Source organism: Chanodichthys erythropterus, chromosome 8 (genome assembly GCF_024489055.1).
Source record: "Chanodichthys erythropterus isolate Z2021 chromosome 8, ASM2448905v1, whole genome shotgun sequence".
Lineage (NCBI taxonomy): Eukaryota > Metazoa > Chordata > Actinopteri > Cypriniformes > Xenocyprididae > Chanodichthys > Chanodichthys erythropterus.
This window is the reverse complement of record NC_090228.1, coordinates 14,299,458-14,578,274: the sequence shown is the minus strand read 5'-3', so window position 1 is coordinate 14,578,274 and position 278,817 is coordinate 14,299,458. Positions and strand designations below refer to the sequence as shown.

The window sequence follows — 278,817 nt, the reverse complement described above, 5'->3', positions numbered from 1 at the left end:
CTTTTGCTGGCACTTATTTATTTTCCTATTCCATCCATTAGAACAAATTTGCAACATGAGACACAAATAATTGGATTTGTCTTCATGGCCGTCGTGGATGGGGGATGTTTTGCTTTTGTTTTGAGTTTTTTTATTTCCTGTAGTTGAGTTTGCAGATTTGTCTTTGGATATTTTGTCCTTTTGCTGTCTGAGAGAGAAGGTTTCTATTGACCTTTAAGTGACCTTATTCTCAGCTCAGTGACATTCCATCCCTCACCTTTCTCCTTTTAATCATATTGGGTTCAATTGAGTGGATTGTTCAAAGAACAACATTTATTCTAAACAGACATCTATTGTAACATTATAAATGTCGTTACTGTCACTTTTTTTAATCAATTTAATGCATTCTTGTTGGATAAAAGTATTTATTTCTTTATGTCTAAAAGTCCTTTTAGCTACACCAGAAGTACATATTCCAAAAAACAGCTTATTAAACCTTGTATTTGGGTCATTGACTAATAAGGTTTTTAAAAGTGTAAAAAAAAAAACCATAATGGAGATATAATTAATTAAGTTTTAATAAGTGTTAACAATGAGATTATGTGGTTTTTATAATCAATTAACACTGCTTTTGTCATGTTTTACAAGATGGACAAAATTTGTCACCAAAAAAGTCATTTGGTTTAACCAAAATTTCATTTTTTACCAAATGACACTTTTGGTTATACCGAATTACAGTATTTTCAAACAATGCTAACAGGCTGATATCTAGCTAGCTAGCAAAAGGACAATCAAACATTTTATATTTAGTACAAGTTTTTAAAATATTTTCCATGTTTTATAGCTGCTGTACCAAATGACCTGATGTTTTGGGACATGCGTATGAACAAGTGAAAACATGAATTTTTCAAATAGTAAAAAGAGAGTTAGTTACTTTGCTTCGGGACCATGTGGTCCTTTGAAGGTGTCTGAATGATGTCGCATCCTGTCACATGATATTGGCCGCATGACTTGATCCAAAATGTCCCTTTATATTGGTTACTCCGAATGACATCAATGAAATTCATTTTTCAGGACATTCTTTCTCATAACAAAGCAACGACTTCTACAGATAATTTTAATACCATTTTGCTCTATGTTTATATATGATGTTATAAAATCATCCCAGAATTAAAAATATATACATTTATTGCATTTTAAGATATTTTAATCACAAATGAAATGGCTGTTTTGGCCTTTGGACAGTTAAACCAAATGAACTTTTGACATTTCAAAATCTTTAAAGTACCTTTATATGTAGCAAAATATAATTAAAACCTTTTGGATTCAATAAATTTGTTTATTGTTATTTGTTAGGCCTTTGGACAAAAAAATGACCTGTCACGTCATTGACACATTTCCCATTTAAAATGACACTTCAGTGCACATACATGCACTTAAAGTAGTTCCTTCAAAAATAGAAATGTTGTTCCAAACCCATGACTCAAGGACTCATTATTCATTTAAAATATTCCATTGTTTTGCATTTTCGGACAGAAAAGAGCACCTGGGACAATCTGTTAAACTTTTCTCATCATGTTCCAGAGAAGAAAAAAATGCATACATTCTTGGAACGACATGTGGGTGAGTAAATTATGTCATTTTTGATTGAACTATCCCTTTAATTTTTGTTGTGCTTCAGTTTATGGCCTATAACATTCTACAGCATCTTGTAGAAAATGTGCATGCATGCTGAAGGGGGAGTGAGAGCACATATGAATGAGGGAGAGGAGTGCTGGGACTGTGTATTGTGATGATATATGAGAGGGTTTGTTGGAGAGCATCTCTTAGAGTTTAGAAGCTGCAGGGCTGAAGCTGAGCTCCACTTGCTCACACTTACTTCCTGCTCCACTGTTCTATGAACACACTTTATACACATTCATCATTATAACATGCCCTACTTACTTTAGACATCATTAATTCATTCATGCCTTTCTTCCAAACACACACACACACATACACATATAGGATCCCAGGAAGGAAGAGAAGCACACCTCCTCTTACTTAAATTTCCAGAGACAAAGGAGTTCTCTGGCACTCTTGAGGAGAGAACGTGAACTAGAATTGGTGTGAACAACCCGCTTTTGGACTCGGATCAGGTGTGACTGAGTGACAAAGTGTCGGTGTGCTCACCAGCGCAGGTGATGGAGTCGGCTGCCAGCTCACTGTGTGAGTGTGAAGCCACTGAAGGCTCTGGAACCGAGTCAAACTCATCAGCATAATAGATCAGATTAAAGCTGCAAACGCTTGACAGCGCCAAGCCAGCGGGCACTCGCCGTCTAAACGTTCCTGTAAATCTCGGCTTAAACAATGTAACATGGAAAGCATCCAGGAACTGTTGTTGTTGCGCTCACTCCTTTCGAGCATTGGACCTCAGAATGTTTGTTGCCTCTATCTATAGTAGCCTCAAAGCATAATTGGACACTTAAGTCACATTAAACATAATGTATGTCAGTGCATAATATAATAAAATCAAAGCAATGTAGCTCAAACACCATTTCTAAGGATTCAAATGACAAAACAATAATGTTCAAAATAGCAACAAAAGTATCTAGACACTTACTGGTTGTCAAACGTTAGTGGAACGTTTATTAATATAATTAACTACACTTGTGATTACTCAGTTAGGAAATTGAAGGAAACAATGGAAACCATTTCCACCTATAAAAATTTAAGGTAATTATGAGGTTAAAATAAATCAAAATAAGTCAAATTGCATCATAAAAATATATTATGATATAGTTATGTAAAAAGACAATTGCAAGATATAAAGTCACATCACATTTTAAGATGTAAAGTTGCAATTATTGCCTATAATGGAGTGTCTATTTACACTAAGTGCAAATAGCATCCCTTTTTGGCAAATGCAGTCTGGTTGGGCCACTCAAGTTTTAAAAGAGACTTCTTCAGTGGTGCAGAAGTAGCGAGTGCTCACAGACCTTGCTTTTATCGCGATCGACGTGTGTTCGAATCCGCCTTTTGCCGAGCTCGCATTTATTTTTAATAAAAGTGAAAATATTGTTCTAAAAGTGGAAATAAGCTGTGAACGAAGTGTTTAATTATATTAAAAGTGTTTATTGGGTAGGGTTACGGGAAGGTTTTTATTCTCCCAATAAGGCAGCATCCATTTAATAATTTTAATAATTATAAATTTTACACTCTATGATATTATTGCATCCTGTTAATGTACAAAAATACTGAGGTGTAAATAATATCCGCCGATATAAAGTATAGATAGCATCTAATTACTATTTACTCTTATTGCAAAAAACTACTCACCTAGTGTAAATAGCATCTGTCGCTAAGAAAATGCTATTTTCACTTAGTGTAAATATAAATATAAAGTCACAGTTATGATAAATAAAGGTAAACCTTTGTTTCAATAGTCCAATTTATACATTCTACTAACTATAAGAAGTAACTTTGCAACTACATGTCAACTAACAGTCATTCTGTCTGCTTAATAAACACTTTTTTTGATGGTCCCCCAACAGACATTTTACTAAGTATCTTTTCAAGTACATGCCAACTTATTCTACTAACCCTAACCTAACAATCTACTAATGAGAGTTAGTTGCAAATGTACTTATAGTTTGTAGAATGTCTAAAGTGTAAAATCGAAATGTAATCTAAATAAAGAGATGTTGTGAAATATAATGTCACATGAATAGCGTCACACTTATCTTTTATTTTATTTACTTAAACAGAAATTGGCTTCAATAGAGAACTGCTATAATACCAGTTTGTAAAAAAAAAAAAAAAAATAAGTTCTGAGAAAAGTTTAAGCATCCATTGGTTTGCAGATCCCACTTGATTTTATATTTTGCTATTTAATGCAAGGACATTCAGACTATTTTAAATGTCCAAATACTTTTTTGAATTTCTGTAATTCAGATATTGTATGTATATGTTGCTTTTCTCTTGCTCAGTGGCTCTGCCAAGCTCTCTAGAGGAACTATGTTTTTATCTGTGAAGGTGCAACGATGATAAGCCTTGAATTGATGCCCCTTTGTTCTCATCCTTTCCATTCGATGACCTCTGTTCTACTTTTAGAGTTTGGGTAAATCTGAAATGGATCCTTCATTGGCTGTGCTCCGAAACTTTGGTCTCTGTAGGGTGGGGGTCTGGATCTTTGTGCCCTCACTGAGGCCAGGCTAGTTTGGCTTCATCTCCCTCAGTGCTGCAGCTGTCTACTTACTGACCTGGTATTCTGCCCAAACAACCTCTCTGTTTCTGCCTTCCACTTTTCCTACTGTTTCCCTCACAAAGAGTCAAATACATATCCCTTTCTCAAGCTTTTCAAGCTCATTTATTCATTCAGATGCTTTTGTCTAAGTGAGAATAATAAAAGCAGAAGCGATTCATTCAAATCCAACACAAAATAGCTAGTTCTACCATACCACATTTCCCTAATTCGTGAGTAGCACATTATAAAGCAGAAGTGCATGTACAGAAAAGTGCTCCCAGAAGAGGTTTTTAAAGGGATAGTTCACCCTAAAATGAAAATTACGCACTCTGGTGTTGTTCTAAATGCCATTCTTTGTTATTCGAACCACAAAAGTAGAAATAAAAAAATAAATAAAAGTCCATATAATGGAAGTGAATAGTGACCAGCATCAAGCTTTTTAAAAAGCTGCAGAAGTATCACAGAATGGTCCCATGCAACACTTGTCATATATATTTCAAGTGTTCTGGGGGTATACGATAGGGTTTGATGAAAAACAAACTGGAATTATTTACAAAAATCCTGACCTTGGGAGATGGTCTTCTGTACGCGGTGCTCGATTATGACACTCTATTTAGTGCTGCAGTTCACACCAACTCACCCAGAAAAAGCTCACAAATTGTGAGAAGATTAATAAAAACGCCACTTAATGTAACTGCTAGAAATCCCCAAAAAGTATCTGTGCACTTTCTTCACCAAGTTAAATATCTCCAGACCATAACTCCGGTTGCCAGATGATGGTCAGAATAACAAACAAAACAGATATACAGTGGTGGTCAGAATTATTGGCACCCTTGGTAAATATGAACAAAGAAGCTTGTAAAAATAAACCTGCATTGTTTATCCTTTTGATCTTTTATGTAAAAAAAAAATCACAAAAATCTAACCTTTAATTGAAGGAAAAGAATTAAAAGTGGGGGGAAAATCACATTATGAAATAAATGTTTTTCTCCAAAACGCGTTGGCCACAATTATTGGCACCCTTTATTCAGTACTTTTTGCAACCTCCTTTTGCCAAGATAACAGCTGAGTCTTCACCTATAATGCCTTATGAGTTTGGAGAACACCTGAGAAGAGATCAGAGACTATTCCTTCATGCAGAATCTCTGCAGATCCTTCAGATTCCCAGCTCAATGCTGGTGCTTCTTCTCTTCAGTTCACTCCAGTCATTATCTATAGGGTTCAGGTCAGAGAACTGGCACGACCATGGCAGAAGCTTAATTTTGTGCTCAGTGACACATTTTTGTGTTGGCTTTGATGTTTGTTTTGGATCATTGTCCTGAAAAATAGGCTCACAAAATTAAAGATCCAGCAGTATATTTAACCGTGGGCATGGGGTACTTTTTATCCATGTGTGCACCAAACCCATCTGGTGGGTTTGCTGCCAAAAAACTTTTTTTTTTTCTTTCATCTGACCATAGAAGCTGCTCCCGTTTGAAGTTCCAGCCTTGTCTGACAACTGAATATGCTGGAGATTGTTTCTGGATGAGAGCAGAGAATTTTTCTATAAATCCTCCCGAACAACTTGTGGGGATGTAGGTGCTGTTTGATAATTTTTTTTAGTCTTTCTGAGACTCGAGACTCAACTTATCTCTGCGATTCTCCAACTGTGATCCTTGGAGAGTCTTTGTCCTCTCAAACTCTCCTCACCATGCATTAGGAAGATTTAAACACACTTCCTCTTCCAGGCAGATTTGTAACATCTTTAGTTGACTGGAACTTCTTAAGTTTTGCCCTGATGGTGGAAATGGGGGTTTTCAATGCTTTAGCTATTTTCTTACAGACACTTTCTATTTTGTGAAGCTCAACAATCTTTTGCTGCACATCAGAACTATATTCTTTGGTTTTACTCATTGTGATGAATGATTAAGGGAATTTGGCCTTTGTGTTTCCTCTTATTTATACTCCTGTGGAACAGGAAGTCATGGCTGGACAATTTCATGTTCATGATCACCCTGGTGTGCCAAAAAAATTTAAATATGAATGGGAATATACTTCAGAGATATTTTACTCATAAAAAAATTCTAGGGTTGCCAATAATTGTGGCCAATGTGTTTTGGAGAAAAATCCAATTTCCCCTCCACTTTCAATTCTTTTCCTTCAATGAAAGGTTAGATTTTTGCTAATTTTATGAATTAAAGATCAAAAAGATAAACAATGCGGATTTATTTACAGTCATCTTTGATCATATTTACCAAGGGTGCCAATAATTCTGACCACCACTGTATTCTCCTCAGAGAAGAAAGCACAGGGATTGTATTTCATGCCACGTTTTTATTCATGAACGTGCCATGAACACGTGCCGTGCACAGAAAGCAAAGGCAAAGGTCAGGATTTAAAAAAAAAAATAAAACATTAAATTCTGTGACACTTTTTGCGACTTAGCTTAAGCTTAGCTTAATCACTTTTTGTGATTTAGCTTCATGCTGGTCGCTATTCACCGATATTATATAGATGAGCATGAGTGGGACATAAAAAAAAAAAAAAAAAAAAAATCTGCTTTTGTGGCCTGAAAAGGAAGAATGGCACACGACATTAGAGAGTAATCTATTGTGATTCTGTGTATTGATTCTGGTTTTCTAGTAATTCTGTTAACAATTCTTTTAGAACTTTAGAGAAAAACTGATTTTATAAATAAGAAATGAAATTCAATTGCCATATAATTTTGATTGTAAATTTAAAACAATTCTTGCTAAAGGTGTTTACACTGAAATTTTACAGTCTTTTTTAGAGGTGGCACAAATTTACTATATATAACTTAACCTAGATTAAATAACAATACTAACTGATTAAAAATATAGTGACATTTCATTGATTTATTGATTTATTTTTTACAAAATACTACGGACAAAAATCATAATATATATCTTTAAACATTGTTATATGAACCAGTGTTATTTTAGTATTATTTATAAAATATAGTATTTATTATTTAGCTTTTATTTTTATATTTTTATATTTTCAGTTTTAGTAATTTTGTTGTGCTTTTGTCATTTTCATTATTTTTTATTTTTTTTTTATTTCGCTTTAATGATTTTTTTTAATTTGAGTTTTTGTAATTTTAGTACTTCACTTATTTTATTTCAGTTGCAAAATGTATAATTTTTGTTTTTTAAATTTTTAATCCAATATACAAATTTTATCTTATTTCAACTTTATTTCAATTAACGGAGACAATTTCTAATAGATTTAGTTTTAGTACAATAGCAACACTGATATGAGCAACTACTCAGTCACTGCATTGGTTTAACTCTCAGCTGTTTGATTCACTAAATTGAGCCACTCATAAGATTCATTCATTTGAGAATAGTACTATGCTTTAGTTTCAGTATAGCGCTTTTACTGGTCTGCTGAATAGTAACACAGAAAACATTTCAGCCAAAATTTAGTACAGCTTGTCATCTGCATTAAAGGAAAAATGCACGTGCAAGAACCATTAACGGAACAGAGCGAACATTGTGCTTTTTTTTTTTTTTTTTAAAGGAACTCGTTCTTGTTTCCTAACCATTAAATGACTAAAGATGTGTTTGTGAAATTGGGTTTAATCAGCTAAACCTTTAAAATCATCTTTCTCACTTTCTCACTCTCTCTTTATTTACCCCACAGTGTCTGATGTAGCACACAGTTAATCTAGTCCTTAATATTCTCCCGCATTTCCCTTACATTTTCAGCCTTCTTTCTTCCTTCACTGACCCTCCAGTGCCCTAGAAGGTTGTGTTACTCTGCCTTACCCATTGGTGCTGGGCCTGAAGACAACCATCATCACTTTGACCCCTGATTCCATGCCCAGGGGGCAGATCAGACAGTTTCTGTGGCCTCTCACCTCGCTCGGGCCCCGTGGTGAACGGCGCTCTGCCAGCCTTGCCAGCACATCTTGATTTGGAGTGCCTTAAGAGAATGTTTTAATTGTCACTTCTCATTTAGGGGGAGAGTGACATCACTGGGCGGACAGGCGGGAAAAAGGCGGGCCGCAGTAATCAGAGGCGATGAAGACAGCTTACACGCTGCAGTAATCGCACACACACTTACGCTCATACGTGCATATATACACACAGAGTCCCCAGGAAGCTATTTGCGATGAGCTGTTCCTGCTTTTGGCTCCAAGCACCGGGAGGTTCTCCGCTCTGCTAGGCCATGATCTGATTTGACAAGCACGCTGCTGTCATCTCAAGTTTGTCCGATTTGAAATTCTAATTAATGAACTTGCAGCCACTTTTGCGTTGTTTCCTTTTGCATCTGTTTTTCCCATCTTCATTTGCCCGAGTTGCTGTTTATTTCCTTTGCAGGATTCGTCTTCTATTTGTCTTTTCCTCATCCTTCTAAGTCTCCTTTGTTCTCTTGACTAATTGACTCCTGAGCCCCAGCGTGTTTGAGCATGTGACCTTTCCCGCCACATTGCTGATGTTATCAGGAACAGCAGAAGGAGGGTCACGCTCTTGTAATTAAACCTTGCATAAGCTAACGCATAATGACTTGAGATCGCTACAGTTGATGGCTTTGCAACAGCACTGAAGATTTGATCATTTAATAATAGTTCCTTCACTTCCTCAACACTTTGTGCCCTCATTGTGATTATTTGGGCAGTGCAAGAGGATGAGAATGTCCATACATTGGGTGTGCGAACAGATGACAGCCTGGACATTTACTCACCCTCATGTTGTTTCGAACCCATATGACCTTCTTTCTTCAATGGAAAACAAATTAGATAATTTTGAAGAATCTTCACACAGGTTTCAATACCAAAAGAGTTTGCATATGGTCAAAAATGCCCACCCCCCAGTAGTCTCACACATTCACAGGAAATCACTTATGCGTTGAAAAATAAGATGGATATTCCAAGACATAAGATATTTGTGTGAGAAACAGAGTGAAATTCAACTGGAAAATGAGGCTTTATAGTATAAGCACTTTAAAATAAGGTTAAATTTAGTTAAATACATTAGTTAACATAGACAAAAGTATTCTTCTAAAGCATTTATTAATCTTAATGGTAATTTCAAAATTGTCTGATACGTTAAAATCAGAAGTTGTAGCTTTTAATATTATTTAATAGACCTGAGCTAACATGAACTAACAACGACAAGTTGTATTTTTAATAATTAACATTAACAAAGATTTATAAATATTGTAACAAATGTATTGCTCATTTTACTTAAAGGATTAGTTCACTTCAGAATTAAAAGTTCCTGATAATTTTCTCACACCCAGACCTTCAACCCATTGGTAACCGTTGAAGACCACTATATGGAGAAAAATTCTGGAATGTTTTCATCAAAAACCTCAACAATTTCTTTTCGACTGAAGAAAGAAAGACATAAACATATTGGATAACATGGGGGTGAGTAAATTATCAGGAACTTTTAATTCTGAAGTGAACTAATCCTTTAATGTTAGTCAATTCATTAACTGACATTAACTAATGAATTCTTATTGTGAAGTGTTACCTTTATCTTACAATTTCAGAAAATCTTCCTTTGCAGTGAACTGTTTCTTTGAGAACCACTGTGAATGGATCATTGAATCAAGTTGTTCAGTTCCATTTGTGAACCAGATCAATCTGTTTATAGCTAAAATGATTCATTCTATTGTCTGGTTTTCAACTTCAACTTGCTGATTTTTGAGCTCGACAGATGTGTTCACTATAAAATTCTCTTAAATTCTACTTTTTATGTTCCACAGAAAGAAAGGACAAACAGCGTACGGGTTTTGAAAGCTTATGAGGGTTAGTAAATAACCGAATGTAATTTTTAGGCTGAACTATACTTCTAACCCAGCAACCGAGGGTGATATGTTCCCATAACCACCAGCAGGTGGCGGTAGTGCTCTTAGTGGCACTCTTCAGGTCACTTGTGCTCCATCTGTCACAGTACCCCTCATTCTTCATATTTCCATATCTGAGCTTTTTGGGTCTCTGCCAGTCAGAGTGAAAATGGATGTAGAACTAATCTATTTCCACGGACATCTTAATCCCCTAATACAGTGATGGAATCATTAAATCGCAAATCATCATCATCTCCTGCCTCTCCCCTCCACTGTTGCGTTAAATGTTTAAATAACAGGGTTTGATGAAGAGCGGCTTTGGACCCTTGACGCGTTTTTGTGCTGCGTTGTTGTGACATTAGATCTGCATTTATCCGCTCTTCTCTCACATTATCTGCCTTTGCTGAAGTTTCAGCCCATTTTTTTCACATTCAAAGGCTTAACACGGCCTTGTGGTAATGTAGGAAAAGAATCACGCCTCACTCATTTTCCATAAACTCTTGTCAGGGACAGCAACTTAACGTCTCCTGTCACATTTAAGGATTTTTTCCCACCCTTTTCACTATTTTCCTCTGTCCATACACAAATTACCTTGAATATTCTTTGGATTGCAGATCAGAAATTGGTCTGAAAGCGTCTGTCAGTGCTGCTTGGCTGCTTGGAAGTGTTTACAAATATAAAAATTCACCATCGCAACTTGTTCCTTGGGTTTTCTAAACCACTCAAGCCACCCACTGCTACCATAATTACCTTTACGTCATTAGAAAAGTCTTTTCTCTTAAGTGTACTACTGTATAGTAATTTTCCTATACCCTCCCAGCACATTTTTGCAGCTGGAAAGTAGTGTCTTGAAACAGTAGGGTTCCTTATGGGGCATAGAGACCTCTGTCTGTGACCCGCATGACTCTTTAATATCAGGCCCGTTGCTCCGATTGCTAACAGATGACTTGCGGTTGCAGCTCTGCATCCCTGGCCCTTCCTTAGAGTGTAGCGGTTTCACCGTCTTCCCAATCACCTCCATCAACAGAGGCCTTGTCTGAGCACCCGATACGGTTCAGGAACAGAGGAAACAGAGGAGGCGCTGCCTGGGATCGGCTAAACGTACGAGAGAGACATCTCACTAGTGAGTAAAGCGTCTTCTGGGCTTTGGTGCGGCCAATTTTGCTGCAGGTGGGTGTGTAAGTGGTGTGTGTGCGTCGGTCTCTCTCTTTTCGTGTGACTCAGATTGGCCGTCTCTGTGCCAGCTCACCCATCCAGCAAACCATCGCTATGTCAGTCAAAGAGCCATGGGGCATTTCAACCAGCGGGCATTATCACGCGCCAGGACATGCCAGCGCAGAAGCAAGATCCCATTCTCTTGCTGTGCAGAAGAGCTAATGACCATACTGCAAGCTCATGCTAATTGCTAATGCTAGAGCTGCACCATGACAATATTCACACTCTAAGATTGAATTTGAAAAAGTGCACAAGAGTTGGACAAATGCACATTGTCTCTGGTGGTTAACCATTCAGAAGCATTTGTTTTTGGAGGGCAATGAGAGAATAAGAAGCTCAGTTTCATATTACGGTGATTTATTGCCTAACCGGTCATGTAGGGCACAGTCAGTTGGTTTCTCTCTTGACTTGCAGTGCAGTTCACCTGATAACAATCTTGCAGCATTATAACTTAAGTTACGTAATCAGATTACTTTTTTAAATATCTAGTAAAGTAACGCATTGCTTTTTCAATTTACAAAAAAATATCTAAGTTACTTTTTCCCATTTATTGACTGACAGCTCTCAAAGGGGGTACTGTAAGTGCCGAGGTTTTGTGTAAACATGATGGTTATTGTAGTTCTAGACTAAATGTGGACATGCATTTACTCATCTCACTTGCACAAAAATATTCAGTACAATCTCAGAATTTTACGCAAACCTGTAATAATTAAGATATTTAAGACTAAGACTAAGGAAGGAGTCTCCATCATATTCTTCTTTAATCCAGAATTGGGAGTAACACAATTTCGTAAAGTAATGTATTACTTTTAAAAAGTAACTTTCACCAACATTGTATATATATATATATATATATATATATATATATATATATATATATATATATATATATATATATATATATATGATTGGATTTAGTTCTGCTTTTAATTTCCCAAAGCTGTATCACTCTCAGTCAAGAACATGATTTGATCAAGTCCATGACCAAAAAAAAAAAAATTAAATAAAGAGAGACTGCAAAAATGACAGAGGTAAGTATTTCCCTGCTGAAAAGACCAGCATATGCTGTGTTTTGGATGCTGGTGTGCTTGTTTTTGACTAGCTTAACCAACAATATTTCCCTGGGAAACTAGCAGTTCTGTCATCATTTATTCATTATTGTATTGTTTCAAACCATATGATTTAATTCATCAGTAGAACACAAAAGGAAATGTTTTGTTCAATTTTATTGCATCATTTTCTCCCATACAATGAAAGTGAATGGTGACTAAGGCTTTCAGAACAGAAAATGCCTCTAGTGTCATGTCTTTTTTCTTTTTTGCAACTTGGCATATATGAGTTTGATGCATCTAAGGCAAAAAACAGGTAAAAAACAAAATTGGTTAGTAAACAAAAAAATAGTTCTGACTTTCTTCTCAGTGCATTATTGCCTATAAAGGTTACAGAGAGAGAGAGAGGGAGAGGCATAGATAGAGGTCTGAGATTGGAGTCCCAGGTGCTCTGTGTGTGTGTGTGTGAGGTCTCTCATCCCCTCCATCAATTTTGCACAATGCCCCGAGGCAGCCATGGGACTTTGTGTTGCCTTCCTCCTCCTCATCTACCTCCATCCCACATCTTTTCTTCTCCCCCTTCAATTTGCTCATCCACCACTCATTCTCTCGCTTGCTTTCCATTTTTCAGACTTAAGCTCAACTTTTTTCACCTTCATTTCTTTGCATTATTTCTCTTTTTTATCCTTTGATAAAACCACCACTAAGTCTTATGGAGGAAAATAATTGAGTAATAGCCCTCCATGTACCTTGATGTCACAATATTTTGACTCAGACAATAGCAGCAGTTTCTAAAGAATCAGTATATTATGTGACTCTATATATTTCAATAATTGACATTTCTTTTAAAATGAACGAGACAAAAAGTGTTTAATTGCTTGAAGAATGACCCACATAACCTTGTTTCAGATAGCCTACACTCAATCAGCCTTCCCGGTGCTTTGTCCATCAAAGGAAAAGTCCCTGGGTCCTATTCATCTGGGAGAGAGAAGAGAGTTGTGAAGCTGTTGAACACATAGATGGTAAACATGGAGGCAAGCAGGTCAAGGCCACGGCTAGGACAGAGGGAGGAAGAGGTTGGTTTTTTTCATACTTCAATCACCAGACCCTGTCTGTATGATGCTTCTACAGTTGTTTCCCACATAGAGCTGTTGCTTTATCTCTTTTGTGAAATCCAGTGTGGATTTACTCAAGGTTATCAACTTTTGAAGTGACTTTTGAAGCTTTTTGCTTTCATTTGAGCATTTTCATTGTTCATCTTCAGTTGTCTTTAGTGTTGTTCTCCCTTCCCTAACCATGAACCAGGCCCCGCCTACAAGCAATAATGTTATATTTGACATCATGGCAACACAAGTAGATATATAATAATAATAATATATAAAGAATATATAATAATATCCGGAGAAATTAAACAACATTTAACAATTAAACAACAACAAGAACGGACAAGGAGTGCAGGGAGTGAGTCCAGCTTAAAGGGAGTACTGACGAGGACAACAGGTGCTGGGAATCCGGGGAGATGGTGAGAAGACTGATGAGGGAAGTGTAGACAGGTGTGCGGTACTGGGAACTGAGTCCGGGAAGGCGTGAATGTAACAACTGCACTGATCAAAAATAAAACAGTTATATTGTGAAATATTTTTACAATTTAAAACAACTGTTTTTTATTTTAATATATTTTAAAATGCAATTTTCAGCAGCCATTACTCATACATAGTCACACAAACTTTCTGAAATCATTCTATGGTTTCTTTTTATTATCAATGTTGAAAACAGTTGTGATGCTTAATAGTTTTTCTGCTTTATAATTTTTTTTTTTTTTTTGTGGAAACTGATATCTTTTTTTCTGAATTCTTTGATGAATACAAAGTTTAAAAATAGATATTTACTGTCACTTCTGATCAACTCTCTGAAACGCTCTGTGAAATCTGTACTTGAAATCTATTCTGCACGATTCTCTTCTTCGTTCAAATTCTCAAGGGTCTGAATGCTGCTCGAATTGGTTTGAAATTGATCCCATCTTTAATATTTACACCTGAGCTGATGATACTTGCAGTTATGGTAAAGGGCGTGACATTTCTGGAACAGGCTCTTAGCGGTTCACCAATCAAAACACACTGGGCCAGCTAACCAATCAGAGCACATTTTGTATTTTGGAAGGAGAGCCTTCATCGAAGAAGGAACTAAATGGCACGTTCGAGCCAGACTAGGAAGAGAGTTGCTGTAATAATGTAAAATATGTGAAAAATAATGCATTTTTGAACAATCAAGCATGAAAACCTATTCTAGTACACCCTAAAAACAAAATCAAGACTTCGTAAAAGGGTAAAATAGGACTCCTTTAATTTTGAACCAATCAGTAAATACTTGACAATGACATCCTGTAAACCAGAGGTAAGTTATTCAGCAGCAAAAATGAAAAAATGCTTCATTACATAACCAAAGTGTAGACTTCAAGAAGGACTGCAAAGGCTTATAGCATCATATGAGACAGGCCCTTATTTTCAATCCACTGTACACGCTAATCAACCATCAACATCTGCATGTGATCCACTGCTTCCTATATTGTAAATCCATGCAAATATGTTTATGCTGCCTCTGTTCATCTGTGTAAATATGTGATATATTTGCATTGTTGTGGTTTCTTTGCAGTATAACAACAGCTCTAGACATATTTAACCATAATACAGTTGGCTCATAGTGGTTGTTCTCTTTCTCCAACTTTCTCGTTCCCCTCTTTCTCTGTCTCGTGTGAGTTTTTGCTCTGGATTGGCAGAGTGTTAATCCAAGGGTCTGGATCTGCTGCTCTAATCCCTGATGGAGTATCAGAGGGAGTCTCTCTTTAAGCTTGTGAGAGGCGTCTGTGTTTGTGAGTGGGTGGATAGGTTTTAAACCCTCCCTAGCGTTTCCTGATGTTTAAATTAAGACTGCATACCTAGCTTCCATGTCGCTAAAACAACAGCCTGTCATCGTGGCTGGATTAATGAAAAGCAGAATCGAATGAAAGAGACAGGGAAACGAAGAAAGAGAAAAGGAGCTATAGAAGGACATAAACAAGCCATTGTGTGTCTGTGTTTTGCTAAACTATAGCTGCCGGGTTAACGGTTTCACTCTTTCTTTCTCTCCATCCCCCTTTCCCTGTGTTAAGTTTGATTAGGTGACCACAGTTACATATTCCCCATAGGAGACGAAAAAGGGTAGCCGTTTCCTGTGAAAATAGAATGGACACAAAGAGCTCTTTCAGGGCCTAGGCGGCCCGTTGCAGAAGCTCTTCCATGCCCCCAACACCAGCCCGCCTGACTCACAGAGACCTAGCCAGAGACTCACACAGGCCCCAGCCCAAATACACAACATTTCCACATCCTCCCAGGCCTCTTACATTTACTGACACCAACTATTAATACACTGAGGCAAAATGCAGCTATTGCTCATTCAGAACAGTTGAGTGGCAAAGCCGTTGAGTTTACATCAGGCATAATATGCAGTGCACCTCAGTTTTGGCATGAATCTCAATGTTCAATGCTGTTTCGACGTTGTAAGTGCAACTGATGGGAATGATACATCAGAAATGGTGTAGTTGCAGGTGATAAAATAATAAAATATATCTATATATAAAAATATTTCTGTCATGACAACTCTCAGAGTGTTTGGCATGGTAATGTTTATGTCAATGTTATATGTTTGGTCTTGGCAGAATATATCTGCTATGCTGCTGCTGCTTTTATTGCTGCTGCTGCTGCTGTAGAGCAAGTACGGGACTTGCTACTGCCAATACATACACGACACGCTGCTGTGAGCAAGTAAGACATGCTGCTGCTGTACAATATAGCTGTAATGTGGGAAGAAGGAGGCGGGAACCGGTGAACATTCAAACAATAATCTTAAATAAAATAAACAAAGAACAAAACGAAAGTAATGCCGGCAGACCCTTGCGGATGTCTGCCGGCCACACAAACATAATAAAACATAAAATAAAGTCCAGGCCTGGTCCTCTCTCGTCCTTCACTGTCGTCGCTCCTCCTTTTATGCTCCCGGAGCTCCTCCGTGAGAGACTCAAGGCCGGTGCGCCTCACAGGTGGAGCTCGTTAACTCTCGCGTCAACAGCCTCGCGCAGTTCCCTCACGGCTCTCGCCCGCCCTGCTCGCCACAATAGCATACATGAATTACCTGTAGCAGATCTATACAGGTGGAGCTGGGGAAGGGGGAGGATTCCTGAAGGTATGCTGCAGTGCTAAGGCAAATGCTACCAAAGTAATTTTAAGGTTGAGCAGGAACCAATCTGCTGTGCCCTATAGATAACGATATGATTACGAGCAGGTTGAGTTAAAGGACCTAATAGCCTGTGCCAACTAGAGTTTCATGACAGAACTTTGTATACACTTTACCACTCTCTCCCTGTACATCCTGTATTAGATGTATGAGTAAGATGTGGATGATTTTATTTAATTATTTTTTCCCACCTTGACATGGTTGCAACCAACCAAAATGAGTTGGATCTTTGTAAAGAGTTTCAGCTCTTTAAACAAATGCTCATCACCATTCAGAGACCAGTTTAGAAATCTCAGCGTTTATGAGTGAAAACACAAGCGAATCATGCTTATTTGCTCAGTTAAGGCTTTCTTAAATGAATCACACCCATTGTATGTTAATACACCCATAACTGAATTACTGTGACAGCAGCCAGCCATATTTAGTTTCATGCACTTGGCAGTTGTCCCAAAGGGAGAAGAAGGACAGTCTGCCTCATAAGAGCTCTCCCCCATTTAGACGAGAGGTATGACAAACAAACCCAATGGATGTTTACGCTAGGAAATGTCAGATGCAATACTATATATAGTCAAAGCTGAGTGACTCACAACTAATCAACAGATGTGGATGCTTTTGACTGATAAATATTCCGTTCTTTGTGTCGAATGAATCAGCAGACTGGCTTTTTTCGTCAGTAGAATGTGGCGGACTGGCGATGGGGTAAATTGTCTCCCACATGAGGCCTTTGTCAGACTAACACGTCTACTTTCGTTTTGTTTTTTTTTGCAAAGGGCCTGATTCCTCTCATTAAGATTGCGCTCTTATCGAGAACAAACGGTCGTCAATATGGCCACACTCGAGCCTCAGATCTCCTGCGCTGAATATCAGTTGGTCTGGTGAGCCGAATCTGGGTTGGAGGAGTTTTAAAGGCATGAGGAACGTTTGAGTGGCATATAAAAGCTTTCTCTCTCTCGCCTTGATCTCTTACTGTAACACACCATCTGCACATCTGTCGCACAACGTTAACACTGCCCGCCAACACGGTCTGTTTGTCCTATTCTCTGTATCCTCTTCCATTCTTTAAAGGTTAATAGAAAAATGCTTGCCACAAAAGGTGCTGTTGTGAAGAACTGGGCCCCGCTGCAGGAATGAGAGTAAATATGTCTCCGAGCACCCCCGCGATAGCCCTTCAGGATGGCTTTGGACAGGGGTTATTGCAGAAAATTCCCAGGCATTTGTTCTTAAGTGGATCCGCCAAACAACTGCATGTTGCAGCTAATGTGGGTGTGAAAGCTGCAATCTGCCAACAAAAACCCAGTTTTTGTGGGTTAAAGCCTTATAGCGTTAGAGAACACACTTTAGCGGTCAAAGAGTCTTGTCACTGAGGAATGTTGCATTATTATGGGGGAAAATATTGTGAATATAGACATTTCTTTGAAAGGAAGGAACAAAGTTTTCTTATAGATACGGGAAAAAAGAATGCAAATCTAGAAATGTTAACAGGTTGACCTAAACTGCTATGAAAAACAAATATTGTATGCATGTCTTAAAGAGGAAAAAATATATGTCTGGATTCATCTGGATGCTTTCATGTTTGTTTTTTTGTGTTTCTGTTTGTGTCACTCTAGGAGACCATTTTGGTTGTGACATGACTGTATTCAGCTCTATATTAAGGCTGTGGGACTGGGCCACTTTGGTGGAAAACACGCGGTCTCAAGGGACCAACATTACCATGAGATCCTACCTGGAACAATGTGATCGGCCACGGGGCTGCCTGGCTGCCACCCCACCCCCGTCCAACCCTAGGTATCAGCCGCAGGAAGTCCCACACAGCCACTTCCTGTTGAGCGCACAAACAATGGCCATTGTCGCTGGCTGATATGGTGTGACCTCAGCTCCGTCTGCCATGCCTGGCTAACCATAAATCGTCCACCTTTAAACAGCTTGAACGGTGAAAGATTGACGAGAGCGCGGCGCCGAGGAGCGCAAACAAAAACAGAATGCGACAAAAAGAAAAGAAAAAAAGCTCTCTCAAAACGTGTCCAGGTCGTAAACAGGGGTTGTTTATCCGGGGGTTGTTTTCACTTTATCACACATGGTGGAAGTTATCAGATGTCTACAGAATCACACTATGTTTCAATTGTTCCATTGTCATGTGCAAGTTTGTTTCAAAGTTTGGGTTTGGCGGATTGTACAATAGACTTGTTGGCGGATTGTTGATTGGGACTGAAAGATTTTGAGCCACCGCAACCTACAGCCACTGCTTGTTATCTTGCTATGAACTCGACGGTATTGGTGGTACGGTCCAGTAAATTCTACACATAAAAGCTATTCCACAGTTCACAATGGGAATCTTGAGGTCAAGGCAGGATCACATAGAACATTCTGTGGGTTCACAAAGCCTGAAATCACATTGAAAAATTTATTCTAAACCTGGGTATAAGCAAAATGTTTTAGGATTTTGAAAAATCTAAAAGACATCATGATATAAAATTAAGAACGAAAGACTGATATTTTCTTTTCATATGATATTTACTTCATTCACTGAAATTATTTAGATTAAGTTTTCTTTATTAATCTGATTGTATAGTGTTCTAGTGTTTTTGCAAAAGCCCAATCATAATAAATAATAATAATAATTTTAATAAATGTAACAAATAAAATAAATTTACTTAATTTAAAACAAGCATTTTTACTAGCGCGCTCAGATGTTTAGGACTTAAAGGCACAATATGTAATATTTTTGTAATAAAATATCCAAAAACCACTTGCACTTACATTATCCCAAAAGTTCCCAAGGATTTGTAAATCCAGAGAAATTCCAGTTTTAAATAATGTCTCGTCCCTTGTTATTGTCACCTCTTAATTACGTAATATCCGCACTATCTCTGGTTTTTGCTTGTAGAAACTATGGCAACTCACATGGACAAAATGCGAAAGTGTTGGTTACACAGCATTTAGTTGTGTTGCTGTTGTGTCGTTCAGTCATCATGGATCACGATTATCCATTGCCCCCCCCCCCAAAAAAAAATTTAATCGTAGATCAACTGAGGCAAGCAGGCTTTAGGACAAATGGAGAAAAAAAACAAGGATCAATATTGGCGTGAGATGGAGAGATCTTCGCGGTCTTGACAGAGACTCCACTCTCGCATGTTTTAAAAGACAGATAAGCAAATATATATTATTTATTGAACAAGTAATAGCAAAGTCCCTTTAAGACAAGTCATTTCACTCGGCGGCCATCTTTGAAACGCCTCTCGGGCATCCTGGGCATCATGCAATCTCTTTGAATGGGGAAACATCAAATTCTCCAAAACCGTTCGCCAACCTTACGATTAAATTTCATATTTGAAATCACCAATGAAATCTAACAACAACCGGCTCATAAATTTAGTTTCTAAACGCCCGAATCATGACAAAAAAACTGTATTTTTCAGGCTGGATCAAGCTAATGTGCATGCGCAGACCTAAATGCGCGTCGATTCAGCGGCCGTTAGAATCACCGGTTTCTATAGAAACAGTGAGACGCGTGCCTCCGAAGAGTGACTTTACCAGTCGGCGATTGGCTCTTATTTAGAAGGTGGGACTTATTGTGCGTTACACTTTCTCCCATTCAAAACAATACACGTCTTGTGTCATTCTATAGTCTTTGGTAATAGTCATGTACAGATGATAAAACTGTGCAGCATTAACCCACCAAAGAATTTGACAAATGGTCACATATCAGTAACAGGCTAATATACCATTAAATTTCACGTTCCTTGCAGCAAATTCATTACGATGACATAAAATAGTGTGATCAAAAGTACAGATAATACAAAAACTACCTCAAATTCAATACCTCATCCGTGAGCATGATTCGTGAATTACATACTTCCCTGTTCCACTCTCCTTCATAGAGTCATCAAGCTTCGCCTTTGTTATTGTTCTGAAAATGCGACCTCTGGCGGCGAAAACTTACATAGTGTGCCTTTAATAATAAAAAACAAAAATAAATCAAATATTTAATAAAAATGATAAACTAATTAAAAAACATGCATTTTTCAGACTTTTGGGAATCATTGTTATTTCTTTATTTTTATTATTTGTAACGAATCATTTAAAATAAGCATTTTCTTTGGCTCTCCCAGACTTTTGCACTTTGTTCTGTACGTTAACAACAGGACTGAATGCTGAAGAAGAGTGTCCCCCCCTCTCCACCCCCCAGCCCCCTTTTCTGTACACGGCAGCTGCTGCCTTGATGCTTATGGGGATTAGACAGAACTCTCACACAATCTGTCTCTCTGTCTCTGCTGTTCCCTGATGCAGCACACAGGGTTGTGGGGCTGCTGTTTTACCTGGAGAGGTGAGGTATCTTTTTAGTGGTGGCATTCGCTTTCCGCACGGCGTTAATAGCTCATTCCTAAGCTGTTGATGACAGTCGTGGCTAATACTGGACACCGAATGAGAAAATGTGTGGTTGTTGTGCTTCATTTTGTGTGGGACCACCTTAAGTTTGCATATGTTTGTGTGTGTTGCATGTGTGCATGTGTAATTTTGTCTGAGGGAAGACGGTTTAGGTTGATTGAGTTTTATCCCACCGCCAGCAAGAATATGTCACATTTTGACTTCTCTGTTGTGCGCACAGAGCGGTCTTGTCACTTGCCCTGTGTGTGCGCTCGCATGTGCGAGAGAGAGAGAAAGCGAGTTTTTGGGCTCGCTGTCGGCTTTAGTTATTAGTCACTCACTCTATCAAGAGATGCTTTCTCCCCCCCTCCAAATGATTCTTTAGTAATAAAGCTTTAAGCAGACAGCTGTAAGCTGGAGACCAAATACACCCATATATTAAACATCTCCCAGGCTGTTTGATATGGGCTGATGAGAGACTGTCTGCATTTGTATCCTCCTCTCTAAATCCCTTCAGCATTAATCACTGTGCCTATAACACAGATAGGCTATTTAGATATAGAAGAAAAGCAGACTGGAAGATTACCAAATTCCCATCTTATCTTCTGTGAAGACAAATGGGGGTCCCAAAACTCGCAAGACTTTAAACCACAACAAATAATATGGAGAATCCAATAATGAAACCCCAAAATGAACATTGCAGCAAGGGCATTTATAACAATGTGAGACAAAAATTGTTCATTTGCTGGGAGAACATGAACTGGCCGCCTTTTTGTGCTGTTTATTTTTAATAAAGCCGTTCAGTGACAGTGTATAGCTTTATTATAGAAATAATCAAATGCATTTAATGATAGCTGAGTTGATCACCTCTTACACTGTAAAAAAAAAATTATAGTAAAAATCTGGCAGCTTTTGTTGTCAGAACTTTACTGTAAAATATGTGACAATGTTACAAGCATTAAAGGATGACATTTTGATGATTGTATGCCATTTAAGTATAAAATGTTAATGTACCAAACTATTTGAGCTATTGTATCAATCTACTTGATGACAAATATATATATTTTAACTGCATATGGTAAGGTTAATTGACAAGTTGTTTTTTTTTACCTCAGCAATTTTAACATTGTTTTTCCGTTGAAATTACTTATATTTTTGTAAAAACGTTAAAATGAATTAACACTTGTCGCTTATTAATAGTTACATATTCATATAGGCATCACTTTAGGAAAAAAGGTGTCACTTTTGTACCTTATTTACCCCTTAAGGGGCATTTTAATATCTTGAAGGCACATATTATTATGTCAAGTCTACATATTAGTAGGGTTTCGCCTTTGTGACTGCTTTTATACCATTTGTTTCTGAGTGAGACCTTAGTATGCATTACATCAAATTTGAGAAAATGTAAGATCATACTTTTATTACTCATATGATTTTTATTTTTATTTATTCAATAACAGTATTCTTTTATAACATTATACTTCATTTTATTATCATTTTTTTTTTTTAATATAATAGCTGGTTTTATGTAACATCCAATAGCTCCAAGTTTATCATAGGCACTAAAAGGAATCTGAACAGTTAATAGAGGATGTCAGGGACTGTAAGAAATTGAAGGATTAGTTCTGGGCAGTCTGTCGGATGGAAAGCACAGATATGGTTCAGCTTGTACAGGACGCAGGATGCATAACTTTGCGTATCGTTTGAAACTGTTTCCTTCATTCTTTTGCTTGGAATAGAACAGACGGATCCGTGTTTCCGATGTGGCAATGAGCTGTACATGACTGTGCATGTGAAAGAGAGAAAGTCCTACAGTTTGACTGTCAATGAATAATTCTAATTCTCTACCTGCCTGCAATAAAACTTATCCACCGCTAGAGGTCAGTTATGACTATTTTTGAGCATTGAAGTCTGAGCAAAAATATCCTCTCAATGTGATTTACATGCTGTACCTACATGTCTTACATGTTATGTTATAAATACACATTCATGTATCATAAAATATAATATGCAGTAGATTAGATATGGCTTATTAACGGGGCAAGAGAAATTTCAAAATGCTATAATTTTCCTCTCATCAAAGGACTATGTAAAGATTAAGCATTAGGTTTTTAATATTCTGCTATAATTTAACCTGTAAACGGTGAGCTTTACCTATTTGATTTGTGCCGTGTTTTCACCCTGAATAATTGCCTTTAACTAATTTCCCTAGAAGCAGCTTCATTCTTGTTTTGTGAAGCCCACGACATAACAAAAATACCTCATTATGCTTGCTTTATTTTTTAAACCTTGACTTTCCTGATCGTCTTACAACACTGGACAATAACGTCAATGTCATTTCAATTGGAACATTAATAACCAGTTGCTCGTCTGTTTTCATATGACAAACATCAGGGGTTTTAAGTTTTAATATTGGCCTTAAGCCTGCAAGTTAATAGCCTACGGACAATCCACATTTAAAAGCTTCCGCGTTACATGGTAAAGTCTTCTTAAGGGTTCAAGTGCACTATTTGAAGACAGTTAGCAATTTGAGGGATTTTTTTTAAAGTGGGTCTATCGATTACAGTCGACGTCTGTATCACTTGTATTGTGTATTTTATTATTATAAAACAGAAGAGCCCATTCACAGTTTGATGCTTAGGACTGCGCGCGTTCGATGGCGCGCGCGCAGAGGAACCTGAAATGCGCGTGCACGCGTACTTGATGCGCGCGTCAAACTTGTGCCAGAACGTGATAACTAACTTCAAAGAAAATTCTACGCAATAATTGACAAACTCTTCTCTATTGCAACTCTACAAATAAGAGAATGAGGTATAACATTTATCATTTTAATCTATTGAATAAACCTGAACAAAAGCTCCATGAAATTTAATGTTTCACTCAAATAATAAATTGCATGAAATACAGATCTTATTGAATAATCCACGGATGTTTGATGAAATTAAATTTCATTTCAGGAAATCAAACGTGCATGTCTGAGTTTCAGAAAATGGCTAAATTATGTTTTGGTTCCTATTAAATTGAATAAGTAACATTGTATGAATACTACAGCCTACTATTACATAAATTATTAATCAATATAAATAGTAATATTAATAGCCTAATATGTGTTTGTATAAAAACATTTTAAGCACAGCCCAAAACATTTTGCCAACACTAGCGTGTTGTGTAATTGAGATGCCCTGGCGCGTGACTTGACAGGTGAATTAAAACAAACAGGGCGCATGTGGGAAACTGCTACTGCACGAGCTCGTGACGGGCGCGCGATGAACACCTGTGCGCATCCCTGCGCACCGGTATACAAGTATAAAGCATTTACACACATCCTGACAGTAATTTTAGCCAAAATGTATAGAAGTTAAAGAGTAGACAAGTTAGCGTCGCTCGCGAGAGAAGATGACATAACGGTTATTGACATTTGGAAAGTGCTCGCGCTGCATTTACGCCTTTAATATAAGGCACCTGAAGGGGCTCGCGCTGATTAGACCCCAGTAAGAGGCGTTGAAGTGCGGCTAAGGACAACTGAATGAATAACAGTCAAGTGTCAAAACTGCACTATGCGCTCACTCGAATTTAGACATCCCAAAAGCAGTCCTTGTGTTCGGGATACGACTTATAGTCTACCTTTAGCAGGAAACATTTGACATTAGCTGAACGAGAAACTTATGAACGAGAATTACATTCAGAGAAGTACAGACGTCGTGTGCTGTCGCCTGTAGCTCGCGATGCGCCTCAGGTAGAGCGCGCGCACATTAACTGCTTTGAACTGCATCTAGCGCTTTAGCCAAGCCCAGTGTGTTGGATTTAAATGGTCCAGTTTTGACACATTTGCTTTGCTCAACCGAGCATTGGCGCTAAGGTAACCATTCTTGGCTCAGAGCCTGTTGTTTAGAACACGAAACAAATTGACTTCTCCTCCCCCAAGTCTTTGCCTTTTGTAATTTGCTCTGGCGTTGTTGTTTGTGTGTGACCAGCCCTGGGATTTCACCTCGTCCTTGAGAGACCAGCGCAAATCAACCCAAATAAAACATCCCGACCCTGTTTACCTCTCCCGGAGGGTCGTTTTCCTTCGAGACACGTGGACGAAGCCGTACACAACATTAGGTGAGTGATTCGAGACCGCATTTAACTTTAACTTGTGATATGTGCCTATGTTTATGTGCTCGGTATGAGAGCGCGCGGAGCCGCGGCTCGCGCGACTGCATGTTGTTGAGTGCCGTTAACGGGCAGGAGCTCTGCGATCTCTCCCTCTCTCAGCCCGCTATTGCGATCTTTCCCTATTCCATACTCATATCCAGCTGGGATTAGAGCGCGTTCCCCTCCAATCATCAGCAACGCGATCATTCCTGCCTCAAACCTCAGCAGCTCTCAATCCAGTCAGTTTCACTATATCCTCATCAGCTCTTTACAGAATGATTGATTTAAAAAAAAAAAAAAAAAAAAAAAAAACAATTATTTAGCTGCTATGCATATACTGAACATTTGCACAGATGGCTAATATACTTATTATTCTTTCACCCCAACTTTAAATTGGTGTTTAAATTGAGTTAGCCCACAGACAGTGCTTTATTTTGGAAACAATGTAAAAAAGAATAACCATTCAAAATTAAACATAAATAATATATAAAGTTGTAAAGCTAAAATATAGTTTTAGGACAGAATTTAAAAAAAAAAGCTTAATTGCTCTGCTGAAAAATAAAACTACTTAATATGAACAGAAGATGGTGTTAGTGCAGATGTGCAGTGGTCAGTAAATGAGCCTTATGATTAATTATGTACTGCAATAGTGGTAAACAATGAGGCAAATCAATACTTAATTGTATTTATAGTGAACTTTCACATATTTTGAAAAATAAGTTGATGTTCTTCTGACTATTATATCATAGCAAACCCATCTCTGAACTGTTGGTTTGACATGCACTTAATCACAACTTGATTAACACGATTTTCTTAATATAACATAAGAGGCACTTTGACATTTAGATAAGAGATGAATATTGTTTGACTTCTAAAATGAAACTTTATGAAGTTCAGTCACCTCAGGACATGTTCAAACTGTTACACTCACTATCCTCTTTTCATTTTTTCGGCGTACTGTACAGTATATCAATCTATGTGCTGTTTGTTGCACTCACAAATATGACTTGCACAGAAAAAGTATGATTTTTAAATATTTTAATGGTTAATATTTTATACTGCTGTATAACAGATCGCAGTGAACTCCATCATAAAATCCAGCTGTTGAGTTCACACATAAATCTTATGAAAAATTAACGCTGACTTCTGTTGAGAGGAGAGAAGTAATTTGCTCAAGTAAGTCATATATTACTGGGTTGACTTTAATGCGCTGGTGATTGATTTCAGTGCTCACAAATTTATAAACGTTGTGATAAAGTAGTCGTATAATCAACTGGTGTGATTTCTATAATTTATTATAGGAATGTAATTTAATGTAATAGGAAGACAAGGGTTTAACAAGCAAAGAGAAAAGGGTTCCTATGAATTCTGATGGAAATCCATAATGCATTTTGTTTTGTCAGAATGAATTCATTCTCTCTTTAGTGGGGTCATGTTGAATGCACATAGGCTTTTTTTTTTTTTTTTTTTTTTTTTTTTGGCAAATGTTTTAACACTTTACACAGAGTGAGTTTTGGCTATTACCCACAAAGCCTTGCCTCATAATGCTGTCATAATCTGAATAATGATAGCTTTTTTTCTTCTTATTTTTCCCCTTTACAAGAGTCTCTTATAAGAGACAGTTTTTGTGTTTCTTCATTCAGAAGCCACTGACTTTGCTCTGAATGAATGCTTCTCTGATAAGTACGTAACCAGACATTCGATCTTAGACGTTGCTGTTTTTAATACCAGAACTCCAACAGAAACTCCCATCAAAAAAATACTCTTGTCGAAAATACTCTTGTCGTAAGAGTTATTTTAGGCTGTGTTAGTCGCAGAGTTTCTTCATATCTCCACGCAGAATCAGGGATTGGTTTCCGATTGCAGGGAGGGAGAGAAAAATCACTGTGCATGCTCTCTCTCTCTCTCTCTCTCTCTCACTTACTCACTCATTTACTCTTGTCATTCAGATAGATAAATTCACATTGCTCTTTAGATTATCTCTTAACCAGTTCTTTGAATACATACTGGATTATAGACCCGATATAGTTCTTATCCCTGAGGCCATATCTAAACTGACTCTCAAAAGAAAACAAACTCAATGAAAAAGAAAACTGAGTTTTTGAGTGCTTTCTGGGGGAATTTCTAAGAGCCAGGATTTCATTTTCTGTTTTGTTTTTTCAATCTCGTCAACAGTTCATTTTCATAAGGCAGGTTATTCTGTCATTTACTCACTATCATTTCTCTCCAAACCACAGAACTTTCTTTTTTCCATAGAACTCAAAAAGAGAAGTTTTGAAAGCTACACTGGCTTCTCTTTTCCATTTCATTATAATAAACAGGGGACTGGAAACTGTGGCCATCCCCACAGTATTCATTTTTTTTATTCAACTGTGCTGTTTTTCCATTGTTTTTCTATGAAAATATACACTAGACAGACATGTTTGACCGTTGCACTAACATCCTACATCTTTTTCAGTGACTCACACATGAAACAAAATACACTCAAGCTAAAAGAAGTTCGAACAGGTCTTTAGACCTTTTTTTCGGTCCACTGCCCCGCATCTTTAGGTCCTAAAAGAGGCCCATAAAAGTGACCAAGAATCGTTTCTGAAGTCATAACATTAGGTTGTTAATCACTGAAAAACATGTTCTTTTATGTTCTGCAAAAGAAAGAAAATAAGAGTTTGCAATGACATGACAGTGAGTAGATGATCTCAAGTTTTTTTTTGTTTTTTTTTGGTGAACTGTCCCTTTTAAAGGTGCGGTGACCCTCAGGAGCAGAAGAACAGATCAGAATCCTTTTCGCCTACCATATCTCCTCTGTTGTCCGTTTGAACTGTGTTGATCACAGGACAGGAAACGGTAAACAAATTCTTCAACATGTGGCGGCCTGCTAGAGCATACTTTTCCTTTTCTATTTGTCCCTCTCTTTTTCTCTCTCTCTCTCTCTTCACCATGAGCGAAAAGCTTGCACTTCCTCCCACCTCTTTTACTTACTCTCTTTCTCTCTCTCTCGCTCCAACAAGCCAGCAGGAAGATAGTGCTAGCAGATCTTGGACTACGCTGAATAGCATTTGCCAAGACATATGAATTATAAGGCTAATGGGCTTAAAAGGCTTGTCTTAACATTGTCTCTACTTAACCATGCAGAAGCTGGCTTATAGAATGGCAGAAATAGATTGGGAACCAAAATACCCCAATTTTGAGGTCAGGATTAGAATGGATGAAAGACACTAAGTTTCTTTACGAAACCATAAAATATTCAATTGTTGGCAAATTGAGAGATATTCCTCCCCGTTGCTCTTCTCTGGTGAGCTGTCTGCCAAGCGCATTGTGATTGTGTTTTGACATACAACTGATGTGATTCTTCTCATAACCACAGAATCTGGGACAGGTAGTCATTATCATGAGGGGTGAAAAAAAAAAATGCAGCTAGAACAAAGTAACTGAGTTTCTGGGCTCAGATTGTGCAGGCAGCCCAGCAGAGAAGCACTGGCCATGTGTTCAGGCCATTGCTCTGGTGGCTTTGGGCCGGGCATCTGCACAGCTGCGCATGATGCTCGTGCTCCCTGCTCCAGTTTGGGGCTCGTACGCGTCTCTGATTGGATACGAGTGCATCTGTGCCGTGTGCTTATTGGTTCTTAGTGCTTGATGAACTCTTTCTAGTGGGGTCCAGTGTTTGAGTTAGTTGGATGGGATCTGAGGACCATTCCTGGCAGTTCCAGTTGTGTGGCAGGTCAGCTGCTTGCCTCCCTCCCCTGCCCTCTCTCAGCCCTTCTGAATAAATGAGCTATTCTGGGACATGCAAATATCCAGAAATCTGGAAAAGTCTGTGGAATATGTTCAGGGAATCAAAAATACATTAAAACAGTGATTTTGTGAAATATTTTTATGATTGAAAAGAACTGCTTTTAATTCATTTTAAAATGTTATTTATTCCTGTGATGGCAAAGCTATTACTCCACTCTTTAGTGTCACATGATATAGAAATAGAAATTGTTTGTAACATTACAAATGTTTACTGTCATTTTTATTGATTTTTGTCCTTGAACTAAAGTATTGATATCTTTTAAAAAAAATCGTAATGATCCCAGGTTTTTGAATGGTAGAGTGTGTATATAAACTTATTTAAAAATAAATAAATAAATAAATAAATATATTTTTTATTGAAAATACAAATAATTTTACTTTTATCCAAGTTTTTTGACACAGCTTAATGTGGGGCAACTTTTTTTCCTCAGAAATATTGTTTTTTTTTCTTTAGACAACTTACATTTAAGTTAAAGTTTTCATCTCAAGTTTAACTTTAAGTTGTTAAAAATAATAATAATGGATTAATAGACTCCTGGTCGCCTTAGAAATGTGGAATGTTAAGCTGTTTTTTTATGTATATTATTATTAAAAACTTGAATAGGTAAGTGATCTTACAATATTTCTCACTAATTTCAGAGTAACAAACCTGATTTTTAATAGATATATAGAGTATTAATTGTTAGTATTAATGGGTCAAGTATTGACGAAAAAGATTCTTGAAAATGGCTAAAGACTCAGCAGCTCAGGTTGAGTTAGGCAGGTCATTCCAACAGCTTGAAACAGTTAAGGTAAAGGTATGTGAAAGTGAAGGTGTGCCTCTTTGGGATGGCACCACAAGACACCGATCACTTGCAGAACACAAGCTTATATCTGAACTACTGAGTTTATAGGGGTGCAGAGCCAGTGGTGGTTCTGTAGGCAAACATCAGTGCCTTGAATTTAATGCGGGCGGCAATTGGCAACCAGTGCAGTTTTATGAGGAGAGGTGTGACGTGTGCTCTCTTTGGCTTGTTAAAGTCCACTCTTGCTGCAGCATTCTGGATCAGTTGCAGTTTAGATTCAACCAGCTCACTTGCTTGGAAGTTAGTAATCCTGAAGACCTTGATTAGCTGGATCAGGCATGTTTTATTAGGGTTGGAGCTAAATTCTGCAGGGCTGTGGCCCTCCAGGAGGCGTGATTTTTATTTATTTATTTATTTTCCCCCCAAACCAGTTCAGTGGAAATCCCACCCTGGAGCCGATTCTAAAGATTTCATTGGGCATGTCAATCACAGTAATGATTGCCTACACCAAACAATGATCCTTAAACCTACCCGTCACTGTAACCTCAGCCAATGAAATTGGTTGCAGGGCGGGATTTACGCTGAAATGGTTTGGGGGAAAAAAATCATGCCTCCAGGAGCTGAGTTTGAGTTCACCCAAAAATTATTCTTCTTTTGAACACAAAAGAAGATGTTGTTAACCAGACAGTTGACGACACCCATTGACTTCCATAGTATTTTTTTTTTTCATACTATGGAAGTCAATGGGTGCGGACAACTGTCTGGTTTCCGACATTCTTTAAATGTGACCTATTATGCCCTTTTTGACAAGACGTAATATAATTCTCTGGTGTCCCCAGAATGTGTCAGTGAAGTTTCAGCTCAAAATACCCCACAGATCATTTAGTATAGCTCGTCAAATTTGCCCTGATTTGAGTCTGAACAAAATCAAGCCGTTTTTGTGGGTTGGTTGCTTTAAATGCATTCCAATGCATGCATTTGCTTGTCATTCCAATACATAATACAGAAGCTAACACGACAAATATAACTTGCAAAATGGATCATTACAAACTGTTCTTGATGCAGCATATAACATGGGTATGGCATGTATTTTGTGGATTTTTGCTAAAATTCGATTCTGAATGATTTTGATAGCATGATGCACGGCTAACATGGCTAAAGCTACACACTGTTGGAGAGACTCCATAAGAATGAAGATGCGTTTATGAATTATACAGACTACACTTATTTTTGGGTTAAAAATGAAAACAATGAAATGGCTCTGGTCTCCGTGAATACAGTAAGAAACAATGGCAACTTTAGCCATGTTTAACAGTATATTAGCAACGTACTAACTAAACACATTCAGGAAAACAATTTGCAAACATCATGAAATAAATATATTTGAAATTGGATCAGTTGGTATCGATCCATCTATGAGAATCAATAAATCCTGTATTTTACTGACGATCATGTGAAGCAATCTAGTGTTAATGACTTACACATACTGATATATGAATTTATCTAGTCACATTCCCTTGTGATTTATGATTTATCTAGTCACATTCTCTTCATAAATAAAATTACACCATTGCGTCCTTAGTGGCTCAGATGCCAGGGAGTTTATGGAGACTCGTATGTTTGCTATTATAGCCGTTAACAGATTAGTGATATTGTTTACATAGCTGGGACATATCACGAGCTCAGGGAAGGTCGTTCATGAGTGCTGCTGTCCTGCAGAGTTTTGCTCCGACCCAACTCACCTTCCTTCACGTAGCTTTAGTAATTCTGAAGACATTCAAGTGTGTTTGATCAGGGTTGTAGCTAAACTGCAAGACAGCTGCTGCTGCACTCCAGGACCAGTGTTACTCGTCGCTTGCGAAAGCAGTGGCGGCGCCATGGGTGGAAACATACAGATTCGGGGGGCGGTGATATTATAATAAGATCCCCTTCCTACGTCACAAGGGGAGCGAAATCAGAGTGGCTCGATTTGTCACATGCTTGTAGAGAAAGGCTTACCTGGCTTGTCCTTTTTCACATTTTCTGTGCTGGTAGATGCACCAGAGACACGATTATAGCACTTAAACACAGGATTTTCATGATATGACCCCTTTAAAATATCTTCTTTTGTGTTCTACAGAAGAAAGAAACTCATACAGGTTTGGAACAACTTGAGAATGAGTAAGTAATAACAAAATTTTCATTTTTGGGTCAGCTATCCCTTTAAGACCTGGGTATACTTCACTTTCCGTGCCCAAACGTGTCTCGCACGCAGTTGTGTCCACACATCTTTTAAAGTATACTCGACCGCAGATGCGCACGGATGACACATGTTCACAGTATCCCTCTATCACACAGAAACACTTGAAAGGTCTGCCGTTGAAAGTGGATGTGTGTGAGGGCTGGGTTGCCTTGACACTTTCATCAATCAAGGATAAATGAGAGGACATGCTTTTATCATGCTGAATAATAATGGCGAGCATTTGTCGTTTGAATGCAAGTGTTCCTGACTGTTCGTCAAGAGTTGATGCTCTTTATCACAAAGGCCAGGAATGTTTTAAAAACTTCAGAGTCTTTGTTGAATTAATTGATCTATTCGTTTATTTATATCATCTCCGTTTTGTGGTGTCAGATTTGCGACACTCCAGCCTTTGCTCAAAAGAGTTTGCTGAATAGCAGCTCATCTCATTGTTCCTTTTTCAAAACCAATTGTTCTCGTGGTCTTGTGGGATTTCAAGGTTTCTGTGTTCCTCCTCTAATCCCTGTCCTTAACCACCACACTCTGAGTCATCTCGCCGCATAACTCAACTATTTCGTTTAGGGAAATTAGTACGTTCCCGCCGACCCTGTCTTTCATCGTTTGCCGTGGTGCATATTTAAGTCCGTTCCTGGGCTTATTTTCTTAATTGGTGGCCTGTACTTGCTCAACACCGATTGCCTTTGATCATCTCAGATCATTACGTTTACCTCATTAATTTGCTCAATCCAGTTTTTTTCCCCCCTCCCCTGTTGAGCCAAATTTAAGGGCCCATATAAAAATTGGATTAATAATACATTGTATGAGCCAAGAGAAAAATCAGCTCCCTTTGTGGTCTCTCTCTGTCTCCCTTGTCTTTCTTCTTACCCGCTGATTGTGTTTCCCTAGTGTGAAAGACACAAGCCAAACAATGCCTGATGAAAGGACACTCTCTGTCTTTGTTGCTGTTGACCTGAATCTAGTCTGAAAGGAAGCCACGGACATGGTGGAGAGGAATGAAGATACAGGGAGGAACGTTATGGTTCTGTTTGCTTCGTGTGGTTGAGAAAGCTGCTGATTAGATCCCTAGTGCTAGTGGTGTCCTGCACTGTGATCATGGCGAGGAAGGTTCTGTGTCCCCTGTCTGTTGAAGACGCTTTGTGATCTGTCTGACCCTGCACTCCGACCCTTCTCTCCGGCTCTGTGTGGATATGTGCCTTAAATGGATGTTGAGTTTATAGTCGACATCAAATCAAAATCGATACAATTTCCTCATCTTATTGTGCACGATTCATCTGTGCAATTTTATTCTGAAAGGTTTGTAGGGATGTATTGATATAAAAATCTAGCTGATATGTTAAAGGGGACATAACACACACAATTTCTGCCAATTTCATGTTAATCTTGAGTACCTATAGAGTAGTATTGCATCCTTCATATCTCTGAAGAGTCTTTACTTTATCAGATTTATAAAAGCTGTTCCGCTTCTTTCCGAAAACAGTCAAGCTCCTGGAGGCATGCTGTGGGCGGAGCTAAAGAGTCACACAGACATTTGATGCAGTTTTACTTACCGCCTGCGGTTCCGACTCATGACCAGGATCTTTTATCGCTGGGACCTCTCCATCTCTGTTTCAAATGATCTGCAAATCCAGCGTCGAACTAGGCCTTGTTTAATAAACATTCATCACCGAAATGCCGGGAACAAACAGACACACTTGCCCTGGAAAAACAAACTGCATCCACTGTTCCCTTAACACTGGATTCTTTGGGAAGCTGAACAAGGTTATCTTTCCCTCACAACCAAAAACACACTTCTTTGGTGACATTGTTGATTTTGTGGTCTAAAAACAAAATGACAAATCTTTCTCAAGCCAGTCCTGTGTAGCGCTGCTGACAACTTCCATAACATGAACAAAGCACATTGATGGGCATGCTCTTGCTATGGTTGATGTGTGTGCACGTTCTCATACAAGGAATTCTGCCCTTTATAATGTCATGCACGGCCATATTCGGAAAAAAAAAACTTTCCAAAACTTATACTAACCCTGAAGGAGTGTATTTGGTACAGAAATACTCCAAATCGTTTTTTTTTTTAACACTTTGGCCATTTTTCGCATGAGAATCCAACTCTTTAACAGTGTAAATAAGCCAAAATCCATGAAAGAGCATTAGACATCCCCTTTAAGGCAACAGTTACTGGCCTTTTTCCCATAGTGCATCCTGTTGACATCATTTCCCCAGATAAACGACGCACTAGCTTCCACCTGATCTAAAAGAAACTGCGATTCATCAGACCAGCCATCTATCTTCCATTGCTTCATGATCCAGTTCTGACGCTCACATGCCCATTGTAGGTGCTTTCGGCGGTGGATGAGGGTGGTCATCATTGGCACTCTGACCGGTCTGCTGCTACAAAGCCCCATACACAGCAAACTATCATGGGCCGCATTAAGTTTTTCAGCAGTTTGAGCTACAGTAGCTCTTCTGTATGATCAGACCAGACAGGTTTGCTTTCACTTCACAGGCTTCGCCGGTTCACCACATGTACTTTCTTGCACCACTTTTGGTAGGTACTAGCCACAGCATACTAGTGTTGTCAAAAGTACTGACTTCGATACCAAGTCGGTACTGAAATTTTAAAAATGTGACACTTTGAGTGCTGTTGAGCGGATTCGTAAACACCTCTGATTGGCGATTGTGTTCATGTGCTCAACATATAGGGTGAATTGCCCTAATGTGGGACATTTTTTGCATTTCAGACTTCTGTGACATATTGCGATTTGTAGCCAAAACATTAAATTCACACACAGTACCATTTTTAAAAAACCCAGGATGTCTCCTAATCAAATCAAAAGAGAAAATGGAGATAACACATTCATAAAAGAAATTATAGACATATTAGTGTTCTTAGTGCAAGTAGTCTAAAAAAATCTGGTGCTTCCTAATGTGGGACAGTTGTGTCCCTAATGTGGGACACTGAAAATTCTATGATAAAAGGCCAAAATTTATGATGATGATAATAAGAATAATGATAATAATAATGATAATGATGATAATAATAATAATCATAATAATAAAAGGTCTATGAAAAGGTCAAAATCTATGATAAAAGGCCAACATCATTTGATTCATGCAGAATAGTAAAAATCTTAAGTTAGTAGTTCTCTCGGTTATGGATGGATTGATTGATAATTGAACATCATCAGAAAAATAATACAATATGATAGTTTTGATGCATTTATTGTAAAGACATTATAGGCAACTATTTTCATAGGCTATGTTGTGTTATATATAGAAAAGAGTTAAATGCACAGTCAGAATTCTTCACTGTTCTCTTTAACAGGCATAGGCTTATTTGTAGGCAAAATATAAAATCTTGCAACCTGCAAAAAAAAAAAAAAAAAAAACTTGAACAAACTTTAGGCTAGATTTAACCTTGAGTCAAAATTCATAAAAATGCTGTGAACTGCATAAATGTTTATTTGGCCTAATGTTTTCTATTTCACTAAACAACAAACACACACAATCATTCTATTATTGCATAGCAACACTAAAACACTAAATTTTTGTCCCACAAACCATGCCCCAACACACATTTTTGACTGACTAAAGTACTGTCCCACATTAGGCAATCATACTGTCCCACTTTTTGAAACCACATTTCCTAAAGTGGGACACTAGGAAATTTGATAAAAACATTAAATATATAGTTTACACATACAATGTTATAGTATTTTTTTTGATGGACATACATTTCATAAGCACATTAGGCTATCAAGATATCATGATTTTTTTGTTTAAAATTAATTTATACTCCTTAATGTCGAGTTTGTCAAAACTCTGTCATTGACCTTTGGGTGGCTTTCACACAAGGTCCTTCCTTTTTGATGATTGCTATAGTCTCATATATGACTGGACATTTGAGAAGCTATGTGATTTTGATCACATGGCACCACAGCTTCAGATAACCTATAGTTTCACTGACATTCATGTATTCATGCGGGACCTACAAACACTAAACCTTAGGTGTCCCACATTAGGCAGTGTCCCACTTTAGGGCAATTCACCCTATATCTGTGATTAGCTACAATGATCAATGCACAGGAGCGTTTGAAAGCACATGGAAGTGTTTGAATTTGAAAGTGTTTTGAAAATGGGAGCATTTGAAAGCAGCCGTCTATCAGACCGGTGTGTATCTGTGTAAGTGCTCCGTGAAGAGCTTCATTAGTCGCGTTTCCACTGTCGGGCCAGTGCGAGCCAGGGCTTTCAGCGAGCCAGGCTAGGCTAATAGCCCCGGATTTGTAGCACCGAGCCCAAAATCATGCTGCATTTCCACCGTCGGGCCAGAAGCTCCGTAGCGCTTCACTAAAACCCGCCCGTAACACGCCTCTCTGGAACAACGTCACACAAACCTGTCATTTCACAAACAAATGGAAGTCTCCACACACAAATAATTTCCGCCTTTGTACGTAACCACTCCCTCAAGCCCGACCTGGCCCGCTTTGGACCAAGGTATTCGGCGGGCCGAAAAACCTGGGCCGTTGGCCCTGACGAAGCCCTGACGAGGCACGATCAAGCCCCGGAAGTGACAGTGGAAACGCGACTGGCCCTGGCACGCACTAGCATGCCCGCTTTAGGCCCGACAGTGGAAACACGGCTATTGATGTCTATTTACTACAAGTTTTTGAAGCGTTGATCATTGTAGTCACTCACAGACTTGTCTGATGTGCATGTGAACACATTGCCCAGCAGAGGTGTGTACGAATCAGCTCAACAGTGCTCAAAGCATCACATTTTTAAAAGTCATTACCAACTTGGTATTGAAGTCAGTACTTTTGACACTACAGCATGCTACAAGACGTGTTGTTTTGGAGATGCTTTGACCCAGTTGTCTAGCCATTATTTGTCCCTTGTCAAAGTCACTATGATCTCTTCGCTTGCCCATTTTTCCTGCTTCCAACTGACTGTTCACTAACCCTAACTCTAACATCCCTTGGCAGATGCCATTGTAATGATATAATCAATGTTATTCACTTCACCTGTCAGTGGGTTTAATGTTGTGGCCTAACACTGTGCATCTCTACTGTATATGTTTATCTTTCCTGAAAGAATTAACTTTCTCTCAATCGTTCCTTTTGAGACATCCCATCCCTTTGCTCCATCCTGGTATATAATGGCAACTTTCTTAATGAATAAAATTAAGTTTCGCCCTTGTTGCAAATATCATGACTTATAAAACAAATAATGTTTGAGCAAACATTTTACAAATAAGTTTGATATTTCATCACTGCCTTTCTTTGTCTACCACCTCTTCATCTTCATCTCCTGTTGTTTATCCTTTTTTTGTGTTGTCTTAATTTTAGTCTTTTATCCATGGTCTCTTGTCTTGAAATGTGTGCATTTGCCTCCCACACTTCTACCTTAAAAAGCCTCAGGCCTAACACTTTTGACAAAGATACATGTAGACTTTAAAAGCAAAGAATCCATCATATTTATTGTATTGCTGCCAAATAGGGCACAAATAATCCACTCCAATTAGGTGTTTGTGCCATGAAAATTGGATTTTCTCTCTCTTATGAAAACGCATATTCTAGAACACCATTGTTGATTTTGAATTCCAGTGACGACAAGAGAACAACATGCCAGGTTGATTTCACACAACCATTTGCATATACAGGCCGTAGGTAAATATAGATCTGTATCTTCTGTGCATACTTTGTTTTTACTGTATTGAGGCCGTTATTGTCCTTCCCATGTGGCCGTATACATATCATTGTGACTCAATCTCACAATCCATGGACTGATGTCTCAGCCAGCACACAAAGAAGAACGGCTGTCTTTGTTGAGAGGCATTTATTGTCTTCCAACCCAGAACAAGCAAACAAACAAAGTCGTGAGGCGTCTATTGAGCAGATTGCAGCACACATGATTTAGTCTCAAGGCTTTGGGCTTTTATGTCCACATGATTGTGTGTCTTCATATTGTTTGGTTTCAGACGTCTTCCATTATCATATAGATAACTGAACATTGTTACATGGATATGAGAAGCTGCGGCTAATGTAATGTCATCTCTTTGCATGCGAGTGACTTTTTCCCTAGCTTTTATGATTTTGTCTTTCTACTTTATGGGAAGATTGGAGACCAGAGAAGAGGGGGAAAATACTATGGATTTTTGCACTCAATAAATCAATGACCTACTTTGGTATTTTGTGAAACCTTGCTTATTTTTCACATGCCAGTGGGGGTCGTTCTGTTCATTTTGCTCTGTGTGTGTGTTTCTCTGAGTGTGTATGCCATCGTTCAGGTCCCAAGAGAGTGTTTCAGATCTATACTCATTGGCCAGTTGCAGCGGTTGAGGTCTGGTTCAGATCTGATAGTGAGTGTCTTGTGACCACTGATCTCAGACCATCGCTGCCATTGATGTTAAATGATTCCATCAGGATTTGGGTGTGTTACACTGATCTTAGGTCAGTGTAACAGGATGACCTACAGTTTACCCTGAAAGTCCTCCAAGTGTGCAAAAGCACTCGCTGTTCCCATTTTGCACAATGCTTGGTTACAGTTTTGCTCTATGAACCCAATACATCCAAAAACAATAACAAAGGGGTCAATGATCTGTTACTTTTGTTTTTTTATATAATATATATATATATATATATATATATATATATATATATATATATTTCAATACAATCCAATAAAAAACCCTCATCAAAATAATGAAATTCCTCAAGGTCAGCATAAGTGCCTTAAAGGGATAGTTCACCCAAAAAAGAAAATTACCCCATGATTTACTCACCCTCAAGCCATCCTATGTGTAAATGACTTTCTTTTTTCAGAAGAATACAATCAAAGATATATTAAATAATGTTCTGGCACTTAAATAATGGCATTCAATGCGTACGGCCGTCTGGCGGAAGCTAGTTATTTGAGTTTTTAGAGTTTTTTTCTTACACAAATGCATTGCTTCACTTCAGAAGGCCTTTATCAAACCAACTTAGCTGTGTTGATATCTTTTCTGATGGATGGATGCACTTTTTTTGGGCTTCAAAATCTCATTCTCTATTTACTGCCTTTATAAAATTGGAAGAGCCAGGACATTATTTAATATAACTCTGATTGTATTCGTCTGAATGAAGAAAATATTTTCACAATTTTTGGGTAAACCCATTAATATATTAAATATTTTGACTTTTCTGTGGCAAAGTTCAGACTGTAAATGTAATGTGGTGTAAATAATATTTTTTTGTATTTATTTTAAGTTATTATATAATTTATTTTATTTTTTATATTTATTCATGTTTGTAAAAAATATTTTGTACCCTGGAAAAAATATAATTATATTATTAAAATATATATTGAATGTATTAATACATATTTAAATATATTTCAAATATATTACTATAACTAAAAAAAAAAAATTGCTTGTTGATACGCCTATAATTTTTGTTGACCCAAAGATCCTCTTCCCTTTAGAACTGAAGTGTGTAAATTCTGTTCCACTTGCATCACCAAATGATGTTTTGGATTGGTCAGGTTGTTCAAACAAACAGAGAAATGCTTTGATATCAACCTATGAATGTCTTTCTTGTAGTCATATCTGCATATTAAGCTGCATAAAGTGGAGGAAATATTTTAACACAGCAAAAACTTAAATAATACAGCTTTATAAAATCAAGCCTTTGTTCAGTGATATAGTGCAAATGTGAAAACCCTCAGAAATTGTGAGATCGGCTTTGTCTTGCACTGTAAGGGATTTCTCTGTAGCTTATGGAGCACATAATGTGCTATTCCATAAAGTTTGATCATACATTCTTTTAGCTGTTACAGATATAATACTTGGAAGTATTTGCCAATACGTGTGTGTGTTTGTGCCTGTTCTTTGTCTCTGTGGTTTCATCAAGCTTGTGTGTGTGTGTGTGTGTGTGTGTGTGTGTGTGTGTGTGTGTGTGTGTGTGTTTGTGTGTGTGTGAATGTGAGCCCCTCTGCCTGAGAGCGTCCCTCTGATCTTCCCTGTGCGTTCTCTCACTTTCAACATCTTCCCTTTCTTATGGAAAAGAGCCAATTAGAGTTGTGTCTGTTTGTTTAAAACAAAATGGCTTTTAATTAGTCTGATCAAAACCTCACTTCTGTAGGCCCCGGGATCCACTTTGTAGTTCCCCTCTAGATTGCGGATGGTTTTGATGCTGGCTGATAGGACAGGAAGACAATCTGATGGCTTTTAATGAATGCTCTTACTTTTGTCTGCTCATACCTTTTCTCTTTTTCTCCTTTTTCTTTCTCTCTCCTTTGTTGTATTGTTCCCGATGCCCCCACCAAACCCACCCACCCCGCATTCTGTCGTTTTCAGAAAGGCCACTGCTCGTTGCGCTCCCACCCGGTGTCCTGCAGCTGGGGATTGTGGGTAAATGTGGATGTGACCTCATCCTCAGGTGGTGCCTGTGGGGCCTGCTGCTCCTTATAGTCCTGCTCTTCTGTCCTTAAGAGACTTCATGCAGACATAATACAGGCTTTCATTAAAGGGCGTTTGGGCCAAGGGCGAATCTGCTTCTCTGAGGCTTCTGTCAAAGGAACCTTATCTATTATGAGAGAGTCTTTATCTTACGCATTTTCTCTGGTGCCCTCTGTACTGTTCGAGTGGAACAAAAGAGCTCTTTGCTTGAGAAAGTGAATTTATTTCTGACATTGTGGTCATTGAACTCAGCCCTCTGTGAATTAAATTGCCCCGGTTGTGCTCGAGGGATCTTCTCTGTGTTAAACATGGCCTCATCACCAACTGGGATGTTTATTGTATTGGATTGAGTCAAGTGTTCAATGAAAGTACAAACTAGTGATAGTCAACCATTTTGAGATTATCGACATCCTATAAACACAAGTGTTATCCACCACAAAAAAAAAATACACACTGTGAACACATACTGTATATAAATTTACAAACAAGATTCAGGTAAATTCAAAACTCTTCTGCCAGCACTGCTTCCACTTCAAACTCCTCACATACTCTTGTCTGGAATGCGGCAAATACTGTACATACAAGCAAACTAAAAACAACTGTACTTTTAAAACACAATTTAGCCAACGAATCAGATGACTGAAAATGTATTCACTAACCAAGTATGACAGAATAAATAGAAATTGTTTATTATCCATTATGCAACATAACAGAAAACAAACAATGTCTGTTTGTTCTACAGAAAATAAAAGAATAAACCAAACTTGTTTATCAAATAAAAATGTACAATAAATGATACAAATAAATTAACAATAAATTTTTGTTGGTTTTCTGAATAAATACTGAGTAAAAAATATTCTCAATATCACACTTTTTTTTTTCATTTGCTGACGTTTTGTTTTGTGTTGACACAAAATGTCCTCATTACCTGAAAGATGTTTCTTTGCTCTGTTATTTTCTGACTGAATACTGAGTAAAAATATTCGCAATATCACATTTTTTATTTTTATTTGCTGACGTTTTTTGTTTTTTGTTTTGTTTTGTGTTTTTGTTTTGTTTTTTGTTTTTGTTTTGTGGTTTTTTTGTTTTGTTTGTTTTTTTGGACACAAAATGTCCTTACTACCTGAAAGATACGTGTTTCTTTGTTCTGTTATTCTCTGACTGAATACTGAGAAAAAATATTTGCAATATCACGCATTTCTTTTTTTTTTCTTTTTTTTTTTTATTTGCTGACTGTGTTTTTGTTTTGTTTTGTTTTGACACAATGTCCTCACTACCTTAAGGATATATGTCTTTCTGGCCATAAATCAAAAACAAACTTTAGTTAGTGTGTAATGTTGCTGCTTGAGCATAAACAGTATCTGCAAAGTTACAGCGCTGAAAGTTCAATGCAAACGGAGATATTGTCTTTTAAAGTTATGGCAGTTTATTGCCTACAAAAACGGGTGGTTTGGACTACAACAAGCTTCTTCCCGGGTTGGTGACATCATAAACCCTTGCTATTAACATAAACACTGCCCCCGGGAACACGCAACAAAGTGGGCGAGGCCATGTGGCGCAGCATAATGAAAGCGGAAGAGTTGTTTACACCGAATGCGAGCTGTGCGACGTGACGCATCAAAAGATATAGAACCCATTATTATCTGTGATATTTTCTACACTGGATGCCGAGTTCAATGCTGGATTTACACAAAGACTTTTACTGAAAGATGAAGCAGTTCCCACTTCAAAAGCAGAAGCTGCTGTTTATCAGCCCCAAACTGTAAGTACGTTTTATTGTTTGTCTTTTAAACTTAATGTTATAGTTCTGTTGCTATTTTTAATGCATCTAGGACGTATACAAAGAGCAACTCGTTTTTTGCTAGCCAGTTAGCTAAATTCTAGTGCAACAAACACTAACAAACTTCTATGTTCATAGACAAACAGTTGTTCATGCTATAAATTATACGCTACCTTTACAAAAATGCGACTACTCAGGCATGTATTTACTACAGTAAAGCTTTAATCAGGATAAAACTGTATATTGAAAGCTAACAAACAGCAGTGACAGCTTATCTAAACACTTTGACACAAATACTAAATGAAATACCATTTATAAACATCCTTCAAAAGCCGCGATTGCAGAGGTTCTACTTTTTCCTCTTCTGGGTCTGATTTGGCTCAATTTGATACAGCAATGTAGGCGCTATTATTTACTTTCCACCTAAGCGCGTAACTACGAATGGTAAGGGGCGTGGCGTTTCCGGACGCTTCATCGAATCACGACAGACTGGGCCAGTAACCAACCTGCTGACCAATCTGAGCACATTGCGTATGTCGGAGGGAGTGGCTTCATAGAAGCAGGAAGTCAAACGAGCCGTTCATATGACAGTGGAAACAGAGGTGTAGAATTAAGATAAAATATATGAAAAATACAGCATTTAAAAAAAAACGAAGCATTAAGACATGTTAAACTGTGCTCCCAAAACACAATCAAGCCAAAAAAAAAAAACATGTAACCACCCCTTTAACACACATCATACATTCAGTGTATATCAGCAATCGGCCACCATGCTCTCTTGTACACCGGCAAACTGAAAAAACTTGTACTTGTAAAACTTGTACTTTACACTAGTACAAACTTGATATTGTACTTGATGGCTGTTGTTTGCTTAGGTGTGAGAAGCATGTGTGCTATCTCTTCAGAAGTATGTTAAGATCAAACTGACATTCAGGGTGCAAACATAAGGCATCTAATCAGTCTTGCTCAGGTCAAGCAGACTTCTAATTGACATACCGTGTGTGTATGTAAGGAGAATCTGAGACAGGTTACACTGACAGCTGTCAGTACGGAGTCGGACGCGCAGTTCTACTCGTTACCTTAGGATGCAGACATATGTATCTCTGCAGAAGCGTTGCTTGCCTACATCCCCACTCTTTCGCTCACTACACTCCCGTCTCTCTGCAATTGGATGCAGTGGGATTTCTTTAGCTGTGAGAGACACTGAAGGAAGTTTGACATGCATTCCTTCAAAGTGAGACACTCCATCCTGAGCGCGGGTTTGGGCCTGAGGGTCTGGTACCCTTGAGCCGGACTTTCAGACTACTTCTGTTTCTGTTCATGCAACTTGTTCATTTCTTTTGTAGCCCACCAGAAACCTTCGTCATTTTTTTTTTTTTTCAATCCCATTTGGCGTGTCGGTATTTGGTTTGACAGGCCATTTTCAATCAGGCAAATTGAGATGGTGTCAGACGTTTACAGGCTGCTTTCTTCCCGTCATACGTGATTTATTTTACGAGTCTGACCTGACCCAGTGATCTTTTTTTATGCCCATGAGACAGAGACACTGAACAATCAGAATGTTTGATAGCACTCTTTTATACGCTTTATGAATATTTCATGTATTTTGGCCCTGCATGTGGATTTTGAAGTGAGACACAAAGAAAAACAGTGTGAAAAAGAGAACATCTCTCATTCTTTTTGTGTGTGTGTGTGTGTGTGTGTGTGTCAGAGAAAGAGAGCACATGCTCGATCCTCAGTGCTTGTTTAAAGTCACCTTTGCTTTCTTCCTAATGTTTTACAGGATGTTCAGTCAGAGGTAGACACGGGATATGATGGACAGTCCTGTTTTACAGTATAAACATAGTTATACTTACACTAGTTTGGGCAGTATGGCCCAAATTTATAAGTACTTTTATATATAGTAACCATCTATTTCACAAAATAATTATTTTGTTGGATGTTCAACCCCATGAGGTGTTAGATAATGTACATAGTTATGGATCAGTGTCTATTTTCTTATGATTAATATCTTTAAACAATTTAAAAAGTAAATTTATATTCTTAAAAGTGCTTGTCAATCCCAAATACTTGACTATATGTGAAAATAGAATGTATGAAACAATACTGTAAATAGACAGTTTCCTGTGTATGTGTTTGTATCTTTCCTGCAGATTTCGCTCTTGTCATCGTGCTATATGCGTCCCGGGTCAGTGAGCGTCTAATCGTGATTCATATTCTCCAGTACAGGGTGTCGTAAATGGGCGGGCAGCCAATGTGTGCCGATGGATCCTGTGTGTCTGACCTGTGTGTTAATAGAGGCGGCACTTAATGCAGTCCTGCCGTTTGCCTCCATTTCCACCTAATTTGATTTGGCCCTAAATGTCACTTCCATTGCATTGATTAAACCTCAGGGCTGCCACCGAGCTGGTCCAGGAAGGTTAAGGAGACAGGATGGAAGCTGTCACAGGAGCACAGCTGACCCATCAATAGAGATACACATGCACACAAATGCATACAGCTAAGCATTGACCCCAGTATTGTGATCCGTACAATATTATTAACTCAAAGCAGATCATAACGGTGTTTTGTGCCACTGATGCTGTTTGCAAATACAGCAAAACGTGAAATCAGTCCCTCCATCCATCCATGCATTGTTTTGTCTGTATGTCTATTATTTGTTCTGCCTTTTGTGGCTATCTATCGCTTTATCGTTCTTTCCTTCTGGCTATCAACTCATATGGATGTCCACAGAGCCCATGTCCGTACATGTGTATTCTATATATGCGTTTCTGCTTTGATGGCCAGTAAGTTTGGCCAATAAAAAGTTCTGTACAAAAATTAGAGTAAACATTGCCTATTGATACATACAGATTCAACATTTAACACATCTATTAATTACATACTGATGACCAGTGTTGCCAAGTTTGCACATTATGCAGTCTGCATATGGCACAGTTTTGAAAGTGATTTTCAGTTTTCTGTTATGTTTGGCCAAAAACATTGATCATTTTTAGTCCTTAAACCATTTTTAGTTTGAAAAGTACTCCTCCTTTCCTAGCATGATATTCAAGGACCATCTCATCACGGAATGCACTGAATTAAAATTTGATTTTAATGTCCTCAACTCATGAGACATGTAAAGACATTATTCAGAAATGTTTGCCAACCAAATTTCAGTTAAGCATTTCACTTCTTCTTTGCTCTCAAGGTTAACCCACGATTCATTTTGAGAGGTGAAACAAACAGGAAACAAACAAATAAAACACTGCTGCTTTTCACGCAAAATACATAATTACTCCTTATACTCCTCGTTGTTTTCAAGCAGGCCGAGTCCACCAGGCGATCTCGGACTCATTTGTTTTAGTGTGAATATAAGCGCGATCGCTGTGTTCATATATGCCTAAATGACCGAACTGAGGGAGAAATTTTGCCAGTTTCTGAAAAAAAAGCAACAAGGTGTGAAAATAATCCTTCATGCCCCTGATACCACAGCGCTCATTCAAACAGACAGAGCAGTGATTGCCATGGCATTGACAGACAGAGGCTGTGTTTGAAATCGCCCCCTATGCCCTCATTCACTATTCCCTACATTAGTCTACTAATGTAGTTTACTTGGAGTGAATAAAAACGAGCGAGCGAATTCAGACACTGAGTCCGCTTTTGCGTACTTTCTGCTTGCTGTTTAAAAATCATTTGACACTTAGCTAACTAGCAGCTCTTGAAACCTAATTAAACTATTTATTAATTATATAAAAAGGAATTTACACCTGTATGATATTACGCTGTACCTACATTGGACCAGCGGTTTGGAAAATGAATGGATTGATGATTCAGCTGCGGGCGCTGATTGGGCACTTTGAATAGTGCCCAGCCGGAGAAAAACTGTCACACACTAACGATAAAGCATAATACGTTTTATCCTATGGGTGCCAACCGCTAACAAGCCCAAATACACAACTGTATGATGGAAATAAGGCCAAAAAAACACAACCCACGACTGTTGATGATTCATTAATGAGAAATCAATTACTCATTAAGGGTAACCTCATTAAGGGTAACCAGCACTGTCATTCACATTAGTTTTTGAGTGTGTGTGTGTGTGTGTGTGTGTGTGTGTGTGTGTGTGTGTGTGTGTGTGTGTGTGTGTGTGTGTGTGTGCTTTTGTTTATATTACATTGTGGGGACCAAATGTCCCCATGATGTAATATAAACCTGAGTTCACCTACATCGTGGGGACCAGCCAGCGGTCCCCACAATGTAAATGGGTTTATAAATCATATAGAATGAGTTTTTGTGAAAAAGTAAAAGTTTGCACAGTTTCCTGTGAGGGTTAGGTTTAGGGGTAGGGGCAGGGTAGGGGGATAGAATGTACAGTTTGTTCAGTGTAAAATGCATTGAAGTCTATGGAAAGTCCCCACAATTCACAAAAACAAACATGTGTGTGTGTGCGTGTGTGTGTGCTATTTATTAGCAAGAAGGGACTGTAGCCAGTCGGTATTATATTGCTGACAGATGAAGCTGGTGTGAGCACTTTGGCTGAGCACCCCTCTGTTGTTCTTGCTAACCTGTGTGCTGTTGTGACAGAATCAGAGCAGTCTGACTTAGACTCCTGTTTTCCTGGATCACTGAAATTTCTCCTCTAATTTATGATTTGCTGTAATCCTGCCAACGAGTTATAGGAGCAGCAGGTGAATCTGCCCTATATAAGGTGTTGAGTGTGTTTTCATGCTGCTCATGAGCCGTACCAGAGCTTTGGATGAAACACACACACACGTATGTGCACACATTGTCTTGCATATTATGTCTTGTATTGCTATAACTCTACCATTTTTTTTTTTTTAACCTCTCTCTCTCTTCAACTGTTTACCTTTTCCTTTCATAAACCAATGTTCCCTTCCCAGTGGTCCAAATATACATGTCCACAATAGTTCATTAATTTTGTATGCAGTGAGGTGCAAAGTTCCCAAATGTTGTATTACTTTGTTTTCTATTTTTCTAATTCCATCCATCCATCCATCCATCCATCCATCCATCCATCCATCCATCCATCCATCCATCCATCCATCCATCCATCCATCCATCCATCCATCCATCCATCCATCCATCCATCCATCCGAACATCCATCCATCCATCCATCCATCCATCCATCCATCCATCCATCCATCCATCCAAAGCCTGAGTGAAGTTCAACCTGTTAAACAATTATCATGGTTGGCATTCTGTTTCTCAGAGCTGAGTCATGTGAACAACACTGTCAATACAAGACCTGAAAAGCGCTTTCACATACATATAGTGCTTGCAAAGCATCAGTGTCAACGTCAAGGCTTAAAGCAGTATGAACACTTAAAGAATGAAAACTAGTCTTTTCTGCGCTTATGTGGTATCTTGCGTATGTATAAGGAAGGAAAAAAAAAAAAAAATCTTCAAGCACCAATAGGTATATATACAGTAGACAACATTTGAAGTGGATCGAAAAAGTTCATCAAAGTTGTCCTAAGAATTAAGTTGTCCTAAGTAGAAGGTTTTAGGACATCTTTGATGAAAGGTTGTGATCCAATGTTGACTACTATATATAGTTTAGAGTCTATTTCATGCATTTTTTTCCGGTCACTGATAGTTGAAGAATGTTCAACTTTGGGTAAAACGCAGCGCTCATCACTGTCACTTTTTATTCAGCCGTCCAATCACAGTGGACAAATACAACACCGACCAACCGTAACATCCTGCTTGTACAATGTGAACAGATGACAACAAAATCATTTAAAACAAGCCAGAGCAAATACTTTACATTGTATTTTTATATTCAGAAACAAACTGTCTGCGAAATCGGATACTAGTAATACTTCCGTGGTTCTTCCATATCATAGCAACCAAAGCATTTCAACTGAAAAAACAAAAAGAAAAAAACGTTGTGCTGCCGAAGCTCTCTCAAGCGCCCACAGCAAGGCGTTTTACAGAAGAGTGCTGGCATTTTCAAATGACTATAAACGCTTTGGTGGACACACGGCCTAAGGTTCAGGAAGTGTTTTTTTTTATTATTTGAGAAAACACTGCACAGGCCATCACAGGTGTTTAAAAATGAAAAATCTGTTGTTTAATATCCATGTCATTCTTCTTCGATAGCAAACAAAATTGTTTGCTATCGAAGAAGCCTCTGGGCACTGATTTTTTTTTTTTTTAATTAAAAAGAGCAGCGTAGATATGCTAAATATCTACTTTTGTGTTACAGAAGAAGTCATCCAGGTTCAGAACAACGATGACCATAAATGATGACAAAATTTTAACTTTTACTAACCATTACTTCAAGTCTGGCTGGACACACGCAAACCTTTTGCTCACCATCATCTCCTCAGCATAAGGTCTCATTGTCACCACAATACTAATGTTACCAACGTCTAGTTCTCAGGACAAAGGCGGAGTTGTGCCTTTAACGGTGCGGAGTTAAATATTTCATCCGCACTGCTTGGCTGTCGGAGCCAATTGCCTGCGCCACTAAAGAGACAAAGTAACGCAAGCTGACAGCAGCAGTCAGTGTAATGTGCTTTAGAAAGACGAGCAACAGCCTTTAACATAAACACTGTCTCTGGTGCAGTCAGAAGACCTCCACATTAATGTTTCTGTTCCCCTGGAACGTAAACACAGGGCCCAATGTCTAACCTGCCTCACAAGCAGACCTCTACACCCTCGGGATCATGGCAACCCTCCCGACAAATCAGTGTTTTTGAATGAAGTCTTATGCGCTGACTCATATTTTAGTCGCTCCCTTGTTAAACGTTTGACAGTATATTGTGAAAAAATAATCGAGTGTGTAAAGAATCATTTGAACAAATACTCTCTTCACTGAACATCAGCGTTTTGAGTCTGAATGGGAATCTGTTTGTTTGTCTTTAACCAAATTGAGAAAAAACATTTATTTGCTTTGCTATCATGTGGAGAGGTGTTATTTTAGTTATTATTGTACTTATTAATATTTTAAAGCATTTATTTTTATATTTTCAGTATTCATTTTAATTTTAGTTTGTTTTAATAATTTTTATATATATATATATATATATATATATATATATATATATATATATATATATATATAAAATATATATATATTATATATATATATATATATGTATTATATAATATATATATATATAATATATATATATATATATATATATATATATATATATATATATATATATATATATATATATATATATATATATATATATATATATATATATATATATATATATATATATATATATATATATATATATATATATATATATTTTTTTTATTTTTTATTTTTTTTTCTGTATTCAAATTGCATATGTTTGTGTATATATATTTAGTATAGGGAATACACATAAACCATTGACTGTGACTTTACTGCTAAGTAAGCCTTAGTAAGCCTAAATTTAAGATTAAATATATAAATGTTTAGACCTGGTTATTGTGTTATTGGGTATTTAAAACATTCCGTGTATTTGTACTATTCCTAAAAGAAATCCTACCCGTTTCATTTATGTATGTGTGACAAATATGTATGACTAAACTTTTAAATGCAATTTAAACATAAATTTAGGCCTAAATATTTTTTGAGCAAGTTAAGCAAATGAGCAAATTCAGTGAATGATTCGTTTGTTGCCACCTACTAGTATAAACTACAGAAATGAATCAGTTAAAGAATCCGAGTGGATCTTTTTTGTGAGCAGAATCAAAAGTTTCAAGTCACTGGGATAAATTCACACACACAAACTCCACTCGCTCCCAATGACAGAGTCGTGGTGAGCTGATGGAAAAGAAAATGTTAAGAGTGAAAAGGATGAGATGAATAGGAGGAAAGTGAAAAATATAGGGGATGGGAAAGCAAGACAGAGAGATAGAGAGAGAAAGAAATGAGCAGATTTCTTCCCCTCCCATCCTCTTGTTTGGTTCTCAGTGTGTGTAAATGGCCAGGGGGAAAATTGAGGGGGTAGAAACGCTCCTCTCTTGTTAAACTGCTGGCAGATGACAGAAAAATTAGAGGCATTTTGCTCTTGACAGGTTGTTGTGTTTCTTTTCTGCTTCAAATGGTTTGTGTCAGTTTGTTTTCAGTCAAGCTGTCTCTCCCTCACAATGCACGCGGTGTACAGGTTTTTGTTCCATTGGGGAAAAGGATCTGATATATCTAATGCCTTTCAGTTTGAAAAGAACAGTGGAGGGAAACACACTCACTGCTGTGTCTGCTAATTACAGTGGCAGACTTTGATTACTTGTTTGAAAACACTTTTCAAACATGCGTAATGATAACAATTAGTTACCGCTACATTTTCTCAGCATGCTCAGAATCTCTCTCTCTCTCTCTGTGTCTTGACAGCGTATCTTTCTTCTAGAGTTTGTGCAATGTGGAATGAACATTTGTCTGGATTTGGTCACATATGTCGATGTTAGCACAGTCTGCTGTGCAAATGACTGTTTAAAGGTACAGTTCACTCAAAAATGAAAAATCTGTCATTGTTTACTTACACGCACGTTTGAAGAACGTTCATGCTTTCATTCAAATGAATGCAGATAGACACCGAAAAATCACTGAAAATGACACCATAAAAGCATAATAAAAACCAGACGTGAACCATATTCCAAATCTTCTTAAGCTATATGATAGTTTTATGTGAGAAGCAGACTGAAATACTCATTATTTACTGAAAATCTTACTTGAAAACTTTAGTCACCATTCACTTTCATTGCATGTATTAAAAAAAAAACAGTTTATGTCATTTATTTTGTGTCCCACAGAAGAAAGCAAGTATTATGAGTTTCGGAAAATTATAAGGCTAGGTAAATGGTGACCAAAATTCACTATCCCTTTAATGCTATTGGTAGTGAGATGATGAAGTCTGTCTGGAAAAATCTGGAAATGAGCTTCTGCACAAAACAAACCATCTAAGATGACATTTTAGTCTTTTTCCTTTTGTTTTTCCAACCTGTTCCTGTTTAGTTTATGAATAAAGAACTAAGGTGATACAGAATGAATGACTTTTATACAATAATACAGAGGAAACTGTACATCCTGATTGTGTTTTCTGTAAGTGAATCAGGGATTTAGTCCCGGAGCCTCTCTCTCAAACCGTGAAATCTGACAGACACGATGGAAAGCTAACTTAGTGTGACAGGAAACTTTCCATTTGTGCCGGATAGGCCTTCTTCTTGATTTGATTATTTCTGCCTGGCTTGAGCATTCCCTCACTCATCCAGGGATGGGGTTTGACAAGAGGCAGGAGGTCTTTATTTGATTACTTGTGCTTTGTATGTTTTTCTGCTGAGGTGGGTGGGATTTAAAGAGGCGTGGTGGCCTATTCCTGAGTAAAGGAACGTCTTAGACGTTGTCAGAATTAAAATTTCCTGATAATGTACTCACACCCACATCATCCAAGATGTTTGTCTGTCTTTCTTCAGTCGAATAGAGAAACATTCCAGGCTTTTTCTCGATATAGTGCACATCAACATGGTTCAGTGGGTTGAAGGTCCAAATTGCCGTTTCAGTGCAGCTTTAAAGGGCTCTACACGATCCCAGCCAAGGAATAAATGTCTTATTTAGCGAAAATATCAGACATTTTTTTAAAACAATAAATAAAAATGATTCACTTTTAACCACAAATGCTCATCTTGCACTAGCTCTGTGATGCACCCATGCATTGCGTTGGAAAGGTCACATGTAACGCAGACGGAAGTACCGAGCAAGTGTTTACAAAGTGAATATGCAAAGATTAAGCCAAACACCCTTTACAAAAAAAGGTAAAACAACAATGTTGGACAATTTTGAAGTTGGGGGAGAAAATGAGATGGAGTTTTTCACCCAACCACGTAACCTTTTCAAAGTGATTATGTAATGTGTGGCGCATCGCAAAGCTAGGGCAAGATGTGCATTTGTGGTTAAAAAGTATCTTTTTTTTTTTTTTTAAATGAACGATCGTTTCGCTAGATAAGACCCTTATTCCTCGTCTGGGATCGTGTAGAGCCCTTTGAACTGCAATTTTGACCTTTTAACCGTTGAGCCCTGTTAAAGTTAACTATATGGAGAAAATTCCTGGAATGTTTTCCTCAAAAACCGTAATTTATTTTTGTCTGATACAAAGACATAAACATCTTAGATGACGTGGGGGTAAGTAAATTATCAGGAAATTTTAATTCTGAAGTAAACTAATCCTTTAACATTGACATTTACATCCACAGTCTTATACCAACATGGATGGCTTCAATCTGACAAGTAACATTCCTGTTTTAGGATCAAGCCAATTCCTGCCCCTTTTTTAAAAAAATAAATTAATTTATTTATTCAGAAAGGATGCATTCTATTAATCAGAAGTTACAGTAAAGACATTTAAAATGTTACAAAAGATTTCTATTTCAAATAAATTGTAAATTTGAGCTTTCTATTTATCAAACAATCTTGAAAATAATAATAATAAAAAAGTATCACAGTCTCCATAAAAATATTAGGCAGCACGACTGTTTTCAAAATTGATTATAAGAAACTTAAGCACAAAATCAGCATATTAGAATGATTTCTGAAGGATCATGTGACACTGAAGAATGGACTAATGACTGCTGTAAATTCAGCTTTGCATCACAGGAATAAACAAAACTTTTAAATATACTATAATAGTAAACATATATTTTAAATTGTAATAATATTTCACATTATTACTGTTTTTACTGTATTTTAATCAAGTAAATACAGCTTTAGTGAGCATAACATGCTAGACATTAAATGACATATAAAACATTAAATCTTACCAACCCCAAACTGAATGGTATAGTCTATCTTAAAATGTTGTATGAAAGACTGTTTAAGCAAAACTGATCAGCCCACCTACATTTTTGCCTGTTACGCCTTTATCAGCAGTCACATTGTGCACATTTTGACATGCGTGCAAACACAAAACCCCCTGATGATTTCTAAATCATGTAAATGCTGTTTTCTTGTATCGACACTTTTATATAAGCTGATATCGTTATCTGGACTGTAAACATACTTAAAATTAAGCCATCTTATGGAACTGGCTCATGCTTTCATGTACAAAGTCTTTGCATTCTTTCACTTTTAGCTTTCAGCTTACTGCCGTAATTGATTTAGAGATGGACTTTCCCCCTTTTGAAATGGCCGAGCTTTGTACAACACATCACAACGTTGGGAGTGCGGGGACCGAACTGACTGCGGACCTGAACTCGGGAGACTTACACTTGTTCTTGTAATGTCACAATCAGACACGTTTAGCCTGTGACAGTCGAGATAAGCCACTGGCATTTGAAAAATGGCCCTCTAACCTGAGGAACTGATCTCACAGGGGCCTGCACTCACTTTTCCTCCCTGAGATTTTTCACACTATCTTCAGACACATACTGGAGAAAATAGCCCAGATGTGCCAGAACCGCCACCACATTAACAGTGCAACACCGCGCAAGCTGTGAGTCACAGCCTCTCATACACGCACATCTAAAAGCAGTGTGTCAATAGCAGCAACTGTCATTAGACTTCCCATTTTATGGGTCAGTGTTGTTGTTGTCATCCTCCCAATGTCAATGAAGACAAAGAGGCTAAACCGACGCCAGCTGTTCCTAATACCACTGTGCGCTTTCTCTCTCACACACTCCTCTACATGTGTTACACCTGGATTAGCTCTCTGTTCCCCAGGATCAAATGCACACCATCTATCCCTTTACGTGATTATTTTCTCTTTCTTTCCCTCGCTCTCTCTCTTTCATTATCTAATATGGAGCGTAATCCTCTTGTGGAATTAATCTGCTTTAACGAGTGTTTGTTACCATGCTGAGATGGAATTAAAATGAGTCTTAGGGAGAGGAGGGGTCGGTGGGATCCGGCACCGCCGAAATGTTTGTTCTTGTCCGACCTGCCTTATTCTCCAGTGGTAAACATGAGAGACACCTGCACACAGCCTAGATCAAATAAAGCAGAGGTTGAGATTCATCATGGAGAGTTTAGGGAGTTTTGAGTTTTGTGGTGTGGCTAGTGTTCATGTAACTGAAAGGTCGTAGATTTGAATATCAATGTCTTGCCCTTGTGTCAAGAGACTTTCTCCAGGTTGCTCCAGTGGGATTAACTCACTAATATATCTATGTATATATATATATATATATATATATATATATATATATATATATATATATATACATACATATATTAGTGAGTTAATCCCACTGGAGCAACCTGGAGAAAGTCTCTTGACATATATCTATTGACACAAGTCTCTTGATTATATGATTAATTTATATATATATACATACGTATAAGGCCAGAACACACCAAGCCGACGCAGAGGAACTAGTGGCGATGAAAGCAGACTGCAGGGTTTGCTCACGTCGGCAGTGTCCAAATTTGCCCTGACACACCAAACCGATGCTAAACAGCCGACGGCCAAGCAGCACGTCAGTTCTGCGCCTGCGTGAGATGAAATGCCTTTCCGAAACAGCAGGCGGCAGCAGCTGAACAGCCAATCAGAATGATCCAATGGCCCGACGAGCTCCAACGCCGATTTAACATTTCGAATCGGCCGAAAAAAGGCAGACGAGGACCAACTTCAACCGACGGTGCGGAACACAATGAGAAAACTTAGTCGGCCGACGAAGAAAAACTGCCCGACGGCCGACCGTCGGCTTGGTGTGTTCCTGCCTATATAAGCAGGCCCACACAGAATTTGTGATAAAATCTGTGTTTTTCTACAAAATTAGGGAGCCATTCACCTATAAATCAATGTGTTATTATGACTAATTTGATAGTTTTATTTTAGCGCATATAAATCATTTTTTTTTAAGATTCTATCTTTACTTGCCTGTAATTTTTCTTATTTTTTTTTTTATTCCAAAAATGACACTACCGTTTAAAAGTTTCGAGCCTATAAGATTCAAGATTTGAAACGCGTGCCTTATGCTCACCAAGGCTGCATTTGATCAAAAATATTATGAAAATGCTAATATCGTGAAATATTTTTACAATTTAAAATAACTGTTTTCTATTTTAATATATTTTAAAATGTAATTTATTCCTGTGATGGCAAAGCTGAATTTTCAGCATCATTACTCCAGTCTTCTGTGTCACATGATCCTTCAGAAATCATTCTAATATGCTGATTGGCTGCTCAAGAAAGATTTCTTATTATAATCAATGTTGAAAACAGTTGTGCTGCTTATTTTTTGTGTGTGGAAATTGTGATACATTTTGTTTCAGAATTCTTTGAATGTTTAAAAGGAACGAATATTTATTTGTATCATTATAAATACCTTTACTGTCATTTTTGGTGACTTTAATGCATCCTTGCTGAAAAAAAAAAAAAAAAAGAAAAGAGAGAGAAAACTTACTGACCCCAAACTTTTGAAAGGTAGTGTACAGCAAACTGTATTTTGTTTAATCTATACAATAGTACCCAAGCAGTAATAATAAATAAATGAACAATCACACATCCAGGGCTGCAGATTTCTACTGCTCATAAAAGTAAGAAGTGATCATTCTCGTACTTTTTGTTGGCTGTGTTGTGAGTAGATTTGAATTGGTCTAAGTAGCATTTTGGACTCTTTGAGGGCCACACTCAGTTAAAAAAAAAAAAAAGAAATCCATAAACCAGACCAAAGAAGTGAATGAAAACATCTCTCGCTTTCATTCTCTCAAGCATTCTCCTCCACATTGCGAGTCAGTTACCTGAATCTATTGACGTCACCGTGTCTTTCAAAAAGAGAAATATTCACCTCAAAAGGTTTTGATTTCAGCCACAAAGAGGAGGCACTGGTATTGATCAGAGTCTCTGTCTGTCTGTTCTTTTCTCTACCAGGGACCGAAGAGCCGCAGTCTCTATAGAAGGACTCAGACAGGGTGGGAGGAGATCCCAGCAGGTAAAAGGACCCACCGCAGGTCATGACCACAAACAACATATCAGCTGGCTATTTCTGAGGGAGCCATTGTGCCTGATTTCTGTCCAGGCGCCACAGTAAAACTCAAGCGTACACATACACACACTTGCGTCCTCCACACCTTGTAGGTCTTGCTTAACACTGTTTAAGGTCAACTTCTTACAGTTGTCTCTCGCTTTCTTTCACACAAGCACACATACATACATATGCTGTGAGGGTATGACATTACAGGGTGAGGGTTGCATTTAGGGTAATGTTGTTTATTATTATTATTGGACATTTGGACAATTTTTATGACATGACCCTGGATAAAGGTCAGTTCAGCACACAGACCTCATATTCCCTGCATGCATGTTTGCGAATATGGGGCAGAGATATACTTTCACCCTCTGGTTTTGTAAGGTCAGGAATGTCTTACTTTTTTATGTCGATTCCAATTATATTCAACTTTTTTTTTTATTCCTTAGAGAGAGTCATTTGGAAGCTTTTATCTCGTTATGACATCAATAACAACATCTGCTACTTAAATTCAGCACAATAAGCAGCATTGTAAAGCTTCCTGAAGAACTCTGAACACCACATTCCAGTCGTGTTTGTTTTCCATCTCTGTTTTCACAAGTTTCTGATCTTCTCATTACCTTTACAAAACTTTTATTTGACTCTTTGGCCTTGTTTACACCTGGTATTAAAGTCCCCCTGTAGTCAATAACTTTATCCCTTAAAACTAATCTTTGATCACCAAAATGACATATTTGAACAGTTTTTTTTCCTGTGAAAAAAAAAAAAATTGTTCATGCCTTAAAATAGCTTGAATGTAACCACCCTTGCTTCATTTAGTATATGTGGAACCATGAATATGCAAATTAGCCCCGCCTCCACTCACATCAGCTCAGAGACCCACTCAGTCAACTTTTACTCAACAGAAGAATATACCAGTATGGCTTCTCCTGAGACTCCCATGCTTCGCAGCATAGTAATGATATGCTAAAGCCCGCCCACGCTTTGACGTGATTGGTTACAAGGTAATTGCTTGACGCCAGACACACTAGCGATTTCAACCCGTGGTTTGACCCGTGCACATGGTTTGTCTGAAAGCATATGAAAAACACCACATAGACATATAAACAACATTCCTCACAGATGCGTCTTGTTCAATTGGATCTCAAGTAGACAAGCAAGACATACTTCTCTTTACCTGGTGTTTTAATCCATCTCTTTTGCCCACTTTTAACCACTTCTGTCCTGATTTATTTTGAAGGGAGGGTCTAAGGCTGGTTAAATGTATTGGTTTTTACAGATCTTCCGATCTAATTGATGAAATAAGATCATATGACTATGAAAGGAGATGACAGGAAAATATTCTGAGAGCAGTAGCTTTTGTTTCTGCTCTGATAGCCGCAAGACCATGCGGTGAGTGCATGTTACAAATCAGGAATGGTGAGAGAACATTGTGCTTGGTACATTTTTCATTTAAACCCCATCTGGCTTACACATTTCCCATAATGTTTATGCATTAAGTCAGTAGGCGGAGAGTAGGCGGTCTTTTGTGGTTGTTCGAACACAATAGCATCTACACTACGAAAGCAATCGGGTCCAATTTGTTTTCAACTACCTCTGGAAGTGGTCGAAAGTGGATAAGCTTAAAACGTGTTAGACCCCATTTTCATCTGTATTTAGCATCGTCCATTTGTGAAACACATCTTAATACCAGGTGTAAACAGGGCATTTGTGTGTGTTGTGGGGTTTACATCTCTCAGCTTAGTTTAAACTGTGGGGACAAAATTGTTAAATTAAAATAAATTAAAATAAATGCTGCATCGGTAAGCATAAGAGACTTCAACCAAGAGACTTCAAAATCATGAAGAAATCTTTCCGACCCCAAACTTTTGAACGGTGGTGTATATTAAGTCTATTGTTTGTTCTCATTTAAAATTGTCTATGTGTCTGTGTGTTTGCCTTAGACAAACAGAGAGAGATGTGGTAAAATAAAGTATCCTGCATCCTGGCTACAATGCACAGCATTAAAAGGCTGTCAACTCACGGAAAGTCCTAAACATGAGCGATGTACTCGCATACACATTACTCAGGCAGGAGAGGTGAAAAAACAAGAGCAAGAGAATGGATAGAACCAATCTTTTTTTTTAGTTACAGAAAAGGAGGAAGAATGGAGATGGTGAAAAGATAAAGGAACAGAGAAAGGAAGGAGAAGTAGAGGTGAGGAAGAGGCAAGAGTGAGAAAATGAAGTTAGAAGAGAAATAGCAGACGTGAGAGGTGAGTTTGATAGAGAGAAAGAATATGTACAATAAGCGAAGAAACTATTTCGACACAGCGAGGAAGTGAAATATGTATAAAGATCTTGACAGAAAGATGAATGCAGACATGAGGACGGTCGTGGATTCGATTTAATTGAGCTTGTCACCCAGACACATTTTTAAGTGTTGGAGTTCTTTCACCCTGTGATTGAGCCACATGACATCTGAAACGACAGCTCTCATTCATGTGAAGACGGGGTTCAAGTCGTCCTGCGCAGATTGTGCTAATGCTACCTTTCAAAGTCAAAGCATTTTTCCCTACTGGACAATGCAATCTGCAAAAAATATCCCATCGACTTGGATTGACTATTGTAAACTCTTACAAATGAAGGTTTCTAAAAGAGAAGTACTATATTTTTATATCTAAAGAAACCTTTTCCACTATAAAGAACCTTTTGTCCAATGGAAAGGTTCCATTGATGTTAAAGGTTCTTTGTGGAACCATCAATGCCAATAAAGAATGTTTATTTTTAGGAGAACCTTTATTTTTATCTCAGACCAGTAAGCAACCACACAGAATACCAGATGGCAACACCCTGGCATCACTGTGGTGAAGTTTGCAAGCATGGTCAAATCTAAAAATCTAGAAAGAATCAGTTGGTCTTTAAGGAGAAATTGTGGTCTGGGGTGGTTTTGTCCCTGGCCTGTTGGTCATTACTTGCATCGCTTACATCGTAGAACTGTTCACCTCAAGTTGCGAATGATTGGAGCACAAACACAGCAACAGGAAGTCAACGAGTGTGTGGCAAGTGTTTTGTAAGATTTTTTTTTTGTTGTTGTTTTAAGTGTGTGTGAGTGTAAGGTTCTATAATGTTCTTACCAAAGAAGCATGTCAAAATTATTTTGGAAATAAGATTTTCTTATCAAAGTGATAAAATGTTGTTGCAAAAATGAATACCCCCCCCTGAAAGTTACTATACAAAACTAAATAAAAAAAAATCTGGTGTAGGTTTAAGGCAATTTTTGATCAACTGGTAAGTATGTTGAACCAAACCATTTAAAGAGAAGTAATTTCTTGGCAATTAAAAGTGTTCTATAGCCCACTGAATCATTTTCAGACTTAATGCTGACAACAAAGGAAGCACTTGGGAGAGAACTGTCAGGAGACATTTCTTAACACAAAAGAGAACAGTGGTACAAGAGGATTACCAAATCATTGTTTTAAGTGTCAAAAGATAGCAAAAGTAACACAGAAATTCAAAAACAATGGACTTGTAACAAGGCCCCTGAAATAATCAGGCCTTCATTTTAAGCTTTCATTTAGTGATAAGTGATTTTTTGCTAGACAAAGAGCAGGAGAAATACCAAGCGAGTGTCTCAGAGCCAGCAAAAATGATGAAAAGAGTGACTGTTTATCTCACAGAGTAAGATGCAGTCTGCAGAAGTGACATGCATGGTGGTTGTCCTCACTGGAACTACATATTCAGCCAAAGCACAATAAAGTCAATTAGCCTTTTTCAAGACCCATATTTACAAAAATATAGACTTCTGGGAATCCATACTCTGGTCTCATGAGACCAAGTCAATCAATTTGGATCTAACAGCATCCAAAATGATATGGTGTTGCTAGAGGAGGAGTAAAGTGAGAAGTACCTGGTTCCCACAGTGAAGTTCAGTGGTAGGGTGTTGTACTTTATCAATGTCATGAACTCACACACCATTGTGTGATGCAATCAAAAACTTGAAACAGAAGATGCCCTCTATTCATTCCCTGAATTGTTGGGCATTTTTCAACATGACAATGATGATATGCATTCTCCTAAGGTGAAAAAACTTCTGTGAACAACATGTATTTCACCCAGTCTTAACACTCTTGAGCACCTGTGGGGATTTCTGTAGAGACGAGCTGAGCAACACTCCCCATTAAAGATCATTTAAGGAGGTCATCATCCAGGAGTTAAACAGGACAGGATCTGACAATTTGTCTTGAAATTATACAATCCGTGTCAAGAAGGGTCAGAGCAGTATACTTAAAATTATGGAACTTCCATAATTAGTTTAGTTAGTTTAATCCTTCATTTAAACAATTTTATGGATATTAATGACATATGTTTATCTGTTTTTATTAAGTATATGTTTAATACTTTTCAATTTTGCCATCTTTCCATGAATTGTATTAGTTATCATTAAGAAAAAACAAATTAATATTTGTTCAGAGGGGCAGTACTCATTTATGCTGTGCATTGTATAGAAACTATAATTATATGTGTCATGCAGGAACTATTGGCTGTCTTTTTACTGTTTTTCACTGTAAATTAAATGGTAATTTGTAGTTTTTACTTGCAAAAGTTTTAGTTTTACTTGCCATAAATTTGACAGTATTTTACAGTAAAATTACATATAATGCAATGTTAAACAATTTACAGCTTATCACCGTGTAACTTGGTTAACAAAAACAGGTTTTTACTGTAGCGTTTTATGCACTCTATGGTTATTTTGCAATTTTTGACACTAAAATTTCTCAACACCCAGAAATGGTGGCATGAATTAAACACCACCACAAGACACATTATCCACCAAATTGTACCACAGGATGTTCCTACCAGTTTTTAAAACTTCTATAGCAAAAAAATTAATGAAAAACATCCTGAAAATATTTTTAGTTGGAAAAAAAAAAACTTTAACTTTAGTCGCCTACACACTTGAAGAGTGTCAGTTTTAGTGTGAAGATGCTTCAGTGATAATCAACCGCTGCTGTGTCTGAGATAGGCAGGTTCTGATCAGACTGAGTAACACCCCTTGCCTCTCCTACCCAAGACTAAACATCATCACCATGCAGGAAGGAACGGCCTGTTGCTAAATTACATGATCCGTCGTTTACATCCCAGCAGATAAATATTTACCCCTGCGTTGTGGCCCGCCTTGTGATCAGCCACCTCCCCTCACACAGTACTGGGACCACCTCGATGAACAATGGCTCTTTCATGGGCACCGTGTCATTCCTCCTTCCTCTCCTATGAACCCCAGGGAGTGGGACAGGAAGTCGCCCTCGCGGCCTCAGACCGGGTAAAGGACTCTAGGGGAAGGGGGGTGGAGGTACTCAGGTAATTGAACCCTGAAGGTCTGGGGCACTCCAGCCGTCTAGCTTTTGGTTGCCATTGTGTGTTTGTTGGCATGCATGAATCTGGCTCATGGTTTGTAATGGCAACTTTTCGAAATCCAATTATTTCCTAATGCCATTTCTGGCATTTCTTTTTTTTTCTTGCAATTGAATATCCTGTTTTCCACAGAAATGCATCAGATTACCGAAGTAAAATGGGTTTTATGTTGACTTTTAACGTTATCCAATAGCCTGTGTGGCCTAGGTGATGTCATCGGAAAAAGAACTTTATTTCAGAGTGAGAGGATGTTATGACATCTGAAGACAAAAGAATAACAAACCATTTAGTTTTCTTCAGAATAACATGCACTGATTAATTGTGCACAATAAGTCCAGTAATGTGCGTTAAAACAGTAAATAGGGTCAATTTTCATTTCATGTTGCCTTTAAGCCCGAAGAACCGGAGCAGGTTGGAGCCAGCAGAGGGACAGATGCCGGCAAATCCGCCCATCTTGATTCCAGCGAGTTTCATTACCAGATGTTTCAGGGCTATTATTGCATTAGAGCTGAAATGAATAGGCAGATGTGTGTGTGTGCATTATTAGCGGAGCTGAATTGTGCTGGTCTTATGATCACAGTGATTATAGAAAGTCGAAGAGGAGCACAACCGCAGGCTGGCGGCTGGTAATCCTCTTCTTTCCCTAAATAAGCCCCCCTGTCATCCGCTATGTCTGATACAAATGCTTTCACAATCTCCCATTCTACCCTTTAATTCTCTCTCTCTCTCTCTCTCTCTTAATCTCAGTATGATGTTAGCCTGGCACTTTATTAGAGCCATTGTGTTTATCTGATCCTATTAAACACTAGAGGGGCAGAGGAATAGAGGAGCTGCGCTTTCTGTCCGTCTTGTCCCTCATCTCTGTCTGTGTGAGACTATAATGGCATTGTGATGTCCTGAAAAATCCTACCCAACAAAACAGATATGTTTATTTGTGTAGACTGTACCTGCACGTTACCGCTCACACTGACATTGAGATCTCTATGACACCAAGGTAAAAATGGAACATGAACAGACAGCTTCCAGGTGTTTCTGCTGATGAACAGGTGTGTGTGCGTGTGCGCGCGCACGTGTATTTTTAAATTCAATCTCCATCAAACGCACACATGCATGCATCCGGCATATCCGTGGCTGCCTCAGTCATCAAATTCATCATTATTTAAAAAGCAAAACCACTAAATGCCCCTCTAAACCCTTAATCACAATGCGGCTGCTAATTCAATAATACCCCCGTAGCTGTCTGGTGATGCCCGCATTGTTTTGGCTCTGCCCAGGTGATGGTGGCTCATTCAGGGAGCCTGGCATTGTCTCAGGGGCACAGTGCCCTGTTACGGGTGCCCATTGTGCATCTATTGTGTGCCTATTGTGGCAACCCTGAGAGAGCTGGAGGAAAACAAAAGCACCAGCTCTGCAGAGTGCCCGTGCTGATTTCGCATGCACCTGGCATCGCCACAGACGCGGGACATTATTAATTGCTAATACATATTTATGTGGCACAAATTTGCCATTTGTTTATGCATAAAATTATCAATAGACACAGGGCGCTTAGCCAGAGAAAGTGGTGACCTTTTTAAACAGGAGTGAATGGAGCATAGTTTGCTGGTTAAGACTTTGTGCACTTTGTCTAGGGTACATTTGCTTTGTATTGTGTGAATCACGAGTGTGCGTACTAGAGAGCGTCTTGTGTGCACAAGTTTGATGTTGACAGCGAAGTAAAGGCGGAGAGACTGTGAAGGGGTGTAACATGACTGGCAGAACCTTGAAAACTCTGAAAACTTTTTTTTAATTATTTTTTTTATTCTTTGTAGAGTACCATGTAGATATTGGAATCTGAATGAGGTATTTCAACCAATTCAATCAGTTCCAAAGTACTGTATATGGCTGTTTGACATCTCAAAAAGTTTTTGTCACATTGTATTAATTGGGAGTTGATTGAATATCTGTACTTTTAAACAATGATTTGCCACATTGCAGGGTCATTAAAAATAAAAATAATAATATATATATATAATATATGAATGAAGAGTTTGGTTCCAAAACGCAATAACTCCATTTTGATTAATTTGAGTAAAAAGGCATTTTCTTTACCAAGAAAGTGGCAAGATGAAAACCACTATTTTCTGTTTCAGACTTTCACATAGCATCTTTTGGTTATAAAAACATTAAAAATTCAAATCTATATTTTGATTTTAAAAAGTTTATTATAAAAACGTATTATTTTTTTCCCAAAATGCAATAAATCCATGACTTTTTTTTTTCAAAATGCAATTAATCCATCAATATAAAAGTTATTTTTCAAATTGAAAATACACAACAAAGTAAGTTGAGTCTAAACTTTGCCATTATTTATCTTATATACAGACATTTTACTAAAAATACATTCAGCCGTCGCTCCCAAAATGAATTAAATGGGACATCTTGTTAATGTTATAAATTATTTGTTATTATCGATTAAAGAGTATCTGGCGCCACCGCACGGTTAAATAAACACATTTGCAGAGTACATTGGTATTAAAAATGGCTTTTTACAAAGCCTTCAATGTTTACAGTGGGTGGAATGGTGCGCTGTGATTGGTTGAGAGCGGATATATCGCGTTCTACAGAAAAAGGAGACTTGTGTTTGTCGCGTTTTGGAAAGAAAGGGAGAAAACATTACATAATAACACGATGGGTATCGCATTTTGTGCAAAATTAATAAATTACTTTTCAATACTGACCAGATACAATACTGATTTTGGCGGAAACTCATTTTTTTTTAAATGGCGTGTTTTGGAACTAAACTCTTCATATATATATATATATATATATATATATATATATATATATATATATATATATATATATATATATATATATATATATATATATATATATATATATAATTTATATATAATTTTATATAATTTATAATTATATAATTTATTTTTTAAATTAATAAAAAACAGTGATTTAAAAAGGAAAAATACTAAATAACAACAACAACAAAAAAACCTACCATGGACTTGTCATGGACTTGTTATATCAAAGTACCAAGTAGTTATTATATACCATCACTGTACCATCATATTAAAAAAAAGGTCTATTGTTGATAGTGTAGTGATTTATGAAGCACAGCTCACACAGAAGTTTATTTTGGTCAACGGAGCAAATCAGCGTGACCAACTGCAACCTGTTGCAAAATCTGCCCAGACATTAAATTCTTGATCATGTGGATTCCTATTAAATTGAATGGATTTCATGTGCGAAAATTTAAAAATGTTTGACCGTGCAAAACTCGCCACAATAATGGTAGGGTGTTTTGGGTGGTTGTCAAGTCTGATCAAAAGTAATAGCACACCTGTCCTCAAAAAGCTATTTGAGGTATCATTTGTGCCGTAGCATGAACAGGTGTTTTTGAAAAAAGAAGAAAAAAAGAAAAAAACCTTCTGCCATGTTTGAGTAATTGTACTGGCAATGCTCGCCTTTACAAACACCATTAATTAACCAGAAATATTCATCTGAATGACACAAATTGTGTGTCAGGTTAAAAGTTGTGTTTGTGTGATTGCTAATAGTTGAGTGGCTCATAAGCATCACCCAGCTTTACTTGACCCCAGTGGCCACACACACACACACACACACACACACACACACACACACACACACACACACACACACACACACACACACACACACACACACACACACACACACACACACACACACACACACACACACACACACACACATACTCAACTCAATAAGGAATACATTACTCCCATTTCAAGTGACTCTTCCCCTTTCTCAGCAAACACATTTACTTTCTATTAAAGCCTGATCTGCAGCGCCGGCAGCCAAGTAGCCGCCAGAGTTTATTACCATAAAGATTAGAACAGAGCTCTTAACATGCAGGTGAACACACGCACATGCTTTCACATACGTGTGTGTGTGCACAAATTGTAGACTTCCCATTCCCACCTGTTGAAAGGGTCTCTGTGGATCTGTTTGATTCTGTTTTTGGACATCTGTTCAGTATTTTTGAAAATTTAAAGGGATTGTTCACCTAAAATTCTGTATTCTGTCATCATTTTCTAATGTTTTTTTTTTTTTTTTTTTTTTTTTTTTACTTATATAACTTATATATGACTTTTCTATGTAGAACACAAAAGAAGATTGTTTGAAAAATGTTCATGCTGCTTTCCATACAAAGGGAGTGAATGGGAAATAGAGGCTGTTAAGCTCCTAAAAGGACAAAAACACCATAAAACTTTGTAAAAGTGGTCAGTATGACTATTTTATTGTATTTAAAGTAGTATGAAGAAATCTGATAAATCTGTGTGCAGAATTTTAGACATTATTTCGTAAAAATTCTGCTTGTCATTTGTGGTCTCCATCCACTTTAATTTCATGGAACAGAGCAGCTTGGACAATTCTTAAAAATTTCTTCTTTTTTGTTTCACTGAAGATAAAGACATACTGGATTCAACTGCTACCTTAATGCCTTCCTCCTTTTTCTTTCTTAATTCACCTCTCTCCTTTCCTCTGTTTCTCATCCCCAGGGTTCAGCTGCTCACCAATGGGTTTGTGGTCTGAAGACAAGCAGTACTCATCTCTTTCACATCCTTTGTAGGTCAGTTCCTATTTTTACCCTTTTTCTTCCCCCGTTTTTGTGCAAGGACACCCCATTGTTGTTGGCCGACACAAGCAAAGTCTGTAGTATTGGTAAACAAATCAATTACTGCTTCACAATGGCTGCGATGTGCTCATCAAAGACACATTATCGCTCTGTGTCGTATTGTTGTCATCATGACACCTCTAATCATGGTTATCATGGGCTAGTAGTTTCCATGGCTACACTATAACTGTCAGCCAATGAAGTCCCCCATCCCAGCCTGGCAGAAAAGCCATCAGCCAATTGTAGTGCCCTAAGAAAGAACTAAGTGCCCAGTTTGGACCTTCGCATTTGGGAGAGAAAGCAAAAGGCCATGTAGATGCCGGACAATAATGCATCACTGGTTGTAATTATTATTAGGCAAAATAGCTAATACCAATCAATTTAAACTTTTGGCATGCATTTTTTTGGTTTACAGCTGCAAAAAGTCAAAATTGCTCTGTCACTTATTGCACCACGAGTGACTTGTTTTCCATTTAAATGCGTTTTTCACTTTTAAAACGTAGCTGTTTTTTATATGTTCCCGAAGAGACAAAAGTGAGCTGGTTGGCGTTTTTCAGTGGGAGGAGGTGGAGTGATGATACAGAGAGTTGGGTCAAAGTTATCAGAACAAACAGAGAGCAAGAGAAGCAGAAAGACAGAAAGAATGAGATAGAGAGAGGACAGGGCCACAGGGAGGGGGCACAGGGCCAGCTGGAGGGCCAGGCTGTGTGCTTTGTGTATTTGCAGCAACAATGCAGGGCAGCTGAGAGATGCCCCATGACCGTTTCTCTGAGGGCAGCCTGTACCCTGTCCACACACACATAAATACACACACACACGGGTCACTGCAGAGCTACTCAGCTGCTGATCTAGTCAACTGGAAACAGCCACACTCCTAAAATCAGATTGTTTTTTTTTTTTTCTTCTTTCCTGTCAAATACACTCAAGTGCATGCTTCGCAGACCTTCATATTAAATGACATATGGGTTTGCTGTTGACACTGTCCAGGAAAGATAGCCAAACTTGAGGCTTGGAGAATGATAAGAATGTGTGCGAGTCCGTCTTTAAAGGGGTCATATCATAAATTATATTATCATTTTATTTATTTATTTTTCCTGAGGTCTTTTTATAATGCTTGAAAAGTCCAAATATTTTTGTTATAGTTTTTTATTTTATTTTTCACCCTTCTTCTGACCTTTAGAATGAAATTTAAAATGCCTTTAAGACTCCTACATAAATGGCTGAATAATAGTGCTTGACAGATGTAAACTGCTAGAACTCTACGGAGCCCCTAAAGGGACATGGTGGTAAAGAAATATGAGATGGGGGAAAAAATATATATATTTTGAAACTTCTGCATTCCCTGAGAAACTTTGTGTTCATTCGCAAAACATTTGCGTCCTCCTAAAAAACTTTGCATTTTCTTGCAAAAACTTTGCATTTAGCTAACGCAAAGTTTCTTGAGAAAACGCAAATCATTTGTGAGAAAACTCAAAAGCATTGACATATAATTTTTCCTCCCATGTCATATTTTTTCCATCACCATGTCCCATTAAGGGCTCTTAATAAATCAGGTTATTTCACGGTAGTGAGGTCAATACGTAATCATTCGTGCGTATGACTCCAAGTATATGTCAGTTGTGATGTTATAGCATTAAAGGGTTAGTTCACCCAAAAATTAAAATTCTGTCATTAATTACTCACCCTCATGTCATTCCACACCTGTAAGACCTTCGTTCATCATCGGAACACACATTAAGATATTTTTGATAAAATCCGATGGCTCAGTAAGGCCTGCAACGCCAGCAATAACACTCCCTTTTTCAATACCCAGAAAGCTACTAAAAACATATTTGAAACAGTTCATGTGACTACAGTGGTTCAACCTTAATATTATAAAGCAACTAGAATATTTTTTGTGCACCCGAAATAACAAAATAGCGACTTTATTCAACAATATGTAGTGATGGATGATTTCAAAACACTGCTTCATGAAGCTTTGATTTGTGCTCTAAGTCCACCTCTTTGGACTACAAGACTTAGTAAAACATCAATTTCTGTCAGTTTTACACTAACAAAAGGAACACTGTTGTGTTTTGCTACTCGCAAATTCCTGTTATTGCCACTGTAATGATTTACAAAACATGATAATAACTTGCAGTTTGGCAATTGAAAGCCGGCTCATTTGCATCTTCTGATTGGTTCTTCTGTGGACTTAGAGGCTTTTGCTGACAAAGGAAAGTGGAGTTTCGCGGTTTCTGCCAACGAACCTTTCTTAATAGGCTGATGCTGGGATTTAGCGGATTTGAAGGAAAAGCATTTGATGAATGTATACTATGTGCGGAGAGCATTCGCTAAATGTCATCATCTCATTTTTGACAGGTGGCATTTAGCATCTGAACTCATCACTTTTACTTTGGCTACATAAGATGAGAACACATTTTTATAATTTCTTGGGTCAGTATTTGGGTCAGTATTTCCTCAAAATACTCGCTTTTTTGGGATGCGCTTCAATCTGTAAGTAAGGATGCTTTCCTGTCACATATCAAACATGCATACGTCAATAAGCCCACATAATGCAGGTTAATGTGTTTACATGTCAGGACAAATCGGGGTATGGGGCAAAAATCTAGCTGTGTCGATTGGTTTATGCTTAAGCCGTTTATGACCTTATTCCGATAAAGGAAAATGGGCTAAAGTGTTTACATGACCTTATGCAATGTCGGCTTCTTAAGAATGCACTAAGATCCAACAGAAAGGATGTGCAGAGGTGTAGATGCTACACACATCCAGGAACAGCCCATGGTTTGGTGCATTTTTCCACTATTATCCTATAATTGATTCTTCTTGTTTTTAGGAATTCTTTTTTATTACTTCATCATGAATGGCCATTAGTGAAATGTTAACGTGTGCAACCATACATTAATACTATGTCAGTAATAGAAATCAGAAAACCAAGAATTTCAGAACAAGCCACTCTTGCAGTTCTGTGTCTATTTGAGTTTAAGTTCTGAATATTACGGTATTTTTACATGGTACATTTCTTAAAGAAATTTGAGTTCTCATGATCTCATCTCTTTTTAAAAGATCCCAGACCACTTTGAACCTGTATTGTTTAGGTGACACATTTATGCATTGAACAACGTCCGGACTGGACTGAAAGGTCATCAGCCTCTTCATAAAGGTTTATGTTTGTGTGACTATAGCTTCCTTTGTGCAGTACAAACAGTAAAATATTGTTGTTCAAATGTGTTCAAGCATTTGGATCACAAGCTGTGTGTGGGGCACGAACAAGTATGCTTGCGTGACCTCTGACCTGTCTTCCTCTCAGTACACATCTAAAGGAAGTTCCGCCTGGGTTTAGCCCACACAGACAGGAAATCATGTAGTGCAAAGGGAAGTTGTAGGGCTGTAAAGTTGTTTTAGATGTTGTGACCACTTTGACCTCCACTCATGATGCAACGTCCTCTTTCCTTTATTGGAAAACACAGCTGAAAGCATGCGTGTGTTTATCCGTAAAGCGAAAGTCACTTTCTGAAGAATGCATGCATCCATTTGTGTACACGTGTATCCCGTTAACTCTCACAAGACACCTGCATGCACTCCAAACACCGGGACTCCTTGGTTTCCCTGCAGGCCCGATCACTACAGGGACCCTTGTCTTCCTCTGTAAACACATGCAGGCATGATAGAGGATGTGGCTGGATCCGTGTTTGAGCGGAGAAGTAAAACTGTGTGTGTACAGCATGTCAGGCCTCTGGTGCTCTCTAACAAAGCACCTGTTTACTCTGCCATAGTCTCCAATGTAAATACACACAGAGAAATGGAAGCCAATTGTGCTTGGCATTGTAAAGAGCACATGAGGAACAGAGCTGGGGTTTTGGCTGTGGTCTTCTCCAACTTGAGAGACGATGCTGGATATTATGACTACTACTTTTTCTGGTTGTCTAGAAGAGTGTTTAACTTATGTAAGTGATTCAAAATACAGCATCAGTGGATGAAGATCACAAAACATAGCATGTCTACTCTGCCAGATTCATACAAAAGTTATATACTGTCCAGTTGTGTCCCACTCATGTGTCTGTCATTCTCTGGGACAATATTTGATTTCTTTCTCTCTAATGAAATGAAATGAATTAAATTCTGTCATTAATTACTCACCCTCATGTCGTTCCACACCCATAAGACCTTCATTCATCTTTGAAACACAAATTAAGATATTTTTGATGAAATCCAAGAGCTGTCTGACTCCTCCATAGATGGCAATTTAACCACTACTTTCAAGGTCCAGAAAGGTACTAAAGACATTTTTAAAATAGGTCATGTGATTGCAGTGGTTCAACCTTAATTTTATGAAGTGACGAGAATACTCGTAATCTATTCCTGTGATGGAAAAGCAGTCATTTTAAAATGTATTTAAATAGAAAACTGATACTTTAAATTGTAATAATATTTCATAATGTTACTGTTTTACTGTATTTTTGATCAAATAATTGCAGCCTTTGTGAGCATAAGAGACTTTATTTCTCATTAGTCTACACTACATCAGTACTTTACACTAACTCACTCAGAGTTTTGGATTAAATAGAAATAATTGTGTTAAACTAATGTCACAGTATGTTGCCCCTTTTCAGACTTGCAGAGAGTAGCAGTCCCTTTTTCCCAAAAAATATGAAAGTGAAAAATATCATAATTGTTCACAAACATTTTGGCTTTTACTGTGTGTAAACACTGTAAATTAACTCAGAATATCACAGATGTCCACAACCCAAGCAGCATGGTCCATTTTTGGATTCACATTCAAATATAATTGGTCCTTAAAAGTTATTATGCAAAACTAATCTCAGATACATTATGATGCAGTTTGTGGACAGGAATATGTCTGTAGTTACACTACATTAAGGTTCACTTTCTTAAATTAGTTAATGTATTACTGTAGGTAAACTTTTTTACAGCATTTATTAATTTAGGTTAATGTTAATGCAATTGTTCATTGTTAATTCATGTTTGCTCATAATAAAAAATAATGGGTTAAAAGCTACCCAAGTTGGGTTGAAAATGGACAAACTCAGCAATTGGGTTTTGTTTTAACCCAGTGGTTGGGTTAAATGTTTGCCCAACCTCCTTGGTATTTTTATTTAACTCAACTATTGTTTAAAAAATTACTGTATTGCTTGCTTAAAATTAACCCAGAGTATGTTGGAAATGAACATTTGTTAAAAGGTTTAATGAATAATAATTAAACAATAAACATTTATTAAATTGCTCATTAATAATTTGATTATTATTGTTGACTCTAGTATTTATGTCTAATTTTTAATTTCCAACCTATTTTGGGTTCATTTTAAGCCAACCATAAAGTAATTTTTAAACAATAATTGAGGTAAATAAAACTGCCCAGCATGTTGGGCAAACATTTAACCCAACCGCTGGGTTAAAGCAACCCAATTACTGGGTTTGTCCATTTTCAACCCAACTTGGGTTGTTTTTAACCCAGCATTTTTTAGTGTGTAATATTAAATATTATTGATATACATTTATACAATTATGTATGTAGAAATTAATCAAGCTTAATCCTGTTGTAGTGCAACTGGAGTCATTTAGTCCACAACTAGTCAACACAGAACTAATCGACTAGTCAATGAAACCAGTATAATCAGTATATTTAAAAAAAAAAATAAAAAATCCTTCTCTCTGAGTTCACTATTCAGTGAAACACATCATCTGTCATCAGGCGACAGATTGTCCCACACTCCTCTCCCAAATTCCCTCCTGAGTGCATCTCTCAATATGCCCAGTGCCACCGTATTCCCTGCATCTCCCTCCCAGTAGACCTGCCCCACTCCGGCTCTCTTCAGTACCTGAACTCCCTCACCCGAGCGGCCGTCGGGCTAATTGCGGAAAACGCGCCTATGAATGTATACGCAGTCATTACTGCTCACAGTGTGTGAAAACAGCAGAGGCCACATAAAGACGCACTCATTATGAAAAATGAGGCTCTTGAGTGAATTACATCGATGCGTTTGTGTGTCTTGTAGGTTGCGGCGTCCCCTGCGAGGTGCTGCGATGAAGGGCGTGGGCAGGGACGGAGCTCCCTAATCAACACGGCAATCGCATTTCCATATAAACAACCAAAAGCTCGTCTACATACAATCCAATTCCATATGATGTGGGCTTGCCGTCAGGGCTTGTAATTGCTTCAGTTCGCCGAGTGTTAGAACAGGGCAGAAGAGGACGAGAGAGGCCTCTGGAGAAATGGAGGAATAGTCCAAGCGAGAGATTTTTCAATGACCTGAGCTCTCCAGCGATCTAGTATCCAAATACACTAAATCAATGCTCAGTCATACAGCGATAACAAGCCTCCTTTTATTTCCACAGTAATGGTTATGAATAATGTAACTACAACATTTAATGTGGCATAACCTGTTTTTAATGCTCATCAAATGTTTTGAGGAACAGTGCGACTTAATGACTTCACACAAAACCATGGAAAATGGTACACCGTTTCATTCTAATATGTTGATAACACTTTATACCAATATTACCAATATTATACCAATTTTCAAAGCATAAAAGCATCAGTTCCCATTTATTGAATTTGTTTGTAAAAAAGCAGCATGGACATTTTTCAAAATATATTTTTATGTTGCACACAGAACAAAGAAAGTCCTACAGGTTTGGAATGACATGAAATGCAGAATATTAATTTTGGTGTAAACTGTCCCTTTAAGATCAATCTGCAGGACCCTGCCTCATTCCACAGATCGATTTGTTTTCAAGTGCTTTTCTCTCCAAATCAGGCAGATCATGTGATCTCCCTCAATGCAAGAGCTTTAAATAATGAGAATCATACATAAACATCACCTGCTCTATTCATCTCAGGTGAGGGAGAACCTCTCTCTCTCTCATATTCTCGTTCTTTTGCCCCCTCTGGGATTCTTCTCCTGTGGGTTAAAGTAATGTCTGGTCCTTTGGGTTTTCTTCTCCTTGAGATGAACAGAAGGAGAGGAGGAGAACAGGTAGTAGCATTATTCTCGGCTTTTCGTCGGTAGTGCTGAACCCCAGCCAATTAGGTGGATTAAAACCAACAAAACACCTCCATTAGTGGGAGGTATTGTTACATGTTTGCTGATCATTTAGAAGTAAACTCCTGAGTGCCTCCTGGAATTCTCCCCCGGAATCTGTTTCCCTTTCATCTTGCAGGTCTTGTGTTCTCAGCAAAGCAACCAGAACTTGTGTTGATGCCATGCATTTTTTTTTTTTTTTTTTTTTTGTGCGCAGTTAAACATTTAGCTTGTAGTTGAGGCATAAATGGTGAAAAGCTGAAGTTGTCTGTTTACGTTTTATTAAACGTAATTATTAAATGTTATTAAATGTAATAGGTTTTTGAAGCCAACTTCAATCTAATAGGAAAATGGTTTGAGTTCCATTCAGAAACATTTATTAATACTATCAATGTTGAAAACAATTGTGTACAATTTTTTTCAGGATTCTTTGATGAAAGTTCAAAAGAACAGCATTTATCTGAAATGGAAAGCTTTTGTAACATTATCACTACCGTTCTAAATTTTGGGGTCAGTAAGAGTTTAGAAATTAATACTTTTATTCAGCAAGGATTCATTAAATTGATCAAAAGTTACAGTATAGACATTTATATTGTTGCAAAAGCTTTCTATCTCAGATTAATTCTGTTATTTTGATCTTTCTATTCATCAAATAATCCTGAAAAAATTTGTACACAACTGTTTTCAACATTGATAATAATAAGAAATGTTTCTTGAGCAGCAAATCGGCATATTAGAATGATTTCTGAAGGATCATGTGACACTGAAAACTGGAGTAATGATGCTGAAAATTCAGCTTTGCCAACACAGAAATAAATTGCATTTTAAAATATATTCAAATAGAAAACAGTTATTTTAAATTGTAAAAATATTTCAGAATATTGCTGTTTTTGCAGTATGTTGGATCAAATAAATGAAGCCTTGGTGAGCAAAAAAGAAAAAAAAAACATTTTAAAAACATTAAAAAATCTTACCATTCAAAAACGTTTGACCGGTAGTGCAAGTAAAAATAAAAAATCTTACTGACCCCAAACCTTGGAATGGTAGTGTAGAAATTGCTTTATTTTGTGTTGACCTATTTCCTGTTGAAACAGAAATTTTGGACTGGACAAATCGACGGGAGCATCCTTGTTTTGTTTGTTTCCTAAATAGCCATTAGGCAGTAATTTACATCACAGCCCTCCCTGTATGTGATTTGCTACATGCTAGGTCAGTTGCAGGTAGTATTAGGGTTAAGAACATTCTCATGTTTTTTATTAGGAGACATCCTCATTCTAGAGAGCATCTGATTTGATAAAAATTTGTTGTGCATGATGAGTCTTCAATAGTAACTGTTCTCCCAGAAGAAAAAGACTCTGCTAAAACAGTGCACTAACATATAGCCTCTAAGCTAACTGCTAACTGTGCACAGTACTTAAAAACAAAAAAAACAAAAACAGAAACAAAAAAATTCCCACCATCTAGGTATCTTTTCTTAAGCATACAATTGATAATTACATGGGTTTTTGTGTCTAGGGAACGTTTGTTTTAATAGTTGTTTTAGTTGTGTTGGTCGATGACTCTCTTCACTTTGGCTTCCGAGCTATGAAACCGAACATATTGAGAGCTCTCATCAACAATTGAATAGCTGAAAAGGAATTAACCTCTAAGTAGTGCGCCGTACATTTGCAGAGAGTGTGCCCGTATCAAAGAGCATATTTAATAGAGCGCTGTGGCGTGGAGAGCTCCAGCGGAGTGTTAAATAGGCCGAGAGCTGGAAGTGAAGGGCAGAGGTGATATCCTCGCTAAAGGTCCCTAACAGCCAGATCAAATCTTGCGCACACATGCTAGAGAGATGTATACGTGTCCTGCATCCGGGATTCTAATCGTCACATGTGAACACAATGGGTGCGGGAAGTTTGTTTGTATCATACCCAGGAGACATAGGGTGAGAGATATGGAATTCGTGTGTGTGTATACGCGAATGTGTGCGTGTGTGCGTCCCTGGGGTTGGGGGGCCGTGCCGTGATGGTACAGATGGGACAACATATGACACGTGAGGGTGTGGGGACACTGAGGCTCTCTCCGTCCATCTGGACTCCCCTCTGATCTGCCCTGCCTCCCTCCGCCGTGTGTGTTTGTTTGTGTGTGTGTCTGTTTGTTTGTGTATCTGTGAGTAAGGGCTAGCCATTCGCTCCTACATGGCTGGCTGTTTTGTGCAACGAGAGCTAAAAAGTTTATTAGATCAGTGTTCTCTCATATTTAGCAGTTTGTGCAAACTTTTCTATTTGAGTCAATGACGTGACAGGTCTTTTTTTTTTTTTTTTTTTTTTTTTTGTCCAAAGGCCTTAATAACAATAAAAAACAAAGATATGACATCCAAAGTATGAAAAGTAGTACAACTAGATCTCTTGTATTGAATCCAAAGGGTTTTAATTATATTTTGCTACATATGAAGGTATTTGAAAAATCGGGTTTAACCATCCAAATGCCAATACAGCCATTTCATTTGTGATTAAAATATCTTAAAATGTAATAAATGTATAGGTTTTTTATTCTGGCATAATTTTATAACATCATATATCAACATAGTACAACATGGTATTATAATTATGTGTAGAAGGCATTGCTTTATTATGAGAAAGAATGTCCGGAAAAATTCATTTCATTGTCATTCGGAGTAACCAATATAAAGGGACCATTTTGGATCAAGTCATGCGGTCAATATCATGTGACAGGATATGACATCACTTGCAAAGGACCACACAGTCATAAAGCAAAGTAACTAACTCTCTCTTAACTGTTTGTCATGTTTACATTTGCTCATACGCATGTCCCGAAATATGAGGTCATTCCGTACAACCGCTACAAAACATGGAAAATGTTGTAATATTTTAAAAAATTGTGAATAAAAAATGTTTGCTTGTCCTTTTGCTAGCTAGCTTGCAACCTAACTAGCTAGCTAGATATCAGCCTGTTAGCATTGTTTGAAAATATCATCATTCAATATAACCAAAAGTGTCAATTGGTAAAACAATTTTGGTTACACTAAATTACTTTTTGGTGACAAATTTTGTCCATCTTGCAATAAATTACAAAAGCAGTGTTAATTGATTATAAAATCCATATAATCCCATTGTTAACACTTAAAACTTCAAAATTAATTATATCTCTTTTTATATTTTTTGGCACTTTTGAAAACCTTATTTGTCAATGACCCTTTAAATAAATGCTGTTGTTTTGAACTTTCTATTCACTGAAGAATCCTGAAAAAAATTCACTAAGTTTAGTTTCCACTAGAAAATAATAAGCAGAAAAAAAAACGTTTTTTACCTTGGAAATATTAAAAAAAATGTTTCTTGAGCTCTAAATCAGCATAATAGAATGATTTGTTAAGGATCATGTGACCCTGAAGACTAAAGTAATGATGCTGAAAATTTAGCTTTGCCATTACTGATATAAATTACCTTTTAAAATATATGAAAGCAGAAGTTGATTTAAACTATAATAATATTGCATATTACTTTTTTTTTTCTTTTTACTGTATTTTCGTTCAAATAAATGCAGCCTTGGTGAGCATAAAAGACTTAATTCAAAACATTAAAATCTTACCAACCCCAACTCTTTTATAGATTCATAACCCAACTTTTTTTTTTTTTTTATCATCATTACATCCTTTAATGAAGTGGACATTCATTTTATATCAGTGACATCATCACAGAGGGCGATGCATTCATAGTGTCGCACGTTCAACCCTTCTTTCCAGTCAAACACAAGATCGCAGTGGCCCAAAATTTATGTTAAGTGATGTGCTGAAAATACCTCCATCAGCTGAGGTGGAAAGACATTCTGGATTTGACAGCATAGTTTTGACCCTTCTATCACTCCAACACGACCTATCCAATCCAGAAGCTGTAAACCTGTCATTTGAACATGTCTACATCCCCCTCCTCCTTGTTTTAAAAACGTCATCAGTGTCGCCCGCCTGCGTCGTCCTCCGTTCGCCTCCCTCCGGTGGCCCCCTCTGCCCTAGTGCATTGTGGGTCATCGGCGGAGCTCAGCCCCGTTTGTCAGGTGCTGAGGAGGCTGTTTGAAATTCATGTTCGGTAGATTGTCAGACAAGAGGAGAGTGTGTGTCGGGGGGAGGCGGTGGTTGGAGGGGGGGCTGTAGATTCATTACCATATCAAAGAGCCAGCCGCCGTGGTCTAATGGTAATTACACCGGCCAACAATTGGTGCTCGCTGGTCGGATCATAACAAAAAAAAAAAAAATTAAGGGTGTGTTTGTGAGTGTGTGTGTTAGGATGGAATACAGGGGGGTGGAATTGGCCAGGGCATTCAGGTTATGTTAATACAGCTCATCTATTTAATTAGTGCTCAGACGCAGGCTTTGTTTACTTCTGAGATGTCTTTTTTGAAAGTGTGTGTGTGAGAGAGAGAGAGAGATAGTATGGTAACGGAGGTTTTCAGGAATGATTTGGCCCATAAGATTGAGTGAGAATAGTACAAGCAATAATGAGCTCCACTGTGGATGGACCTTTTGATGGTCGTCCTGACTCCGCCCCCCTGCTCGGCCCCCACTGGATCTGCTCACTAGAGAACACACACACACAGAGGAGAGGGAATACACATTGTCCAGCAACCTGGCCAGCAACACAACCTACTGTATGACTGCGTATGATTTGTGTACATCACTAGAGAGGCCAGAAATACAGTGGGTGGATCTTGGTGAAACAGGGTGTATATCTATTCTGTGTATACTCTCTAAATGGTCATGAAGCGTACTCATTTCCTTTGCTTCTATGAAAGAATAATGCTGTTCCAAGACCTAGTGTGCTGGTCATGTTGGTAATCTAATCTGACAGTGTTTCTGGAGGGAAGTAAGAGCGCCTACTTTTTATAATCCAATCAATCCATATAAATAAATACATTGGGGAAAAATGTTAAAATTAAGTTTAATTAAAAAAAAAAAAAAAGTAAATAATGTAGATTATTTTAAGTTCCATCACAGTAAATGTAAACGTACTCTTTTGTTTTTATTTATTTATGTATTTATTTATTTACTTATTCTAACAGCGGTGCTCTAATTAATGTCCTGATCGCTTGCTGTGCTTTAGCTGAGTTTGCATTGTAAAACACTCTTCGAGAAGCCAGGTTAACTTAATATATGCATGTTGTGATGTCTGTGGTGCTGGAGGCAGGACTGCGTTTCCTAGCATGCATTGCAGCATGAATAAATATAGCAAATTATTGCTTAACTGCTCATTGTCTATGGAGGACTAGTGGCACTTTTTTTTTTAAATACTAGAAAGTATTAGAATTATTAGAAAGTAAATTACTTTTTAAATTGAAAAATAATCAGACATTTTTAAAACTTTATGTAATTAATGTTTTAAAATGTACTTAAAAGAATACATACGTTGCTAAATCATTTTAATGCAACATTTAAATTACATTTTTATAGAACATTTACAATGTTCTATAAAAAAAGTTCTTTTTTATCCAGTTTTTGGTCGAGTTAAAAAGTTATTTAAAAAAGTTATTTAAAATTACTTTGAAAAAAATGCCAGTTATTTAAAAATTAAGTTTATTAATGTATTAAATATAACTTGTTTTAAATTTTAAACATGAATTAAATAGTTTTAAGTATATATTTGTTTATTTGAAAAATAATTGAAATAATTTTGTGTTTTTGTTATATTTAAATGGTTAGTTCACCCAAAAATGAAAATTCTGTCATTAATTACTCGCCCTCATGTCGTTCTACACCTGTAAGGGCTCCATTGACAGTCAAAACAGTTCATGTGACTACAGTGGTTCAACATTATCTGTCAATGGAGGCATCACTGAGCCATCGGATTTTATCAAAAAAATCTTAATTTGTGTTTTGAAGATGAACAAAGGTCTTACGGGTGTGGAATGACATGAGGGTGAGTAATTAATGACAGAATTTTCATTTTTGGGTGAACTAACCCTTTAACTACACTTTGAGCCATTTATTAAATAAACAGATTTAAATATATCTATTGATTTAAATTGATAAGTGATGCATTTACATTTTTATTGAATTAATAAGTTGTAAATAATAAATTGTAAGGAATACAGTTGATTCCTTTATTGTATTAATTACTTATTATTATTTAAATTTTATTTATTGGTTGGATAACTTTGATTGGGAAGACCAGCCATCAATATTGGTGGGCCAGTGACACTCTGGACATTATGTGCCCTTTTCCCTGGTCTGCATATAAGGAGTGGACTAAACTATGAATGAGGATATTTTTGAGAAGAGTGTGTGTTTGATTGTGTTTGTGATGACGGGGAGCTAGATGGTTATGGAGTTGTGATGGGCCTATTTGAAGGCCTCTTTAGAGAGGAGAGAATCACAGAATATGATGAGAGAATCTGATCGAGGGAGTTATTTGACTCCTTCCTGATGCCTTTGTGTGTGTTTGCGTGCGTGGATGTGTACAAAGCATTTTCAAGCACCTACAAACTGTGTTTATCATACAGATCATCCCTCTATTACCCTGCACACTTGAACCAGATGTGCATTGACACACAGCTGAAGAGGACATGCGCTCCTTGACGTTGTATCATCACAGTGGGTTGTGACTAGAAATAAATGTGTTCGTGAGGGCCACATCTTCTAGGTGAATTTTTATGTAATGAATGCGGTCTCTTAATGTAGCTTTGAGCTTTATAGTATGCAACATTTTTGGAAAGAAGCTACTTTATATTACATTCATACAGCATATGTGAACTCCCAAACATGCTGCAGATTTCCTTAGAATTGAGACCCATTCATAAAATTTTACATATCTTCAGCTTCTTATGTACAGTGGGTACGGAAAGTATTCAGACCCCTTTAAATTTTTCACTCTTTGTTATATTGCAGTCATTTGCTAAAATCATTTAAGTTCATTTTTTTCCCTCATTAATGTACATACAGCACCCCATATTGACAGAAAAACACAGAATTGTTGACATTTTTGCAGATTTATTAAAAAAGAAATATCACATGGTCCTAAGTATTCAGACTCTTTGCTCAGTATTTAGTAGAAGCACCCCTTTGATCTAATACAGCCATTTTGGGAAAGATGCCACAAGTTTTTCACACCTGGATTTGGGGATCCTCTGCCATTCCTCCTTGCAGATCCTATCCAGTTCTGTCTGGTTGGATGTTAAACGTTGGTGGACAGCCATTTTTAGGTCTCTCCAGAGATGCTCAATTGGGTTTAAGTCAGGGCTCTGGCTGGTCCATTCAAGAACAGTCACAGAGTTGTTGTGAAGCCACTCCTTCATTATTTTAGCTGTGTGCTTAGGGTCATTGTCTTGTTGGAAGGTAAACCTTCGGCCCAGTCTGAGGTCCTGAGCACTTTGGAGAAGGTTTTCGTCCAGGATATCCCTGTACTTGGACCCATTTCATCTTTCCCTCGATTGCAACCAGTCGTCCTGTCCCTGCAGCTGAAAAACACCCCCACAGCATGATGCTGCCACCACCATGCTTCACTGTTGGGACTGTATTGGACAGGTGATGAGCAGTGCCTGGTTTTCTCCACACATACCGCTTAGAATTAAGGCCAAAAAGTTCTATCTTGGTCTCATCAGACCAGAGAATCTTATTTCTCTCCATCTTGGAGTCCTTCAGGTGTTTTTTTAGCAAACTCCATGCAGGCTTTCATGTGTCTTGCACTGAGGAGAGGCTTCCGTCGGGCCACTCTGCCATAAAGCCCCGACTGGTGGAGGGCTGCAGTGATGGTTGACTTTCTACAACTTTCTCCCATCTCCCGACTGCATCTCTGGAGCTCAGCCACAGTGATCTTTGGGTTCTTCTTTACCTCTCTCACCAAGGCTCTTCTCGCCCGATAGCTCAGTTTGGCTGGACGGCCAGCTCTAGTAAGGGTTCTGGTCGTCCCAAATGTCTTCCATTTAAGGATTAGTGAGGCCACTGTGCTCTTAGGAACCTTAAGTGCAGCAGAAATTTTTTTGTAACCTTGGCCAGATCTGTGCCTTGCCACAATTCTGTCTCTGAGCTCTTCAGGCAGTTCCTTTGACCTCATGATTCTCATTTGCTCTGACATGCACTGTGAGCTGTAAGGTCTTATATAGACAGGCGTGTGGCTTTCCTAATCAAGTCCAATCAGTATAATCAAACACAGCTGGACTCAAATGAATGTGTAGGACCATCTCAAGGATGATCAGAAGAAATGGACAGCACCTGAGTTAAATATATGAGTGTCACAGCAAAGGGTCTGAATACTTAGGACCATGTGATATTTCAGTTTTTCTTTTTTTTTAATAAATCTGCAAAAATGTGAACAGTTCTGTGTTTTTCTGTCAATATGGGGTGCTGTGTGTACATTAATGAGGAACAAAAATGAACTTAAATGATTTTAGCAAATGCCTGCAATATAACGAGTGAAAAGTTTAAGGGGGACTGAATACTTTCCGTACCCACTGTATTTGCTTATTAAATATTCTGGATAGTTTTAGTGTACACTCTAAAACATGCTGGGTTGAAAACAACCCAATTTGGGTTGAAATAGACAAATGCTGCAACTGTGTTGTTTTAAACCAGCGGTTGGGTTAAATGTTTGCCCAAAATGCTGGGCAGTTTTACTTGACCCAACTTTTGTTTACAAATTACTATATGGCTGGCAATGCAGTAATAGTTGCAATAGTGGATTTAAATAAAGCTTGCCAGCAGGTTGGGCAAACATTTAACCCAGCCGCTGTGTTAAATCAACCTATTCACTGGGTTAAAACAACCTAAATGCTTTTAAATGCAGCGTTTTTTTAGAGTGTAATATTCACCTCTGATTTAAAATCCTTTCTTCATTCCCTTTTCAGCTTAGAAAATACGAAAACTGTTTTCAGATTTCATCTGTCAACATTAAATCAAAATGTAATTTTTTGTAGGCTTTCCTGCTTTACAATTTGTTATTCCAAAAAAAGGGAAGAAAAAAAGTCATCATCCTTCATCAAAATAAAAACATATTACTATGTAAGAACTACAAGTTATTACTAACTCTAATTAATTGTGTCTGGGGTAAAATAATGTTAAACAACAGGCAAACGGCTATTTTTGCATTATTTTAGGCAACTGTTGCCTTATTATTCTTAACAATTTTCAACAAAAACGACGGTAATGATGTTTTTGAAGGAAGCATCTACCTTTCATGAACCAATCAATCCCTAATGGATAAAATCAGGTTCTGCCCTACTTTTTTCCCTCATGAAAACATTGAGGGAAAAAAATTAAATGATGTTTGACATTTGACTTAAAAGTAGTTTGTTTTAAGTGACATTGCATTAGACTAAAAGTTACAGAAAACTGAAAGATTTTAATAATGTTTACTTCACCTCAGTTGCATATTGTAACGTTTTGGTCGGGATGATGAAGAGAAATATGGAAAAAGTTCCAAAGCAAAGTATTTATCTGTAAAACAAAGTCAAGTAATCCAAAGTCAAGAAGCAGGTGTGTAACAAAGACAATGAGACAATGACAGCTGTGATGATTAATGAATATCTATGACAACTAATGACCAACAGGAAACTAGGAACAAAGGAAACAGGAAACTGATGATAAACAAACTCAAACTCCATGAAAGTGAAACTAAGACCAACTAAACTGAATGTAATTGAGACGCATATTATGTTACAAAGCAGATTTTAATTTTATACCATTGAAATTTAAGTATGAAAACTTGTAAAAGAAATCTTATGTTCTATTTTTTTTTTTTTTTTTTTTTTTTCACTCGAAAACAGAACAGTACACTGGTGAAATTGTTTCTTCACATAAGTGTATTTTTGGACTGGTCTGAGGACACAAACGGCAATCTTCGAAAGTTACCCATCAGTATAATAAGCTAAGTTTATGACAATATTCTCCCATGAAGATTTCTGGAGACTGCATGTCTGTGTGTCAGCAGGTCATAAGGGCCTGTTGAAGAGGGCCTCATTAATAAACACAGCGAGTGTGCGAACTGTCATGCTGTTATCACGCTGTATAACAACACCATGACAAGGGAACTCATTCAGCAACGTCCACGCAACGTCTGTGCGACGTCTGTGCAATATCTGCCCCATATGCCCCACTGCCACTCAGATAGGATAGAGTCATGTGGTCATCAGTAGAGCTGTACCTGTGTGTTGTCTCCCGAGGCCTTCTAGAGAATGAAAGTGTCTTATTTTAGTCTCTGAGCTACTAATATCTGAAAATGTGCATGTGTGTGAAGTCTAAATTAAGCCTAAGGGGAGACAAACCATGACACAGGGTGCTAACAGCATGCTCTATGCTATCGTTCCTCTCTCTCTCTCTCTCTTTCTGAGCGCTTCATTCTCTCACACCTCTCTTGCCCTTGAGAGGAAGTGCACTGCCGCCTGTAAGTGAGAGCAAATGTCCTGTTATGAAGACGAAAGTGAGAGAGAGTGAACGAAGGGAATCTGATGAAGTGAAGGAGAGCGAGGAAAAGGAGTGAGGGAGAGGCAGATGGAGAGAGAGATAGGATGCCTTTTTTGCAGTTTAGTAGTTTGTGCTAAATCTTAATGTTTTTGTGACCAAAAACATGCTTTGCTTTTTCCTAAAACTTGGCAAATGAAAGGTCCTCATGCTCAGTGAGACCAAAAAGGTTTTTTCCCTCCCAAGACACCTTATCACTCACTTTACAGGTGGTTTTAAGGTAGATCAAACAGACTTAACCATCTGTTGCATGCAGATAAGAGCTCAGCACAAACTTTATAAACTTGCGTATGGATGAGGCGGCATGGGTGCAAACCCATAATGAGGCATTCACACTGACAGAGATTTACAGCCACACAGTGACTAGTTGTCATCTGCTACATCCAGATTCCTGTACTTTCATACTATGTCCTGAATACGATTAAGAACTTACTTTTTTTGTGGGTAGGTTTTTATTTTTTATCATACTTAAGCAAATTTTCCACTTCAATTCTTATTACAATAATAAAGGGACAATCATGGCCTAATGGTTAGAGTGTCAAACTGTGTCCTAACCAGACGTGATGCGATAAGATTCCAGCGACAAACAATTTGTCTGTCCACACCAGATGTGACATGACTATGAGATGCGACAGCCAATCAGAAGAGCGTGGGGGTGGGCTTTCTTGCCAAGCTACCAGCACTTGCAGCAAAATGGATAAGTACATAATCAAATTCATGAATATTACACCATTTTAACATTATTGAAAATACATTCTGATCTACTGAAACAATCTTTGTCATAGAATATACTTATCTGTTCACAATGAGTTGACAATATGAATGTTCTTGTTTCATAATATTTATTTTGTAGATCTGAGGTGAATTGTCCATTGTTGCTATTAGTTTCTGTTACAACTATAAAAGACACACAAAAATTGATATCCCAACTCACATTAAACTCTTTTAACATTAAGTAAAGCACATTGCTCCAGCCGTGATGTCGCAGAAAAATAGAAAATGTTTCTAAAATAGAATCCTCGCGTGTCGCCTTCGAAAAACTCAGATTGACATGGAAAGGATGCCTTTTATCGCATGTCGCGTCTGGTTAGGACGCAGTGTCAGATTGGTCACCCGAAGGTTGCTGGTTCGAGTCTCAATACTGGCAGGAAATGACTGAGGTGTCCTTGATCAAGGCACCTAACCCCCAATCACTCCCCGGGTGCTACAGCAAAAATGGATGCCCACTGCTCCGGATGTGTGTCCATAGTTTGCTGTGTGCGTGTGTTCACTACTCACTACTCCTAATGTGTGTGCACTAACTGGATGGGTTAAGGCCTTCGCACACTGACGTTTTTCGTATTCGTGATCCTAAAAATTTGTCACGCACAGAGACCTTGCACACGGAGTCCGATGCATATTAATTGAATCCGTTGCGAAAAAAATCGCAAAACAATACAAAATGGAGTCTTCAAGCAGTGGGCACGATTTAGTTGTCATCTCTCTTCTTAAAAAGAGAAAAAGAAAGAGGATATATTGGGTCCATCCAATCCCGAGATTGCATAGAGAGAAAGGAGAGTTCACCTCATAAAGGAGCTGCGTGATTATCCCGAGCGTTTCAAAGTTTACTTCAGGATGTCTGTGGCTCAGTTTGATGCTTTGCTACTGGCATAATCTTACTTTATATTCTGTCTCTTTGTATTCCACACATTGTTTGTCATACAGTGCTACTGTTTTGTGTTGTAGATGACGTGGATCAACTTGTCAGATGGCATTCTGGATTTTTATGTTCATGTACGGTGGCTCTGAATTGTCAAAACGTGTCTCAAAATGCATGCCACGGATGCGAAAAATGCAGAAAATCAAACCTGATCTGAATATTTTATTGACAGATGAAAGTTTCAGAGGCAGTGTGTAAACGTGATTGACATATAATGTGAGGTCGCATTTATTTTTTTAACGTGCGAAAGTTTTGCATGCGATTTTCAGATTTGGTGTGCAAAGGCCTTTAAATGCAGAGAACAAATTCCGAGTATGGGTTACCATCAAGGCTTGACATTAACACCTGCCAACTGGCCAAATGTGGGTGAATTTCAGCAGTGGCGACTACTAGCCACTTTGGTTGGTATAATATGTTTTAAAAAGGCATCTGAAATAATAAACTAGTAAAATATGCTTAATTGTTTTGGTTGTCAAACAATTACAATTTTTTTTTTTTTTTTAGACTTTTACTTTTAGACATTGTTGCCATCTCAGCTACTGTGGCCTTAAGAGACAGAAAGTCTCCAGTTTCCACACTTTAGAATCTGAGCAGATGCAATACATTTTGACCGTTTACTGCATCATCGTCCCACTCATTTGACATATAATAAACTGTAAAAGATGACACCCAATAGAAACTGGCAAAAAAAAAAAACAGAACACAAGTGTTGCACAACAGATTGAAAGTGTGTTAGTGTGTCAGATAGCTTTCTGATAAATCTAAGACTTTCATTCAATAAATTATTTTTTAATTCAGATTTCATATTTCTTTACTTTCTTTCAGAGACTGTCAATGTAGCCTACATACTAATAAATCAAATTCAAACAACAATCATAAGCCTCTTGTGTATGTAAAGTGTCTTTTGATGGATGGCTACATTTAACTGAAAGATTATAATTTCCGTCATTCGTGTCACAGAGGTGCGTTACCGTGACAGGTTGAAAATATGCAGCAAAGTGTTTCTCGTGGTAGGAAGCAGAGGGAATATGTCATGCTGTACAGAGCAAAGAGAAAAGGGGCTTTATTTTCATGGCATGACGCCGCAGACATACAAAGACTGTGAAATCAGGGGCTTTGGAAGGTAACCATTTACTGTTGACTGTTGCTAATGGTGAAGAAGAAAAACAGCTGTCCACTTTAAAGTGGAAAAGTGACAAAAATAAGGTGTTATGCCAGGAAAAAGGCAAGTGGTTTATAGAGGCTCACATGGCAGTGCAGATGCAGGTTTCCAGAGGTGCATACACAGATTATTGCATTAACAAAAAGTATTTTTCTGACATTTTGACATTGTCACTGAATGCAAGCTCAAGCACAGAAGGAGAACTTGTTCGCTGAAACACTTGTATTTCTGATATTCAGATGATTCTTGACGTCAGATAAACCCAATTTCAATCTTCTCAGTTTTAATACCCTTCCCGGTGTTAACCGGGTCAACAATTTCTAAATCTCTGTCTCTAAAATCACTGTGTTTTGCTTCTCAATTCAAACAAGCACCAGAGATTGACTGCTAAACTGCTTGTCTGGTCTTGTTCTTGAAACTACAAGCAGACAAACAAGATAATCACTGCTGTTTTACATATGGACACTTTTTTAATTATGTGTCTTTCAGACTCAAAGTCTATTTTGTTTTTGTTCCTCATCACGCCATCTTGGTAAACACAGGAATCTTTTTTTTTTCCTTTTAAACTTTTTTTCTGTCATCTTAGATATTGTGTTGACAGATGAATTAGGCCATTGATGTCTTTTTACAAACACACAACACGCACACATATATGTGACCCATGCTGGCAAAATGAGTCAATGCGCTCATAGCTAATTATGAGCTACAGGCAAAACAATTCAAAAAGGTCGATTTTGGTCGAATTTGAGGTTTTCACAAAAATCACTTGTCTAAAATGTAAACAAGCTCTTTGCTGTTGCATTGTACACATGCTGTACACTGTGAATGACGATTAATCACACAGAAAATATAATTGCTATTAAAAAATGTAATCTATTTAATCCATCTAGAGCTCTTATATTGTGGAACCAACTTCAAACTAAGAAGCCAAAGGTGTACGATGTGAAACAATCTGTTACTAGAAACTTAACAGTGAGCTGACAATTGAGCCACATGTTACTGTTAACCAATCAAAAAGTGCTTCTGTGCTTACCCTCATTAAATATTCAAATCAAAAAGTGCCTCTGTGCTTACCTCATTATATATTCATGTGGTTTTTTGAGCCGCAAAAACGTTCATGCTATGTTCAAGTGTTAGATGGAGAAATGTTGAACAGTGACAGCAAATACGTTAATTGAAGTGATATTTGAAGTGAAGGATTATGCATAGAGTGTAACATGGAAAGAAAACAAGAAAGGTCTTATGTACCAAGGGTAGATTTTTTTATTACAATGATTATCAATCTTAAATTATTAAAATAACTTAAAAAATGTGTTTTAAATACTAAAGAAAATTTTAAATATCTGTTGTGTGAAAACTATTTATGTAATTTTTTTTTTTTTTTTTCAGAAACTGACAACGACTATCCCAAAGTTCACTGCAAAAGTGTTTTTTTTTTTTCTCACTAAAACACTAATCCTTGTGAAAATATTTAGTATATATAAAATGTTAGCGGCAAAATTAGTCTTACCAAGACAAAAAAAGTTTTATTTTATTCCAATAATGTTAATAAAAAGTCAATTTATCACCATCATTTTCATCAAAAAGTCAGTGGTGGTAATGTTCATAAAGACAAGAGTTTATTTTTAATTCCACAGGGCTAAGCACAAAGTTGAAAAAACACCCTTTTTTTTTTCTGGATTGACCTCTAAATAACTATTTAAAGTGTGAAAAGGCCATTTGTTCAGTTTTAAAAACAGAAAAACAACACATACCTCTGTATTTCAGCCTGCTGGTCATCATTCACTCTCATTCTCTATTTTTTTCTGTTTATTCTGAAGCTGTTGTCTGACAGGTTCTTGTGAAGTAGCTACGACTAGCCTTGAACAGGATGTGTATGAGCTGATCCTCCGATTGGCTCCCGATTGTTCTAACTCCCATGGTGCACCAGCGAGAAAGATCATGGCAGGGTTAAGGTGCTCTATGCCAGCTTTATGATTAAATCTGAATAAACGCAGTCACTATGTACAAGGTCTTTTCCATTACATTGAAAAACATTCTATCACACAGTGCATTCTAGTCATAATTGATTGGCATACTTCAGATGCTGTTGGATATTTTGGAAAAACAATGAGCTCAGTGGGCCAGTGAATCTAGGCTGGACTTGGCCTTTGCTCCTACCTGTAATTGAGTTCTTTTCACAGCTTTTCACAGGCTATGATACTCGGCCCCCCTCGCATCTCTCTGAGGCGAGAATGCTCCAAACAGGCTGTCTTATGCTGACGGACGTGATGATTGTAAGCATATTATCAGTGTTGCCAGCTGAGCCCTATTACAGCATCATAATGGACACTTCTCAACCAAGGACATGGATCGCACACGACAGGCTGTTTGAGGAGCAAACGGATACATGCTGCATCTGCAGTCAGCCACAATGGAAGACCCTGAGATGCCCACTCATTTGGGCACACAAGTTTTTTGTTCTTGACCTTTCTGGTTGCGGCTTCCTGCAAGCAGGGCAGATATGCCCGGAATAACAGCGGCACGCTCTGTACTTAGAGTAGTTGGCAAGGTTTTAATGAAAGCTCTTCCTGCTACTCAGTGTGAGAGAGAGAGCTGAATTGTCAGAGACTGTGGACCAGCCACAGTGTGTTATAATGCACTCACTATAGGAGAGCAGTAATATGCATTGATTTGGAGGACAAGTGAACAATCAAGAACAGACTGAAGGAAAGAGAGAGGAGAACAGATCAACTGTACATCTACAGTTTACATTTGCAGACCTTGAGTGGTATGCCAAGGACATATGTGCTTACATATTTAGGCTAAGTTTGCATCAGTGTTTCACGTTTAACTTTGGGATTTTGTGTGCATATATATAGATACCACAGATACCACAGCACACCTTCAGGGGTCATCATGGGCACCCTGACTGGTCTGCGGCTATGCGGCCACATACACAACAAACTGTGATGCACTGTGTATTCTGACCTGTGTATTCAGAATACCTTTCTATCAGGATCAGCATTAACTTCTTGAGCAATTTGAGCTCCCCACATGCATCAGTGAGCTTTGGCCGCCCATGACCCTGTCACCAGTTCTCCACTGTTCCTTCCTTGGACCACTGCAGACCGGGAGCTCCAAAACTGCGGATGCTCTGACCCAGTCATCTAGCCATCACAATTTGGCCCTTGTCAAACTCGCTCAAATCCTCGCGCTTGCCCATTTTTCCTGCTTCTAACACATCATTTTTGAGGACAAAATGTTCACTTGCTGTCTAATATATCCCACCCACTAACAGGTGCTGTGATGAAGAGATAATCAGTGTTATTCACTTCACCTGTCAGTGCTCATAATGTTATGCCTGATCGGTATAATATAAAGGGCTTGATATTTACTTTTTTGTTCACCAGCCACTGTGGCTAGTGGTTTTCCAAAGTTACTAGCCACTCAGCATTTTCACTGGCCACAATTTTGACCAATAGCATGGGGAAAAACTGCTGTATACTGTAGATATTTTAATATTATCTCATAATTTGGTAGCAGGTATATTAGGCTGCTGTCACTTTAAGACCTGACGCACGGATCCATTATACTGTTACACATGCATTTTCTTTTTACCTTCTGTTTATGTTCACGTTCACTTAAAACATAACTGACTGTTTACGTGAATACATGCCAAGATGAGCATTTTGACATTATTTGCTGTTTAGTTGACTGTTTAAGTGCAGTAAGCAGTGAAAAAGAACTCAATTTAGTACTGAGAGGTAACTTTATGTGTGCACACTTTGGGTGTGAGCACAAAATCTGTGTGAATAAGTAAAATTATGCACAATACGACTAATCCCACACCAAAATTCAAGCCCTGTAACCAACTATATTCATCCAGAGCAAATGAAACAAGTGAGTGAGGGGAGGCGGGTTTGTGTGTCAACTTGCTGTCGGAGAGATGAGAGAGCGCAGCTGGTATCATGTATCTATTCTGCGGAAAATGAATATTGAAAGTATTTAAGATATTTCAGTACATTGCACTTAGTTTATCATTTCAGATGCCTTTTGAAAAAAGTATTATATATAAAATTCAACCCGCCAAAGCATTGCATTACACGCCACTTCTGAAATCCACCCGCATTTGGCTGGTCGGCGGGTGTTAATGTCGAGCCCTGTATATACAATACAGTACCTGTCAAAAGTTAGGAAACATTACAATTTTTTTATGTTTTTGAAAGAAAGATGCTCACCAAGGCTGCATTTATTTAAAAAAGCGACAAAAACAAAACAAAAAACAATAACAACAGTAATATTGTGAAATATTATTACAAATTAAAAGAACGAATATATTTTAAAATGTAATTTATTCTTTTGATAGCAAAGTTGAATTTTAAGCAGCCATTATGCCACGTCACATGATCCTTCAGAAATCATTCTAATATGCAGATTAGACCACTGTTTGTCTATTTAATGCTTTTCTTGTCTGCCACAATAATGTAATGTCTTTGAATTATCTTAATTTGATGGTATTTCTTAGCAAATATTGATTTATATTTGATTAATTTGATATATTAAGTTTCTTGTCATCTAATTCATTTGATTATCATTTATAATTGATTGACCGACTTTAATATAATGGTGACATTTTTAATTAATAACATTCGTCTGTAAGAATCCATGCATCTTGGTCTACTTGCTCAATGAAAAGAGAGTGAAGGATTCTGGGTCGTGTTGGATCTTAAAATTTGCCAATAATGTCCAAAGTCTCAGATAAAGACCGTAGACGTCTTGTTAGTGTGCAAGTATTTATACATGTAAAAGCATCTTCCATTCATGTGTGACTGTCGGAGGGGACACACACATTGACTGATGTGTGGCATATGCAAGTCTCCCGTGCTGTAGGCTCGGCTGACGGATGACCCGTGGCTCCCATTCGGGTCGCTGGGCGCACAGGCGCCCTGGCTTTCGAGAGCAGACCGAGGGGGTGCTATGGAAAGCGTCGTTGATTATATCCAGTGGGTGGTCTGCTTGCTTCTAGCGTGCCTTTTATGTACATAAGCCTCACAGTGCAGACTACGGACAAATGAGCGTGTTCATGGTGGGCACCGCGAGATACTTAGCACATGCCCAGCAGAGCAAGAGGAAGGGAGGGCAATTGACAGTTTAAGAAAAGGTATTAAAACCAAACAGCAACAGTAAACAACAAAGCATCTTTTAAAAGTAGCCGTTGAATGAGAGAACCCCACTTTGCTCGCCAGACGTCAGTTTGCGTCTCATCTGGGTCGATCGCTCTGCCAGCGCATGCCAGGACCGGAGCGCTTGGCAATATGAACCCCCATCATGGGTTTAATCGTCTCATTCTAATCAGATTAATTAGCATTCCTACGCCTGTCAAGAATAGCACCACCAATTGTCTTGTTTCGTAGCGTCTTTTGTTTTCAAAGCCTCGTCGCCTCTGCACAAGATCAGTCAAGCATGGACACGCAATGCACAGTGCTAACGTGAAGCGTAAGGGTGAGAAACAGAACCTCGCCGGCCGGTTTGACACAGACCCGAATTGACAGCGACAGAGACTGTGCGCGACTTACAAAACATGGATCAGTGTCTGTGTAACAGGGACATTAAACCGCATTAAAACAAGAATGGGGGGAATGTTTTCAATATCAGAGCTTTAAAGTATCCTAGTATGAGGAGTTGGTAAATAATTGACTAGCTTGGCCCGGGGTTGGTCTCATTGTCACTGGGTAACAAGCACAAGGACACCGGTCCTCTATTATTATTGGCCGTGAGTGTTTCAGACGGGGAACGAGACGTGGAGCAGAATAATATGCTCTTTGATCCTCAGCCATCCTTCACACACACTTACTGCACAGACGTCCAGTCAGGTGGCCGCTAAGTGTGTGTGTGTGTGTGTGTACGGAAAGCCCAGGGTCTGCTAATGCAACCCAGGTGGAGCCAGAGCATTTGGATATTAATTAAACCATTCACTTTTGTTCTCGCTCTCTCTCCCTCTCTGTGTGTGGTAAAAGGCCAGCTCTTTTGTTACTGCAGGGTTTTTTTTTCTTCAGAGCTATGACAGTGCTCATTGTTGTGGCGGAACGGAGGAGGTCTAGGCTGTGAGCGAGGGAGCGAGTCAGTGGACGGGGTCTAGGCTAATGACAGGAAGTCTTTAAAGTCTGCAGTGCATTTCATCTGTGGCGGTGGGGAGCCCGCTGGCCAGCGCCTGTGTTTGATCCATTCCCAGCCAGGAGCACAGAGCTACAGCCACTTAATTAACAGAGCTCTTATTACACACACACAGTGTCACACTTAAGAGAGAGATGCACACAACAACATGCTGTAGCGCACAAAGAGTCCAATACATAGTGTTTTCTGTAGCACTACTGCTTGAATGGGATACAATATTCACTTTTGAATGACTTCAAGGGGTCATATCATGCATCATTCATATCATAGGCTGCCCTATTCTTCAATAACAGCCTGTATTACATTACAGGACCACAAAGAATTATGCACTGAAATGTTTTAAGATCAGACGGGAATGCTCAGGGACCAATGTTGGGATCTGCAGAGCTGTAGGTGCTACACACAGTCAGAAACAAAGTTTTCTGTTTAGGAATGACATAGTCTATCCTTCTTTCTCATCACCTCATTGTAACTGTGCCAGTGGCGGCTGGTGCAAAAAATTATTGGGGGGGGCGCAAAAAAAAAAAAAAAAACAATTTAGAAATGCAGGAATGAATAGGCTAATTGTTGAATAACAATTTAACAAGTGATATAATAATGTATAATTACTGCTTATCTAAAACAGGGAAATTCAGTATTTAAAGCATGCCATAATGCTGGGATCTAAAAAAAAATCTGTATTTAATTAAAAAAACTGTTATTTCACATCCTGCCCAATATTGTCCTTGAAACAATGTTCATATCGAAGGCTATAAAAACAAACATGAATGTAACCTTGTACTATATGCTATACTTATTATGTGCAAAAAAGGGGTCAAATCACATTAGGCCAAGGCTATATTCTAAAATTTTAAATGTTTTTTAAAGCAGACGTTAAATACACTAAACTAAAAATGAAATTAAATAAAAATAAAAGAACAGATTATTAGGCTATTTTGATTACTCTACAACAGTCACTTTACACAGTTACTGCTATCGTACAAATACTCTTAGTTGTAGGTTCGAAATTCTACATATGGCATAATTATTATGTTCGCCAAAAAAACAATTTCAACAAATATTTTTAACAAAATATATTTTACTCAGATTGAACTCTGTATGTTTGGCGCGCATGCGCGCAGCGGCGCTCGTTCACGGAAGTTTGTGCTTGCTGAAGCTCGTCCATGCCTGACTGCAAAATGGAAATATTTTCTCGACTTTCTAATATTTACAGATGGAGAATATGTCTGTGAAATGTAAGTTATGCACTGAGGAAATTATTGGATGTCACTTCCGCTTAAAAAAAAAAAATATTAATAGAGGTATGTTCGTTTCCACCAGTCGCTGCACAAGTTAAGGTTACGTATGATGACGAAAGCACGTTATAGTGCTAGCCCTCCCGGAACCCATAGAGATTGCAATGCAGTGCCTGCAGTTCGAAAAAAAAGTTCTTTGAATGGAAGTCTATGGGAGCACTCGGGGCAAATCTCCGCCAGACTGAAATGCCCAAAAAGAGTCGGTACTCCACAGAGCGTGACTCGACGCTGATTGGACTACATCCAGAGGCAGAACAAACAGCCTAGCAGTGACAGCTAGCATAACTCTGTGGTTGAATGTGATTGAAAAAATCCGTCCCTTTCTCACTTTTGGTGGTGCGTCGCCCAATTGCCCTAATGAAGAAACCGCCCCTGAACTGTGCGGGACAAGCATCAGAAATGCAGATATCACAATAAATGTGTGAAAATTGTAATTTTTTGGGTACAACAGCTTGTCAATGGGGCAGAAGCCTTAAAAGGACAACATAACTACCTTATTTACCCCTAAATATTAGTATCCCAGAGGAGGAAAATGATTCACTATTTACATTGCGAAATTTGCAAGTGGAAAAACTGAACGCTTCTCTAGTGAGAAAACAGATCTACGGGAAAAGCCGGATTCCACCAAAGCATTTTTAACTTTATGCACACAATAATAATCTTTTACGCTGTAATTCTTTTATTTTTAATACTTGGCATGTTTGTGTGCTGCTGCGCGTCCCTGTGTGTGTAATAAGCAGAGTGTACGCGCATTGTGCACCCGCATATAGGCGCATATTACTGACCCACTCTTTAAATGACAAAACAAATATTGCGCCGTTGACTTTAGACCAGGTTTCAATTGGTCAACGGTGCAGTTCTTCTGAGAGTGTTGCCTAGATTCATAATTTAAGAATTGGTTCCCTTTGAATTCATGACTTGGATTCAAATGAATTAGCCACACTGCACAGGAAGATGAATTGGAGTTTGAGTTTAAATTGCAAAATAGCGGAATTTACTGAATTGCAATTCAAAGAATTTCAACAAGAAACTATGTGGGAAATTACGTTTTTCCACCCTCAAACCACCTTCCACTATAAAAACAACTTCTTAAACTTTTTTTTTTTAAACTTTCAAATAAGTCTGTAAAGCCAAAACTGAAAGTTTGTCTTGGCAAACATTTTTTTTTTCTTGTTAAAAATTACATTTATGAATTTCATTTGCTTTAAATGTATTTTACTCCCCTACAATCAAATTTGAATTTCACTGGAAATTCATGAATTGTGCAAGAAATCCTCTTTTCTGAATTGTGCACATGCTTTTTCTGCACACTCAAGAGATGCTGTTGACATGTAAATTTAGAAGCTTGTTATTAATGTTTTCAGGTTTTTCAGGAATGTTTTTCTTTTCCAGCATAATTTAGGATGGTTTTGTGAAATACCACATTCCTCACGTTATGATCCCTTTAAAACTAGCACTACACATCCAGTATGCCTTTTCAACCTGTTGTACTTAGCTGGTTGTGCATAATAGAATCATACCACTGCTAATGTTTCCAAAAACTGTGCTAAAAAGCAATAAAATAATCTCTTTTTTCCCCTAATCTATTCACGCCTTCCATTTGATCTGATCCTGTCATCTGAGCCCAAGGGTCGGATCTCACTAGGGGTGAATTCTGCGGAGACACCACTGTCTCTCTGTAATCATTTTCTCTGTCTGCTACTTTCTTCCATGAGCCATTTGAGTCATTCTGTGAGTGCTTGAATCAGGTCAAAAGGCTGTAATGACACAATAAATTGGCTTGTCCTTATAGTTTTTGCCAGAACGCAGCTTTCCTTGAGTAGATAAGTTTAGACAAGTAGCGGATTGTGTGTGTGACTATATGCTCCTTCATTTCAGTCAGTGCCTTATAAAGTGAGGATGTCTTTTGAGGAGTATGTCAGAGGAGTATGTTGTCTCAATGGGAAACAGTGGGGAGAAATTACAAAGAATAATTTACGCTCACTTATGGCATCATTTATTTGCTCGAGCTTGTTTTAGAGCCTGATTCACTTGCACATATGGACATATACCCGATTATAATGCTCTTCTCCATCATTTGATCTTTATCTCGATTAACGGCTGCTGTGATCAATACAAAATGAACGCAGAAGTAATATAAATAATTCAATAATTAGATTTAAATTGAGTAGTGGATTAGCATGTGGATAAACAAAATTGCAGGTTCTTAGTGAATAAAACCTCAGGTTTTATACTGGAATGTCATACTCTAATGTGGCACTACTGTTTAGTTATTAGCCCCTGTGTGTTTTCGGTGATGTGTGTTAGCGATTAGCGATTCACACGTGAGCTCTTCTGGCTTGTGCCTGATCTGTTTACCCTGTGATAAACAGAACTAAATAGTGCTGGCCAAAGTCTCTCGCTGTCTCGCTAAGGGCCTCCTGTGATGGACAGAGACCGGGGCTGTGTATGCATGTGCAAGCTAACCACAGCTGCGCCAATCATTCACTCAGACTTCAGCGGCAGCCCTAGCATTGTTAGCCTAGCTCCATCAAGAGCTTAACCGGCACGATTATTTACCCCTGCGATTTAAACGCAGCTCATTGAAATCCCGACGGTTGACAAAACTGGACAGAAGACTCGCTTAGATTTAAAAGAGCGGCCTTTTTTCGTCTGTTCTCACAGTCTTGCTCTCTCCGTCCTTAGACTTGTTCGTTTGAGTGGCATTAGCCTAATGGCTCCGGCATTCAAATGACCTTATTACCCTTTTAGTAGCCAGTGTGTGTGCGGGCAGTCACAAAGCCACCCGCTCAAACAGTGGCTGGGCTCTAAGTGGAGACAGGGCCTTGGGTAATTTAGCTGTAGTGGAGCGCGCTGGCACTAAAAGCCTGCTGGGTAATTGAGTGGCGCGGGCTGGAGAGAGGCGCCCCTGCCCTGCCTCATTATGCCATGTCTCCTGTGCTGCCTGTCAGAGGGACAGCGCTTAGCCCACGCCACCCTAGCCTAATGCACTCTGACATGCCGTGTCCTTTCTGTAAAATAACAGTATCTTTCCTCGGCCCCTGGACCCCTCGAACACATTGATATGCTGACGGACGCACGTAGATTCACATGCACGTACTTAACTGTGATCATAGCAGGTCGCGTACCGACGTACATCTGTCTGACTCATTAACTGTAATGACCACTCCTTCCACACTAAGTCTATTTCAAGCACAGCTCTGTGAAACCCCCTAATGGTTGTCATATTCAACCCGTTACAGCTTATTTCATGACTCTGACCCACGGAGAAGGACCACCGAGCAGTTTAGCATCTGTACTTCTTTATTATGTCACCCCACTCCATATCAGTCCCACTTATCCTTCCATCTCTCACTCTCTCTCTCGCGCTCTGTCTGTGTGAGCTTGTGTCTGTTGTAATTATGCTGAGGTGTCCCTGTGGCAGGGAAGCAGATTGATTCTGTCTCCAGCGAGATCTGTTGCTCTTACAATCATACATGAATTCAGCAGTGGCGTCCCCCCATCCCCAAAGCACTACTCATACCTGTGATGAGAGCGCAGGACCATTTGTCTTCATTGTTTTACTGCCATCTCAAATGCTTTATGAAATCAACCTGTGTATTGGACTCTTTCAGGGCTTCCTGCAACGTTTTTTACATTACAAAAGGTTCACAGAAAGGCTATTTACGGTTTCTTAATTTGCATTTTACATGTTCTCGATTTCATATAACTTTATGTATCTGCAATCAGTCTCTCTTCCGTTTTGTTTTGACTTTCATGTCAGTACTGCCCACATGATGTTACTTAAAGGATTAGTTCACTTTAAAATGAAAATTACTGCATGATTTACTCACCCTCAAGCCATCCTGGGTGTATCATGACTTTTTTCTTTCATACAAATACATTCAGAGTTATATTAATACTCACCCTGATGCTCCCAAGCTTTAGGCCGTGTGTCCACCAGGGCGTTTTTTTCCAGCTGTTAGCGTACTTTTACAATTGTTTTCAATGGGAGCGCCGCGTTTTTTAAACGGCGAGAGCGTTGAGCGTCTTTTTCACGCTCAAGCGCTGAGAGCTGGGCGTTTTTTACTGGTCGCCTCGAGTTGAAGAATGTTCAACTTTGAGTAAACCGCTGCGCTCATCACTGTCACTTTTTAGGCAGCCATCCAATCAGAGTGGAGGAGGGCTGGGACAAATATAACTCCGACCAACTGTCACATTCTTGCTGTACAGCGACATCAACAAACAGAAACAAAATGGATGAGAAATTAATATTGCTGGTCTCCGAACATACATAGCAAGTAATTCCACATTGTGTGAGCATTTTTAGCCTGAAACAAATTACCTGCAAAATCAGTTATAAGTAACAGAGACGCGGATATTCCATATCATAGCAAAAAAGCATCTCAACGGAAACAAACGCTGTGCTGCAGAAGCGCTCTCAAGCGCTCACAGACAGGCGTTTTAAGCAGAGCGCTGGCTTTTCAGCTGGCTGAAAACGCTCTGGTGGACACACAGCCTTATAATGGCAGTGCAAACCACCTGTTTGAAGCTCAAAAAAGTGCATCCATCCATCATAAACGTACTCCACACAGCTCCGGAGGGTTAATAAAGGCCTTCGGAAGTGAAGCAATGTGTTTGTGTAAAGAAAAATATCCATATTTAACATGTTATAAAGTAAAATATCTAGCTTCCGCCAGACCGCCTTCCGTATTCAACTTAAGAAACGAGCGTAACTGACGTGATATCAACGGAAGTCAGTCTTTACTTTATAATGTGTTAAATATGGATATTTTTCTTACACAAATGCATCGCTTCACCCCCATGGAGCCGTGTGGTATACTTTTATGAAGGATGGATGCGCTTTTTTTGAGCTTCAAACAGGTGGTTTCCATGCACTGCCATGATAAAACTTTGGAGCATCAGGGTGATTATTGATTATTACTGACTATACCTAGTAGGTTTTGAACCGTGTTGCCAACTCTCAGAAGACAAATAAGCAACTGCAGCTTGAAAAACATGCCCAAAACAATCCCACTATTACTATATTATTTATTATCATCAATATTATTTATCAATTATTTATTATCAGTAAATGAACTTGCAACATATTAAACTGAAACCACTCAGAGTTTGAAAAGCAAAAACAGATGTTATTTTACAAAAATCATCAAATTGTTAGTGGGAAGGCACGCATATCCTCCGATCACCTGTGAGCAGAATAGGTTTTAGGATAAAATGTGACGTGAAGGCCAAGTATGGTAACCCATAATCGGAATTTGTCCTCTGCATTTAATTAGGAGCAGTGATTATCCTAGTGAACAATAGCCTATTGCACTGATTGGCTACTAGCTGTGACAGTGTCAATCAATGTGTTGGAGGAAACAGTGACTATAAATGTAAAGAAAGTTGCTTGTCAAAAACCACCTTTTTTTAAAATAAGCTAAAAAAACGGCAACCCATGACCCGTCGATTTTTTTTAATTTTTTTTATTTATTTATTTTTTTTTTACACGACTTGCCAAAAAAAGAAGCCCAAAGTCGTGAATTATCAGGACTTGGCAGCTATTGTTTTGAAGCCTGTTCACACCAACATTGAATGTTTGGTTAAAAAATATATATAATAATAAAATAATTATATATATATATAATATAAAACATATTTAACACTGTCAAACGGGTAAGGGGGCTGAATGAAAATGATAGAAAAACAAAAATACTTTGGTTACCCCTGTTCATTGCTGCATTAGTGGCCATAATATTCTCATTCTGGAGAGAATTTGATTGGACAAAAATCTGTGTAGTGCAGGATGAGTCATCAATATTTTTGCTCTCTTTTCCCTGAAGAGAGAATTGTAATTTTAAATGCCTTTATCTGGTAATGGGATTTTTTTTCAGCCTCTAAGGGTGCAATTGCATAAAGACATGCACATGTAGACTAAAAGCCACAAAACTTATTTTATTTTAGTATTTGTTTAGAGGTGCTATTCTTGCCACTGGTACAGAAGCAATGTGTTCGTTGCCACAGGCTATTCTTGTCACCTTTGCTTTATAAATGTGTGACTTCAGAGGGTATTAGAGCAAAAGCGAGTGAAGAGATGAAATACTGTAGTATAGTGTTTTCCCTCAGCCCTAATATATTGATTTGGTTCCTCAGTCAGCAATTTAGTCATTCACTAATAAAAATCTCTTTCTGTTCCATTGAAACCACATTTTACTTTTCAGCCTTGTCTGGATCAAAGCAAATATTTCTCATTCCATCTTAAATCTAAAATAAAATTATATAAACAAAATACAAAAGCCTTTCACCTAAAAGGAAATGCTCTTTATTTTCCTCCCATAGATCTGAGAGATGTTTCCCTGTTCTTTCATCACTAATTGACTGTGACATCAAATCAATACCTTTAGTTTTCTTTGTCTTCTCACTCGCTCTTCTGTGGGCATATTGACCGGACAACGTGGAGGAATGAACGGATGAGGCGGGCAGTGACCTGTCTCTCCATCTCACAGGGGCTACTGGGATTGGATCACTGAAGAATTTACACTGGACCCACAAAAACACTTCAGTGCTTTTATATTTAGTATGTAGTAAACTACGTGATCACTTTATATCGTATACTACATACTAAACTTAAACTTAAACGTAAACTTTTATTATGTGACTACAGAGTTTGAATGTTTAAAGCTATGATAAACACATTCTATGACCAAATTCACTTAAAATTCAGGAAATGACGACTATGTTTACATTAAATTCACTGCCTTTTGGATGTTTAGAGGATTAGAGATGTTTTTTTTTACTACATGGTCTAGCTCATAGACATTTGTTGGTCATTTCATCACCATACCTGATGGGTTTACATGGATTACAGTCACTGTGTGCATGCGTGTGTTTCTTGAGCCAGGGTCTTTAAATTTACAGCCCACAATCTTTGCGTTTCAGAGCATGTAAAATGGAATTTGTAGTTTGTCATACTGGTCTATGTGAAATAAATTGAGTACATATATGGTGAAATCCACTTTTATCTTCCAAAAGTAGTAGTGACCTGATGAGAGTAAAGATATGTACAAGTTTTTAGACCTTTAGAAAGAGGAAGTGAGGGACAGAGGGAGTGAGAATAAAAGAGAAAGAAAGAGAGAGTTGATAAATGGGGAAGTCTTCCTGTGAACAAAAGAAACAGGCGATTGTGTATTGACACATCCACACCACAGATGAACGGAAGCAACTGCGTCAGATAAAAACAAGTTTATAATGGCGAGATCTCAACCACTAGAGACACATTTGTAAAATTTGTGTGTGTGTGTGTGTGCACGTGTGTCAAGGTATTTTTCTTTGTGTCTTCTGTGTTTGTATTTTGTGTGTATATTTTTGTATGTGTCTTCACAGTTATTTATTTTAAAGATGTGTGTTATTACTTCTAGTATCATTGTAACCTTATTCATTTCCGTGACCTCCATTTGAAAAGCTTTGTTTCTACATCCACACATGGACTGTACTAGTTCTTCCCACAGGCATGACCAGAAATGGCCTCTGAAAAAACAGTTTGATTGTAAAGCTGGTTTGTATGAAGGTGAAACTAATGGATTTTAACGTGTGACAGGAAGCCTGAGGTCAGGGTTGCTATATGAGTGGATGGGGGGGATAAGGTATAGAGCCTTGCTGCATGTAATGGATTAATGTCTTTTCAGAGATATGGTCAGTAGATGATTAGGTGATAAACCTGATGGACTTTGTTGACATTCTGGTGGAAAAATATATGGTTATAGCTGGTTTTACTTTGTTTTCAGCTTATTCAGGCTGGTCATTATAGTCCAAATGGTTTAAATATGCAATATATGCTACATATAAAAGTATAGTATAGTAATATATTTAGATTATAGAGTATAACTATTGTAATAAATTGTATGTATATATTATAGACAACATGAACACATAAACAATTTAAAATTATGTCTATTTATATTAATTTAATAGGAGTTAATTATTAATTATATATATTAATAATATTACTGTGTTTTTGATCAAATAAATGCAGCCTTTGAAAGCACATATACATATATAAAAAAACATCACTGTTATGTTTCTAGCATGTTATATGTTTGGCAATGATTCTTTTAACCCTAACAGATGGAGTGTGTAGCTTTTCATTTCTTAAACATCCCTGTCGAATATGTATCATGGCCATATTCCAGGATGACAATGTCAATATTCATCAGGGTTAAAATTGTGAAAGAATGGTTCAGAGAGCATGAAAAATCATTTTCACACACATCTGAGTCCTGACCTTAACCTCAGTGTAAGTTTATGGGATGTGCTGGAGGAGACTTTATTGTCAATACAAAGATCTTGACCAAAAATTGATGCACCTCTTGATGGAAATACAACATTTATTTCCATCAAAGGGTGCATCAATTTTTAGTCAAAATATTGTATTGAAAGTGCAAGAGGTGAGCACTCTGTAAAGTCTCCTCCAGCACATCCCAAAGACTTTCAATAAAATTAAGGTCAGGACCGCTACACACTCCATCTTTTAGGGTTAAAAGAACCATTGCCAAACATACATCATGCTACTTATTACATAATAATCACTGTGATAATGATCCATCCATAGACTCTTAAGTATTTGTCTATTAAATCTAAACAGCTAAACTCAGACTATATAATTACAAAGTTATACATGGCTTTACATGACCAATGACCTTAAATGACCAGTTTAAGCTAGTATGACTAACAGGACCTTAACAAGAAAGAGATGACAGAAAGTATTAAAGGAAAAAGGGGAAAATGTCATCTGAAAAACTATGTTGACTACACTGAATTGGTACAATACAAACACAGAAGACACAAAGAAAAGCACTTTGATGCACTGGTCAGAATGCGTTCCTATAGGGACACCCTGACTGTTGTTGTTGACCTCAGCATTGTATAACTCATAGTCAAGCTAAATTGTCACATAGCCCTCAGCTGCAGCAGAGTTCTTAGCAATTAGCCATTAGCTGTTAGCCGCTAGCTGAACTGTGGCTGATAAGGAACTGGTCAGTTCATTAACATGGTTAATGAGAACCCCCTCATGAAGCTGATAAGGGAAGTCAGCCATTAATTGTCATTCAATTAACAGCAAGTGAGATTGCATAAAGGGTGATAAGGGTACAGAAGTGGTCATTAGCAATGATGGAAGGCAGAAAAGAGTTGTCCTTCATATGAGCCATCATTAATGAGACGACAGCATTTCTCCCATGCACTGCTGATGTTTTGAGTTGTTTTTCTGCCACTTAGAAACCTATGTTTAGTCTGGAGGACTAATATAAATATAAGATTCCTGATAGATAAAATGTCCCACCTACTTTTCCTGCGTAAACACCCTGTTTTACTTAGAAATTCCTCGAGTTGCACAAGTAAAATGAGTTGTGAATGCCGTTTCATTTTGGTTTAACTGTAAGGTCTCAGAAGCTACAGAAAGCAGAGAATAATGTTAGCTCAGTGTGTGTTCCTGAGAGACCACAGACACAAAAGCAGACTCTGTGATCATGCTGACACAAATGTGTCTCTGAGAATCACACACACTCTGACGGACACAGGACAGACCCGGATGCCAACAGACGCAGATGTTGTGTGTGTGTGTGTGTGCACATTTGTTTGTTATGTACATGTGTGTCTGTCCTCCCCACACAGTATGTGTCCTTTGCCATGGTCAGGTCTCCTCATGTCCTGTCATATTCAGAGATTTTCCCTCATGAGAGGAGGCAGAAGGGGGCCCAAAAAACAAGCAACATAACACACATAGAAATCCACACACACTTAACAGCCAGTGGGGATTCACTGTCTGCTATAATCAATAGATAAATCTCACATGCTAACACACAAACATACAAACATGGTGCCCTACAACAGCGACTTTTGCAGGGGTGTAGAAACAATGCAAATGGTTGGGGGAGACTTATTATAAAATGTATCAGATTAATTTGAATGTTAAATATGTGACGTAAAAATTATTTGCTGAAAGTCAGACATTGAAAAGGGGGGGAGGGGATTTCTGAGATTTGGTAATGACACAAAGAAAGATGAATGGTTGATTTGATCAGTATTAGTTTATTTAGTATAATGTGATGTGATATATAATTAAAAAAATATTGAATAACATTTTCAGAATTTAAGGCCCATTCGCATCAAGGATAACTATAAACTAAACAGAACATCTTGTGCATTGATGTAGACCCTAATAAATTTATCGTTATAGTAATATTTAAAGTTATCGTTCTTTGTATGAACAGTCCTCAAAGTCCCCCTTAAATCAAAACTTACGTTTTTTAGCTTTCAGTATGAATATATTAGCCTTAGTGTTATGAATAAGCTGGTGTGTTCCAAAACTATGACAAAATTCGCATTTAGGAGATATAAGCATTCAAAACTTACATTCTCTTATCAAATGCTCTCTAGAATATGAAGTCCTGACCCCTCCTACACTATCAACAGACACTGAAGCTGCGGCTGAATCGGTCATTTCACATCACACATTTACTAGTTTCTACACGGTGAATGGCACATAATGCACTATATAGAGAATAGGGAACGCTTCAGACAGTGTAAATATGCTTTCCATTGAAGCAAATGAAGTCCGTTTTCACTTTAGTATAACATGAACCGCCGCAGCACGAGCACTGTCTGCTCAGATGTGCGAGTCGGCTCAGACCACAAAGATATCGCACCCATTTAAATTCTGCACAGAATGCTATATTTTAAAGTGATACAGAGATTAGGAGGAGAAAAGATTAAATGGAAACAGAAGTTTTACTGAGTTTAACGGCTCTGGCCGAGCTGTGATATAAACGAAACGCTATTGGCTATTTTAAATAAGGGGCGGGGCTGTTCATTATATCACCCTGTCTTCCTGTTTCAGTTGAAATCATGTCAACACATTGAAAAATGCTGCGTGTTCCAAGACACTTCAGTGGGCCTTTAAGACTTAAGACCCATTCACACCAAGGATGAGAACTATAACTATAAAATTTTAAAGGGGTCATATGATAATTTTTAATGTTTTCTTTTTCCTTTAGTGTGTATTGTATCTGTATCTGTGTATTGTGCATGTATATGATCTGCAAAGTTACAAAGCTTAGTTTTGTAGTCTTCCACAAAGGCATTTATTCAATCTAACAGAGAACACTGGTCCAGACCTACCTCGATCGAAGTCCAGACATTACTTCCACAAACGTCTAAGTCACAATGTTAAATATTAGCATAATGCCCACCCAAAGGCATATGCAAAGAGAGAAGATGAGGCTTCAGTGAATTGTAGTGTTGACATCATGTCGCAGAGACGCCGTGTGTTTGGATGCGAAAGCAAAACCGCTTTGTTTGACCTCCTGGAAATGGAAGAAATTAGGAGTCAGAGGTTGCGATTTATTTCTAAAGCTGATCTTGAGCAGAACAACTCAAAGGTTTGCCAGTGCACAGCACATTTTACATAGGACAGCTTCCTGAGCTTGGGAGAGCACAAAGCTGGCTATATACAATACAAAGACCACTGTTGGTTCCAATCGATTGGATTGATCATCCACATTTTTCAGAATCTGACTCTGGCTCAAACTTATATGGTAAAACTGACAACATTTTTAAATGTGTGTTTACAGTTGTTTAAAGTCTTGGAAGCTGAAGCTTGCGATTATGGTAAGGGGCTTTACATTAATTGGCCAATTACAACGTGCTGGGTTTGCTGGCCAATCAGAGCTTTTCAGAAGGAGGGGCAGTGTGAAAAAGAATATTTTTATAACAATAAAGCATGTTATCCTATTTTATTACACCCAATAAACAAAGTATTGAGCTTTAAAAATAGCATCATATGACCCCTTTAATAATCATTCTAATTCTATGAGAAAAGGGAAAACTACATGGGGCATTTGAAGCGGCAGACGACATAAGTGCACCGCATGCTTATAATAAAGAGAACGTTATTATGCGCTGGTGCAGATGCTAATATAGTTTTCATTATAGTTAGATGCTATAATGATTTTTTGTATACTTTCTAATCTTTTTACAGTACCCACAAAAAGTTGTCTATGGCCCTGTTTACACCTGGTATTTGGATGCATTTTGGTGAATTGGATCACAAGTAGATGAGGGAGACACATTACCGTTTACACCTGGTGTTTTAATCCAACTCTTTTGTCCACTTTCAACCACTTCTGTCCTGATTTCTTTGAGAGCAGCAGTTTTAATTTCTGCTCTGATTGCCGCAAGACCATGCCGAACGCTGTGAATGTCTGACAGAAATCAAGAATGTTGAGAGAACATTGTGCCCAGACTTAGGGCTTCAGCCGACAAAGTTTAAGTCCTGCCTGGCTAGCGCGCTTCCAATAATGTTTAAGGTCAGTAGGCGGAGAGTAGGCGTTTTTTTTGTGGTTGTTCGATTCCATTCCTCCACATGAGCGTCTACGCCATGAAAGCAACCCAGTCAAATGTGTTTTTGACTACCTCTGGAAGTGGCTGAAAGTGGACAAGCTCAAAACGATTAAGACCCCATTTATACCTGTATTTAGCATCGTCCACTTGTGATCGGATTGACAAAAACTAATACCAGGTGTCAACTGGGCCTTGATCACTTTGTTGTCCTAGAAAGATATGTCTCTGGAAGGATGGGATTTTGCACAACAATGCAGGGGTTAATTGCTGAATGTAACTAGCTAATCATTCCCACTTAGCATTTCAGCAAATCAAAGATCATTTTTGATTAGATGTATTGTTTGAGACTGTATATAAATGTATGTTTAGAGAGATGCATGAGGTAAATACATGCATACTTGTGTGTATTAATGACAACATGCACACACACACTTATTGTGCTCCACAAAAGCATGTTTCTGACTCCTGTGATTTGGTGTGTAGCAGTTGAGGGAGTAATTACAGTGTTTGTGCTTTGTTTTTGAGATGTTTAATTATGGTGTTTCTGTAAACGACACAGTGACAGTTCAGGGCCCTTGTGTGTGCGTTTATGTGGGTTCTCAGTATGCACACAGTGAATGGGTAATTTTAGTTGTTTGGTTAATGATATAGCAAAAGTCTGTGACCCTTGAGTGTGTTCTGATGGTCTGATCTTAATGGATCCCCATCATGGTGCTGGCGTCCTGTCTCTCCGTTTCAAACTTCCTTGCTTTCCCTCTCACATCGCCTATTTATGTCGGCTACATCTCGGTTCACTGACACAGCTTATCTCAGTGTCATTATTGTGTTCTTTGTAAAGAGTGGACAAAAGCAGGGTGTTATTCTCATTACTAACACATGAACTCACTGTGCTTCTGATCTGAGGCCACTAAACACAGCATAAACATTTCAGCTTTTAGAGCTCAGCATGAAGCAATGACTTGAAAATGAATTACAGTGAATCTTGAAATTAACTAAGTAAGGGCCTGTGCACACCAAGGACGATAACTGTAAACAACTACAATGATAAACATTAGCATCCACACCAATGGATGATTATGTTGTGTTCATTATAAGACGATGCTGCAGTTCTGTCAACTGACACTTTAAATGCTCAAGCTTTTTAAAGTCTGTGGATTCTGTTTGGCTGTGAATTTTTTTTATTTATATTTGAATGAATAGGGCTGGGTATTGACACAAATTTCACAATTCATAATTCGATTTCAATTCACAAGCTTTCGATTATGATTCAATTCGATTTGATATTGATTAATGTGGATATAGGCCTATATTTGGTACAGTACATGGTCAGTTTTCTCAAGAAAAAAAATCTCTCTCAACGAATACTATAAACTATACAGGGAGTCAGTTGTTACTACATTAGACTTTTACAGTAACTCTTGAGTTCTCACTATTAAATGTAGTTGCTTATTAGCATGCATATTACTTGGATAATGGCGGTTTATTAGTACTTATAATGCACATACTAATCCCTTATTCTGCATGACCATACCTCTAGTATAAAGACCCTACTGTATGTCCGCTTTAACGTATCCGCTCTGTGGCGGCCGAGAAAGCGTGCAGCAAAATGGGTTGATAGCGCAATAGGCGGTGTGCAAATTCAATTGTTTATATATATATATATATATAAGATTGGTAAAGGCTCAAAATTTGGATTTTGTTAGAGCTTGTCTAGTACTTATTTGTTTGTTGCTTATTGACACATGAGCCTCGCCTTTATATAAGTTGACGCTCCCTTGGTGTTGTCAAAAGCACTGACTTCGGTACCAAGTCGGTACAGAAATTTTAAAAATGTGACTATACCAGCATTTCCCCCTAGCATTCTGAGCACTAATGCTGGTACTTAATGCTGGTATCGTCACATTTTTTAAAATTTTAGCACCAACTTGGTACCAAAGTCTGTATTTTTACAACACTACGCTCCCTAAAGTCCTCTATGGCTCTGCTCGCAATAAGCACTGTTTAGAATTGAATGAAGAAATTCATCATTTCTCCACCACCTGTAAGGGTGCATTAAATCTGACAATTTAAAGTGGACATAAGGTCGTGAAATAAAACATACTGCTTCATTGAAGGCCAAATTTTGAGCAGTTTAACTGTACCAGTTTTCTTTTTATGGACCCTTGAGCTTGGCAAATAGGACAATGTATACAGTCGTATATTGCACCATCAGCCAGTTACACGATGCGGTTTCTCAGCTGCCACAGAGGATGTGTTAAATTGGATATAAGGCATTGATATTAGAGGTATTGTCCTAATGTAAGTCAAATTCATGCGCATACATGCTCTCATTTGTCATACCAAGATGACCGTGACCACCAAAAATTGGTTAAAGTATACGTAAACCAGAAATTGTAACATGCGAGCACGCAAAAAATTCCAGTGCGCATGTGAAGTTTCTTGTGTGCACACGAAAGTATGAGTGTATTTTTATTTTTGCAAAGGTCCTTTTAGGGGCTCTGTAAAAGAGATTATTTGACAAATTTTAAGATTATTTTGAATAAAAAAATCTTGATAAATTGTTTTTGTCCATACAATAGAAGTCATCAAAACTGTTTTTATTGTGATAAGACAAAAGCTTCAAACAGAAGATGGTTTGTTCCAGTGTTAGGTCATCTTTACCCATTTCAGCATTTTTTTTTTTTTTTTTTTTTTTTTTGTAAAACCGTTGGCATGTTTGATTTTATTGTCTGGGTACATTTTCACTCCCATTCTGAGAAAATGACTTTCAAAGGGAAAATATTTATTCATAGGCACCGCACAAAACCGCACTGATGGACAAACAGCATTGCTTGAACCCCGCAGGGTAGATTGGCTGTATAACATTTATTCAGATAGACCTCTTTGTACAGGAATGAGAGGAGATGAGGCTCATTTTACAGAAAGTCCATCCAGGAAAACGTAGCGAATGTCGTTTATCTCCTGGGCAGCGCTGACTTCTGAATGCAGGTGCGACCCTGACCTTACACATACAGAGTGTGTTCGTGCCTCTTTCCAGAGCGTCCGGGACAGAAGGATGAGCCCGAAAAATCACTCAAAGTCACAAAACACGATCAATTATTAAAAAATTATAGCATCTCAGTAAAAGCACATCTGTGTAGAGGGCAGGAGTAACATGCAAACGGTAGCCATTAGCACTTGGTGATGTGTGGGTGTGAGTGTTTGTAACCGTGTGCACTGCGTATGAACCCAGTAGCCTGTGCAGCTAATGAGCTGGCCCGTACGTAATGTGATTAAAACAGTGAGATTTGGTGTCATTCTGCTGGTGTGTTCAGGCGTGCTGAGATGAGCTTTATTAATTTAATAAAGCAAGATCATTGGTTGGCTGGACGTGCTTTTTGACACCCCCTTCTCCCCACCTCACAGCTGTTCTGCTGCCCCCATTACAGCTCTCCCCCTCTGTCCTGACTAACACCGCCCTATTCAACCTGAACCCTTGCTGACATGTTCTCACACTCACCTGCTGCCAGTCAACACAACATTCTCTGTTTCTCTCGGTTCCTTTATTTCTTCCCTGTGCGTGACCATAGTGCTATGACTTTTTGAGTGTAACTTTTCCTACTCAATGTGACTTGTTGAAATGAGTTTAGTGTCTTCTATGTAGACAACATTCATACATTCATCATTCATAATGTGTAGATTCCTTCTTCCTATATATATATATATATATATATATATATATATATATATATATATATATATATATATATATATATATATATATATATATATATATATATATACCCCTAGAAGATCATTTAAAGTCATTATTTTGGTAAATGAGAAAATAGACATTACAAAAAGTAGCTTTAGAAATATATGTATTACATTAAAAATTATATATATATTACCTGATGTGCCGGTTAATCTAATTACCTGCAAATTAATTGCACATCAAATTTGGTTGAGAAATTACCCCTAAAAGATCATTTAAAGTCATTATTGTGTTAAAAGAGTAAATACACATTACAAAAGGTAGCTTTAGAAATATTTTATTTGATTCATACAAAGAATTTATTACACAACTTTTAGGCTACAACAGCCATTATAAATGTATTATATATATTTTAATCTGTTAACAGCCCTAAAGTTTAAATTGGAATTTCTGTTTTATAGTTTCAAAAAGCAAAATCTTCCCTCTGGACCACAATGCATCTCTTCCACTGTCCATCACAGTCCATAAACGAACTTTGAGAATCTGCATTATGTGTGTTTGTCAGTCAGTCAGTAAGCATGTGATTCATTTGTGTCAGGGAATGCATGCCCAGTCATATGTCCAGCTGCATGATTCCTGTGTGTATATGTGTGTGTATGTGTTAGTTTGTTTGTGTACTCTAGTGTCTTTGAGTCTATCTTCCTCTCTGTACAGTTCTGTGTTCTCTAATTTTGTGCGCCAGATGACTTTTATTAGTTTTGTGTGACAAAGTCTTCAGAGAGAACGCAGATGGCTGAAATTAGCTGTACAAAAAGCCATTAGAGTAAGTAACAGATGTAAATAGGTTAATCTCTTTGTGTTGCTCACTCCAGAGTCTAACCTCACAGTCACACTGAGTCAGAAGAGAGATCTCTCATTTTCCTCCTCCATGTCTCTTTGATTCCCTCCCCGTTCATTTCCTGCATGTGACCAGCATAGCAGGAAACAACTTAATTGTATGAAAACACTGATCTTGTGTATACTAGTTTCATGCAGATTAACTTTTTTTTCATCATGCAGAGTTTAAAAAATTGCCTGCAATAATACTAAACCAACGTTCTGCTTTATTATTGGGCATGAGATAAAATATGACAAAGAAAAAAGAATCGGTTTATTATAGTTTTATAAGTGTATGACAGGAGAGTGCTCTAAACCAGGGGGCCGGGCCCCACCAGGGGGCCTCAGCAAACTTTCAAGGGGGCCTCAAGATGACTTATTAATTATTTAGGAAAAACAAGAATTATCATGAGTTAAAACAATTAAAAATAAAGATATTTCTAATTTTAGTTCACCCATTCAAAAACTTTTCAAAGAACATGGTTTACTAAAGTCTTTGACTTGGATATACTGTAAAGTGTGAAAAAAGTGTGATTTTCTAGACCAGGAAAAATCATGTAAATTAACAAAATCATAAAAATCCATGGGCTTTTCGTCCATTTTGAAGTCAAAGTTTTTGAAGACAGTGAAGTCAAAGAGTTTGAGAACTGGTCTAGTGGTCCAGTTTTAGTTTAACCTGAAAAGGGGCCTTTTAAGAAACCTGATAAATTTTCAAAATAGAACACCATCTTAATTTTTATGGGCAATATATGTAGTTTGTAGGGGTGTAACAATACGCTCAGCTCACGATACGGTACGTATGCCGATACGGAGATCACGATACGATACGTATCACAATATTTTGAACAAAATGAAACTGAATGAAATTTAAATAAGATTTATTTAAAAAACATTAACAAATGTCAATAATTTTCCTTGTTGTACACACAAGATCACATTTCAAGGTTTAATAAAAACCTTCTGTATTCATATTAACAGCTGAATAGGTCTGTCTGTCACTGAAAAAAAAAAAAAAAAAGTTAAATTTAACATGAACTTAGAATTAAGAATCCGAAGGGACCGCTCTGATATCGCGAACGTGTGGAAGGAGCGGCGGCACCGCTACTCCTTCTTCCCAAAGCACTTGCGCTCCAGTGGCGTCGGTCGCTGCTATGCAACCATGAACTGCGCTCGCCAAGTTTTAGCAAAGGATAAATTGATTTCTAGCCCTTGCATTACCTTTACTACTAGATATATTTATGGAGATAAGATATAAAAACTGTTCGGCTGAGATTTTGATGTTACGGAAAGGGCACAGCTGATCGGTTGGTTCTTGTCACATGACCTGCGGTGCGCTTGCGGCATTCTGAAAAGTTGAGAATTTTTCATCTCGATGCGCCTGGAAAACGCAATGCATGCATGTCGCGACCGCGTTAGGGGCTGTTCACACAGAACGCGTTTTTCTATTCCAATGCGCTACTTTCCCATTGTTTTTCTATGTAAACACGTGCTTGACGGACGTGCATGACCGCTACGCTCGCGTCTCGTGTCTTTTGCAGCGCCTCACACGAGCGCCGCGTTTTTAAGACGCTGTGTCAAGTTAAAAAAATTTCAACTTTTACACGTCAATGTCAGTTCCAAATCAGTGGACCAATCAGAAGAACTTGGAGGCGGGGCAAGCGTTGCGAGTTGGCATGACAACTGTTTTATATAATGGCAACACGGCGGAGGAGGCTCTCATTGTTATCTTATTTTCTTTTTTTCCATGTCAAAACTTGTATCTGTAAATTCTGCAGTTTGTTTCTATTATTTACGTTATAGTCGTTATTGCATCACGTCTCAAAGGCGCGTTTCGAGACTCTCGCGTTCTATGCTGCTCTTTTTTTAAAACCACTCCTGAGTGCTGCGTCACTTGTTTTAAACCTGCATGCAAGATTCGATGTGTGCGTGAAACACTTACTGAACTAGAGAGCTGATTGAGACACACCCTTAATATGCAATGACGACCCGGCTTCTCTCACTGCCACTGTTGCAGGGTAGGTCACGTCGGCAGCTCAACCAATAAGATTAGACTGCCGTCATATCGTGAAAGTATCGACATGACTCTACGATACATATTGTAACATTTTTGCATCGCAAAATATCGTACTGCGGTATATCTTTACACCCCTAGTAATTTGTGACCAGATTTTCAAACCGTCTATTAACAACCACATTACAGCAACCTTTCTCCTCCAGCGATAAAATAGCTGCCAGTGTGAACAAGGAAAACCCCTTATTTTGTCCAGAAAACAGTCCTTCAAGTAATTTTCATCTTTAATCGATGTCTTTGTCCAAATAGCAAAACTGTTTAGTGCTGCTTAATACAACCTTCTCCTGTCATGTTTCTTGATCTCTTTATCTGCGTGGAAGAGCCATCATGTTCCGTTTCACACATCCATTCTGGATCTTATGTAAGAGTCGTATGATCTCTCTCTGTCTTCAACTCAATTCCTTCATCTTTCCATCCTTACATTACAACAAATAAACAGGCCACAGGCCCACTTTGCTTTTCAGCCTGACATAGTCCCCATTTTCTATGACTGCATTATGTAAGCGTTCTGTCACACAGGCCAGAGAACAAAGGACCTGACTTATCTCTCCTCAGAGGGGAATTCCACCCCAACAACAATGAGATCTTATTCTTCTTCTGTCTCTAATGGAGTCCATCAATACGCATGGCTTCTGAGCTACTTGACCAGGTTTCCATACAGATGCTAAGCTAATTTTGCTAATAATTTGTACTGGATGTCCTGGAGTAATCTGCATTTTGTATTGTATCATACCTACTGTAAATCGTCATACATGAAATTCGGGATGTAAATTTATTGATAATAAAGCTCAGCAGTTAACACGCGTGCTACAAACATGTAACAGTAGCAGTGACAGGAAAAGATTCTTTCTGGAAATGTTGCTGCACATGTGCTTAATGCTAGTCAACGACTTTGACAAGGCAGCTTCCTTTTGAAAACTGACCTTAAAATTCATTTTTACTGCTGTTTATGTATTTTTTCCCAAATTCAGAAAAGCATTTTAATAATGAAGTTGCTGTATGCTAACTTAAAAAGCAAAGCATTAGCATCTTCCAGATACTCCTATGAAAGTCATAGAACTAAAAGAAAAAATGTAAAGGTATCAACATTACCATTTGAGGCTCATGTGAGTTCAGCTAATGTCTACTGAATATCTTGTACTGTTGATGCTTGACCCTTTATATCATGTATACACTTAAAAAAATACACAAAAAGTGTTTTTTTTGGACATGTACCATGGTTGTACCATGAAAATACCATGTCACTTGAATTTCATACACTGTCAGATACATTATTTTTGTACCTGTTCCTTATTATTTCATCCTTATGTTACAGAAAGATTCTCTAATTATTGTTTTAACAATATTTCTTCTTAAAATGTTCAGATCAGCCACACGGATCCATTTTTTAATTGTTGCTGTTATGATCTCCCATTTCAATCCTAGTACATGTCGTCTGTATTTTGAGGTGCCATAATGGGAGACGTTACTACTATTTTGTGAGTAAGAAGATAATGTGGGAAAAACAAGTCTCCTAGAGACAGAGTAGTTTGTGTAAGGAAGGTTTGCATTGCTTTGCCATGTATTGTTGTGGAGGTGTTAGCCGCCAGCTCTCACGCCCCACGTCTGAATAGACCAAGACAGAGGAGTTAAAGAGTGCATTCAGCCCAGGAACTCATTTTGTCCTTTCAGGGGCCACTCTCAGATTAACAGTACAGGCTTCCATCATGAGATGAGGCTGAGAGAAAAGCCACATCACTGAAGACTAGCACACAAAAGGGGATTTCAATCAGCGTGGCACTCAGGCTGGCTTTATGGGCTGACAGGAGTAAATAAGACCGCGTTTTAAGCAGGGGCCCTGCACTGACACTCACACTCACGCATTTGTAGGATATAGATACACACATACACACACACACACACACACACACACACACACACACACACACACACACACACACACACACACACACAGATAAACAAACATGCACACACTCCTACCTGTAGGCTTCAAGCACAGCCATTATAAACACATACACAATTTTTTGTGTCTAAGCACCCACGTATGTATAGTATCAGCCAAAAGTTTGGACACATTTCTCTGAATTTGTTTCTTATGAACTTAAAAATCTTCTTTGATGATAATGCTTATAACATAGCATGTAATTAGTCATATTATACATGTACACAAATACAAATTATATAACATAATTAATATAGTAATTATAAATGTTCATGAATATGTAAATTGTTATATTTAGAATTCATGAATTTGATTATGATCTTAACCTTAATAATGCTTTTATTTTATTGTCACACCCACACATACAGTCACAGTGTTGAGAATTATCTCGAATCCCACTGTCTATTGTTCTGTTGTGGGCCAGACTTCATCCAAATGTGTTGTACAGACATCTCCGCAATCCTCTGAGTGTAAACCCTCCCCCCTCGGGTATAGCACCAGGGTGGTCCGACGCATCTAAGCGATCGGAGAACCACTGGCCCCAATTCGCAAGAATTTTGGTTACGTGACCGACCTAAAAGAGTTCCATGTATGTCCATCTCAGCTTTAGCCTTTCAAACATGTTCTGTTTCCCCCTCATGGAGGACTTCGCACTGCACGCTAAACTTGGATGATGACATCCAAGTTTTCTCTGCGGATTATACACAGGAGCATGCAAGATAAGAAACTTACAATAAGGCTCAGCTCATGTAATGAAATATCCCAATGTTCTCTTAGACTATACAACCATGTCTCTCCAGCACGTCCCTGCAATGTTCCAGCGAAGACATATACAACCGTGTCTCCTAAATCTCATCTGGTTTGATCTGTTAGCAAGGGGACAGTGGTCTAAATCTCCCAAAACTACTCACAAATGACATGGTTTACCAATTCAGTTCTAAGAAGGATGATATAAGACTTAGCGTTGGGTTTGTTGAGGAGAATCAGAGCTTGCCAAGAGTTCTGATAAAGCTGAGAGAATCCTCTCTATTCTGCATGCTTACACTCATAAACTCTAGACGTGACATTTTAAGTACTGTACAATTTACAAATGCAATGATAAGTTCTGTGAAGTGGATTAAGAGTGTTTCAAGTTGTTTATGGACAGGAACGTCTACACAATGTCCATCTTGAAGTCCAGAAGTTCTCCCGTTGGGGGAGAACTTAAACAAAGCAAAATTATAGTTTCAAGGCAACACTCAGCTTGGCAGAACAAAGTTTAATACTTTTGTTCCACCATCAAACAACCTCTTCAAGCAGTGAAATGCTTCAGTATTGAGATGGCTGGAGAGCCTAAGTGGAGTTTCTAACTTGTTCTTTTTGTGTTTGTTTTGTTCAGGTAGAAGCAGACACAAGGACAAAACCTTTTCACCACAAGAAGCCTCGACACAACTGACTGGTATGTAATATGTGCATCTGCAAAAGGCTGTTATACTTTCCCAAAGCTTTCATTTTTCAGTCATTACAGTTACAGACATTATGTATCCATAGCTGTTATTCTTTAACAACCAAAGCAAAGCAGTAATGTCTGATGTCGTCTTGTGATTTTCTGCTGCTGTGAGGGTGTACAGTGTTCCAAATGTATTTGGACACATACTGTAGTAAATGGCAATAATGGCCATTATTAAAGATAGTTGTCAAATAATGTAGGTTTTACCACTAGCTATGTTTCCGTCACCCTGATTTTATGCGCATTTTGAAGTATTACATCAAAAATGAGTGATGGAAATGCCATATTTTGAGAGACAAAAATGTTTTTACACTCACTTGATGTGGTGTAAAGGTTTCTATTTACGTGTTTTGCAGCATTGAGCAATGCTGCCAATCACAAAAATATCTGTTGATTTCTTGAACTCAGTGGCCAATCAGAGGTATTTAAGTTAGCACTGATCAAAAACTCAGGTTGTTCTAAGTGGCGAGTTAATTTTGACTTTATATAAATAAGAAATTTATTGTGCTGTCAGCCTTGTTTATTATAACAGAACTTTGTAAGATTGCGATGAACTAAGATGAGGGACAGATTTCTAATGATTATAAAGGGAGCGCTCTGCATGCTTTATATGCCAAATCACACATACAGTATTCTTGCTTTTTTCTTTTTTTTTTTATTTAAAATTAATGGAGAATATCTTGTGTTTTACCGTGGGTGCTCGACGGACCCTATGTCCAGTACCACCATCATCCACTCAAACAACTTGATGAAAACATACCTTTAAAGCATTTTTTTTCCCCTTCTTTCTTTTTTTTTGCGAACTTTGAAAAGATTTGCTCCACATTTGGAGCTACTGACTGATTCTTTAAAATGTTTTTACTCACCATGTAGACTATTAAAAAGAGCTAACCTAACCAAACACATGAACTAAATGTTCCCATATTTGCACCCGTGCCACTTGTTCATGGCAGGCAGCACAATATAAATATTAGGGCTGTCAAAATAACGTGTTAATTTCGATGAATTAATCTGAGAAAAAATAATGCGTTAAAAAAAAAATAACGCAGATTAATCCATTCCGTATTGACCTTTGAACCTGGAGCCATTCTAGCCACCATTCGACTGTATGAAGGAGGGAGACGACTGCTGTGCTGACGGACAGAACGAATAATAGTGCTCAAAAGAACGTCACCTCATCTTCTCTGACAGGCGCCCTGCACGTGCAGCTGACATAAACCACACTTTCAGTAAACAAAAAGAAAAATCTATCCCGTGGTGAAGTGTTTTCTGTGTTGACAAATCTTTTGTGATATCCTAATAACAGTCGCGATTCGCAAGCAACGCGTCAAAGTCCGCTAATGTCCAATTTGCGACCTAATGACTAATTTGAACAGATTCATTTTAATGAATCATGACAATAACTGATCTGTCCACACGGTCTATAATGAATCATTTACTCGAACAACTCTGAAATGAGAACATAAGTGTGCTTACCCCATTTAGCAAGAGTGGTTAGTAAAAATCAGCCTTAATAATCCACAATATTTTCAGGTCATTTAAATGACAATGTGTGGTAAATTAGGCCTACCTATAAAATCAGTTAGTTTAGACTGGAGTAAGGTTAAACCAGACCAAAGCAAGTTAGCTATGTGCAATCAATTGTATATGGTAGAAAATTATATTATTAGTTAATATAACTTCTAAATGCTACTTTTTAATACTTTTCAGGTTTAGCAAAAAAGCATCTTCTCTTACAAAGCTATAAAATCACTTTTTTTTTTTTTTTTTTTTTTTTTTTTTTTTTTTGCAAAGAGGGCAAGAAAGAATTACAGTGAGAGTGACAGGTACTTTATTGTCAGTATCGGGCTTGCAAATCACGAGGGTAGGGCACTTTTTACTGTTTGTGTGGATGACCATGTCTGTCACCATGAAGACAAATTGAAATATTTAATACTTTCACAGCAAAAATCATGTATGCGATTCATTTATATTAATTAATCTCAGAGTATGTAATTTAATTAGATTAAAATTAAAAAAAAAAAATTGTTTTTAATTATATACAGTGTTGGGTAAGTTACTCAAAAAAAATTAATCCACTACAAATGACAAATTACTACATTAAAATTGTAATATGATTACATTACTGATTACTACATGTAAAAAGTAATCAGATTACTAATTACTTTACATTCAAGTTACTTTGAAACAAAAATCTACAAAAATAAACCACTAACTGAAACTCATAGTTCTTTCTGTAATTTAATATTGACTGAAAAGTATTACAGAAGTATGAAAACAGCAACTTGACTTAAAAATATTTGTCAATCATCTAGCTTATTCATTCAAATGTAATCATAACAGTCGCCTGAGGGCGCTTAACGACCACATCATCTGTGAGCATGAGATTCTAACAAACGAAAAATAACTTTATTAAGACTAATAAATATATGAAATATTGTACACTTGTTAATGTGTTTATTTTTGTTTGCAGTTTTTTTTTATATAGTATTTAATGATTATGAACACATATTAAGCATGACAAACCATACAATCGATGAAACTACAAAGCTGGCAGGTATGGAATGTATGATTACAAAATAAAGTCATTAAAGGTGCTAAAGAGGATTTTTTCGTCGACTGAGAAACCAAAGACTGTTAGTGAGTTTTTGAAATGAGCGCATGCGTAAGAATAACCCCACTCCTTCACAGCTCATTTCGAGGGAACGCCTCCCAAAACTCGTGCACGAGTATTGGAACACAAGTGTTTACCACCGGCATTCTCTATGTCGTGTTAGTGGATTATGTCGCACTCACTGCAGGTAACTCATAATCTGCAGTTGTTACTCCTGTCTCCTGACAAAAACATTGCATGCGGCGCCTGTGGAGTGTGGAAAGTTACTGAAGCGCACAGCCATGCTCATCTCTCACAAGGAACGTCATGGCAGTGATTGACAAGCCAGAGGGCCAATCATTTACGCGATGATCGCGTAAACGATTGGCTGATGTTTTTAAGGCCCTACCTCGTGCACAGATGTTGTATATTAATATTATTCCTTTCAGTGCACCTAATAAATAGTCTTTTATCAGTTAGTAAAGACAGTTTCAAGTAATATTGCAAAAATGTACAAAACAAAACATCCTGTGTAGCACCTTTAAGATTGTTATTAATATTATTTTATGAAGTAACATGTAGGATAAAAGTAGTTTTATCATATGTTGAGCTGTTTCTGTGACAGCTCCAGCTCTCCGACACACAGTTATACGTCAGTGTGCGAAATCACTCACTTCATTTCGTTCACTCTTTGCAGATATAGTGCACTCAAATGACATACACTATATAGGGATTAGTGAATCAGTGAGCGAGTGAGCGGTTTCAGACAAAGCTTAAACATTCCTTGCTGTGTGTAGCATGTATGTGTGTGGTAGCTTAACTGTGTTTATGTTTGTATGTAACTGCATTAAAGACAGGAAAAAAATGCTGAAAACATTTATAATAACATTTAAACAGTATTGTTCAGAAGTTACCTTCCCTCCCGATCCTGAACAAAAAATCTAGCTTGTTTAGGTGAGGTTGGACCGAGGGTATCCTCCTCCACGCGTTCTCCAGTGATTCATAATGAGGCATAATTTCTTAATTCATAATTTCTTTTAGAAATGCACTTTACCTATTTTTTTTGTAACGCAAGTAACGTAATTTTATCGACATCAGTAACTGTAATCAAATTACATAAATTTAAAATGTAATGCGTTACATTACTGCATTATCAGGAAAAGTAAAAAGTACTTTGTAATGCATTATACCCAAATCTGTGTATATATATGTATATATGTATATATATAAAATCAAGGTAACCACAAAAATATTAAGCAGAGAAATGTCAACCATAGCAACAGACTTTTCACAACTCTTACTGTTTATATATTATTGCGTTTTTAAAAAATATTTCTGATGTCTTTTCTAAGTTTATACAAGTTATATAAGTTTTATAACTTATATACACTATTTGCTTTCAGGAAGCACAAAATAAGAATCCGTATTTCTTGACTACACGTTATAGAAGTAAGTGTGGTGTACATGTAGAAATGCTTTTATGGTGCCACTGTATAGTTTAGTAATGAACTCTGAAAGCTCTCATCATGTAGTAGACGTTGCCTCCTGGCTCTTTGGACAGCATATGTTCCTCAGCCCCAGCATTCACACACTTACACACTTCAACTCACCTATGAGCGCCATCAGGGGGCTGTTTGTGTTTGTGTGTGTGCATGAATGGATGCTGGAGAAGGGGCTGTTTGTCTGTTCATCTGTGTTTGGGGCTGTTGGTGGGCATCCTTGTCATGTATGTGTGCCATACATGTCTGTGTGTGTGGAACCGTATCACAGACGGGCTCGAGTGTGTCAGAGAGGCCGCTGTCTCGCAGCTTGTAGTCATATTTCATGGAGCCTATGAGACTCAGTTGGCGGTATGTGTGAGTACGGTCTATTTCTGTCTTTCTGACTGTGGCACTGCCCACTGTGTGCGAGTCTGCGTATGACTTCCTACTGTCTATGCGGCATGCCAGTGGGAGACCGCCATCATGTGCCCCCTCGCAGCGAGATCCACCATTCCTATGCCTTCATCTCCAACCAACCATCCTCTCCCTCTTCCTGCGTGTCTCTTTTACGGTCTCCACCTCCTCCCTGTCTCTTTATTTTTCTCTGTGGGCATCCCTGTAAAGTACATGAAGTTTTGGCTGGCAACAAACATGTTTATTAGTGTTAGATTTCTCTTTTATCCGCACTATAAATAATTGTCTGATTGATGTTGCGTTTCATTTGTAGATGCATGATATAGACGATGACATGATGCGCTCTGATCCAGAAATCATGGCTCTGTCCCCAGTCCCTAATGACACTGGAGCCTCTACCCACTAACAAAACATTGTTCATTGACGACTGCAAACTTTTATCAAGCTGCTTGACTTCTGTTTTCTGGCATAGACAGAATACCTGCCAAAATTATTGTAATTATGCTCATTTTAAATGACATATAAGTCCAGACGGTGTGTTTTTTTTTGTTTTTTTTTCCCTGGGGTAATTTTGGGAAGTCTGTTGAATGGATTTAAGTAAAACTCTTTTAGCTACACTATAGCTGTTAGCTAAAAGCATAAACAAATGTGCCTAAAATATTCAACAATGTGAAACAGATGGCAGATTTTTTGAGCATTTTGAACATGGCTATCAACATGTTCCAATTTTATTGAAATCTGTAGATCTTCAATGTCATATCATGCCTCTACCTCACCCTAGTTAGTCTATTTTTTAGTGTTGTGAGCTGGATTCAAACTTGCAAGAAAGGCGGGATTACATGATACGCAAGTTATTATTATTCAATAATAACTTATTGAATCTGTCAGAGCTTACTCAATCAACATCCAATTAATTTTTTTTCAGTATCGACATAAACCAGGTTTCTTTTCCTTAAAAACAGTATTTCAAATACATTTCTATCAAAACTTTTAATGTATGTATATATATTTATTAGGGCTGTCAAACGATTAATCACGATTAATCGCATACAAAATAAAAGTTTGAGTTTGCCTAATATATGTGGGTGCACTATATTTGTGGGTGTGTGTAATTATTATGTATATATAAATACAAACACATCCATGTATATATTTGAGAAATATTGACAAGTATATGTATTTATTTATATTTTTATACAATTTATATTATATATAAATACATTTTTGTACATAACATATTTCTCTTAAATACATTAATTTGTGTGTATTTATATATACATATTAATTACACACATTATTCACAAATATATTATACAAACTCAGACTTTTATTTTGTATGCAATTATCGTTTTAATCGTTTGACAGCCCTAATATTTATATATATATAATATGTATATTTATATTTTTTTTTATTTAAATATTTAAGAGATCCAGATAGTGGTCAGGCAGTTGTCTGTTTCTCTCTCTCCTCCAGTTTTCACACCTCTCTTTCCTCCTGAGGCCTGCAGCAGCAGCAGCAGCGGCGGCGTCAGCACTCCTAATTGGCCGTGCGCTCGACGTCGCCTGTTGTGATCATATAAATTTATTGGTGCTTAGAAGGCACAAGCTATTAAAACATTACAATAGACATTAGCGCAGGCCCGAGCAGCCTGCTTGGCCTAACGAACATATGCTTCCCTACCAATGCCTAAACTCTTATTTATGGATTTAATTTAATGTGCGGGAAGAATTCTAAATTAAATTTGGTGTGTGCCTCTGGAGAGTGTCGGTGTATAATAACATGGTAATTTTTACACATCTTTATGAGAAATGAGAAAATTAATTCTTTCTGACAAGCTGTAATTACTGGGCTTGGACCAGTCGCAGCTGAACAGTTTGAGCTCAGCTAGTCTGCCAATGAACTAAAGGAGAGGAGAACAGATAAGGAGGACACACACAATTATAGACGCACACCCACATGCACACACAGACACAAAGACACGCAATTACATACACCCACAAACACACACCCCCACACACACCTACAGACCAACATACACGCACGCTTAAAGCTAACACACAACTACACCCATCCGAACTAACAGACTCCTACACACCTAATTGCACACAAAAACATACAGCATAGAAGATGCCACAACTGCTTTGCTTCAGGATCCAGATTTTTCATTGGGCGTCAAGTGGAAACCCAACACTTTACAAAAACTGTAAACATGTTCTTAAATTCAAACAATGAAACCTTTTAATGTTCCAATTTTCTCTCTTCAGGAATGTCACACAACCTGTTTGTGTTGGAATCTTCTTCATTTGGCTAGTTTCTTGACAGTGGAATTTGTATAAAAATAGTGTGTTGTGTTTGATTGGACAACACAGCCTTTGGTGCCAGCAGTGTGCAAAATGCATGGTTAAATAGATTCTCCTCTATTTTATTGTATTAATTGTATTTAGCATAGTTTTTTATCCTATTATCTGTGAGCCTAACAGTCCTGTGGCTTATTTTCGGGTCACAACCCACCAATGGAGAACCACAGCAAAATAGGGATTTACAATCAATCAGCAAATATTTATGTATACATGCATGTATGTGGCTGGTTGCAGCTGAACGGTTGGTTGGTTGGTTGGTTGGTTGGTTGGTTGGTTGGTTGGTTGGTTGGTTGGTTGGTTGGTTGGTTGGTTGGTTGGTTGGTTGGTTGGTTGGTTACAGCTAAACAGTCAATTGGTTGGTTGGTTGCAGCTGAATGGTTGGTTGGTTGGTTGGTTGCAGCTGAATGGTTGGTTGGTTGGTTGGTTGGTTGCAGCTGAATGGTTGGTTGGTTGGTTGGTTGGTTGCAGCTGAATGGTTGGTTGGTTGGTTGGTTGGTTGGTAAAGGTCAATGGTTGGTAGACGATGACATGATGCGCTCTGATCCAGAAATCATGGCTCTGTCCCCAGTCCCTAATGACACTGGAGCCTCTACCCACTAACAAAACATTGTTCATTGACGACTGCAAACTTTTATCAAGCTGCTTGACTTCTGTTTTCTGGCATAGACAAAATACCTGCCAAAATTATTGTAATTATGCTCATTTTAAATGACATATAAGTCCAGACGGTGTGTTTTTTTCAAGGTCAATATTGGATATATATATATAGTGAGAAATGACAGCAAATGTCATGTAAATTTAAAAATAGCCAAAAATGAGCAAGCACAATTAAATATTCAATATTGACCATTACCAACCAACCAACCACTTACATATATACATACATACATACATACATATATATACATATATATATTATATGTTTAATTGTGCTTGCTCATTTTTGGCTATATTTAAATTTACATGACATTTGCTGTCATTTCTCACTTAACATTGTTAAATATAAACTTCAAAATGTATCTTCAAAATTAGCATGTATTTTTTTTTATACTGAACATTTTAATGTTGTGATGCCTTAATTCACTTGTAGCATTTAAAATGATCAGTTTTTGGCCATAACATGAAAATAATGATCACCTTATAGTAAGAATTTTAATATTGGTGCATCCCTACTGTAAACATTTGCCTGCTTTGAATATTTTATTGTCTCTTTAGCACTCTTGCAACACGTCTAAAGGTAAGATAGCCACAGGTTCAGCCTAATTGGTTCCCTTCAGAGAAGTACGTGATTGGTGGAAGGCGAAAAGGACATTTCGGACGCAGTTATGGGTGAGGTCTCAGCCGGTAGGGGGTTCTGTTGCCCTGTCTGATGTCATCAACATGAATCGCTAGCAGGTCTGCCCCATTCAAGGTCATCTGCCATTTAGTATTCACAGCAAAGCTTGACCACACTACTAGGTCTCATAGCTAAATAATGATCACACATACTTTACCCTATTGCATTTTGAAAATAGAGAGAGGCTGTTTTTGTTGTTTCAGTATGACATGATGGGTCACTTTAGTTTCAGCACTGTAGTTTTGTGGCATGGATAGGTGTATGCGAGTGGCACATGCTGACTGTGCATCCAGGGGCCATTTCAGTTTATTTATTCATTCTGTTCCATTTTGTCATGCGCTGTTAAATGTTTAATCCTCTCATCCCTGCAGTTGGGGACCGTCAGGGGAATGCCGCCCTAGTGGTCACTGCAGTGAATAATACATAATGGTGTGTGTGTTTGTAGTGATGAAATGCAGGTGTCAGTTCATAAGATGTCTGTTTTGACAACAGTGTCTCTCTCTCAATCTCTCTCTCTCTCTCTCTCTCTCTCTCTCTCTCTCTCTCTGTCTCTGTCACACACACACACACTTTAAAATACTAGGTTGGAGTCTGTTAACTATTCTGAAGGGTAGCCTGTCAGAGTGTGTTAGCTGATGGCTCCATTGTCTTTCACTCTCCGTGACTTCACTCACTCTAAGATAACAAGTTGAGCTCTCATAAGCACTCAGAGCTGCTCTGACTGCCCTCTGTCTGTAGATGGAGAGGATAAAACATTTATTTACCTGGAGTATGGAGTTGGGGAACATACCACCACTCTGTTTTTGACTGACATTGAGAATGCTGTCATGTTGATCACACAACAATGTAGAGCATCCATTTGTGTTACAGACATGAATGACACCTCAAATAGTGCAGCTTTTTGAGGAAAGCTATGCATTACTTTTCTAATGCCACCACACACTACTAGACTGAAACTCAAAGTTTGTGTTTGTCATGTAGATGCCCACTTTACACTAATCACAGACAAGCTGCATCAATTACAAGACCATCCTCCTCCCTTATTATAGAAACTACCCTAAAATTCCTTTTCACAAAAAAAACAACAACATGGACTTGTTGTTTGTTTCATGGATTTGCACTAAATTTATGGACGAGCATTTTGATGATTAATTTTGTACTTTGAAAAAGGCTGCTCATTTCTGCTGTCTCACTCTTCAGGATCATATGTAACATATAACTGATGACAGGTCAACAGATTTCATACAGGTTTTATGTTAGATTGTTAGATTAGATGTTAGATCGTATTTCAAACCAGTTTAAAATCAGATTTTAAAAGGGACATATTTTGCCCCTTTTATACTAGATCTCAGGTTTCCCCTGTGAAGTTTCAGCTCAAATTACCCCCATAGATCATTTATTAATACCATACTGTAAATACCCCTTTTTGGTATATTTAAATGCAAATGAGCTGCTGCTCCCCACCCCCCTTTCCAGAAGAGGGCAGAGCCTTTACAGCTTGTGCCACAGAAACACTGATAACAACAAACAAAACATCTGTTTGTTTTTTATTATAATCTCTATCGTGGTTATGCTCATGTGACATTACAGCTCTTTTTGGAATCATAAATGTTTGCTATTTGCATGAGTTTTAAATCAGTTTAAACCAATGATATTTTTTTTATAGCACACACATATAGTACATAGTACACACACAGAAAGCCGGCTGAAACACAGTGTACTCTTTCGCGTCTTATAGTGCTTAAACTGTCAAATACACACAAAGTTCACATGAACACAGTCGGTTATGTCTGTGAACGCAAACAGCTGGTAAAGAAATCGCATGGGTATATTAAATGTGTATTAACGCAGCAGCAGTCTAATATATAGTACCTGCTGTATCAAACAACAACAGAAAATAACGTATTGCTCTTGACTGAATAACTTTAGTAGCTTTAATAAGAATTTTAATTTTAATGCTGCATCATACATTGACATCATAGAGAATTATTTATAGAGAATTTTGTCTTTTCTGTCCAATCACTACAGTGCCTCTGTGTACAAAGAACTTGACTGGCCTCCTCAAAGCCTAGACCTGACACAATACTATTTCACAATTGCTGGTTTATTTCACTGACGCCCTCTTGTTTCCAAGAATCTGAGCATGCACACAAAACTACTAATCAAACCACTCCCTTTATGCAAATCAGCCCCTTGTTAACCCCAATCAGAGAGGTCGCTGGATGCGGCTTTCAACATCCCTCAATGCAGCATCTCCGCCACTGCTGTAGCCTCATGGGTAATTACAAAGCTACCCGGCTAGTCTCTGACAGCGTTGTGCCTCTGTGCTCATGACCCCGGCATGACCTCTGAGAGTGTAGGTAATCACCTGTGTGTCCTGAGCTTGGATCTCTATTAGCGCAAAAGCACAGTTCAGCTCCACAGAGGAGGACGAACACACCCCACATTCATCTCCTCACAGTGGGGTCAGCTCACCTATGAGAGGGAGACTTGCCTGCCTGGTTAGCACATGGCCCAATGGATTGTAGGATTGCATTTCAGCTTGATGTGGCACGAGAGGTGCTGTCATGCTGACTATGAGGTCTTTGAATTTTTTATTTTTTTTTGTAAGAAGGAAAGGACAGTTTAGATTTAGAGTTTTGTGGCTTTTTGTCCATTTGTGGTAGCTTTGAGGTCATCTATGCTAGTGTACTCTTAATGGTTGACAAAATTAAGTTTTAGTAGATACATATAAACACATTTAAAGAGTACAGATGCCAGAGCCGCTAAACACCACCTCTGTCAAAAATTAGATTTTGCTTCAAATCCACTAAATCCCAACGTCAACCAATTCAGAAATATCTGTTCGTTGGCAGAAACCTCAAAATGTCACTTCCCTTTGTCAGCAAAAGTCCACAGAAGAACCAATCGGAAGATGCGAATCAAATCATTTGTTTTCAAGATGAATGACGGTGTGCGTATGAACTGATCTGAAATCATGTTTTGTCCAGCGTTTCAGTGGCAATGACAGGATTTCGCAAGTAGCAAAAACACAACAATGCTCCTTTTGCTGCTGTAAATCTGACAGAAAATTGAGGTTTTTGCATAAAAAAAACCCCACACCTAGACAGTCAAATTTGTTAAATGCCAATGAATTGATTAAAGTGACATTTTTGAAAATAAGGCATTTCAATAACTGACTAATAACCTTTTCATTGCCATTAAAGTGAAATTACTGAACCTAAACATAGGAGCCTGGTAAAAAAAAAAAAAAAAAAAAGCTAATTTAAAAGAAAACATGTCTGACAGACTTAGAGGTTTTTGCATCTGAACTCTTCATCTACAAATCTCTTTCTCTTTGAGTACAATGGAGTAAAATATTAAAGATTATTTAACACATGTAGAATTTGTATGCTACTTTAATAATGATAATTATAATAATAATTGTTGTTGTTGTAAAATTAGTAAAGCTGATATTTTATTTTACATTTTTCTGCATATTTTATATTTTAAAATGATTTTAATATAATGTTTATGAAGGCAATTGGGTGTTTCTCAAATTTTTTTAGTATGAATTGCCAGCCACCTGCACTTCCTGTAAACCTCTCTCACATCATTATCTGTTTTTCATCTTTCTACACTAAATGCTTTTCTCTTCTCTTTGTTCTGGCCAAGAAAGCGAGTGATTGCTACTGTATGAATAGTGTGGGAAAATAGCCAACAAACGATCTTGCCTACCATTATAGACGTGATCTAATTAGAAGTATAATAAGATCACATGATGTGGCCGTCCAGATGTATACATTCATGCGAAGCTCAGACACTTTGACAAGAGACACGTCAGCTGTCCGCATTGGTATGCAGAAATGCTGTCCCAGCCCTAATGTATTCATGGACATAATCCCTCTATTGGTCCGACCGCATGCATATGCATGATTTGTTTGGACCTTGTGTCCAAGAGGTTAGCTAATATGCTTCAAATGAAGAGCAGCACTCCATCAGAGCAGATTAACATCAGGTGCAGAATAAAGTCATGTGGTTCCTCTGTGTGGGGCTAAACCAGGATAAGTTGAAGTTTGTGTTTGATATCTATCTTTAACTGAGCGTTTTAGTGCCTTTTCTGTAAGCAGGTGTCAAAAGAACTGTGGATTCTCTGCTGATTCAGAGCCTTCTCACCGGATTTCAATCCCAGAACTCTAGCCACCATGTCAGAAGAAGCGACACAAAGCCTATTGGTGGATGGAAGGTTCTGTTCAGGAGTTTTACTCCTATTGTTGCCATGTAAGATAGTCTTTACAATGAGAAACACATTTGATAGAGTTGTGGGACGTCTGTGAATATAAGCTGAAGGACAACCATTGTCTCTGGGCGACCTCAATTTGGTACTGTATAGTTCTTTTTGCCACACTGTCTGCAGCCACAAAGCCACCATTCTCCTCTTCTTGCTCTCAAGAAAGAGGGATTAGTCAAATAACGCAACTGCGTGTCCAGATTTCTAACTATCAGACCACATTACAGTGCGAAGAATGAGTCCTGGGGAATGGGGCGGAAGATGTTTCGAAGAACTTCTCTTTTAAATTCCCTTTTCCACATCTTTGAGCCGGAATAAGTTGGGTCAGATGGATAGAGAATGATGGAAGCCCGTTAGGAATGTGGGATATTTTTGGGATGGGGGGAGGGGAGTGGTCCAAATGCAGCTGCATTTCCTGTTTATTCTTGGACAAGTATGAAGTGCTCCATGGACAACAGGAGAAGCATTCTTCTCTTTCTTTCTGTCTCTCTCTCTGCCTCTACTTAGCCACTTCATCCTCCCATCTGGGCTCTAATACGCATCATTCCTCCATTTTTTTGCCTTGCTTCTTCTCTCCTTTCTAGGATCTGACTAAGGTCTTTGTATGTGACGGGCCAGTTTTCAGTGTAGATGCCCATTTCATCACTAATTTTGTGGGTGCAACCCACCTCAGCTGACAAGAGGGGGCTGTCAAATCCCACCAAAGAAGTCTCATTTTCAGTCTGTCCATCCTTTGGATGTCTTAAAGTTTTGGTCCATTTGTAAACAATTTATTGGTGCATGTTTTTCCTTTTACACTTTATTTTGATGGTCCACTTTGGACATTCTACTAACTACAAGTAACTTGGCAACTACATGTCAACTAACTCTCATTAGAGTAATAGAAGACTGTTAGGTTAGGGTTCGGGTTAGTAGAATAAGTTGACGTAAGTTACTTATAGTCAGTAATATGTCTGTTGGGGGACCATCAAAATAAAGTGTTAGTAGATATTAAGCAGACAGTCTACTAATACTCTGAGAGTTAGTTGACATGTAGTTGCAAAGTTACTTATAGGCCCTGTTTGCTCCTTGTATTAAGATGCGCTTTGGTCGATCAAATCACAAGTAGACGAGGGAGACACACACCCATTTACACCTTGTACCTTAAAGGTGCTCTAAGCGATGTCACGCGTTTTTAGGCCAAAATATTTTTTGTCACATACAGCAAACATCTCCTCACTATCCGCTAGCTGCCTGTCCCCTGAACACACTGTAAAAAAATGCGGTCTCTGTAGTGGCCACAAGTTCCGAAAACTGCAATAAAAACACACTGGTGCAGCCTGGACCACGAATCATAATAAACATGCTCCAGCCAATAACTGACAAGAATGATTTTAAATGTGCGTTCATGACTGTTTCAGGAAGCACAGAGGGGAGGAGGAGGAGAAGGGAGGGTCTAGCTAGCCTCTGTTTTGTTTGACATCACTTTGAACGACAACAGGAAGTTACTCCACCCAGGATCACTTAGAGCACCTTTAACCCATCTCTTTTCCACTTTCAATCACTTCTGTCCTGATTTCTTCGAGGGGAGAGTATAAGCTCACACAATTTACATATGAACACACACAGAGACAACGGAAAAACATACAGGCATGGTGAGAGAACATTGTGCTTGGTATGTTTTTCGTCTTCAGACCAAACTTTGGTCCTCAGCCGACGAAGTTTAAATCCTATCTGGCTAGCGCGCTTCCAATAATGTTTTCACATCAAATCAGTTGGCGGTGAGTAGACAGTCGACTGTTCAAACGCATTCAACCACATGAGCGTTTACACTATAAAAGCAATCCGGTAAAATGCTCAAAACGATTTAGACCCCATATACACATGTATTTATCTTAATACTAGGTGCAAACAGGGCCATAGTTAGTAAAATATCCCAATATAAGCGGACCATAGAAATAAAGTGTTACCGTTATTCCAAAGGAAAACAAACTTTGAAGTCTTCATAAACGTTCAAAATGTAATAACTTGTTTCACCTCTAAACGTCCTTCCTTTTTTGGCTCACGTCACCAAGCCCTCGTGATTTCAACCCCTTCAACCACTTTTCATAATCCAATTAATTTCCGATAGAATCAAGTCTAGTCTCTTGATTCACTTGGAAAGCAGAACGTAAAACAGGTTGCAACTGCTGTTGCATCATGATGCAAACCTATTGAACATTGCTAGAACTTGATGCAAACCTATAGAACTGTTAAACAAACCACCTGGCCGGGTGTTACTGAGCAGTGATCTTTCATTTGCCTCCATCAGTGCTGTAGAAATGGTCTAAATCTTGCATTTTACCATCATCTCAGTACTGAGTTTAAGACATCAGAGATGGCCTTTCTGTTCCCTTCTCGGTTTCTTTCTTCGAGTTGACTCTTTAGTCTATCAGGTGCTGTGAGCATGTCAGAGGCTTGAATGTGCCCTTATGTGACCCTCATTGTCCTCAGACGGGAGACACAGAGTGGGGACTTGAGCTGACCTGCCTTTTTCTATTGTAAGACGTCTGAAATATCCAGAGAACCAAAGCAACAAACGCCGGGTGTCACTCAATGTTGCTCAAACTTTTCCATTAGCAACTTTGTGAAAGTCACACTATTCAAACGCAGGCTTTAGAAATGATGCCCAATGTGCTGAATGACCTTCTGGAGTCGCTCATAGAAATCTGTAAACAGACCATTGTGAAGAAGGTATGAACTTTAAGAGCCTGCAGTTATATACTACTCAAAAATATATTATTAACTCCTTTAAGAGTCCCTTGATATTGAATGGATTGAAATGAGTTTGTACTTATCCTTCTTTTTTGAATAAAACATTTTCTGAGTTCATTTTCTTTCAATCAGTGTATTATTTCCCTATGTTTTGATACATATAGTCAGGTTTCAATAGACCAATACAAATGTCACAATGATATATATTTTTCCCCCATTATAACAGCATCATTTAGAAGAAAACCGACCAAACAGTGTGTCGGAACAGTAAAAGAGCACTTCTCCTTGCTTAACTTCACCTCTCTGTCATTCTGTCCTCGCCGAGTTTTAGATATAATGAAGACGGAAGATGAAACAACAAGACAATTATTTTTGCAAGCAGATTAAAGTGCCATCCATCATGCTTAATTGCCTTTTTAAGATCGGCCCACATTCAAACTCGTGCTGTTTATTCTTCAAGGTTAAATTTGCTTTTGTTACCCGTTATGTCGGAGAGGAATAAACAGCAACCAGGTTGAATCAAAGAGTGCGTCGGATGTGGTACGAGGACCGCTAACCGGTCATTTCGGAGCCCTCCGGTGGACTGGGACACGCTACTCCACGCCTAATGTATTCATTACCGAGAGGTGACTCGCGCCGTGAATCGTGTTGGCAGCTCACAGGTGTTCGTCTCTTTCATTTCTTCTGCTCCCGTTCTTGTTTTCCGCCTCGCTCATATTGCACGCGCACACGCAGGCACGGGCACACATGCCCGCAGACGCGTACAGCTGGTTCGTTGTTGTCGCAGGTCTGAAAAACAAAGCTTCAGCAGATGGTTGTTTTAGTGCCAGAGCAAAGAGGATCTACAGTTCCATCACCATGGTCACACACGCACACACACACACATACACGTTTACGCTCACTTTGTCTCTGTCTTGCCCATCTTTTTCTCTCTATCTCTGTAATGTTTATCAAGAATATGATTCCCTCTTAAACTGTGTCACTTGCTGCGGTGGCCGTCCTGCATTCTGCTTTAATGAGAGCAGTGGCACTTTTCATACACACTCCTACACTTTGCCTGGCTATTTAAATGAGGACACACCTAGACGTCTGTTGCTGTTGTTGTTGTTGTTGTACAACAGTTAGTTCTTGCCCATGGATTTTATTGGTTGAGCAGCTTTCCAAGAGTGCTAGTATTTAAAAGCAATGGAATTTTTCCTTTCCGTTTGTGTGACTTTGCACTCTTAGAAGAAAAGGTTCTATAACCTTAAATGGTTTTTATCAGGCACTTCATACAGTATATAGAATCATGTAGGGGTTCACATCATGAGATCATTGTATGGATTTAGTTTAAATTATTTTTATTTGAATACATTTTTTAACTAAACAGCTTGTAAACATACTTTTTCACCAGAAAAATTTAAATAACCAGTAAAACATGAAAATGTTTTACTGTAAATGTTTCTCTTTGTTAGGTTTGGTTTGTGGTGTCTAGAATGCATCTTTACGCACAACTGCCAGCCTGCATGGTGAGGTTCTCAAGACTCCAGAGACACCAGCAGCTTCAAATACCTGTTTGCTGCTCAACACTGGCTTTTTTTATAGCTGCCCTTTTAATACAATTAATTTTTTGACAGGAACTTTCATTAATAAGTCTTTATCTGACCGAGTTCTGCTGTGCTCTAAATCACTCACAAATCTTATGATAATTCGATAATCGCCATTCAGTTTCACACAATATTAGTTGTTTTCATGCCTTTTGCACAACATTGCACCATTTCATGCTTTTCATCTTCAGAAAGATCTTTCTTCCTCCCCATATTGCATGAGAACTGTGACTTGCTTAATAATGTGGAACAACCTCTAAGTAGGGTTTCCATATATCTGGCAAATTATTTTGTCTGAGATTGATACCAGTTGTCTAAAAAGACATGGATAAACAAACAAACAAACAAACATTTTCTTAGAAACTAAAATCTGAATGTTTATTGTACTGAAATCTTACTGATATGTCAATTGCATAATAATTTGGAATGCAGTGTATATATATAAATATGAGTCAATGACGTGATGTGTCATTTTTTTGTCCAAAGGCCTTAATAATAACAATAAAAAACAAAAATATGACATCCAAAGTAGGTAAGGTAGTACAACTAGATCTCTTTTATTGAATCCAAAAGGTTTTAATTATATTTTGCTACATATAAATGTATTTTAAAGATTTTGAATTGTCAAAAGGTCATTCGGTTTAACCGTCCAAAGGCCAATACAGCCATTTCATTTGTGTATCTTAAAATGTAATAAATGTATTTGTTTTTTATTCTGGCATAATTTTATAACATCATATATCAACATAGAGCAAAATTATATTAAAATTATGTGTATAAGTTGTTTCTTTATAAGAAAGAGAAATGAATTTCATTGATGTCATTCGGAGTAACCATTATAAAGGGACCATTTTGGATCAAGTCATGCAATCAATATCATGTGACAGGATGTGACATCATTCGGACACCTGCAAAGGACCACATGGTCCTGGCAAAGTAACTAACTCTCTTTTAACTATTTGAAAAATTCATGTTTTCACTTGCTCATACGCAAGTCCCGAAACATCAGGTCATTTGGAACAACAGCTATAAAACATGGAAAATGTAATATTTTAAAAACTTATACTAAATATAAAATGTTTGATTGTCCTTTAAGCTAATTTGCTAGCTAGCTAGATATCAGCCTGTTAGCATTGTTTGAAAATATTGTCATTGGTATAACCAAAAATGTCATTCGGTAAAACCGAAATTTTGGTTAAACCAAATGACTTTTTTGGTGGCAAATTTTGTCCATCTTGTAAAAATGACAAAAGCAGTCTTAATTGATTATAAAAACCACATAATCTCATTGTTAACACTTAATAAAACCTCAATTAATTTAATCTCCATTATGTTTTTTTACACTTTTAAAAACCTTATTCTTCAATGACCCATATATATAAAATTGTGTGTAATTTTTATTATTATTATTATTATTATTATTATTATTATTATTTATTTATTTATTTTTATTAATATTTTTTAACTGTTCTGTGACTTAGGCTCTTTTATCCTGAAATTGTAAAGCTGAAATGAGCAGAAATTGTTTGTATGTTCACATACTAGTGTGTAACTGTGTAGTTTGTCTGCAGAGAATTGGAAATATTATCGATTGGGTCTGTCAGTCTGACCAGCTATCAGTCCTGCCCCTTAACAGGCCCTAAAGTGCAAAGTTCACAACACAGTTGTCTCTCTCATGTTGTTTGTTTTCCTGTCATAGACTTTCCATTGCTTTGTATTGATCTAATAATATTTTCTATCCCCTAATCCTGGACCAAACCCTAAACCGAACCCTCACACAAATCGTTTTAGGTTTTCACCAAGATATTCCATTAGTTCATTACATTAATTTTCATCAAGATATAATTTATTAGTGTAATTAAGCTGATTTCAGGTCTTACTTTCCTTGTCAGCACGATGCCAGCAAATCCTGACCCACACACTGAAACAAAGGCATTATGAGAGATTATTATGATTTGTGAAGAATCTGAATCATAATGCATTTCTTTTGTATTTTAGCCTAACTAGCTTATTTTAACATGTGATTGTTTGAATTCTATTACCTATTAAAGGTGCTATAAATACACTCAAAGGATATCCACATGCACACACAAACATGTGTGTGTGTTACTCATGCTATGGGACAGGTTTTTATCACCTGTAACAACTTTATAAAAAATAAAAAAAAAAGCTGGTGAAAATGCATTTTTAAATCTGATAAGTCCTATAAAAAATGTTGAAAAGTAAATTTGCTCTACAAAACTGTGTCAATAATCTGTTGTGATGCTCCCATATTTCCATGTCACCGTGGCAGCTCGTCGCCATGGCAGCAGAGGAAGTGGATGCTTCTCTGCGGTCATTTGGCTTGAAAATTTGATCTCCACACCAAGATGACAGTGAAGATGTCACAAATCAAATTACGCTCATTGTCGAGTCGGGCCTGTGAACAGGACGGCCGCGCACACACAAGCACAAAGCACACCCATGCAAGATGATTCTGTTGTTGAATTGTGATTAAATCTTGATAGACAATAATATGAATATGAATATGAATATGAATATCAATAGTAATATTGAATGGGCAATACATGATATGAAGTTAGGTACTGTAGATGCCTCATTTGACTGCTTTGGTCCTAAAGGACCTTTTGGATTTAAAGTTCATCAGGATGGAAACAAACTGTGGATGTTCACTTTATGTAGTCAGATTATCTTTTTCTGTTTATGTAGGCAGTTCTTAGAAACAAAATGAGCTACAAAGTGGACCAGATTTTGCTGCGATTATCTAAAGTCTAGCTTTGTGAGTCTAGATCGGGTCTACTCAGAGGAAACCCCCTATGCTGAAAGATTGGAATTCCCGCAGGAACTCATAAAAGCCTAATTTAACTCAGTTAACACATCAGAAGGTTGTTAGCATACTGTTCTTACCTCCATCGATGCCTTGTTTAAAGCCCTTAAGATTTTGGCACCTAGAGTGCAAAGTAACTGCACAAACCTCTGATCACTGGGCACGTAGCCATTCACCTCAGCGGTTGCCGCCGCTTGGGGACCAGAGCTGCTGTCTCCGTGGTAACGGTGTGGCACTGAGGAGATCGAAGGCTGAAGTTCAGCTGTATTGATCTCGCACTGTTCTCTCTGTGCGCAGTCACTCTGAAAAATGGAGAACGAGAGACGGAAAGTGAAAATGACTGAACGGTGGAGCCCTCTGTTCATTACCCGTGGCTCTCCGAAACTTGGAGACGCACACAAACATATGTGAGCCAGGAATCTAAGGTGTGGATGTTGACAGGAACCTCAGACTGTATGTAGTTTGAAAACTCCTAAACCTTATTTTTTTTTGTTTGTTGTATATTCCGCATGATTTGAGAATGATCCAAAGTGAGTCACATGATCACTGTGCTTATTTGTTTACAAAACCATAAAACTTCAGTTTATTCTGTTAGATTTTTGTTGTGATCTCAGACTCAGAGACCACCATAAATCAATTAAATCTTTGTTGAAAGCATCATGTTCTGCAGCGCAATTTGATTAACAGGTTAAAGTTCTCAGCATTTCTCCATCTATCTTCTTCTTTTTCTCGAATCCCCCCAGCCCTTGCCCCTTTCTGTCTCTTTCGTTTTGCTTTCTTCTCCATCTTCTATTTGTATTACCATGATGGTTTCATATCTGGAGCCAATCTCCTGAGAAGAAAGCCTCCCACACTTTTATACAAAACGGCTGAAATTGTATTGAGTGTCATGGTGAATGAAATGGATGGAAACCTTGACCAGTTGTCGCCCCCTTCAAGAATCCAGGAGCCTGTGAGCGCACAAGTGAGTTCACCGCGGTTATTTGGAACACAGACTCAGACAAATTGACTCTATGCTTTTTGTAAAGTTGACAAATTAACATCTTCATCGGCGCTCATAGCGGACGTGTTGCCTCCGGCGTATTGGATATTAGTTTCTTTTGAGCGAGAACCAAAGAGCGGGTCATGCACGTGGATGCCATAATCTTCCTCATGTTGCAAGGAATGTTTTTGTTATCTTTTAAAACTTTTTATTACTTACTTCTTTTCACTGGCTGCTTGAATCATGACTAGTTGTCTGTTCAAAGCACTGCAGAGGACTGTTAAAGACTTTTATGGGTTGTTAGTTAGTTTTGAACCACTGATGGTGGAAATGGAAGTGTCCGCTCTTTGAAGGCCAGAGACGGACAGTGGCGGCAGCCCTGCCACCCCCCTCCTCTGCTGGGCTGTGGAGAGACGCTTTCTCTGGGCCACGGCTAATTGTGGAGAGTTCAGGAAGACCATCATTAGCACTCAATGCCACACATGGCCACCAGATGTGTGGCTGGCCATAGAGACTGCCACGTTTCTCTCTTTCCCTCTCTCTATCGCTGTCACTTTCTCTCACTCTCACATGCCTCCCCCCTCATCTTCCAACTTAATAATCTGCCTTTTGTTTCCATGCAGTCTATTGTTCATTAAGATGGCCTCTGCCGTGTAAGAGAAGTCACTGGGTACTGAATAGCATTCTTTGTAACAAAGAGACGAGAGAGGGGTATAGGGCAGGGTTGGGTTGGGGGGGGGCGGGGGTTGAATCTGGGGGGATTTTGTCTGTCCCTCTGGTATTTTTATGGCTTGTTTGTGCAGTCTGAGAATTGGACATTGTAGTTTGTGAGACAGACGATGTACCTTTCCCTGTTCGTTGACCATACAGTCACGTGAAGCACTTTAGGTCCTTTAAATCTTTAAAGTTCATTTGAATAAATCCATAGTCCTCTGTATTAAACTTACCAAAATTTATTGTATGGACATGAAGATTCCTCAAATAATGTGGAGTGGGATGTGTGTTTTTACTTTTCTAGGTGATCAGACATGCGTTTTTTACCTGGTGGGCATCCTGAGTTATTTCCAAGACCCAAAATACCAAATCCAATTGGTTTTGGGCAGTGTTATTACCGATGGATGGATGGATGGATGGATGGATGGATGGATGGATTGATTGATTGATTGATTGATTGATTGATTGATTGATTGATTGATTGATTGATTGATTGATTGATTGATTGATTGATTGATTGATTGATTGATTGATTGATTGATTGATTGATTACTGATTTGATTGACTGACTGATTGACTTGACTGATTGACCGATCGACCGACCGATTGTCAGTCATTTCAATTCTGTTTTTGGCAGTTTTCCCTTTGTTATTGTTGACTTTATTTCAGTTTTGTTTTTTATTTTAGTTTACTAGTATTTAATATTTCGTTTGATATTTTAGGGCTGCCAAAGTTAACTTTAATTCATTAATTTAATTATTTAATTTATTATTTAATATAAATATTATTTCATTATTACATTTATTTGTTATATTTATACAAATGTTATATACAATGTACACTAAAATATCAAAACTAAAATGAATACATTTTATTTTATTTCAGTTTGCTTCGAGGTCACAAAAATGTCTTTTAGTTTTACTTTTTTTACTTGGGACAGTTGTGGCCTAATCTGTGAGAGTTGAACTTGTAACCTGAAGGTCGCGGGTTAGAGTCTTAGGAAATGTAGGTGGGGGGACTGAATAAACTCTCTTCCACTCTCATTACCCACAATTGATGTGCCCTTGAGCAAGGCACCTAACCCCCCAACCGCTCCCAGGTGCCTCAGCAAAAATGGCTGCCCACTGCTCCGGTGTTTATATGTTCAATACTCACTGATGTGTATATGCACTTGGATGGGAATGAGTGAAATGCAGAGCACAAATTGCAAGTATGGGACACCATACTTGGCTATACCTTGGCTTTTACGTTTTTTTTAGTTTTTATTTCAGTTAGCAAAAATGTTTTCCTTTAGTTTTTATTCATTTTGATAACACTGGATTGTGCTCTTTTGAATTGAACCAGTAATTAAATTCAATTCACATTTATTTGTATAGCGCTTACATATTAACAATAATTAGGATATATACTGTAGAAATTTGGGAATGTGCATGTTGATCCAGATGATTGCGTCTCTGAAGTCCTCACAGGAGTTGGCGTCATCTCTTCATAGGTGTTGGTCATCTGAGGTCTTATAAGTAAGTAAGCAAACACTCTAGCAACATGTTAAAAAACACTTAGCAACCATGTAGCAACCATTTACACAACACTTTATCATGTTAGTGAGTGCACAGACATTAAAATGTTCAAGTTTTGCTGTACAGTATTTAATGGTGAACATGCTTTGTAGTGGATATATGTAACATGTTTCCACGTTTTACTATGTGCACGTGTGTATTAATGCGAGCATTTATGCGTGTGGATGTCTGTGTGTCCATGTCCTTTTATGTGAATTTATGTTTTGTGTGTTTGTGTAATTGTTTCTATTTGCGTTTGTGTCAGTAATATTAGGACATTCATACAAGTTGGTGTAGAATAAAGAAAACGAGCCATTCTTCAGGGGTTCTGCTCCAATGTCAGAGAGACAGCGGTTGCCATGGCACTGTTTACAAACACTTCTCCCTCCCTTTAGCCTTTCTTCCCCTCAAGCGGAGGGGCTGGTGGGGAGGTGAGTACAATCGATTCACAATCGAACCGACATTACTCTGTTTGGAAGCTAATGCACTTTCGACTGAACTGGAAGAAAGAGGAGGGGAGAAGGAAGAGGGGAAAAAAACGCACACAACAAAAACCAGTCGGAGAGTGTGTTACGCCGAGGAAAAGAAAGGGTTGTATTGAGGCGGAAAACATGTTCTCGGGGAAGAAATCAATTAAAACGAACCTTTAAATTACGCCGCATGGCCGCGCAGTGTCTGTTAGGGGCCAAGGCACTGCTGCGGTCTGAGCGAGCGACGAGCCGCGAGGGCCCACAACCGCTGTGAAAAGTGCTGCAATAATGGCAGACTGGTGTGAGATGTCAAGTTGTGGCGGCGCCTCCGCACTAAACTTTCTTGTGTGGGATTCGCTTGGTTTGCCGCCAAATCCTCATTGCGTATGGAAGGCGTTCCAATTTCGATTCAATTCAATTGTATGCTTAAGGAGTCTTTCACAATTGTTATTGTCACCAAGCAGATTAACAGAATTGCATGGAGGTGTCGTGCTCGCATACAAAACAGTCTCAATTAAATATTTATGTCTGGGAAAATGAGCCCCTCCTGCACACTAAAGCCATGGCTAAGAAGCCCGTTATGAGATGTGGATGCGTAGTTTACTTAAAAATTAAAATTCTGTCATCATTTTCTCACCATAATGTCTCGTCAAACTCATTTGACTTTCTTTTATAATTTGAATACGAAAGAAGAAGTTTTGATGAATGTTCATGCTGCTCTTTTCCATACAGTGAAAGAATATGGTGGACAGGGGTTGTCAAACTTAAAAATGAAGTAGATAATGTGCATATGAGTCTTCTGAAGCCTTGCAATAGCGTAATATAATAAACAGATCAAAATGTAAGAAGTTAATCGTTTAAGGTGCAGTCACATTTAGTGTTGATTGGCAATTATTTTGGGGCGAAATCCAGTCATTTCAATAGGAATCCACTCAATTGCAAATTTCATGCGAGGATGAAAGCTTTCCCCACACAGATTTCGCAACTGGTCCAAGTTGGTCACATGGATTTGCGATGCTGCTTGGTTTTAAAGGGACTTCTGTGTGAGCTGTGCTTCATAAAACTCTACACTGCTGATAGTAGACAGACTTTTTTCCTTGCAAAATTATGCCGAAATTTCAGTAATCTGACCATATCTTTAAAACAAGAAGTAAATGATAACAGAATTTTTTTTTTTTTTCAGGTAATCTATCACTTTAACATTTAGAGACCAAGATAAGTCCCCTTGTGGAGTTGAAGTAGAGGGTTCTTTATCTGAGGGACAGAGATGGGCCTTCTTGCAGAGCTGCGCTGTAGGCCCTTCCACTCTGTCACAAAGACAGGCCTGTATAAAGAGTCAGGATGTGTTCTCAGTTATGCGTCCGTACCACAGTGTCTTGTTTGTACAAGGCTGGCCTCAGTGTTGTGCTGTTCTACAAGGCCATGTGGCTAGACATAGCTGAGTGCCTCTCGAAGGAGCCACATCAAAGAGCCCTGTATTCAGAAACAGACAGGTTGAGCACGTTACCTGCGCGGAACGGCTGTTTAGAAACGGGAGGGCTGTATTAAATGAAACATATTCAGCACTCTCAGGTAATTACATCAGCACGTAAAAGTCTAATTAGTGATCTCCGTTGGGACACATCTACTGACACTAATTAAATATAGTCAATCCTGCATTCCCCTTAACCCCACCACTTACACAGATCCTGATTCCTAACATACCACACAGACAGGTGAGTGAGTGAGTGCGTGTGTGTGTGTGGTTCATGTAAACCATACATTATGGGGACAAAATGTCTCCACAAAGATTGCAATATCTGAAATCCTTATCCTTGTGGGGAAATTTTTTAGTCCCCATGAGGAAAACGGCTCATAAATTACTCTGTGATGTTTTTTAAAAATGTAAAAATGCAAATATTTTTCTGTGATGGTTAGGGTTAGCACTACATTTTGGGTTAGGGCATAGAATATACAGTTTGTACAGTATAAAAACCATGTCAATGGAAATGCTCAAGACATGGAAACCGAACGTGTGTGTGTGCGTGCCTGCGTGTGTGTGCGCGCGTTTTTGTGACGTATCAGGACACAAATTTGTATAATGACATGAGTATGACATGGGTATTACAAGGAGAGGGTGACTTATGAGGACATTACCCCATGTCCCCATTTTTCAAAAGGCTTATAAATCATACTGAATGAGTTTTTGTGAGAAAGTAAAAATGTGCACAGTTTCCTGTGATGGGTAGGTTTAGGTGTATGGGGATAGAAAATACATTTTGTACAGTATAAAAACCATTACGTGTATGGAATCTCCTCACAATTCACAAAAACAAACCTGTGTGTGTGTGTGTAGTACCAGTAGTATAATTTTATTTGCCCTCACAAAAAGAAAAACATTCTCACAATTTTGACAGATCTTCATCAATAGATAGTCTTCCTTCCACATATTTGTATTCAAATATTGAGATATTACATAAAATGAATGAAATGCCACATCTGAATAAAATTTTCAAAATGTGCATGAAAACATACATGCTTGCATGAGGTAGATACTTTTTTTATTTTGGTAAGAAAACATGCATAGAAACTGTGGTCCTCTCTATTATTGTTTATTATTACCAATTCTTTCTTTTTTTCAATGTTCCTGCATGTTGGTTGACCATATGGTTTTGATTTGGTTGACAAAAGTTATTGAAATATTAACAAGCAGTTTTATTTTTCAAAATTATAATGAAAAATTATACCAAAGTATTTAATTTTTTTTTCTTTTGAAGAATTTCATTCTTTAATTTAGACTTTTTTTCACTTCTTTTTTATATCAAGACTTTGTGAATATAGAAAAAAATCTATACATTTTAATTCAGAAATAAAAAGCTTGCTCTTCATAGAAGAGATATATTAAAGTCATTGTATGTATGGATTGCATTTTAATGCATTTTGAATGAATTGTTTGAAATTCCTAGTTGAAGGAATCTATTCATAAATTCTTTGCCTCAAGTCATGTGATTGAATAATTCTGTAAATAAACCTAAATTCTAACCAGTGGACCAATACCATAATAATATGTGTGTGTGTGTGTGTGTGTGTGTGTATATATAATATATATATATATATATATATATATATATATATATATATAATATGTTTAATGCTGAAGTTAAAATCACAAGATCAACAAATGTAAGTTTGACAACACATAACTACCCCGAAACTCTCTCACAGCGGTCCGGGCTGCACTTATAAATACTTCTGGCCCTGGTGTGTGAAAGCTGGTATTTAGGAAAGAGGGCAGGGAATAGATATAGATCAGATACAGCTGAATGTGTGTATTGTGTCTCTGTCTGTTTTAAGGTTCGACTGTGGGCCTCCCGTGGCATTTTTTCGTCTTTCAGTCAGTGGCCTTTGACCTCGAAGTCCTCCTCTGATGACTGCGTTTGTGTGTGCGTCTGGTTTGGAGTGACTTGTGCACGGTTACAGTACTAATTTACTACCCCACCGTTTGTGTCTCTTCTAATTAAGGCCAAGTCATGGCAGACTAGAGCAGGGCCCCATCTTACGTCTGCTCCTTATTATACATCGAGCCTCGCACACTCTAGCACACAGTCACACACACAAACGGAGAGATTACCCTCAGGTCCAGTTTAATCGCTTTCTTCCTTCAAGTGCAGGCTCGGGGGCGGAGCATGCTAATTCCGGCAGGGGGTCGCCAAGGTAGCAAGGGGCTGCAAGGGCGGGACAATGGCAGTGTGCAGGGCATTGATTTGAACCATACCTCTGCACATTCCTCCACAAAACACAATGAAGTGCATTATCCTGCTCGACTAACCCCCCTTCATCTCTACCCCTTTCCTCTTCTCTCTCCAACAAAGAGCCTTTCACCCTGTAATGTCTAAAGCTTCTCGTCCCACTTACTAACTGTTCTCACCTTGGACACACACATATGTGTGTATGTCTATATATACAGGTCTACATTGCCACTTTGTATACATTGGAACCCCAACTATAAGGTGTTGAGTGTTGTAAAACTTTTCTGGTTAAACTTTACCTAAAAATATCAATTCGGACATTGAAGAAGCAGTGCTGTTGTCAACTAAAACTATTAAAAATATTTTTTGTTCATTGAAATAAAGCTGAAATAAAATAAAATCTAAATATTTGATTGAGAAAGTTAAGCTAATTTAAATAAAATAGGTTTAAGTACTAAAAAATAAAGCTAAATTGAATAAAAACTAAAGATCACATAACAAAATTACTAAAACATTTACTTAATCTTGATAAAAGAAAATTTCTCACCCTCATGTCATTCCAAACTTTGTATGACTTTTTTCTTCCGTGGAACATAAAAAGAGATGCTTTGAAAAATGTACATGCTGCTCTTTTTCAATGAAAGTAAAGCATATTGTGAAAAAAGTACAAAGCAACATAATAAAAGCACCATAAAGAAGGTCCACATAATTGTTGTGCCATAATTTCAAGTCTTCTGAAGGTAAATGATCACTTAATTTGACGATCAGGCTGAAATTGAAGTAATTATACATTGGAAATCTCCATCATGGCTCTCAAATCTCATTTGGCTTCTTTCTAAATTCGCCCCGTAACAACTGATTACATGCAAGAGAGAAAGGTGCTTGATGTCATGTCATTAGGGTGATTAAATAATGACCTCTTTTTTTTCTGTTTTCGGGTGTAACGTCACTTTAAAAAACGGTATTAATTGTTTCCTGCTTTTTTAAGATGGCAAAGTTCCTCAAGACCTGAAGATTTTTATCTATCAACCGAATCGGGGGCCTCGTCGCACACAAAATGACAGTGAATTTATCTTTGTATCTGTTTCTTAGCAAACAGAGATTATCCTTTAACTCGTGTGGCTGTATGTTTGCATATCAGCAGGAGAGAGAGAGAGCAGAAAAACACTTAAACCATTTTATCGGACTGGTTCGTCGTGTAAACAGCGCAGAGTAAACAGTGTCAGACTCGAGTGTTGAGTCCAAATCTATTCCAGAACCGCTCAGTTAATTAAAGCCATCCTTCCCCATGTACAAGCGAACAAATCAGCTGTCTTAATTATGATAATTAGCAGCAACATCCTTTCAGATTCCTGCACAAAAAAATAGAGAAATTGAATCGCATGATGCCACTCGTTAACGAGGTCGTCAGTCAAGCAGCGCAGCTAATTACGACAGGAGGGAGATTTCTCTTCAAAGAAACGCAGTGATTTTTCACCAGCGAGTCAAGGAAGATGCTCACACACACCACGTCTGGGTTTCCCAATGCTATCACACACACACACTCGTATATCTGGACCTCTGCTTGTAGCATAACTTCCTGTATACGAAAGCAACTCTTGGGAGGTTTACGAACTCGGCCGGTGTTTATTTGTAGCTCTGTTCTCTTTCACTAACCATTTGGATGCCGTTTTAAATGGTTGACTGCGTCTCTGTGCTGCCCGTCGTGGTCATTCCAGATGCTTCAGCTCCCATTTAAAAGAACAAGTTGCAGCAGCTTCTGTCTGAGAGTGTACATCTGTATTTGAAAGAGAGAAGAAGATATTGTTGATGTGCACTTATGTAAGTGTGTTATCTGTGTGTGTGAATGTGTGTAGAACAGGGCTGATTGAATTAGAGTAATTAGAGACAGCTCACAGTGTCAGTATTAATCACACTGCAGTCTCATTATGGGCCCTGCACATCATTCCTTTCATCTCGTAATGATCCTCAGTCACCAAGTCACACATATTAACCCACATCCCCCATTTCTCTTCTCTCTCTGTCTTTCTTGTTCCCTTTTACACACAGACATATATGCATACATACACACAGGGCCTATTAAAGGTAACCCTTACCTACACACACACACACACACACACACACACACACACACACACACACACACACACACACACACACACACACACACACATATTTATATTAAGTTTTTTATTATTACGTTTTATATTTATTTAAATGTAAAACATTTGTTAATCCAATTTTTATTTTTATTTTATTTTTTATTTTGATTGATCAGCATTAAAGGTGCCCTAGATTCAAAAATTGAATTTACCTAAGCATAGTCAAATATCAAGAGATCAGTACATGGAAATGACATACAGTGAGTCTCAAACTCCATTGTTTCCTCCTTCTTGTATAAATCACATTTGTTTAAAAGACCTCCAAAGAACAGGCGAACCTCAACATAACACCGACTGTTGCGTAACAGTCGGGGTGTACGCCCCCAATATTTGCATATGCCAGCCCATGTTCCCAACATTATGAAAGGCATTAGACAAGGGCATGCAGTATTAACGTCTGGATGTGCACAGCTGAATCATCAGACTAGGTAAGCAAGCAAGAACAATAGAGAAAAATGGCAGATGGAGCAATAATAACTGACATGATCCATGATTACATGATATTTTTAGTGATATTTGTGAATTGTCTTTCTAAATGTTTCGTTAGCATGTTGCTAATGTACTGTTAAATGTGGTTAAAGTTACCAATGTTTTTTTTACTGTATTTATTCATGGAGACAAGACTCGTTATTTTCATTTTTAAACACTTGCAGTCTGTATAATTCATAAACACAACTTCATTCTTTATAAATCTCTCCAACAGTGTAGCATTAGCCGTTAGCCACGGAGCATAGCCTCAAACTCATTCAGAATCAATGTAAACATCAAAATAAACACTGTACTTACATGATTAGACATGCTCTATGCACCTTGTAAAGATCCATTCTGAGGGTTATATTAGCTGTTTGAACTTTTTTTATGTTGTTCAAGGCAAGCGCGAGCTCTTGGGGCGTGGAGCACGGGATTTAAAGGGCCACACACCCTGAATTGGCTCATTTCTAATTATGCCCCAAAATAGGCAGTTAAAAAAATGAATTAAAAAAAAAAAATCTATGGGGTATTTTGAGCTGAAACTTCACAGACACATTCAGGGGACACCTTAGACTTATATTACATGTTTTTTAAAAAAAAGTTCTTGGGCACCTTTAAAGAGTCATATACTGAAAAGTCAAATACTGAAAAATGGTTGTGTACTATACATATGTACAGGTAGTTGTAAAAATATGCATATGCAAATACTACTTTTTTATTTTATAAATTTTGTTGTAGCAATACCAACCATAACATTTAATAATATTTTACCACTTATAACTTAACAGCAAAGAAAATGTCCATGCATTATATTTATAATATAACTCTAATATATTTTATAACCATTTCAGAATTAAATTTTATATTATTATAAACTGCTATTTTATTTTATTATACTCACCGGACATGTTGAGCATGTTTGGGATGCTTTGGATCAGCGTATACGACAGCGTGTTCCAGTTCCTGCCAATACTCAGCAACTTCACACAGCCATTGAAGAGGAGTGGACCAATATTCCACAGGCCACAATCAATAACCTGATCAGCTCCATGCGAAGGAGATGTGTTGCACTGCGTGGGGCAAATGGTGGTCACACCAGATACTGACTGGTTTTCGGACCCCCCATATTTACACATTTTAGTCCTTTTTTTGTGGCCAGCCTTAGGCCGTGTGTCCACCTAAGCGTTTTTTCCAGCTTCGAGCGTACTTTTTCAGTTGTTTTCAATGGGAGAGCCGCGTTTTTTTAAACTGCGAGAGCGTAACGAGGCGCTGAGCGTCTTTTTTTTTACGCTCAAGCACTGAGAGAGCTGGGCGTTTTTTACTGGTCGCTTCGAGTTGAAGAATATTCAACTTTGAGTAAAACGCTGCGCTCATCACTGTCACTTTTTAGCCAGCCGTCCAATCAGAGTGGAGGAGGGGCGGGACAAATACAACTCCGACCAACTGTCACATTCTTGCTGTACAGCGACATCAACAAACAGAAACATAATGGATGAGAAATTAATATTGCTTGTCTCCTAACATACATAGCAAGTAATTTCACATTGTGTAAACATTTTTAGCATGAAACAAATTACCTGCAAAATCAGTTATAAGTAACAGTGATGCGGATATTCCGTATCATAGCAACAAAGCGTCTCAACGGGAAAAAAAAGCTGTGCTGCAGAAGCGCTCTCAAGCGCTCACAGACGGGCGTTTTAAGCAGAGCACCTAGCGTTTTCAGCTGGCTAAAAACGCTCTGGTGGACACACGGCCTTAGGAACACCTGTGCAATAATCATGCTGTCTAATCAGCATCTTGATATGCCACACCTGTGAGGTATATGGATTATCTCAGCAAAGGAGAAGTGCTCACTAACACAGATTTAGACAGATTTGTGAACAATATTTGAGAAAAATAGGACTTTTGTGTACATAGAAAAAGTCTTAGATCTTTGAGTTCAGCTCATGAAAAATAGGGGGCAAAAACAAAAGTGTTGCGTTTATATTTTTGTTCAGTGTGTGTATATCATAGACTGTAAAAAAATATGGACGTAGTGTCCGTCACGTCACCCATAGAGTTCTGAACAGCATTTTTGACGCGTAAATGAGGCCGCGGTCATCTTAGCTACGCGTCACCGCACGTCACTCTCGGATAACTGAAAATGGGCAAAGCGGCGGGACGCAGTTTGAGCTGATGTGACTAGTTGCTGAAACCACGCCCGCCTAGCTCGACGTGACCATGTTAGCAAGCAAAGGAGCTATCTATCTATCTTAGATACGATCTAAAATATTAATGAAGATAAGTTTTATCATCAGAAAGTTATAAAGGTTTACTGTCAATCTACAGTGTTTTTTTAAGATACAGATGCTCCAACACCAGTAACGTTAATTTGTGTTGGGTGTGCAAATAACAAAATGGAAAATCAAAATGGGACTTCATACCTTTATAATGAAATAGAGATCGCGAGATGAATCCAATCTGTGGCACTTGGGTAAAATATGAATGTCCATTGCAAAACAAAAAAAAAACAGTACTTTTTGTCCATGAAATATTGATATATTATCCAATTTGCATCACATTTCTTCTGAATGATCTGCTCACTGTCATTGTTCTTCAAGAAAGGATGCAATCTGAGCAGTGTTTATGTTGTAAAACTCTATACGATCGTATCTAACAAACAAATGAGCCTGTGTCCAAAGTATATTTTTTCAAAATAGTGAAGCAGTTTTAGTTATAATATCCAAGCAGTGCTGTCAGAGTTGTATATCCACCTTGTCAATGTAGTAAATCTCACAAACAAAACTTTTAGCCAATGCCACGATCCAACAATTCGTGTTCTGTTTCTTCCGCATGCATGCACATCTACACAGATGCACATCAGTCTCGAATATTATGCAGCAAGCCATATTTTATAATTGTATAAAATAATCGCGCACAAATACGGCTGCAATGCCAAATTCAGCGGCTGGAATTAACTGAGGTAAAGTGGCGGCTCACAGACAGCAGCGGCATCTACCTGTCACTCAAGTGACCACGCCCTTAATTATGCAGAACTTTAAGGCTTAATATAATTTAAACGAATGAGTTAGAAAAAAATTCACCCCCCTCACAGTTGTCATGAAGGGCAAAATTAGCAGTATAGACCAAAACCACAATTTGAACCAACTTGTAAACATGTTTTTTTCTGCTATAAACTTGGCCAATTTAACATGGGACTCTATGAGATTTTGCTCTCTTTTGGAGCCTGTCCCTAGCGGCCAGTCGATGAATCGCAGTTTAAGTTACTTCCGTATTGGCTTCACGAGAGACTGGGGGAGGTTGCCGCTTGGTGTATGTGTGTGTGTGTGTATATATATATATATATATATATATATATATATATATATATATATATATATATTAGGGCTGGGCAAGTTAACGCGTTTGTATCGCGTTAACGCATTAATTAATTAACGCCGACAATTAGTTTATCGCGCGTTAACGTATTTTTTATTTTGAAAGTCCTTTGCTCACTGCGTTTGAATACACATAGATAGACTACAACCGAATACAACACAAACCATGGGTCACAGGAGGGGCGGGATGTTTATCAGTAGGCTACTGGCTGCTTGGGATGAGCGTCATCACGCGTCTCAACCAATGAAAGCACTTGTTGTGTGCCTAAGAGAGCTACAGCGCGAAAATGAAAATATCTGGTGCGGACAGAAAAATGGAAAAAGGTCCCCTCTGCTTATCACTCAATAAAAGAATCACATTGCTAAGTGTTTTTGAACGTTTTGATTTCGTTTGGTTTAATAATTAACATTACCTTTGCGAGTCTGACTCTCACTGCACTCGTGAATTAGCAGAACTTGACGGGGACATTCAAATGCTTAACAAACGCTTCATGTGACCAACAATTCCGTACATTACATGTTTATTAAAGCATACTGTGTGGAGATACGCAAATGAGCCCAAAATATGAATGCAGCACATTTATATCTTAAACGGTTTCCTCTCATGTCATCTAAAGAAAACGCTTAATGCACTTAGACTGATTTTAAAGATACCAAATTCTATTTACAAATAAAGCACATGCAAAAAAACGGATGACACCAAAATATAAACTTTCAGTATCACTTAAAATGCAAGCATTTTATAAATTTTCTTCATAACGGTTTTATAAAGGTAGGAAATTGCTTAGTGTGGTTGTCATTTGTTAAAATAAATATAAAAAATACAGTGTGTTCGTGTCCATCTGTCCGCTGAATTTGACCCATAATCTCTGATTCTCCTCATCTGTGATCATGGAAAAGGGGAATTACAATGACAAGTAGGCCTACTCAATATGCTCGTTTAAGCATCATTTAAATGTTTCCAACAAATAAATGAATCGACTTTTCTCAGTGTGTTAATTACATAGATTTATTTGGATATTCATACGATGATATTCATACGATGGCTGAAGCAGCAGTGAGCGTCCAGCGTGCGACACGGTAAACAGATCAACACTGTAAACGAAATTCTACAAACCTTCAGTGAAAAAAAATAAATAAATAAAATGATCATGCGATGCGATAAAATAGCTTCTATTCCCTGCAAACGATACCATTAAAAATGTTAACGTTCCACTTAATGGCAGAAACAAAACAAAAGGTAAGCAAGAATCCGTATTAATTTCAGTACGAGTAATAGAGGGCGATCCTGTCAAAATGGCGGCGCCGCCCCGGCATGCAACGAGGCGTGACGTCAGTTCATATTCTCTATTGCACTTTTGTTCATACAGCAGTACTTTGAAAGAATAAAATTACGCAATACACTACTCTTGATTTCATTATTGAATTTTGCGCATGCTGCGATTAATCGCGATTAATCAGAAAAATCATGCGATTAATCGCGATTAAAATATTTAATCGTTGCCCAGCACTAATATATATATATTCAGTACAGAAAGCTGTGCATTAGCAATGGCAAGTTCACCAATTCATCAATCTCGCTGACAGAAATGTTGCAAAAATAAACCGTTGTTGAAAGAACTCATATGACTTCTAGGCTGAAGTTTGCCCATAGGGATGTAACAGCTTCATTTTGAAGATATTTTCTATGACCTGATAATACCAAAATTTTCGAGCCTCAGGCAGTATGCAGCATCCTTGCAGTGAAACATGGTGGATACTTTAGGGATCCTTCTGGAAACTGGAAAACTCATAAGGATAGAGGGGGGAAATGGATGGGGCTTAGTCCAGATAAACCCTGGAGGAAAGCGTGCTGAAATCCGGACGAGTGCCTGGACCTGGAAGATGATTTAGATTCTAACAGGAAAATGACCTGTAACATACTGCAGTAGTCAGACTGGAGTGGCTTGAAACCAAAATAGTTCATGTCTTGGAGTGGTCCAGTCGATCTCAAACCAACTGAGCACCTGTGAAATTACTTACATGCTGTTGTTCATGTAGGAAAAATTGACAAAAATGAAGATACACAATGACAGAGACTTGGAGATAAACATCTGACATGACTGCTGACAAATGTGTCCAAACTCTGAGAGACAAATACTTTGCTCAGTTTCTTCTTTTTATTATTATTTTACTTAATGAAATATCATATGATTCTTTTGACCTTTTGACCTTTACATTGCAGTTCTTGTAACACAGTTCCTGAGATAATGTCCAAAGAACATAAAGGTACTAATCTGAATTTTGTAATGATTGTGTGTTGCAGACTGTTCAGAGCGATCTGGCCACACATTCACAATCACTATAGAGAGGAATGAAGACAGGTGACGCTGAAGACAGGTAAGAATCACAGCTCATGGTCACTTCTGGGATTTTACTATAAAAAATAAAACCTAATACACAGACACATCTCATTTCCACACTACAAACGGGAAAATTCAGCTAGTTGGCACACACGTAAGATATCACAAGGACTATCTCTTTGTAACAATAAGATTTTGTGTTAAATGTCCAATTACACGTGTCTCCCACTCCAGGCTATTTATGGTAGGTTCCATTGTGTCAACTTACTCCATTAAGTGTAACAAGTGTGGCATTGTCACAAGCGGTTAATGTGTATCCAGTGAACTGTACGTTGTTTTTTTCCTCTGCAATAACAGCAGAAAATGTTCAACATCTTGTTTGGAAATTGACTGTTACACACACACTGTAAGAATGTATCTAAAGAAAAGAAAAGATATTTAGCATTTTATTGCATTAGTCATTTGGAAATTACAGATCTCTGGTAGAAATATAAGTCAATCATGGACAGATTAGATTTCAGATTGTCCACAAGCTTGGAGTAAATAGGTTAATTTAAATATGCAACTTTTTAAATTCCTGACATAATGAATATCAGTCTGCTTGCAATTACAGTATATATCTTATAAGTTTGTCAATTATGTTATAGCAGAAATGCTGAAATTAATATCTGGCTTGGGCTCTAGTTCAGGTGCCTCGGCTTTTATTCGTTTCTGCTCATTACATACTGAACTTGTGTTTACACAACAGCAAAGGGAAAATATCCCTGTTTAAGAAGTCTCCAGTGTTCCCAATGTCATTATTCATTTTTTTTCCTTTTAATGACTTTGAAATAATTATTTGGTTTGAGAAGTGCAATCCCTAATAAGGTGTATCAGGAAAAACAACAGGGGGAAAAGGAATCAGGGGAGCTGCGTCTTTTGAGTACAGCCACTGTGTTTGTGTTAATGAATGCAGGTTGGGTTAATGACGAGGAATAGACTTCAAACAGCGCAGTGAGGCTGTCTGTCTCTGATGGGGGTCTTTTTGATGCTTTTTCATAACCGCTTCTAAGGATAAAGTCTTTGCATTGGCTGCTCTTATCTCTATATCGCACAGTGTCACATACATGCTGAACTCTGATCAGCGCTTTAGGTCAGCAAGTCTCTTGTAGAAATCTGGCATAACACTTAGTGATTGGAGATTGAAAATGGCTCGTCCAATCACTGACTGCCCTCTTCAAGTGCTCGAGAGAGATGCAGCGTGACAGTCCGTGAAATCATTAAACAGGTCTGCTGAGGTTAACAATGTGGGCTGATTTGGAATTTTAAATAACTTAAGGCATCATATTATCATCAAGGTAGTTTTTTTTTTTTTTCTTTCTATAGGAAGCCTGTAGTGTGTGAGTCGCAATACAAGTCAGACCGCATCTGTACCTAATATGTGAAGTGATCCTTAAATACATAAATATATATATGATTTTAGGGCTGTCAAAGTCAATGTACTAATTTAACTAAATGCAATTTAACACATTTACTGAATTGTTTTTTTTTTTTTTTTTTTTTTTTCATAACAAATACACATACATGCATACAGGTTTGTGTGGGGGGTGGGGGTGGGGAGGGTAAATTAGTTAATTACCAAAGTTAATTAGTTAATTACAATAGATGAAGTTCAAGAATAATTGCTGTTGTTACATCTATATTAAAGGGGTTCCTTGAACTGGGATCATCATATTTGGGGGTCCAAAATAACAGCCTTGTACCTTTCGTTATCTGTGTCTGTTTTTACACCCTCTTTCAGTCTGTTACATCCTAACAGTCATTCTCTTTTTATCTGTCTTGTTTGATGACATAAGTGCATGTTGTCTAGCTGACTGAGGGCTGTTTAATTTGATCTAACCAGATGAAAACAAACAGGCTGTTCCATCACTCATCTCTGTTCTATGGACTTATTTCCTTCCTTCCTTCCTTCATTCCTCCTTTTTCCGGTCTGCTTCTCCTATCATTCTTTTGTATACACACCCATTCCATTCGCTTCTCCTTCATTTCACTCTCTCTCTCTCTCTCTCTCTCTCTCTCTCTTTCATTTGTTCATTTTCTTTTGTTCTCTCAATCATTTCCTCCTCCTTTTTTCTCCCCTACAAGCTCTATCCTGCTTTCCCTCGCACTAATTGTGTTGTGAAACACCTTTGCAGTGTGTTCGGGGCCCGAGTCCATCAGGGCCAGTGTGTGTGCGAGTGCGCGTTTGATGTGTAGTGCTGTCCGCGCTGCTCTGTATGCTGGTGAGAAGGGGATCATTATGTGTGCTTGTATTCGAGTCGTTTTTATTTAAGATGCCAGACAATGGACTGGTGATTGAAGAAAACAGCAGGCTGACAATGAGTCTCTGTGTCTGATAATGCAGCACCATCCTGCCGGGCAGCTTTAGGAGGGCCCCGGCTCATTGTGGCTCAGAGGAGAAAGGGAAAGAGGGAGAGAGAACAAACCCGCTGCTTAGTAGGAGGAATATTTTGTCGTGGTATGTCATTATTTTGCAAATTTGTATTATCTCATCATGTTGTCTTCATTGTAATTGCGGCTAATTAGAGGGCTAGTTAGAGGCCGGGCTTTGAGGCTAGCTTTAGCGTGAAAGAAGCCCGCCGATTAGCACTCTCCACCGGAGGAAGCACAGAAAGGGGAGATTAATCTGGTTACCTTGACGACACTCGCTTCCATCTGCGAGGAACAATGAGGTTTTGTTTCTTTGGATCAGTTCGGATCAACAGAACGTGGTGCTCTTGCTTTAACAATGCCCAATTCTCTCTAACCTTCTCTGCCGCCCTCCTGTTTTGGGCCCCCCTGCCACCTCCACTCCTTCTCCTTTAAATCTTCATCCCCTCGTTTCTTCAGTACTCAGTTTTCTCGCTTCTTGATGTCCCCGTGATCTTTCAGACTTGTGACTTATAAAGTCTTTAAAGTGTGTATTAGGGATGGCCATTGTGGTTGTTTTGTCTTCTTGACAGATAAAAGATAAATCATCCGACTCAAGTACTCAACAAAAACATTACCCGACTATTTGACAAGTAAATCATCTGACTTCCAGACAGGTAAATCACCTAACTACTCGACAACTTGACAGAAAAAATCATCTGACTCCTCGAAAGGTATACATCATCCGACTACTCACATATTCAACAGGTAAATCCTCTGACTATTTGAGAACTCAGCAGATAGATTATTCGACTTCTTGACGGGTAAATCATTTGATTACTTCTAAGCTTGACAGATATAAATCTTCCAACTACTCGACAGATATAGTCTCAGATGATTTATCTGTCAAGTTCACAAGTAGTCATGATTTACCCGTCAAGTATGCGAGTAGTCAGATGATGTATACCATTCGAGTAATGATTTACCTGTCAAGTGGCCGTATTATTTATCTGTCTAGAGTGTGTGATTTATATTTGTCGAGTTTGGCAGTAGTCAAATGATTTAGCCGTCAAGAAATCGAATAATCTATTTGTTGAGTTCTCAAATAGTCAGAGGATTTACCTGTCGAGTATGCGAGTAGTCAGATGATGTATACCATTCGAGTAATCAAATGATTTACCTTTCAAGTGGCCGGATTATTTATGTGTCAAGACTGTGTGATTTTATATTTGTCGAGTTTGGCAGTAGTCAAATGATTTAGCCGTCAAGAGGTCGAATAATCTGTCTGTTGAGTTCTCAAATAGTCTGAGGATTTACCTGTCGAGTATGTGAGTAGTCGGATAATGTATACCATTCGAGTAATCAAATGATTTACCTTCCAAGTGGCCGGATTATTTATCTGTTGAGAAGTTGTATGATTTATATCTGTCAAGTTCACAAGTAGTCATGATTTACCCATCAAGAAGTTGAATAATCTGTCTGTTGAGTTCTCAAATAGTCTAAGGATTTACCTGTCGAGTATGTGAGTAGTCAGATGATGTATATCATTCGAGTAATCAAATGATTTACTTGCCAAGTGGCTGGATTATTTATCTGTTGAGTAGTTGTATGATTTATATCTGTTGCGTTCGGCAGTAGTTAAGTGATTTACCCCTCAAGTACTCAGATGATATATCTGTCAAGTTCACCAGTAGTCAGATCTGTCTAGTTATCGAATATATAGGTAAATCATTTGACTGCCGATCTCGACAGATATAAATCATACTACTACTACTACTACTACTACTACTACTACTACTACTAAATCATACTCAACTACTCAACAGATAAATAATCAGACCAATTGAAGGTAAATCATTTGATTACTCAATCACTTGGCAGGTAAATCATCTGACTACTCGAGTACATGACAGATAAATCATCTGATGACTCGGGTAATCAACAGATAATGCTACTACTTTAGTACTTGGTGTACATGTGCACATTTAAAATAATTTTGTCTATGTACATATATGTCAGACTGATCTGATCACTGCTGTTATGATTGAGTACACTGGTACATGTGTCCATCCCTAGTGTGTGTTGATTGAAAGGCAGGAGAATGGGGTTGTGTGTGCTGTGACAGGCAGAGGTTACCGGAGGTTGTGACCTTGTCACTCCAAGTCTGAAGATTTGTCCCCAAATCCCCCTTTGGGCTGAAAAGCACTTAATGAAATAATACACCCGCCTGACTGTAGACCCCGCTCAGGGACACCCCTACAAACACCAGCCTCAGAGACTGTGAGCTTTGAGCTTGTACAGTGGAAAAGAGAGGGCTGTTAAAGGTTAAAAAAAATATATTTTGTTTTCTTTGTGACAAGGAGGAAAAGAGAGAGAAGGAAAAAGAAGAAAAAAAATCAGCCTCGCAGATCACATGTAAGTGTTCATTGTGATGAGCAGTTAGAGTTGGAGCACAAAACACTGTCTCTCCATCTGGTGTTCACTTTGCACTCTGAACAGAGAGAGAGAAAGAGAGAGAGACAATTGAAAGAATGCCAGTGACATCTGCTCCCATGGGCGCCACAATGGAGATCCATAGAGATCATACTCACACAGCCCTCACTTACAAAGACACCACTGTACGTGTGTGTAAGAGTGTGTGTGTGTTCACAATCCATGTGATCTGGGACTTCACAGCATCTTGACAAAGCCATGCCCATTGTGCCATCCAAAGATGAAACTCTCAAACTTCTGTTCTGTATTCTAATTTAGAGAAATGTAGCGAAATACATTTATTTATTTGTGTTTGGATATTGTTGACAGTCTGTTGGTCTGACAACTTTATGCCATTGTTAAATGTATAACATATGTGTTTTTAAATGAGTTAAGTAAGGCATAATGTACAGTCAGCCTGATGTTATTGCAAAAATAAACCCAGACACGATGATCAAGCTTCTTTTTTAGCGATTATGACCGGCTGACTGTATTATTCTAAAGATCACTGTAACCTACTTGTAATGACTGAAGTATTACAGAATCTTTCAGAAGAAATTACTAATTATCTAGAATAGTATTCTAAAGTGAAAAGCAAGATAACTCTTTTAAAAACATTTAAAAAATCTTACCAACTCCAAACTTTTGAATGGTAGTGCATACAATACAATATATTTTCATTACTTTTTACTCTGGACATTATCATTTTTAAATGTACCTGTTTTTGTCCATTCTTCCAATTTTAACCTGAAGTATCTTCAATCCAAACAAACGAGGGTAAGGCTAGTGCGTGTATGTGGGTTTGTTAGTGCGGAGGTGTGTTTTTGTGTGTTTCTGCATACTTATCTTTGAGGAAAATTTCCCTTGTTGTGTTTCATGTTCATTCAAACCGGAGTCTGACGATACGCTCATAATTTTCGTAAGTCATCTCTCTCCAAATCGCTTCAAAGATTTACAGAGTGCCAAAGATTTCCACCATTTTTCCTTTGGCCAGTTCTGGCACGGTGCAGCAAGGAGTGATGAAAAAATAAACAACAACAACAAAAAAAGAAAATAAAAATGCAAAAAACAATATCTAAACAGAAAGTGTTTTTTAAAGGACCTCCGTTGAGATGAACTTTCAGATGTGTCTCCAACGGCACACATCTGCTGCGTGTGGTACATCTGTTCTTCAGCCACTGAAAGCTGACAGGAAATATCCTCATTATTGAAGCGTCGCTGATTATTCATACATTCACTCAATCATTTGTTCATCCACCTGTTTATTCATTCACTCCTTCACTCTCCAAAATAGCTGCTTGATTTGAAAGAAGAGTGTCTTGTGTCTTCACAGAGGAAATGAGGGTGTTTTGTGTAGAAAATTGCTGTGGTTTGAGATTACATATGGAAGCCAACTGAAATGTTGGAATTCGGAGCCAAGATGGCTCTCATCATGCACTTGACCAGATAGAGCTGTGCATGTGTGTGTTTTGTGACTACACCTGATGATTATGCCTGTTTTGGCAGGAGCAGTGGGGGCTATCGTGCCACGTCCTCTCTATGGTCTGCTTACCGTCATGGCAACCCAGCCATGGCCCCACTCTCTTAATGGCAGCGTTTATGACATGATGTCACCTGTGTGAGCAAGCTATTGTTTGACTCCTGCCCACGTGGCATTTTCCCCCCAAACACACAGCCTCTCTGTTACATATACACTCAGAGGAAAGGAAAAAGAAATAGGAGCTGGGCTCGCATGTTTCACAATGCTTTCAATTCTACTGCTCGAGTCACGACTCCTTAAAAATCTACAACACTTCAATGCAATTTTTTTTTTTACTCGTCCTCATGTTGTTCCAAAAATGTATGATTTTCTTTGATAAGAATACTTAAGAATGTGCTGCCAGATCTTTTCAGATATATTTGCTATATTACAAGTCTTCATAAGTCATACAAGCATTGTGTGAGAACCAGACAGATATTCACTGAAAATCTGAATATGTGCCCTAGCTCTTACTGGCACATTCATGATGATGTATGAGTCATGGCAATGTCTGAATTGTAAAAAAAAAAAAAAAAACGCACACACTGATTCAGTTAATCCAGTTCACCAAAGCTTAATGATTTGTTCACAGGTCGAATTGATCTGGTTGTTGAGTTCAACTCATTGACTCTGTTGAGTCTGTAACAGCAGTTAAAGGGATAGTCCACCCAAAAATGAAAATTCTGTCATTAATTACTCACCCTCATGTCATGGTGTAAGACCTTTGTTCATCTTCTGAACACAAATTAAGGTATTTTTGATAAAATCCGATGGCTCAGTGAGGCCTCCACTGACAGCAAGATAATTAACACTTTCAAATGCCTAGAAAGGTTTTAAAACAGAAATTTAAGACATTTAAAACAGTTCATGTGACTACAGCAGTTCAACCTTAATGTTATGAAGCAATGAGAATACTTTTTGTGAGCCAAAAATCTTTTATCAAAAATATCTTAATTTGTGTTCTGAAGATGAAAGAAGGTCTTATGGGTGTGGTGGACATGCGGGTGAGTAATTAATGACAGAATTTTCATTTTTGGGTGAACTAACCATTTAACTGAAGAAGTTAAAAAAGAATATCACCGAATAATGACTTAAATTCCACACAAATCTATTGCACAGTTTGACTTCAGAAGACTTGAAATATAGTGATTTAAGTCTTGTGGAGCAATTTTATGATACTTTCATGGTGCTTTGCACCTTTTTGACCTTGAAAGCTCCAGTCCCCATTCATTGTAATTGCGTGGAAAAGAGCAACCAGCATATTATTCAACATTTCAACTCCTCAACTAAAGTAGATCACTTTTCTTTTTTTTTTATAGGTTTTTTTAAATCTAATAATACATTCTTGCCACCGACATATCATGGCACTTAATAGAACAGCCTTGTATCCTAATGAAACAATCAAAAGTGTGTGTAATTATGAACGGGGTGTCCGTGGAGATCAGCGAACAGATGGGAATTAGTCGTTGTTGAATATCAAAGAGTGCATGGCATCGGAAACAGATCCTACAATGAGAGGAAGTGACATGGTAGAGAGATAAAGAATGAAAAGTACAAGCAGTAGAAAAAGATGCAGAAGAAACGGAGTGAAACCTGTACCTTGGTATTGATAATGAGATGCCTTTTTGGGTGGGGAGGGGGGGTTTAGGGTGATTGAGAGTATTGTCTACCCCAAACACACACATAGAGACACACACACACACATTCCCCTCCCCTCCTCGTGCCATGCAGTCTGCTTGGCGATGCCCTCTGTGCCATCTGTAGCCTGTGCCCTGTGTGCGTGCCCCTCCCCCGCCCTCCTGCACTGTGCTGGGTGGGCTTAACCATCTGTGTGCCAGAGGGGGATCAAGGAAATGGACATAACACACAAACATACACAAGCAAATATACATGCATGTATGAGCCCTAGTTATGTAATTATATACGAGTAGTTAAATTAGGTTTAAGTTTATGCATTGTAAGGTAAAATGTAGTGACCAATTGGTCAGGCCAATTAGTTGGCTAATATTTGGGCCTTTTATTATCTCAATGGTAATAATTAAATTCTATAAATAAAAATTTATTTTTATAATATTTAATTATACAACATTTATAATATACATTTATTTAAAGGGATAGTTCTCCCAAAAATGAAAATTCAGTATTTATAAGTAGCTTTGCAATGTCCCCATTTAGATAGCCAAGTACTGAAGACGTATTGATTACATTGTAATAATTCCATTGAAAAAACATCGCCCCTTCAGTCTTTTTGTTTTCTGTTCTTTCCTCCCCTCTTTTCTGTTTTTCCGCTTTCCTCCTTTGCATTCCCAGAACCCTCCCTGAGGAAGTTAGTGCTGGATGGCAGTATTTGAGGGTATTTGGCAGTCTGGGAATGGGGAAAAGTCTTGGATGTTTGGCAGGTTTAAGGTGTGTGTGTGTGTGTGTGTGTGTAAGGAAGGATCTAGGATGTTTGGATGAGATTACATGGCACCATGTCTGACAGTTTGGCATGGTAAGTGTTAGCCGTATGTGTTTGTTAGGTAGTCTAGGAGATTTGCTGCTCTGAGGGTCAGCAGTGTCAGGTGTTTGGCTGGAAAGGGGAGGTGGTGTAGGGCTTTGAGCTTGTAGTCCTCAGGAGTTGACAGGACCATGGTGGGCAGAGTGGAGTATTTGGCGGCAAGAGCGTGAGGGGCATAATGGGTGTTCTGGCAGTGGGGTCCAGGATGGACGGGGACGCCCATGGCATGGAGAGGAAACATGGCTGGAGGATTACGCAGAAAGAGAGGGAGAGGAGTCTGGGTGGCTGAGGGAAAGCTGAGAGAGAGAGAGAGAGAGAGAGAGGATGTGCCTCCAGGTGAACAGGATTAAGAGAAAGATCTGTTTGGAGTTCCCCTCAGAACTCCTGCTGCCTCTCTCTGCCTTCTCGCTCTCCCTCGAAGGCTAATCGGCTTCCTCAACAGTCATTGCAAACATTATAGTTCCCCAGAACAAACAGGAACACCACTGCCGTACCTTAACTTTCTCTCCCCAGAGGAAAGAAAAATTACAAATGAGATCCCTTTTGATATCAACATTGTTTTATCTAGATGGCAATAAAATGACATGGAGAGCATTTGGAATCTCCTGCTTCTCAGATTTTTTTCACAAGAGAAAGACTGTAGTCTCACGTATATGGAAGCTTGTTTTCACCTCAGAGATTTTTAATAAGAAATAAAGTCCCATTGTGAGGGATAAAGAAATATAGTTCGTCAAGTCACCTTTATTTATATAATGCTTTATACAATAGAGAAAGTTTCGAAGCAGCTTCACAGTAATAAACAGAAACAATGGTGCAAACATCATCAAAATGAGACTAATTATAATATTCAGTTCAGTATGGATTCAATTCAGTTTCTCTGTTTTTGACAATAATGAAAAAAAATTGTTTCAGCTATACAGTTGCAATTACAGGCTTCTGTACAGGTGATCTCAACAACATCTCCAACTAAAATCTCTGAACAGTACATTTTTGCTCCAGGTCGTTTCTCAGGTAGACACAAATTGACTTTTTAAACAATAAACTCTTTTTCATCTTGCGGTAGAGCTTTGGTCTTTGCTTCATTCACCGTTAAAAGGCGATTGCGGTGGCAGCATCAGTAGAGGCGTGGAGGCAGGCGGAGGATGAGGAGGTGTTGTAGCTGCAGGCTGGAGATCTGAGAGCTTCGCTCCATCCAGCTTCTCACAGATGGACTTTTAGGAGCTGTACAAAGCCACTGTGGAGAATCATCTCAACGCCGCATTCTCCCTCTCTTGTATTCGTTTCCTTTCTCGTTCCTGCCTGTTATTTGTCAACACAGATCCGCAGGCACAGAAGTGCCAAGGCCGTGTAGAAGCATGTGCTCTTGAGTTTCCTGGAGAGACCTGCCAGCTTCTCTCAGCAAACTCTGTCACATGAAGAACTCAGGACTGACACTTAAATTTAAAAGTGTCTGGGCTTTTGTGAAGAGTTTTATGTACTATGTTGACGTACTGTGCTGTAAAAATTAGTCAGCAGTGGGTTACACAAAACTACCCAAACACTTTGAAAATAACCCAACAAAATGACCCAACAGGCAGGACCCAGCAGTCTGGGTAAAAAAATTTACAGTGTAGCGAGTTTATAAGGCATCAGACTTATGTAACCAAAGTATATTTCTTTAGCACTAATAAGCTTTATGTGTTTGTTGGGAAATGAGAAAAGAAAAAAATTCCCACATTGTTTTTTTTCTGTCTCTAATGCTCACCAATGATGCATTTTTTTTTTTTTTTATCAAAAATATTTTGATCTTATTTTTGGTCTCAAAATTTTGGTCTTTGGTGGAATAGATCTGCTATGCTGCTGCTGTAGAGCAAGTGCAGGACTTGCTACTGCTAATACATACACGACACGCTGCTGTGAGCAAGTAAGACATGCTGCTGCTGTACAATATAGCATACATGAATTACCTGTAGCAGATCTATACAGGTGGAGCTAGGGAAGGTGGAGGGTTTCTGAAGTGCACTGCACTGCTAAGGCAAATGCTACCCAAATATTTTGAATGTTGAGCAGCGAGCTCATTGGCTACTGATACAGCAGGAACCAATCATCTGTGTCCTATAGATAATGATGTGATTGTGAGCAGGTTGAGTTAAAGGACCTATTAGCCTGCGCCATCTAGAGTTTCATGACAGAACTTTGTATTTATGTTTGGAAATATTATTGCAATTTAAAATAACATGTTTTCTATTTTAATAGATTTTAAAATGTAATATAAAGCTGAATTTTCAGCATCATTATCATTAGTCTTCAGTGTAATGCGATCCTTCAGAAATCATTCTAATATGCTGATTTAGTGAACATTTCTTATCATCAATGTTGAAAGCAGTTGTTATGTATATATGTATATAAATATGCTAAATATGTATATATAATATATATTATATAATACAAACCCATATCCAAAAAAGTTGGGACACTGTACGAATTGTGAATAAAAACAGAATGCAATGATGTGGAAGTTTCAAATTTCACTATTTTATTCAGAATATAACATCGATGACATATCAAATGTTTAAACTGAGAAAATGTATAATTTTAAGGGAAAAATAAGTTGATTTTAAATTTCATGGCATCAACATATCTCAAAAAAGTCTGGACAAGGCCATGTTTACCACTGTGTGGCATCCCCTCTTCTTTTTATAACAGTCTGCAAACGTCTGGGGACTGAGGAGACAAGTTGCTCAAGTTTAGGAATATGAATGTTGTCCCATTCTTGTCTAATACAGGCTTCTAGTTGCTCAACTGTCTTAGGTCTTCTTTGTCGCATCTTCCTCTTTATGATGCTCCAAATATTTTCTGTGGGTGAAAGATCTGGACTGCAGGCTGGCCATTTCAGTACCCGGATCCTTCTTCTACGCAGCCATGATGTTGTAATTGATGCAGTATGTGGTCTGGCATTGTCATGTTGGAAAATGCAAGGTCTTCCCTGAAAGAGATGACGTCTGGATGGGAGCATATGTTTTTGTAGAACTTGGATATACCTTTCAGCATTGATGGTGCCTTTCCAGATGTGTAAGCTGCCCATGCCACACGCACTCATGCAACCCCATACCATCAGAGATGCAGGCTTCTGAACTGAGTGCTGATAACAACTTGGGTTGTCCTTGCCCTCTTTAGTCCGGATGACATGGCGTCCCAGTTTTCCAAAAAGAACTTCAAATTTTGATTCGTCTGACCACAGAACAGTTTTCCACTTTGCCACAGTCCATTTTAAATGAGCCTTGGCCCAGAGAAAACGCCTGCGCTTCTGGATCATGTTTAGATATGGCTTCTTCTTTGACCTATAGAGTTTTAGCCGGCAACTGTGAATGGCATGGTGGATTGTGTTCACCGACAATGTTTTCTGAAAGTGTTCCTGAGCCCATGTTGTGATTTCCATTACAGTAGCATTCCTGTATGTGATGCAGTGCCGTCTAAGGGCCCGAAGATCACGGGTATCCAGCATGGTTTTCCGGCCTTGACCCTTACGCACAGAGATTGTTCCAGATTCTCTGAATCTTTGGATGATATTATGCACTGTAGATGATGATGACTTCAAACTCTTTATAATTTTTCTCTGAGAAACTCCTTTCTGATATTGCTCCATTATTTTTCACCGCAGCGTTGGGGGAATGGACTATATGCACGGGTTACTTCCTGGTTGTAGCTAAGCCAGCTCGAGCACTTCCGGTGAACTGTTAGCTGTTCATTCTGTAGTCGTTGTACATCGACAGAAAACCATCTATGGTTGACTTTGTAATGTTGTATTTATATTTTAATGTAGTTATCACATTTACCTAATTTCCCAATAAACCAGTTTTATTGATTGCAATAAAGACGAACCTATTGGGACTGTTTAAAAATGCCTTGTCTGTAATTAGACACGCACACACATTTTTCCCAGCACTTCAAATGTTATTTTTAATGTGATGACCACAAACATTATTTGTTCATCCTTCTGAGATTGTCCCCATTGTAAAACCGAACGTTTAAAAATATAGGAAATTTAACATTTGATAGAAAACACTTATCTAAAAATAAAAAAGACAGTAATTAGCATTTTAACCACCAGATGGCGGCAAAGTAGCATTTATTTGCGCACATATCAGCCATTTCCTCTATACGTTTTTCACTTCGTTTTTGACTAAATATTAAACATTATAAAATAACTAGGTTTAAAATACATTTTGTCAATGTGAAGTATGAAATACTCACAAAATCTTATGAAAAACAATAACTTTTATTGTGAATTACACAGAAAGCGAGCACCGTGCTCTCCTTTTGTAATCACAGCAGCTGTCAGTCAGTGCAGTGCAAGAGCAATGATTTCAGCACACTTGTGAAAACACACATTTATTCAATTAATCTAACTAAAGTGCACAATAAATATTTAATTTTTGAAGCTTTTTTTCCACATAAAAGTGTGAAAACTAATGTCGAATTGAATTTAGCCGAGGAGGAACATTGAGGTACGTCTTTATTTATTTATTTTTTATGCTGTCTTGCGTTTGAATAACTAAATTAATGCTATGCCACACTATTTAAGTGATTATATTCTGATTATAAACTAAGTATTACACTACTGATGCTCAACACACCAGCAAATGACATCTCACCGGAAGTTTTCGAGCTGGCTTATATTAATGCGGAAGTTCTAAAGAACGCTCCGTGTATATAGTCCATTGGTGATCCTCTGCCCATCTTGACTTCTGAGAGACACTGCCACTCTGAGATGCTCTTTCTATACCCAATCATGTTGCTAATTAACCTAATAAGTTGCAAATTGGTCCTCCAGCTGTTCCTTATATGTACATTTAACTTTTCCGGCCTCTTATTGCTATCTGTCCCAACTTTTTTGGAATGTGTAGCTCTCATGAAATCCAAAATGAGCCAATATTTGGCATGACATTTCAAAATGTCTCACTTTCAACATTTGATATGTTATCTATATACTATTGTGAATAAAATATAAGTTTATGAGATTTGTAAATTATTGCATTCCTTTTTTATTCACAATTTGTACAGTGTCCTAACTTTTTTGGAATCGGGTTTGTATATAATATAGGATTCTTTGATGAATAGAAAGTTCAAAGAACAGCATTTATTTGAAATGGAAATCTTTTGTAATGTTATAAATGTCTTTACTGTCAATTTAATCTATCCATGCTAAATAAAAGTACTTATTTCTTTCAAAAAGAAAGTAGGTTGAGTCTAACACAGCAGTTTAGTGATACGAAGAGTAGATGAATGAGTAAATGAACAGAGTGAGGTACGGATGAAGGGATTGAGAGAAAGGATGGATGGGTTCCAGAGGGGCATTATCATTCGTCATTATTTGAGCTCATGCAGTGCTCCATCGCGGCTCTAATGGCGCGAAGACACTTGGTGTTTCTTTCCTCTCTTCTTTCTCTCTCTTTCATTCACACTATTCTTTACCAAGCCTGGTGCTGCAAAGTAGTTTAGTCTGTTATAGAGTTTGTTTCAGCCTTGTTATGCAAAGTGAAACACAACAACTGTCTTGTGAGTACCTGTAATCCAGACTGGTTCTTGACTGCCTAGTAGTGGTGTGATGTCTTCGTTGTAATGTTTTTTGTTTTTTTTTAGCGCCTGAGTCGTGTGAGGTTGTATGTCTCTTTGAAAGTGAAATGAAGCGTAATTTTGCCCTCCAGGTTGTGAATTTTCTTCCCCTACTGAGAGCTTCAAAAGACGCACATCTCACTGGACTTTCAGAGAGAGCAAATGTTTGGTTGTGTTAATATTCATGCCTGTCCTGTACATTCATGTATTTGTGTATCAGGAATTGGACACTACAAAACAGTGTGTCAGAATGTGTCATTGCAATTAAAGCAGGGAGTTTTAACCTTAACAGACCCAGAGACTCCCATCCAAACCAGGGATCAATGTTAAAAAGGTAAATTTCATTACTAAACTTTCATTAATAACATCAACATTATTATGTTCTGTAATACTGCACTGTAAAAAGAATTGCTGGTTTAACTTAAAGTAAGTTGTTATCTGGTTGCCTTTAAATTGAGTTCATTGCAATTAAAAATTTGAGTTAATACAATGAAGGCGATTGGTTGAATCAACAGAAACTCAAAATATTATGTTATCTGAACAACATTATCTAAGTTGATTTGATAATGAAGAAAAAAAAATGTGATAAATCATGAAAATAATTTTTTACAGTGTGAACAGATCAAAAAGTGTCAGTAAAGACATGTATATTATTACAAAAGGTTTCTTTTTCTAATAAATTCTGTTCTTTTAAACTTTTCTATTGTGTCACGGTTTCCACAAAAAATGTACGGAGCACAACCGTTTTCAACATTGATATAAGAAATGTTTCTTGGGTACCAAATCAGCCTATTAGAATGATTTCTGATCATGTGACACTGAAGACTGGAGTCACAGCTGCCGAAAATTCAGGTTTGCCATAAGAGGAGTACATTACATATTAAAATATATTTAATACTTAATTTGTAATAATATTTCACAATATTGCTGTTTTTATTAAATAAATGCAGCCTTCATGAGCATAAGAGACTTCTTTAAAAAAAAAAAAAAAAAAACTGATAGAGTAAAACGGATACAATGTGCAATTTCATATTTCTTTGTACTCATTTCATTTTCATGTTGGTTTAAACCCATACATTTGTTGTTGTTGCTGTTAGTGTAAAACAAATCTGTGCATCTGGTTGGTGGGCCATTCATGACTACAAACAGGCAATATAGACAGCCTAGTGGGTGAAACAGAGAAAAACAGTCATTACAACCCCAGAGTAAGTAAAACAGTAAAACATTTAAAAGCAGTTGTTGTGTATTTTGTGATATGTTGATATTTACCATTGCAAGATGACTGACAGCAGTAGAGTACAACATCCAGATTTTTCAGTGTGTGTGTGTATGTGTAAAGCCAGTCTTCTGCTGAGGAGGGAAGATAAGGACTCTATCTTAATGGCTTCTCTCGTCTGCCACTCAGCCATCAGACAGAGATTTCCTCTCTCTCAGTCCAGATAAACGCACTTCACAACCTTGTCACACGCCTCACACAAGCCAAAGAGAGAAAGAAAGGAAGCGAATGAGAGATGGGCAATCGTAGAGATCCAGAAAGGATTAAAATTAAAATTCTGTCATCATTTACTCACCCTCATGTCATTCCAAACCTGCGTGACTTTACTTTTTCTGTGGAACACAAAAGGAGAAATGTTTACGAACGTGCTGCTCACACTTTTCCATACAATGAAACTGAATGGGGACTGAAGTTTTCTAGCTCAAAGGAATCCTAAAAATATCATAAGTGATCCATATGACAAAACAGAAGTTTTTCACTGGCTTCATTCTATTAAAGTAGTAATATCCAATTTGTGAATGAATCGGTTAGACAGGATGAAGCATTTTATTGAAAGAACCTACTCAAAATAACAATTCAGTGCAAAATTGGGTGGATGCCAATATTCTCAGTAACCAAAAGTGTCATATGACTTCATAAGACTTAAAAGAAAATTGCAGACACATCATATAAACCACTTTTATTATGATTTTGTGTCAATTCAGTCCTCATTCATTTATATTATATGGGAAAAAAGTGACCTGCGCATTTTTCAAAATTTTGTTTTTCTTGGAGAAAATAAAGTTATATCCTCCTGAGACCCAAGCACAGACTTTTGTCCACTGTAGTGGACGTTATTTATTAGCGAATATCTCTGACACTGTATGTGTAAGTCTGGATGCCCTGTAAAGACCAGATTCAGGGCTTTTTAGAGATACCAAATGTTTGGAAGTTTCACAATGACAACTTGGTCTTTAAATATGACTGACATTGATTGAATGATCAAATTTAGCACTCTTCTGGAAATATGATAATATTTTGAAATTATCATTTAAATCTGAATAGTTTTCAAATTGTTTGTCATAAATCAACATCTCAAGAAAATGTTATGGGGTTTCAAATCAGAATATGACTTTCTCTTACGAAACAGGACATCAATTTTTATACGTCCACTGTAGTGGACACCAGGACTTAAAGCATGTAAATCAGATATTTTGGGAGATACGCAGTAAGTGAATAGGGAAATAAATTATCAATATTACTATGAAATATTAGATATTCTTATGAAAATGTTGCCAATTATTACTCCCATTATTACACTTTTTTTCATTACGTTGCTCCAAGAACACGTTAATATGCAAATTAGATACAATATATTAATGCATTGTATAGACTGGGAAAAGCCGCTTATGGCCATTTTACACATATATCGCATAAAGTAAAACCTTATATCAAATCATTCCGTTATATTTTTCATAACATAGTTGAGAATCATCTTTATACAATGTTTGGTTAAAGAAAATTTTGAATAAAAAATATCCATTGTTTTTGCCTATACATGTCTATTCATACCTGGTGTCCAATACAGTGGACAATGCATATGAATAAAATATTCACATTTGAATAAAATAGCTTTTTTCAAGATTTTTTTCCCCATTTGTTACTTATGCTTCAAGTAATGTAATGACAATAAAAAAGAAAAACTAAATTCAACTAAAACTAATTTTTTTCCCTGGGTCTCAGGAGGATATGGGTTTGGAACAATGAGGTTACGTAAATAAGGTGCAAAAATATTGGATTTTGAAGCACATTATTTTAATCTGTTTGATTTTGTGAAAGATATAAAAACTGTTGGGCTTCAGCTCAAGAACTTTACTGATTTAGGCTCTTAGGGGGTAGTAGCTGAATTCTAGCGATGTGTGTGTTTGTGTGTGCCTGGTATTCCATACTTTTACAATTGTCCCCACAAGTATAGTAATATCAGAAAATGTTAACCTTATGGGAACATTTATTTGGTCCCCATGAGGAAAAATGCTTATAATCATACTAATGAGGTGTTGTGAAAATCTAAAAATGTAGAAAGTTTTTTTGTGATGGGTAGGGTTAGAGGTAGAGTTAGTGGATACAATATACAGTATAAAAATCATTGTCTATAGAATGTCCCCATAAAACATGGAAACGTGTGTGTGTGTGTGTGTGTAACAGTATAAGGGAATTGTTTACTGCCTGTCTGTGTCAGACCCTTACTACTTGGGGCCTCTAATGCAGCACAGCTGTGAGGGGGCTTGGACGCTACACATCTGCTGAAGGGACCTATTGTGTGTTTGCATATGTGCGTGTGCTGGATGCACGTATTTGTGGAGATAAACAGATAAAGACCGAGCACACATACATGTATGTTTCTATACATTTGTAGCATTTTTTTTTTTTTTTGCATGTATGCAAATACCTGCTTGAACATATGTGCGCAGTGCAGTTTAATTCTCACATAAAAGCCTGTGGTTAGAATAGTGAAGTTTGTAGATTTGTCGGAATTGAACGAATCAGCCCATCTGGAGAGTTTGAACCTTGAAAGCACCTGCCTTCTCCATTCACACTCTCGTTCTCTTAAAAAGCCATCTTCATCAATAGCAGCTTTTAAAGTGGATGAAACTGTTTGGAACTGCTCTTTATTCCTGTTCTGATGGATTTTCTGCTCTCCGTCTTTGTCTCACTGGCTGTTGTTGATGTTATTTCAACTTTTTTTTTATTTTCATCTATTTCTCCATCACCTTGCAGCCTTGACTCGAAGGATCGTTAAAATGTTTAACTACAGATAATTGCTACCTGAGAGAAGCTAATTAATTTGCCGCTTGTGCTGGTGTGTATGTATGTGTGTGCATTTTATTCTCTACAATCTTTTCCCTTTGAAACATCTCTACAGTATCCTGTCTTCTGTCACCACTTTGTATTAGTGCTTTCCAAAGCAAGCAACACTTACTATATTGCTCATACTTGGAGTTATAGAGATTTAAGCAAACCCTTGACCTCTAATATTAAATTTTATGTTGTCCAGCATAGTTTGTGCTGTGGACGCATACAAAATTGTGTGGCTTATTGACTAGAATTGTGCTATAATGTTTCTAAACAATCAGATTTCTGCATGTTTGGCAATTATCTGGCACAGACGTATTCCCACAGACTTACACTGAAGGGGGGACTGAGTAAAGATTTTCATAAACTTATGTATGTATATTTTTACACAAAACCACTGGAGTTATGTGTAGGTATCAGGGCCGTTTTGCAAGCATACAGTTTTAGCAGGGGTCAGACTGGGTCGGTGTATGCCTTGAACATTGTCATGCTGCTAACAATTTCCTCAGTGATCAACAGGAAAATGCACAAATAATGTTTCCACAATGCCCTAACAACATTATTACAGTGTGTGCTGGAGAGGCCAAGGCACAGTGCTATTCTAAGTTCACTAACTTACTCAGTAAATTGGATTACCTACCAAACATTACATAATATTTTTTCATTCTTATCAAAAATTAAATACCAATGCAAAGACATTTTTGCTGTAAAAATTATAGTGACTTCAGGAGACGTAAAGGAAGTAAGATATTTCCTGCATGTATGTGTGTGCAACTTAAGAGATGTACACTAAATGTGTCTGCAGTGTGTTCAGAAGGTGGACTGCAGTGCATGTGTGAGGAGGTTGAGAAAGACTGACACTCTGTTTAAAGTTCAGCGTTACAGTCTTGCTGCTGTATTTCAATCTGTCAGACGTGCTTTCCTCCGTTTAGAAGAATAGCTCCTTCTCTCTCCCTCCGTATAGCTCTCTCTTTCTCTGTAATAAAGAGTGACAGGGGCAGTGTGTTAGTTACACTATGAAAACACAAAGCATACAGCTCGCTTAAACTCAGATATGTTTGTATGTGGTTGACGTGCTTAAGCGAATTCAGGTAAAATGGGCAACTTTTTGTCATTCATCTCCATTTGCCAGGGTTTGATTGTTCACGGCTTTGTAATATTTTCTTATTTTATTTTAACATTCTTGTTTAGTTTTAAGACAAAACAGTCCAAAAAGTTGTATAATTTTGCAGACATCTGAGCATGTCCTAAAATGGAAAATGACTAAAAAAGTCAAATATATATACTTTTTTTTTTAATTCCAAAATTGAAAAAGGCTTCTGTTACGAGTGTAGTCATTAATATTTATTATATATAAAAAACAAAACAATAGAAGCCTATGATATTGTACAGCCCCATTTAGATAGGCAATGTGTGTGTGTGTGTGTGTATGTGTGTATGCGTTTGATCATAAGTGTGTGCATTTGATCAGAAGCACAACAGAGGGACACTGTGGCTGAAGGAAGGGGGCAGTGCTGCTGCGTGTGTGTGCGTGTGTCTGTATGTGTGAGTGTGAAGCTGCGCTCCGCGCTACACCATGTCATGCTCTGGCCCTTTAAGAGGCGATCTAGCAGCTTAGAGCCATAGAAGAGGGGAGGAGAGAGAGAAGAGAGAGAGAGAGAGAGAGAGAGAGAGAGAGAGGGGAGGGAGGGAGTGCGAGGTTCAGCGTGTGAGAGTGTGTGTGCAGCAGAGAGAAACAGAAACAGTCTTTGGTTTTGCGAGAGGTTAGAGGAGCACTAGGCAGCGTGCATGTGTGTGTGTGTTCTCGGAGGTCCCTGGGTGTTGGACGCGTATGTTGTCGTGGAAGGACTCCTGCATCTCAGACCCCTTGTTTCAGCATGCTTACTGAGCCTGAGCTTCCTCAGGAGTTTAACAGGTACGTTCACACACTCACGCACGAGACATTCACTTTTCCAAGCCGTACCGGGAGGAGACAGCGAGGGACATATAAGCAAAAGAAAGTGTGTGTGTGTTTGTCTAGGAAACAGGCTACTTTATTAGTTTGTGAGGCATGTTTAGGGCTGGCTGTGTGTGAATGTGTCTGCGGTTTAGAAAAGAGAAGAAAGTTCAATGTGACTGCAAGATGTGTGTGTTTTCTAGACGCACTCTTTGAGCATGGAACGCTGGGACTGTCTTGCCCATATCCCACTTTGAAACTAAGTTGTAAATGTTTTTAGTGTCTGGTCTAACAGGTTACATGTTCTGTCTGCATGTGTTTGTACACTATATGCCTAACTCCCTGTATATTTATATATGTGTGTGTCTGTGTGTGTGTTAGATGGTGTTTGATAAGGATCGGTGATCTCCGTCAGTGTTTCCCTGGAACAACCTCTCTTTTTTTGCTCATGTTGCACTTCTGTGTAACACACTTGGCAACCAAAAGACAGGGTGTTTTTGTACAGGGTCTTTTGTACAACTTTCTTGCTTTGCAAAGCCTCCCATTTGTCTGTGTTATTTTAATCTCTGTCTGTGTTGTTTTTGTGTTTTATTGTGGCCAGATGTCTGCATTGGCCTTCTGTTGTGGTGGTCCAAGGTGGGAAATGTTCTCACCTACTTTAATATGTCAACAAAAGTGGCTTTGCTGCCGAATAAAGAAGGTTTGACTTTAAAGCTCCATAGGGAAGATTATCCATAATACTCGGTTTTAATGCGAGCTTCACCCCCAAACACACACACATTTTTTTTTTTTTTTTTTTTTTTTATTGCATTAGAGCACTGCACTGTTTTACCAGATGAAACTAATCTTTTGTTCAGCGATAAACTCTGGGGTTTTATCCCCGAATTAAGAACACATTTATACGTCAGGAAAATGTGTTTTTAATAAATCATCACGCTCTCTCCGGGGGGAGGATGAGGAGGGGGCAGAAAAAGATAACAACAACTATGAGGAATTAAACATTTAAAGGATTACATAGGAAAACAGAATGTATAGTGATAAATGCAGGGATTACAATGACTTAGAAGAAAAGGATGGTTAAACTCTACTTTCCAGTAATGCTGGCTGTCAGTGGTTAAAGAGCATGAGACTGAGTGTGTGTGTGTGTGTGTGTGTGGACGGGAGCGAAAGCGATGCGTTTGTCCGTGTAGAGTGTATGTGTGGCTGTGTGTGTGTGCGTGTGTCTCTTCTGTTCTGATGTTGACTGTTTCTGAAACACTGCAAGTTTTGGTTTAATTTTCAATTTGTGCAGAAAAAAAAAATATATATATATATATATGAGAGAAAATTATGACAGAAAGGAGGAATATCATAATATTTTATGGTTATGCGATTTATAATTGTTGTTCATATGTTGACACCCAAGAACACAATGTATTTGCTTGATTTCGTCTTATGAATACTTAATTACATTGGATGAACCTAAATTTAATTGTTTTCCTTTGGAAACTAGTGCAATTTAAAATGCAAGAGATTTTGTAAAAAAAAGTTGTAATAAGATATTAAATTAATAGTAAGATGATGGACAGTTATTCATTAAGAATATGTCCTGTTTGGTATCGTTTATTTTATATATTTGACATCTAAAAATACAGGATTATTAAGTGTTTAAGCTATTAAGTGCAAGTTATCTGTAATATAAATAATTGTATATATAATTCTAGGAAATGTACCTTAAATATATTATATTAAATGTATTATTATTAATATTATTATTATTTGGTGTGGTGGTTTGGGTAAGTTTAGTTTTATTAGAGTAGCACAGAGGATATTCTATGGCCAAACTGTCACATTCCTCAAAGAGAGAGAGAGAGAGACAGCGAGTAAAAGTGAGGGAGGGGGAAAGGGGACTTTAACACTTCTCCATTTGTCTCCCTCCTTTAATGGATGGTTGTGTTACATCTCACTCTCTCTCTGTCCGTCTCTGCGTCAGTCAATTGTTCCTGGTAAATATACAAAGAAAATACTAAGGGTTCGTTCACCACTAAGCGTGTGTGATTGAACTTGCTGGTGACATGTAGCTGATGCACTTTACCTCCGTCACTTTAACACGTATTATAGCAAGCAAGCTGCTTTGTAGAGTACACAAAGTATCTAGTTAAAGAAGTGTGTGTATGTACTTTAGAATAGAGACAAAATTGACCATAAAAGCATAATAATGTGTTTTGTAAGAGAAAAATATATATCTTAAAGGTAAATATGTGTTAAGGCCAAAGTTTATCAATACTATTTATAATTAGCAAGTCTGTGGTTGAAGGACTATGTTAAGACTTTTTTTTACTATATATTAAGGGGACTAACTGTCTATTGTGGGGACCAGCCAGTCCCCTTGAAGAAAACATACTAATTAATGTCTTAATTTGGAAAGGTTTCTTGGGACATAAAATATATTTAGCTTAGAAAAATAATAGAAGTCAATGGAAAGTCTCTATAGTGATAGAAACACAAACGTGTGTATATGTACTTAGCTATAGTTTGGATACAAATTTGTCTCCAAACAAGAGCTAAATCTGACAAAAACTCCCATTGGGGACATTTAAGGATGTCCTCATTTGGAAAAATTATTAAGTAAATGTTTTTTTTTTTTTTTCCTATAATGCTGAAAGTTTCATTTTAGGATGTTAGAGTTAAGATGTGGGTTCCTCTGCAGCAATTATAATTATGTTATGTCCCTAATTTAGGTTTTGTGTATGTGTGTGAGTGTGGTTCAGGTAAACCCTACGTTATGGGGACAAAATGTCCCCACAAAGATGGCAATATCCAAAATCCTTGTCCTTGTGGGGACATTTTTTGGTCCCTATGAGGAAAACTGCCTATAAATCATACAAAGTGATGTTTTTTGGAAATCTAAAAATGCAGAAAGTTTTCTGTGATCGGTAGCTTTAGGGTTAGGGGATAGAATATACAGTTTGTATAAAAATCAATGGAATGTCCCCAAAAAACACAAAAACCCTATGTGTGTGTGCGTGCATGTGTATATGTGTGTCTGTGCGTGTGTGTGTTCTGTCTGATTGATGTTGGTTCTGGATCTTCTCTCTGGGTCATTCATTGCAGACTGGCTCCATTGTGTAGTCCGTGTTATGAGCTCTCGCAGCGGCTTGATAACCGTGTCTCCATGAAAAAAGGAGGGTCAGCAGAGAAGAATGCTGAAGTGTTTCCTCCTCCCCCCTTCAGAAGTCTTCCCAGACCTCCCCTGTGCGATCAGCTGACCGTCGAGACATCCTGTGAGATAGAAGGGAACTGAGTTTTGCCGTTTGGGTTAAAGTCTTATTTATCAAGACCGAGGGGATAATAACACAGAAACCATAAGACAACAGGTCAGAGGTGAGGGCCCAGACAATTGCATCATGGGAAGGCTAAGAAACATCAATAGACTGCTTGGCTAAATGCTTTCTTTTGTATCCGATCCCTCAAGCTGTATAATAACAGCTCTGTACGTGCAGGTAAAGGAGGGTGGAAGGATGTTGTATACATCTTTTAGACCCAATTACGGTTGTACAGTCCTATATGAATGGAGTAAATTATACAAGCACACATTTTCACAGCAGCCGGGGCTTCTGGGAGCAAATCACGATGCACGGATAAACATCTGACGGGTTCATAGACCCTCACGCACTAAAAGAAGAGGAGCAGAGGCTGAGAAAGTTTTCATAGAAGTTTGTGTGTGTAATATGTAAAATGTAAAAAACATGAGTCAGTCCAGAGAAAAAAATAATTAAAGACAAGAGATGACAGGAAACTATGCAGACAGATGAAGCGATGACTAAAATACTGGCAACCCCCCTGTATATGTGTGTTGATGCAGCAGTTGCCTTGGTGCTGTGGGCACGACGCGCTCACTGGTGCCTTGTGTCCACCCAGCGGCAAACGCTCACCATTGCCTATTATGCGCTTGTGCGTGCAAACGGGTTGTTTTTGCTTTGCTCATATGACTTTTGATTGTGTATGTGTGTGTGTGACTTCACCTCCATGCCTAAACAGTAATGGCTGACAGTGACATTAGGCTCTGTGTTCTTGCCTTTTGTGGCGACGCTGGACAGGAAATTGGGGTGGCCCTGGAGCCCTCGCGTCAGAAGGGAAAACAGAGGCGGCTTTGTGTTTTCCCTGAGTACGTGTGTGAATAATGAGTGTATGTAGAGACACGTATGCATGTGTGAAATGATTATTCAGTGACTTTAAGGATGAATTTTCAGACAAAATCTCTGTTAGCACAGTTAGCTAGCCATCAGCTATCTTAAAGACGTTGTAAACAAAAGAAAAACATTTTTGTGATGTGTAAATCTCTAATAAAGTCAAACTCAAGATCCTATTAGCATATTTTTTCTGATGTTAGTTCAGGTGAGAGCACTTCACTGTTACTGAGATGTTGTTAAAAGTATATATGCACTTCTTTTTTCTTCTTTTTTTACTCATTAAAGAGTGGAAATGTAATCTTTAGATGATGTTCTGGCAAATTAACCCGCAGAAAATCCAAGTGCCCTCACAGCAGTGGCGAACACTGTGATTAGTGATTACAACGTGAATGATGAAGAGCCCTCACAAGTTTGCACTACGGATGAATTTACTTCAGCGGAGTCGCTCTCTCTTCACTCGCTCTTCGCTTCTGCCCTGCTGTCGGCTGCTCCGTTCCCACAGAGAGAAAAATTGAGAGAGCTATAAATAGCTGTAAAGTAATATACTTAAAAGACTGTTCAAAACAGAAAGAGTTAGGCACAAATGGTTGATTGTGTAAAGGGGAACGTCCTGACGGGACTATCTGCGACTTTATCGTCCTGGGAGCAGAAGATAAAGAGTGAAGAGAGGGATGAGCACATCTCCTAACGTCTGAGTGGATTGTGAGGTATTCTCAGTTTCCTACCGAAGGCATCGCTGTTGTTATCTGTGCTGAACGGGCTGATTGTCTGAACTTTTGGACACACTTCGTTTCATTCCCACAGTCTGATAACAAAGAAGAGCTGACCTCTCTAATCAAATAATCATATTACAAAGGAATTTACCTTTACCTGGTGTAATGATGTTTTTATTAGATTTTTTTTAAAAAGAGTATAATGCCTCACATTAAAAATTAAAAACTAAATAAAAAAATAAAAAAAAGTTTTGTTGGAATATGGCAGTGTTTGTGTTGATTTAGTTGAGCGATATAAATGCCGCCACAATTGAGCGAAATCTGACAAAATCTTCCTTGGGGAATGTCCTCAAAAATATTTATTTAATGTTTAGTGATTTATTGTACAAATTAATATGCATATGTTATTCTTTTGCCTTTTTCTTTCTACAGGCTACAGTTAGCATTAGGTAAAATAATAATTATTTGCATTTTTATAAAAACAGTATGACTTTTTCAACTATTCTCTGTATATCTGAATGCTTTTGATCGTAGGCATGTATGCAACATCCGCAAAGCATCATCAAACAACTTTTTCTGTGGGCCACGCACATCCGAGTGTGTGCGTATGTGACACGTTTAGCCTCTAAATTATGTCCTGTCATTAGAGGCACTTCTGGAGTGTTAACCACCGCTGATGGTGATTAGGTAAAGCTCCTAGATTCAGTATTTAAAGTGCAGCTCCACTCCGCTGTTTAATGGACCCTGTATTTTGAACGATTAGCGTCTGCGGAGAAATGTACATGTGATATGAGAGGGACTTAGAAGAGCGCTCAATCTGTGTCTAAGCTCATAGGGGAAGTGTGCCTTTAATCTGGGCTTAGCGTACGCAGCCGGCGGGAGGGGGTCGAGCGGCACACCGGTGGGGCGGCCATTAGCTTTTAACGATTAGCCATGAAAGTTAGCCTGTAGATCTGCAGTTCATCTGCGACGGGACTGGGTGCAAATGCTAAAGTTCGTGAAATATGAAAAAGTGGTGGTATTTTCTTTGATAATACACCCTGAACTGAATAACACTGGTGTTTGGAGATTATACGGACATCATTTGTGTTTCTACACAAGTACTGTATGTGTTTAGTCACCTCATCCGTATCAGCGTGTTCGGCTTTGATATTCACTGCTGTTTATGAATAACATAATTCTTAGCCTTGTGAAAATGAATGGCAATAAAGTTATTAATCCACCAGATAATGAGCGAAGACTGCTGTTAAAGTTTACAATGCAAATTAAGCAGACATGACTAGCCTGCAAGGAAGCTTCAGAGACTGTTCTTTGTGCGTCTGTGTTGTGTTAGCATGTGTGTGTGTCAGTGGACAGGGTCTGTGTGTTTGGCAGGCCGGCCTTTATTGGAACCACAGAAGGATGGAGTGAAATTATGCTAATGGCTGCTAATTATGACCTTGGAGACCAGCTTTTCTGCCAATTTATCTGCTTAATAAAACCCTCTCTTTTTTAATCCCAACATCTCAACAAGCTTTAAATGTTTCATGTAGACTCTCCACCATGACAGGTCTGCCAACTTTAAATGAAATAGTGGCTATAACCTGCTCACCCGGGGAGCGGAATTGTATAGTAATTATACTTCAAAGGCTCGCAGGAAAATAGACATTTTATTGAACAAGAGGAGCTGTGAAAAGCTTCTGTCTGTGTGCCGGCAAGGAAGTAGGAAAGAGAGAGGCGAAAGGAAGAGTGCATGAGACAGGGAAGAGCGCAAAAGAGATGGAGACGTGTGCACAAGTAGGAAACCGCTAAGAATTAGTTGTAAAATGAATGTCGAAGCTATTTTTATATCACTCACCTATTTGTCCAAGAAATATGGCACTGGGAATGGGAAATTATGAGAAGTTCTGAAACCATATTTTATTTACATATTTTAATATTGTCCTTTATGTAAAGTATTTTTACTACAAATCTCTGATCTGAATGTGTACCTACTAGCTTTCCAGCTACTCATTAAGATAATTTAAGTCTCACAAGCCTTAACTAAACAGTTGGTAAAACAACAGTTCTCGGTTTGAGTTGGATGTGACAAGCAATTTGCTGGTTCTAATAAGAACCGTTTCTCGATTGCCTACGTTTAGATGAGGGTCGTGTGTGTGTCTTTGTTGGACTTGATGTGTGTATTGGGGGTTGGTGTGTTAGAGAGCGGCACAGAGGTGTGTGTGTCAGAGTGAAACAAAAGGGCTCAGTGTGTGTGAGTGTCTGGAGGTAGAGTAAACAGTGCTGGTGGAGGGGCAGACAGGCCGTGTGGCTCTGACGGCCCAAATGCAGTTTATACAGCTGCACTGACTGCTTTTACTGCCCCAGTGTGAACCAGCATACAGCCACGGTACCCCAAGCACACACGTTCACATTCATACAGCCAAATTAACACAGATATAGTCTCTAATACTCACATTCGTGCATATAACCCACCTGTGTTACAGAATTTGTTATGAAAGAGCAGTTGATGTCAGACTCTGCATCATAGTTTATCAGTTAAATCTCACCTTTACAGTCAAGACTGTCTTAAGCATGTCTTCATCATTTCCATAGTAGGTTTGATTGAGGTGAGTCTTATTTATCCCGTCCAGACGGTTAGAAACTTTATATGATGTTTGTCTTTACAGCTAATCTAAACCAAATAAGCATTAAATAAGAGAAAGAGAAACCTAAGCAGCACTCAGGAGCTCCGCCAGATGTGGCTTCTGAGTCAGACCAGGTCTATGAGAATACCATACAGTTCAGCACATGCAAACTGGACCGTACCGAGACTATGGATGCTAGTTGGTGAAGGATATTTGAGCGAAAAAAGTAACTGCACCTATGAAAGTCTTCAAGTACTGTACATATGACAGTCTCAGATTCCACCTCAGAGCATAAAATAAAAGGACTAATTGTGAGATAGTATAATATTAGAAATAACATTTTGAGGTATAAAAGTGAGCTATAAAGTCAGTTATAAAATATATAAGATATAAAGTCACATTGTAAAAAAATAAAGATGCAGTTAAAGAAAAAAAAAGGTTACAATTGTTAAAAGTCATACTTTTGAGAAAGTCACAATTGTGAGATATAAAGTCACAGTAATGATAAATAAATGATGAGATGAGTCAGTTGCAATTGTGAGAGAAACAAAGAATTAAACTGTGATATAAAGTCGCACTTATGTGCAGTAGTCGAAATTGTGAGATAAAGACACATTGTAAAAAATAAGTTGGAATTACAGAAAATAAAATCACAATTATGTGATATGTGTTCATATACATATATATATATATATATATAATATGGGCTTCCCTAACTTAAAGCTTCCATAGCTTACAAAGCTTATGGAGTAAATCAATGTTACTATGACACTGCAGTCAAATAAAATTAGTTTGCCAATTCTTTTAGTTGCAGAGTACAAGCCAAATAAAAGTACTTCTCTCCATCTCCCTTTATCCTTGTCTGTCTTTTTCCTTTAAAAGAGTGGTACTTATTCCCCAGGGCCATAGTAACACTAGCCCCAAGGCTGAGAAGCGTCTATGAAAGCACTTAGGCAATGCCGTAAGCCAGATGAAATCTTATTACGAGAGCATATTCATTTTTCCTCACCATGCATTGTGGGAGAGAGAGTTCATTTAATAAATGCTTTTTCTTCCTGACGGTATCAGAGGAACACAGACCATCATCAAGGCCTATTTTCTCTGGCATTGTCAACACCATATACACTGTCATTAACATCTACTGTGGCACACACGCTCACACACACACACACCATTGTCTGTCTGTGTTCTTGGCTAACGTGATATTTGATGTGCGCTGGGCCGTCTGCACTTTTCTTTAATGGGCCGCTCGAGTCTTTACATCAAACAGGCTAGCTAAACACATTGTGCGTGGTACTGCTACAGTAAATGGCTCTGTGATAGTGTAGGTGGGACGTTTCTTTGATGGAGGGATGGATGTGGACAAAGCTATGGCGTTGATGGCTGTCATTACGCGAGTAGTGTGTGTCAGGTGTGTGTGTGCGTGAAATGCTCCTGTATATGTCACTTACAATTAAACAACAGCCATGTCTCTGTCTCTGCCATGTCTTTCCTGAATGCCTCAGTCACTTTTCCTTTCTCATTTTTCCAGGATGTCTTCCAAGCGACCAGCCTCTCCATATGGGGGAACAGATGGAGAGGTAGTCATGGCGACGAGCAGACAGCGATTGGAGGATGAAGAGGTTGACGGACATGCTGTCATTCACTTGCCCCTGAGTTCGTACTGCAGCAAAGTGTCTCCGCGATCTCCTCGACTGCTCGACAGCCCCCCAACACTACACGCGAACATGGTAAGTCACCCCCCAGGAGGCGTCTATACGCTCAAACCCCTTTCGCACTACGATTGGATGAAGCCCCTCCCAGTTGATTAATATGCATTTGATTGACTCCTCCCACATAACTTGTCTCAGGATGAGTCCCTCCCATTGTCTCTCTCTCTCTCTCTCACTCACTCACACTTTTGGTGTGGAAATGCCCGTCACGCTCCAATGATGTCATAGGCAGTGAGACAAGTCGTCTTTTTGAATGTGGCCAAAATGAATCATATGCTTGACTGTTCATCTGTCATTGTGGAGTGTGAGTTCATGATGGGTCAGTGTAGTCATGGAGGATACAGACTGTATTAGACATTCAGATGCTGTTTGTTTAAAGCCCAAGATGAAATATAAGTGAGATGGACCCTGTAACCCTCACATTTCCTCACGTTAACACGCACCTGAGCTGTAGTATCTCTCAATGACCTTTCCCCCCGACTCCGCTATCTCTTTCTCTCTCGATAAACTTGTCGCCACAGGTTTTGAGAAGCAATTTGGCTGTAAAACAATGAATCAGTACTTAAGGAACTTAACAGTAAGCTAATTCTGCAATTAACTGTGATTACAGGGCACGCTGGACTCTGCAGCTTTGGAATCGTTTCCCACAATAAACCAAAGTCCTCAAGCTTTCTCACTCGAGCGTTTCCTTCGTTCTCACTTTACACACTCGACTGGCAGCGGTGTGTGTGTTTGTTTATGACTATCAGTTCTCTCTTTAAAAGTCGCTTGGAGTAAAACTACTACTAATGTGGGTCTATCCTTAAAACGGAGCGCAAATATGTACTTTAAAGTAATAATATGCCCCATTTACACTCTTAAAAATGGGGTGGAAGGGGGTGGCAGCGATGCCCAAGAACGATTTTTTGGGTTCCCCAAAGAACCTTTTAGTATAAAGTTCTGTGAAGATTATTTTAATAATCTGACAAAACCTTTTTCCACTATAAAGAACCCTTTGTCCATTGGAAAGTTTCTATGGGTGTCAAAGGCTCATCATGAAACCAGATGCCAATAAAGAACTTTTATTTTTAAGAGTTTAAGGGGTATATGAGGCACAAAGAGGGTAATGCCCTGTTGACTAACTAAAAATGTACTCTTTTTTTTTTTTGGTAGTGTAGTATGTTTAGATTCAGGCTCTGCAATGTGTCAGTTTAGTCATTCAAATAGTAAAGTTCCAGATGAAAGCAAACAAATGTTTACTGTATACAATTGATTGTTTTTCTTATTAATCGTAATGTGAATAATTATGTATCAGCTGCAGTGCAGTAGTTGTAATTGTTGTGTTATCTGAAAGACTAGACTGCTGTCTCTGTCTCTCGCGCTGACATGACAGACGTGGCATGAAAAAGCAGGCGCACTGTATTTGATGTGGATTAATAAAGCGTATCCGTCTCAAGCACGGGCGGATTTTGGGGAAAGCAGGCTGGCATGTGTGAGACATTAAGTTTCCCTGAGCCGATCCGCGCTGACTGGCAGAAGTGTTGAGTGAGAGAGAGATTTACACGAGTGGGGACTCGGAGGGGCTTTGTCACGGCAATTGTATAAAGTGATAGGGAAGTGTAAATCGACTCGGCGAGTCCCTGGGTAGCGCGCAGCGGAAGATTACCGCTTTATCTTGTCATTGTAAATTAACATGGCAGCGGCGCACACGCACTTCAGACTCCGCTGACCTCTTCATCCTGAGAGGGAGAGAGAGAGACACGCGTTTGTGACGATGGGGTCAGCGGGGCTGCAGCGCACGGAACCTGCTACAATAGAAGTTGGTGTGGTGGTGCGCGTCCATGGTGGTCTGTAAACTCCTGCCAGGTTTTTTTTTACAGGCGGGAAGTAGAAGGCTTTGAAACCGAAAGGTGGAAAGAGCTTTACACGCAGGTGATAATAGCGAGGTGTTAATTACTCTCCCTTTTGTCCGGTTAATAAGGAGAGGCATTAAGAGAAGACATGTTCCTGTGTTTCATGTTAAGATTTAGTACTTGGATGCGTCAAATTCAGCCTTTCAGTGTCAAAAACAACAAAATATCACCATCAGCCTGGACTTTTGTACAATGTTCTTAAAAATTGCTTTTGTACAAATGAGCACTTTCTATATAGAGAGTAAATCAATTTAAACTTTTTTCAGTTTTCCAAAATATCATAAAAGCTCATTTAATTTGTTGTCATACTTCTAACTTTATATAAACAACCCTGGACCATAAAACCAATTTTTTGAAATCGAGATTTATACATCATGGGAAAGCTGAATAAATAAGCTTTCCATTGATGTATGGATAGATACAACTATTTGAAAATCTGGAATCTGAGGGTGCAAAAAATCTAAATATTGAGAAAATTGACTTTTAAAGTGGTCCAAAAGAAGTCCTTAGCAATGCATATTACTTACAAAATTCATTTTTGATATATTTACGGTAGGAAATTTACAAAATATCTTCATGGAACATGATCTTTCGTTAAAATCCTAATGATTTTTGGCATAAAAGAAAAATCAATCATTTTGATCATACAATACAATGTATTGTTGGCCATTGCTACAAATATACCCATGCAACTTATGACTGGTTTATATATGTGTGTGTGTGTGTGTGTGTGCGTGTGTGTGTGTGTGTGCGTGTGTGTGTGTGCGTGTGTGTGTGTATATATATATATATAGCTTTTGTAAAAATTAACACTTTATATACAAAGTAAATCAATTTAATCCTTTTTCAGTTTTCCAAAACATCATTAAAGGCTAATTTAATTTGTTGTATAATGTTATCTATTTTTATATTGTTTTATTAATTTCAACAGGGATGAGACAATGTAAGGTCTTTGAAACTGTATGAAGCGTCTTCATCCGTGTGTGTGTGTGTTCACGGCAGGATCAGGGCTGACAATAGCTTGGTTGAGCCAGGTTTAGAGGTGAGCGGATTGCGCACACACGGTAGAGATCAGCAACACGGGCTTAAGACAACAGACGAGGCGTCAGCACCGCATGAGAGGAGAGATGTCCAACTCGAGCGTGTGTGTTTCAGCAGCGGGACTCTTGACAGTTTAACTGATAGCAAGCATAGAGGTTAGTTTCCTAGCGCGTGGTGAACGCAAGCCAGGGAATCACACTGCCATGTATTGAGTTAGACTCATTAGCTAGACGCTACCTGTGCCTGTAAAATAAATGGATTTAAGTTAGCATATGGAAGCGTGCTTTATTTAGGAAGAGAGAACAAATGAGAGAAACGCTCAGGGAAACAGGTTGGAATCCTTTGGAGTACAGGAAGGACAAATATTTAAAAAAAGAAGGGAGAAAAGAGGTGGCATTTGGAGGAATGCTGGCATCTGTGCTGAAGGGAGAAGACTAGAGGAAAAAACTAGAGGGGGAAAAGAAGGCATTTTGCTTTTTTGGCAGGAGTTGAAGTGTGTTTAAATGTGCTCCTGTCACACATGAGCTTAAGAGGACAAAAGTTGTTTAATTCTGTCGCCATGCTGCCGTGGTTCAAGGATGAAGAGAGGGTCGTGGAAAGAGGCGCAGTTTCAGCCTTTCCACGAAGAATTGACATCTGCACAACTAAAAGCAGAACCGCCCACACCGCGCAGAACGGCACATCAGAAATGCATATAAATACATATACTCACAAGCACAGGCTTTGCACACTTATTCATATGCGGCGTAAAATCCAACGCACACACAACGAGACGAAGGACAAAACAGGGGTATTAACCTGAATATCTAGACCTGTTACCCATTTAAAGATGGGGGAAAGAAAGCAACACATAAGCCATTAGCTCTTTAAGAATGATGCTTCATCTGTCCGAGACTTAGTGTCACGGCCGAAGACTTTAAAAAGCAAAGGAATACAGTTTCCTCCGACGCCATATCACCTTCTATTCGAATTGTTTTCTAGACATCTCTGGAGAAAGACGCGAGCTGTGGTTTGAAGTATGCAGTGGATTAGATAGATTGGAAGTGACAGGTGTGACCGTGTTTTAAGATGCATGCCACACTAAAGCAGGCAGAGAGAAACGCCTGCCATTCTGCCACTCGCTCCCACTCTCTCCCTGGCTTTCTCGCTCTCGTCCTCCCCTCTTCTTTCTATCTTTCTTCTCTGTTAGTTCTTTAACAGCGAGTTGACAGTTTTGTTTGCGAATGACGGGGTGATCTCGCACCTCTTTGGTCATTTATGACTACAGAAGTCTCTTAATCCCAGTTCAACTGGCCTGACTGGAGCTGATGGGGAAGAGAGGGATGAAACGAAGGGGTGTGTCAGGAAAAACATGCTTTTTTGCAGACAGATTACAGAAATGGGAAGAAATCAGTATGCAAGCTGTCATATATTCCGTGTATCTCAAAAGCCTGTTAAGATCTTTTAAGCCTGCCAGTCATCAGTCTGTTTGTGAATGAGTATCATTGTGAAATGTCTCTCAGTATGTGTTCGTAGCGAGTGAAAGTGTTTCAGTTTAATTAGTTCTACCGTAATTATTATTATCATGATGATGATGATGGATTGTGGCGAGTCAATCTGTGTGATTATATTCAGTATAACTGGATATATGAAGTGTTGACAACTGTATGTATCTGAATATGGTGTTTATTTGTCTATTTTGTGCAAAAGAAAATGGTTGATGTCATTAAAAATAAATAGCATATAAATAGCTGAAATTAAGTGGCAACATTTAGTAATTGAATCATTTATAGTTTTGTTGATATTATTCGATGTAAAAAAAAAATAAATCATATAATCAGCTGATGTTAAATGTCAATTTTTTTTATAATTTTACAACATTTAGTCATTTTATTATTTCTCAACATTTGTCATTTCTCAAAATGTGTCATTATAATTAAATAGTAGGGAAAAAAACTGTTAAAAATGCACGTATTTATTAAAAATTGTATAGAATGAATTGTTTTGTTGACAGGGCCCAATCAGATCACTCTACCTAATATCTATGTATTTGCCACTGTTCTGTATCTTGTGAAAGTCTTGTGTAACTCGTTGCATTAAGCTCTAGCAAATGAACCATCTGCTGCTCTCTGTTCACTCTCTGAGTTAATGATTAAAAACAGATGTCATTATTAAAATCTAAGCGGGTGAAAGACCTGCATGGAGAACTTGATCAATCCTGTGAACTTGAGCTTGGTTTGATGATATTTTGCTTTGCATGACTGATGCAGGTGGCACAGAGGAGCTGATGTTGATAGTTGAGGTGTAAATCTGGTCACTGGATCCAAACACGTCAGTGGGATTATGCTATTGTCTGATTGGCTGAGGCTGCTGTCAGTCACGCTGGTGGTAAGGTAGATAATAGATGAGGATTAACCAAAGATTAACCCTGATTAACGGACTTGGACTGTTGACCTTGTCTCCAAATACCTGACTTGTTTTGTAATTAAACTTTATAAAGGAGATCCGGAGCTCGGTGAAAGTAACGTGGCGTGTGTGTGTGTGTGTGTGATAATTCATCATAAATCTCCACATCTGTCATTTACCCAATTTACAGTATGTGTGCACATACATACATAAGTAAAATAATGTAATTATATTGTATGTATATACAGTTTATAGCATTAGCGTTTTATGCTGTTGCATTTATGAAAGTTTCACTGTAAAAATGCTTTGTCATTTGTAAACAAAATCATGAACTGAACTCATGACCTGGTTTTATTCAAGTCAGTCATTTAATTCGACTATATTAGGTTATCCCAATAAAAGTTGTCTTAATGACCCAGATTGGGTAGAGCCCCTTAAGGCAACAACTGCAAAATTTCATTTATTATAGTGTACAAGCCTAATTCTGAGCCACATTACATAAGAAACCATAAGATGGGAACTGTTATATATTTGGACAGAAGATCAATGCATGAAACATTGAAGATGGTGATTGATATTGCAGCTGTCATGTTGGTCAAGAAAAGAAGAAAAAATGTGGTTGAAAAACTTGGACGTTCTTGTGTGTTTGGAGCTGATTCAAAGTAGAAAAACTTCCTTTCTCAGAGGAAGAGACCGTTCTTGTGATGGTGAAACGATGAAACTTTTTGCAGCTAATGATTTTGTCTAAAGAGACTTCAGACTGACAGAGGCAGAGAGAGAGAGACTTGCTACAGTACAGATGGGCAGATGAGGATGAAAGTAAATCTAAACATGCCTCAACACTCAGGAACAGGACGAAATAATTAGTGAAGGCCTGTTTTTCGCTTTGTTTAACACCCTGTCTCTCTCTCCGTCTCTTTGTCAGGATCAGGATGGTTGTAAAGGCCTGGCCCTGAGCCCCTACCCCCAGCACAACTCTTCTACCTCACCCAGTAAGCAGCAGCAGGAGGAGGGCTCCATGCGGCCAGGGAGCGAACCCAGCTCCGCTTCAGCTCTGGGCACTCCGGAGAGACGCAAGGGCAGCCTGGCCGACGTGGTCGACACGCTCAAACAGCGCAAGATGGAGGAACTCATCAAGAATGAGCCAGAAGGTGAGTGATGGAGAATTTAATACACGTTTTGACACACATGATTGTGAAGTTCTCACAGAAAAAGCTGCTATGAAGCTTCAATTCTCACCTTGTTTACAACGTCTTGAGAGCCGAACAACAATATATAACCTCTCCACTACTGAACATGTCATTTCATGGTGATTGTTTGCGTATTTTGAGAACATATATTAACACCAACTCATGTAATTAAGCATGTTTATTACAAGCTTCTTTTGGTGCCATGGAAAGAAAGATTGATTTAAAGTAGGGCTGTCAAACGATTAATCACGATTAATCGCATACAAAATAAAAGTTTGAGTTTGCCTAATATATGTGGGTGCACTGTGTGTAATTATTATGTATATATAAATACAAACACATCCATGTATATATTTGAGAAATATTTACAAGTATATGTATTTATTTATATTTTTATATGATATATAAATACATTTTTTGTACATAAATAACATATTTCTCTTAAATATATACGTTAATTTGTGTGTATTTATATATACATATTATTTACACACATTACTCACACATATATTATGCAAACTCAAACTTTTATTTTGTATGTGATTAATCGCGATTAATCATTTGACAGCCCTAAAGATGTGTAAATGATTTTGATACCATGGGAATTTGTTTTATTATCATTTATCTATTTAAAAATTAATTGCAATTAATTTATAAATACTTTTGATGCCATTGAGTTAATTTATTAATTTATTTAATGTCATTTTAAATAAAATTCATAGCAATTAATAAAGACATTTAACATTGTCACATCAGACTTTTTTCCAGTGTAGAGAGCTTCTTTGATTAGTGGGAGCTATCTAGCTTTAACTTGTTGTTGTTCTGAAAACTTCCTGGTTGGAGACCAGCAGGTTTTAGGAGTCATTGCACAGCCAATTCTTTCCCTCCAGAACCAGTTTTTTTTGTATGGAAAAAGCACATGGAATAGATCCAGATTGGGCACCAGCTCCGAAATCAGCACTGGCACCCTATTGGTGGAAAAAGTTCACTGTATTAGACAGTCAAAGGACATTGGCACACGTGTATGTCTTATTGTGATGAAATTACAATGTGAAACCGACTGAAAGTGTGAAGGATTTCATGGTGAGCATCTCTGTCTTTCTCTCCCTCACTCACTCGCTCGCACACACTCATTCTTTCTTCCATCTATCTGTCCTTCATTCCTGACTAACAAATTCTGTTTAATGAGAGCTGTTGATAAAGTCAGGCCTTTGTTTAAGCAGGCAGGGATCAGCTGTTCGGAGCCATTGTGTGCCACACTTTGCATATTCATTTCAGACTGATTACTGAGAGAACGGCTCTCAGCTCCTTCCACAGGATCTCTCTCTCTGTCTCTTACATCACACCACACTCGCTCTGTAATTAGAGGCCAGTTCCTCATGAATAATCAGAACCTGCTCCCTATGTGAATTAGCCGATGTGTGTGCAAATAAACATGTGAACATACTGATACTGGCCGGATTGAAGAATAAATGGATGGGTCGGTCGATAGATCGATGTGCGATTGTACAGTATTGTTTTCTTCACCCGTGCACACCGAAGGCTACTTAAAGCTGTCAACCATGTGAAGAATGCAGGCAAACAAAGCTAGCATTCACTGATTTAGCTCTTGCTGTAGTATTTACATACAGCAGGGTTTAGCACGCTCTGTTTTCTCTGTCTTACAACTGTTGAATTACCCCATGCTTTGTCTTAAGCTGAGGTCACACTAGATTTTGCTCCACAGTCTGACTTCCATTCAGGTCAGCAGTTTTATAGGAAAGTTTTACAATTGCATTATATTTTATTTTCAGCTCTGATTTGGGGAAAAATCTGCAGAATGGATTTAAATATGATATTGGTATCTAAAAGACAAGGCAAGGATGTGTAAGACTTTGTAAATGACAGGCGTTGGAGTTTTGCTGGCACTGATTCTGCTCATTTGTGTGAATATCATTCAATTCTATAAAAACCAAGCAAGTTTTTGCTTCATTTACATTTGATTTTAATAGTTACGTCAGAGAAAATAGTTACATTAGAGAAATCCGAAAGGTCATGAAATTCAACAGCTGTCGCATACAGGAGGCCAGGGAAAAATATAGGAAGGATACTTATAGAACTCTTGAGAAAAAGCAAGCAAGTAAAAGAGACAGTCCATTAGCAGGAGACTACAGTAGCGCATTATCTCTCTACTTTCTGTTCAAATGAAATGTGCAAACAAAAGAAGCCCCAGTCCCTCAAGAAGCATGGACAGAGAGAAAAAGAAGCAGAAAAGAAAAGAGAAATAAAGAGGGGGAGGTGGGCAGTGCATTGAGCCAGGGCTCTCATAGCCTGATAAAAATCCCTTTTCAACTCGCCTGTCCATTGTTTGCTTGTGTACCTCACAAAGACCATTAGCTGCAAACGGCAGGTTATGATGAAAAATTAATGAATGCTTTAATCATTATGAAAGGGTTGTATTATTACCGTTCCCTTTCTCTCTCTCTCTCTTCCCACCCTCCCTCTCTTTCTCATACTCTGCTTCTAGCTGGATCAATCACACGCTCGCATGTACAAGCACATTCATCGAAGGTCGCTCGCGCGCTCGGTGTGGTGGAAACGTAGCGCTGGCTTGTAAAGGGAAAGTAGAAAGGAAATGGGTCAGAAAACAGTAAGAGAAAAGGAAGAGGGGGCTGCATGCACCTCACTCCCCGTGTGAAATCGGGAGTGTGTTAGTCAGCGTGTTAGCGAGTCGTTTGCTCACCTGTCCCCCCTCGCTGCTCCACTTCCCCTCAGAAAAACTGCCCAAGCTGAGTCGTTTGTTACGACGAGATACCAGCCAAACTTATACTGGGTCAGGCGAGTGTGTGTGTGTGTGGTTGTGTGTGCGTGTTTGCTAAGAGCAGAGCATTTGGCCTTTATAAACGAGCGTCCAGGTCTGTCCCTAATCGACTGGCCTCAATGATACTGCACATCTTAAAGCAGTTTCCTTATCTACCTGTTACTGCACACAATTGGTCGACCAAAATGGGTTTCTACAGTCTCTAGAAAGCAGGCTGGCATCATATATATGATGATTATAATTATAAATATTAATAAAAATTAATAAATAATTCATAAAAAACAGTGCTGTCAAATCATTCATCGCGATAAATCGCATCCAAAATATATGAATATTTTATGTATAAATATATTTCTGTTAAATATATACATACATGTGTGTGTATTTTTAAAATACATAATAAATATACACAGTACACACACATATGATGTAAACGGGTTAGTGACATGATGGTCATTTTTTTGTCCAAAGGCCTTAATAATAATATAAAACAAAGATATGACATCCAAAGTATGTCAGGTAGTACAACTAGATCTCTTTTATTGAATCTAAAAGGTTTTAATTATATTTTGCTACATATAAAAGGTATTTTAAAGATTTTGAAATGTCAAATGGTCATTCGGTTTAACCGTCCGAAGGCCAATACAGCCATTTCATTTGTGATTAAAATATCGTAAAATGTAATAAATGTATGTATTTTTTATTCTGGCATGATTTTATCATCATATATCAACATAGAGCAAAATGGTATTAAAATTATGTATAGAAGTCGTTTCTTTGTTATGAGAAAGAATGTCCGGAAAAATGAATTTCAATGATGTTATTCAGAGTAACCAATATAAAGGGATCATTTTGGATCAAATCATGCGGTCAGTATCATGTGACATCATTCAGACACCTGCAAAGGAACACATGGTCGTGAAGCAAAGTAACTAACTCTCTCTTAACTATTTGAAAAATTCAGGTTTTCATTTGCTCATACACAAGTCCCAAAACATCAGTTACAGTACAGTACAACCGCTATAAAAGTGTTGTAATATTTAAAAAACTTACTAGTATACTTATATACTAATATATACTTGTATATTATGTACTAAATCGAAAATGTTTGCTTGTGCTTTTGCTAGCTAGCTAGATATCAGCCTGTTAGCACTGTTTGAAAATATTGTCATTTGGTATTACCAAAAGTGTCATTAAGTAAAAATTCTGGTTAAACCGAATGACTTTTTTGGTGACAAATTTTGTCCATCTTGTAAAAAATGACAAAAGCAGTGTTCATTTATGATTATAAAAACCACATTATCTCATTGTGAACACTTATTAAAACTTTAAAATTAATTATATCTTCATTGTTTTTTTTGTTTTGTTTTTTTTTTTGTTTTTTGTTTTTTTCACTTTTAAAAACCTTATTCGTCAATGACCTAAACACAAACTTTTATTTTGGATGTGATTAATCGTTTAAAAGTGCTCATTTCAAAGATCATTTTCAAGCATTTTTGACTAAAATGTTTTTTAAATGTAGCTTTAAGTAGCTTTTTCTGTTGTTTTTCTGACTCATTCAGATGTGCAAGGAGTATTTATTCATTTTTGTTGGTAGGCCATGTGCATTATCTATTGCCAGAGTTAATGCACAGTTATCAGGCACAGTTATCAGGAGATACCATCATCTCAATATGGTTAAATATCGGGCAATTATTAGGCCTGACCGATATATCTGTCTGTCATTTGTGAAAACTAGGGAGGGGGAATCTGTCATTTAGTCACCTTTTTTCATTTCATGCCTCTTTTTCTCATCTCTCACTATCTGTGTAGCAATTCAAAAGTGCAGCAAGAACAGTTTCCAGCAGCGTGTGTGTGTGTGGTGTGTGTGTCAGGCAGCAGCGTGCTGGAGTGTGTGTGTGTGTTATTAGCTTTAGTAATGGAAAGAGGGCAGGAGGGCTGTCAGGGGTTCAGAGGGAGCAGCACAGTGTCTCTCTCAGGGGTCTGGACAGCAAACACACACTCACAGAGCACTTCCTGTGTCATCCACACACAGCACACTCTTAAAGACTGACCGCAATCAGACGGCTATACTGCAAATGAACTTCATCCTCATCATGAACTACTCCAAATCTTTGAGACGCTTCCTTCTTTGATGGTATGATCGCGCTCCTCCTCCTCCCCCCCGGCTCTCTGTGGAGGAGATGTAGTCCTCACTAGTGCTTGGCAGTCTGTGTTATGTGGGGCACAGATGTTCAGGGTCTCCTGAGTGTCCACGCGTGTGTGTGTGCGCGAGTGTATGTGTTTGTCAGCCTTGGCGCTGGGCTGAGCTTGATTCATGGTCAGGGCCGAGCTTTGGTTCCCTTAGCACTGAACCTTACACACACATACACGCGCACACACACACACACACACACACACACAACTCTCAAGCTGAGCATACGTCACACAGCCCTTTACAGACAATGGTCTCATTCACCTTCCTGTGCCTCTCTTTGAGTCTCCCCACCCTGTGTGCTTTTACACAAAATAGATCACTCCTCTCATCAGTAACTCTCATCCAGAGTCCATAAAGTTATTTTTGCCATACCTGCTAAAAGTCTTAAATAGTATTTAATGGCTGTGAAACTTTTGCATTTTGCATTATCTTGCAAAGGGGACAAGAGTATATATTATATATTTTAAATATTTGCTTAATGGCATCTTTTTATGAATGAAGGCCAATCACTGATACTAATAACTGATGTCTCTATTAAATATTATTATAATTTTATTATTATTATTATTATAGACATTACAGTATAATGGAAAGCTATCAATTTCAACATTTATTAGGCTTTAAAATAATATTTTTTAATTTAAAACAATCTTCACATAAACCCATTATAAATGTCATATTTACCTGTGGTAGAAACTGAATAAAGTTATTAAACACTTCACTGCATAAATTATAAATTGAATATGGATTAATCCTTATTAAAGCTAAAATTTTCTCTGTTACCTTTGTACTTTGATTAGCATTACTGACAGACATCACAGTAACTGGTTTATTAGGCTGCTGTCACTTTAAGACCTGCCGCTGCCGAACATGTTGCAGATCTGATGCGCATCTCATTTTCTTAAAATGTTTAAGACGTTAATCAACTCATTTAAGAGTCCTCTTATGATTAGACGTGACAAACGGGTATTTTGGCTGTGTGTTATTGTTTGTTCAAGCACTTTTTTATTGTTTATTATTTAATTTAATAATTATTTATTGCTTAAATATGTATATTATTTAGAGTTTTATTATATTTGTAACAGCGCAGGTGATTACAGTATTAGAAATGAAGATTTCGATTTTGATTTATTCTTCATATTTTGTTTTTGTTGGCTTAATGCATATAATATTCCACATACATGAGACAAATCATATTCAACTCTCCTCTCTTTTCCCATAAAGTTGTCATTAGTTCTCCACCTCAGATGCCATACAGCCCTCTTGAAGTAACCGTGTGGTCTTGTTTACGAGTGCTGGCCCCCTCGCACCGGATGGCCATGGAGTGAGCCGAGATTGATGGTTCAATTTAGACTTGACTAATTGAGTCCCTCTCCTTGCTTCTCTCTCTGTGGGATGCTCCAGCTTCAAAGCCCGTCCTGGGGTCAGCTGCTGCCCGGATGCCTCTATTATCTTACGCTGCCTCCACCGGTCTGGGGTCAGACCGGAGGTGGCTTTAAATGCACAGTTGGCCGTAAGTTGTGCGACTGCACTGTTTTATAGCATGACACTGAACTGCAGGGCACGTCAAATGGTGTTTTAAGATCAGAGCAAGGCTGCACCGCACACACTCTCTCACCGAGTGTACGTCTTTTGTGAGACGTGCATGAGGGGGGTGTTTGGAGGCACTGGGGCATTTTATAAGACAGCACTTAGGCCCTGTCATTGTTAGCCAAGGGCTCACGCATTCATACCCCTCAATGAGAGAGAATAAGAAGGGCGGATACACTGTTCCATGAAGACGAAAGAGGTAGAATAGCTCTGAAGCAGTTCAGCAGTGCATCTCTGTCTAAATCTCCCCAGGGTCTACTAATCCGCTATATGACTGCTGCTGTGGAGTGCTTTCTCACACACACACACACACACACACACACATACTATAATTTGACCCCAAACACACACATAAACACAGTTGTGCACAGTTTGGTTCTTTAGCAATTTTTTTAGGATGCTGCATCAAGTAAGATCGAACAGATCGAATAAGAAAAACTACCAAAGGACTTCCATATGCAGCCATAAACAGACAAATTCAGGCAAATAGAAGGCGAGGAGGGCACGCTATGAGCGCTGAGAGCGTCTGTGAGCGAAGAGGCAGAGCGTGGGAGAGAACAACTTCCATGTGCAATTTCCAGCATTTGGTAGTAATTAGTTAGATGTATAAATTAACATTAGGAGGAAGGTTTTCACTGGAGTTGTTTGTCATTATCTTCCCCTCGTGCTCTGAAAAACGAGGGCTGAGTTAGAGACCCAAGACAGAAAAAGAGAGAATGGAGGACTACACAAAACAAAATATGGATCCGTAGAGGTTATTGAAAGAGAGATTGTTGTCAGAGGTGTAACCTGAAGAAATGTATCAGTTAATAAATCAGTATAAATCTAAAGCTGTTTTCCCTTCATTTTTCTCTTTCTTTTGCTCTATTTTTACTTAATCTTAGTACCTGGTTTAGTGCTGATTAATCTAATTCTGACAGCCAAGTGACAAATGCAATAATACCTCAGTGCTCTTACTGTACTATGTCAACAGTTATCTCATATTTTTATGTCTCCTAAAGAATTTTAGGAGAAACATCTAAGTCAAAGTTGATAATTTAGCTCTCAAAGAGCAACCTTTGAGCAATAAAGCTTTCCTCTGGGCATATCTGTTTAAAAATGATGCAATCCAACCTGATAGACAAACAGACGCCTTCTGAATAAAGTTTTTATCTCTGTTTACTGAATCTAGTGCAACAAAACACCAGCTATTCTAACTCAGCCATTACAGCGCTACAGATTTTTCTTAGTAGCGCTGTCAGTCTTTACTGAGAAAAGCACAAGATGCCTCCTTTTTTCCGAGGAGACGATTGCATGCCTGTTAATTTGTCTCTGGCTGAATCCAAGTCAGTGTACTTTTCTTTGAGGTTGGCAAAACAGCTGAACACATTAGAGTTAACGGGGCCCTATTGTGAGCGAGCCATTGTTCCAGCGTATGAAAGGCACATTCAAGTCAGTTGTATTGAATTGTTTGGGTCTGCCTTTCAGTTTGTATTCTTCTGCTGCCTTGCACAAGACAATCAATAGGGATGAGCCTTCTCACTGGATGGGTGATATTAGAGCTGAATGCCGCTTACGGGATGGGAAAAGCTGTCTGAGGACACACACACACACACACACACACACACTTAGAGCCTTTGGCATAGCAGCGCTGTGGTCTTTTTTTACTTTAAGTGTGGGCATCGGATTAGAGACTTGAGATGGATGTCTTTGTGCATTACTTATGTGTGTGTGTGCGATTGTGATTGTGTGTCTTAAGTTTTGTTATTGACCTCCTGGTGTGGCATTAAGAAAAGCACAAAAGCCGGAGGTTCATGAATTAGACTGTGGCTCCATAGCAGGGCCATTATAGAGCTGACTGTTCCATAGCCACACCATTGTGGCTCAAGACTTGGACAGTTGCACACAGCCGTCATTGACGTGCATGAATTGGAAATGCTCCTGAGCCGTGATGGCTGAATGCAAGGTCTGAACATGAGGAATCCATATATTAGCAGCTCCGTTTGCCTTGCTGGATTTAATGATGTGCCTGTGAATTGCATAATATGAATATTGCTTATGGAGATGTGTAGAAAGATGGCTGATTTCGTGAGATGTTTAAGAACTTCTCTGTATGCTAGTGCACACGCAATCGGTACGGCGAGGCAGACCCCTTAAAAAATAATCAGTTCACACAAATAAAGTGAGTTCTTCACCGTTTGTTTAGTTGTTAAACCTATAAAGCTCTCAGACGTTGAGCAGTTGTGTGATTCTTATGCTAATTTGCAGAGCACACCCATATCTATTAACATGCTAATTTTATTTTGTGTGTGTTGGCATTTTTGAAGCTAATGCTAAATAATGGAATACAATATCCCATGAATATTCATTGCAACTTTTAAAAACTGAGCGAGCTCTATAAAATATCACTCACCCCTCTCTTTGATCATGCTTTAGTAGATAGAGAGCTTTCTGAATCTCCATCACAGCACTTTTTCCCAATTGCACTGGTGGCTTTTTGAAACACTGTGTGTGTGTGTGATTTCTGAAAGGGGAATCAAGGCAAGAGGAAACATGGCAAAAGCAGGCATGCGCGTATGGTTGAACCGCTAGGCTTTGGCGTGCTGTTGCATTATGGGTAATTGGGGGTCAGTGGTTGTTGGTTATTTTGATGTGGCGTTAGAGGCCTTTCACATGGCTTGCAAATCCCTTCCTCATATCCATTACACGCCCCTGTAAATCTAAATCTAAATCCATTCACTTCTTTTCTAACACACATATACACACTCACTTGAGGCTCAACAGGGTTAAAAAGGGATATGTAAAGTAAATTACAAAGCAGATTTAGGTGTATTTGCTTGGGTTGGAGTAGATTAGAACAAACAGTGGATGTGCACAGGCCAAATGTCAGAGGCTGCATACACACTTGCTCACCCGCACGCAACATGTCGAGCACGTACAGTACAAACACACACTCACACAAAAGTCTTCGGTAAAGGTAAACACACACAAGTGAGTTTGTCAGGACATTTTTCTGTAGAAGTTTGACTTTAGGCCAGAAACAAGTATGCAAACTTCATTGGCTAATGCATTGCAAGTGCACAGTCCTGTTGCGTACACTTGCGCAGTGCTCAAGGAGTTGATAGTTACTTTCAAATGACTTTCTCATTAAACTGGATGTGTTATATTTGCGATATTGTTTTCCCCAAACCCCAAAGCGCAAATCCCATGTCCAGTCAATTCCACTGGTTAAATCAATCACGCAGTCACTTATCAAGAAAAGTGCAGACTTCAGAAATATGAATGGATCTGATCATGACAAACAGTAAAGTTATGTATCAGAATGTGTTACCAGTGCTATACTTAGGTTTTAAGTTAGGGTTAGGAGTTAGTATGTGTAGGCAAATACCACATGACAAATGCAATCTTAAGATTTAGCAGCATATTTTTTAAAAAATATTGTGCATTATGTCCAGGTAGCTAGCTAAAAATGCTAACAGTTTGGCTAACATAGTAAAATTGACTCCACCTGACAGTAGTCGACCTTGCTCGCTATTGCACCCCTGGTGGTGATGCTAAGAATGCATTTGCATTGTGTTGTGAATTGCAAAAAAGTTCAACTATTGTGCAACCTAGCTTGCATAGCCAGAAGCATTTGCTTTCATGTGCTTGAGTAGACTGTGTTTCAGGCCGTAAACCCACAACCTAGCAGAAGTAGCGACAGATCGTATCATCTGTATTGTGACATGCATCCTTTCAAGTGAAATGGAGAAAAAATGTAGGATGGGAACATGGTCCTATGCATCAAAAGTTCTTGCAATTGATTGTAAGAAAGTTGCAGGGGTTTAAGCTGACTAAATGATTGGAGGAAACCAGCATACAGCATCGGAAGATCAAGTTATGACATTTGAAAAATGAAAAATGATATGCACAGATGAATAATTCAAAATAAGATCAACATGCATTCTGATAACAGATAGGATGAATTCCATTTCATGCTGAATTTAATGTGATGACAAACTAAGATCTTCCCCTGGGGACTGTAAACACAACACAGTCTATTAATGACTCTCCATCACATACTACACACTCCATACAGATGCTCCACTTCCTCGTCTTGAGTGTATGAGACTGAAGGCCGGTAGTGGACACCAGTAAGTGAATGAAGCTCCGGCAGGGGGTCTTTGAACATGAGGGGGAGGCTCAGAATTAACCCCAGCAGTCCTGTGGTCAGGCATCACACTTTGAAATGAAGCAATCTGTCTCTGCTGAGCGGCCCTAGGTCAGCACCCTTCGGCCTGCCAGAAAATAGGCCTTTTATTTGAGCCAGATGTTCAGAAACAAGCTAGGCGGATCCCAGTCCTCCCTCTTTCCCTTCAAGTGTGTCTCTCTCTGCCTTCCCTTGCTCTTGGACTCCTTCCTATTCCGCCACTGTTTTCATTTTTTTCCCCTCCCTACGCCCCTTCTCCTGTCCCATGGTGGCGGTGCACCCACCATACTTTTCCAGGAGAGAGAGCTCTAGCCTGGCTGCACGCCCGAGCCTGATCCCCTGCCTGGACGTGGGGACCGCTGGAAGACTGAACAGGTGTTCTCCACTTTTTGATTTCAGTGCATTTGAATTAATCCTGTCAGCTCAGCTGTTAAAACAACTGTCACCCCCAGCTGCTAGTCATTTTAGGCTGGATCTGACACACTCCGCCAGTCTACGGCAGTCGCCGATGACATACACACACTCTCACCGTCTGTTCCCTGGCCCATTGTCACGGCCACAAAGCGATCTGCACACACACGTACATACACAGACGCGTACACACAAAGGAAATGCCTCGGCACATCAGCATAGTCGAAAGAAAATTGAAATTGAATGTTAAAACGTTGTTTATGATATAAAGAACTATGACATAAAGAAGAAAGCAGTGTTCAGATTGGGCTTTTGTAAGTTTCTGTTTAACACAGGTTGATGAGGACTGGTTTTTTACCTAGCCATAAAACCTCACCATGTGTATTATTGTGTATTATTACATGTGATCTGTACTTCAGCAAATTTATATGTTTATCTAAATGAAGACAGAGACACATTTAAAAAAGACTTTTTAAATTCAAATTTACAAATGTTTTTATTTATTTAAATTTAAATGTATTTATGTAAACGTATTTCTTTATTTACATTTAAATTCATTTATTAATTCATTTTACTTTTTAGGGTGTCTCCAGAGGGACATTTGTCAAATTTAGGTTACGTTTCCTTCTCTTTCCACTATATATATTTTTAATTATTGCCATGTAAATGCTAAACCTCTGCCTCATCTCCCCATCACCTCTTCTCGCCCTCCTCTGCTCAGAGGTGCTGTGTTTCAGAGAGTGTTGTTCCTGTCATTCATTTGGATCTTTTTCAACCTCCTTTTCTTTCATCCGGATTCACATACCCCTCAGATACAGGTTACACATTCTGGCAAATCTTTCTCGCACATTTAAATATCTGTTTACTTCTTTTTAATGCCAAGAGCACAGAAAAACGCAGTGGGTTAATTACTAGTGGATGATAAATGGTTCATCAGAGGGAGTGTTCAGAAACTTGGGCTGTTTAGTTTTTGCCCTGCCTTCCCTTTTATATACAATGCCAGTCGAGAGGGAATACAAGTTCAGGTGTGTGAGGAAATGTAGGATTCATTAGCTTCATTTAGGGCCAGCGTTTCAACCTAAGTGTGTCAGGTTTTCAGTGTTTTTAAGTGATGAATTCTCTTTCAGAGGGCCGGGCCACGTTCTAATCTCCTCATACGGCTGTTCTTACCTTTAAGAGAGAGAGAGGGAGATAGATTGAATGCAAAGCAGAAATAAGCACTCTTTCACAATAGAATGTATAGTTTGTCATGTGTTTGGTATATTTGCTTACAGGCTTATGACGTTTCGGGGACTTTGGACCCCAGTATGCACACAACAGCAGGAGAACAGAGTGAGGTCGTGGATTTAGCCCCCACCACTTTGTTGTTTCTACACAGATAAACCTCTTCATACTTCTTTTTTTTTGTGCAATGCTGTAGTCTTTTCCAACATTTTTTGTTTTGTGTCTCACCACAGGCCCATCAGTAATGCTTAAGTAATCCATCATTGTTGCTTTTGTAACTATACATATAACTCTGGTTGAGAATCACTGCATTACAATGTGTTTCAATACTAGGTACTGGGATAGTGTGCGAAATTAATATTTTTATCTGATGACTATATTTGAGGACCTCTAAAGTGCCGCGTTCCAGTGCATTTAATATGTTAAAATTATTATATACAGACTCGCACAGTAAGGGTTTAAATAAACAAATTAAGATGAAACAGGCCGTATTTGCTGTCCAGTACCCCTGCTGGTGACTAACCAATGGAAATGCAATATAGCTTATTAGTGGGCAGTTATTCCCATGACCAAGCTTATCAAGCAATCAAAGTTTTAAGTTGAAAGCATTTACCACCATCCCCCACCCTGTCCACCTCCCCTCTTCCTGTCCTACAGATGAAGAGAAAGAAGGAATCGAGTTGAGGGATGTGCCGGGTGGTGGGTGCAGCGGTCTGATTGGCTTTGCTGGGCATGGCCAGCTTCTTAGGAACTGTTAACAATCACCTAATGGCTCTCACATGGCTACCAGTATCTTGGAGCAGTGGAGTCCACACAATGCCGGCCATTCTTACGGCAAGCATTTTAACTGCCCCAGGCACACAGAGACAACAGCAACAATTAAATCCAGTGTAAATCCGGAGTGCGTTAGGGAAAAACATGACTTTAGATTTCCTACTTCCTGTTTGCACAGGTCAGACGGAGCCATTTTGCTCATTGATAAGCATGTGTCCGTGCCTCCATCAGGAAAAAAGGGGCGTCCATGAATACTTCACAAACACAGAAATGAAAAACAATGTGAAGAGGAAGCAAATTGTAATATGGGTAATAACAGTTTTCATTTTTCATTTGTTATGACAAGTTTAAAATGGAGACTTCTGAGTGGGTCTGCCTTGGTTTTTTTTATTTTTTTTTTTATTATTTGCCTCCAAAATGCAAAGTAGCATTATCATGTCAGCATAGTTTGCCTGTGTGTGTGACAGGCCTGTGACAGCTGCTTTCTGAAAGCCACAGTACACTTCAATGTGACATACAGCAACTGTGATTTTAACAGACACCGTGGCCTCTGCCTTGCGCTTTGACAAATTTTATATATTTATTTATTTATTTTCAACCGTGCTTCTCAATACATTTCAGTCCGTGGTTCTTGTGATGCAGACTTTGTGATAGCAAGTGTTCACAACCGTATGTGTATGTGTGGGTTGCCTTTTTTTTTTTCCCTGCTGTCCCGCAGTTAATGCATCAGAGACTCGGACGAACACGTTGTATTCTTTTGTTGTCATTTTAAAGTGATGTAATGAAAGCGGGTGGCGGCAGGGCCCCGGGGCTATGACAGCTCTCTGCTGACTGGGCTGCGCGCGAGACGCGCTGAAGAGGGGTTATTGCCACGAGACAGATTGAAAGTGTCATTTTCCATTATAGAGCACACGGAGGAAGCACAAATATGCCCTGGCCTACTTTAACAGGATGCCTTTGACAAGAGAAATGTGTGCGCTCCTCGGAGAGGGGAGCCCTGAGCTGAGATTAACCCTTTCTTCTGACATACCACGGCATGAGAAATTACGCTCTTGTTGGAATCTGGTTGTAGTACAGATGATCCACAAATATAGGAGTAGTGTAGTTCACTCAAAAATTAAAATTGTCACTTTCATGTTATTTCAAACCCATGTGACTTTCTTTCTTTAGTGGAAAGCAAAAGGAAATATTTAGCAGAATATAATGTCACAACCTCTTTAAATGATCATAAACTTCAATTATACAAAGTACATTCCCTCGGATGCAAAACATAAGCCTCACTGCATACTATATTTCAGACCTAAGTGTCTGCTAACATCATATGTACTTCTTTTAGCTTTTAAGAGTTTTGAGATGGTAATCTGTTAAGGCTAATTTACTTAGTCTGCTACTTAAAAGCAAAACTCAACAGTAAGCCACATATGGAATATAAAAAGGCTTGTTTTATAACTGCATTTGTGCACATTAATTAATTTCTGTATGTATGTACAATTGCATATATTTGTGCGTGCTTGCGTGTGTGTGTGTGTGTGTGTGTGTGTGTGTGTGTGTGTGTGTGTGTGTGTGTGTGTGTGTGTGTGTGTGTGTGCGTATCAGTAAGCATGGCTGAAACTCAGATGTATGCCAGCCAGATTTGAAGTCTTGGACGTCCTCAGAGAATGTCTTAATTTTCTCAGACTTTCTCACACGTCGTGATGGTTTTGCTCACATTCTTCTTCACAATGTCATGCCCTCCACGCAGTTATTTCAATCTGGCAGTGTAAATTTGGCACCGCGCAAGAGGTGCCAGAATAAATTTGGCGGGAGTTTTGGTTCAAATCAAATTGGACATAAGCACCCACAACACCATCTGTCAGAGAAGGATTGCAGATATGTGAAGGGCACAATTCCGTCAGAGATAAACGACTTTTTCAATTTGTAAATCTCACCCTGCAACTTTAGTTGGGAATTATTTTCTATTAATTTATGGAAAATTGATTTACCGTCATCTAAGTGAGGACTAGAGCTGAAGAGCACACTTTGTAGTGCTTGTGGGACTTCTGTATCACACTGCATAAATGTAGTTTACATGCAGGTTTTTCACATATTTCACATTTCTAAAATATTGCATTCATTTGTGTAAATTTACCCATGATATCATTGTTCTAGAACAAAATCTTTTTTTTTACTGTCAAAAAAAATCTGTACAGATGGAGAACAAACATTTTTTTTTTTTTTTTTTTCAGGCAAGGTGTTTTTCCTTTTATATTTTGTATTACAAAATTGTTCCTGTTACCCTGGTGACTGCTTTTGAAGGGTGTTTAACATCCTGACCTTTAACTTCATCTCTGCTCTTTCCGTTGACTCCACACGCTTTACACGTCACGACTTCACACACACTCTAAACTCTCACCTTATCTCACTCCATCGCGCTCTGTCCCTCCACGTTTCCCTTTTTCCTTTCTGCTTGTGTCACCTCTCTGAGGCAGGAATGTTTTTTGAGTGAAAAGAAGAAAGAAGACATTCTGTGTGTGTGTGTGTGTGTGTGTGTGTGAATGTTTGTACAGAGTGTTGCTAAGCGTTGCCTTTTCCTCCATCAGCACACATAATTGGGACTTTTAGCTTGAATGGCGGCTTTTGATGAGAGATTTGGTCCGATGTTTTTTTTTTTTTTTCTTCTTGCTCTGTGCGTTTCTAAACTCACAGTCTCGCAGTGTCTGCCGCACTGGGAGAAAACACGAGTGACTGCCGATGTTTGAACGTCCTTTAGAAAGAATTTTCAACGTGGTCTCTGGGCAAATAACAGCCGTACATAAATTGATCATCAAGGGTGATTATAATCATCTTTTCATTTGACAGGGGAATTCAGGAGCAGAGTTTGCACAGCATGTTTGTTTCTGAATCGAACTTCTGCCATTTGCTTTTTAAAATCTCATGAACTTTTTTTAAACATGACATCCTAAATGATTACTGATCTGGACTGCATTAATTGATTACAGTGTTTTAGTCACAAAGGCAGTAATTAATCACTAGTTTAGAGACTGAAACCCATCTTTGTGTGTTTGTATTTACTCCTCACAAAGATCTAAGCGCAGCTGGACTCCTGTGTGTGCGCGTCTCATGATGGACATATATACTGCACTGAACTCAAAGTGTGTGACGGTCCTTTCTGTCCAACCTTAGATAAACTAGCTGGGTGCTTGTATAATTGGTTATTCAATCCTGACCTCTGTGGCGACTGGGAGCTGCTGCAGCGTGTTGCTTTCTGCCAAGAGCAGTCAATGTGGAGCTTGTTCTGGTGCTGTGTGCTGGGCCGGGCCCGAGCCAGGGCCTTTCCTGTGAGCCCTCCCCACCCGCGTGAAGCTGGCGCTGGGACACTGGCCCTTTTGTTGTCCACTGTGGGCCTGGCTCTCCTTGTCTCATTCCCCCTCCGTCTCCCCACTTTTCTCCACTCCTCCAAAACCAACCCCCGCCCCCTCTTTCTTTTCCGAACAAAACATCTCATTGGCTTTGCAAATATGAGATAATTGGAAAAATGGAGTTGGCCGGGCTGAGTCAGAACGTTTGGGCAAAAAATAGCATCGCAACGGCGAGGCTTAGAGAAACAGAGAGTGAGTGATGAAATTATTTGTGAAGTACAGAGCCCAGACCGCCCTAAGTTGGACCATGGTGTGTGAAAAATGAAAGTGCGCTCGGTGGTGGCACATCTTGAGTGGTTCTTCCACGCTTTTGGGCCAGGTGGCTGGACATCTTGGCTTCGATTCTGCCAGCTGCTGAAGTCCTCTGGAGCCAATGAACTTTAATAATGCCCCATAATTCACCTATTATTGTCAGATTAACTTCCCCTCTCCAATTTTGGCATGGTTGGTGTGGTGGTTGGTGAGTTTGTGATCTCATATTTGGTTTACAGATGAGTGTGTGCGACTGAAGTGCTTGTTTGTCAGATCTGTCTGCCGAACATCCTGTTCTAGACAAATAGAGATGTATGAGTACGGACAGTTCAGGCTGGTTGATGGTCCAGGTGTTCTCAAAATTGGATCCAGGGACCCCCAGGGGAAGGAGTGCTAGGGGGTCCATAGAATATATATATCATTTTTTTTCTCACCACTGCCTTTAATTTAATTTTTTTTTTTTTTTTTTTTTTAAATAGGATCATTACAAAGAAATAATAATTTCTCACTTTGTCTTTTAACAAACATTTTCTCTCAATCAGGTCTAACTGACATAAATCTAGGCACACACACTCCTTCTCTCAAACACACCATTGCTCTGTGTTTTTCCACTGTTCTCTTTCCGCTGTACCCCTCAGGCACTGTTAGTCCCACCAAAAATGTGCTCCCCACCTTGTTAAGGGTGCATACGCAGGGTTCCACCCAGCTGCCACAAACAAGACCTCTTTACACTAATGCATGCAAGCTGTGCTGCTGTATTGGAAATAATGGGACCAGTCCCAAAGTTTCTGCCCTTTCTCACTTCTTTTTGTCTCTTTTACGCACACATTTTCATTGCCAATAACCTATTCACATAGCAAATATTAGTTTTAAATATGCAGTTAGTATGTTTATCTTTTATCTTTATAGAACATTTTAGATTGCTCATTCAGACTTAAAGGGTTAGTTCACGCAAAAATGAAAATTCTGTCATTACTCGCCCTCATGTCGTTCCAAACCCGTAAGACTTTCGTTCATCTTCAGAACACAAATGAAGATTTTTTTAATGAAATCTGAGAGCTTTCTGTCCCTCCATAGACTGCCTTTGCAATTAAAACTTTGACGCTTCAAAAAGTTCATAAAGAGATCGTAAAACTAATCCATATGAATTGAGTGGTTTAATCCAAATTTTCTGAAGAGAATTCAAGAGACTTGATTGCTTTATATGATGAAAAGATTGAATTTAGGCTTTTATTCACATATAAACATTAATCAGAGACAAAAACAAAAGCTTAACCAAACCTGCTTCACGCGTAAGAACAAACCTCTTGCGGAAGCTCAAATGTGCTGCGTAACTCGAGAATGAGCCTCATTGGTTCTCGCACGTCAACCAAACATGCTTGAGCTCTCGTTTACCACAACTGATGTGTGAGTTGATGAATGTTTATATGTGAATAAAAGCCTAAATTCAAACTGTTCATCAAATAAAGAGATTGTATCTCTTCAGAAAATTTGAACTAAACCACTCAATTCATGTGGATTAGATTTACGATCTCTTTATGAACTTTTTGAAGTATCAAATTTCATCAAAAAGATCTTCATTTGTGTTCCAAAGTTAATGAAAGTCTTACATATGTGGAACGACATGAGGATGAGTAATTCATGACAGAATTTACATTTTTGGGTGAACTAACCCTTTAATGGAGTTTTCAGATGGGTTTTTCAGATCACGTTTCCAATTCGGCATGCAGTAAGTGTATAGGGCTATAACATTAATATGGTTAGTTTAGATTTTTCATCAGATGAGAGATGTTTGAGTTCGTATAGACTTTTCATTTCAGAATTCTGAGCATATTGTGAGATTTCTTAAGTTGTAGAGGAGACATTTCAGATTAGTTTGGCTTTTTTTTTTAAATCTGAGATGCAGGACACTCCATTCAAATTCTCAATCCATTTAATATCTTCGCTATCAAGAAGAAACAACTGGGATATTAAAGTAGTCTCATTTGTGATTTTTAGTTCACTACCCTCAGAGTCTGTATTATTAGTACACTTATATGCTCATATAAAGAGGCAGGTAAAAGTCCTTATTTTAGAATTTTAACAATTCCAGCATATGTTGTTTTTCATATTGAAAAAAGAAAAAGAAAAAAAACAACAACATCACAGGCTGAACTGAAAGGTGCTTCTATCAAAGGCCCGCAGAAAAGGGGCGCCGCAACAGTCCTTTTCTTCCCAAACCATCAGAGAGAATGAAGAACGAGATCAAGACAGGGGAGCTGCCACGAAAGACAGATACATCAGCATATCTGCTTCCTTCTCTGTCCATTTTGCAGTAAACGATTGCACAGATCCCTGCTGCGGGCTGTCACATAAAAGAAGGCTTTCTATTTTTATTAATAGTTAAAGTGAAGGAGCTGTCAGCAGGGACAATAGCGTCCATGTTAATAAATAAAAATAATAACTATTATGGTGCCACGGTGAGAGAGAGGGAGAAAGTACTATACTATACACAGAGAGAGAGAGAGAGAGAGCAGGCAGGGGGGATAGATGGAGTGGCCATTTGTTGAAACCTTTCGCTTGTCAAAGCTCTTGGGCTTAAAAGCCTCTGTCATTGTTACGCACAGATGCCAGAATAGAGGAGAGAGAGAGAACCGAGGGCTAATAACACCTGTTGGGGTGACAGTGAGACAGCTGTCAGTAGAAACAGCAGCAGTGAAGGTGATTGGCTGAACGGTGAGGCAGTGCGTCCATAAGACTGTGTCTGTTATAGGCCTGAAAGTGTCTGAAAGATGCAAGACCAGGAACGCAAAAGATATTCAGAAATACACAAGAGGCAAGAATGCGACAAACCTTAAATTGCAGACGTGCCACTGAGGAAGTTTGAGCACTAATCAGACATGAAATATTTGGCAAGTCTTCTTCGGTTTGGCAAGTCTTTGAGTGCAAGTGTGTGTGCCGCCCACCTGGGGCCTGTACAGTCTATCAGTCGCAAAGACACAGGTTAGTTCTCAGTGCATTAACTCCAGCTGAATTGGTAATGGTGCCACCTGGTGTTTTTACTTTGGTGGAAAAGAGTTTAACTGTATGTATGTTTGTGTATTTTTGCTTTTGGAGATGTGAATTTTCATTTTATCTAAGGGTTTTAGCGATTAGGATTTAAATCAGATGTTTTTCAAAACATGATTTATCATATAAAAACATAGAATCAAACCCATGACCTTTAAATTGCAGGCGTCATGCTTTACTGTCTGAGCTACAGGATGTAGAATGACAAAAAGAAAGGATGAAAATTAAATGGAAAGGGAAAGGAAATCATAATTGAATGTAAAGTTCATGTGTGTGTGTGTATTTTTGCTTTTGGAGATGTGATTTTCATATCCTGAAGGTTTAGTGATTATGATATAAATGAGTTTGAATAAATAAGTTAATGAAAGAAAGGTGTTTTTTTAGACACAATTTATCATATAAAATTATATGGAATCGAACCATGACCTTGCCATTGCAATTATCAGGCTATTTGGATATAGAATGGCAAAAAGATGGATAAATGGATAAAAATTAAATGGAAAAGAAATTGCAATTAAATGTGAAGTGACGGAGATGTGAATTTTAATATTCTGATGGGTTTAATGATTAAGATGTAGAGTAGTCTGAAAAAAAAAGGTCTAAAGATGTTTTTCAAGACGACAATTATCATCATAAAATAATATGGAATCAAAACCATGACCTTGCTGTTGCAAGCATCATGCTTTACTCTTCGAGCAACAGGATGTCGAATGACAAAAAGAAAGGATAAAAATGGAACAAAGGAAATCACAACTGAATCTAAATGTGTCTAAAGTTGTGTGTGTGTAGTTTCTCCGGCTGCTAAAATACTGACTGCTATCATTTACCACAAACACACACCTTTGTGTCTCTCTCTTCCTCTTGTTTTGTTTCATATCGCAGTTAATTGTTGTGATGGTGATGCTGGTACTGGTGTGTGCATGTATTTGTGTTAGAGAGGAATACAAGGGGGGTGTTGAGAGTTGTTGTAATTTTCCTCTCTCTCTCTTGTTTGAGACGTCCGTCCTTGGCAGGTTAGTAATTAGCGTGTGGGGTGGAGGGGTTAGCGGGTCCGTGGGGTGTATTAGAAAAACAAAGCGCACAGCCTCGATAATGTGTCCATTGTACCCGGTGCATTAAGAGCCTCTTTGTGTTAGCTGGAGCATAGGGCTAATGATTGGCTAACAGCAGGTGAGGAAGCCGCTCAACTCTCTCTCTCTCTGTCTTTCTCTCTCCTTCTCTCTCTCCATCCTCTCTTCCTCCTGCCCTACTGTTGGTGCCATTAGAGAGACGGGCCTTTATTACAGCAAATGGACTTTAAATGAGCTATATTGTGATGTTGCCTGCCCGTGGTAATTCTCTCTCTTTCTGTCTCTCCCTCCCCTCCAGAGGCCCCCAGTATTGAGAGGCTGTTGTCTAAGGACTGGAAGGACAAGCTATTGGCCATGGGTTCTGGCAACTTTGGAGAGATCAAAGGTAAAACAAAAGACTTTGTGTCTTCATTTGACCTCTGAGTGTATACATGTTCATGTTCGGCCGTTGATATATCTCTTTTTAGCACTACAAAACTATTCGCTATTCCAATCTGCGATTGGGTCAGAAGAGCTGGTTTTGCAGTTCTAACTTTGAATTGTACCTATAATCATACTTATAATTGTACGTATCAAATGTCACATCTTCAAGCGTTCCGAGAGCTCAGGTATGCTAATCCACCTAGCGCTAGCCTCTTCGCCGGCCCCGGTTAATGATCTGCTGGGATGACTTGCTAAGCAACAGCCTTGCTCGTGTTAGCACGGTTAATGATACATCCTGTTAGGTCACTCAGCCGTAGCGAGAACACACTCCACTGTCACTTTAACAAGCCTCTGTACACCTTCCTCACACTAGTGTTCGCGAGGCTAACTCTGGAGTAAATGTACTTCATTAGGCGGCTCAGAAATATTTAATCAAATGAAGCTTGTTCACGCTCCTGGAGCAGAAAAGGGAACGCCATTGATCAAGCCGTCAGTGCGGTAACCCCACTGTGATGACATTTTAGCAAGAGAGCATCCCCACCATGATCACCGATGACTAGTGGTTGGAAAGGGCCCTCACAACTGTCCTCTCTCTGTGTGTGTTTGTACCCTTTAAGATCAAAAATGAGCAGACAAATGTGTAAAAAACAAGTAGGTCATTTTAAACGGGGTGCTGTAAGAATTTTTTTTTTTTTTTTTAAAGATCACGTTTTAACCAATCAGGAAAATTCTCAGTCTGTGAATAATTTTGTAAATTTGTTCATGTTTGGGTTTGCTTACATGTCTTTGGGAATGGGTTTTTATCATGAGTGTGAAGTTTTCAAAACAGTGGAAGTTAGTTAAACAGCTCAAATTGCTTCTAGCTTCATTTATAAAACAATAAAGAATTAAGCACAGAAATGTTCATAAAAATGTTATTGTATAAAGTAAATTCATTACATGCTATTTTGCCACTAGCAGATATATTCCCTGAAATGAAACCACGGATAGTTGGTCTCTGTGAGTACTGCATAGTGTCATGGTGATATAGAAATATATAATGTATTATCGCACAGCTGAAGCGCTCTATTTACCAGCATTGTATGCATTTTATACAACAGATACTGTATAAGAGAATTGTACTTTAAAAAGTCGACTATATTGTACAGTTAAAAAAAAAAACAGTCTGTGTTAACCACATAGGAGATGATTACAGAGCGAAAGAGGCAAAATGAGAGAAGAAAAGATGGAAAGAAAAGTGGTAATGGACAATAAGAGCCTCGGGCTAAGCTCTTTCTCTCTTTCTCTCCCTCATGTAACACAGTACTGTGCTGCTTTAGGGATTTATCTTTTAAGCCCAGTCATTAATTAGCAGTGAGAGCTGCTTGACAGGTATTACATTGTTACAAATTGGTTAATTACTGTGGTTTGTGACATGAGGCAAGGCAGTAAAGGCAGCCTTAGGATGTTTAGAGAGAGAGGAAACCACTTATTGATCCAGAGCTGAACTTTCAGTAGCCGAGGTAAAAAGCCTTCGGTTGTGATTGATGAGGCTGGTGTGTTTTCTTATGTGTGCATATAAACACCTTCTGTCAACTCTAGTCTTGGGGCATCTAGAGTATATTGTGTCAGAGGTTCAGTCACATTTTAATGAGTGAATCTTACTGACGGTCTTACTGAGTGGGACGTGCAAAGCTACAAATACTTCTAAAATCAACTTGTTAGTAGGTTGTCTTAAGGAAGCCCTATATAATAATGTTGGTTTAGGGGCATGTCCACCAACAATGATCAGTGGATTCTTTAACATTCATCCTTGCGGTTAAAAAAAAAAAACAGCTGGACTGAGTGCAGAAGTGTCAAGATATGTTTTTAAAAACATTTTAACTCGACACTTTGCTATATGCGTTCTAACCAGGTGAGGATTTTTTTTCTTCTTCTGTTGGCCCAGTCGGAAAACAAGAAATTATAGATTTATATGTGTCAGAAAAATATATTTATATTTATTTAATGTTAGGGTTTATTTACAAAAAAATACTATTTAAATAATTGCAATTGCTGGAAATTCTCTTATGAAAGCTGTGAATTCATGCACACATTCTTGTTAGAAAACAAAGTCATACAATGTATGACTCGTTTGATGCTAAAATCTAAATTAATCTCTTTTAAAACCCCAAAATATTTAAGTAAATATTTTAAATTAAAACATTTAAATTGAATATTTAAATAAAAATAAATTATTCTACCGCAAATGATTTTGATATTCTAGCTATTATCAACTGGCCAGAATTTTGAAACCGCAATAGATGTGAAGGACCGTTAAGAAAGAAAATTTAGATAAACCTTTCTGACCCATCCCTAGTATGAGCAACAGGGTCTCAGAAAAAAGCGAAGAAATAAAGATCGCTTTGATCCCTCTTTTCTCTGGAAGAGTCGTCAGTTTTCACACAAGGCCCTCCCTTGTCCCAGGCCAGCTCGGATGCACACCCTCTTGTGAAAGCCCAGTCTGGGAGCTGTTAAGGGGAGCTGCAGGTTTATTTTTCCAACTGGCCGCCTGTGACAGTTGCCTTTATTGTGCATTGTTGAGTCTGTGTGTGTGTGTGTTTGTGAAGGGGTTACAAATGGAGCCTACTCTCACCTTCCTGCCAGGGCAAAGGGTCAGGTCAGCTGCTATGACTCCCTTCTTTCTCTAGCTTTCTTCATCATCTGTTTTTCCCTGGTGAGGAATGTGGCCCCTCAGAAGGTAGAGGCCGAGAACAATGGGGGATTGTGGGCTGTGCAGACGTGTGTCTGTGTGTGTGTGTTTTAACACAGATATATGACCTCAGATGCACAATTGCACACACATGAACTCATTAACAGACGTGCTCATTTGGACATTTGAACGCTTTAGGGGTTTAGCACACACACAAACACACACACAGTTTGATTGGTGGTAGTCTGGGGTAATACCGCAGTGCAACGACATCCTGTCGAGTGATTTAGTCTTCCCCTCCTGCCGTCTGCTCTGGGGCTGCTCGTATGTCAGAGCGTTCTCATCTTTAGCCGAGGTCGGAGGTCAGCTCATGCTAAATGTGTAGCGACGGCTAGGTAAACACCAGGGCGATAGCACATCTCAGAAGGAGCACATCTGGGTACAAGGCTTCCTCGACTAGCTCTTTGACCTGTGGCCTGTGCCCTTTAACCCCTACAGGCACCCCGGACAGCCTGGCGGAGAAAGAGCGCCAGCTGATGGGGATGATCACGCAACTCAGCAGTCTCAGAGAGCAGCTACTGGCCGCCCATGAGGAGCAGAAGAAACTAGCCGCTTCGCAGATCGAAAAACAGCGCCAGCAAATGGAATTGGCGAAACAGCAACAGGACCAGGTTAGCACATTTCATAATAATAATTTCAAATCTCAACATTAAATAAACAATTACTCTACACAATATGTACTCAAAAATATTTGTGTGATTGATTTGGCCAGGTCATTTACTGTAGGACATAACCAGGTACATAATCAAAAACTATATATAGAAAGACTGTTCACTCCTATTAGTAATGAATAGGAGAACTGCAACGCGCAGTATGGCGGAATACTCTAAGTGAAAGAGCCAATCGCTGATTGATAAAGTCATTGCATCACTGCAGCTGCCATTAGAGGCTCCGGTCCCCATAGAAACCTGAGACTCGAGCTTAGGACTGCACATGTGCATTGGCTCGTCTAGCCTGAAAAATACGCTTTTTTAACGGTATTTGAGATTTTGTTGCTGATTTGAAATGTTATTTAATTGTGAGTTCGCCAAGCAGTTTATGAGATTTCAGTTTTCCCCCAATCAAATAGATAGAACTTGGTCTTTGATGCCTGAAATTGCTGCCCGGAGGTGTTGCAAACATGGCCGAAGGGGTAAACAGAATTTCCTTGAAAGGGACTTTGCACATAATGCACTAAAGCTTGATGTTGTACCCAATGAAATCTCATTGGTCAAAAATCCTGCTCCAATTAGCTGGATATTAATCAATACATTTGTTCTGATAGGCTGTAATTTTGGAAATTTTTGGACAGGAAAATGTATGATGCTTGAAACTTGTCTCATAAGTAGCAGATATATTTTCAAAATTGACTACTTGATGGGTTAAGGAAGCAATGTATATTAGGCTGTTTCCAAGTTCTCCTGTCCCTGATCATACGTGTTTTTTAGGAGGCATTATCATTAGATGCTTTTTTTGTGTGTTCATAAAAAGCTAAATAAAGCACAACTTAATGGAAAAGAATGCAGGAGTCTTGAGACACTTTTTTTTTTTTTTTTTTATTGACAGGGATTTTCCGCCACATTTGTTGTGTTAGAGCACCACCGCTAAAATATTCAAATTAGCAAAAGATAAACTAGTCAGCCTTACTAATTATATAGTATGTTGTTGAATGACCAGTATATTAATCAACCATTGTGACCCATTCCTTCCTCTTGTGTCTGATTAGGACACAGTGTTATTGTGAAGAACATTTAAATCGCACAGAACAGTGTTATCAGTGAGTGAATGTGTGTATGGAGGAGAGGTATGGTTGTGTAACATTCTAACATTCTTTACTTTGAACCATATTCACAAAGAAGCCTTCTGTTGACTCCTTCCCCCATAAGTGTGTGCGTGTAGCGTGTAGGTCCCCTCCAGCACGCAGGCAGGAGACTAAAGGTGTTTGCATACAGAAGAGTGTGCTTTAGCTTTGTTGTGTGTATAGTTGCTTCTGGGGAGCTCAGTTTTACAAAAGAAAACAGATCTGTATTAACACATACACTAACACACCCCTGTACACACACACACAAAATGCTCCAGGACTGGGCGCCACTCCTTGGTAAATATGTATGAAATACAAAAGCACACCCAAGAGCTTCAAACACACTATTTACAGTCACCATACATGCATGTGACCCCCCTCTGCACAAATAATGTCCTCTCTTGTTGGAAAAGAGTTTGACGTATTTGACAGTTTGACGTGTTCTGTCCGCAGATTGCACGACAACAGCAGCAACTTCTGCAGCAACAACACAAAATCAACCTCCTGCAGCAACAGATCCAGGTGAGTCTATATATGTGCATGTCCACTTGTAAATTTGTACGTTTTGCTTTTTTGCTTTTGAACAGTTATGTTTGTGAGATGTCGTAGTGCGAGTCACTTGTCACAATGACTGTGGGGTTTCATGACAATCAAACGTTCTAGTCCACCAATCAGCAATCAACCCCACAGTCAACCAATCACAGACTAGCATCAGTGCTAGTATCCAGAGTCCATTCTCGTAGTCCTTTTTCTAAAACAGTCAAAATGTATCTACACAACTGAAGACAATGATTGGTCCAAAGGGTAAGAAGCAACATTATGTTGCCTTCTGAAATACTGTAGAGATCTCAATCCTGAATGCATTATGACAAACTCAGCTGAAAAAAATTATCCAAGATTACTGACGGATTTAAAGGATTAATTCACCCAAAAATGAAATTTAATTAAGTCATTAAGTATTAACCCTCATTTCGTTCCAAACCTGCAAGACCTTCGCTTATCTTCAGAACAAAAATTAAGATATTTTTGATGAAATCCAATGAAATGACCAAATTCAAGGTCCAGAAAAGAAGTAAAGACATAATTAAAACAGTCAACGTGACAATTTTAGAGATTAAATTGTTCAAAAAAAATTTCATTTTGTTTTTGTGCACAAAAAATATTCTCATCGCTTCATAACATTAAGGTTGAACCACTGCAGCCACGTTGACTATTTTAACGGTGTCTTTACTACTTTTCTGGGTCTTGAATGTGGTCATTTCGTTGCTTTCTATGGGAGATAAAAAAACCTCTCGGATATCATCAAAAATATCTTTGATTTGTGTTTCAAAGATGAACGAAGGTTTTACAAGTTTGGAACAACATAAGGGTAAGTAACTAATGACAGAAATTTCATTTTTGAGTGAACTAACCCTTTAAGAAACATTGATTATAAATATTATTATATAGCTTCACAAAAAAAAAGATCTAATATTAAGAAATTGTTCCCCCAAACTTGTGCATGCTGCATATTATTATAGATAATCATGTAGTTAGCTTAGCTATGTTAACATTTGGAAACAGATCTTCCATGCACTTCGAAAAACAGACATTTTTTTAACAAAGCTTTTAGGTTAAATAGCATGTCAGCTGCTAGCTATTTGTGTGGTCCTCAAAATAGCTGCCAATGAAGAGCGTCTCAAATCACTAAAGAGGTTCCATTTGGGGTAACATGCTGCCCATATAGGCAGTAGACAAGCAGTGCAATATGTTTTGGAAAAGAATATGTATTCAGTCATATCACTTATGCAAATCAACTTGTTAGTATGATCGTATGATCTTTTAAATAAATGTGTAGGTAATGTCCTGATGGCAAGAAGCATGTGGAAAACTAAACAGACACTTTTTGATGGGTTTGTCCCAGCTGACTTATACATGGGGTAGAGAGACACTGGCCTTCTTTGTGTGTGCAGGTGTGAAGCGAATAAAGGCTTTGTGTGCAAGAGGAGATGAGATGATTCTAATTTGGTTGATAAAATGAGACTTAGCCTTGAGAGGGACTCCGGCAGTTTTGGCCAGGAAGCCACATCACACTGAGACTATTCACACACACACACACACACAGAGAGAGAGAGAGAGAGAGAGAGAGATCACTGCCGTCCGCTGAACCCCTGCCATTCTCTTTTAGTGCCTGAGTGTGTGTGTGTGTGTGTGTGTGTGTGTGTGTGTGTGTGTGTGTGTGTGTGTGTGTGTGTGTGTGTGTGTGTGTGTGTGTGTGTTGCAGCTGTGTTTGTTTGTGTGTAACATGTTCATACTACACAGCTTAGCCTGAATATGTGTATGTGAGACTTATCTGTGTCTATTTCAAAATCTGTATCAGCTCATGTCCTTATGTATTTTAGTAGCAGCTGTGTGTGCGTCAGTCCCCAAAACACGTCCGCTTGGGTTTTTCTAGCCCCGCTCGTCGCTCACAGAAACAAAGCTTCTTTTTCCCATGACTTTGCAACCTTTTCCCAAACAAGCACTTCTCCATTCAGCCTAGTGGAACAATAGTTTCTCACAGTCAACACGGAGGAGGAGGAGGGGGGCGAGAGGAGGAGACCCTTGTTATGGGCCAATCATATATTAGCCCTAAATCACCTCCTGAAAACACACACATTTGACTTGTGTCTAACACACAGGCCGCTAACATACTCTGAGCAAACACTTGCGTCAGAGACAAATATAGCAGTCCTGAACTTTTAGAGTATGTTTAGAGTTTATTACAAGATGTTACTGAGGTCAAGAGATGGATTCCTTGTCCAAAAGAAGGAAAATAATCTTTTAAGTCAACATGAAATGAAAATTTATCCTATTTACCTTTTTTATACAATTTTCCTGGTCTTACATGTCAATTATTCTTTTATCATTTTCCTTTTTGGCTGACATCATCTCTTTGACATCACTTTTTTGCAATTCAGTCAAGTCCCGCCTTTATCCTCGTCAAATAATCTGTTTTACTCAGGTTAAAAAAAAAAGTCTCATGAAAGTCAAATGGCTTGCTAATGCGGTTTCATGTTGACTTTCAAGGGCCTGTAGAACCTACATGGACATTTCAACTGAATTCTGTTGCTTTAGCGCATTTAAAACTCCTTGAAGAGTTAGTTCTCTCCTGAAATATGCACACAGTTAACACATATATACCTCTCAGTGTGGGGCCACTTCTTAAGGCTCTTGGGGGTAACATGCATACACACTGTTTCATTCTTATTAAAGCTGTGTCTCCACTCAGCACCCCTGACGGTTATCCAACCAGGAAGACAGGCTCTTTTGGATGAAAGAATACACCTGCCGAGAACCATGGAGAAGCATGAGGCATGAAATGCAGGATACATATAATGCATTTCCATGCTTAACGAGAGGTGTAATGTTGAGAAAGACCTGTGGGCGCTGTGGCTGGGAGCTGCCCACTGGTCCAACCTCCTCCTGAGCTCCGCTGTACTCTAACACTTTCCCGCTGTCTGTTCGCTTTCTCTCATTAGCAGCCTCCTTTCAGCACACCTCCTCCGGCTCTGCGGGGCATCGCGCTGGTGTTAGAAAATTTCCGCTAGCCAGCGCAGGGGCCGAGATGAGGCTCCTCCGCTGTCAAAGTGGCAGTTAACGCAAGTAGCCAGACCTCCCATGAGGAGCTGTTTTTTGCAGACTAATTTGTCGTAGAATTAGCCACAGCTAACAAAACGAGCACTGCTGTCACGTGTTTTAGCTAACTAACTAGTTTAAGTCTTCAGACACGGTGGCGACAGAAACCGGTGGCTGCTTATAAAACGCATATTAGAGTCAACCTACATTTCGGGAAATCTAACCTAATAAAGAGCTTCCACGGCAGTATCTTATACATGTCAAACACAGCATGATCGCTTCATAACTCAATCAGACTCATTTGCCATGCTTCAGTGCCTCCTTGAGATAGTAAATTCTTTTTCCCACGGAATGAGAGTTAAAAAGAAAATGGTTGAGGAGAAAAAAAGACAACAGGAGCGTTAGCTCATCAGAGTTAGACCAGGTCCTGTGCACAGGAGCAGCTAACCCAATTGGCTGTGTAATTGTTTAATTTGTCTCATTATACCTAAATGAATGTAATTGGTGTTTTTCCTGCATGAAGTGGCCGCACTGGTTGTGTGAACTGGGCTTTGTGCAGCGCTGCGAATGACGATAGGGATTATGGAAGGGGGGGGGGGGGGGTTCCCAACACATGTTCCCGATTGATATGAGCACTCACTTTATATTATTAAGAATATTTCAGGTGGCATTTCAGAGTTCGTAAAGGTGAATTATGTAATTTCTGCACCATTAGCATTATCAGTTGTTTTTTTGATAGGACTTTAGTGTGCACGTGTCAAGAAACTTAACCTACAAATTACTCGAAGTTGATTCTGCATATTCTGATCAAATTAAAATAACAAAATTGTGTACGTTACGTTTTTGTGGCATCTGTAAGTAGATTTTTATAGACTGACTCCAGCTTTACAATGTCATTTTGCCAAACAAGGAACATTTGTGTCTGTGTGCTTGTTCTGATTGTATTACCTGTTCAGTTTTCCTAGAAAGAAAACAGCAAGAGAGAGACAGGGAAAATAATGTGTCAGACAGACATGCTCATTCAACATTTATTTGTAAGTAAAGGTTTGCCACAGGATCAACAAGACATTGAGCAAGACAGAGAATGATGTAGGAAGTTCAACCTCAAAAGTAGGCATGCACAGAAAATTCTTCAAAGCGTTTAACAAGGAAGCCAAAAGGAGAGAAATTAACAGATAAAAAGTGTTATACGTGTCCATTTCCACCTCTACTTCCTCTCCAACCACCGAACAACTGTGTGTTACCTAAGCGACTGGCCCTGAGCAGCATATAACAGCCTGGTGTGTGCCCGTGTATGCGTGTCTTCATGTGTTTGAGTGTGTGGGGAAGGCTTCTCTCAGCCCGGTGGTTGGCAGCTAATGGGAGCTATTTGAGGAAGGACACACAGGCAGAAGAGCAGATGGGCCCTGCGTTATGCCCACCTACAGCGGGCGGCTGACGCACCTCCTGCACTCACACCTAATGGGGGCCTAATAAAAGGCTGGCTGTGCAGACACAGGCTCGCCACTCAATTTCATTAGCCGCTAATCAGCCAAAGGTGCCCTTGGCTCACGGAAAAGGACCGTTCGCTGGAAAAAAATGAGAGGCATACTTGAAAAAAAAAAAAAGAACGAAGGGCATGAGTGAGAAAATGGACATGCGTTAGTGATTTGAAAGAGCAGGGTTGTTGTTTTGGTGAGGTTTAGAAATGCCACGTTTGTGTGGAAACCGCGATCAGGCATGGAGAAGAGAGATCAAGCATTAGGGGTGAAGCCATGTGACCTTGAAGCAACTCTCTATTGGTCTAGACTTCAAATACCACCCGCTTATATAGAGCAACAGTCGGATTTTTGACTGTACTTTTTTTTTATATAGAGTATTTGATTTGTAAAGGTAATGTATAAAGACAAACCTACTGGAGAGCCGGGATTGGCTAATAATAAATGTTTGTGTAGCCACAAGTCAGTGTGATTTTCAGCTTTATTAAAAAATAAATCATATTTTAGTCCAAAATTCCTGGTCTATAACTAAACTGCCCATAATCCTAAAGAGAGCTGTTCCTTGCATCCAACAGTCAGGTAAGTCGTTGTTACGATGGAAACGAGAACTCAGCAGTGAACTCCTATAAAGTATACTACCTCTATCCTCAGGTAACTTTATTGCAAAAATTATTTGCAAAAATACACTTTCAAAATTATTGTATTTTATAAATATAATCAATCATTATAATTGTATATTTTTACATTTTACTTTATGGATTGCATCGTTCAAAGTGTTTCATGGCATGCATAATTCATTGCATCATAAAAGCCACTTGTCTTTTACTCACTAACTGTTGCGCTGTATTAGGTCCCTGATAGCACACCCTAAGGTGACGCCTTACAATTGTTGTGAAGTAACACTCTCTTGAACAAGATAACATTGACAGCTTCCTTTTTTAGCCATCAATGTTTAACCAGGTATATAATAAGCCGAGACACTTAATAAGCAGGAAGTACATCCATGTATGCAAAAGCTGCACGTTTGTTTGAGTGTGTGCGCAATCTCAATCATATCCACCAGGGACTGTCCTTTCGTACTGAAGCCTGCACCAGACTGGCAGTTGTCGCAGGCACTCTGTAAAAGTTAATGGCCTATGCCCACATCCACGGGGCTAATATTAAGTGCCAGTCTGCAAGTATAGTGCGTGTGTGCTAACGCTGCTATCCAGGCGCAAATTAATTATTAGTTATATGGCTATGTGTCCCCTCTTCAGCGCGAGGTCACTGAGGCCCGCCTTTAATTGCCGGAGCATATGGCTGGAAACAGATTTTAGCGGTGGGACTCGTTCTTAACCACCGTTCTTGCACACATTCTCAGATGTGAGCCATATTGTCAATGCTGGCAGCTATTGTTTCACTCATTTACTTCTTAGAGCAAATTACTCCCTAATAATAGCTCTACCTTAGAGTTTTTCTCTCCTCCGTGCCAGCAAACCTGTTCACACTGCATATGTTAATTATCTGCACATCTTCATTATGTTCAAAAAGCTTTAGGTTCAAGCTGTGCCGCCTGGCGAGAGGCTCTGACTCAGTTTTGTGCCAACTTTCCACTTTTTCCCTTTCCGTTTGTTTCTTTCAACATTTTTTTCTTGCTCTTTCACTCTCAATCTCTCTTTTCTTATTAATAAGAAAGTTGCAAAGTTAGCCATGCTCTTGTTTGTGTTATCCTTTTTTTCCTGTCCACCATCTATTTTTCTTCTGGCTGATTAGAGAGTTCTTAAGGTTCTAGTTGTATTTGCTGTAGGTTTTATTTATAAATAGATAAATAGTTAAGATAAATTATGTATGTTGTATTTGTACTGTCTTTATTGTGGAGCTGGTTTATAGGACAATTCACACGAGACTATTTTTGTCTTATTTTAAAACAAGTATCATCATATTGTTTTTAGATGTCAGTTCTGAAACCCATTTCTGAGCCAGTTATCTGACATACTCTTATGCTTTCTCAAAGGTTTAAAAGCTTTTCAAGTAAGCCATTCTTCTGACCAGATAGTTCAAAGAGCCAGTATGGAATTCCACAGCCAGCTGTTGGCTGATTAATAAACCGTTATAGAGCTTGCAGCTGGAGTTGACACTTTTGTCATAAGCTTTCTGCAATATTCAACAGTTTTAATAGTGTGTTACTTATGACAAAGACAATAAGAGAAGTCCACTATTCATGTTTTCCCTAAACTATTACTAGTTTAGCTGTTACCAATCCAATCCCTACAGTTGAGGCACGTTGTCCCAGTTCAAAAATATTCTCTTTAACCCTGAGTCCACTTTGTTTCAGCACTCTACTTTTAAACACGTCATGTGTTCCTGGCCACAGCCAATGCAGGAGATGTTTTGCAAGTGATGCCAACTGTTCAAGGCCTTCAAATTTAAATCTCCTTTGAAAGCAATTGTAAAGTTCACTCCTATTGTTCTGTAGTTCATGATACATGTCAACTGGATGCATCAAACGGCAATAACTGGCCTGAAAATGTCAATATCAGCCTCACCTACTCTGCGTGGGTAATGCTATTTGCTATGTTGATTGAATAGAGAACAGCATGACGGTGTGTTCGAACGCTTTGAGGAGATCCACGAGCCTCTAATTCCATATGCTCCCACACACACTTGCTTACATGTCTATGCGTTTAAGAGAAGAGCGTATGCTTGTAATTTGCCACAAAAACACTCCATGCTCAAAACCACTGGAGAACACAAACACACGCATGCGCGTTGGCTAGCACATGGTATTGTGACCACAGAGCTTTAGCTCGCGCTGAGAAGACGCAGGCAAAACCAGAGAAGCATATGTCCAATTAGAACTGGAAGTTAGAGCTGCACCAGCCCGTGGGGGGTCCTGTCGAAACGCAACAATAAAACGCCACTGCCTCCCGATCTGGGAACAGGAGGCCTGCCGTTTGTGGTTAACCAAAATGGAGGAATGATTGCTCTGTGGTTGGAATTTAAAAACTCTCAGACATGCTACTGAGACTAAAGAGATAGAAGGGGAGAGAGATACATTTTTTAACCTCTGTTTATCTTAACAAGTGCCTCCTTTCCTCTTAGAGCATGTCACTTTCATAGTATTGTCACTTTTGGAGCCTTTGTGTTTTTCTCGTCAGTAGAACCATCTGTCTTCTTCTTCTTTGGGCCTGTGTGTCTCAAGACTCTCCCTTTGCCAAAGTCTCTGGCTTGTTTTTTTCACCCTCTTTCTTCCCTTTCTTAATTCTGGAAACCTTGTGAAGTGGTGTGGCGAGGTGCCGAGCATGGTGCTCTGCAGAAATGGAGGCCAGCTGTTGCCAGATCATGAAGAAGCTCCTTCACGTGACAATACGTCAAGGGCACCAGCTACCCCAAAAGCCACTCATCCATACATCACTTGTCCTCAGGTGACAGTTGCTGGACAAGTATAGTCTTTGAACTCATCCTAGGAATAAACTGGCTAAAAAAGGGGAATAGTGTAGCCAGATATAAAAGCCACGTATACGCTGTAAAGTTTCAGGAGAGACAACCTCATTTAAATGTGGGAGTGAGTCCCCTAAGTTATAATTCCATGTGTGTACGGAACATGAACATCACTCCCGAAATTGCAATGACTGACACCGTGATAACCATAGCAACATTTTGGCATCTCACATTTTTAGTTTCCACTATTCTGACAAAAGTAATATTACAGAAACAAAAGACTTGTTGCGTTCAGCAGTTTTAACTGAAGCATAGTTGACGAAGGCATCGTGTTTTGTTTATGCTTTAAGACGGTTTCACAGAGTGTGCTTGCAGTGTTGCCATGTCCACTTATTATAAGCGTTTTTGGGGTTGTTGGCTCATACAACTATTACGTTTATGGAGTTATTAAAGTGCACAGGTGTGGGTCGCGATATTTCGGTCTTTTTCAGCACAAAGCATTTCCATTTATTTTCTTTTTTATGGGCTTGTTCTTGTTTGCTGATTTGCTTGCAAGTTCTGGCAACACGAGTCAGGCTCATATTGCTTTCCCTGTGTTCTTGCACCACACATACAGACGAGAGATCTCTGATGCATATTAAAATACATATTTCTATATACGTATATACATATCAACTAGTTGTTCAGTTCTGTTCTGTAGACACTACGTATAATTTTTGTCAATGTAGTTGTCACTCCAGAACTGAACTGTGTACAGAACGGAATTAAGCACTAAAAGGTGAATTAACAACTGGATTTAGCTGCAGTGTTTACATTGCCAAAGTGTGGTCTGCCATGCAGCTTATTCTGGCCAGAAAATGTCCACTTAGACAAGAAGTCTAATCAACATGTAAAGCAACCAACCACAGGCTGTTCTGCCTTTATAAACCATTTAGATGAAGAAAATATCTAATAGATTTGGACCAATTTATGTCCAATATGGCCTCAGATGTTCAGTGATCAAACTGTGTGTGGTCTGAAGCTGAGTCTAGGACTTTGGTTGACAAGATTTCTTTATAATTGACCTATTATGGCTAGACTCTTTGTTCATGACTAACATCATAATTGTTGTCTCTCTATCTCCTCAGCAGGTCCAGGGTCAGTTGCCTCCGCTGATGATACCTGTGTTTCCTCCAGATCAGAGAACTCTGGCAGCCGCTGCAGCACAACAAGGATTTCTACTTCCTCCAGGATTCAACTACAAACCAGGCTGCAGTAAGTATTAAAGCAGCATTTCAGTGATGGGTTATAAATTTAAAGACTTCAGTCCAGTTTATTGTTCACACTAGAGATTTCAAACCAGATTGCTGAAAGCGGAGTCTTCAACCTAATGTTGGGCAGCATCTCCCTCCTGTCTGGTGTGTTATTAAGATCAGCCAACACCACTGATGCCCGTCATCTCCCGCACATGACAGACTCTCAGACTAGACAAACTCGCTTGCTTTTGTGTCTCTGTATTTCTTGTTCAAAAGTAGGAACAGGAAAAAAAGAAAACTTCCTCTGGGGTTTGTGTTTTTGGCCGTAGCAGTCCAACTGTGAAGCAATGTGTTGTTTACCGCGAGAAACGAGGCGGCAAGTGCCAGCAGCGCAGCAGCAGAACGCTCGCGCTCTCACGGGGGGGTAGAGTGACCTGCCCCAGGTTTCTTCATATTAACACGGGCGGCCGCCAGAACACGCGTCCAGTACGCCTCGCACACGCCTCCGACTCCTCTCCAACTGTACGTGTGCACACACACATTGCATAGATCACACACTCGCACACACTCATAAATGTACATCTCCCTTGTGAGACGAACCGGTCCGCATCTCCAGCTCCGCCCACTGCGCTTCACAGTTTCCCAAACAAGTCCCCCCACCCTCTTCCTCTTCCCGATGGCCCCCCTCCCTCCTAACCATACACCCTCTATTTCAATTACAGCCAGCAGCACCATCAAACCCTGCCCAAAATTTCAATTACGCATGTCATTTAGTTACCATTACAGTGCCTGCTCACGGGGGAGGAGGCCGTCGTTTGAACCCTCAAAACCAGAGAGGAAAAAAAGGGGGACGAAATCCCTCTGGTCACAGGGTCTGGACTAAGGGGACGCTGGTTCCCACCCATTGCTCCCCGGAGCCAGGCCACGGAGCTCTTCCAGTCAGTCTGAAGATACTGCCTCCTCGCCAACAGCAACATGTTTGCTTTCCTTAGTTTTTGCTCTTTTGTTACAGCTGTACCCGAGAGAGACATAAAATAGCTGGAATATTTGTGTTTGTTTAGGGACTGAGAGAAAGACAAGAAAAAAAGACAAAACACACACATCTCCCCAGAATACATCCTTGAACCGGGTCCAGGGCGATCTCTAACCTAGCGGATGAGTATTTTGGGGGGAGGGAAGCAGTGTATGGGAAAAAAGTTTTGGACTGACTGATAGGAGCGTCTGGTTTATTGCTTACTGAGACAAGGTCCGACTTCCTCTACAAACCCCTCTAACAGATACTCTAGATTCCCGGGCTGTAACCAAAACAAGTGCATTTATGTGCACTTTAAAAATTACATTTCAGTTTTACTAAAGCACTAAAGCAATAAACTGTCTTTTTAATAAAAATGTACATTTATTAATTTACTTCCATCAGATGCCATTCCAATTCTGTCAAACTGCATGCACAGAATGGTTGGGATATCACACGCGAAGGTCACATCTATGCTGGCTTCAAAACATGACAAGACATGCACTCCATAAATCACTGATTCTTTTAGAATAACAGAATTATCAAAGGCCATCTATCTGGACATTAAGCAGATGCGTCTTCTCCCCTTTATTCTTCCTCAGAGCGCTTGTATCCAACCTATCCTCCCTTTTTGACCGACATCATTCCATTGTTCATTACGCTTTGCACTCAAAAAAACCTGCAGAACCGATTTGAGGGCACACTCATGGTTTCTCATGTCACAGGCCTTTTCAGCGCGATGCTAATAACCCCCATACCTCCTCTAACCGAACTGGACTGACCTTTACCTCCCGGTCATGTAATTATAAAGCCCATATCTGCAGGTGGACGCTAATAACTCTCGCTATTCACTCCTCGTGTTCTGATTCATCTCTCCAACGCAGAGGCTCTTGTGCAGGGCCCGAGGAGACGGGGCGCTGACGTTACCTCGTTAATTACCGTCCTCTCCTTATCATGCCTTAGCCTTCAACTGCTATTGTGCTCGGGGTATTAGAGCTGCAGCCACACAATCAGCCTTTCATTAGAATGGAGGGGGGGACTTCACAATGGAGGTCTTTACCGACAGAAGAGAAAGCAGTGAATCTGTCGCTCCATCGAAGGAGAGGAGAGGGGGATGGGGCCCAGACCCTGTGCAGAAGTGTTGGAAGACGAAAGGGATTGGTGATGTGTGGAAAAAAAAAATCTAAAGATTCTGACATACCCATAATGGTCTTTTCCTCAGGTGACCCTTACCCTCTACAGCTGATCCCCACAACTATGGCAGCCGCTGCTGCGGCAACACCTGGCCTTGGCCCTCTTCAGCTGCAGGTAACGTCCATCTTGTGGTTTTGTTTGTGTGTATGTCCTTTTGCTGTGGGACACATTTTTCCCAACCTCTCAAACAAAATCTCTTTTTCTTCCCTCGCCACCCCCCCCCCCCCCTTTTTTTTTTGTTTTGTGATCCCGAGAACAACAATGCCCACTGTTCTCCCCAACTCTTTTCCTCATGCCAACTGCAAGTTGCCATAGAAATGGGCCTTTGTGAGGGGCCAGAGCCCAGAGAGAGAATGCCGCACTGCTGGCTCTGGGGTGCTGATATTGTTCACTGTGGAGCGAAGGGTACCATAGAAACTGTTTTTAAGGGGGACAGAGCACAGAGGGACACTGAACAGAGGGCAAACACAAAAAGATATTATGGGCTGTCTGAATAGAGTCAAACCCTAATGCAGCCTCACTGTGCTGCTCTGAAACTGAAAACGCTGTAAACATGCGTCTCCATGTCTGTCCTTTTTCCTTTTCCTCCCTAGTTTGGTCTCTGGAAGGAGACGAAAAAGTATGAACTGACTGCATCTGATCCCCTTGTCACCAGGTTAAGAGCCTGACTGTTTGAGATGCATTCACCTGGGGGCCCACATGGCCCTTTCTCTCTATTACCTCAAGAAATAAAGAGGCCAAACTCACCCTGCCACCATTTGCCAAACACAGATGCACATTAGAGTGTATTTTAACAGGGCATTACACTTACCTGAACACATGTAAAGATATGTACACACCTGCACATCTGTATCACAGATTAAGCATATGTCACATACACGCTCACAGAAACAGGTGGTATTCCCAGGTGCCCTGTGGATAACAGGTAATAAAACAGGATATTTTTTCCTGTTTGTTTTTTTTAAATCCTTGCTGTCTGTGCACTCACCCCGCTGTGCTCCGTATGACTGGCTTACTGCGAGAATCTTGTCCCGTCTGATTTTATCTGCTTCCGAGCTTGTCTCCATATGTTCCTTCGTGTTAAGATTCAAAAAATCCCAGATTGAACAGCTTTGTCAGGCGCAATTGGATTTTGCCAGAAAAACAACTGGGAAAAAAAACAACAACATCATCCAATGCCACTGTTCTCTCATTCCATCCTCAAATCTCCCTTGCAACAAACACACTCACAGAGAGAGAGAGATTAGGGCTTTGTCACAATGAAAATGATTTACTAAGGCTAACCTAAATACAGATGTCTCAGACAGAAGCATGTTGGATTTCCTCTGGGACAATCTGTGCATTTGCACGTCTCATCTTCAGACCCCCCAACTCGATGAGAGGCCCAAAATATTTGCCTTGGTCACTCCACAAGGCATTTGTGCACTTAACATGATGTGCTGAATTTGCTTTGCAATTCCTTACTCATCTTCTCAATGCACTTTATGTCCTCTCAACTATACTATATTTAAAATATACTTTTTTGTTTGTATAACACATACAGAGATCATTTAGTAGGCAGGATATATTCTGTTATTTACGTTCATGCATTTGACAGATGCTTTTATCCAAAGTAACATACATTGCATTTATGGAATAGATTTTATCAGTTCATGTATTCCCTGGGAATCACGCCCATGATCATTGCATTGTTAGCACCATGCTCTACTAAACTAGAGGAATGCTAATTTAAGTATTTTTTTTTATTTATAAGTACAATTCATATTCAATAGCAAAATAAAGTATCTGAAGTCGCTGTGCAGCATGTCAACTGAAGGCATGCTGCATTTGATTACTTGACGTGTAGACAGCTTTGTTGATTGTAATTTGTAGCGCATTATTGTAATTTTAACACATTATAATTTGCCACTTGTGTCCTGTGTAGTGTGCATGTCCAAAGTGTTCAGAGTAATTTTGTATAACAATTCTGTTCAAGTTATATGTTTCAACACACACAAACACTTGTAGATGCCAGGTGGATGAAGTCGCAGCTGTGTGTGACTGCTCACCTACACAACGGCCATTAAACAAGACCTCTAAGTGTGTGTGTGCAAGTGTGAGTGAGAGGGAGTCATTGCACCAGGGGTCACTATCTTAAAGGTGTTTGCCATTAGTCACAGCAGCCGTTTTTAAACCTGGCCACAAAACCACTTTTCACAACTGCGGCCACAGTTCACACTGGCCTAATATTCCATAACCATCTAAATTAACCTGTGTAACCTACCAAAACCACACACAGAAGCTGAGGGACAGCGACTATGACTTTGTTGGAAATGTGAGAATGGAGAGAGAGGAAGAGAGAGATAAGAAAAGAAAAGGAGGGGTGTAATAGAAAGGTATGAGCTGCGAGCAGCATACTGAAGAGGTATAAAGTGGGTCAATGGAGGAGGTCAGCCATCATATGTAGAGGCAGATGTTGGACCATATTGCACCGGATTACTGCAGCACACAGGAGAACGAGAGAGAGAAAGCGAGAGGGAGACTGTATTTAATGCCTTATATCAGCCATAAAAAATAGTACATGTATTTCCATTTGTAGTTCAAACCCCCAGTGATTTATTTTTTTGATGCCACTTGGAGGACTGCATGTGTACGCACGATAAGCAGACTGAATTCCTTTCAGATAGTGATCTGGTGGCATTGTCCGAGGACGATGAGGTCAGTGACACTGTTAATAGATAGCATGGCTGGATTGATCCTGTCCAGCTTGCCCTATCTGCTCCACAACATAATAAGCTTACAAAACATTCCCAGTGTATCTCACAATGAGAATGTTATTTTGACTCAAAGCTTCCCACAAGCAGACCTAAAACCTGGACTGAGTACTGAGACTCTTCCTTGACAATCCGAAAAAAAAATAATTAAGCAGAAAAGAGAAAAATTATCCCACCTCACAATAGATTTTCATTTGGCTTTTGTAGTTTTTGTAAACACTAGCTTTAGCTCTAATTGACACTTAAGAGGGAGATTTCTTGGCAGCGGCTTCAGTCAGACGCAACTCATGTCAAAGTTCATCCTGCCTGGCGCACTAATCAAAATAGCACAGAACTCGACAGCCAGTGTTTTGTTTATCGCAAAAAATAACAAGAATAGGAAGAATTGACGACAATGGAAAAAGCAAGAGACACACAATAGCCAGCGGTGACCAAAATGACAATAGCTTAGAGGATCACTCTGAACTGCTTCCATTTTGACAACAAAGCAAGATGGGAAAAGAAGCTCATAATCTGAGTAAAGCAGGGGATTACTGGAGAGCAAGAGATGTCTGCTCAGCCACATAAAGACGCACAGATCCACTCCGCTGGATTGCGCTGACAGCAGCCCATCTTCCTGTGCTCAGGGAGGGGATGGGAGCTTAGTGAGAATGGGGTGGTGGCTTTGTTAAAACATGTGTCACCAACACTAATACTCTCCAATGAGCCTTACGAGTTAAAGCGCAAATGCCAATCTATCTCCTCCCGTCATCCTGCATATAGACACGTAAAAACACACACACACACTACTTAATGGAGTCACATTTGACCCACTAGATCAGACAGGCCATGCATTACGGTCTGACATTGTGATCTTTATTTATGTGTTGACGGTGTGTTTTTTTCTTACCTTTGTTGCCTTAAACACACACACAGAGACTTCTGGTTAGAGAATTAGAGCTGGCCTAAGACTCCTCTGTGGGGATTAGCAAAGAGAGAGTGAGAGAAGCAAGGGGAGAAGCTTTAAGAGTTCAAAAGGACGCAGCTTGACTGAAGGAGTCAAGAGTCCTATCAAATCCCTCACAGATACACCCTCCCCCATTCAGCACCTCTGTGTGTGTGTTTTTGTGTAAGGCTGACATTTAAATTCCTCTGTTACATCCCCACTTTTGAGATCAGCCACCCCTTCATCCCCCATTCTCACTGCGTGTGCATACGTGAGCCCGTGGGCACTCGAAGGGCATTGTGCTGTCACTTCCTGTTTGCTCACGTTGACGGCGGGGTGGCAGCGCTTTGAGCGTGTTCACTGGCAGCCCCTGTTGGAAGTGCAGTGTATGTGTGTTTCGGTCTAGCGGTTGTGACTGACAAGAGCTGGCCCTGTAATAGAACTCAATTCAGAAAGAAAATAAAGCAGTCTGATGCAGTGGACCGGACACGGAGCATCTCGCCCTCTCACGCACACACACACGCAGACAGGGCAAGCTCCGACAGGGGCCGTATGTCACGCTCAGGCACACACACAACCAGGGGCCATGGTGGGAGTAATTGAACAGAAATGACCAACAAGAGCTTTATTTCATGTCCTGCTCCCCTGTGTGGACTACAGCTCATGCGCTGAGGTCACCTCCTGATCAACAAAAAAAACAAAACAAAAAAGAGAGAAATGTGTGTGCGCATTGAATTGCTGTATGTCTACGCACAAACTGAGGAATAAAAATAGAAGAATCTCCCAGTCAGAGTCCATTTTTAAGATAATGACAGAGTGAATGTACATTATCCCGCTTATTACTTACCACATAAAGTATAGATTTGAGCTGAAATGATTTTATGTTAGAAGAAAGAGTGATACAAGAGCTACATTAAATGAATTTAATAGGACAACAGTCGATTATACAGTTTAGCTGTGGAAAACTGATCAGAATCAAATATTCCAAGTAGCAGTGTATTAGTTTTTTTATTAGGGATGTACAATATATCAGTGATCGTGTTATCAGCCGTAAGTAGTGCCATAATTGTAAGACAAAATTGTAAGTAGGTAATATTAAAAATCCTTTTTTTTTTTTTTACAATTCAAACAGCATATTCTTTCTAAAATGTGTTATTTGACTAAATGTAGACTTTTTTTTGTTTGTTTGTTTTTTGTGTTTTAAAATAGTGTAGTGTAGATTTAATATTGGCCATCATATCGGTTGGCCATAGCATAAACACAATTCAATATATATGAGAGGTTTTTTTTTTTTTATATCAGTTCACCTATACTTTCAGGCATACAGTTAATATAGCAGTGTCCCTTTTTTAAAGAAAAAAATCTGTACTTATTAACTTTATTAGCTCTCTGCGGTGCAAATTTAGGCAGATAAAAGCCAGTGTGAGTGGATAGAGATGTTCTGAACAGAGATATGTCTCTCAGCATGATGGTGTGTTAATCTCTGTGTTCTCATCTGATAGAAATATTTAATTCTAGCAGATACAGCCGACAGAAGATTTTGGAGAATGTGCTGTCGAGGTTGAGAGAGAGAGATAGAACTGCCATGGACATTTGCATAAACCAGTCTTTGTTTCCTGCTGGTGGCTGGCAGCCAGAGACGAACAGAAGGACGGAAGTTTTACTCACAAACAGCCATTCGCTTCCAAACCTTAAAGAGAAAAATACAATTTAAAAAACAGCCCGTCTCTGCTGCTACTGTAAACACAGATTTGGTTCCTCATCTTTTCCCACAAATACAATAAAAAGCTCCCTCTCTCAATTCATTCTTTGCTTTCCTCAAAGTCCTCAAAATTGCACATGAAAGCTGCACAAACGCACTTATTGCAGAAATTGCACAGACAGCTCCGGGAATCTGTTTTACAACTAGCCTGTTACCGTAGAAACATTTGCTCAGGTCCACAAATACACTGTGTTGAAGAGTACATCCCTGAGCTGCGTGTTTAACAGTTGGGATATGTTATTGTTTGTGGTTGACTGATACAGATTTGTTCAATTGGTTATGCAAATAATATCTAGAGACCTGATTTAATATGGATATATACATATAGATACACATAACGCTTGTGTTTAATTAAATTCAATTTTGTTAGAAATACATTCAATTATTTGTAGTATTTTATTTTACAGTATTTAATAAGTATTGAAAATAAATACAATATAATTATGAAACTTAAACTTCAATACTTTTATTTAAATACTTAAATTTAAATACTTAAATTTACTGCTTATATAAGCTTGTTAAATATATATTTATTTTATTATATTTGATTTAAAACGAAACTGAAATATTTTTGTACTGATGAGACTATTGGCCAAGTGTTCATGGTTACTTTAATCACAAAAGATCAGCCATTATATTGATCTGTCATTTAGTACAATTGAAAAGGAGAAAAATCTTTATTTATTCTGTCAAATGGCTGTATGCTACATTTCATTGAATCATGCTGGCAGATATGTTTTCGAGTTTTAAGAGTGTTTTCTCATGGGTCCTTCTGTCCTGGTGTGCGTTCTTAAACAAGAGTAAAAGAATCAATAGGGGGTCCAGCATTTGTTTCCACTCCCGGTGGCAGAGAAATTCACAACTTCTCTCTTTACATAAACACATCCACCAGTTTTTCACCTTGAGAGGCCCTTTTTTCAGTCTTTTCTTTCCTTAGTGAATTTGACCCTTATGGTGAGTGCGTTTTTTCCCAGGATGCACCTTGGCGGGGACATGTCTCACTCAGGCGTCTGCTAGCTGTTAGCGTAGCCCCTTGAGGCCGGATGGTGGAACATAAAGTGACAGCTCTGTCCCCTCACACATAAACAACCATCAGCCCTTTCCACTAATGGCCAAACCAGCTTTTTAGCCTGTTTTTGTTTTTTTGTGCGTTCTGTGTATTCATTTATTCATGGACCTTTCTCTCTTCTTCATCCACTCTTCTGTCCCTTCTGTCTCTACTCTCTCTCTTTCTCTTTCTATCGCTCTCTGTCTCTGAGCAGCAGTTGTATGCAGCTCAGTTAGCTGCCATGCAGGTGTCTCCGGGGGCCAAACACAGCACAGTGCCTCAGGCCAACCTGGCAACCGGAACACTCTCGCCCACCAGCGGCCAGAGCGAGAAAAACAGAAGCACCCCACCACCAAAGCCCAAGGTATGTGTTTGTGGATGCGTATTAGGCTGGAACACCTGTGTACATTTACCATCCAGAGCTAATAGTCTTTGTATGTACTGGTTTTGATGTTCTTTTGGTTGAATACCCATAACTCTAGCAAGCTGGCACCATGCCTTCAATTCTCCATGCCTCACTTCATTGTTGCATTTCAAGTGCTTTGTATGCCAGCTTCTGAAGGTCCTTGGTCCTTGAACCCGAAGTCTAGCTACCACCACCGCTTTGTGCCTTTTCCGATAGCGTATAAGGCTCGGAGCAGGTATCTTTCCCTTTGGCCAGTCTGGCAGCAGGAGGCCAGAGCTATCGGAGCGGAATAAAGCTCCATGAATATCAGGCAGGGCAGAAATAAAGCAGCCTGTCTGGCCTCTCATCCCTCCTGCTGGGCTGGTCATTCTAGACGCCCGGACACCCCTGCAAGCCCATTCTGTCCCGCTCAGCAGTACAATAGCTGGACCGTGGGGCGGCCAGGGCTGGATAAACATGTGTGAAGGCCTGTTGCCCGCTCTCACTCCGGCCTTGAGCCACGGCTGAGCCCAATGCCTGTTTGGAGAGGGAAGAGAACAGACCTGGAGCTCAACCACATGCCTGTTGCATAAGAGGAAGGGCTCAGGATACGTTTCCCTCCGTCAATCTCAGCAGTCGCCATCGACTGGATCTGGCCTCCTGCAGCTCATTGTGTCAAAGGCTAATGAAGGCCGTTTCCCTTAAACATTTGGTCCTTTGTTGTCACATGACCAAGTACATGGAGATAAAGGAGGAGGATAGGGATAATACAGATAATTGGCAGTGTTGCCTGCACCTGCTAGGCCTCTGCAGCCACTGAGCCATGAGAAAATGACCTTTTCCTTAAATATATCTTTCTCTCTCATATTCCTTGAATCTTTCCTAAGAATCTTAAAGTGGATTCAGAGCCCTCCCATTCTCCTTCTCTACCTCCTCTTTCACACTCAAATTGTCCCTCAATCATAGCTCTCGTTTGTTCTCTCCACGTCTGCAAGCTTTTGCCATCATGAAGGGGAAGGCATGTATATTTCAAGGTTGCTGCCCTGGGGTAGTTGCCACTCTTCCTCTCATTTTGAGGTGTGTGCCGTGTGTCAGACAGCTGGTTGGACTGAGGCATACAGAGCTTAAGTGCTTTACCCTGGGGGAGGCCTCACAACCTGGGTGCATCACGGACTCACTATATCACAGTTTTCACTCTGTGACCTACTCAGATTCACACCCTTATTCCTTCACTCAAGCTCAGTTCTGCCACAGTTGGCTTTGGGATTCTTCTTGAAGGTGCTGCCCATGTGTTGGCAAAAGTGGTCTTGGACACTTCTATCTTGTGGGAGTGTCTCTGGTTTTTTATTGTCTCTGAAGTAGACTGTATGTGTCAGCAGTTTATGTGAAGAATGTGTATATTCATGCAAAATTCAAAAGAGATCACAAAACTACTTGGTAGACAGTGAGTTGATATGGCTTGTGCAAGTGATATTTTGTATATGTGTATACAGCCAGTGTACAGTAATTAGCAATAAATAACTGATTAAAACTATTGTTTTAATTTAGAACAATAAATAGCTATATGCTAAGTCAATGATAAAAACTGTTCATTTTCTCTTGTCTACACTGGAAGAGCTGGACACACACTTGTCTTGGTATTTCATATATATATATATATATATATATATATATATATATATATATATATATATATATATATATATATATATATATATATATATATATATATATTTATTATTATTATTATTATTATTATTATTATAAAATCATTGTAAGTGACTCTGTCATTTTATGAGATTTAAGCTTATTCCTTATAACATTTATGACGGGTCTTAAAGCTAGCTTTCCTCCTCTCACACAGCTTTGCCAGTCTTCATTAGTTCTCCTCTTACCGGCTTCATTCTCTTTGGCTAACATCCCACCCAAGGATTTGCTTCTCGAAGAACAATCCACCATCGGGGCGGGAGGCAGGCATTATCTGTCATAAATATTCAGTTTTCCTCTTCAATGCAGCGTCGCTACACATCCTGACACAATATGGGTCATGATACAGTATTCTCCTCAATCACGTCTTAGTGTTCTCATTGAGTAGGGTCTTTTGTCTGTCTCCCTTATGATGGAGTCCACATCCCACTGGTTCCCCTTCCATTGAGAACAGCGCTAATGAGGACAATCCTGTTACGGCCCATCACAGCACGGGCGGTGAGGGAAAGGTCTTAATCAAGCTCTCCAGACCTCGGAAGCTCTGTTCCAAAACCTAGCATGGTGACTCGCTGCCTACTGCCTTTGAAAAAGAGCGAATTTCTGCTCGCACTACTGCGGAGGCAAGACACTGTGGCTCTGTGAGATGTAGTCATCCTCTATGGCTGCTGCAAATGCCTTTTGTGATTCTGGCCATTCATGACAGACGGGAAGGCTCTAGAAACAGGTGTTAGTACAGATGCTGCACTCCCCATGTTAGCTCATACAAGATCCCACTGCAGTGGGAGCACAATAGTGACCTAAGAGACCCTCTGCCAGGCGAGGATGATTGACAGCTATGGCTTGGACGATGGTTGGGGAGGTCATTTGATCCTGGAGGTTTGCCAGAGTGCCCATGAGCTTCTGATGTAGTTCTGGTATTGAGCTATGAAGCTGTTAAGAACATGAAGGTCTTGATGGCAAGTTTAGGCTTTCATTGCAGTGTGCTGATGCTGTGTACGGGGCAGCATCTGTCATTCTGAGATCTAATTACCCCTTATGGTGCCTTCTCTGATGAGATTATGTCAGCATGGTTGATATCTTGGTAGCAGTCATTTGCACCGTATGGATAGACGTCCACCATCACAAAAGAGAATCGGGGTTATCTGATTATTATCTAATTGGGTCTAATTGACATCTGTGAACATATCTGAAGCTGTAACGTGTGTCAAATAATCATGTGTGCTTATATTTTTGGAATACTTGGCCATTCTGTGTTTGCGTGTTTGCGTGTATGCTTGTATGTGTTTTTTTTCTTCTCAATGCGCAACATGTTTGGTAAATGTGTGTGAATCTTCTCACCTAAGCATGTTTCTTTACATGGTATGCTCGCTTTGTCCCTGTTCTCTTGTTTGATTGAGCATGGGTGTGCTGCATGTTGATTACGCCATGGCAGTGCGCAACATCAATCCAGTATCGGCAAGTTTTTCAACTGGCCTGCGCAACCACAATTACTTTTATCCTTTCCTTGTGGCCTGGCCGCATTTGCTGAAAACTTCCTTTTTCGGCGTGCAGTCAGCTGATTTGACCCCCTGCTGGGAGTTTTGATTGGGTCCCAAATCTCTGAGGAGAAAAATCACACCGGGCCAAACGTGTTGCTGTTTTGCAGGACGAGGGCGCTCAGCCCTTGAATCTGTCGTCCAAGCCTAAGGCATCCGAGAGCAAGTCACCCACCTCCCCCGCTTCCCCACAGGTCCCTGCCCTGAAGCTGGGCCCCGGGTCCCTGAAGCACAGCGCCCCCTCCAGCATCGGAGGACCGCCGTCCAGACTCAGCTCCATAGGTACCCACACCTCCACAGTTCATTGCAATTCAATAAACACATAAATCGCAGCATAACCTGCTTAATGTTATTACATATTGCCCTGAACATATCTCTCAAGAGCATTTCCTACTCCCAGGATATGTTTTTCTGCTGGCACAGACTCTTGTATGAGACGGTAATTGATGTTACATTTTTAGGTTTGTAGAATTTAATTTTGCCTGAAGGGCACATTGTCAAACATTTATTAGTCTAAATGGTGGGGGAGAGCTTGTTAAGCAGCTGTGTTTGGAAGCGAAAGAGAGGGAGACAGCGGATGGGAAGGTTTAGCGGCGTTTATTTCTGTTGTTTAGAGGTGCTGAATAGAGCAACACAAGCCTTCCTGACAGGCGCTGAGATTAGACAAGCCTCTTATACAACTCTGTTACCACCCACAGCACAAACAACATACATTAATAACACAATAAAGCAATATTCTCCCCTCCCCACAACAGTTAGCCATTTCAGACTACTTCCCGGTAATCGCTGTGTTTTTCAACAAATCCTGGGATTTAATAGCAGATTAGTGGATTTGCCGCCCAGATGTTTTTTGTTCTGAAAAATGGATTAGGAAGTAAAGTTTTCACTGGAATCCTTTGGAACATGTCTCAGCGAGAGGTTCTTTTAGATCATTAAGTTTGAGAGTGCCGTATGTCCCTTGATTATTCCATCTGGTGCACATCTTTAAAGGCTCAGCAAGTATTGTAATGTCAAAGACATATTCAGAGCCCCACTTAACATGCTGTTTCTAAGTGTATGTGTGTTTACCTGGATGAGTATTTATATTTAAACTTGACAGATCTTTGTACACCCCTTTTTGTGCAATTCCCTCATCTTTCCATCATCCATGTTCTCCACCTCGCTCATCTTTTTGACCTTGCTAAGTGACATCTGTCCTGAGACTTTTCCAGCATGCCCGACCCCATGTGTCCCTTTCTTTTTGTGTCACTGTCACCACGGAAACACAACAGAGGCTGTCAAGTGCTGTGTCCTCTAAGGCCATCACTCTCCCTTGCTTTTTCTCAGAGGCCGAAAAGAAAGTTTTACTCTCAAGATCACTGTAATGTGAAGTGTGAGGTCCTGTTTATGTTTTGAGTTATTATTAAGCTGATATACATCTCTATTTAAACAAGTCATTTTAAATGTAAGAAAATCTCATATCCATCTCTCTCTAGTGGTGTCGGTGCTCTTAATTAACACCTCAGACATTTTTTGACCCCGATTTAAATTGACTGTCAGGAAGTGTGCTGGCTCCCACTCACCCTTTGACCTGTGGCCATTTTAGCAGATTCCCGAGATATGACTTTTAAAAGAGTTCTCCATCATTTCAAATGAAAGCATTTAATCCATCCTATCCAGCATTAGCGACCGGATTAGGCCAGATAAAGACTCATAATCTAGCACAGGTCTTTGTTAGATCTATCCTGGTGAGATAATGCTCCACCACACACACACACACATGCACGAGCCAACAGATGCAGCTAACGGCTTGGGCGGTTAAGCTGCTGAGAATAATACAAATAATAGCCATGAAAAGATGGTTGGAAACATCTTTGATATGCTCGGAGGCAGATGTTGCGGAATGGGCCAAATTAGACTGCTTATGGCTTTAATATAAGTAATCTCTGCTGGGTTTTTTTCCCTCCACTTTTAAGATTTCCATGAGCTTTGGTCTGAATAAAAGCCCACAGAATGGTAGACAGAGACAGATATGAGACAAATGGCACTTTTTAGCAAATCTCTGAATGTATAAATGCAGATTTGTGAGATTTTCATCAGACTTCAGCATCTGTTTTCAACTGGATTTCTTATCCCCCATTTGTGTGTGAGAGAGAGTGTTGCTCTGTTCCAAAATCTAGTGAGCTGCTTACAGAGGCAGCTTTTTAAGGCACAGGCTATCCCAAAAGGTAGACACCTTAAAGGGTTAGTTCACCCAAAATTTTCAGAACACAAATTAAGATATTTTTATGAAATCTGAGAGATTTTATTTGTACTCTATTGAAAGCAACAAAATTACCACATTCAAGGTCCAGAAAAGTAGTAAAAACATCATTAAAATAGTCGACGTGACTACAGTGGTTCAACCTTAATATTATGAAGTGATGAGAACACTTTTTGTGCATAAAAACAAAACAAAAATAACGACTTTATTCAACAAATTTGTCTTTCCCCTGTCATTCTGCTAAGCTATTTATGTTGCAGAGCTTCAGTGTTTAACATCCGAACAACGGCTCAGTATTGGCCAATACTGAACCGTCATTCGGACATAAACAGTAACGACATGAGGGTGAGAAATTAATGACCTAACCCTTAATGAACTAACCCTTAAACCCAATACAGCAGACAAAAATATAGAAATGTTGATAAGTAAACTTTTATTCAATACTATAAAGTATCAATGAAAGACTTAATTTTCCCCAGAATTTGTCTGCTGTAAAGAACATTGTTGCTGCCTATGTAGGCAATAGACAGCGAGGCAGCTCGTTAGGTTTTGGAACAGCTTGTGTCTGAGTGTGTGCGTCAGTGACAGGGTTCTGATGACAGTTTCTGCTGTAAATAAGAATAGAGATTTTTTTTTCAGCTTCACATGATCATGTTATGTATACAGACTTTAGGCAACCACAGATCTCCAACCGGCTTTCATTATTCTAGTACTGCATGTTTAAAGTAGCTGACAGACCATAATGCTAGCTGATTGAATTAAATGTTAATATGCCTGAGAAGTCAATATTTATCTTCCACACTTCTTTTTTCTCTTTGCTTTGAGTGAATGTTAAGAGCTAGTTGTGCCATAGGCAGACTGAGTCATAGAGGTGACAGTCAAATGGTCAGTGTGTGTATGGTAATGTTAACACAAATGCTGATAGGTGACCTCACAGCACGCTCGGTGCTAATGTGTGATGCCCGGAGTGCCAGCAGTGTTTTAGTGTTGGGTGACTTCACTTTAAGTCCATAAATTGAATCAGAAATGTCAGTGGCAAGTACCAAAAAATTTAAATTGATATTATAATGAAATAATTATGCCCATCAATGTGCAAACTTATTAGGGGCATGGCATGAAAATTGATGATTTGGTAAATGCATTTGAAAATAACCGCTTTATATCAAGACACGTTTATGCTTTATCTGTCTGTTGTCTTACAGTCATCTGTCTGTGCTCTGTCTCACTCACACCTGTCATTCTTTCAGACCTTTTGTCATCTATCACCTCTGGCGGCTACCTGAACGACCATGAGGCCGTGACCAAAGCTTTCCAGGAGGCCAGACAGATGAAAGAGCAGCTAAAGAGAGAGCAGCAGGTACTGGACGCCAAAGTAGCGGCAGTCAACAGCCTGAGCCTCAACAATGGACGCTCAGAAAAGGTTTGTTTTACTCTCGTCTTGCATTTACACAGTCAAGTCTGCAGACCCCATCTTGCTCATCACCAATGAACAATGCAAATGAAGTTTAAAAAGATGAAAATACACAAACAGAAGCGTTAATTACAACAGAACGTGTTTATCTCTGAACAAAGTGATTTCCCAAAGCTGTTCTTGTGAAGAGGGGGAGTAGAGGTGACTAAGATCTGAAAGCTCTTTTGTTGTACACGATGGCTATGTCTGGGAGGCAGGCTGAGGGCAGGCAGGGCCCAGTGAACAGAACGCTAATTTTAATGGCGTAGCTGATGCTAATGTGAAGTGACTGGAGTGACTCCTCGGCTACACGGCTAAATTGGGCTTGTTTGCTAAACACACTGGAGTCAGCTGGTCCACGAGCCACAGCAAAGGAAACGCCTTCAACCGCAGATAATAAAACACACTCGCTTTCTGCGGAATTTGCATACAAATGCTTCAAAAAGCAGAGTATGTCAGTAAACAAGCATTAAATTATGGACACTTTTGCCTCGTCCACCGCTAATGGCGTGATTGTGCACATCAGCAGAGGAAGACGCTTGTATATACACAGGTGTCCTTGCTTCCTGATTTTCTCCGCCACACAGAGATTTGGTTTATTTCATAAACCTCTGTGTGTAAACTCATATCAACATCACCAAATACACAGTAGGTAAATGCTTAACAAAAGCATGTTTTTGGATGCGTTGATCTCATCTCTAGCTTAGCACCCGCACGCTCATACTTTGCCGGGGGTTTTTTTCTTCACTTGGTCAGGCTTAGTGACAGTGCTGATTGTTACTAGGTTAATGAAGGTGCATTAGGAATAATCCACATTACTCCCAAACACTCTATCCTTATTATGATTTACCACAGATCAGCTGCACTTTTCCCTGACCACAGCTTTACATCCTCACACACAACTGCCATCCATGCTGCACTTTTGCACATTTAGAGTACAGAGAGGTTATTTTTGATTAAGGCCACACATTCAGATGCTGAGAAAAACAGCAGATTGGTTGCGGTCAATGCGAGGGCAGCACATGAGAAAGAGCTGTTGCAAGCAAAGTTCTCTCCTATATCTGATGCATTTCAGATTGAAAAGGAGCTTTCTTAAAAAAAATAGACCTAATGCCCTTATTTGCTACTTATAGTGTTCTTTGCAGGGTTGTTGGGGAGGGGTATACTTATTTTTATAGAGCATCTGAATAGACAAAAATCTGTAGTGCAGTATGAGTCATCAATATATTTTTTCCATTTTCTTAGAATATAATTTTCAAATGTTCTTTTTTTTTTTTGTCTGTTTAGAAGTACAGTAGGCATATAGTTGGCTTCAAAGATAACAAACTTGGACTAAAAGCCTCAAAACATAATCTTTGAGTCTTTAAAATGGATTGTGGTGGATTGTGCTGAAATGCCACATGGTAAAGTGGCACAGTTGTTCTCTCACTATTTTTTTTTTTTTTCTGTTACTCAACTTTTACCTCCTACGTGACTGAGGTCCACATCAGCCAGCCCATCTGATGTTTGTTTTCCTCTTCAGTCCATTATCTCCTGATTTTAGACAATTACTGTCCCTCTATGTATTAACCTCAACTCTCTGAGAGAGAGTGCACTGCGCTCTTTGAACATATTCCCCAGGAACACATGATGCGGTCAAACCCTGCCTTGTTCCTAAACCCGTTTGTGTCACACTAAGATAAATGGATTGTGGGAGATGAGCAAGGTCAATCATCTATGAGATGGAGTTTTAGCGTCGATCCAAATACGGTTTAGGCCTAGTTAGCCTCTGCTGGTACATGCAAGTAGTCCAGCTTAAAAGCATTTTTATCTAAAATTAGCTATGTATTCTGAAAAAATATAATTTGTGCTAGCAAATATATGTATACAAGGCTAATATTTCATTATAGTGTAGTAGATTTTTCACTAATTTATTAATATAGTAAATATACCTGCAGTTGAGATGAAATGGAGTGTTAACGGATAGCTTTCACCAATATTAAAGACCTTCTTGTGTATAAAGCCAAAGTTTTTGTGTTGTCACATTATCAAACCTGATCATCTCTCTCAGTCTCTCTCTTTGTCTCTCTGGGGAGAGATTCTCTCTCCATTACACATTCATTTAAACCCCACTCACTAACTCAGTCTGAACAATTAAATCTCGATGGCTGCAAAATGGTGTAATGCATTTCATTACAGAGTCGCAGAAGGCCCAGGTCACTCTCTAATGGTGAGGACTCTGTCTGCGAGTGTGTTTTAAATGTAGCGTGGATTCAGGATGGAGTCTAATTGACTAATTAAGCCCCAGATGCAGCTCTGGGGGGGTGACGGGGGGTGTGCATGTTTAGAGAGAGCAGGGGGTGTTGTGTTGAAATATGCAGCCCAGCTACATTAGCCATGTAAATGCATAGTAAATCTCTTTTTATTGGGTGTAATAAATACCCAGGAGGCTGTGCGGTCCAGCCCCGCTCTCATCTCTAGAGCGATCGCGCTCTCTAATGCATTGACCTCGGGGCTAAGCGAGAGAGACAGAGATCGAGTGAGTAAGAGAGGGAAAGAACAAGTGTAAATAGATTGCAGGTGGCATCAGGCTACTCGTATTTGATGGATAAACATTAACTCACATTTTCTTTCTTTTTTTTTTCGTCTGATTCTCTTTCAATGCACTTGATTCATCAGTTCATTGGTGTTTATGCAAATTAATCTGTTGATTTGTCGATTATGAATCTAAATGGATTGGTTGTATATTGTGTGTGTACAGGATAAAGCTGCTCTTGAGAGCCTAAGCCAACAGTTAAAACAACAGTCTGAAGAGAGCAAGTTCACTCACGCGATGATGGACTTTGGCATCAGTGGAGATTCAGATGGTAAGACACTTTTTTTACCGCCCATCATAACTCTCTCTCTCAATTGATTTTATTGTGTTATTAAAAAGTTTGGTTTAAAGTTGTCATTAAATGGAAATTTAAATGTATTTTTGAATGCTTTTTATTGATCTTATTCTGTACAATTCAAGACCAATTTTTTTTCTTTTGGATTTACTTTGTCATACAGAAGACATTGCGAATTTAAAGACACGTTAAAGTTAATGTGAAATAAAAAATAACCCTATTTACATCCCTATAATTTACTTTCGTCTTTATTGTAATCTTGGTGGCTGACGCTACCTGTTTTTTTGTTTTGTTTTTTTTTTAGATTCTGTCTGCAAATTTGCTTTCAATCATCATTTGTTTTTGTTTTTTTATTCAATTGATCACAGCCAAACATATACTTATGTCTTATTTTATGTGTACGGTACATATAAGCATGTTTGTCCCCCCACTTTCCTTCTCCAGGAAGCCCGAGTGTGTCGGACTCACGGATCTTCAGAGAGGCTCGAGGGCGTGGCAGCAGCGAACCGCACATCAAGCGGCCCATGAACGCCTTTATGGTCTGGGCTAAAGACGAGAGAAGGAAGATCCTTCAGGCCTTCCCTGACATGCATAACTCAAACATCAGCAAGATTCTCGGTGAGATAGAGACAGCACCAGTAAATCTCTCCAACCACTTATCTAACCACTTCAGGTTTACTAGCAACGTCTCCGTTTCCAGCTGTGCAATTTTTGACTCAAGGCTTTTGATAGAGATTTATTTTCCATCCAACTTTGATTCACCACACACTATATTCCCTAATAGGCTGAGATTTGTGGGTACATTAAATGTGGGTGGGGCTTAAAGGCTGGCTCCTTTGGGAAGAAATATGCAGTCATCGACAGAGAATCCCCTCTGTTCTTCCTCCTCAACACACACACACACACACAGCCCTCTCCCGCACTGCATTGTGTAACCACCGCCTAATGAATCGCTCTAGAGGGCCGACTCCAACAATGATGATATAATTCATTATGCATTAAACCAGCTCTCCAGTCTGTCTGACATTTTCTCCAGACCTCTGGGATTGTGTTTGACATTTTAAAGAGCTCCTAAGCGTTTTATAACGCCGGAAAATCTGGTTTTAATAAGGCCCCGCTCTCTCAATTGTTAACAGAAGGAGTTTCCCCTTTCCAGCACTGGGTGCATGTCAGGGCCAGTGGTGACAGCTTTTCCCCATTAAACATACAGTAGGACTGTGTAAATTCAACACAGACTCACATACACATACGTATAACACTCTGAACACACATTTGCTGCAGTTTTTGGGACAGTGGCATGTGTACCAGTGTGTAAACGTGTGTGTGTGTGTGTGTATATATATATGTGTTCACACGTCTCTATTAATAAGAATAAAAGAGACAGGCCACAGGTACGCCTGTTGAGATCTGATAATTAGATGGAGTTATGTTAGTGGCCCACTTAACCCGCTGTCACCTGGAATAATGTCGCACGTCACTAGTGTGTATGTGTGTGTGTTTTGGAGGGCAAAGAGCACACTCTATTCTTCTCTGTTTGACATCAGCTCCACTCAAAGCTACTCATTAGACCAAACAAAAACCCTCTCTTACTGCAAAGTGCCAGTTTTTAAGGCTAACGATAGGCACTTAAAAACCATACTGAAGTGTGAGTGTATTAGAGATGTGCAAAATTACATATTTTAAAAATCGAATAGTCACTGGGTTGCCTGAATGATCAGTCAACTACTCTGTCTTAAAGAAGCCCTGTATAATTAGGCTGTTTTGAGTTCACCTGACCCTGCTTTATCACATTTTTATAGGGGACATTTGCATTGGAAAGCTCAAAAATACAACAGCCAAAACAGGACCTTCCAAATGTTTATGGCTGTAGCAGCGATCCCTGCCATTCTGTCTGAATCATAAGTGTGCGTGCATGTGAGGTTCTCTAAACACCTTGTTGTTTCTGCAGGTTCTCGTTGGAAGGCCATGACCAACCTGGAAAAGCAGCCATACTATGAAGAACAGGCCCGTCTTAGTAAGCAGCACCTAGAGAAATACCCGGACTACAAATACAAACCACGGCCCAAACGCACCTGCCTGGTGGATGGAAAGAAACTGCGCATTGGTGAATATAAGGCTATCATGCGCAACCGCAGACAGGAGATGCGCCAGTACTTCACCGTAGGGTTCGTAGTTTCATTAAATAACTTTTACTAATGTAATCTTTTAAAGTCAACATGAAATCAAATGAACCCTGATCAATTCTGTAACACATTCCTGATCTTTCAGTAAGCGATTAATTTGCTCCGCCTATGAAATTACTTTCCTTTTAGTTGACATCAACAAACCCTTTAATTTTTCAACCCCTCCCTTTTTCACTATTGAATCAATTGCCAATAGATTAAATAAAAGTCCTGCATTTTTTCTTGTTAAATATCCAATTTCATATAGTTGGAAGTAAACTGGGTCATCTTGACTAAATTTTGCTAGCATGTATACAACAATCTGACTAATGTTTTCACCCAGGCCCTGCTAACAGATTGTGTGTTTATTGTACTACAGACAGCAGACCCAATTACCCTTGTCCTCAGCGGGCGTTGTGTACCCGGGTGCACTCTCTATGGCAGGAATGCCCTCTCCACAGATGCCCTCTGAGCACTCGAGCATGTCGAGTAGCCCCGAACCAGTCCCGCCCACCAGCCAGCCCTCATACCTCACACACAAAGGGGAGGAGCCTCGTGTGAAGGAGGAGGAGCTCAGAATGGAAGACGGCAACGGCGACGCCTACGATGACTTTGACTATGAAGACGAGGACGGAGACTATGGCAGCGACAGCGAGAATCACATCACTCAGTAAACCTGCCAATCACAGCCATCTCACCAGTCACCTGGCATCTCACGCAAGCAAACTTCATTCCGCCCCCCATACACCGTCCAATCAGGACTCCTCCGGAGCCAAGCCTGATATTCACAGCAAAGCACAGGACCTGTCAATCAAAGTGACTGTTACATGAAAAGGAGGGTCTTGTGAATGAAGTGTAACACTTGCCCTGACTCCCGCTGAGCGAACGTACCGTGGCAAGTTCTTATTGAATCACGAGTAAGCTATGACTACATAGGAAAAATGACCCTTGACTGGTTTGTTATCAAGACATTTATTACTAAGGACCTGTCAGTCGACCCGTCATAGAGACTTTAAAATGGTGGACCTGTTCGTTTCTAAAGAGACACTTTTAAACCGCTTTTTTTTCTTGGTTCTATAATATTCTCACTCAGGTACACAGTGCCAACAAGTGGCTTGTGAATGTGATTTTGTTGTTTTTGTGCTACAGTTTTAATAGAGAAAAAAGACAATTATTTTCCTCTTCACCGTAAAGCACCTGACAGGAGTAAAATGACAAAAATTTCCTATTTTTGTTTTCTCTTCGGCGTGCTATTAGCTGAATCTCTTTCTATCATCCTCACGCCCATGTTCTCTCACTCAAAGATGTCTCTTCTTTTGGACGAAAGGATAGGAAGGGAGGATTCGCGTCCCTTCACTCAGGAGTTTGGACACCGCTGGATGACAGACAATCCCTCCTTCCTCACATCTTTTCCTCTTGACACGCTTTTACTGTTCCTTTCTCCTCCTCTTCTATGGGAACTTTGGATGTTGACGTGTCTCTCAGGTGCGGAGACAAACTTTATGATATAGCACAAAACTTTGTGTTTGGTCAACAGCTGACATGACGATGGTTATCATGGAGAGTGAAGCCTCGAGCAGAATTATTGTACGCGTGCACATTTCTTTGTTTGTTTGTGTGTGTGGATGAATGCGCCTTTTTCTAGGTTTTAAGTTAATTTTTATTACATGTAGACAGTTGATGTGCTGGTCATGTGAACATTAACAACAAAAAAAAACTATAATATTCAAAACGTACGATTCATGCTAGCTGCCAGATCCGTGCGAAAGAAAACCAAACGTTTAATAACACTGCATTTATCTTTCCTTTTCATCCGATCATTCCTTGATCGATTGTTCGTTTGTTTGCGTTTTCCTCATTCTTTCTGTCTTTATTGCCTGTCATTCTCGTTGTCTCCCTGAACAACCTGTTTTTTGTCGTAGCTGGGTGCGGGGAACATTGCACCTCATTCCGAAAGGAAAAGAGGAGATGTGGAGAGAAAATCTCTCTAGAGAAGAGTCTGTGCCTGAATGGCATATTGAAAGAGGAGGAGAATAGAGTTCCCACAAGCCCCAGTGCTCAGCACTCTGTTTTCAAAAGACAGCTCTGAGAGAAACCAGGGATCTCCGCACAAGACAAGCACGAGTGTGCGTTTCAATCAGCACCCCTTAATATATCTCGCATCTCTCCTCCTCCACAGGGGTTTGTGTTGTCTCTCTCTTCCCTTTATTTCCCACACTTTTTTCCATCTATCACTCCGTTTATCAGTGCAGAGGAGTCTCCGAGCCGTGCCATCAGTCATCCACTCTCTGTGTGGCTCTGACTGACCCACTCCATCTTACTGCACCTGTGTGGCTGCTTTTGGCACGGAGACAGCATTTGATTGACGGCTGCCCTAACTGTAACTACTCTGCCAGCCTTTCTCTGGCCTGGTGTGGGCATAAGCGGGCAGCTGGATGAGAGTGAGAGACAAGCTGTTAGGTGAACAGCAGCCAGACTCCAACCATTAATATCTGTTTTTTGTCCCTTTACATCTACCTGAAAGCTGTCCACTCGCAACACATATCAAATCATATATTCCTATTGCACACATATAACTAAAAACATATTCGACTTTTCTGGCCTACTTGAGATTTTTTTGACGAAAAATGTTATAGGTACTCAGACGCCTGCAGTGCTAGCCAAGTGATGACCGAACGCATTTTGCGCGCACGTCTTTCTCTAGTTGATTCGGTTCGATGAGGTCCAGTCCTGTCTGTTGTTTGTATTTATGTTCTGCCTCCATGTCAACGTCACTCTGCTGTCGAGGTTGGGAGGAGCCGTTTCAGACTCTGCATGTCAATGTTTTAGTTTGTATTTGCAAATACTGTATTTTATTTTCATTAAAACTGCCTCTAGTGTAATAATATTATTAACAATAATTATAAGAATAGGCAGCATTTCCTAAGTTTAGTAAGTTATGTACAGTATAATTTATTATTTTCATCCAGTTGGATTTTTTTTTTTTTTTTTTTTATGATCGTATGGAAACTGCGCTTGATGAAGCATTATATTTAGCTGGGTAGGTATTTAGATCTAATTATTATGTTCAATATTCTGTTTTTTGTTTTCTTTTTTTTTTATTATTTGTTCTTGTTTTTTTGTTGAATTAATCCTGTTCTGACGCTGGTATATTCTCTGAGAAAGTGGTCACGGTGAACTGCTGATATGAAGGAAAAGAGACATTTCTCTTTTTTTCATTTTCTTTTTCTCCTCCGTGCATCATTCATGAACTCCAAACACATTACTTAAAGCACTAGGACTCTGGACATTCGGAGACAAACATAAGAAGAACATGATATTTTTATTTGTAATGGTTTATGTATAATGTGAAGTTTCCTATCTGTTAATTCTCTTTTACTTTTACTGAAGATAAAGAAAACAGCTATATTATACCCCAATTGTTATTGAACAGAAAGAGCGGCGTGGATCTTGTTTACTGATATTTGTCATCCTCTCCCTTATGTTTCATTGGAACATCATTGGTTTAGATGAATACATTTGTTTACCTATTGTGTCAAATTACAGTTCAGGGTTACAGTACACAGCACCTAACCCTTAAAAGGATAGTTCACCCCAAAAATGATGAAATTTTGCCAAAACCTGTATGACTTACCTTCTTCTGTAGAACACAATAGGAGACGTTTAGCAGATGCTCCGAGCTGCTCTCTTCCATACAGTAAGAGTGGATGGGGACCAGGGGCTCTGAAGCTCTGAAAAGAAAAAGAAAAACACCATAAAAGTGGTACATAAAACTGTACTTCTCTGAAGCCATATAATAGCTTTGGGAGAGAAACAGACTGAAAAGTCACTATTCACTGAAAATCTTGCTTGAGCACCATGGTCACCATTCAGTTCTTTGTATGCAAAAGAGCAGCTTGGACAATTTGCAAAACATCTTTTGTGTTTCACAAAAGGAAAAAAGTGAAACGGGTTTAAAAGACAAGGTGGCGGGTGACCATTCCTTTTAATCAGAAGACATGGCCTTTCTAAAATGGCGATCGGATTGTCTGATTCCAGTGAAGCTCCATTGAATGGCCATATTAGATGTTTTTATCTACAGGATTGTTTTAGCTCCACACTATGTCTCCCTCTGTCAATCAAGCTCACTATAGTGACATCACAATCACACCTTGTCAGATAACGAAAGTCACAATCACAGAATAGCCACCATCTGGTGTGACCATGCTTTAAACAATAATTCCCACAATCATATCAATTGATAGAGACACGTATGCTGGAGAAAGGACTGGCTGGTTTAACGTACAAGGTCATGTTCTGTCAACTAATTATTTGTCGGCATGGTAACCTCATGGTCTTTATGAACACATACTCTGATGATGGCCTGTATTATGAACAATAATTGATAAGACAATCAAAGTCATGTGTGGAGCTCAAAACAATGTTAAATGACAACAAACAAAAAGTACTTAGAAACTTACCATTTCAACTTGAAAATCGAGAAAGATAATTATGTAAATATAGCATAGAGTTATAGATTTATATTTTGTTCATAACACAGTGTAATATAAGTTGTATATTTCTTTCTCTCTTTTATTGATGTTATTCATGCCACAATAAAAGCAAGAGTTACTGTACTCTTATGGAAAAAAGAAAAAAAAAGCAAGCCGTGGGTTACCACCATCTGTTCTAAGTTGACGTTTTTCAGTATTACTGCCAGTCAAGGCTCAAATAAAAACAGCAACGTGTTCTGTATCTCTACTGTGTGTCTGTGGCTCCTTTTTCTGCCCTACTGCAACTCACCAACTCCATAATTAAACTCTAGCACTGTTAGATGACAGTCCAGAACTGCCAAAAAACACCACACTGCACACTAAATACTATCTACTCTTACTTGCCAACATATGAAGCAATCACTAGATTTTTAGGCCAAACAAAGGGAATTCCCAGCACCGAACGTCATTGTATGAGTCTGGAATCACACTGGACAGTAGGACACCTGCTGAGATTACAAATATTTGTAGAAGAGTCTTCATGAATTACACAGTATTGTTAACAAATCTTAAAGGTTTGTCTTGATCACTCACCCTCAAGTAGGTGGTCACAGATGTTATATCATTAGAAAATACTTTCATACCAGACTTTCTAAACCACTAATTTCAATTAGAAATAATATTTGTGCCACAAATCAAAAAATTGCCCAGTGTTATCATACAATTACAGCATCCATAGCAATAAAAATTCCACTTTTATGTGCGCATAGAGTATGTCTGGATTAGATTTTTGTCAAAATAAGGTTCTGGTGCTGCCCTCAAAAGAGGATAACAGTAGGATTTTGGAAGTAAAAATCGCATTTATTTTCAGGGTCCCTACACATTTTCCATTTCAAAATTCCATACTTTTCCATACTCAAATTTCCAGACCTTCCAAACGATTTCTGCCATTGGTAAGCCTCGGTCTCCTTTTCTATGTTTTCTCTTTTACATGTATGTAGTCCGGGTCCTACAGTCTTTTAGTGATTTTTAAATTAGTGTTTGATTGTTGAAGTTTTGTATTTAGTAATCACGTCTAGGCCCTTCTCTTCCTAAAACCACGTACCAGTGTGACTTTTGTTGGGGATTAATCTACAAGTACTAATATATTCCCTGTTTAACAGGGTGGCGTAGTGACTTACATAACGCTACATAAGTGTAAATATTTAATTTCTCTATTAAATCGATACATTTATTTTATAGACATCCTTCTGTGATTTATCCATTCTGGTCAATGTTTGCTCTGTTGTCGGTATTAGTTGTTGGTATCGAAGCATATCTATAGAGTTGCCTATGAGTACGAGTAGCCCAAACGAGTCCAGTATGATAGTTTCTGTAATATTTTAGTAATGTAGGACTTTCTAAACATATGTGCAAAGTGAAGAGAAGTGAAAAAAGTGATGTGTATGAACTAAATAGTTGTAGGGGGGTCTGGGGGCATCCTCCCCCAGGAGAAGATTTTTGTGATTTCAACATTTAAACGAAGCATTCTGGTGCACTCTGACAAGAAAATAAATGGAAAAAACAACATTTGCTTCAAGTAAAATTAAATAAATAAATAAAAATAAATTGAGACTAGGGCTGTGCATTGACAAATTTCACAACTCAATGCGATTTTGATTCAGAAGCTTGCGATTTGATTTTGATTTGATTCAGTATTTGTTAATTTGGGGCCTATTTGTACATGGCAAATTTCCTCAAAGAAAAAAAAACAATGCTGTAAACTGTACAGGGAACCACAGCTGGTACATCATTATAATAATAGGTTAAAATGGATTTGTAAGCTACTTACATATAGGCTAAATTACACATAAGGAAGTTTTTATAATATTTTTTTAATAAATCTTTAATGTCAATTATTTTTCTACTCTTTTTTTTATGAAGGCTAAACATTTAAATGGTGGCTGTCATAAAATGGATTTATACATTCAATATTGAAGCACATGTTAAGTACAAATACAATGAATATGCAATACATAGTGCATATTTTTAGCAAAATGCTCCTCTCAAAGTTAATTTTTGTAGTTAAATAACGAGTTTTTGGACATTTAATGGCTTTTAAAAGCTTGTAAAAACATTTTTACAAGCTATTTTATTTGAAACACTGATTGATCAATTGCATGTGACATGATACAGATTTCGGTAAGTTGTACAGCATATTTCAACATACCTTTGGAAGTTCATTTATGTTTATTTTGTGTTGTAACTAGTAAAGCGGATGAGATGGTTGGTTCAAAAGTGCTATAGCGATCTATCACGCCACAGAGCAGAGAGCACCAAGAAAGATTGCGACTCACTCCAGATTATGGGAAAGTAGCCCATTTTCGATTCTTGTGAGAATCCTGTGACAAGCACACACTCGCCCCGAAAAAAACTCTTTGGATCTAAACGATTCACATAAATTACGTATTTTGATTCAAAATGGCTAATTTTGCCAAAAAGTGACTAGTTTGCAGGTATGATAAATTAGAAAACTGAATAGAGCCAATAGTCTGGAAACACAAATATTTTTCCATACTCTGATTTCTTTTTTCCATACTTTTCCAGACTTGGAAATTACTCAAATCAAATTCCATACTTTTCCATACTTTTCCAAACCGCGTAGGAACCCTGTATTTTATATACACTGCGGTTCAAAATTAATAAGTCTTTTATGCTCACCAAGGCTGCATTTATTTGATTAGAAATACCAAAAAATATATATATTTTGAATTATTACAATTTAAAAAGAACTCTTTTCTATTTGAATACCTTTTAAAATGTAATTTATTCCTGTGATGTCAAAGTTGAATTTTCAGCATCATTACTCCAGTCTTCAGTGTCACATGATCCTTCAGAAATCATTCCGATATACTGAGTTACTGCTCAAGAAACATATCAATGAAAACCATTGTGTAGATTTTTTTTTTCAGGATTCTTTGATGAATAAAAAGTTCAAAAGAACAGCATTTATCGGAAATAGAAAACTTTTGTAAGCAATTTCTACACTACCGTTCAAAGTTTGGGGTCAGTAAGAGTTTTGTAAAGAAATTAATACTTTTATTCAGTAAGGATGCATTACATTTATCAAAAGTTATAGTAAAGACATTTATAATGTTACAAAAGATTATATTTGCAATAAATGTTGTTCTTTTGAACTTTCTATTCAACAAAGAATCCTGAAAAAAATGTACACAACTGTTTTCAACATTAATAATAATAAAAAATGTTTCTTCAGCAGCAAATCAGCATATCAGAATGATTTCTGAAGGATCATGTGACACTGAATACTGGAGTAATGATGCTGAAAATTCAGCTTTGCTACATTTTACAACATATTTAAATAGAAAACAGTTATTTTAATAATACTTCACAATATTACTGTATTTTTAATTAAATAAATGCAGCCTTGGTGAGCATAACAATTTTCTTTTTTCTTTTCTTTTTTAAATGAATTTATGTTTTTATGTTGTAGCATATCTGATTTGATTATGTCACTGCTTCATGTGATTCAAAGTTCATTCCCTTATAAAAAAGGACACAATCTTGTACTTTTGTCTTTTTTCCAATTTTCAAATACTTTTTTGCTTCAAATCAAAGCTTATAATGTTGTGACTCTATTTGACTTAGTTTCAAGGTTTATAACTCTCAAAAGAAATGTCTGAAATGCCTCTGGAGAAAATAAATGAAATGCTTCCGAAATCAAGGCTGCTTAAAAAGTCACTGCATCTAACTTTTAGTAGTCGTTTTACTAGGTACTTATAGTATGTTATTCAAAAGCAGTGCACCCTATTTTACCACCAATAAGAATGCCAGATGTTGAAAGCACACTGGATCACATCCAATGAAATGACTGATTTAATTAACCACATCAAGCATGGTGGAATGGAAACAACTGAAAGGAAAATGGATGAAGGTAAGGTTATCTTTTGAAAATCACAAACTTTATGTAATGAAATGTGATAGTGTTAATGAGTTAATGTTAATGCTTTTGTAAAAGCTGCTGGGTTCAGAGCTCTTGTCTTTCTGGCCCTGTAATGTGTTTCCTCTCTGGTGGGTCTGTGCTGCTGTCTTGAGTGTTTGTCTGAGAGGGAGTTAAGTACTCCAAATTTTCGTATAAACGCAGTGGAAAGTGGGCTGGAAAATTGAGTCTTTAAGTCTTTAAGTGAAGTAGCGAAGCTCCTGGCACTGTAAATATTTGATTTTTTGCCTGTAGCTAATACTGAATAGAGTGTTTTGTTAGAGTGTGTGTGCGTTTCTGCAAAGTACAGAAAAGAAACATCTGATTCCTTGAGTTATCTTTCCTGCTGTCTATATCACCGTCTCTGCTGAGTGTCGAACAAAAAAAGAGGGCAAGATGCTTTCACGAGGCAACAACATCAACTGAGGGAAGCAATTTGCATAATTCAGAGTGTGTATTTACTGTTTTTACATGTTTGTAAGCTCATGCTAGCTTATGTATTTTTACAGTTACCATGTCTGTGTACAAGATGCATATGTCTGTGTGTGTGTGTGTGTGTGTGTGTGTGTGTGTGTGTGTGTGTGTGTGTGTGAGTTCCAGAGAGCTTCTGCGACAGCTCAGTGAAATGTGCAGATTTGAAGCGTGGGTGTTTGGAGATTGAGTGAAAACGATGTCACATTAATGATTTAAAGTAGGTAATAGGATGTGATGTGCCTCCAGAGCCGCCAGCTAAGCTGAGTTTAAGACACTCCGCTAATGTATTCATGAAGAGGGGGGGATTAGAGAGTACTCAGAACTCCAACACACACGCAATCACACACACATTACCAATGACAGACAAATGTGTACGCACAGACACCTTAGTGCGACTGAAGCCAAACGCATCTGCACTTGCACTACAAAGGCGAAATGTTAACACGCATGCCATTCAACATCACAGGGGCCAAATACGTACGACTGCCACCAAAGCAAATGTTAGACAACAGGTTAAGCACTAAAAATAAGCCTAACCAAACAAAATCATCAACCAGCAGACACTTAGAACTTCACATACCCACGAAAATATGACAAAAACCTAAACAAATACACTAAATGACATTACCTTTCAAAAGTTTGGGGTTGGTAAGATTTTTTTAATGTTTTTGAACAACTCTCTTATGCTCTGCAAGGCTGCATTTATTTGAACAAAACTAGTATATTGTGAAATATTATTACAATTTAAAATAACCTGTCTATTTTCATATATACTGTAAAATGTAAATTATTCCTTTGACGAAGAAGCTTAAGAAACTTTTCTTATTAATTATCAATGTTGAAAGCAGTTGTGCTGAATATTTTTGTGGAAACCCTGATACATTTTTTTTTTTTTTTTTTTTTGAATTCTGTGGTTTAAAAGAACGGCATTTATTTGAAAATAGACATTTTTGATCTTTACTGTCATTTTTGATCAGTTTAATGCATCCTTTCTTGTGGACAGTCAATTTTTTTTAGATCAGGCTCCAATCGGATCAGTTAGTCCAAATAATCGGATTTGGACTGACTGTGTGAACGTAGTCTTGATCTCATGTGAGTGAATGTGATTTTTATTTTATTTTTTAGCATTATCAATTTATTTAAGTGTAAAATGTTTTTAATAATAATAATAATAATAATAATAATAATAATAATAATAATAAGCATGAGAATTCAGTGTGTGTGAGTATGTGTGTGTGTGTGTGGTCTGGGGATGTGCTAGACCTGTAAGCACAGCTGTAGATGGTTTATTCTGCTGTTTTGCTTCAGTTTAGCAGTAGGTGAGAGACAGGCATGGCATTGAGAGGAACAGCACAGCCTAAGGCTGCTGTCCAATCAGCTCTGACACATATTTCCCCTTACAGACGACACATTACGTTTGTTCTCATTCAGTGACTTCATCAACAGCTGGCCTACTCCACCCCCCATCAATGTTCATTCATATGAAATCATATTATTTTGTCTCTGAGAGACGTCTGCCTGCATCGCATCTCTCTGTTTTATGAATTAGCCAGTTCTTATCTCAGGTCTTAATTCAGATAGTCTCAGCCTGAGATGGCACACCCACAGCTTATAACTTCATATAAATTATTTTAAATAATGATATTAAATATACATTTCACTTTGACATTATTATTTATAGATATCAACAGAGCTTTACTGATGTATTATATTAAATTACATATAAATTACAGTTGCAAGAAAAAGTATGTGATCCACTTGCAGAATCTGTGAAAATGTGAATAACTTTAACAAAATAAAGGAGATAATACAAAATGCATGTTATTTTTTATTTATTACTGTCCTGAGTAAAATATTTTACATGTTTTTACAAGATGTTTACATATAATCCACAAGACAAAAAAATAGCTGAATTTATTGAAATAACCCCATTCATAAGTATGTGAACCATAGATTCTCAATACTGTGTGTGGTTACCTGATGATCTACGACTGTTTTTATGTTTTGTGATGGCTGTTCATGAGCCTCTTGTTTGTTCTGAGCAGTTAAACTGAGCTCTGTTCATCAGAAAAATCCTCCAGCTCCTGCAGATTCTTCAGTTTTCCAGCATCTTTTGCATATTTGAACCCTTTACAGCAGTGACTGAATGATTCTCAGATTCATCTTTTCACACTGAGGACAATTGAGGGACTCAAACTCAACTATTAATAAAAAAGGTTCAAACATTCACTGATGCTCCAGAAGGAAACATGATGCATTTAGAGTCGGGGGGTGAAAACTTTTGAACAGGATGAATTTTTCTCAATTTTTCTTATTTTGTTTAAATATACATTTTTTTCTCATTTAGTACTACCCTTCAGAAGCAACAGAATATTACTTTCATGTTTCCTGGAAGACAAATTAAATACAATTTACCTTGATCTTCAAATTCCAAATGTTTTCACTCCCCGTCTATTAATGAATCATGTTTCCTTCTGGAGCATCAGTGAATGTTTGAACCTTTTTTATTAATAGTTGAGTTTGAGTCTCTCAGTTGTCCACAGTGTGAAAAGACGGATCTGAGAATCATTCAGTCACTGCTGTAAAGGGTTCAAATATGCAAAAATGCTTGAAGACTGATGAATCTGCAGGACCTGGAGGAATTTTCTGAAGAACAGAGCTCAGTTTAACTGCTCAGAACAAACAAGAGACTCATGAACAACCATCACAAAACAAAAAAACAGTCGTAGATCATCAGGTAACCACACACAGTATTGAGAATCAATGGTTCACATACTTATGAATGGGGTTATTTCAATAAATTCAGCTATATATATAATATATATATATATATATATATATATATATATATATATAATATAATATATATATATATATATATATAATATATAATATATATATATATAATATATATATATATATATATATATATCATATGTATATTATATATTCAGACAGTACAGTGTTTATGTTAAAGGGGATCTATTATGCTTTCTTTGAATGTCTTGATTTTGTTTTTGCGGACTGCTAGAATAGTTTTTTAGCTTGAATGTTCAAAAAACATAATTTTTTCCATATTTTACATTGTTGCAGCACCTCTCCTTCTAGTCTGTCAGTAACGCTCTGTTTAGTTACGGTCTCTATGAAGCCCCTCCTTCTGAAAAGCACAATGTGCTCTGATTGGTCAGCTGAACTAGTTTGTTGTGACTGATCAACAGCTTTGAGTGTGTTTCAGAAATGTCACACCGCTTACCATAACTGCCAGTTTCAACACACTAACACAAGTCAACCAGACTCCCCCCACCTTTTTTGCATACCTATGCCTAGGGCAGGAATTATTTAAATTAGGAATATTGTGACATGTACATTCCTGGTAGAAAACTACAAACAAGGCGTTTCAGGGAGTTCAGAAACAGTGCTTAAAGAATAAATCCATTTGTAGTGAGTGGGACCAGACATTATACTGCAAGAAAAATGTCTGACTACACTAAACTAAGCTCAGAGTTACGAAAAGCTCTTTGTACTGTTGATTCTGTTTGTTCACGTGTCATTTTCGGCACAAATATGATCAAAATACCACAAAAATTTCGGCAGTTTTAAAAGTTCTGGATACAGCGATTAACATTTTGTACCACCAGTTTGACTGTGTTTGTGCTTTATCCGGAGAACAGCTTGACTAAACGGTATGTGATGAGACCGTTTGCACCCGCTGGCCTCCATTTGTAATTTATCAAATTGATTTTTGAAGCATTTTTCTCCAGCCATTAACACCCGAATCCACACATGCTAATATTATGCTAATAGTATGTTAATTGAGAGGGGAGCTGCTAAGCAGGCCTGCTGTCAGGAGCTCTTGTGAAAACTGGGTGGGGTCACTCGCAAGCTGCAAAACGAGCCGCAACACAAATAAACAAATCTCTAAAAGCTTACGGGAACAGCGCTGCATGTTAACGCACAAAGGAAGGGGGGGGCAGTCGGCCACTCATCAGAATAAACAAATGTGTGATTAAAAGCAAGACTGCAGTCCTGGATATCACTCTTGTCATTGTCACTGGATAAGAGGTGATTCACACAGAACACATTTTTGCGTTTAAAAATGCGAGACGCAAGGCAGTGGAATGGAAAAACGCAAGATATAGAGACGCGATTCAGGTATAGATGAACTATTGTTAACTTGGAGGCGCCGTGTTTTAAGAACGATCTGTCGTGTTTGAGGCACTGCAAGACGTAAGACTCAAGCATAACAGTCAAAAATGTCCTTCTACCGGATGCTTATATAAATAACAACAGAAAAGGGGCATAGTTCTTTGGAGAAGGACTTAGTTCAAAACAAAAAAAACATGAATAAAAAGGTATTAAAAAACTACAAACTTGGAAAACGTGTAAGACCGATGGTTAAGTAAAGAGGTTTATGGTGCGTTCAAGTCCTCCTAGGAATTTCGTATTTAAGAGGTGGGAAGTCATGTTTGTTATGCATGTAATACTGCTATTCCTCCATTGCGCCGGAAGGTGGCACTGTTATTTGAATGTGGTTTACCTCACGTGTTTTCTACATGTTATGAAAAAACTTAAATAATTTTAAAAATAATTGGCGACAAGGAGGATTAACTTACCACAAAGCTAACACAGTGAATCGTGAGTAGTTAGGCACTGAAAGATTTGACCACTTCATAGAAGCTGTCAGCATTGATGCCGACAAGAAAGTGCCTGATGACAAGGACTCTGATTTAGCTCTGTATAAACTGTCACAGCCAGGAGAAAAGTCCAGGAACATTGTTGAAACCAGAAATTGAAGGTAGACCACTAGAAATGGAACTGGACACGGGCGCACACTGGACAAGCATTGCGTCCTGAAGGTGTAATCGATGTGCATGTGAAAATGGGCAAGCAGACAGCTGTTGTTCCATTGTATGTCATGCAGGAGGATTACTCACCACTCTATGGCAGAGAGTGGTTGCGTCAGATCAAATTGAACTGGAAAGAAATAAAAAGTCAAACTGAAGACACTAGAAGCTGTGCTGCAGAAACATGCTGCTGTTTTCACTAAACATCAAAGCTAAATAACATTGAAACCTGAACGCAAATTCAAATTTTGCCAGCCCAGAGTCATTCCATATGCTTTAGGTCCAAAAATCGAAGCGGAGCTGAACTGTCTCGTTGAAATGGGAGTATTGTCACTGATATAGTACAGTGAATGGGCTACTCCAATAGTCCCTGTTGTAAAGAAAAATGGAGCAGTGCGCATCTGTGGTGACTTTAAGGTGACCATAAACCCTGTCTTGCACATTGAAAACTATCTGTTACCGTGCATTGAGGACATGTTCACTTCATTAGCAAGAGGAAAATGTTTCAGCAAATTGGACTTGTCATATGCTTACCTTCATATGAAGGCCAAGGAGGAGTGGAGTCCAGGAAGTTCCTCACAATTTCCACACAGAAAGGGCTATTCTAGTACAATCACCTTCCATTTGGGATCGCTTCGGCACCAGCCATATTCCAGAGAGCTATGGAGCAAATATTACAAGGACTACCTAATATCCATTGTTACCTGGATGATATTCTGGTTACCGGGTGGGGTGGACTGAAGCTGAACACCTGGAAAACCTGGATGCAATCCTTAGATAACTGGAGCAGTTTGGCTTGCATGCTAAAAAAGGGAAATGTGATTTCAAGGACTACCTGGGTCACATAATTGACGCCAGGAAATTTCACCAGTATCTCTACGGACGGAAATTCGCACTTTTCACAGATCACCGCCCCTCGCTACGGTCTTTGGGCCGTAAAAATAAATTCTGTCTATGGCGGCAGCACAGATGCAAAGGTGGGCATTACTTTTGTCTGTGCACAACTTATACCATCGTGTACAAAAGAGCCAACATCACGCAAATGCTAGTGGTCTTTCCTGTCTGCCGTTACAAGTAAAGCACAGAGAGAAAAAGGATGCTGTAGAACTGTTTTACCTCGGACAGATGGAGAAACTCCCTGTCAGTGCCACTGATATATGGCGTGAGACTGTGAGTGACTCAACCTTGTCTACAGTCGTCGAAATGGTCATAAAAGGGCTGTCTACCTGACTGGTAATATTGAACTCTCACCTTTCATGTCCACACACAATGAGCTGTCCATCCAACACGGGTGCCTAATGCGGGGCATAGGAGTCATTGTTCCCCACAAGCTGCAGAAAAGGGTACTGGAGTAACTGCACACTGACCATCCAGGAATTGTCTGAATGAAAGCCATTGCTCGCAGTTATGTGCGGGGGCCGAGTCTTAGGCCCAATCCCAATTCTATTTTATACCCCTTCCCCTTCCCCTACGCCTACCCCTTCCCCTTGCCTCTTGAAACAGAGTGTCAAGGGGTAGGGCTGAAAATATTCCCCTAAGAAATGGGACACCACTACTAGACCGTTACACGTCATCATAAGTCGTCGCTAGCTCCTACGTCATAGATGCGCCGATGTTTATCACACACTTTTAAAGGCCAATTCACACCGCACCGACAACACTCGTCTGTTGGAGTTTGTTGGATCGGTGTGATACCCCTGTTGGCGTCTGTTGGAGTCGGTTTTCACCCGACTTAACATGTTTAACCGGCGTTTGTCGGGTTGTGGAATGTCTGCGCGGACTTTCCAACAGACGGCAACAAACTCTGATGTAATCTGACCTGGCCACGAACCGTTGCCATGACGATGAGGCAAGTCCCCTGCAAAGACAGCTGTTTGATCGCGCCCGCGCCTCACACACACACAACAAAGCAGTGGAAACCTGACATCACAGCTTGTTCATTATAAAAAATAAAATACTGTTAAAAAAAATATATATATACAAAAGGTACAATAGTCCATAGTGCAATCCGTGCCATTCAGCAAGAGCAGCTGCTCCACTTCACCGAAAGAGAGAGGTAACGTTAACCACTATGAGAGCAACGCAGGTTTACCTTCAGTTTCATTTTTAATAATTCGTTTTGGCTTGTTTAGCTACATGGTTGTATATGCGTATGGGTCTCGTTAATAAAAAGGGTCGCGCTAAAAAAGCCTTAAGATGCCATCGATAGCTGTAGTGATCTCTGTTGCTTGGGCGACAGCTATTTTTTTGCATTTGTCTTCAGTTCTTCGCATAAGACAAAGGAGACGAGCCTGCGTGTTTCCTCAGGAGTCCCTGGTTGATACAGAACATGAATAAGCACGCAAACTGAATGCACTATTTATGGACGTAACCACAACAAAACAATACATTAATCAGGTATGCGGCAAAAAGACAAGTTAGCTGCCACCGGATTTGAATTTATGTTGTCAAATCAACGTGGGTTTCAGTAAAATATAAAAAAATATGTTGTGGAACTATCATAAAGTAAAAAACATTAGCGAACTGTTTTCATAGCGATTTTAACAAATCTTTTTTCGGAGAACATAACCGTATACATGAACACAAGATTAAAGGCAACATAAAACAAGTGATTATTTATTACTAAAATACTGTTTACCGTAAAAAAAATACTTAGATTTATGGGTCTCTCTGCTCGCTTGGTCGGCCATGTTGGAAATGTATCATACCCCTTCGTCTGAAGTGGTGTCCCGAAAAATCTTTGTTTGAAGGGCTACCTGGCCCTTCCCCCTACCCCTTCCCCTCCAACCAAATGAGAATTGGGACACCCCTACCCCTTCACGTGAACGCGCGAAACAAAGGGGAAGGGGAAAGGGAAAGGGGAAAGGGGTAAGGGGTAGAATTGGGATTGGGCCTTAATGCTGACATTAAACTGCATTGAAGTGAAGATGTGTCATGTCAACAAATACAGAAAATGCCATCCCAAGCACTCCTCCACCCATGGGAGTGGCCAAGCAAACCATGGGAGTGCACTCATGTAGATTTTGCTGGGCCATGTGATGGTCACATGTACCTAGTAGTGGTTGACGCAGATTCGAAGTGGCCGAATCTTCAGTTGATGCCATCAAAAACAGCAGAAAAGTAATTGAAGTTTTGCGGAATTATGGACTGCCTGAAGTCCTTGTGAGTGCTAATGGACCATAATTTGTCTCTCGGAAGTGGGCACATCCAATGGGCAGGCTGAAAGGTTTGTTCAGTCACTAAAGCACGCAATGAAGGCTTCTAAGGGCTCTTCTACTCTTCAGAGATGGCTGGAGGTGTCTTGTTGACATACTGCAACACACCACATTCGATGACAAGAGAGTCCCCTTCCCTGTTGTTTATGGGATGCAAGCTGTGCATGCATCTAGATGCCTTGAAACCCAGTGTAACAGCTGCCGTGCGACTCTCACAGACCTCCCACATCCTCCGCCGAGCTGGTCAGTCTAAGCCGAGACAATTTGGATGCTGTGCTGGCTCGTGATTACAAAGGGAGAGGAAGATGGACATCAGGTGTGGTGATGGCTCAAAGTGGTCCAGTATCTTATACTGTGGATGTAGGAGCTTCTGAGGAATAGAGATGTCATGCTGATCAACTCTTGTCCATTCCAAATCAAACAGCTGAAACTCACCTGACACCAGTGATGTATCTGTTCCTGTATAAGCCTCTGTAAACAGCACTTCTTCTGCACCACCACCAAAGAAACAAGATGTTAACACAGTGAAACATCGGTAGAGACTCTGATAAACCATGGCAAACTCAACATCCCATCAGTGCAGTTAAGAAACTATCCAGCCAGAGTGACCAAACCTCCCAACCGTCTGACATTATACAGCCATGAGAAACCCCTGCTGGACCGAACTGTAATTAGTTATGTTAGTGAGCCTGTTCTGACATGGGGAAGAATAATTACCGAACTGGCTCGAGGCAAGAGGCAGTCTACCCTCTACAGCAGTATAAATAAAAGCATAATTTTTGTTTCTGAGAATGCATTGTTTTCTTTGTTTCTTGATTAAGAGGGGAGGAAATGTTATGTATGTACTGCTATTCCCCCATTGTACCTGCAGGTGGCACTGCCACTGGTAATTATTAATTGTTGTGTTCTTTAAAATAAATTCAGAAGAAGTATAGTATCCCTAAATGTTGAATGTGTTATTTGAATGTGGTTTACCCAACGTGTTTTCTACATGTTATGAAAAACAATGTTTACGACGTCTGGCATGTTCACGTCACTTTCATCAGATTAAGATGGTGGTGTATCTTCCCTTAATTAACAACACAAAAATACAGCAAGGTTTTTAACTTTATAATACTTCTAGAAAATAAAGAACAAAGAATGTACATCAGGTATATTTTGTTTTCTAAATAGCAGAACTCATGTTCTGAGAAAATATTTTTGTGCAAATAGAAGGGATGTAATGGTATTATCAATATCGTGATATCGCGATAGCAAAATTGTCTCGATATCTTCGTGGTCACACAACTGTATGAACGATATGTCTTTCGGGAAAAAAAGTGTAGTTTCTTTCAGCTCAATGGAGTAGAACAGAGGGAAGTGGTAACTAGGGTTGGGAACCGAGAACCGGTTCTTATCCAGAACAAAGTGCGAGGAGCGTATCCTTTATTAGAGACGTCTCACCTCATGAATATTATAACAATGAAAAGCCCTCACGCTACTCATATATGTCAATGCAGGGAGAGAGAAAGAGAGAGAGGTGCACAAAGCTGCAAGATTAATCTTTAAAAGATTGCATTCTCGATTTCATCACCCACATGATCTAATTCCTAAATAACAACGATTTGCCTGTGTAGGCTATATTAAAGCTTTGACAAAAAAAAAATTGTGACATTCAAATCTGCTTTCAACACTGCCATTGATCTAGAAAGAGTTGTCATGTTTGGATATAAACAACTTCACAGATAATCTTTTCAGTCGCACATTATCATTATTTCTGTTACAAACATTCCAATTATCACAGAAGTATACAAAAGTTTACTATTCAGATAAACGCTGATGTCTAAGTTACCGATCAAAACAGAATAAATCACCTTTTGAAAGTGGTTCAAATAATGACTGTATCGATCGCATTGTTACGCCACTAGGTGGCAACAAATTACTGTTAAAACTATCACTTAATCATTCTTTCAGAAACAAATGAAGTCTTTATGAATCCAACTTACAAAAATATTGTTTCACCTGTCTGGATCTTACATGTGTGTTCAAGCATGTTATTTGTGTTGAATTTGTGGTAATGTTTTACAATAAGGTTAATTTGTTAACATTAGTTAATGTATTAACTAACATGAACTAAGCATGAGCAATACATTTGTTACTGTATTTGTTAATCTTTGTTAATGTTACTTAACCCTTGAGGGACGGATTGGGCGGTACCGCCCAAAATGGCATACTTTTACAAATGTGTAGTTATCTCAAAAACTATTAATGCTAGAGAGATGCGGTCTTTTTTGCCGTCTTCCTCAGATTCCACTGAAAACAGCGGTATCCAGTTGTATATTAAACGCGCTTCCGTTATTGCGCAATACCACTGCGTAAACAGGCCAATGAAAACGATTATGTTAGGCAGATTCAACACACAACAACCAATGTAAAAATTGCTGCTGGGAGGAATATTTTTCTAACCCAATCAGAGGAAGGTTACCATGATGTATTCTAGCCATTCAGAGGACTCTGTAGCTCTGCTGTAGCCTTGTAAAAGCTCGCTGGCCTATAGTAAAAGACCGGCAGCCGGGTGTAATCAATAAGCGATCGGAGAATCAGCATCAGGTGGAGAAAGCAGAAAGCGATCAGAGTGTTACAGAGAGCGATCTGAGTATTAGCGAGCACAAAGAGATAAATTCGAGAGAGATATAGCATTATTACAGATTTGTTTTATTAAAATGGCAAGCAGTAAAAGATTTACAGCAGAACAAGCTCTGGAACAATTACTGGAAAGTGACGAGGAGAAATCTGGAGCAGACAGCTTTTACACCGATGGAGAGGCCTCGCTTTGCTCACTTGCATGCCTAGGCTGTTTGTAAAAAAAGTTAATTATTTAATTGCTCTTTACACATTTGATTAAACAATAACACATTTCTGTCAAGCAAAGAGTTTGAAAAATATATATATTTTTTGTTCTATATTCTGTGATGTGTGATTTTCAGTAATAAATGACAATCTAATTTTCGTTTTTGAAATTCTCTAGTTTACTGTACATTTTCTTTCACTCATACTTCCTTTCTAAACACATTACATGCATGCTTATGGTAGCTTAGGGTCTTATGAATCCATAGATACCAAACACAGGGTGTTCCATCTCCTTTACATATGATTTATAAGCCCAAATATAAAAATAGAGAAAACAGACCAAAAAGGGCTTAGTCCCAAAAATAAAAAAACGCCTAGGACTGTTTGTAAATAAAGTTAATTATTTAACTGTTCTTTACACATTTGATTGAACATTAACCCATTTCTGTCAAGAAAAGGGTTAGAAAAATATATTTTCGGGTCAAAAACTTTTCACTATTGTTGTGTGAGGTAGGATTTTCAGTAATAAATGAGAAAAATCTCATTTTTGTTTTCGAAATTCTCTAGTTTATTGTACAATTTTTCACTCATACTTCCTTTATAAACATATTGCATGCATGCTTATTGTAGCTTAGGGTCTTCTGAATCCATTGATACCAAATACATGGTGGTCCATCATCATTACATATGGTTTATAAGCCGAAAAGGGCTTAGTCCCCTAAGGGTTAATAAAAATGCGGCTGTTCATATTGTTCATATTAGTTTACAGTGCATTAAATGTTAACAAATACAACTCTTTATTTTAATAATTTTTTAGTAAATGTTGAAACTAACATTAACAAAGATTAATGAATGCTGTAGAAATGTAGTTCCATAGTTGGAAAAATAATTACTATGGTAGTCAATGGAGGGCGAGATCTGTTTGGTTACTGACATTCTTCCAAATATCTTCCTTTGTGTTCAGAAGAACAATGAAATTCAAACAGGTTTGTAACTACTTGAGGGTGAGTAAATGATGACAGAATTTTCATTTTTGGGTGAACTATACCTTTAACGGCTTCACGAAGAAGGAAAAATTTAGGGCGGGATTTGATTTTGTCCATCAGGAATTGATTGGATCATTGTCGTTTGCTATTGGTGTGATCTTATGTGAGTGACTGATTGTCTCACCCTTGCACCAAAAAACATGTCATCAGAGAAGAGATGCTGCAAGAGAAAGAGGACGTTATTTTGATTAAACATTATGAGGGCACAAGAATAAATACTGCAATGTTCCATAAAAAAAATAAGAATTGTCAATTTTTATTTAATGGTGACTTTAAAGACGAAATTATCACGTGGTAAAATGTCCCAGAACTTGCCTACTCTTCTGCTACACACTCAAAAGTACGTTTTTATGACCAAAAAAAAAAAAAAAAAAAAAGAGTACATACTTAAGGGCTCAGTTGGCTATAAGTAACGTTAGGCGAATTGGGACTGGTAGGCGTTCTCGGTATTAGTTCTTCATATGCTTTCTCTGCTATAGTGTTTTTTGGATGGAGAACTAGACAAAATAACACGATAAGAAATGACTAATGTATAAATTTTTCTCACACTAAGTTACTTACTTTGCTATGCCGTGCATCTGTACTGACGAGTATCTCCCAAAGTCCCTCTCCAGGCAGACTGCTACACCTGCAGCTTAATGAGGTCTATAATTCCTGGAAAAATATATCAGTTAGCATTCCCGTTCCTTTCAATGGCAGGACCACAATATTAAGCAATTTCACACGAGCAAATATTAGCACGGATGTAAGTTGGCCAGCGCCTCGTGCGCCGTAACGGACATTATAGAGACCAACTGCACTCTTTATCGTGTGATATTACTTTTATAGCTAATTAAGCAATAATTTAATATTGAGTGACTTACATTCTAGACAGAGTTTTGCCAGTTTGCAAAAATAAGGTCAAAATCAACCGTCGAGCGTCTCCGAGCAACATGCTGAGCCAGCGGTGGAATATTCCTGAATCAACCAGTGTTTCGAATGAATCGTTTAAATGAGTGATTCAGTGACTCGGTCCATTATCGCCACCTACTGGCAAAACGATGAAATCTGCAGAAAGTCCAAGGGCTGTTAGTCAACATGAAATCAAAATGGACAATTCTTATTTTTATTTTTTTTATGGAATATTGACGTATTTATTATATATTATTCATCCAGCACATCCTTTTTTAAAATTCATGTACTTGCAACAGCACCTCTTCTCTGATGACGTGTTGACCGACGCAAGGGCAGGACACTCACATGAGATCACAGCAATAGCAAACCACAATGATTCAATTCCAAAAGGACAAAATCAAGTCCCACCCTAATTTTTTTTTCTTGTTCGCGAAGCCGTTTCACTCTGATATATGCCATAATTAAATATGCAATAATTGGGAAGAAAAAAGACTAACTGGGCTTTGCTAACCAACCAAACCATGATCCCTTGATGCAGCTCTGTCCTTCACCTCCATACATCCCCTTGTCTCCAAAAGCCCACTGCTGACCTCTTCAGGATGTGGAATTGTCGCTCTAGCCGAAGAAAGGCACCACCTTCCCCCCTCTCAGACTTGTTTTCGCCCTTTCACTGACAGTGCACTGGAGCGCATCTTTAATTTGCCCCGGTCGCCATTTGCTCTGTGCTTAAAGACTTTTGAGTTTGTTTGTTTTTTTTTCTGGCAAATATTTGTTTTTGATTTGCCAGAATGAGAGAGGCCCCACTGGCATGTTCTGGGGCAGCATTGCTCATGCCCTCAGTGCGGTGACCGCTATTGCCAGCTGTTGACTTTGTAGCTGAAATTTGTTTAATATTCACTTTTCTTCATACTCTGTGCCCTCATTCAGAAGTAAAGGGTTACAGCCTCAAAGCCTCATTACTGCATATATGCAATAATATTTAGTAATAATTAATAGTAATTGTATTAATAATGGTACATTTTCTAATGCTCCTGTAAATTAAGGGCTTTTAATTTTTATGGTGCCATGGACCCCCACATATGAAGAACCCATTATCGAGGGACCCCTTTCCTGAAACATGAAGAGAGTTATATATTTTCATGTGTATTTTCAAGGCCTATCAGTGGTGCATGTGCATTATATAAAGACAACATGTTCTTTCCCCAGTTAAATAATTGGCTTTTATATTGTCTTTGCACTGAAGCCAAAGCAAATTAGTAATTAAAAAGTAATTAAATTTAACTTTGTATCTTTTTTCCACCAACACCCTTAGCAAACACTCTTAGCAGCCTAAACTGTTTGTTCTCAGTCTAAATTGATAATTGAAGCTTACTGTATTATGTAGAAGAGTATTGTGAGGAAAAAGATCGAGTGAGTGAGTTTATTACTTGCATTCATATTTAGCATTTTCCTTCAGGTAAATCCTATGTTCATAATAAAAAATCTGTTTAAATGTCTGCTGCAATATCTTGTCCTTTTAACAGTTAAGGGGTTTTCCCGTGACTGACAGCGCTAGTCAAAGCATTTGTCAGTTGTGTCTTGTTCCGTTTTCACAACAATTCAGTCTTTTCAATGTAATAAAAGTCTTTGCTACTGACTGACACACTCATGAAGACAGTCTTTGCCGCCATCTAATGGTTTAATGATGTAACTTCTGTTGCTGTTCACGGTCAGGGACTATTTTTTTCCAGCGGAAGGAAGGCTTTTATTGATTTTACTTCATGAAAAGTTGCATTGATACATATTTTTTGGCTTTAATATTTGTATTGTGTGGTAACCATTTTATAAAAGTAATAAGGTACTCAAGGCTAGTGCTGCATGCATGACTTATTCACGATACAGCACAGCCTCTCGTACCTTATTGCTTCTTTAAACTCAGCATTTCTAACCAGTGTTTAGAAAGCAGAAACAATTATAAAATCAAATTCAGTAACTTTTTTCCCCAATTTTTCTGCAGACCCCCATTCAAAAGTCAGTGTGAATTGCTGTTTACAACCCATTTTACATCCATGATGTGCTTTAATGTGAAAATAAATGAATATTTTAACCATCAAAATGGATTTAGATTGTGAAAAAGGTGCTATATAGCCAGACCAAATGCAAAATTATGTAAAATGAAGCCTAAATATATTGATATTTATATTATCCAACAGCCAACGTGGCTTAAGTTAAGTCAACTGAAATAAAGATTGCAAGGAAAGTTAAACCTTTTTTTTCTTCAGAACAATATGCACCAATGAATTATTCATAATAAAAACAGGAACATGCATTAGGGAGTAAATAGGATAAATTTTGATTTCATGTTGGCTTGAACATCTAAAAACATTGCATGTCTCTGCTTCAATTATGACTGATTCTTTCAAAGTTGGAGCATCTGGCATGGAGAATAAGTCCATGAGGGATGAAAGGGTAGGTGTTTTTACAGCCCAGCTAACGTTATTTGCATGAGGGACACATTAGTGGCCTTTGCCATGAATAGCATGATAGAATGAGATGAGAAGGTTCAGACAAGACATCAGAGACCACGAGATCGGCAGGATTTGCGCCAGTGTCCGGGGATTACAGTGCATTGAGCACACACAGTATTTTGAGTGAAGGGGATTTAACCGTGGCCAGATAAATCTCAGGGTTGTGTAATTGTTGAGCGCCGAGCGTTGTTCGCGCTGAGCGGCCCTGTCGAACAGATGTGGGGTCATCCTGCGGTGTCTGTTAGTCCTGTGGTTAGTCCTTTAATAAGAGCATGGGGACACTGTTCACCACAAACTACAGGCCTGTAAACTGCGCCTGACTGCCTGGGAGTGAGCCACAGTACACACAGACATAGGGAATGTTGGTTTTGTCTTGATTATTATTTGATATCTCAAGAGAATTCGGTGAATAAAGGAGAGCAGTCAAATCAGAGTTTTATTTTTCAAGCTGATGGACAGAGAGAGCAGATCCTCGCATGGACGGAGTGTTACATGTTTCCTAGGCTTATGGATTATGATGTTTTTAACGTAATGTCTTCTAAGCCAAAAATACAAGTCAAGCCCGCTATTTTTTCCCCCAGTTTTGACAAGAAACGGGATCGCAATGAGAACATCCTGAATGCTTTGTGTTATTTGAGGGATGTGTTTGAGGAGCCGAGCCAGACTCCAGCTCTGATAAAAGATCACAGGTCACATTAAATGAACTTGAAGAATTTGGAAAGGAGAAATAAGTTTGAATGCTCTTATATGGAAGAAAGGATAGTGTGCAGACATCATGTCATGTTTGTCTTTGCAGAGACCAGACTCGAGAAATCTCCTGTCAACCCATAAAGTACATTGTGAATATATGAAAGGACATTAAATATGATTTGTAGGCTACTTGGCACAAAATATCAAGAAGTGACAGCAGAGTCCTGCCTTGTGAAATGCTACATGATTAAAATAAATGCTTCCAATTATAATTAGAGATGCACAGGATGTCGATATTAATTTTGAAAGTATATTTTATTTATAAATATTTATCATTATTAGTTGATATTGGATATTTAATTATAGGGTGAAACAGGAATTTTTAAATTTAGATTACCTTTAAATGTAATCTTTAGCAAATCTCAAAATGAATATAATTTTTTCATATAGAATATTTTATATTTGTATATAATTCATAATATTTTCAATATTTATCATCACCAGCTATAATATGGAAATAATCATTGGCCTTATTCATTTTATATATACTGTATACATACCTGTATACATACCTGTATAGATAGATAGATAGATAGATAGATAGATAGATAGATAGATAGATAGATAGATAGATAGATAGATAGATAGATAGATAGATAGATAGATAGATAGATAGATAGATAGATAGATAGATAGATAGATAGATAGATAGATAGATAGATAGATAGATAGATAGATAGATAGATAGATAGATAGATATTTCTTTAGGTACATACATTTTAACTTAAGGAATTGGTGTTGAAAATAAAAACAAAAAAGTCAACTATATTAAGAAATAGAAATGAGGAGAATAGGTCTAGCATTCCTTTTAATTATAAAAATTTTGTCTGTCTTTCATACACTGTCCACATACCACTCTTTTGAGAGTAGAAATACATAAAAAAAAAAATCTCTAGACAGACATAATTGGTGTGTCTGAAAAATTGCAAATAACAGTAATTATCAGATATTACTTGTTCTGTGGAAACAGCCACCATGTCATTTTCTGTTTTGATTGCCATGGTCAGACTCAGTTTACAATGCAACATTAGAACATCTTTGTTTTGAGGATGTGTTTATTTTGAAGTCGAACTCTGTCACATTTTAATGTTTTTTCTCTTTCTTTCTTTTATCAAAGAAAAAAAAAAGAAAACAAACAGAAGTCAGTGCCTTTTGTTTCAGATTCTTATAGTTGATGATTTTCGACCCTTTAAAGTCCTCTGATATCCGGAAGTGTTTACAGTCTAATTACTGTCTGTGTTCAGCTCCCCTCTAGAGTTCCCAGCTGTGGAGCGGCTCGAGATGAAAAACACACGCGGGGGAAAGAGAGAATGAGAGAATTAATGGAAAGAAAGGGGGGAGAGGATGGATGTGTGTTGACAGTTGGAATGTCTCTGGTTCCGCAGGTCATGCGGAGATTCTGTCCCCTGAAAGTGATCCAGATGCTCTAGGCTTTGATTTGGGACCAAGAGGCGTCTCTCTCTCTCTCACACACAACCTGTGTGCCACTGCTTGCGGGGCTGAATACACACGAGGGAGGGGTGGTAGAAGACCCTTGCGCATTGGGGATCCCCTTTTGCCAAAGACACAGGAGTAAGTGAAGGAACGCCCTCGCCATGTCGGGATAACATTATTTCCATGTTGCTGACAACCTGTTTCAAATGGAAAGCAGTTTGAGACTGTTTTTGACAAGGGCAGAGATTCACCCTTGCCCTTGTCTTCATAATTAAAGTGTCTGAATGTAAATAATGCAGACAAAATCATAGTATAGAAACACCCTCGAAATCAATCAAACATGCAGCATCTGAAGGGAAACTTATAAAAACAGGAAATAATGGAATTTAGCAACACTTTTGTCTAATTTGTCTTTTTTTACTTTGTTGCATCTGTGTGGACGGACCATCTTTGTGCTCCTTCCATCTGCATTTCTCCCACTGCAAATCTGCATCGCTGACATTTGCGAGCGATTTGAAGTGCGTCGCAAAGGTTGTCAAGGGATTAATCTCGTATCATGCTGTGTTGGAGAAAAACGGCCCCTTCCAAGAATTAAACACAATTTACCCATCAAGCCTCCTTATTCTCCACTGCAGACAAGCATAAATAATATCTCTGCGGTCCAGATTCGCTAATTTACCAGCTTAAGCCTCTCCTAAATGTTATTAGGGAAGCTGAGGAGCTTCACAGACCTCCTTCCGGCAGTGATTTGTTATCCGGCCGTGCAGTGCGTGTGTGTGTGAGGAACGTACCTGACACCTTCTCCAAGCAGCCTGTAACCTCAGGGCCATGTACCCTGTGCTTGGCATCCACTCTCCCCTTCATCGTCCAACACACGACTGTCTCTGTCTCTGGCTGCTGAAACCTCTGTATTCATTACATGCCACTTGCATTAGTGTAATTTCATGTGCAGAGCTGAGCTTATTTGTTTAAAGTTTGCTTGATACACTAAACTGGTACATAGTGTTTGCACACAACTGTGTACACTAAGATCCATTGAGTGAGCTGCCTACAGAGGCAGCATCTCAAGTCAATATATAGACATGTTTCTGATGTAAAGGCAGTTGCAAAAGGCAACTTACATCTATGGATCTGGCATGATGCCTTTATCCAAATGACTTACATTGCATTCAAGATGGTGGAAGAAGTGAGAGAAATGTTGATTGTGAACTTAGATTTCATTATTCAAAGGTGTCAAATGGTTCAGTAGGCCTATAATTAAAAGTAGATTATTTTACTTGATATTTATGTATTTTATGCTACTGAGTTTTTAGAAACATATAAAATCAGACTTAAAAAAAAATAATCAGCTGCATGTTGAGATGATTTAGTTCAAAAATGATAGCCAATACTATGTTTTATATGATTATAAGAGTATCAACAAAGATGGTCTTATTATTGGGAGATTTCCCACAAAAGCATTTTATTCAGCGTAATGAGGCCTCTTCTCCTTTGACATCCATTAAAAAATGGCCTCTGGTCTCCTTCCCAGCGTACCACAGCATTACGCTTTTTTTTTCCAACCTTGGAGGCTTGCCTTAAAGCGGCTGTGGTATCGAACTGTTTAGTAAGATGCAAACAGCAAACTCTGTTGAAATCAATTTGAGGGTTGAGATGTTTCTTCAGTTCCGAAAATGGACGAACATGTTAGTATTATTAAGAATAGATTATTTTATTTTTGTATTTTTATGCTTATTAGCATGTTCAGTTGTTAGCTTACCACATGCTAACATCAGACTTTGAAAGAAATCATCTCAACAACTGACTTTAACAGTTCTAAAAATTAAATTTTTCAAAACCAATAAGAGCCAATAAAATTTTATGTTTATTAGAGTACCAAGCTGTTAGCTCAGCAACATGCTAACATCAAACTCTATTTAAATTGATTGCAATTCAAGATGATTTTGTTAGTATACTATAATAGTTTACTATAGTCGCGTTTCCACCAAAATTACCCGGAACAATTTGTCCCAGGAACTTTTTCACCCCAAACCTGTTGCTGTCTTCATTTCCATCTAAAGTAACGTGAAGAAGAGTCCGAAGAGTTACTGCACGCACCGCAACAGACTTTTAAAAATGGTGGTTGAAATAAAATGCTGCGTGAAGTCAACCAATCAAAATGCTCCATGAACTAACCAATCAGCATGTTCAGTGCCCCCGAAAGTTCCTAAACTTTGAAAAAGTACTACCTCATGAGCAGGGACTTTCTGAGGGAGGATTTTTACCCCGGAACTTCATTTAGACCCTGGTCCCTGCGGTCGAAACACACCGAGTACCACCGCAAAGTCCCTAGTTCCCTGGGAAAATTCCTCTGGTGGAAATAAGGCTTATATATAAAATTGACTATTTTAACACACATTTGTTTGTACTGTTTTCATATGATTAAATGCATGATTATTATGATTGAGTATCACTCTGTTATGCTAACATCTAATATTTAAATGAAGATGTTTGTTCAATTTCAAAAGCATCATTAAAAAAGATTCAGTGCAATTAAAAATAGATTATTTTACCCAATGTTGTGTCATACTTATTAGAGTATCAAGCTGTTACTTAGCAACATGCTAACATCAAACTCAATTGTGATTCTCCAGTGCAGAGCACTCTTTGTCTGTTGTGTGGAGTTTGTCGTCTATGTAGAGTATTTCTAATCAGTCACTAATGAGCTTTTATTTCAGTCATGACACTGCTTTAAAAGACAGTTGCTTATTTAGGTAGTAGGCAGATCATAAGCAGTAGCCCTGTTCTCCCTCTCAGCATGTCCATCTTTGCATGTGTGCGCAGACTGTCTAGATCTCACGGTGTATGTTTATCAGGGTGCAACCAAGTGCATCCCCTGAGCGAAAAACCTGTTATTATTCTGACAGTCCTGATTGGAGGCCATGCTGGCAGGTTGGCTTCTCTAGCAGGTTAGCAGTGGAGAGCTTAGCTTCACCTGCCAGCCTGTGTTAAAGAGGTGAAGACTTTTCCACTGACTGGCTTAGTGTCATGCACGCAGGGCCTGTGTGTGTTCACTGGAGCCCTGTAGGGGTTTCCCACACCGTCCGTCCCTGTGTGAGAGAGGTGGAGCCAGGTGTCAAGCGCTGTCAGAACTCCTCACTTCACCCGGAGTGAGAGACGTGTGCGAGACATTTTTTCATCTTGTATCCAATCACAGTGCTTAGGTGTCTAAGAGTAGGCGGAGCATGTCTTGACTAACGATGTACACATGCATGTAGGCTACAGAATAAACGCTAAGGAATCAGTTTTTATGATTTTATTGGTGACCCTCTTAAGCCCACCTCAATCTAAGTTTTGCATGTTTGCCTATATATCTGAATAGCGTTCCCATAAAGTAAATATTAAATCAAATATTCAAGTGCAAACATGATATGTTTAGTCATAAACAGGGAAAAAACTGCAAACATGACAAGTCTGATGAGGATTTATAAGCTATATGTTTACTGTTAATGCTGCCTTCACATGCTATTGGAATTATTGTAAATAAGAGTTTCCTAGTTAAGAATTGGACATGAATGCCTTCTCAAGTCGTATTTACCACTGGGAAGCTCAGGGATAATTCTGATACCCAAGTTCCTGAGATGGGAGGGCCATAAACTTTAAATACGGCGGAGGGGAGAACAATTGCTGCTGTGACTGGTATTATTATTAAAAATCATTTTTATTACTTTTTTTCACAACAATGATTGCTATTAGTTCCCTTTCGAATGGGAACTTGCACTGCGTCCTAGGATGCTAATGGGGAATGCCTCCAGCATGACTGGTGTCTGAAGTGGAAATACAAGACAATAACATTGCCCGACAACAGACCATGATTTCACTACTGGTGCAACCAGAGTATAAATAGGGCGCCAGTAGTACACTTCATCCTCTTTCTTGTCTTCAGGATAAATTTGTTTACGGCCAAGCGTTTCAGGAAGTATGAGCCTCTGTATCAGAGACAACACTTGAGGACACACAACCTGTGCGTTATATGTTTGAGTAAGGAACACATGCATTCAGCTCTCCAGGGAAATTGTGAGGCTTGCTTTGTGATGTTTTCGCGAGACTGACTGAAAGAGAAAGGTAAGAAGCCTTTTCTTCTTCGTTCTCACCTGTGGGATAGAAGTCAGTGTTTTCTCGAATTCGTTCGACTCTCAAGGTAGTCAAAGGCACTCACAGTGATGTGTTCGTTACTGTTATACGCATGATTCCTGATTAGTGATAGAGTCTGGCGTTTGAACAGAGCTCGTTCAGCTCTCGAGGGAGTTGAACGTGCTCTTTATGATGTGGTCGCTGTGATAAGCTCCTTTGTTGTTTATTCTCTCTGGAGGAATGAGAATAGAGTGCCTGCACCCAGCGGTTCAGGTCCTGCAGCCGACATAGTGGCAGGCCAGTTCAATCTCAGAGGTGGTGGGCGGTGTAAAGGTAGATTCTTTATGAGATTTCTTCCCTTTCTGGTCTGCTATTACTAATGTGAGAGGCCTAATTCTGTGCAATTAGATGCAGAGAGTATGAAGGCAGGCATTTTTTCCAGATCTGCCTCCTCCGCTGGGCCGCACAATAGCAGCGCTCTGTGGTGGTGATCTCTGGAAACCAACAGGAAGCACTTTTTACCCTATTTGCGAACTCTTCCTAGTTGTAGGCACCTTTGTGAGTCTAGAGAGCCTGTTTTTTCTTTGGGTTTGACTGAAGAGCAGAACCCTTACCCTGAGTAGGGTCTTGAAGCAGGGTCTTCCAGTCCCGAGGATGAGCTCTTTCAATCTCGAGAACCTGACATAAAGGGGGTTTTCGCCCCAGTTTGCAAATCCTTCTATGTCTGGTTGCTAGGTCTCTTCTTGCTTTAGAGAGTTGTCCTGCTAAGGCCTCTGCCCCCAGAGCCATGCCTGAACTGCAGTATTGAGTTGTCAGGCTCATTTGTGAGCCTCCTTGGTAAGCAGTCCTTGGTGTAGAAAGTAGTTAGGCCTCCTCTCGCTTTAGAGAGTCATCTTGCTGAGACCTCCCTTCCTAGAACTCAGTCAGGGTGGCTACGCTGAGTCGTATGGCTCGCTGTGAGCCTCTTTGGGGGAACCACCCTTAGGGGGGTTGTTAGGTTTCCTCTCGATTTAGAGAGTAGTCATGCTGAAACCTCCGCTCCCCAGAAGAATCTCCGCATAAGATAACATGTCCAAGTGGTATGGCTCTCTTTGAGCCTCCTTGGCAAAGTGGTCTTTTAGTGTAGAGCATAGTTGGGCAGTGGACTGTGTTGTAGACTCTTTTCGAGCCTCCCTGGTTAACTGTCTTCAAGGTGGGCATTGCTAGGTCTCCTCTTGCATTAGAGTGTCATCCTGCTGAGTCCTCCACCCCACAGCTCCGCCTGGATAGCAGTGTCAATTTGTCAGGCTCCTTTCGAGCCTCTTTGGTAAGCAGTCCTTGGCGTAGAATGTAGCTAGGTCTCCTCTCACTTTAAAGAGTCATCTTGATGAGGCCTCCATTCTTTGGGTTCAGTTATGCTGGGTTGTATGACTCTCTTATTAGCCTCCCAGGCAGAACCACCCTTAGGGAAGCATTGTTAGGTTTCCTCTCAATTTAGAGAGTCCTCATGCTGAGAACTCCATTCCCCAGAGATCCGCATTAGATAACCATTCCAAGTTGTGAGCCTCCTTGGTGAGGTGGTCTTTTAGTGTAGTTAGGTTATAGAGGGTCTCCTGATCCTCTCGCTATAGAGGGTCATTATGCTGAAGACTCCGATCTGAGAGTTCCATCGAGGCAGTGGATTGGGTTGTAGGCTCTTCTGGTGCCTCCCTGATTAACTGTCTTCAAGATGGTGTTGCTAGCGACTGGCAGGGTATATTTTTATCCTTGGCCATATTTCCTTTAAAGTATTCTTGAATACCAGGTCCTGAGCTAAGCTTATTTATCCAGGGTTTCTGACCTTAGGGAATAGAGTCACAACAACCGCTGGTCTGTACTGCTAGGACCGGTAACTGTGACTCCAGATGAGTTTTGTTAAAGTCTCTGGGTTAGGTCAGCCATAACGCTCTCAGTTCTTCAGCATGGCGGAGTGGACATTTGTTCCCAATTTGCATCCTAGGACGCAGTGTGAGTTACTATTCGAAAGAGAATATCTCAGGTTATGAATGTAACCATGGTTCTCTGTGAAGGGGAATGAGACACTGTGTCCCGTCGCCATGCTTCAGGCATGCCTGCCCACATCTCCATTAGACAAGAAGTGAATGACGTGTACTACAGGTGCCCTATTTATACTCTGGTCGCACCAGTAGCGGCGTCATAGGCTGCCGCCATCCAAAGTTATTGTCATGTTTTTACACATACTTCAGACACCGGTCATGCCAGAGGAATTCCACGTTAGCGTCAAAAGACGCACTGTCTTGTTCCCTTTCTCATGGAACCATGGTTACATCTGTAACCTGAGATGTTTTAATAATTAATTATTAGTTTTTTCCACAACAGCTACATCACGTTGTCTTGTCGTTAAAGTAGTGCATATTTACATATATGAATAATCATTTGAAGAGTATTGTATGTTTTATACACAGCAAAAATAGCCACTCTGGTGTCCTCCATGACTCTGGTTCTTTTGACAACAAAGCACTTGAATGCAACAAACTTGTAATCACGACTTCAGAAGTAGGAAGTAGGACATTTCTTTACGAACTGTGTTCCAAAACAAGCCCACAATGTGTGCTTTAATATAATAATACTTATAAATAAACACAAAGTTTGATTATTGTTTATTTGTCAACCTAAATAATTAAAGAACAGCTGATCAAACTGGACAGATCTTTAAAAATAAATGTTCCAAAATGAAAGATGATACAGAAGAACTATTTTGGGCTCCCCAAAGAACCTTTCTTAAAATAACAGTTCATAAAATAACCTTCTTTTTTTTTACTTAGTGTGGAGAACATTTTAATTATCTAAAGAAGCTTTTCCGTTAGAAAGTACCTTTTTATCAATGGAATGGTTCCATGGATGATAAAAGTTCTTCATGGAACCATCTAAAGAACCTTTATTTTAAAGAGTGTGGACTATACAATTATTTCTATCAGAGTGTCCATTTTGTCCACACAGTGAAAATAATCTAAGTGGTTAAAGTTTATGAATTAAATAATCTGTTACGAGTACAATTAATCAACTTAAAGTTGTTTAATATGAGGTTTACAGTGTTCTTAGCTTATTTGGCTTATTAGGAACAATAGGGGTCAATGAAACGATCCTAGTAAGCTCACTTGACAAAAACATAATATTTCTGGATTATAATTATAGACAGAGCATTATAATAATCTTATTTAGGCTCAAGTTGATTTTTAAATGTTAATATGTTAATTTAATAAAATCAACAGTTTTATTTATTCTCTCTGTTCTACTGCATCAATATGCGTAACCATCACTCAGGCAGTGTCCTGTGCTCGCTACAGATATAAAATCCATCTTTTAAAATAAGTATTATTGCTTTAAAATACCATGAAAATCACATCAGATAACATTTTAATTGTTAATCTGATCATTTTAAAATTCTATTCAATACTCAGACAGTTTTGTTACCAGAAACTAGAAAAATTGCATCTTTGGAGGGCTTCTCAAATAGCAAGAATTTGACCTGACAATACAGACAATAACACTTGATCAGAAATTACTCATAAACTACATTTTAAATAGGCTACAAAAAGTAAAATAACAGTAATAAACATGTACATTTTTTATATCTTTTTTATATTGCCAAATAAGAGAACAAGTGAGTTTATATTGTACATTGACTTAAGGCCCCGATATACTTCAAGTAAACTCAAAGATCAAACTGTTGTGATGTCATTTCGAACA

General features: G+C 38.7%; 1 protein-coding gene across 7 annotated transcripts; it reads left to right on the top strand.

Annotated features, from left to right (window-relative positions):
- Nucleotides 1-55,878: 55,878 nt before the first annotated feature.
- sox5 (SRY-box transcription factor 5) lies at nucleotides 55,879-249,271 on the top strand. Of its 7 annotated transcripts, XM_067391917.1 has the most exons (18): nucleotides 55,879-55,929; nucleotides 65,897-65,967; nucleotides 116,151-116,210; nucleotides 151,628-151,701; nucleotides 181,202-181,400; nucleotides 187,626-187,851; nucleotides 209,121-209,207; nucleotides 212,415-212,587; nucleotides 214,210-214,278; nucleotides 223,379-223,505; nucleotides 225,721-225,806; nucleotides 232,395-232,544; nucleotides 235,918-236,089; nucleotides 239,297-239,469; nucleotides 242,240-242,345; nucleotides 242,814-242,987; nucleotides 244,318-244,534; nucleotides 244,911-249,271. In XM_067391917.1, exons 4-18 carry the CDS (start codon nucleotides 151,676-151,678, stop codon nucleotides 245,203-245,205), a joined length of 2,280 nt encoding a protein of 759 aa, XP_067248018.1. In that variant the 5' UTR covers nucleotides 55,879-55,929; nucleotides 65,897-65,967; nucleotides 116,151-116,210; nucleotides 151,628-151,675; the 3' UTR covers nucleotides 245,206-249,271. The 7 variants fall into 7 exon arrangements, with proteins under 7 accessions (XP_067248018.1, XP_067248019.1, XP_067248021.1 ...); XM_067391918.1 differs by lacking the exons at nucleotides 55,879-55,929; nucleotides 65,897-65,967 and having other exon boundaries at nucleotides 116,132-116,210; XM_067391920.1 differs by lacking the exons at nucleotides 55,879-55,929; nucleotides 65,897-65,967; nucleotides 116,151-116,210 and adding an exon at nucleotides 139,476-139,545.
- Nucleotides 249,272-278,817: the final 29,546 nt, after the last annotated feature.

Excerpts from the sequence above, each read along its gene's own strand:
- sox5 (XM_067391915.1), top strand. The coding sequence starts at position 172,121 with ATGCTTACTGAGCCTGAGCTTCCTCAGGAGTTTAACAG. Across the intron at positions 209,208-212,414 it reads CAACTTTGGAGAGATCAAAG|GCACCCCGGACAGCCTGGCG; the intron begins GTAAAACAAAAG and ends TAACCCCTACAG. Across the intron at positions 242,346-242,813 it reads CATCAGTGGAGATTCAGATG|GAAGCCCGAGTGTGTCGGAC; the intron begins GTAAGACACTTT and ends TTCCTTCTCCAG.